General features: G+C 41.5%; 22 protein-coding genes and 5 long non-coding RNA genes across 74 annotated transcripts; 10 read left to right on the top strand and 17 right to left on the bottom strand.

Moving 5' to 3' along the window:
* Positions 1 to 11772: 11772 nt before the first annotated feature.
* LOC108902638 (transmembrane protein 235) lies at positions 11773 to 19057 on the bottom strand. Its single transcript, XM_018704576.2, has 4 exons — positions 18563 to 19057; positions 17194 to 17271; positions 16671 to 16808; positions 11773 to 13452 (listed from the first exon to the last, which is right to left on the bottom strand). The coding sequence occupies exons 1-4, from the start codon at positions 18732 to 18734 to the stop codon at positions 13208 to 13210; spliced, it is 633 nt and encodes a 210-aa protein (XP_018560092.1). The 5' UTR covers positions 18735 to 19057; the 3' UTR covers positions 11773 to 13207.
* A 9970-nt stretch (positions 19058 to 29027) lies between these two features.
* fscn2a (fascin actin-bundling protein 2a, retinal) lies at positions 29028 to 34193 on the bottom strand. The gene is made up of 5 exons (XM_018704653.2): positions 33093 to 34193; positions 30179 to 30335; positions 29957 to 30078; positions 29669 to 29836; positions 29028 to 29563 (listed from the first exon to the last, which is right to left on the bottom strand). The coding sequence occupies exons 1-5, from the start codon at positions 33913 to 33915 to the stop codon at positions 29358 to 29360; spliced, it is 1476 nt and encodes a 491-aa protein (XP_018560169.1). The 5' UTR covers positions 33916 to 34193; the 3' UTR covers positions 29028 to 29357.
* Positions 34194 to 50535: 16342 nt separating this feature from the next.
* Positions 50536 to 113989, bottom strand: LOC108902693 (BAH and coiled-coil domain-containing protein 1). The gene is given in 32 exon segments (XM_018704652.2): positions 50536 to 52769; positions 52875 to 53111; positions 53292 to 54541; positions 55167 to 55328; positions 55433 to 55549; positions 55670 to 55778; positions 58056 to 58131; positions 58760 to 58794; positions 58796 to 58875; positions 58973 to 59102; positions 59569 to 59649; positions 60287 to 60570; positions 60705 to 60878; positions 61847 to 62038; positions 62180 to 62414; positions 62725 to 62839; positions 65644 to 65757; positions 65977 to 66113; positions 66236 to 66405; positions 67755 to 68693; positions 69616 to 69707; positions 69709 to 69962; positions 70255 to 70538; positions 72045 to 72203; positions 72362 to 72561; positions 72668 to 72782; positions 73242 to 73800; positions 73802 to 75579; positions 75794 to 75919; positions 82959 to 83141; positions 110355 to 110678; positions 113740 to 113989. Coding segments are annotated over 31 exon segments (8775 nt in total). The 5' UTR covers positions 110527 to 110678; positions 113740 to 113989; the 3' UTR covers positions 50536 to 52553.
* Positions 113990 to 140558: 26569 nt separating this feature from the next.
* LOC108902722 (uncharacterized) lies at positions 140559 to 144776 on the bottom strand. Its single transcript, XM_018704700.2, has 3 exons — positions 144204 to 144776; positions 143559 to 143676; positions 140559 to 142763 (listed from the first exon to the last, which is right to left on the bottom strand). Exons 1-3 carry the CDS (start codon positions 144218 to 144220, stop codon positions 142542 to 142544), a joined length of 357 nt encoding a protein of 118 aa, XP_018560216.1. The 5' UTR covers positions 144221 to 144776; the 3' UTR covers positions 140559 to 142541.
* Positions 144777 to 145553: 777 nt separating this feature from the next.
* Positions 145554 to 153593, top strand: hid1a (HID1 domain containing a). The gene is made up of 19 exons (XM_018704699.2): positions 145554 to 145727; positions 146411 to 146560; positions 147615 to 147785; positions 148247 to 148363; positions 149097 to 149203; positions 149341 to 149457; positions 149998 to 150205; positions 150300 to 150356; positions 150447 to 150587; positions 150688 to 150778; positions 150872 to 151023; positions 151126 to 151204; positions 151369 to 151533; positions 151632 to 151859; positions 152006 to 152157; positions 152242 to 152328; positions 152431 to 152522; positions 152655 to 152813; positions 152898 to 153593. Exons 1-19 carry the CDS (start codon positions 145662 to 145664, stop codon positions 152959 to 152961), a joined length of 2403 nt encoding a protein of 800 aa, XP_018560215.1. The 5' UTR covers positions 145554 to 145661; the 3' UTR covers positions 152962 to 153593.
* A 699-nt stretch (positions 153594 to 154292) lies between these two features.
* Positions 154293 to 157252, bottom strand: LOC108902719 (proton channel OTOP2). Of its 2 annotated transcripts, XM_018704697.2 has the most exons (8): positions 156997 to 157252; positions 156808 to 156924; positions 156113 to 156513; positions 155895 to 156031; positions 155729 to 155787; positions 155526 to 155650; positions 154637 to 155442; positions 154293 to 154546 (listed from the first exon to the last, which is right to left on the bottom strand). In XM_018704697.2, the coding sequence occupies exons 2-8, from the start codon at positions 156858 to 156860 to the stop codon at positions 154376 to 154378; spliced, it is 1752 nt and encodes a 583-aa protein (XP_018560213.1). In that variant the 5' UTR covers positions 156861 to 156924; positions 156997 to 157252; the 3' UTR covers positions 154293 to 154375. The 2 variants fall into 2 exon arrangements, with proteins under 2 accessions (XP_018560213.1, XP_018560212.1); XM_018704696.2 differs by having other exon boundaries at positions 156808 to 157252.
* A 227-nt stretch (positions 157253 to 157479) lies between these two features.
* amn (amnion associated transmembrane protein) lies at positions 157480 to 159572 on the top strand. Its single transcript, XM_018704743.2, is given in 2 exon segments — positions 157480 to 159200; positions 159202 to 159572. Coding segments are annotated over 2 exon segments (1446 nt in total). The 5' UTR covers positions 157480 to 158124; the 3' UTR covers position 159572.
* Positions 159573 to 159716: 144 nt separating this feature from the next.
* On the bottom strand, positions 159717 to 162994 carry LOC108902750 (E3 ubiquitin-protein ligase TRIM16-like). The gene is given in 7 exon segments (XM_018704742.2): positions 159717 to 160614; positions 160703 to 160774; positions 161223 to 161394; positions 161679 to 161822; positions 161824 to 161913; positions 162031 to 162126; positions 162399 to 162994. Coding segments are annotated over 7 exon segments (1524 nt in total). The 5' UTR covers positions 162813 to 162994; the 3' UTR covers positions 159717 to 160078.
* Positions 162995 to 165647: 2653 nt separating this feature from the next.
* Positions 165648 to 171645, bottom strand: ush1ga (Usher syndrome 1Ga (autosomal recessive)). Its single transcript, XM_018704659.2, is given in 4 exon segments — positions 165648 to 166325; positions 166327 to 166443; positions 167016 to 167469; positions 170975 to 171645. Coding segments are annotated over 4 exon segments (1413 nt in total). The 5' UTR covers positions 171139 to 171645.
* Positions 171646 to 172808: 1163 nt separating this feature from the next.
* On the top strand, positions 172809 to 176508 carry LOC108902695 (proton channel OTOP2). Of its 4 annotated transcripts, none has more exons than XM_018704657.2 (7): positions 172809 to 172873; positions 173425 to 173795; positions 173905 to 174041; positions 174139 to 174197; positions 174839 to 174984; positions 175077 to 175924; positions 176010 to 176508. In XM_018704657.2, exons 2-7 carry the CDS (start codon positions 173426 to 173428, stop codon positions 176178 to 176180), a joined length of 1731 nt encoding a protein of 576 aa, XP_018560173.1. In that variant the 5' UTR covers positions 172809 to 172873; position 173425; the 3' UTR covers positions 176181 to 176508. The 4 variants fall into 4 exon arrangements, with proteins under 4 accessions (XP_018560173.1, XP_018560174.1, XP_018560170.1 ...); XM_018704658.2 differs by having other exon boundaries at positions 172820 to 172861; XM_018704654.2 differs by having other exon boundaries at positions 172850 to 172861; positions 173342 to 173795.
* Positions 176509 to 177117: 609 nt separating this feature from the next.
* Positions 177118 to 179460, top strand: zgc:112148 (uncharacterized protein LOC550424 homolog). The gene is made up of 7 exons (XM_018704664.2): positions 177118 to 177200; positions 177399 to 177466; positions 177565 to 177709; positions 178146 to 178235; positions 178752 to 178877; positions 178983 to 179111; positions 179211 to 179460. Exons 1-7 carry the CDS (start codon positions 177189 to 177191, stop codon positions 179235 to 179237), a joined length of 597 nt encoding a protein of 198 aa, XP_018560180.1. The 5' UTR covers positions 177118 to 177188; the 3' UTR covers positions 179238 to 179460.
* A 908-nt stretch (positions 179461 to 180368) lies between these two features.
* LOC127143031 (5-hydroxytryptamine receptor 3A) lies at positions 180369 to 183523 on the bottom strand. Its single transcript, XM_051074093.1, has 9 exons — positions 183384 to 183523; positions 183150 to 183295; positions 182851 to 182895; positions 182661 to 182767; positions 182399 to 182568; positions 181933 to 182048; positions 181610 to 181820; positions 181359 to 181514; positions 180369 to 181258 (listed from the first exon to the last, which is right to left on the bottom strand). The coding sequence occupies exons 1-9, from the start codon at positions 183457 to 183459 to the stop codon at positions 181002 to 181004; spliced, it is 1284 nt and encodes a 427-aa protein (XP_050930050.1). The 5' UTR covers positions 183460 to 183523; the 3' UTR covers positions 180369 to 181001.
* Positions 183524 to 185439: 1916 nt separating this feature from the next.
* LOC108902698 (inward rectifier potassium channel 16) lies at positions 185440 to 190692 on the top strand. The gene is made up of 2 exons (XM_018704661.2): positions 185440 to 185571; positions 189322 to 190692. The coding sequence occupies exon 2, from the start codon at positions 189348 to 189350 to the stop codon at positions 190500 to 190502; it is 1155 nt and encodes a 384-aa protein (XP_018560177.1). The 5' UTR covers positions 185440 to 185571; positions 189322 to 189347; the 3' UTR covers positions 190503 to 190692.
* An 87-nt stretch (positions 190693 to 190779) lies between these two features.
* On the top strand, positions 190780 to 197334 carry LOC108902697 (inward rectifier potassium channel 2). Its single transcript, XM_018704660.2, has 2 exons — positions 190780 to 191387; positions 193808 to 197334. The coding sequence occupies exon 2, from the start codon at positions 194062 to 194064 to the stop codon at positions 195376 to 195378; it is 1317 nt and encodes a 438-aa protein (XP_018560176.1). The 5' UTR covers positions 190780 to 191387; positions 193808 to 194061; the 3' UTR covers positions 195379 to 197334.
* A 2087-nt stretch (positions 197335 to 199421) lies between these two features.
* On the bottom strand, positions 199422 to 211966 carry LOC127143032 (uncharacterized). The gene is made up of 4 exons (XR_007814193.1): positions 210632 to 211966; positions 202893 to 203057; positions 201395 to 201522; positions 199422 to 200534 (listed from the first exon to the last, which is right to left on the bottom strand). It is a non-coding gene; the product is annotated as an uncharacterized LOC127143032 (long non-coding RNA).
* LOC108902701 (uncharacterized) lies at positions 206879 to 211247 on the top strand. Its single transcript, XR_001964130.2, has 3 exons — positions 206879 to 207126; positions 208602 to 208738; positions 210217 to 211247. It is a non-coding gene; the product is annotated as an uncharacterized LOC108902701 (long non-coding RNA).
* Positions 211967 to 213747: 1781 nt separating the features above from the next.
* LOC108902699 (dual specificity mitogen-activated protein kinase kinase 6) lies at positions 213748 to 224521 on the bottom strand. The gene is made up of 12 exons (XM_018704662.2): positions 224180 to 224521; positions 220412 to 220481; positions 219921 to 219969; positions 219686 to 219799; positions 219306 to 219425; positions 219089 to 219205; positions 218375 to 218426; positions 218137 to 218264; positions 217447 to 217524; positions 216440 to 216579; positions 216122 to 216167; positions 213748 to 215853 (listed from the first exon to the last, which is right to left on the bottom strand). Exons 1-12 carry the CDS (start codon positions 224196 to 224198, stop codon positions 215776 to 215778), a joined length of 1011 nt encoding a protein of 336 aa, XP_018560178.1. The 5' UTR covers positions 224199 to 224521; the 3' UTR covers positions 213748 to 215775.
* A 172-nt stretch (positions 224522 to 224693) lies between these two features.
* btbd17b (BTB (POZ) domain containing 17b) lies at positions 224694 to 228912 on the bottom strand. The gene is made up of 3 exons (XM_018704736.1): positions 228651 to 228912; positions 226920 to 227205; positions 224694 to 226528 (listed from the first exon to the last, which is right to left on the bottom strand). Exons 1-3 carry the CDS (start codon positions 228742 to 228744, stop codon positions 225454 to 225456), a joined length of 1455 nt encoding a protein of 484 aa, XP_018560252.1. The 5' UTR covers positions 228745 to 228912; the 3' UTR covers positions 224694 to 225453.
* Positions 228913 to 231726: 2814 nt separating this feature from the next.
* Positions 231727 to 237744, top strand: LOC108902745 (G-protein coupled receptor family C group 5 member C). Of its 2 annotated transcripts, XM_018704737.2 has the most exons (4): positions 231727 to 232483; positions 233435 to 234438; positions 236609 to 236712; positions 236797 to 237744. In XM_018704737.2, the coding sequence occupies exons 2-4, from the start codon at positions 233460 to 233462 to the stop codon at positions 236893 to 236895; spliced, it is 1182 nt and encodes a 393-aa protein (XP_018560253.1). In that variant the 5' UTR covers positions 231727 to 232483; positions 233435 to 233459; the 3' UTR covers positions 236896 to 237744. The 2 variants fall into 2 exon arrangements, with proteins under 2 accessions (XP_018560253.1, XP_050930052.1); XM_051074095.1 differs by lacking the exon at positions 231727 to 232483 and having other exon boundaries at positions 232876 to 234438.
* On the bottom strand, positions 234467 to 236593 carry LOC108902746 (uncharacterized). Its single transcript, XR_001964134.2, has 2 exons — positions 235439 to 236593; positions 234467 to 235321 (listed from the first exon to the last, which is right to left on the bottom strand). It is a non-coding gene; the product is annotated as an uncharacterized LOC108902746 (long non-coding RNA).
* A 1821-nt stretch (positions 237745 to 239565) lies between the features above and the next one.
* ccdc137 (coiled-coil domain containing 137) lies at positions 239566 to 243137 on the bottom strand. The gene is made up of 6 exons (XM_018704555.2): positions 242976 to 243137; positions 242607 to 242752; positions 242308 to 242533; positions 241540 to 241622; positions 241111 to 241190; positions 239566 to 241016 (listed from the first exon to the last, which is right to left on the bottom strand). The coding sequence occupies exons 1-6, from the start codon at positions 243044 to 243046 to the stop codon at positions 240816 to 240818; spliced, it is 807 nt and encodes a 268-aa protein (XP_018560071.1). The 5' UTR covers positions 243047 to 243137; the 3' UTR covers positions 239566 to 240815.
* Positions 243138 to 244862: 1725 nt separating this feature from the next.
* On the top strand, positions 244863 to 246545 carry pde6ga (phosphodiesterase 6G, cGMP-specific, rod, gamma, paralog a). Its single transcript, XM_018704562.2, has 3 exons — positions 244863 to 245806; positions 245921 to 245961; positions 246065 to 246545. Exons 1-3 carry the CDS (start codon positions 245652 to 245654, stop codon positions 246139 to 246141), a joined length of 273 nt encoding a protein of 90 aa, XP_018560078.1. The 5' UTR covers positions 244863 to 245651; the 3' UTR covers positions 246142 to 246545.
* Positions 246546 to 246630: 85 nt separating this feature from the next.
* Positions 246631 to 248572, bottom strand: LOC108902621 (tetraspanin-10). The gene is made up of 3 exons (XM_018704560.2): positions 248448 to 248572; positions 247739 to 248334; positions 246631 to 247599 (listed from the first exon to the last, which is right to left on the bottom strand). Exons 1-3 carry the CDS (start codon positions 248535 to 248537, stop codon positions 247293 to 247295), a joined length of 993 nt encoding a protein of 330 aa, XP_018560076.1. The 5' UTR covers positions 248538 to 248572; the 3' UTR covers positions 246631 to 247292.
* A 7709-nt stretch (positions 248573 to 256281) lies between these two features.
* LOC108902743 (uncharacterized) lies at positions 256282 to 261393 on the bottom strand. Of its 2 annotated transcripts, XR_007814144.1 has the most exons (4): positions 260857 to 261393; positions 259683 to 259780; positions 257165 to 257262; positions 256282 to 256713 (listed from the first exon to the last, which is right to left on the bottom strand). It is a non-coding gene; the product is annotated as an uncharacterized LOC108902743 (long non-coding RNA). The 2 variants fall into 2 exon arrangements; XR_001964133.2 differs by lacking the exon at positions 257165 to 257262.
* LOC108902742 (immunoglobulin lambda-1 light chain) lies at positions 257012 to 264629 on the top strand. 9 transcript variants are annotated; one of them, XM_051073960.1, is made up of 4 exons: positions 257012 to 257134; positions 257227 to 257556; positions 263280 to 263309; positions 264125 to 264629. In XM_051073960.1, exons 1-4 carry the CDS (start codon positions 257095 to 257097, stop codon positions 264448 to 264450), a joined length of 726 nt encoding a protein of 241 aa, XP_050929917.1. In that variant the 5' UTR covers positions 257012 to 257094; the 3' UTR covers positions 264451 to 264629. The 9 variants fall into 9 exon arrangements, with proteins under 9 accessions (XP_050929917.1, XP_050929922.1, XP_050929919.1 ...); XM_051073965.1 differs by lacking the exon at positions 257227 to 257556 and adding an exon at positions 259745 to 260074 and having other exon boundaries at positions 257036 to 257134; XM_051073962.1 differs by lacking the exon at positions 257227 to 257556 and adding an exon at positions 262455 to 262784 and having other exon boundaries at positions 257065 to 257134; positions 264125 to 264628.
* Positions 264630 to 265251: 622 nt separating this feature from the next.
* On the bottom strand, positions 265252 to 283034 carry LOC108902673 (immunoglobulin lambda-1 light chain). Of its 34 annotated transcripts, none has more exons than XM_051074111.1 (4): positions 282896 to 283029; positions 272975 to 273300; positions 266595 to 266628; positions 265252 to 265782 (listed from the first exon to the last, which is right to left on the bottom strand). In XM_051074111.1, exons 1-4 carry the CDS (start codon positions 282933 to 282935, stop codon positions 265457 to 265459), a joined length of 726 nt encoding a protein of 241 aa, XP_050930068.1. In that variant the 5' UTR covers positions 282936 to 283029; the 3' UTR covers positions 265252 to 265456. The 34 variants fall into 34 exon arrangements, 33 of the variants coding, with proteins under 33 accessions (XP_050930068.1, XP_050930088.1, XP_050930081.1 ...); XM_051074131.1 differs by lacking the exon at positions 272975 to 273300 and adding an exon at positions 270604 to 270929 and having other exon boundaries at positions 282896 to 283023; XM_051074124.1 differs by lacking the exon at positions 272975 to 273300 and adding an exon at positions 268890 to 269215 and having other exon boundaries at positions 282896 to 283023.
* Positions 281401 to 282423, bottom strand: LOC127143033 (uncharacterized). Its single transcript, XR_007814196.1, has 3 exons — positions 282408 to 282423; positions 281670 to 281743; positions 281401 to 281445 (listed from the first exon to the last, which is right to left on the bottom strand). It is a non-coding gene; the product is annotated as an uncharacterized LOC127143033 (long non-coding RNA).
* Positions 283035 to 283868: the final 834 nt, after the last annotated feature.

Here is a 283868-nt window from a genome sequence, read left to right as displayed (position 1 = left end):
GGGTCCAGCGGTCAGGCAGCCTGACAGGGCATGGAGACCACAGTCGCCTGACCCTGACCAGAGCAGATCGACAGTGACGCCAGCCAAAGCCCTGCGTCCGCCCAGCTGCCTCGATTGAGTCATCCAAATGTTCCCAGTCAAATAAGCACAGATACAATCATGCACATGCAAGTCCATACAGATAAACAGACAGATGCAAAGAAACGCACAGACAGACACACAATTGGCAAGAAGGGGAAGAAATTTGGCACAGCATAGCAAAAACCTCCAGCTCGAATAAGTCAACCTCACTGCTCTTTTTCAATAAGATGGAGAACTTGCTGCCATAGCTCGCCTGCAGAAATAAACCATGAAGTCAGACTTGTGGGTCAGCAGACACTAAATCAATTGTCCAATTATCAAATCATTCAGGTTTCATTTTCTGGGCTTAAATGTGCAACATCAGAAAAAGGTTCTGCTAGAGCTGTGCAAATTGATTTTACTTCTTTTACTTTTATTTGCCAATTTCCAAAGTGTACCACATTTATTTTTCTTCAGAACAGTATGAAAATAAACTTGCAGAGACTTTCTTGCACTCACGATCTTTTGCAGTGAATGTTCAGCTGGTTCTAGTTGGGTTTTGCGTTATTTATTGTCTGTGTTCAAACCACACGGAATTGACTCTTGACTATTTATATTTATTTTTCTCTAACATTTTTTTCTTACAGTCATTTCTGTTCACTTCAGCGTGGTATAAAACCCATAACCCAATCCCTCACACTAACCATAACCCAAAACCCTATGGTATAGCATTCATTCATTATCAGTTTGTGGTAAGAAAAATATGATACCAAACTCTAAAGTTTTGGATGTCCCATTTACCCTCCCACACCTGAACTCTAACCTGAACACTAACTCTTTCAAATAAATAAGTATTTTCAATCCAACAATACTATGAAAATCATTATAGTTACTGTCAGTATGACTATCAGCAAATTGATTTTCAGAATGTGCATAAATACATGTAAAGAAAAATCAGATGCAGTTCAAATAACTAGCAATTTCAGTGCATTTGGGAGACTGTTTTTTTTTTTCTTTTCTTGTTTTCCAATAACAAAGAAAGAGCAATGCTGTATTCTTTGGAGTGAGCTTAAATGACTGTTATGATGGATATTCTTCGAGCACGTTTTTGAATTATTATCTGGGGATGCTGTAGATGGCGGAGAAAGAGCTGCTGCTGCACAGTGAATGGGCCAGACTCCATTTGTCCAGCCAGAGAATGAGAAACCCAAGCTCCTCCGGTCTTAGGTAATGCCATAGTGTGTTGCAGACGGCTGCACGAGTGGATCAGATGACAGCAGAGAGACCAGGGAGAGACACTTCCATTTTTAATCAACTCACTGACACACACACACACACACACACACACACACACACACATCCTTTCTCCCTCTCTCTCTCTTTGTCTTTCTCTCTCTTTCATGTTGACACACTGTTTTCTTTTACTCTCCTTGAGCTGAAAATAGCAATAAGGTCCCATCAAACAATGTCCCGGGCCTGTAGATCGCACTACTTTATTTTGTCAAGGTGGCAGCTCAGCCTTGAAAAATTGTGTCTAAAAAAAATTGTTTCACTTTTGTCATCTATCAGAAGTTTCAAGCTGAATTTTTTGCTGCAGCACAGAGTAGTGTACTGAACTAATGGAGAAGTGCCATGCGGAATAGATGGATGGGTCAACAGTGACCTCCACAGAGATAGACTTCTTCCGCAAGTGTGGATGTGTAGTAGCGTGAGGTTTATGAATAATTAGCAGATAAAAGATACACTGATATTAGCTTATTTCTTACATTTCTGTTAGTTGTAATACTTAATGTACTGTATAGATACATAAAGGCAATACATATTAGTAAAGGTGAGGCCTCTTTACACTCCATACTTACTGAGCGCAAAAAAATAATTGAACTGAAACTAGTGCCGAAAGTAGTAACAAATTTACATTCAGGAGTTCTACTGCACATTCTTTTAGCTATTAGGTAACCAGCTATGCAAAACCCCCTCAGGGCTGCAGACAGAGTCAGTTGTTAACTTCAGAAAATGGGTGGTGGGATTCTTTTAGCACACACTCACCTGAGTATGAATACTGTCGATGAAATACTGTAAGGGCGCAGTACAGTACAGTACTCAAAGTCTGACGGCATCACTTTAAATGGAGATCAAAGGGCAACATTTTCCACATTATGTGGGAGGAAAGTAAAAGGGAAATTGTGTGTGTGTGTGTGAGTATGTGTGTGTGTGTGTGTGTGCGTGCGTGTGCATGCGTGCCTGTGTGTGTGTGTGGATAGGTCATATCTAAATTTGTGACAAATTATTTTTGGCATTCCATGATAAGGATGTACTTTTAGGGTTAGGGGGAACATCGTTAGAATTTTTTTGTGGTCCATTTCCATCTTTGTAGGTCCAATTACACAAGTTGTCGAGTTGTCATATGAGATTGTGCATGAGCAGTTTCACATGGATCATATGATGGGGGTTGTGTATTTAGAGCAGTGTTGGTATTTTGATCATTTATTATGTTATCATTAACGGGAACATAATTATCATTAATTATAATTATCATTAATTATGTTCCAGTGGAAGGGTGGTGTCCCTCTCACTGAATGAGGCTTGCTCACGCACTGATTGGTCTATCTTGCAGGCAATCAACAGTGTGATAAGTCCCCTGGTCCTCATAAGCAAAATTAGCCATCATATTTGCTTTTAACCCCTCTTTATGTCTTATTATGGCAATCTAATCTAGAAAATCTAAAATATTATATTACCTACTGGTCCAGTAACATAAGTATTTTAATGTTGTGGCTGGTCAGACCAGGGTGATGCAAATTTTCTACTTTATACTTTACTTATACTTTATTTTCTACAGTATACTTCATATACTGCTGATCAAATATTTTTTGCATATAATCTAGTGTAGTTAAATAGTGGAGTGGAACATTGGCTTATTATGCGCTAGTCTAACAGAAATACACTATCACCTTTATCTAAAAACTTCCTCAGAAAAAGTCCTTTATTGTGGAATTGACCTTAAAGGGACATTTCGTCAATCACCTTTCTGTTTAATTTCACTTATAGCTACAGTTTACAAAACTTTTATAACTTTGAATTTCATGTGAATTAGGGCCATCTGCCTTATAAGGAAATGTAACATGGAATTTTGTTAGTGACACAATATAAATGATTAGTTAAACTGTTTCCTCTTTCCCAGTAACCAGACAAGAACAACAGGTCTGATGTTGTCATCCGCTGATACCTGCAGTATCAGCGGATGACAAGTTCTCACCCTATCAAGATGAATTTAACAGAAAGTCAGACGGTTAATCATTAACTTCTAGAATAAAACGGGATCTGTTAGAGCATAAACTTGTAAATGAGCTGGTAGTTAAATGTGCATAGCCTGAGGTAACCTTTACTTTGAAAGCTTTGGCATTGACAACAACTGTCTCAATTCTTGTGTCTTTGTTGTGACCCCCATCTCACTGTTGTAATATTTCAGCAGTATGGAGTATTGCTCCATAAACAAATACAATTGTAAAATTCAGGTCAGGCTCTCTGTTTCTTAGAAAAGGGAGGGAAAAGGGATGAGGGAAGAGAAATGAGAGCAGAGAGAGAAGTTGGACAGATGTGTGGAAACAGGCTCTGAAAAAAACTTTAAATGTTTTGGCAGTCATCTTTCTTTACTCTAACACCTGGCTGCAACATGGAGTGCGTTTTGAATCAGGCCTGCGACCACCTCATCTAAGCCAAATCTAAGCTCCTGTCTATTTTCATTGGAAGATAGTGGAGACAGAGGGAGGGAAATGGTAAGGGTGCATAGAGGTTGGGTATGTGTGGAGGGCAGGAGGGTTGGCAGGAGCACCAGCAATGAGCTCATGTTAGACCTTCCCATCTTGGCTCGACTTCTGCTTCATCCCCCCACGGGCACGGTGAGCTTTACGGTGAGGTGTTTAAGGCCCCTTTGTCGAATCGCGGTGGGAGGGGACCTCATCCTCCTAGTGGAGGGCGCGGGCTGGGTGGATTAAGATGGAAAAGGGCACATAGTGACCATGCCACAGCGCTGTTTGTTTTGGCAGCAGAGCCATGTCTACGGGAATGAACACACACGTCTGAGCGAAGCCAAAGTGATGGCGCTAGATCCAGAATAGGGACTCTGCAGACATAGCAGTCAGCAGATGTTAGCTGTGTAAATGGAAACTGGTTCTATCCTTGGAAACACTGCATGATTGTTTGTTTGTTTACCATGTCAGTATATGACTCAGAGCAGCTTTGAGAGGGAGATGTTGTTCACCCACGCACACAAAGCAAAAAGACCATAGAGTGGGTCTTTGTTCTGCCTCCACATGAAGAGATCAAAAATGGGTCAAAAAGGCATTCCAAACACTGAACAAAGGAATTTTCCTCCTACGAGACATGGGCGTTGACATTGTCCACATGAAAGCCCCCAGTCAACTTTTTGCCAAAGGCCCTCTGTAGAAAGAGATTTGGACTTGAACCCATAAGACAAATGACTCCTGTTCATGGTTATTGTCAAAAAAAGCAGGGTGAGAAAATGCCTACGGGGTCATTTGAGTGTATGCCAATAAACACTTGAAAATACAAAAATTTGTGGAAGTTTGCAAAATGCACAGAGAGCATTCAGATCAGATGGCAGACGACTCAAAGGTTTCTGCATTCATTAGGCTTGTTAGCTGCAGTGACTTTCTTCTGAATGCATATGCAAACCTTAAGGAATTATTACATGCAAACCTTAAGGAATTATTACAGCAAAGAATTGTTATTCAAAAGATAAGAAATACCTACATAGACTTTAACTGGGGCAAACTCTCCACAAAATAGAGCCACCAGAAAGCAGGGCATAGGTCCTTACTGTAATACAATAGAATAGGAGGAAACACTGCCAACACCCAGCTGAGCATTACTGGAAGCACGGTGCACTTTGGATTTCCTTACATGACACATGTGTGTCACCTCATGCCAGCAAGGAGTAATTTAGTGACTGGCACGCAGACAAGAACAGATTTAGCTTGTAATAGATGCCTTAACAATACTGTACACAGTGTACTTGCACAACAAAGGCGTCACAGACATTTTTCTGGGAAAATTCATTGTAGTTCCATCATGGATACTTAATAACATAGTCACCACTATAAATTTACATTTTTTGGTACAAGTGAAAATAAGGTTGGAAAAACTTGAGGCCTAAAATCCATGTGTACAACTTAATGTAAGTACAATTTACTATAATTCCACTGTTGTTGAACACTGCCAAAGTAGTAAGCACTATAATTGAAATAAAGCCAAAAGTCACAATGCTGCACCCCCAGTGTATGACAGCATAATGAAGGTGTGCATTTGGGTGAACAAAGACATCATTTTGTGGCCAGAGACAAACTATGTATGAGTATCTGTGTGCAGGGTGACAAGCATAGAGAATGGTAGAATGCTGACACCTGGTGGATGATGGGATATCCCCCCACAGCAGTGAGTCCAGAGGAGGGTTGTATCAGTGTGACAGTTGCATACATTGTGTGTCCATCTGGATGATTAATTACTCGCCTACAGGCTCGCTGCATGCATAATGAGTTTGTGATAAAGCTTGGGAGAGCTCCTGTTTATCACAAAGAAACCATTAGGACACATTTACCACTGTGTTAATTGTTAATGGGTTTGTTTATGGGCGATTTCAAGATTTCAGACATTTTATTACTACACATATTATGGTTATATTTATTCATTCTATACAAAGGTTGATCCTCCATTTCCCTTTTAAGCCACAATAGAAGCTTGGCTAAGGCAATGTTGCTCTGTTGTCCACCAGTTTGGTCTAGAGTGAAATATATCACTAACTACTGAATGGAGGTCAAACTGAAAGATTACAGAATGAGTTTCACTTATTTACAATGATTTGTTCATTTTAAAGGTGCTACATTTAAGTTTTTGTTATGGTTACACAGACAGGGTGATGCTGTGCTATGTGGTGATAGCAGATACTTATAGCACCTTTAAAGCTAGTTTAATCAAAATTCTATATAAACATTTTATATGAACAAGTTCATATGATTAAAAGTGTTACTACAGACTGTTTTAGCATCTTTCAGCATATTGTTTTGGTCTTGCTTTTTTGATTCAGTCTCACTGCTCTCATCAGTGTTATTTTGAGACACAACAGGCAGCTGCATTCTCTGAAAAAGTTCTGTATCCTTTCTGGCCACCATCAGACATCAGGCAAAGTCAGTGAAAGCTTTGGTGAATATAAATTGGGGGACTTAGCCGCTCAAAAGTCTTTTATTTCCCTCAGGAGTTGGTGTAGAGAAAAAAACAGAGAAAGACAGTGAGTCCTGGACATTGTATTGACATGACACCAAATGAATGTTAATGTTGCTCCTAGGAGGAATAGCTTGGGACTTATTAAGGTTATGCCGTAACTTTATAACGTAGTTACATGTCATTGCTCTGCCTAAGTGGCCAAAATATAGGTAAATATTGATTAATGCAGGTTTAAATTATTTTTCTCTGCTCCAGGTTTTTTACATGGATTCAAGCTTGACACTTAACAAAAGAACATTTTGTCATTTAATCAATAATGCTATAGGATTTCTATTTTTGCCAAAAAATCTGTACAGCTGGGCAGTCTAGACAAAATCTTCGTAAGATTTCACAGCATCCCTTGCAGCACATTGATTTGTAATCACAGCATCGACTGCAGGTATTGCTGCTTGTTTTCGAGAGCTTTCAAGAATTTTTCCTTATGGACCAAGATAAGCTTTTGGCACTGTAGATTAAAAAAATACAATAATTTTGGCTTTGTAGGTTTTTATAAGCTTAGTCAGAAACTATCATAAGAAATCAGGTGGTGACTTCAATCAAATTAGAGGCCATGTGTGTCATGGTTTATTGGGTTACCATGTCTCTGGAAGGCATGTTGTCATTACAGCTGCTGCAGCCCCCTCCTGCATGATGTTTCCAGGCAGCAGGCGACATGAAGCCTGTTTCTCACTGACAATTTACTTCATGCCCTCTTTGCATTATTCGTTGGCTTCATTTAACCTTATTAGCATTGCGCGGACGGTGGATGCTGGCAATTTGGTAGCACTATGAAGGAAGCTGCACTGTGGAGATAAGAACACATTTGGCTCTGGCAGGACCAATTTATCTTTGTCCTCTGAAATAAACCCAGTAAGACAGAGAAAGTGGAGGAGAGAGGATGACAAAGGTGGAGGAAAAATACAGCCATTTGTGCAGTGCTAACCCTGCCCTCCTCCTGCCATTCCCCTCTCCTGGGTTGTGGACGACAGCACTGTGCAGCTTTCAGCATCAACAGGAAGTGGGACTATGCTATTCAGAGAGAGGAGTACGTGACCCATCTGTTTTGATGTGCCTCTGAAATTGTGCTTGTTCAATATTTTTTTTCACGTTCTTTATGTAGACACATTATTCTATTTCTCTTTACAAACTACTAAACCACAAAGAAGGCTTCCTAGTTCTCTTCTATCCGAGCTGAAAAGACTAATATACTTCCAAAAAGTTTTTTTTTTCTAAATAATAAAAAAAAAAATCATCAAAAAAACACGAATGCTTAGCTTTCACTGGTTATGGATACTTAAACAGTGACTACAGGCACAAGGCCAGGCACAATATTATAGTTAAATGTTCAGTGTGACATCTGCCTGGTCTATGATCAGTTGTCTCAGATAAGTGGAAGTGAACAGAAATGGATAAAACACAATTTCTGTTTCGTTTTTGTTAAAATATATGGTTGGAGAAGCATCAATAATATTTCACCATAATTTAAGATACACCAATCACAGCAATCCAATAGTTGGTAATAACAGTACTCAAAGCTTGGTAAATGCAAAGGGTTTAATATATATTAAGCTCTTCATTTTTTTCCATTGAGTGATTTTAATTCAGCTGCTGAGTTACAGACCCAATATTGAAAAATGGAATCTCTATGGCACGACTACATATATAAGGCCAGCCTGACATTATGACATTTTTACTGGGGAAAACAGATCGATTCTTTTCTTTAAAGTCACAAGTCCTCGTATCTGTGACTTGCGTCAAGCTGAGAATGAAGTGTTAGGTCTTAAGTCTTGTCAGTCCACTCCACTCAGCATGTATTTGTGCATCTGTGTGTCCCACGATATATGCATTTATACTCACGTGAACCATTCTTTCCGTTTCATCACTTATCTGAATAGCCTATATTTTCATCGGAGGAAACAAATGAAAATGAGATCCATGGCATCTTCAATTTCCCCGATGACCCCATTACCATTGGTGCTCACCGAGCAAGGGACAGGTCTAATTAACTTTTCAAGTGGTCTGCAGGTAAGAGAAAACACATCTTATTCACGTTCCTCTAGGGATTGAGTCCCTCCTCGGTTTATGAGACCACTCAATCCTGAGGCATCAGCTCCACACACCCTTCAACTACAGCTCTAGAATGAAGCAATGTGATGTGGTGAAGTGCCCAAAAAGGTTAAAAATTTAAGCAGCTACCACAACAGAGAAGAAAGATGGTTTGAATCAGGATGCAGAGATGAAAGTGTTGGAGAATTAATCACTGGTACCTTGAAACCCCGCTGCCCTGGAAGGTGAGGATGTGAAAATATGAGAAAATCAGAAGAATCAACCACATGACTCACTCTATCATCATTTCTAAATATATATAACATACATTCGAACCATATACTGTATGCTGAAATGGTTGTGCAGTAGCTCTCCTATGGTTTCCTCTTCAGGGGTCAGTTAGTTTTCAATCATTTCCACTAAAGCATAGTCCACAGTATGCTGCATCTGCTGAGAGCCTTTCATGTAAGAATTGCAGGCTATAGGTCACTGGTTCAGGAATACAAAGCAAATACAGAACATACAGAACAAGCTCTAAACATCATTAACTGTAGAGCAGTATCAATGGTAACATTTTATGTAAAATTAAAAAAAAGGCATAGCAGAATAATGAGCTCCCAGCTCCAATAGCATTTCTTAATAATGTGTAATCTCAGATGTGATCTGCTCTATTCAAAATGTTGACAGAATATTTTAATGTGACTTCAAAAAATCAAAACAAAAAAAAGTCAAATTTGATGAAAATCACGCAGAGTCCAAACTTGAGCATGTCATAGAAATGGCCCAGTTCATTTCCTTTCCTAAGTGATTCATTGTGCTCTTCTTGAATGTGCTGTCATTTAAGGACACTTCATTTATACTGCAGCATGTTTCAGATTGTTGCCCTTGAGCCAGTGATATATTCACATTGTAACATTTGAGTGAGTAGCTTATTCATTACGATGACAAACCTACTGAAAGAAAGCCACGACCTGATGGCAGTGAGGCACAACACATGTTTCATACAGTAAATCAATAGGTGTAGCTGTTTAGTTTACACTCAATGGCTTACACTTGCATTTTCACCATTGAGAAAATTGTTTTAGAAAATAACATGGTTTCTAACCTTTGCCTAAGGAAATGATTTTCTTTTGATTATATGTTGTATAATATGAATGTTGTATGGCCAAATATGGACATTAAGGTCCAGATAAATCCACGCTGAGAGTAAGGATGTGTAATATATTACATTAACCCCCTTGATGGCAACAAATGTCTGATGGAGAAATGGTTACAGTATATTGCAGTATATTGTTGAGCTGAGTACAAGTAACACTTAGAACTGAATCAAATTGAGTCTGAGAAATCACACAAAGGAGATGAACACCTAATTAAGCTAATAGCTCCTTATCATGGGTTGTGCAAAAGTCCAGGAACTGATGACAAAGACAAATTTCACAATGCGTCTCCAGCAACAAGAGGATTGATTTATAAATGCACTGATTGATTGATTGCATGTTTGGGAGTTTTAAAAACAGCTGCCCAAGGAAAAAATTTGAGTGAGGAAAGCAGCTCTGATAAAAATAGGTTGTGTCTCTTCAATAAATTCTTAAAAGTGAGAGCCTAGAGGTTGTCCAAGTCAAAAATTACTGCACTCTGTCAAGGACGAGGCCGCAAACTAAAGAGTAATGGCTTAGCACCAACTTTGGTGTTCCTCTGCCAGAGCGGATTGAATTATTATGTTCCATAAAAGTTTAATGGGATTTCAGCAGGACTAATATATAAAAGGGGGGCTGCAAGACTGAGCCACTGTGCTTTGGTCCTTCCTTTATAGCTCTCCGCTCTCTGTACCATCTGAGGGAGGATTACCGGGCAGGGAGCAGCCAAACAAACAGCTGAGTGGACACAATGTTTCATGGTTTGGATTTTGATTCACTGGCAGAGGCACATTAAATCATGTTGCAAATCACATTTAGGCAAACATAAGCACACCTTTCAACGCTATAGCATCTATCTCGCTCTTAGCAAAGACTGAGCAGTGCAATTAAGAGGTGTGTTTAGTGCAGCCTCATATCTTGGGGTCAGAAATTCCACTTACAACACTTTCAACATCAGTTGAAAGTGCAGTTCACATTTTGGCCTGCAACAAAGCCATTCCATGTATCTGGTGGTGTCATGCCCCCCCGAGCTTCTGTCAGATTACAAAATAATTAATGTAGTCTGGTGTTTTTTTTTGAGCCTCTCTTCCTCATATATCACATTCCCCAACAGAATTTTGATAATACAAAAGCATGAGCTGAATTGAGATTTCTTACACTGCCGTATATACAGTCATTACTCGTGAGTCACAAAGCAAGACATTTGAATAAACGTAGCAGTTTCTTGGTGGTTAACAGTTCCAGTACAATTGCCAGGAACACTCATGTCAAATACTGCATATCATTCACCTATAACAAAGTTGTCAGTGAACACACAAAAAGGAGGCAGGCCGATCACTGCAAGTGCCTTCTTCACTCAGGATCAACAATGCTCAGTAGATTACCAAATCCTTATTACATCTGTGTGCAGTATACTCTGCTTCTAACACTCAACCCTCAACCCTGCGTTGCTGTTCACAGCTACATTCAAACTTGTATTTTGAGCAAAAATAATTTTGTTAAAATCAATCATAAGAAAAACACATAGGGTGGCTAAAAACTAATTAATTCTTACTAATCACTTTATCTCACTTATTTACCTAGAGTGTTTACACTTGCACAAATATGATCTGGGTGCAAGTCATTTTAAAAACCAGTCAGTGATGTTTGTGGATACCAAAGGCCACTAATACTGGAGGACAAGTAACATTTAATGAGTACCCTGTGGAGTTTTAGTAGCAACAACTCTTCTTTTTGCATAGTCCGTGTTTCTCACTAATTTAAAAGCATTTCACCCTTAAATACACTTGCAAAGCTTTTCTTTGATGCTTTGGAACCTGTATTGTTTACACCGCCTCACTATCTCACCTTTTTTATTGGCACATTTCCACCATTGACTGCACATCAAAAGACAAAGGTAGCAATGCACTGAATATTATGAGCCCACCTTTGTGTTCGCTGTTGTCAAAACATCTCTAATGGCTTTAATGCGCAAATAAATTTTCAAATTAATGTTAAGTTTTATAGACAACAGTGTTGCAACATATTGGCCAGGCACTTCTGAATTCTTCTGAGGCTGTCTGTGGCTATTCGTTACACAATTGCTTTTCTGTCTGGTCTGACTCTTGGTGTGCTTCATTTACATTCAGAGACTAGCAGTCGCAATTTAACTTGCGGCACGGTGGCTAGGTGTTCTAGTAAACTGCAAGACTTGTTGTCTTAGAACTGTACTATAAATAAAAATACACAGTGCATGAGGAGAACATCTCTGTGATTTTTAAGATTATCTTATTGTTTCACAACACAGAAATCTTCAGGACAATGGTGAAATATGATTACAGAGTTAGAGCATGTCAATGACATTTGGGAGCATTTGATCAGTGCTCCTTTTCTGTTTCCTACTCACAGTATGCACTTATGCCACAACCAGATTGATGTTTCATTGCTTTTCTGTCACAACAATAAAAAGCTGCTCAGTTATGAAGGCATGAGCAAGGTTTGTGACGATTGTGAAGAAAGAAAAACAAGGCAATACATTTTAAAGCATAGCAAAGTGCTAAATGTTGTATTTTCACAGTGCTCTTTTTACGTCATTTATGCAGAAAGGAGAAGTCTCATTTTGGACAGCACGGAGAGAATATTACGATATCTAGCTGTTAAGTACAGCAAAGCAGGCAGTGACACATGCACGTAGTCCATATGGCTGAAAACAACTTGCAGGATCCCCAAGAGTGCCCTTATCTTCAGCCCTGTTCCCATGACTAATGCATTCACTAACAGGATGGGTACAGCGGGTTGTAAGCAGGTGGCACAAACTTACATTTTAGATGTTCCTCTAAAAGTCACAATACTCAACACTGTCTTAACTTCTGAATCAATCAAATGCTACTACTGCTTTTCAAAAGCTGTGCAATGCAAATGACTCAAAAACATGGAGCAAATGTGCCGCAGCTTTTCTATTTTGAAATACTAGAAACTAGACTATAGGTGGCTCAGCTGCCCTGATGGTTTTCTCCTGCAGAATCAGCAGTGTTTTCACTTGAATGAATCTGTTTAAATGCAGTATTACATATGGGTGTAGCAGAAGCACAGACGTCCTCAAGTCTAAAAGCCTTATGTAGCACACATCAAAGGGAAATGACCCCATACAAGTTAACAGCTCCCTTTGCCTGCGTTCATATTACAAGGCAGTGAATTTGCATTTGGGTTGCAGATGAAGCTAAATTAAAAACATATTTCAAGACACATCTCACAGATAACATATTACTTAATAAAATGTGAGCCACAAACTGTGACAGAATTGCATACGCAATGCGATGGTTATTAGCTATATGTATAAATGTGCTGGAAAATGGCAACACAAGGCTGAAATACATAAGAAAATACTGTTAATCTCTGCAGTAATTACTGTGTGAATGGTTAGCCTCTTTTTTCATCATTGTGGACTAGGACAATGGACAAAAAATGATACTGAAAGGATGAAAGGTAGCAGGGGTAACATCAAGCCAGCAACAACAATGAAGAAACAGCGTCACTTGTTCAGCACCTATGTGTCTATAGTTGCAGTTACATAACGACAACATGCATCTACTTTTTGTTGTCTTGGCTCTTGACCTACAATACACTTCTGAGCTGTTTTTTTTCCACTACCAAAAACAAATAAATAACAACAGCTACCTGTGAGCTTTTAGCTTCACTTGCTCAGTCTATAACATAGCGATGGCTACGCCGGAGTCATAACGTCCTTTCATTCGACTTATCCCGGCAGCTAGCATGAGCAGCAAGCCCGTGGCCACCTCCAAGCTGTAGGAGAGCCAGGCTGTGGCTAAGGACCAGCCAAAGGAGACGTGCACGTAGGTAAGGTCCTCCAGGGACACCGCCTGCTGGAACTCTTCCATGGCCTTGTTCGAGTACTTGATGTAGATGCTGACCCCGGACAGGGTGAAAAGACCTGTTGGTGACACAGATACAGACACAAAAACTTCCAGATCGCAACACATCCATATACATATAACATGTTAATGGTTCCATCTTGAGGAGTTGGAATGAATTCTGTGAACATAAGGCTCTTGAGCTGCCTTATCACATACCATAATGGCCATGACATATTACAGAGGTCGTTAAGGTAATAATGCATTAATTAGAAAATAATCTTTCTCCAACCTAATTCTCGTCACATAACCCACTGGATGGTATTAGATAATTTAGACTTGAACCTCTTAGCCCTTAAATGAGAAACAATTAGTATAATCTTAAAGTATTAAAGATTTAAAACAGTTTTAAAAAGAAAAAAAAAATCAAATTCATATGCAAATTATTCCAACAAGATGCTTCTAAATTTAATCAGATCCTTTACTCTACAGGGGGAACCTGTCGTGTAAGTATGAAGCATCTACTGACTATTGGTTTTGATTGTGCTCCAAACCAGACAGATGAACTGTCTTGCATAACAATTATCACAGAAGTGAGTCGACAACAATACTGAATGTCAGTCCCAAAATGCCTTAAATACAAAGCGGTCACACTACATTTACAATTCAGACTGACCTTTAGTGTGGGTACGCAGGAAGGCAGAACCACCACACACTGCACAGTCCCCCTCAGCAATTAGCACTAATTACTGATCATTTAAAATTATAACTGCGTGCTTGTCACCCAGTGTCGATCAAGTGCTGTAGTGAGCTTATTTTTGCACTCTTGAGTAGAAAGAAAAGAAAGAAAAAAAGACCGAAAGAAAAAAGGAAAGAAAGAAAGAAAATAAATGGCACAAGTGGGTTCAAAGGCCTCCAATTCATGGAGTGCAGGCAAATCATGTTCATGTCTAGACTTAAACGTGTTAAATTACAGTGATAATTGTAGCCCGCTGGAGAAAAAATGAAGAAAATACCTATAAATGATTTGTGCAAGTACCCATGAACACAGCCTGTCTTACTTTCAGTTGTCCATTGCAGATGATTAGATTTCACCTTTAGTTCTAGTCGACATCCATTTTGTGTGTACAGTCTCCTGAGAACTCAATAATTTGTATATTCCATTGTACTTTATATGAGGTCTGAGCTATTATTACACCAATACCATGGCACAATTATTGTGAAAAGAAATACCAAAAGTAACATTTCAGTAGGTTGAAGACAGTGTTTTAAAACAACCTTCAGTTTCTGAGTCGAAGTTGTGGAAGTAATAAATACTGTATTTTTCAAGATGGAAACGTCAGTTTTTCCAGATCTCACATTCACAGAGGCCTGTCCAGACTCCACAGAGACAGATTCATCAGTACTGCAGTACGTGATGTGAGTGTTCAGAATGGAACCCATCGATAACATAGGTCATACAGATGTAGAATCTCTCATGCTAAAATTTCAAACTCAGAAATAGGTTGCTAATGCAATAAATAAGAAGAAATAAAAGCAAAACAAAAACACCGAAATCCATTATCCCTTTTTTGTTTACCTAGTATCAAAGGTGGTTTTTAAAGTGCAAGGAGCTTAGTACTCGCAGGTCTTTTGATGTAGAGATGTGGACACAGGACATTCGGTGCAGAGCATGAAATTAGCTGTCTCTGCTGTCTGACAGGGGAGGCTGGGCCTGTCAGCGGAGATGGCGTATATAATGAGACCTTCAACTTCTGTGACAGATGCATTCATTTACTCTCAATCTTACCCAAACTGAGACTCAAACTCAGACCCAATCTAATGCATTATTTGATGGATATTGCAACTGCCCAGCAGCTGAACCCTTCCAAGTGGAGGGGGGGAGCAATGTTTCTGTTACTGTATTGCTGATGAAAATGTGTTCTTATTGAACTAGCTGATCAGGTCTCTTTACTGTATAGATCAAACCTTGGACATGTCTACTCAAAAAGGACAATCCAGCATGAGTTATATATTTGAACTCCCCTTCTGCTGGAAATCCAATTTATGTTTCTCTCTTGTATGGACAGATACAAAAGTATGCAAAGGTATAAAGTATTTCAAAGGCATCATTAAGAGGCTTTGTTTATGATGTGACTGTCCAAGAGACTATTCTGTGTAATCTAATATTTGCTCACACTCAATTGCTACAAAAAGAAAGCTGATATTTTGTAATGACAGAGAGTAAAGGACCCATTGATGCTTCCAAGGGGAAGTCTGACTGAAATGTTCAATCAAGGACAAGCTCCTCTGCAATTTTGTGCCACTTCACTTGATCAGCAATCACTCCACGTGCTGCGATCAGTAACCCACTGTTAATTATGTCCATACCCATACTGAGAATATTTGGTGGTCTGGTGTCTAAAATAATATCCAAGGTCATCAGAAACCAGCTTATAATTATGATATATTTTATGCAAATCTGACATCTGGCATGTGCTGAGAAAAAAAAAATAGACCTCTTTTTGTGAATCATTACAAGAAATTATTTTTACTCTCATCATTCCACAGCGTGGTAGCGTTTGATAAAACAAGATGTCAAAACTGTGATTTAGGATGTGGGAGTTCCTGCCAGAGCCGCATGATCATCAGTATGACTATAATTGCATCTGCATATCTGGAGTCAATCATGCAGTGTCTATTCACAATTTTTGACAAACAGATGGAATAAAGAGACAGAAGTGTTGCACAGTACTGTCAGACCTGTATAAAAGCGCTCTGCAACTTACTTCCTTATTTTCACCATAAAATCCCCATCTACACTCACTCTAACAGTGAGAGCAAAAAGATCATTACCTAACTCTACTCAATTACGTCAAATGGGGCTTTTAATGTCCAAACAGAGATATTTAATATGTAGTTGCAGATTCAGCCTGTAACAGTATTTTTCAAGTACACTGAAAGATATAATGTTTACACAACAAGTATCGCTGTTCAAAATACCGATAATGTCTAGAGAGGCTGAAATAAGGTTCTAGCAGTTGCCTTTAGTCAGAAGTGAATCATGGGGAATAAGAGCAGCTGAAACTGAATTTTCAAGGTTCCCTGGACGTAGTTAGCACACATGCACAAATACACCTGCATGTGTATGATGTGCCACCCACACACTTTTTCTTGTGCTGTAGCCTACATCTTCCACAGCAAGTGACACTCAAGTAGAGAACACGCAGAGCACATACAATTGCTAAAGGCTCAGGGAGAGAGCGAGAGAGAGGAAGAGATGGGGGGAAAAAACAATTACAATTCTGTGTGGACTTACTGCAGAAGAGAAAGTATGTTGCTGATCCAGCTAGCAAGTTGGGGCTGCAGGCCAATGAACTGACAAGTCCAAAGATCCAACCAAACACCAGCAGGACCAGGCTGAGGGGTAGTAGGATGACCACCACCTTGTGCAAGCCTGAATACACACATGTGGACATACAGTCACACAATGGTTACTGTGCTTAAAGAAAAGAAGGACAGGGCCATGTTGAGATTTTCAGATTGATTTATACCATGCAGGGAGCCATTGGATTTCATTTACATTGTCAGTGGGGTTTGGAAATTAACTTGTAGAACATTGAGACATTTTTGAAATAGCTTTTGCCACAGTGGCCATTGCAAATAGATTCTGTTTTTTTTTTTTCAAACTCTAAGGACATGCTGACATCTAAGACTTAAAAAAGCATGTTTTTATCAACAAGACATATCATTTACCACTCCCAGAAAGCCCTTTCTATGTAGACTTCTGAATCCATTTAGCCATCAACTGATATGTCAGCCAAGAAAACAAACCCACTCACCAAGAAGGTGTCTTTCTGCCTCTGACAGGCTGGACATATTTGCTGTGAAAGAAGGGATGACTGAAATCCTGTTTGCTCCTGAAAATGTCAAGGGAAAAGGTTACACATGGCAGGACGTGAAGACAGAGCTGCAGGGCTCAAAATTGCTCCTGGACACCAAGCAATGAGAATATTTGTCTTAGAGTATTTCAAGCAATTACCAGTAGATCCAGAAATATGACACATCGCATGATTACATTAATGAAACCTGTTAAAACGTGTGACACATTTTATCTCACCCCTGCGTGTGTTGACACTATTGCACCCAGAATCTGTGTCAGTGTGGGCTCCACTTCTACCAATATGTCACAGGTGAGCACTGCTTGGAGAGCGCCGTCAAATATGTTGTATCGTTGCCTTGGCATTTACTGTGAGAACTACGGTGCGCCACTAGCAACAAATTGGACTCCTCCGGGACCTCAAGCTGTTCATCTAACAAGCAGATAATATTGCAGCTGTGTCGAAAAATATCCTTTCTATCTGCAGCCTTATGTGTGTTAGTCTGTAGCTGGCTGCAGGGGCCATAGAGATGTGAGGGGTTAAATATGCTACAGTTATTACTCAGGAGAGAAAAGAGCGGATATTGTGCATATATTATTGCACATTTACGCATCCTTTGTGGTCTATTACACTCATTGAACCAGAGATAAGGATCTTATTAAGAAGTTAATAATTCAGCATATGATCGTCAGTGTCATTTACTTTATGCAGAAAGCACTGGGTGTCACCTCCTCTGTGCATCAATTTCGCAAAACTAAGACTCACTGCACGCAGTTTTTGCGCCGGAGTTCTCCGCAGCCCTGACAGTGGGGTGGTGATGATGAGGAGAAAAACAAGGCACATTTAGGTTTTGCTGTGGACTGTTGCCGACAATAACCGCGGTAACCCAGCCGCATCAAAGACTCATGATCAATTAACACTGCACTGTATGGACACGCTCAGTAGCATCATATGTAACCCAGGATGTTTTTTTCCCCCCTCTTTTCTTGTCACCATCGTAACGATCAGTACAGGTATGGAGTGACTAGTACAAGTCAAAACACGCCTGATTACACATCACTAAATTATTATTATCATTCAATTATCATTAAAAATAATAAACCTTATGGATCCTCGGTGGGCTTTACGCACAACAGTGTTGATGCCACATTATAAAGGCTTCTCAGAATTACCCTGGCGAAGCAGCGCAAAAGTTATTTTGGAAATATGAGGGCTGCGTCCAATTTTATTACAGCACGCATCATGCTTGAGTAGACCAATAATGATTTATACCCCCTGAATAAAAGCTCGTACAAACAGAAAACCATGCGCTTAAGTTGGTATGACATACCTTCGTTAATTCTCCACAGTCCAGAACGTGAACTCAGGTCGTCTGAACCTGTGTAGTTGGGTTTATTCACATCGATGATGTACCAGTAATCAGTCCCAATTGCCACAGCGAGGAGACTAAAACTGAGCAAACCTGTAAACCCAGCAGTCAGAACCACCAGCCCGTAAGTCATTATACACGGTCCACACGCAGAGCGCAATAACTAATAATATTCTGTGGAGCGTTTGTATCTTTCTACACTGTGATCGCCATCGACGCTCCAAGATGAGCGATGCGTAAAAGCTGTCCAGCTGGATCCTTCCCTGTGAAGTGCAGGTTCCCCATGACTAAAATATAGTTTCGGGTTGAAATAGGGGGAAAAGACCACGTTCCATAAATAGTTTCCAGTTTATTTTAAAAGAAAAAAAAAGAAAGAAAAAGAAGAGAGGAGAGATGCGCATTTCTCTGCACGTTTACAAGGTAATTCTGGCTGAAGGCAGATGTAGCGCTCCTGGATCGATCCATAGTGTCAAGTTGCTGGATTTAAACATCACATTTCCGGTGCTTTGTATCAAAATAAACCTCTGCAAGGGGAACATTTGTTGTTAGGCTGTTTGAATTTTAGTGTTTGAATGCAAAATAGCTCATATCCGGCCAGAGTTTAGCAATTTGAAGCTGACTTGACGATTTAACTGCGACTCAGTTGGCGATTTTCAACAGCAACAGTGGCTGTTACAGTTACCAGATAACTGACCCCACCCTTGCTTTTGTCAGTATACCCATATAGCATTTGTATAGTAAATGAAAATGCAGCTTACGATGAGATCAAACCAGACTTAATAAATAAAAATCAACTTTTAAGCTTCATGTGCCTACACCTCAGAACAAAAACATAAAAGTCCCCTGCAGCTTAACAGATGCTTAAATTTAAGAAGTTCGGCTGTCATGACACTTAGGTCACATAAAATTATTTAAAAAATACCTAAACCTGTCTTTTATGACCAGGCACCTTGGTCACCTGTCTAACCTGTGGGGTCCTGTGGGTGGGGCTGCGTAGACAAATGACGTTACTCTAATTAGATAAAACGAGACTAGCATACTGTTTTGTTGGGAGTCACATGCATCGTGAACGTTTAAAAGATTTGCCTCGAACAGTTTAAATTATATCAAGAGCAATAGCGTAAAACTGTCGAAAGACGCCGTGATTGGCACCTGAACTAACTTGTTAACTTAAGCACAACGACTCTAAGGTAGGTGTTAATACATCTGATCCTTCGTCGATGTGATGAAGCCTTTTTGCCACTGTCTCAAAGAAAAGGAGTCTTAATATCAAAATGCATACAAACACATACACAATGAGGTAAAAGCGCATCTATAAAACCTAAATGCATTAACATACAACAAGTATTCGCCCCTTTCAAGTTGGTCAATAGGATTTTTAGAGGCACCGCTGGCAACAATTAACGTTACAGCCTGGAGTCTGTGTGAGGGTCTATGAGTCTTGCCCCCCCCCCCACCACCACCACCAAAAACCAAAGGCAAAAAACCTGCCCAATCTCTCTTAAGTTGCACTGGGACCATGAGTGAAAAGCAATTTTCTAGTCTTGCAACAAATTCTCAATTGGACTATGGTTTGGACTCCTACTTTGTCACTACTCCTGCAGCTATGTTGGGTGTTGATGTTTTACTGGAAAATACATCTTATACCAGGTTCTGTTGGAGATTGAATCAGGTTTTCTGTTACAAAATCTCCCATACCATCCCAGGATCCTCTCAATGCAAGGGTAAAACATTAAGGCCTGTACCGTTTCTCTGCGTTACACATGTACTCGCCCACTTCTTGAGGATATGGTGAAAGATCTGATCTCTCTGACTCATCGGAGTTATCGCTGTTTTCCACATCTCTGTGGACCAGTGTCTGTGGTTTTTGCACCACTGAACTCTCAAATGTGCATTCATTTTGGTAATGAGCGGTTTATGCACTGCACACCTACTACAATATCCCTCTCTTTGTAATTGTTGACAGGCTGTTCTTGCTGATACAGTCTGATCACGTCCTGCACTGACATTCTCAGTCATCTGAGGAAGAGTTTCTCTTCTGTTTTTTTTCCCTAAATTTCCCCCTAATGCATGAGCATCGTGGTCATCAGATGTGCGCTGTTGACCACAATTCCTGATAGAGCTAAATACAGATGTCACTTTATAGTCACTGTTCCTATTGAAACGCTAAGTCTTTGTGAATGAAGCTCTTATAATTTATGTCCCGAACAATGAACCCTCTCTCAAAGTCACTTAGAACTTTTCCTTAACATTTTATACATGCCACAGAGCCTGATTGGATGTTATTTGCTCAAATGTACCATGTGGAAACATCTGCATTCATTATGTTTCTCACTCGTTTATTCAGGTTTTTCCTTTGATTTGTCACCCGTCTGTAGCTGTGTTTTCAAGGTTTCACTGTGCAGATTTATATCTATTGACATAAGAACTGTGTGAAAGAATGAAAAAATCAACAACAAAACAAGATTTCAGCATCTAACTTTTATGCGATTTTAAACAAGGTCAGTGTAATTCCACACGTGGGTGTAATAGTTTTTCATGTTGAATAAGATTGAAGCAAACAGCCTGTTTTAAAATTTCACATCCCTCAAGGTACTACACATAGAAAGTAAAATAAGATAATAGATAAGATTCCATTTACAAAACAGAGAAAAACTGAAAATATTAATATTTGAGAGGCTGAAAACAGCAGCACTTTTGCTTGAAAAAGTATCAATGGTTGATCAAAATAGTTGCTGATTGTGTTTCTGATGGTCAATGAATCAACTAATTGTTGCAGCTCTAAATTACATTAGTCAAACTGTCTGTTTGTTTTGGCACTAGTTATAAGTTATCCCTGCACAATGTTACAATTTAACTTGGCTGTATATACTGCCATAGATACACCATGCTACAACTAATGCAGTCTAATACAAAAGCCATGTAATAAATCCGACCTCCATGAAGGCTCTAATGTTCAGATTTTGTTAAAACTGTTTCAGGGAGGAGCTGATTGAGTTGTATGATCATTTTTCTCGATGTAGTTTGTGGTGCTGGTTAACTGTATTGCAGTACACTGACAGGTGGTGTGTTTATATCAGCAAGAGTAAGTAACAGAAACACCTCTACCTTCATGATGGTAGGTTATATTATAGGACTGTTGCATTAGACTACATTCATTTTAGTCAGGTGTACCTAATAAACTGACACCTGAGTTTAGAATTGCCCCTGATAGATGTGTCAGTTACCTCACATTCAGTACTTGATATGTTTTAGTAGTACTGTGATAAAGTGGGGAGATGATGCACTCACAGTCTCATTAAAATCTACAAACAATTTAAAGCCGCATGATCATTGTTGCCAAGAGGTGCATCCACACAATTAGCTGATGTAATGTCCCACACAGTCCTCTGCGTCATTAATAAAATATGATTTTCCACTGTCTTTTCCCTACAGATCGCTCACAAATAAGAGCACAGTATGAGTTACAGGATTGACAGGCATCCCACAAGTTTCCAGTCGATAGAGAGTAGGACATAACCAAGCTCTTTTCCATAAAGGTAGCTATTGTTAGTCAGAAATTGCTAGGCGAGGGTAGAATTACCTCTAGCGTGGCTCTCTCTGTCGCCAATTTTGGCCATTTTCATAAATAGCCTCATTCTATACATTTATATGTACATACATTTTTATACAGATTTTATACAATCTGTAGTTGAATTGCCTTTCAGCTGTGTCTCTAAAAAATACATCCACTGTGACATGTAGGGAAATCCGATGGGTATATTGCAATAAATAAACCATGCCTTGAAGTAGACTTAATTTTATTTCTGTGTTTTGTTTCTGAATCCCTATGTGAGAGACAACCAGTGTCAACCACTTATGTCTTCATGAAGACTAATATATCAATCATCTGAGGCAGGTGACCTCTCTGTGACACACACAGTCTGTCCTTTGGTTCATCCATCATGATTATTGTGACTTTTATCAGAGTAGTGTCAGTGCCGTTATAGGATGGAGTTTCTGGAACAATGAGATGATGTATCTAAAACAAAGGTGAAATATGAACAACAGATTTAAAGTAAAACCACTATATATTCAATAATGCTGTGTGTATTTGAGTTAAACATAATTCCAGCTTCTGATTATCAAGATTATGTCAAATGTAGACAATGATGATTTTAGATTACGCTCTATTAATTTTGTTGCAAAAAAGAGAGACTGCACACAACGTGTTTTATTGACAATTCTAATTTAAAACAACAGTGTTCATTATCAGCCAATCTGTTCAACAGATCTGAGAGGCGAAGAGTTGGCTTTGATTGTAGCCTGGTTAAACTGCAGAAGTAATTAACGATCAGACAGATGATGTCTGATCCTCAGCATCTGTTAAAAACATCAAATCCAGGCATACAGTATTTCATGTCTTGTATTTATGTCTTGTATTGAAGACAGAATGAAAAGCAATACTTTATTTCCAGACAAGTAACAAGATTTAAAAAACAGGCTTGTATCTTCTCTGCCCCCCCAAACCTGCGTGCATTTGCAAATTCGTGCATTAAAATTACTCAAATGCCATCTTAGCTGGAAAGCAGCCATGAAATGCCATGATATGTCAGGGGTGTTGAGGATCAGGTAATTATGTAATCTTTTAGAGTGCTCTTGAGCATTTTCACCAAGAATATGAGGTAATGCAAACACACGCTGGTTTGCATCTTTGTCTGCATTTTGTAGACTAAATTGCTTAAAACCTCTGCGACACTTATATTAACAAATTTTAATTTTAAAATATTAGCTTTGCCTGGCTTTACATGAAAACCCATTTTAGAACAGAATATTGTAGATAAAATGTACCATGGTTGGTTTAAGCACCACAGTACTGCTGCTGCCTCATGTTTACTGTTAGCAAATAAACAAGAATTGACATGGCTTGACGTGGTTTTTTAAAAAATTTTTTGAAGCACAAAAATTTTCTCAAAATCTTTGTGGGGGGATTATTTCATTGGCTTGCTGGCTTAGTGTAAAGTAACATTCAGGCCTGTCAATGACTCACCTTTGCTCTGTCCTGTCAGCCAATTTGAACTTCCTGTTTTGTTTTTTTTTAATTTTCACACTGTATTTCTACAATCCATGTCATCCATCAGCACATAGGTGTCATCACAAATGCACATAGTGCAGTGTAAATAGTGGACATGTTGTCTGAGGTTTGTTGACACGATACAATAAATATAATAGAATACATCTATTCTGTTTTTGCAGACTCGTGTTAAGAATGCAGGTGAACTGGACTAAGCCACACTATATCCAAACTGTTGAGGACAGCAGGAAGACGAGAGAGCAGCGTGATGCACCAACAGTGCCAGAAGGTAAGAATAGGATGTGACAGAAATGAACTGATCCTTGTTTCTGATAAGGGAATCAGCTCTTTCTCCTGTCCAGTTTCCTCCGTTGACACAGAAAACCAATGTGTCACTCTGAGTCTGTCTGTATCATTAGTTGTTATCAGAACTCACTCTGGGGTTGTCTGTGTGAACCAGCCTCAACGGTCAGGTTGTGGTCGCTTCATGTCTCGCTCAGTTTCTGGTCGTTCATAGCTCCCAGATAATCTGTTTCGTCTGTTCATTGCTAAATAACGTTGATTATTATTTCTTTGTTTTGGGCAATAATTTGGTCGGTTCAGAATGTGTGAGCTCTGCATTGAGTCCATTCACTGCTTGATGAGCTGAGCCTTATGAGTCTTACGGCTGAGAGGACTTCTCTACATCTTTCCCTCTTTGTAGCTTTTTAATGGGCAGAGGTGAGCTCTCTGGCTTTAAGGTGTTTACAGAATTTTATGGCTCTTGTTTGGATTCTAATTAAAAGTGGAAATTGGTCTATTTCAGCACAGCACTGATTGTGTGTTGAGGCTCATTCTAATTTCAGTGTGCAGGGTTTCAGTTGGGTGTTTATCCTGTTTCCAATTGTCTTGTTTTCTACATCGTGCTGCATTGTGCTGAATTTTTGCCTTTTTTTGTTTTATCTTAGAGTATCATGCCTGCTAGCTTTCCTAGCCTTAGAGCATGAATTTTGGCTAATATTCTTTGACTCTTTCCCTCCCCCCGTCAGACTTTGTCTAACTCATACATAAAAAGCACCAGACTGACAAGTTCAACAGTGCAGCCACACTGATGCCTGTATACACTCAGCTCCCGTGTGTCATGAATGTATTTGTTTGTTGTGTTTCACTTGAGTTGTGTGGCTGATCCAATGAGTCGGCTGAACTTCCTTTAAATTCAATTTGCATAAAAGCTTAGTGCGTCTTGGCCATCTGTTTAAAGCAAGCACTTGCTTTCAATCCACATGAAATCAGCACTGGATTTCTCTCTAATTTTTGTATTTTTGAGATAACCTCCTTGGTGGATCTAATGAAAAAAAATCTAAGATGTGTGTCTGACAGCCCAGCACAAATAATCCTGTTTTAACACATTATTTGTCCAGAACAACACTGGCTGTAAACAGATCTAGCCAGTGTTGCAGTACAGCACAGGGTGGGAAAAACTGTGCTAATTCATATTGACTTCCAGCCATCCATTCTCCTCAGAGCTCTACAGTTTTCCAGTTCACATTTGCACAGACAGAAGGGGGATCTTGGGTGAGAGAAGTTGGTCACTTGAGATAAATACACCTGAACACCTTTTAGAGTTCTTTTAGACTTTGTTGTACTGCAATCTTCGGTGCTCTTGTTTTCTTTGACAGACATTGCAAGATTAAAATTCTTGACCAAAAACAGAGTCCATGTCACGTTCAAGGAAAGTTAATCTGTTCAAACATCTCCAGTTCAGTGAGTAGTGCGTGATGATCAGGGCTAGCGAGCGAGACATTTATGGGCTGTGATTCTCAAAGAAAACTTTTGCCAATGTAATTATAGAATTAAACAAGAGGAGGCACAGTGTCAATTTAAAACGTGCTGGGCTTGAGAATTTAGAGTTTAGAGAGGGACAGAGAGAGAGAGAGAGAGAATGAATGTGTGTGTGTGTGTGTGTGTGTATACTATAAATTCTTAGGAAAAAAATACAATGCTGTGTTGTGGATAAATAGTTAGAAACACCATGGAAATGTTGAAGAAGGTATTGATGAGAAATCTGGAAGACTTCCTATACATACTGTAAAGACATGCCAATTTTTTCTGTTTTTTTTAAGGGTATTATATTGTGACTACATTTGAGCTGTTGAAACTGTTAACAGATGTCAGGGGGTTGGTTGCAGTGTGGTGGATTGCAGGTTTGTGCTTGTCGTGATTGCAGTAGGGTATGATATTTTCATAGCACTTGTCACAGACTATTACTGTACTGTACTGTAGTATGAACTAAGACAGGTACACACTGCCACCCAGTGTAGTGAATGGGAAAATTCTCACACTGAAGAAAAACACTGATCACCCCTCTGCCTTTTATTTATAGATGAAAGCTGACAAGGTTAGACTGTCCTGAAAATTCACCAGTTAAATAATTGCCATGGATATATTTTGGCATTTTGCTTACAATTGTTGCCAGTGTTTTTGGATTCTTGTCTCGATGAAGTGTAGGTCATATGTTTTTATATGTAAATAGTTATTGCGCTCATCAGCCCCGTATGACTTTTCATAGAAGAAGCACAAGTTTAACTAATAACATTTGTGATCCCTCATTGCATTTTTACATCTCTTGGTAAGCCAGCATGTACTATTTCAGAACCCCAGTGCTAGCACACTTAGTTTGAATATAGTCATCATTTAGTCAAAGTACAGCACAGGAAAAGGCTTACATTTTGAATTGACGTTTACTGTCATCTTACTTAGCCTTACCTTAAATAGGCATTTTTCACACACAGTAGGAAAAGCACAGCTGTAAATAATAAAATGACTGATGGGTTATTTAGCTGCTTTATTTTTAAGGTCCTGGTATTGTGAATGCTGGCACACTGTCACACTGTCATCAGTCAGGTTTCCATCCAAGTGCATCCCAAAGTGCATCCCAAAGTTTTACCAAATGTTTTACCAAATTTCCAAAAAAAAAAAAAAAAAAAAAAAAAAGTAAATTAATATGTGTTTCTATTGGCTACCAATATGTGAATATTAGGATTGTGCATAAAGTTAAACCGTGAGGGCACACGAGATGATGCAGTCTACTAGTCAGTCTAAGACTACCAGTCACACCATGGTGGAAAAATAGGCAGAAAATATTATGTAAATGTGGCATTCATATTTGATTTATGTATTAATGTGAGGAACGTTACAACCTCCTCATCGGTCCACATCAACTTTTCCACCTCAGCCAAGTGTCAGATGGTTTTTGCAATATTTTGACTTTCATTTTCACATTTCTGGTGTTTTTTAATGTGGAAATTGAACACGCTCCATACTTCTACTCCATGTCTGTCCTGAAAATATTATTGCTAGAAAATGATACATCAAATTAATTATACTTTTAATTCTTAGTTGCAGTCATCAGATTTTTGTGAGATAATTCTGACCTCTGCAATATTATATCACAATGATTTGGCAAGTATTTTTTCAGTTCTTTGCTACACAGGAGCATTTTGGGGTTTGGTGTCTTGCTCAAGGACACACTGACATGTGGACAGGAGCCATAGTTCTAATCACCAGTCCTGCAATTAATGGCCAACCCCCCCTCTGCCATCTGAACTACTGAATTAGAAATACACTTCTAGTCCAAAGGTCAACAAAGTTGTTGTCAAGTTTTTATTGTTACCAACATTTTCAAAAATCGTATCAGCAAACAAAGAGAATGAAACAACAAACATCTAAGTATATTTAAATACATTCTAAAATGTGGCCAGAGGCTCTCTACAGAGCTGATGCATAGGTGACCAAGACTTTTTAGACCTTGCTTCCTAACATGTTTCTCTATTAATTGGAAATTGCACACATCACATAACCATTGGTTTAGACATCACACTTGAACTATTGCAGATTGTATCTCTTCCTGGGAAATAAGAAAATCTACAGTGTAAATACAGGTTCAGGTTGTCCTCTGTACTGCACACCAACATCTGTTTCAAAAGATTCTGGGCAGCTTACACCCTTAGTGATGGGCGTAATCTGTTCGGTGAGTAATGTGAGCGATTGAGTCAAAATATTTTTAAAAAATCCCCTTTGAAAGGGCTGCACTAGCTTTAGGGTCAACTACGAGCTACTGATCCCATTTTACAAAAGCAGTATTATTTAGAGGAACACTCCAGCATTTTGTGAATTTTTGCATTTTTGCTGTCTTATCCAGAGTAAGATGAGAAGATCAGTTTCAGAGGGACTTTCTTGGCCTAGCTGTGTGCAAAGACTGGAAGCAGAAGGTATAAGCAGATAGCCCAGCTTTGTTGAAAGTGAAACATGTTGTCCAACAACTCCAAAGCTGTCTGAGGGAGCTCACACATTAGAGATGGGCGAAGTGCGAGCACATAGCGTTCATTTCACAAATGAAATTCATTGATCTTCATCTTGAGTGTGGGTAAACAGACAGAAAAGCATTATTTTAGGATTTGTTTTCAAACACATTTGCATTATGCACTATCTGCATTATGTTTTATAAGATTTCACTGTTGTAATGATCTAATGAGTTGTCTCTTTCTGCACACAAGTATTCCAGTAAGTAATCTTACTTAATCAAAAATATTTGTCATCAAACTCCATTTATATTTTCTAATCTTACCACCAACTCTGAACATTAGAACAGGGTATAAAGGGAAATAGAGTGCAGCATGGTTTAAGGCCCCTAGGCAGAACACCAGCCCTTTCTGAGTTCACACCTGGTACACTAAAAATGATGTATAGTCTATCAGATGCTTAAAATGTGCTCCCGCTTTAGTTTCTTGCTTGTACCTGACATGGATATATGACATTTCTACTAATATTTGTTCCTGCACATGTCTGATCTCTGCATCTCTATATGCATTATTAACAAATATATTTCTGTGTTTGCAGTGATGCTTGCTTAAGCCCTCTACATTGCTCAGCATTGCAGAGGTGCCTGATACAGTACAGTCTATGTATTTGCTCCTGTCCACTTTTATATTGTGCTTTTATGGTAGCTGTAAATGTTCCATTAAGATAAATGAAAACACCACTGGCACTAGCTATTTGCTGTCTTTGATGACAGTGATGCATTACCTTTGCATAGTGTGTGACAGCCAATGACCACACTGTTCTCATAGAACATGTCAAAGTGTTGAAATCATTTAAAAGCTGAAAGCAAACATGGTGGGGTCGTTCACTGAGGTTATAGAAGTAACATCAGATAATCATAGACAACAATGAGAAGTTGCTGAACAAATGACGTTAACTCTGTGTCCATAAATGACTATCCTGGTTTCTGAACTAAATGATACGTGCTGACTTGTCAGTGACAGATTTTCAGTTCAGTTCAGTTCAGTGTGTAAGCGTTGTTCAGTATGACCAGTGTGGTACCACAGATATGTTGTCACTGCTCCTATATTGAACAGAATGTTTCTTATTCCATATTTGAGAAATTACACATTTTCACGCAGTATGTGTTGCTTGATGTTGGCATTGTCATTTGAAAGACAAAACATTTACAAGAAATACCATACATATCTTCCTATAGCGTTCACTTTTTCCCAATTAAAAAAAAAAACAAAAACAAAAAACAAACCATGGGATTGGGCACCTGGCAGCTAGTATAAAAACAGGCGGGAAAATGTTACCCGGTCAGTCTGCTTCATATAAGTCGATAGAAGCAGGTCCTGCACCTGCATCTTGTGTCATTTTTGAGAACCCTTATTGAGGTGATCAGTACTCCCAGAGAGAAGATGCATCAACAGATGTACCGTCACCCATGAGTGTGCCTCCCTGGTCTCCGCGAAGGTACTTGCCATTGGAGCTCTTGATGGCGACGCGTCCGTGTTCCAGGAACTCAAGGAAAAAGTCCTCTGCCTTTTCTCCATCTGAGCACACCAGGCCACTGCTAGCGACATACCAGAACTTTCCATTCACACCTGCAGAAGGACAATGGATTATATTTTAGCCATGTGTTTAAATGAACAACCATTATTCTAGTAGGTGCTAAATCTCTATCAAAATGGATACAAACATGCACTGACTTTTTACATTGTAGGCGCCATCATTGAAGATCAGTGAGAAAATGTCGTAGACAGATCGATTTGCGTCTAGAGAGTTGGAGTTCTTGTGATGACATACAAAGCCATTCTCCCCACGAAGGATCAGCATAGGACGGTTGATGAGTTTCATCAGGAATAATTCATCATCCCCTGCAATGAAGGATGAATACTGTTCATTTGTTGTACATAGATCAACAAAGCTGCACCTGTGGCGGCAATTTCAAATAAGTACAGCAATGAATCTCAAGTGGCTTGCTTCAAAGCTCTTACCCACTGTATCGCTGACTGCTGAGAGCTGCCCATTCTTCTTTGTGCACACATACTTTCCATTACTTGCTTTGAGTGCCACCCTCTGTCCTCGCCACTCAATGTCAAACATTGTGTTGACCTCTCTGGGGGAAAAATAACATGCATGGGCAAATGGAGAGGTTCATGTAGGTATGTGAAATCATACATGGAAGCTCTTCTTTTAAAGCTACAAGAGTTTCTTACACTTCTGTGGCAGTGGACTGGATCTCTCCATGAGTCACTAGAGTCCAGTAGGATCCCCCATTGGTCCTGAACATTGACTTTTTGCTCTCTTTATCAATCTCCATCTGGAAGGTCTCCATATCTGTCTCCACATCCTGATTGGCTGAAATACTCACTCCTGATAATAAAGGAAAAGACAGTTGCACCGTTGTTCAATACAAATGATGGATTACAATGTTGCATCCTCTTGAATGCCATTTGCCTCCTCCCGAATGTCATTTGTTCTCTCAGGCATAACTAAAGAGACTTACGTGCATAATAGTAATCCAACATTTAATTACATTCATGCCTCAGTTGTTGTTGCTCCACATAATACAGTGTGCTGGCTACCTACAATGACTCATTCCAGGCTTTTGTCTCCTTATATAGGCAGCAGGTGTTGTTAGGTCAAACAGCATTTTATTTGACAGGTGAATAAAATGTCTCTGCCATGAATTTCATGCATCTTGAGAAAAACACATTACATTAATTTATTCAGCAGTGTTCCCTGAATAATTTTGGTCGGTTGATTTTGTGCAATACCAGTTGTGGGTTTTCGCTAAATAAATGTTAAAATTGTCACCCACTCTGATGGATAATACCACCTGAAGGTGTACCACACACAAATGTAAAGTGATTTGGCATCTATGTTCTTCTCTGATAATGCAAGGACATGAGCGAGCACAATAGCAAAAGATGCTAACATGTCATTATTTGAATTTATTTCAGCTTTCAGGTTAGTTTATAGTTTATAGGGTTTGAGTGACTCTCATTTGTAGCTATCTGCCAGCCGTGGATGTTCTCATACTAAACCCAATACAGAAAAACATCCACAACTTGCTTCAAATTGTGCCCATCTTTCCAGTTAGCCAGTTAGTGTTGTGTTGTCTAAACCAGAGTGCCTCACTTGTAGCCAATCTAGTGTTATATACTTAATCCACATGTATTAACTCTGTCTGGTGGGGTGTGTCAGGTGGTGGAGAATACACAGACACACAAAACTAAACAGTGTCTGCTGTAGTTCAAATTAGATGCCACTGAAATATCCTTCAACCTTTCTCTTAAGCCTGTTACAACCCTAATCCCCCACAGTCACCCCTCCACCCTCCCTGTTCATTCGCTTGCTGTAATTCCCTGAGTGGTGAAATGCAAATCTGCACCGCAGGGCCCACTAAGCAGCTTTCAGTGCCTTGTTCCTTAAAAATGTGAAACTGCCACAAGGCCAAACACTACAGTTAAAAATGTAATTCTTTGCCCTGTGTTACGAAGATGGAGGGCTGCGTTGTTGAAACATTGCCGTGATAGTGACCTTTCTTTCAGCAGTTTTATCCATGCATATGCATAATGATGACAGCAGTCTAGTTTCAGAACCTCATTCCTTAGATATACTATTGTATTGCATGTCCATTGTAGCTAGTTTACAACTACAACAGTAAAGATGTCCTATAGTAAGGCCTGCAAGAACCTAACTGAGTTTTAAGGCTTTAAAAAGCTGTGACGGAACATAGTTTGCTTCCCTGGTCTCACACGTTGTTTGCTTGGATAATTACAGGACAGGACAGAGTAGATCACATCACGTAGGCTGTAAAGAGAGCTTATGACTGATCTGTCTGGCACAGCATGGCTGTAGCTCTTTTTTGCTGCCACCTCATTGCCACACTGACCGACAATAGATCGTCATAATTTGGAGAACTTTACTCCAAGGATGACAGTTAAGCGCGAGTGGCTGTGAGGCTTAAAGTCCATTGATGGTAATTGACACCCATGGGGCACAGATCTGCCCTGGAGTCATTTGCACACTGCTTAATCTTCAATGGACACACAGTGGAAATGACAAAGCCCATTACCACACTTACCTCCACAGTATAGCTGTCAACCATTCTGGATCCAGCATGTAGTGGTGGTGTAGTGCTTTCTCTCAGTAGCTGGTAAATGTTACTGATTTGCTTTTTCAATTTCAGTAATGTTACCATTTGAATTAAATAAATCCAGGCCCTCTGAAGTTAATTTGAATCCCTCATTACTTTACACTGTGTGATATTTGAATTTACTTTACACCCAACAGTGAAACTGCTCCACTTAGAGATGTACTGTATTCTTATTTTGTCAAATGACACACCATAAACCCTAGTGTGTGTTGTTGTTTAGCTGTTTTACATAGGGTTAGGATAGACTCCTGGCTAACCTCCTGTCTAGGTTCAGTTTTATAATCGCTTAGCAAAACACGTGGAAATTAGACATGCAAGGAACAGAGAGGAGAAAGACCACTGATCTGAAATCATAATTATCCAAAAGATGACTATTGTATTCAATTTAACCACAGACTGTGAAAATAAATTGTAACAAGAGTACTGTGGAAAAATGTCATTTTAAAATCTAATGCACTGCTGCTTTGCCTCTCCGAAGGATCTGAAAATGGTCTTGTGCCAGTCTCACGTGCTAACAGTATGGTCAAGTGTGCAAGGACTTACAGCAGCTGCACAGTGACTGCAAAATCATAGTAGAAGAAATTGCTGTGTCTGATTTTGCCAAAAGAGATGCATTAACTATGATGTTACATTCATAATTTCTTCTTTTCCTTAAGAACTAACTAAGAACTTGGCATGGAGTCTCTATGAGTAGTTGTGGCATGTAGACATCTTTATGTTGCCTTATTTTTAATACATTCAAGTTTCACTGGAATGTATTTGCAAACAAACACATCTTGTTCTTTAAACTCTGTGTCTGTCAACAGTAAAAATCATTTTCACTTTAACACTCCTCTGTGCTTTTACTACTGGATTGAGATATCATTCTTCATATCAAGTGCTTTTGTTATCACTATATAATAAAGAGATGTGATCTACCAAAATACATAGATATGCTTTCTTTCAAGACTACATCTTAAGCTGATTACCTTGCTTGACCGATACAAATCTTTTATTGGCGGCTTGAAAAACTACTTGTGGATGACTCTCCTCAAGATCAAACAGCTCATCTTTTCCAGGCTTGGAGCATCGGCCAGAACGCAGCGTTCCTGTGGGACCCACCGGGGTCAGATATTTCCCATCACAGTCCTTAAAGGCCAGCTTGCCAGATTTCAGCTCAAGAGTGAAGCTAGTAGTGTTGGTGTTCTCCTTCACCAGTTTGCCATCATTGCTGAGGAAACGGCTATCACAGGTCTTCAGGCTGTACTTTCCGTCCAGGTAAACCAAGGTGACCAGGGAGTCCACTCCCCAGGGAATGTTGCTGTCCACAGAGATCTCTCCGTCTGAAGCAGACAGATGGGCATAACGCTTACGTGCTACACTGAGCAGGCTAGCCTGTGGGTGTAAAGCCAAGTGGACAGCCCACAGCTCTTGTTCCCCAATAACTTGGGCAAAGCAGGACAGGTAGTCAGCTGAGCCTCCAAAGTAACGCAGGTAAGGCTCTGATTGCAGTGCCCAGCGACCATCGGATTGGGGCACAATAAGGAAACGACAGTCAGGGTCAGGCTTCTCTGCCCCACCTGTGATCTTTCCATCTTTGTCAGAGGCAAGGTAGCGTCCCAGGTGGCTGCGGAGGAACACTACTTGACCGTCTTGCTCGTCCTGCTCTAAGGTCCAGATCTGTTTCTTCTTCATGCTGGTGCCTGAGGCATTCACCTTGAAGCCAAAGGCCTCGGCCGTCAGGTAGCGGCTCTCATAGTTGATGAGGCCAAACTGCAGCTTCAGGGCCCTGTTAATTCCGTTTGTGGGCATGCTTGAACAGGCCACACGTTAAGATTGCAAGTGAAGAGATTTAGGAGAAACAAGGGAAAGGGTAATGAGGGAAAGCAGGCATGAGACTGAAAAGCAAAAATAAAATGCTTGATTTCTCCCCTCTTCCGTCTCTCAAGCCGTAAATTAGCTCCACTTATCTCTCTTGATGGATTGTGTAGTGTTCCTTCCTTCCCTTGTCACTTTCTCTCTCCCCAGAGGGCTTGCACAGGCACTTGCTCTCTGTTCCTTAATGAGTTAGGATTAAAATCAGCAGGACACAGCACCTCAATCCAACAAGCCGCTGACGTCACATACCAGAGCACCAACCACAAGCTTCCCCTCCTCCCACTCCTTCTCCGGTACACACAGTGCAGCTTCATTCTCTATCTCTTCCATATCTTCCCCTTATACTCATCGCTTTCTTTCCTCCTCCACCCTTGTCTTCCTTCCCTGTAACTCACAGTGACACACTCATTTGTCAGTTTGACTCCCCATTGGTTCCCACTCTCATATTTAGGTTCATGTACTAATAGCCACGCTATCCAGTCCCAGGATTATCCTAGCTTTGATCTGCTGGCGAGCCATAGCCTAATTGGAAAATGTCCAGAGAGTAAAGGTGCTTTTGTTTGTGCTCCTTCCTCTGTTTTGAATTTCCCTTCAAAACAGTTTTTCATAGGCTAGTTTGTGTAAACATCAGCATATTATGAATAACATTACCCATCCATGAATAAGCATTCTGCTTGTTAAAATCTTGATATGAAGATTAAAACTCAATTCACAAAGAGCCTCTTTCAGATTTCATTTGACCATAGGTAATGCACATGGCTGACTGATTTAGAAGCATAGTCTTAACCACCAAACAGTACAAAGGTTTCTTTATGAAAGTTATTACCCCAGTTTTCCACATTCAGGTCCAGAGTAGCTATACAGCAACATTATGTTTGGTTCAAGTCTTCAGAGATATTTAAATTTGTGAAGTCTGTGAGCTTCACTCAGAAGAATTTGAATAGCTCTCATTTGAATGTTCTAGCATGGCCCATTTGCCTTCCATCCACCTTGGTTGATTCTCAGCCTTATTCTTTCTAATCCTCCTGTTATTCTGTCAGTCAATTGATAATAGGGGACACGATTCCATGACCCTTGTCATAGTGCACGCCAAGATCAACCTTTGTAAGAGCATTACCACCCTATTTCACTAAAGTTCCTGGGGGATGTTGAGGGTAATGCCAAGGAGAAGTGTATATTGTAAATACCAAAAACACAAAATTGTGTGATTCAAACTGTAGGACGAAAGGAAACTTTATAGGGTGTCATTCCTACTTCATAATATTTAATGACAAGGTCTCTCATCCATTATCCTTGATAGTTAAGAGTGATTAGCACAGTGATCCCAGGCCACCATAGGAGGTTAACGCTCTAATGTTAATCTTTGGACAAAGGTTAGTAATAACCCAAATTTAAATGGAAATATGTGTAACGTTGATGTGTGTGTATAGTAGGACAAAATCCCTTTTAGTACTAGATTCTCAAAGTTTCTATCATACAGGGCGAGGAGCTTGGGGTCTGACCATTTCTGTAACTTTTTGAAACCGATGATTCAACATTCGTACCTTCTTCACCCCATGACTGGCTAGCTGTGTAGAGGTGAGACAGGAGCCATGGTTTTAACTTCTCTCTCGAAGAGGCTTTCATCCTGTGCAAAATGACTCCATAGATCATTTGTGCATCAGGTTATTACGACTCACAGTTATGTTTTATTGTTAAGCAATACCTTGTGGTCGTGTGAGACAGTGTCAGCGTTTTCAGCAAATGCCCCAAAACAACACGTAACAAAGACCCCTAGTGGCTGTAATAATTATGGCAGGAGAAAAGGTGGATGTCAAGTGAATGTTGTTAGAGAGCAACAAAGGATGTCGGGTTGGATGGATTGGTCAACATTACATTGGACTTTAAAACCAAATGGTTAGTTAACATTCCTATGGATTGTTTCAGGGGATAGGGACAAACAACCTTTATAGTTTTTTAGGTTAGAGGACGCTGTGAATGCCTTCCAGGAGACACAGTATTGTTTTTTTCGTTCTCTATCCTGGTTAGCCTTTCACTCTGCCTTTGAGTGTGGCTATTTGGAACTACCATAAACAAATTTGATTTCTGACAAAGGTCGGATAATAAATAACTCATTCTTTTTGAGCGAAAATTGATTCTCAGCCTCTCAGACTCCTCCCTGTGGAGGCTAACTGTCGGACCCAGAGCTCATTTGAAAGGTTTGTATTGACGTGTCGTCTGACCAGGTCTGAAGGCAAAAATGTTTTTAGCCCTTCAGAAAGAACACAATCAAAGGTAGGGCACATAGCGAGATGTGATAATTTTTCAAATTTGGGGATAATAACATACTTTTGGCCAATCTTTCCTCATTCACAGTGGTGCACACTACATATGAAAGTGACAGAAGTAATTGCGTGAAGACTGAAAGAGAGCTTCAGAGAGAAGTTCCTATTCTGCGTTCTTACAACCATTTCTATAACTTCCTCAAACCAATCTGATATTCATGCCCACTGCACGCTGTGTGGATGGGAAACACAGTGCTGGGTTTGAACTCAACTCTAATGCGACACTATGAATGTCTGATTGATTGAAAATGTGAGCCATTATCCCCCTATTTAAACAATATCTACCCCCTTCTCTGTGATGGCAGGCTTTTCACTTCACCTTCTAGTATTTCACTGTCTGACATAGGTCTCATTCAGCTCTTTATGTACTGTCATTCTTTGAGGTCATCAGAAAAGTCTTATCTTCTGTAAACAGTATCTCATTCTTCAACCTTGACAAAACATTGGTTGGTCTGCTCTTCTTTCCCTTGATATGTGTCATTAAAAAGTGAAACAAAAAAAAATCACATTAACCCTCACATTAATCCCAACCCATCATCGATAAATACAGCACCATACAACTGTAAATTATTTTTCATGCATTTTCACCTTGTGCTCATTAGGTGGCAGCATTGTCTTGTATCAGTATAGTTGTTTACTATTACAGGTAGATGAAGTGTTGTCATTAATAGATGAATTAGATTATACAGTGTCATCTGATGGTGTTTATGTGTATTGCAGTTTCAGAAATAAATCCTAAATCCATTAGTTTATTCATCTATCTACACATGCAACTTTGTTCACTCTAACAGTGGGATAGTCAGCATTGGTAATCATGTCAATTAGTATGGTGTAACTTTGAAACATATGTTATGGCAGTCCGTGCTTATTGAATTGTTTACACAATCTGTGAAAACAGTTGTATGCTGTGGCTCTGCAGGGAGCTTTGTCAAGCCTTGGAAAAACACTCCAGTCACGTCACTTGAGTAATCTTGGTTTGGGCTCAGGAGACTACAAATTGTTTTAGCAGAAATTACTTGGAATTTGAAAGATATGACTGCTTGCCAGATAGGACGAGTTTAACCAAAGACATCATTGAGTTGCATAATGGAAATTTAGGATGCTGTGTTTGTGAAGCTTAACCCATACTAGGAAATAAAAGTCAGGGTATTTCTCAGCATTTACTGCATTGATTTTTGCCAAATTAAAAATAAAAATCTGTCTCTCCTGAGTCCCCTACCTTTGTGGGTGTGCCATACTTATTTGATTGAACACTACTTTATTTGCTAATCATGTGACATAAATGCCATCACTAGCTAAGGAAGGTTAAGAGGTTTTGTGTTATTGCAATACCATAGGAGACTTGAAAAATAGTTAGTGAGATGACAATCAATACTGTAATGAATATACATCCCTGTATAAGTATTATTATATGTTAACAACACCTAGTTACTTATTTTGGGACACGACCCAGCTTCCAGTTGACTTTGCCACATTAATTTGATTTGTTTTGTAAAACTGTGAACCAAAGCATGTTTGATCTGCATGCATGTTCACAGCAGCATCTTTATAGTAGGTGTAATTGTTTGTTCCCCAGTAGATGGCAGTGTTGACTACAAATTGTAACTAGTTTGTTTTCTCTCACAAATTTGGATTTCTATGTTCACTAGGTTATTCTGTGACATGAGAAATATTTCATGAGAAGAATGTACCTCATTTCCTCAAGCTAATAGAACAGGGTTGCTTTGGTTGCTTGAGCACAAAGCAAAAACGGAATGATTTAATTTCTGAGAATCTCCTCGCTTCTCCCTTCTCAGTCTCAGCCAACCAATCCATGTGTCAGTTTTGATAGTTTATTGGCAACTGATGGACTATGACAACAGGTGTAAATAAATAATTGATAATATAGCAATTACAACAAAATCTTGTAGAATGTCTTTTATATTTGTGATTTTGTGTGTTAGATTGCAGCAAAAAAATATGGGAAAAAATGGGAAAATAGGAAAGATGACCAGGCAACAATTAGTTTGTATGTTCTGTTAACTGTCTGGATCCCTAATAGAATGATGGAAAAGTGCAATGTGAATTGTCCAAAAAATACATAAGAATTTAGGTGTTGCAGGCATTACAAATACAAAACTGTTGTATTGTCACAGACATGCCATGAGTCTCTGATGGTCTAAATATTATTTAACAAATGGGAACAATCTTTCCTCTGTCCTTCAGATGCCCCTACTCCCTTGCAGGTGTGGGTTGCCTGACGCTCCAGGAATCTTATGAGCAATAACTGCAGGACATTTAAACTGTGGTGGTCCAGTGGCCAAGCCAAATTACATTTTGTGACTTAAGTGTCTTTAATTTCTCTCCCTCTTTGTCTTCCTTGGTTATCCTCCTGTTAATACTATTTTTGTGCTCCTCCCTCTCTTTCCCTGTGCCATATTCCCAGCTGTAGTGCCTGGTTAAAAGCAAGTCAGAAAGAATAATAAAACCTTTACTGTTGGCTCTAAAAGAAAATGATTGAGGGAGGGGGGGGGGGAGAAAAAAAATGAGTGAAAGGGGTTGGTTACTTGCAAACACACATAGACATGCAGACACATACTGTATACATGCACTCACACACAGATCAAATGGTGAGCTGAGGTCTCCCCCTAGGGCATGAACATGGATTAATGTGCCCAGTGCGATTATTTCATTTATAACTGTCCTGGACCTTTTCAGATAAGACCATTTTTCAGGTTGCCATCCATTAGCACCTTTAGACTGCATCTATTAGCCTGCCAAGCACTCAGAGCTCCATTTAAAGGGCCAGCACCCTCCCTGTTAAGCTTGCATTGTAAAGCACTTTCAGAGAGGAGTCAAGGTTGTTGAGTGGCAAATTGAGCCCAACTAACTCCCAAAGGACTAAGGTGCAAATGTCTTAAATAATCTGACAAATAAAATGACACTTTGGTTACCCAGAAAAATCCCACCATGGAAATGTTGACAGGCAGACTTTTCACAACGAAATATCATCAGAAAGAACAGCCAACTTATTCAGGTGAGCTCAGTTTCTGACAAATTCATTGCTCTTACATTTTCTTTAACAATTTTCAAAAATTTTTGTACATCAGCATAAACCCGATGCAGTTTCTCCTATGGGGTTGTGTCCTTGAAGTGGCAGAGGGTTTATAAAATCATAACTGAATAACTAGCACCCTCACTGCTCATGTCCTATATTCAGCACACAGGTCCAAAAATGTCCTTTCTCTGCTCTCCCATGGCCCTGTGGGACCCTCCTGCTGCCCCCCTCTAAAACCAGCAGAGGAAAACAGTCCATGAGACACGCAGTAAAAGTAAAATGTAAAATGGCTGCCTTGGCTAGGATTCTCCTTCCTCAGCAGCTCGGTGTTCACTGACCCCATTAATCCAGGTGTTCATTCATCTACAGGACGATCCTCCCACAGGCCGTTAACGGCTCACCCCACTGTGTTTGCCCAGCCCCAACCCAGCCCAGCCCCGGCCTCCTCACTCCTGCTCTACCCAGTGTAATGGGTGCTGCCAATGAGCTAAGTATGGGTAGCCATATAAATGAGCCTTGGTAAATGTCAAGCCTTTTAATACTCAGTTGTAATGCCACATTTGTTTTGTAGGCTGTCATTTGTTTTTAGAGTGAGCCAAACTTGTTAAACCACTCTACCCCCCACCCCATCCCACCCCCTCATTCTCTAAGGAGTGAAGACAGAGGACTGCTCATGCAGAGAGAGAAGGTGGAATAACTTAATTGGAGGTTACATCGCTGTCAGTGTAATACATTATTGACAAAGATACCACAGTTCTCAGGGAAAGAAGCTTGTAAATACGTATGGAATAAAAGCTGCTCTTCATCGATTAAACTGCAGACTGGTGGTCACTGTGTTTGGCCGTGTGCAGACTGGGCTCTTGTTTTCAATGCAGACAGGGTGAGCTTTAAGGGACAGGAGCGCTCATGTTAATGTCATCCTTTCCTCACTGACTGTGACAGCAGGGCTAATATGAGGCCTGAGCTTTCTGCCACTCTGACAATCCCCTGTCTCTTTCATATGAAGAGAATGATCATGTGAATTACAATGACAGGTATTTGTGTCTGTGTGTGAAAACGTGCCAGTTTGTGTGTGTGTGTGCGAGCTAATGTCTCTTGCATATGTGGCTAATACTCACCATGCTTGTGTGTGGGTTTTTTTTTGTTTTGTGCCTGTGCATGCATGTGCATGCATACATGGTAATTTATGCGCAAACACATGTGTTTCAGTGTCTCCACATGTTGGTCTGTTCAGTCAAAGGTTCACATTTGAGCTCTGTCATTCTGCAAGGGCCAGACATACGTTGCAGCGCATTTCTCTTCTCTCATTTTTTACTGCATTCCCACACGCAGAGACTGTGAAAGGGGAGTGATTTACACAAAAAGTGAATAAATAGTTTGGGCTGGTGATACAGTCTATGCACAACGCTGCTCCCATGCTGATTCAAAAGCCTTCAGTTAGTCGCAGGTTTCTTTAAGAGGGTCAGTGAGCATGTTTGTTTAGCATCCCAGCAAAATCTAGTAGCCAGGGGAAAGTATCCAAAACACTGCAAACCTTTGGGATTATCACTGGTTTGTGAGCCAGAACAAAATTTTCACCTGTTTGTCTCCACAGAAAATTACAAATGGAGATCAAAGTCCGTGCTATGATAGCTACTCATGGTGACATGTGAGATCAATATTGCCGCTGATAGCTGCTAAAACTGGCTGGAAGACAGCAGTTTAGGCCAGCAGTTGGAATAGAGGGGACGATGTGTGGGAGGAGAGACAGTGATAAAGAAAGGAGAGGGAGCCCTTATTATGTAGTGTGAACTCAGCCAAGCTGTATATCCAACGTCTGTCTCCATAAGCCCTGAGCACTTGGTTTGTGTTCATCTACAGAGAGAGATGCCATTTGTCCTAGCACACACACACACACACATTCCCCTCAAACAGACTACCGTATCTTGTCTGACAAATTGAGCACATTTGTTCACTGGAGAAATTTTCATTGAGCAACTGGGTCTTCTCTCCGTCTCCTGTTGTTTCTCATTCAGAGGTTTCCTCCCCTCGTTTTTTTTTTTTTTTCCGTCTGTGGGTAGATTGTTTACAGCAGGAAGTGCCTGGCATCCTCTCACTTGGCATTGGGAGACAGTGACTTGGCTGGTGCTGGTAGCCCAACATCATTCACACAGTCCCAGTGCCTGCTTCAATGCAATTCATGTGCTTTTGGGAGACATCCTTACCGGAATAGAGAGCATTTTTGTTGATTATTCCGTCTGTTTTTGATTACATCCTGGCTGGCCTCGGAAAGCTAGCGGACAATTTAGCTATCATTCCTAGATGGGTTAATGGGGCCCGGGCTGGAGGTTTATGTTGGGGTTCAAAACAGTAGGTTGGCTGAGATTTTCAGTTGTTACAGCAATGATTACTGTTTAGAAATGTGTGTGTGGTATTTCTCTTCCATGTATGTATGTGGATACACAAGTTTGTGTTTTGTTTTAGTTTGTTTTTGACAAAGCTATAACTCATTCAATGTTTAATCCATCTCATGACTGTTTGGCCAGGCCACTTCCTGTTATTTGCCCAGCTTTGATGTTTACATACTGTAAAAGAGAGGATATTGGTGTCTTCAAGGTGCAAACAGAATTTGCGACCCTTGACCCTTGAGATGGATATGGCATGGTCTGAATAGTGCTAGCTTCTGCATAAGTACTCCAATTGCTCTCTGCTGAAGTGCTAAGCCTACTGGGGCTGTTTGTGCAGGGTAAGCTTGTATTTCCTTGAGCATGCACCACCTGTCAGCAAACACACACAAACACAACTGTGCATGGATGTGTGTTTGTGTGTGTCTTTATATGTTCATGCATGGACCTTACAAGCATGTCACAAGCCATGACTAGTGGCACAAGTCAAACCCATATGTTGTTTTAAGTCAACTGTATAGCAGTAAGGAGGTTGGCACTCTGTTATTGAGGAGCTTTTAGACTGTGTAATTGTATTTCAAGAGTGTTTGTGCTAGTGTATGCTTATGTTAGTGCATGAGTGTACATGCAACTTTCCCAGGGGGCTACCTGATCCTATTACATTATCCAGCGCACATCAAAGGGTTAAGAGCTGTCTGCCTCTGTAGTCATTAAGCCCTCTCTTAGCCACAGTAAATCAACGCTGTGCTGGCAACAGCTGCTCTGATCACCTATTAAAACTTCCATAATGTGCCGTGTGTACAGAGTGGGGGCTGTAAGCTGACACTGGCCAATAGAGCCCAGATAAAGGCCATCTTGAGCCTCTGATCTGGTTCCTATGGTCAGGATAGTAAGGGAAGTGGAGCTGAGTGGGGAGAGATGACAGAAAAGCTTTGTCATTAAGGACAACTGCTTCAGGGCTTGAAACCACGCAGATTACAGAACGGATACGCGTACTGTAGATGTATTTATATCTCAAGGCACCAGACTATAAGATGTTATCAAGGCCTTAGTCCAGTTGGTTCGAAGTCTTTAAACGTTAATATATTCAAAGCTGGAGATTTCCCAAGCAAATGCTTGGTAGCAGCTGAGAAATCACTTTATCTGATGCTATGCATTAGAAGTCAGTACAGGAATGAAATGTCTCTTAAAATACTCACTGGATGTCAATCAGCACCTTGAAAACATGCAAAGAAATGAATCTAAACACGGACAAAAATACACAGCAGTTTTCTGCAGTCATCCACACTGGCTCAGTTTGCAGCAGAGGACTAGACCACAGGCTAGCTTTTCCACTGATCTGGTCAGGGAAATTGTGTGTAAATCAATAGCAGGATAGCTAGCTGGACTACTGTCAGTCTGTGCAGAAGTGCACACTCAGGAGGCCTGTCTCCATGGAGACACAAACAGGGCATGAGACTGCCTCAGGTGAATTCTCTGTGTGGCTCCGCCAGCTGAATTGGTCCATTTAGGTTTCATTTTCTTTCTTGTCTACATCTTTCTCTTTCTCTTTTTCTTTCACTTTCTCCCCTACTGTTCAGCAGCAGGCCCTGAGCCTGACTTTTCTATCTCTTTCTTTCATTCACTCACTTTCTGTTTCTCTCCCACTGACAGGTAGCAGGGCTAAAATTCAAGAGTAGATATAAGGTGAAATTGGGTCTCTATACATAACAACTGTCACAGGCCGTTCAGGGGATGGAAGCTGATTTGCCTCTGCCGAGGTTGCAGAGATGTTTGTCAGTTGATCTCATAGTGCGGCCCATGCATGCTGTGCTCTTCCCTCTCCTCTCTCTGACAGAATTTCTTTTCACCTTTTTTTTTTGTCCTCACCCCTCTCTTTGACATTTTTTCTTCTTCCTCTCCCTCACTCACGCATGCAGATTGTCTTTCACCATCTCACCTCTTTATTAAGCAGACTGTATATGGCTGTGCCTCTTGTTTCCTTCATCACAAGGTACATTTAGTGCTTTGAGTTTGTTTCGAATTTAGCACACCAACCCCAATGGATTTGTTTGAAGAAAATGAGAGATGTCTCCAAAATGTCTGATCAAAGCTTGGCTTAGTTGCCCAGGGGCTTCAACTCATGTTGATAAGATGTCCAAGTGCCAGTCATGGAGCTTATGACTGCCTAGTATCTAAGCAGATTGTATATTTTTAAAGTGCTAGATATAAACGAGGAGGAGAGGAGAGGAGAGCAGAGCCATCCAGTGAAGGACATGGATGTGTTTAAGGGCTCTGGCAACCGGGGCTGGGGGCCTGGCAGCTGGGCAGAATTCTTTTATATCCTGCTATGACTGGCACTTTTATACACACATATAGGCATGCATGCATGAGTTCCTGCTCTCTCTCTTTCACTCTCTTTCTCTCCTTACGTCTCTCTCTTTAATACGCTCACTCACCACTTGTGCCATTATACACGCTGATATCCCCTTTTCATCGTGGGTGAGGCTACTACAGAGCTACACTGGATAGGAGGAGGTTATCTCTCCCTCCCTCTCTCTCTCTCCCAGTGTTAGAGTGTGTGTGTGGCAGCTTAAACTGCTGCACACACACACACACACACGCACACAACTGCTGTGTCTTCATTACCCTTAGAGGTCTGGGGTGAATGCGCAACAGTGTATCAGTTGTTTCAACCACCTGCATCCAGGATAAGGGAGAATTTCTTCTGGCTGTTTTTTATCCCCTAATTTCTCCTCTTATACAAAAGATCACCTGTTTATCAAAAATATCAGTAGCTGATTTTTCTATCTGGTGTCCAAAAACCAGTCTTTATTTTCTGCACAAATCTGGGTTCACAGTAGTATGAACTCAAACTTGTTGTTTGTTTCACCACATAATTAAACCAGGGAAAAGGGGGAAAACAGATGCAGTGAAGTGGGAGGTTGTTGAGTTGGTTTTAGCAATATATTAACCACAACCTCTGATCAAAAAACATGCAAATTAAACCAAAAAAGGTCCACAGAGTGAGAGGGAGTCAGATCTGTTGCCCTTTGATGAGTGGTCTACTGGCCTGTATGAAACATGGATGATGTTTGTGGATTTGGTGCCGTATACGGTTACCATAGCAGCATGAAGTGGATATTTTGGCATTTGGGTCAGAATTATTGTGCATTTAAACAGTGAGATTGGCTTCTACCAGTTCTTTAAATGTATAACTTTGTGTATTGCTGTTAACTAATCATTTGCTATTGGAGCAGCACCCTGTGTCAGGCTGTATGAGACACCTGTAATCATGCATACATAAACACAGTCTGAAAGGAAGCGACGACACACATACATGCGCTGGTGCCATTTCATATATTTGCACTTGTATACATCAAGGAACATATAGACTCAGACAGGCCCATATTCCACTGGCCCTAGGCAGTAGCTATTGTATTGTGATAAATGGAGTGTCTCCTGTCCCTGCAGCCACAGGGCCCTGCAGTGGTCCGTTGGGAGCCTGGGGATGCATGGTGGCCTTTCTCCCAGTTTTCCTGTCTCCTGACTCAGCACCAGCTGTGCACACCAGCAGGAAAAAGAACACGCGAAGGGTAAAAATAATTCACTGGAGATTCATGGTATAGTATGACCCTAAGGCAGTCAGTTAGAGAATTGTCTTCCTTTTGCCTGACAGCAAGCCAGGCAAAGCATTTCGGAGGAAAGCTCATCACGTCCTGTGAGATAATGGCCCCTATGGATGATGTCATGAAGGAGCAGGATATATAGGGTACTTACGGAAAATGTGCCAAAATGATGAAAATGCAGTACGTTTTGTAATGACATACTATAAAAGCCCTATTTCATTGTAAAGATGTTTGTGCCAGTTTAGTCTAGATCATCTGGATATGATTGCTGCTTGTTTAAATCACCACAGAACTCCATCCCATACAGAGACACTTAATCAAAAGCTGAACTTGGCAAATTTGTCTTGCGGTTTGAAGACAATCTCTGACAGTTGCCCTAGCTGACTCCGTGCCCAGAAGCCACTCTGGCATTTAAGGAGACTGAGCTTTATGGCAACAATGGCAGGCGTGCCAGCGGAGCCAGGCAGTCATGATTGTACCGACCATGGTGGGCTGTCACAGAGAGCTGTGTGGCAGCGTTGTGTGGTTGAGGCGCCTGCTCTCTCCATAATGGAACAGCTGTTTGGAGCACGGTGCGCCAGGGTGCTGGGGCACAGAGTAAATAGAGGAGAAGAGCAATGTAAACAGAGATGGGATGGCGGGAGCTGCTTCCCTGCTACCGTGAGAGGGGGTAAACACCCTGGAGAACTAGACGGAGGGGTTGTCGACACAGGAATGCACAAACACCACTACACAGGAAGGTGTGGAGAGAGAGGGTTTTTTTTGTGAAAGAACAAAACAGTAATGCTCTACTACAGCCTCAGTTCCCAATACCTGACCTGTATATTTTTATTTTGAAGGGACGGATAATTAGGAGAGACTAGACTCAAATCTGCTTCTTTGTTTCCCAGTGTCTCACATTTGAAAATGTAGCTCTGGTTTGTGGGTTAATTATCAACCACATGCCTTAATTTGATTTGATTTTGGGTGGAATTAATTAATTGAGTTCACAGTTGATCTCCCTTCTAAAAGGGCCAAAGGCCTTTCTTTATTTTTTGTGAGATATGAGTGTTTCCAGCTGTCCAGCACTCACAAATGGAATAGTACGAGAAGGCGCCTGACCCCTTTTATTATAGGCTGTAACTTTTCCAGCTATTGTTGGGTCAGTAGAGTGCTGCAGACAGTGAGAGAACAACTGCTGCTGTTGGCACAGTATCGTTTTCTTAACACCACAAAAGGGACACACAAGAAGACATCCATACATGTTAGATCAAACCCAGATTCATGTAAGTGTTGAGGTCAGTTTAGGACCCACAAATGACAACCAGTGTTTCCTTTCTTTTTTTTTTCACTGCAAGGTCATGTGCACAGAATTTAGGCTGAGAGGGACTTGATCTTTTGGACTCAGAAACCCATTTACTATCTGCATCCATCCCCCGATTATGCAGCATTCTGTGATTGCTGCCAAGCTGGATAAATTCGCTAAGAGTGAGCAGGCAGATACATATCTGAGATAGTTTAAGACCATGTGACTGTTAAATCTCCTTTTTCTCTAAACCAAAACTCTCATGGGAAAATTACCCGAGTGTACCATCCTCCCTAAACTGTTGACTCATGAGAATGTGACGATTTCTCCTTTTTGGACCTCTCGCCTCTTCATTTTTCTTGTCCGTTCATTCATAGACACACTGCTACTGTGCCAGACAACAGAAGGAAAGATGTAGAAAAGTGTCAGAGGATAAAAGAGAATGTGACACTATCTAACCTATAAACAAAAAGAAGAGAAACCAGAATAATGAGTTGTGTATTTGTCATTTTGTCATTGCCATGTAAACAGGGTGGCAATATTACATCAGAGTTTGTGAGCAACATATGTAGTGAGGAGCAACAGTAATCCCATGTAATACTGTGAAAAGCTCTTTTAGCATAGCTGATACAGAATCTTTACAAGCCACTAATAATGAGCAACAGAGAAATGGATTAGGGGTGGCATGGCTGGATCTGGGCCACAATAAGCAACACACAGCGCAGTTAGTGAGTTGACTGTGGGTTGGCATATGTGTCTGTGCAACACAGGAGCATGCATTAGTCCAGGATATCCTTATGAGGAAGTGTAGGTATTTGAAAACAGCAGGTTGTTCAGCATTCAGTGCACCTCTGAAAGCCCTCCATTATGCATGCTGTAAATGTGGACACACTTTTCAGCTTTTGGAGGTTTCAAGCACTTAAAGTCCAGAATCGGTCTCTAAACAAAACCATGGGGTCTTGTTTACCACTGAAATACTTTCAAACTTACCTGCAATTTTCCCCTTTTGCATCTACACATTTTTTTTAATGTATCTGAGAGTCTCACTCTTCAATATTTGTATAAATCCAAAATGTAGACATCAAAGATGTTCTATGTTTTGCACACTGATGCTGCACTTTTTCTTCACTCCATAGAGAAATTGCTTGAAAGCTTCTGTGTTGCTACAGCATTCAGTATGGATGAGGTTATTTTACAGCGTCTGGAACTCCTTCATAATTGATAGGCTCAAAAACGAGTGATCGGAGCTTTAGCGTTCTTTAAGAAGAAGCAGTCAGCGTCTGAGTGATCTGTTTGTCCTATTCTCTTCTCCCAGCACCTTGTTAAGACCCAAGACCTCACCTCAGCCCTGCTGCACACACACACACACACAGACCCAAACACACACCAGGCTTTCTGTCCCCTGTTCAACCCCCTCACAGTCAGAGGCCAGACAGGGTCAAGCAGAGGGCGAGACATTTATGAGGTGTAGATATTTGTGCAGGAAAGCATTCCTCCTGTTGACACTGAGCAACACAGTCTGGATGCTGAGCGAGCTGAACCAGGCAGGCACTGAAAAGTAAGGCAGACAGACTGGCCTGTCGAATGAGAGGTAGCAGAATCCAGGTTATAGCCTTTAAAATGTGGTCTAAATGAGGAAAGAAATTGACAATTCTGGTGCATTGACTTGTTTTAGTGACCTTATCTTTCCCACAGATGCAGCTAGTTTGGTTGGCTGTGTATAATTTGTCAAAAAATATCTTAAGCGCAACCTAAATTGTCCTTATTAGATCCCTTATGATTCTTATCTTGGCTGTGTATCTCTAACCACAGAGGGGCAATGACGCAAAACCGTCTCAAAACATAATAATCTAAATACCCCCACACGCTCACTCTTGACCTCGTCCCTGGCTCCAGTGGCGAGGAGAGTCCCTCCTGCCCCTATGCCGCTGACACAGGAAGGGCCCCGGCTTGGACACGGGGCAGTGGCCATAGTCAACACAAAAGGTTGTGGTGGTAAACAGCACTGTTTGTGTTCACTGGGCCTGCTGTTGGAGATGACTGATGTGCCCATTAGCCCTTGTCTGGGCATTACGGGGGAGGGGGTGGCAACCGCTTGGGCTCCATGCAGGAAAAAAAGACCCCTGGGCCTGCAGAGAAAGGTCACTGACCCATATTGTGTCTCCTTCAGGCTTAGCCAGTGGTTATGTCACTGATTCAGGTTACAGAGATCGGCTTTGTCCAAGCTGATGAGCATGTATACAAATGGACAGATGCTGTAGGTTATGGATGGTTTGGTGGGGATAGAAGAATGTACCTGCTACCCCAGGCGTTGAATGGAGAAGGGCACATATTAATGCTGCCATTTTGTGCACTACTAAAAATTGATGATACTACACCGCGTCTTTGAGTCAAAATTTGAAAAAAAGATGTTTCACTCTCTGCAAGCTTATTGTGTATGATGTAGCATGCTTTATGTTCCACTAGAGAGCGCCCTCCTTTGCATCTATCCTTTATTCAAGAGATGTGAAAAAATATGTATCTATAAATCCCTTTATTATGATGAGAAACAAACATTTAATTTGAATAAAATGTTACATTTTTTGATCTGATATTTATTCATCATATGCTCTATAAAAAAGTTTTTATCCTAAGTCACAGATTTTTGTGTAAAAATTGCAGCACAAGTACAGAAATTACACTTTAAAACATTATCACACTGAATGCTGACAGACTTGTCCAAGGGCTTGGGACAAAATTGTAGTTTTAGTTAGCTTTCGGGCCCACCTCATGGTTTTCTATCACCCCACAGATACAACAGCAAAGAACCAATTCATTTTAAAAGGAAATAGGCAAATGTACTTTATCATGAATCATGAAAATTCACATCTCTCTCTGAATCAGTCAACATCATATTTACAGAGCTTGGCAGTTAAAGCCAGCAGGCTTTATTTGATGCTGTGACAGATCTGTCTCTATTTACTAAAGAACTCGAAGCTCACATAAACTTAGTTCAGCCAGAGACACTTACATCAAAGGATTTATCGCAACAAATAAAAGAATTTGGCAGAAAAAGGGTTTTGTGGTTGATGGTGCTTTACAAATAAATCCAAGTAGCCTCGAAATTCTAAGGGGAGCATGTTAAAACTCTCCAAGGGGTATAAATAACGGAGCCCAGCACACACATATAAATGAGATATGTGATATACATAATGCCCAGCAAGGCAAGAGCTGCTATCACCATGTCTAGTAATGAGCAACTAGAACAGGTGGAGGCTGGGGGATGGTTAGGGGAGAAAGAGTGTGAGCTTGTCATGTAGACTTCTCATTGACTTGTTGACTCTACTGCTGGTGATTGTTATAGTCGTACTGATCAGCTGATGACATGCTATATGGTAGTCTCTCCATTTATGTTCATGGAGTAACTTCCTGTTTTTGTTTTCTTCTTCCTACCTTAGGCATGTATGGGAGAAAAAAGTACAGATGCAGTTGGTCTATTTTTAAAACATTGTCTCTTTGGTATCAGTTTTATGTCTGTTTGTTCCATTTGGATGACAAAGTTCAATTTATTCTGACTTTCAAAGGCAATATTCTAGTCACATTACATAACTCTACTGAATCTGTCTATTCCGTACTCTAAGGGTTGTTTCTGTCACTTAAGGAGTGGCTTTCTAATGTTAACTCTATCACACTCAGAGCACACACTATGTGAATTGGTGAATGTGGTAATATTTTCACTGCTTTAAAGATCTTGTTATGTCTGTGTTTAAAGCAGAGCAAAAATAATTTCTTTTTCAATCTGATGAAATTAGGTTTTGGAAAATAGGTGGAGTAGGTGTAGAAATGCTTGGTTTAACATAAATGTGTTGCTGGCAGATGGCAGATGCAGTGAGATGAAGGGGACAGAGCCAAAATAAATAGAATTAATTCACAGAGGTTTGTGGATGAGAAGAATCCAGTGTTGCTTTATTTCTTTTCACTAGATGGCCTCTACAAGGCCAGTTTTATTTAAGAAATGCAAATGCGACATCACACCAAGAAAAACAAAAAACAAAAAAACAATGTCACATTCTCATAAAGCGCTCTTGGCATGAACAAACAGCAACATTGACAATAAATAAAATGTTGGCGAACAAAATAAAACTTTGTGAACAAAGAATACTCAGGATTGCATAAACAAAACAAAAATAGACAAAATGTACTTGGCACAAATTAAATAAACTTAAGTAATTTTCAGATTGAGTGAACCTACTCTATGTCCATTGCTTTGTGAATCTGATTGTCCTTCACAGTTAGCATTGAGTATGTGCGTGTACTGTACAAAATAGACACAGATGGCTGATGAAACTAAAATAGGCTAATTCCAACAAATTGTCAGTACTCAACATCTTACTTTGTCAGTACCTTGACCTTCATAGTCATACTCCCAGGTGGCCTTTTGCTGCATATTTTTAACAAAACTGCAGGTACATGTGCAAGAAACCATTGTCACAATGCAAAGCCAATATATATGCAAGTATATGCAAGGACAAGTATTCTATAAGTTGCCAGTGATTTCTGATTTGAGTTCAGTACAGGTGCTTGACATATGTTAAATTTAAATAAAGGAAATAAAGGTATTAAAGACACTTTGGTATTTTGTAAGTAATAATGTGCTAAACTATGCATTCATGAGTGCAATGCACATTTAACACATTTTCATTAAAAGACCCAGTCTTGTTCTAAATTGATTTGTGTGGACATGATTATAGTGATGCCAGGACACTCATCACACACAAATATTGTGTCATAACGGTATACTCATATCATTACTCTTAAATCATTTGTGACCCGTGATTGCAGTCCAGTGGGATCTGCCTTGTGATGATGACCAACTGAGAGGTACATAAATAAAAATGTTTTTTGTCTGTTTTTCTTTTAAATAGGATAACAAAAATGCAAAGAAACAGAACATTTATACCAAAAGCCACTTGACCTATTTTTTTTTTTAACAGGATGACCCCTCTCTTTCAGAAAGTGAGTCTTTTCCTGTTGTAGACTAAATCCTTCTGTCTTTGTCTGTGCTCTGTCTGTCTGTCTCTGTCTGTCTCAGCAGGGCATATGCAGTGCAACACTAACATCTCCAATCTTGACTTCCCAAAGCAAAGGAAAAACAAGGTAATGTATTCTACACCCATATAAAAATAAATCAATCGCAAACATGGAAAGATACATCTCATATATATACAATAAACTCCTATATAAAATAGCTTTTATGTACATATAGACAACAGACAACAATACAATAATTGAACTGTACAATGTACACCTGAACAGTTAAGACAGGTGAGAGGTACTGAAGTGTATGGCTTGATTGGGAAAATTTCAAAATATTTACAGACATCAACTTTACATCCTTTACATGTTTTCAACTTCCCTGGAATGAAGAGGTCTAGGAGCGCCCCATGCCTCACTTTCGTTTCCATTCCCTCAGGTAAGGCTACCTTTAAAGAATTGGTCCACTGAGAGTATTTAGTCTCATGTTAGTTTGCACAGTCCAATGCAATCTCAGCTCTCCTTTGGTGACATATGATAGGAGCTGGAAGCATGAGTCCTAAAACCAGTTATGAAGCTGTCAATCACATGGGATCTATTAAAAAGAGATTAGTTAGACGATTGAAACGCCACTTATTTAATTTTGTGATGCTCCGGAAGAACCCAGACTTTCTACTATTCTTCTTGAAAGGATCAACCAGTTATGGACATCCCCCTCACTTCTAACAAGGTTAGACTCCAATCGACTCCAGTGTGTAACCTCAGACAGCCCCTGCTTTGGCACTGACATTTAGTCCATGGGTCCTTGAGGCATACCCAAGGAACACTTCTTGTCTCCCAAGGCTGGACTGTCTTGTAGGTAAAGTCATGGACTTTTATTCTTTCTCCCAAGGAGTCCTTCAGTAGTGTCCTCATGGAGGCTCAGCACAGGATGGAAACCCCTTCAGCAGTGACCAGTTGACCAGTGGTGGGATCATACGTCCCAGCCAGGTAGTAGAGGTCTGAGGAGGTACTGGTGCTGTTTGGCTTCTGAATGCGAGTCAGACACTCATACTCCTCCCTGCTCACCACCTGGCACTTGTGAGAGATTGTCTGGACATCATTCTCATCCTCATGACATGACTGGTACAGGGCATGCTGGATAGGGAAAAAAAACAGGGTTAGTTGTATCATTATAACCAACATATGCTACAGATACCAACTAACAATCTCCATAAAAGTGTAACCTCCATCACGACTTGCCTTGCCATCTCGATGCCTCTTGCCTAGCTTGGTCTCTTCAGGGTGGTAGAACCACTTGACTTTGACCACCATGCTGGAGGTCCAGGATTCCCAGAAGTTCTCAATTCTGCCAATGTATGGGAGGTTAGGGCGTCCAGCTGAGAGGAACACAGCACAATCGCCCACTCTAACTGTGTCTCTGCCTCGTACGATGGCTTTATAGAAGAGCTTCCTGGCCTTACCCTTCAGACCTCGCCTCTGTGGAAAACCGGACACTTTAACCAATCTTCTTTGATAAGGATGATGATGATTATTAATGATCTTTCTTGACCTGTAGTGACGTAGTATTCTATTGAACTGATATTTTTTTAAGAAAAGATGGACAAATCTTTGCTACATTGATGGTATGCAGTCAAAACATGGATAGACTATTCTTACCTGTGTAGGGTTTCCTGACCACCTCCACATTTGTCGTCCTGCAAGGAATGCAGACATCTTGGGTCTTGGAATAAATGAGGTGTCATCTGGAAGCATCCTAGCTTTTTTCATGAATTCCTTAGGTTTAGAGGTGGAGTTGGTGCATTCTTTCCTCTTCAAAGACCTGCTGTTGGAGATCTGGTCAGTGGGGCCTCCTTTGGCATTGGAAACAGCCACAGCTTTGGCCACAAAGGAGTGCTGATGAGGCCTTGAAGAAGTGGAGGGTTCAGATGGTTGCAGGAGCCCCCGGTGGGAAGACAGACAACTCTGAAGCATTAGTGTAGAACTGTCCTCGTCCTCTGAGCTGTAGGAGGAATCATTGTCAGAGGAACACAGACTGGAACTGGAGAGAGAGCCTGAAGAGGAGGAGCTGGAAGAACCAGAAGAGGAGGACGAGACAGAGAGACGAGAGAGGAAACGGCCAGCCGTTCTTAGTCCTCCTGAGGCTGCAGCCAGTGCAGCCCTCCTCCTCTCTTCTTCTTCTTCTTCTTCTTCGTCATCCAGATCAGAGTAGGAGCTGTGACACTCTCGGTGGGAGCTGAAGCCCAAGTCACCATATTCCCCCAGACGCAGGGAAGGGGAGGGTTTCCTTTGGGGTGTTGATCCTTTCAGGAGAAGTTCGACTCTGGAGGCACCACCCTTTTTGTTGTCTTTAACCAGCAGGACTGGGTGGGAGTATACCTCTGTCCTTGGCATGCCACTCACACTGGAAGATCCGCTACGCAACAGCAGAGCCTTGCTGTTCTTTGTCTTAGGGGAGGTCACTCCTTCATGATCTAACTTGACGAGGAACTCTTGACCAGACTTCCTGCCCCTTGGCATAACCAGTTCATCTTGTCTGCGCTTCTGGCCATACAGCCCACCTCTGGGACCCAGAGATAAACCTGGGCCTGGTCCTGCAGACTGAGTACAGAAGGAGGAGTAGCCATTTGCAATGCTGCTGAAGGAGTCCACCTCAAAGGAGCTGCTGCTGAAAAGGCCTTTGGCTGGGATGGAGGCCAGTGGCTGGGTTTGAGGCAAGGGGAACAGGTCACCCTCCTTCCCTCTCAAGACCTTCCTGGGTGCACCATTGAGCTGAAACAGATTGTCAGACGTCCTCTTCCTGGTGTTTGTCAGTGAGGGCCAACCAAGGAATGGTGAAGGATTTTTATTGGCACTCTCAGCCTGCTGCTGCTGTTGCTTTTGTTTTTTCCCAGAGCCCTTTGGTCTCCCTAGAATGAGGAAAACATATGTAGTATGTTTTGGCAATGGATCACATGACTGTGTAATTTGTACTTACTCTACAGTGACTAGTTAAATCGGTACACCTATTTGGGCCAACAGCCCCACCCCCAAATTTTTTATGCATGATGTAGACACAAAATTAGAAATACCACTCAATATGATGAAAAAATAACAAAGTACAGCCACAAAAATCACCAGAGTTGAAATTAACACCTCTCTGACAGACTGTGAACAAAAACTAACAATTATAAGCTTCCCAAAAATAGTATCTTTTGCAAGGCTATTGTGTTGAAATGCATATCTGAGCAGTATACAAGCACACAGAAATTTATTTTGGATTCTAGTCAAGAACCCGTGGTTTTCAAAGATAGCTAAAATGTCAGATTGAACGTTGAGAAATTCTAAATGAAATGACATGTTTGGAATTTTTCCATATGCTGTGATATATAAAGCTATAAAAACATGGCATTCATGTATAAATGTTTCACTTAATGTAAGCATTATACACTGTAGCTTACATGGTTTGTTGGAACATTTATTTTTAATACATTTTTAAATAACTTTACAGCTTTTAGGTAATTTAAGGTGAAAATAAGAGGCGCTCACTCTTACCTGGTCTTCTTTTGTGAACAGTTAGAGTTTGACTGTTGGTTCCAGTATTGAGAGCGTTGAGTCTGTCAGAGGGTCTGTCACTGATGGGGGCTTGCTCCAGACTGCAGCTTCTCTTGGCTGTTGTCCCGCTGGGTACCAGCAGGGCAGGAGATGGCTCCCCACCTAAAGGAAAAAGGGTATAAGATGATTAACATTTATTTACAGGTGGACAATACACTGTAACATGAAAGGGAGATTCCCAGTGACAAAGACAGGAAAATACGCACAGTGAATCTGGTATCCTGGAGGCAGGAGGCGGATGTTTGGCAGAGAAATCTTCCCTCTGTCTCCATCATCAAACTCTACCATCACTCCTCCTTGTTTCCCCTCATCAGATGAACCACCTGCAAGGGACAAAAATGTGCTTCTTTGAGGTTTATTAAGAACTGATTGTATGCGCATACAATTAAGTATAAGGTTGAAGATACACAGGAAAACAAAGATGGAAAAATCTGATGCCTCACCTCTGCGCACATAGCCTGGATATAAGCAGCGTGAGCGTTCACTCCAGTAAGCACACACCCTGGTTCCTTCACTGAGCATAGCCTCTGACTCTGGACGTATATCCAGGACCTGAAAGCCAGACCAAAACATAAGTAAGATTCATTACAGGCTGCACACAACCACACGCAGACAGACGTGCATACACACACACACACATACAAACAGTGAGAGAGCAACGGAGCATTGTGCATGGGCAGCCACTGTGCCACGTTTCCAAGCGGCACTTATCTCATGCCAATGTGCCAGTCAGGGTTGAAAAGAACGGAAGCCATGATGCAGTAAATCCTGACTTGCTGAGTAATACTAAAGAGGGCCTGAATAGAGGGCTTGTGATTGCAGGTTGCCAGATCTTCCCTCCAACAATGCAGGCAGCCCCAGCATCCGCCACTCAGTGGGGGCTCTTTCAGGTTGCTTTCATTTACTGTTGCCATGGCGAGGGACCCTTTGACTGATGAGGTGTGGATGTGGGGGAGTGTGTGTGAGTGACTGTGTGTGTGTGTGCGTGTGTGCGTGCATAGGGTAAGGAGACGGAGCTCAGTGAAAAAGATCAGGGTATTGGTGTCAGAGTCAAATAAATGGCTTTTGAACTAATTTAAAGACAAGTAAAGTGGAAGTATGGCATAATTAGAACCAGCTGCTGTCTGATGAGTGTTTAGATAAGACTAAAGTTGCCAGAAGTGCTTGGTGTAGAACTTCCAGGAGAGAAAGCAAGAGAGAAAACAACACTGTGAGAAGGCTTTGTGGGGAAACTAACATTGATCAGATGAGCAAGTTTATACAGATGAGAAAAGAGAGATGAATGATCAGATAATAAAAGGCCTTGTACAGTACATGTGAGGGGAAGAATCTTCTATTGCAGAACAACAGGAACCTGATAAATACTGATCTTAGTGACAGTTGAATACCATGAGTCTTAGCCAACAGGGGGGTATAGACAATAATAAGGTGGAATTTCTTTTATGAGTGTTCTTGGATTTATACCTAAACAAACAAGATGTAATAGGAAGTCAGATAGATTAATCTCCATTAACATTGAACACAGGTTTCCTGTGAGGTGGAAAAACACTGGGTTTCAGATTTTCTCACAAAATATTATGGGAATAGCTTTTAATTGCTCACAACTTTGAGTGAAAATGTATGCTAGTTATAACCATTCTTAAAGAAGCATAGTAGCTCACTTCAGTACATACAGGGAGTTCACCTATGTCTAGTCTAAAAATTCTTAAGAATTGTAATAATTACTATTTTATCAGTCATAGCTTTAGACTAAATATGCTCAGAAGACCATGTTAGATAAGGTCCTCGCACAGTTATCTTGCCCTATTGTTTGTGACTACTCCGAGGTACAATCATGCCAGTTAAACTCTGCTCTACACTCACAGGGTGTCTTTGGACACTCCTGTGTCCTGTGCCCTGTTTGGCAGTCGTGAAGGCTTATTTCCACAGTTGGAAAAGATGTGGGTAATGGTGGCTTTGCGTTAGGTGACCCAGTTGTTATTGCATAGAGATCAGTACTTTCTCTGTAAAAAAAAGTGGGACATAGGTCACCTGCTGCTGCAGTAAACACTAATGCTCCATTCTGGATGCAAAGCACACCAGGAAGCGCAGGATACCTCAATGCAAATGAATACCAGCCAAGAATGTGCTGTGGTTTCTACAATGTATAATTATGTCTCATTACACAGATGACTTAGGTAAACTGTAATTGTATGTTAACATGAAACTGAGTGAGAAATACAAATCTAAATGATTTTGTGGTCTAGGTAAAAAAAAACTGTACTGTACAAAAGAACAAACTAGGGGGTGAACAATGTTATTGTGGAAACAGATATGTATCTTATGATAGTTTGATAGCCCTACACTTTTGCATCACCCCAGGTCGTCATTAGCTAGATTCTCTTCATATGCTGTCTGTTACTGAGCCTTTAAACAACTTTGTTATATCGGGCAGCAAGGATGTAAAGTTCATGCCATCTCCCATTTAAACTCCAAAACATGAATGGATCCAGGTGTTAGCGGGATTATCCCACCCACATACAGAGCTGGGTTTAACAAACATTCACCAACACTCACACATAAACCTATAGATCCTGCCTGCCATCTGTTCATATTCACTTAAAAGGTTTAGATGGCCTCAGTGACCCTAAGAGACAGTCAAAGGAGGTTGAAAGAGAGAAAGCAAAGGTATTATTGGCAGAGCCAAAGAAAGGCTGGAAGGCAGTGGAGAAAAGCAAAGGGGGTAAGAGGGATGTTCAAGAGAAACAGAAGAGTTGAGCGACCCAGAAGACCAAAACAAACAATGGCTTTTCTTGTAAGAAAGATTTTAGTGTAGTGGGGTGAACTTACAGCTTCCTGTAGCAGTTGCTCCAGTGAATAGATTCTTGGGCGGTTTCCTCTTTCACCATCAATAACAATGCTGAAGCTGGAGAAAAAGCACAGAGGACACAGAAAAAGATGAGGCTATTTTAAGATGCTCATATTATACTTTCCTGGATCCCATGTCATATGTTACTCCCACTCTGCTCCTACGGCTCCTCTGCTGCTTGAGCCAGAGGAGCCGTATTGACACTCAGAGCTAGATATGGGACGGTGTAGGGTTTGTTATGTAAGAAAGGAAGATATGAAGAGAGATAAAAAGAGGCAACAATTTGGATACTGGTGATAGTTCCTAGTTCTCTCATGCTGAATTACAAATTTTCTTGATTGTAAAGTCCCCAGTAAACCTAGTTTGCATGATTTCTTTGTTGATTGTGGTTGGTTGATGTTAGCCTCTAGGATAGTTCATGCCAGTTCCAGCCATACTTCTACATGCCAGGCTGCTATATTCTCTTTACTTCATTTTAGCACATGTGCACAATGAACACTGAGAAAGGTGCACACGTTTCACTGTAATTTGAAAGACTGAGATAATCCAAGTGATATTGGTAAATACAGGTGTTACCATGACATTTGAAAATTTGAAAATGAAGCATCTACCTTATCTACTTGTGTATTAAAAAAAACAAACAAAAAAAAAACACATCACTTTTAATCACTGCACATGTGCTTACATGTCTGGGAGCTCCAGAGTGTGGACCCTGGCTGCAGTAGAGAAGCTCATCCTCCTTGGAGATCAGCACCTTCAGTCCATCAGTTAAGAGTTCTTTGGTCAGGACACAGTTGGGCACTGCATAAGGAAAAAGCAAAAATCACAATATTTCAACATCACTGAAGGTATCCTCTGCTTGAAACACTGCTGCAAGATATCCAGCGTTAACTCTTACTTTCAGGGCTTTTGTTGTTGTATGAACAGCTGCTGTCCTCCTCTTCTTCTGAGAAGCTGCTGCCATCCATCTGAAAGCCCTCATCAGCTGCAAAGCTCTCCAGCAGCCGGCTCACGGCTCTTCCCTTTGGCTGTAGAATGCAACAGAAGGGACGGACAGAAGAATAAATGGTTGCAGGGATGGATAAAAAAAATAAATGTGGAGATAGAAGGTGTGATAGAAGAAAGAAGAAATTGTTTAGCATGCTACTCAAAGTAAGCAGTTAACCACAGGGGACTTCACAGTGCCTGTGCCGTGTCCTATCAGTAGCCGTTTTACTCTAACATTTTTTCACTCTGTCACAGCAGAAGGTGTGAGCCACCACCCTCCCCCCTTTCCCACAGCTCCTCTTCCATCCTCTCCTCCCCTAAGATTACTCAGCAGGAGGTTGGGCTATGTGCAATGTGCTAAGTACTTTTAATAGTTCTACAGTAACGGTCCTCAGGGTGAGAATTCTAGGACAGTATAACGGCATTGTTAATAGAACGTATGAAGGGTGGATTCTCTTTGGTGGCTTGCACGTGTATGAGCGGGAACGGAGTGTGTCTTGAATTCACCTGTTGGTCCCTGCTCCTTCGGCCCCTGCTTCCCTCCTCACTCTGCAAAAGTGGGGCCCCGACCGACCAGCAACTTCTCCTCTGCAAAAGTTGACGAGATGAGCGGTGAGCGTGTGACATATCTCGGCAAGCACACTGATTACAGTTCCAGGGAGAGGGCGGGGGGAAGCAGGAATGGGTGCAAAGTTTGTGCACACAAATGGCAAAACCATAATAATTTATGTGCAAAATGGTGTGCACAGATGAATTAGTAATTCCAGGGGACATATTTCTAATTTGAGAGCGCTATTAAATCAAGTTTTTAATTCACATTCACTAATTAAACTGTGGGTATAATTTAATATTTGTGTGCGCAAATTATCAAATAGTTTTTTCCCTGATACTGCCAGGCTCTGCTAGAACTACAGAGAATTTTCCATCACCCATCTTTTTACTAGCATGTGCATTTCTGTGATGACAACATGATGAGCTCACTCTAACCATTTAGTAGTAAGTTACATGCAGAGTGCCTATTACGAGTTAAGAATTCAGCTGACATTTCATGGAGGCTTTAATGTCTCAAAACCAGTTTTGAAATGTGGGCATATCATAAGAAGACTATACCATTTATTTTGATACTTTTGTTCATCACTATTTGTTGTATAATTTCCATATCCCAGAAAGCAACATTAGTCTATCTCAGGATATCAAAATGTTGATAAAACTAGTTTCTGCAAACCTTATTGATTGCTCCTCTCAGCATGGTGCTCTTGCGGGTCGCCCTCTTCAGCCTCTCACTGGTTGTCGGGAAGGTAGCCAGTCCCATGCTCCTCCGGTAGCGGTTGCCTCTAGTTCCGAGGCCACCCCACCGAGGCTCCTTTGGCCTGGGCCCACACGACCTTCTAACCCCTTCGGGTCGGTGATCCTCACGGTGGGTTTTGACTGCAGTGGCCAAGCCCATCCTACAGGGGGGTTTCTTCCTTACTTTGACCTCCCCCTCTGCTCCAGAAAGACTCTGGGAGCCTGTGCAGTTCAATTAGAGAAACAGACTTAGACGGAGCTAACAAGCCAGGAGGAGAAACACAAAACAGATGCTTCTCATGAAGATGTGGGCCAGCTTTGTTGACTTATAAATCAGTTTCAAAGGACAGTCTTACCATAAAGCTCCTGTCTTTGTTTTTTGTTCCTGGCTTTCTGATTGGCCTCCAGTTTTACAACAGACGAAGGACTTGGACCTGTCACGGAGGAGCTAGAAGTGACGTCTCTGGGGGGTTGGGCTCTGTAGTCGTGACCTTCATCTGTATCATAACTGCCTTCCTCCTCTTCATCTTCTAATGGAGATAGCAAACAATACAGAACAGAGATGCTACTATTAGGCAGGTTTTATGAACTCAGTTGGCTTATCAGACCCATCTCTTTAAGTAATTACCAACCAGTGAAGTTCTTTAACTTCCTCTCCATCATTTCACAGGCACTTCATTAGCATTTAAGTAAATAGTTTAACTGTTCATAGAAATGATGTATGACGTGCTTTGCCTCAGTGGTATTTCCTGGTATGAACCCACATGCTACAGAGCTAGTGTGCTAGGGGGTGTAGGGGTGAGTTTGTGTGTGCATTTGTCACTGCACTTTCTCAAGCAGCTCTTTGGCCCAGTCAGCTAGTCTCCAGGGCTGTCAAAGCCTCTCACAGGCAAGTGTCCACAGCTGTGGCTGCACATCTAGCCCAGATCAGCCAACAAGGCCGATCGCTAAGGTGTCGAATGTCCTCGCAGACCCCTGTCTGGTTTCATCGACACCTTTTCACTCCCCTCTGATTGCTTTTAAAGTGATTTACAAATTAACAAAAAGCATGCTGGACTTAAAATGGCATTCCATATCCAAAGAGGACACCTGATTCAACGTGTTAGTGATCCTCTGGTCAGACATAATTATGTCAGGGGTTGTTTCTTTATTTTTAATTTGATATGTGTTAAATGTGCTTTAAGCACTGTGCTCATTTTGTATTTCTGCGTAGGGTTAATGTTTATAGTCTTGACAGCCACCCAGAACACCCTTACAAGTGGCTGTTGTATCATTCAGATAAAATTTTATCCAGTTCACCTTATTTATCTGTCTCTGTGGGAATAAAGGAGAAAAGCCAAAAGTTAACAGCATCAACACAGGAAAACATGGAGACTTCATACAGGTCAAGGCCAGGTCTTTCTTGTTGTGAGAAGACAGTGAGCCATGTGTTGATGCAGGCCAATTTCATGACCTATCACTGTACATGTCTCAACACAAACTCTCTGTATTCACTCACCTTGGTCAGAGGAGTCGCTCTCTGCAGGGGAGCTCTCCTCCTCTGCCATTGCCTCCTGCCTCTGACCACGGAGAACCTTCGGCCTGGCCTGACTCAGAAGGGAGCCCTGTGTCAGGGTGGTGGATCCCTTTTTACGTCCACGTCGCACCAGTCCAGTCCAGCTCTCCTGGGGTCCACTGTCCACGCTGGCTGCTGAGAAAGTTTGCGAAACCAATCACAGTTCAAATCTAAGTTAAGAAGTTGTTGGTGGAACTTCAGGAATTCAACAGTGTGACCGAGTGAATGAACAAAGCAGCGTGAGGCACAGTCAATATTGTGATTGCCAGTATCTACCCGTGTCACTTTGTCCCCCAGACTCTCGCCGGGATTCGACTTTGCTCGTGCCCTGGCTTCTGTGTCCATGCTTGGGGTTGGAGTTGCAGGGCGAAACCTCCTTGTCCCTGGAGCCAGTCCCTGAGAGATTCTTTTTACCCTGCGCTTTCTGTTTGAGCTGAGCCACATCACTGGCCAGCTTGGAGCTGAGCACGCTGTGAAGACTGCTTTTTCTGCAGCTCTGTGCTTTTATCTGCTGCAACAGAGAGAGATGAGAGAGCCAGAGAGAGGCGGTTACAGTCCCGGTCACAGCAGCCGCAAAAGCATCAGAATGTCAGAGGAAGAGGACTCTCATTTGCTCACACACAGAGAAGAAAAAGGGCTAGTAGAAGCCCCAATGAAAAAGATATTAATATGGAGAGCAGAGGATTTGACTCCTGAGGGTAGCACCTAATTAGAAATAGTGTGCAACAAAAGAATATATCAAACGCAAAGAAACAAAGAGAGTCCTCTTTCATTTCTAGTTGCATAGAGGACAAAAGGGAGGAGGACAAGGGGACCCTGACCTGTGTGCTGCTAAGTCGCTCAAAGCCTCGACTGGACAGCCTCTTCTTCCTTCTCTGGCTGTCTCCGCCCCCTCCTAGGTCCTCAGGCAACATGGCAAGCCCCGCCCCCATCGACCTGCCAGTCAAAACAAGGGAGAGGCATTCATTAGAGAAGAATGGCGGTGGTTTGAAAGGAAAAGAGGGGGTAGAACATCACAGGGGAAAACAGAGTTGAGTCACCTCTCTGTGGGATCTAATAACTCCTTTCTCTGTCTGATGAACAGAATTGCAAAAAAGGACAAGGAGAGCCCAGTGTCTGAACCACACACTTGAAAAATTGGGATCTAACAAGGAACCTGGGATTGTTTGAGGGCAGTGTGGCATAAGAAGCCTTAACGCTATATCTAGGGAGTGTCCTTGCAGCGCGCAAAGCACTGCATAGCTTTGAAAGATACAGTGAATGGTTGGAAGGCATTGCATTTGTATGCAGCTCCATTGTTCTCAGCGAATATCATAGCTCTCCAGTTGCATTTTCATATCACTGTGGCACACACTCTTTCCCCTACGCTGAGCAGCATCACAGGCCAACCACTCCAAATGCCCTTGAATTTCCCTCTGGAAGCCTGCCCATAGACCACACCTGACGTGAGCCAGGTCATGCTCAAACAAAAGATTAACTTCCCCTCTCCTAGTGTGCGCACAGCCTAGGAAATTTACAGAGTAAGCAGTGTTTAAATGTGACAAAAGATAATTCAAAATATTCAAAATTCCGTGTTTGTTCTTTGTTTGCATATTGTACCACTGTGCGATTTTGTAACCACACATTGTTTGGGATTGAAATGTGTGTGTTTATGTGTATTCAGCACATGAACACGTTGGCCTTGATTATGTGTAAATCAGAGTGTGTCGGTGCACTTCCGTAACAGAACACGAAGAGAATGAAGGTGATTGTTGGGGAGTTGGACTGTCTGCCCACTGACTGACAGGCGAATGACAGAGGTGGCAGTGAAGTGTGAGTTGTCCCTGTGAGGCAGATCCCGCCACGGCTTGCCTTTCCGCTGCTGACAAACACAATGTGACAGAGTCCCTCCCCTCTGTGGGGGGTTGGTGGGCCTGAGCGTACAGTGACTAATTAAACAGAATTGATTAGCAGGGTTTGCTGGCGAGCAGTAGTTCTCTCCAGCTTCCATCACCCCCCCCCCGCAATCAAAGCAGCGCCACAAAGGACCCCAGTGCCTCTACCCACAGGAATAGCAGAGGCAGGCGCAAAAACAAACAATGCCTGCCTAAATGCTCATAAGCTCACAGCTGCATCCATATCTAATTGCGCAGATGCATAGGAATGCACAGGCAGGGGAGGCTTGAATGCATCGCTCACTCCAACGCTGCCACACATGCGCCCTGTGGTTAACAGGCAAAATAAGGTAAGGATGGAGATACTGAAAGGCTGGGCTGTTACCCACTGACCCACTGCCCTCCATCATAGTACCCAAGCGTCAGCGTCTTGTAGTGGCATGACTGGCAGGTGCAGTACATGTTTTTACATAACCCTGCCATGTAACGCAACATGGGGCTAATCAGTCCCCAGTCTGCTTGCCTGTTCCCTGTTCAGAAGTGTCATGTCATTCTCTGGTGCATTGTACACACACATCCGCAGACACAAAAGGGAGTACACCCTGGCTGCCTTGAAAAGTACAAGTAAAAGCTCAAAATGTAACACAATAGAGAGACAGGCTGCGGTTTACTGTACTGTGGCCTGTACAACACCCCACAACCCTCCCCTCCACTGCACTTTGCTGCAGGGCCCTGGCCCGTTACCCTTTCATTTGGGTGTCATTGTCACCCAGCATCAGCGTCCCCACTCTGATCAGCGCTGGCCTGGCGAGGGGGCAGGGGTACATGGGTGGAAGGAGAGTGGAGGTGACATTGCAGAGGGGGCAGCTGGGAACACTGTGGACCATTGCCCAGAAACCACAGCGAAAAAAGAAGAGAGAGGAGAAGATGGAGGGAGAGAGAACGCTGCGAGGTGACATTTAGTGCTCTAAGCCTTTCCAAACCCTGATGACAAGGCTAATTGAAGCCTGACAGCAAACCTTTATCCCCCTGGACCCTTTTGGTTTATCAGTTCCCCCCACCACCTGACAGCAACGATACCCCTGTTTTTGACTAAAGCTGAGGCTTGCACTTTTTAAAATGTCATCGACACATTTTGAAATCAAGTAGGGTTCTTGTTTCGTGAGTATCCCTCAATCTTTTCATACCTGCCCCCCCCCCCACCCCCTTTTTATTTTTATTCTGCTCTGCTGTTCTTCCAAATGTATTGCACTAATTGTTTTCTTTTTTTCTCTCAGACACACACTAGTTGTATGAAAGCTCTAAATGTCAGCTTATCTCTGAGTGCCTGGACTGTCTGATCGCCACGTTATCCTTTGGACCCCTGGTGACCCCGTGGGGCTGTAATGGCAGTGGTGTGTCACATTCCTGCTGCTGGGACAGATTACAGGAGAATTCACAGTACTCTAATTACATCCTCTGCCTGTCATCTCCCTCCAGCCAGTGGCACCCCCCCACCAAACCCTGCCCAGCTAAGCTCTACACACACTACAGTAATGCCACTGTGGTTTACAATTTGCTGGGTTGAAACCTAATGAGAGCTATGTGCGGTTTTGTCGGTATGTACAGTCTATATATGAAGCGTGCAGAAAAATATTCTGTACTAGTGTACATACGCACAACTGACACCAGTTATGCACCAATTAACACTAGTGTTGATTAGATTAGAAAGGGTTCAAGTGGACTTCCTTGAATGGTTCAGCTGTATTTTCCCATTTCCTGTTTATGCCAATGAGAGGCAGTCCCTGTGTGCCAGTGATACAGAGGGGCTTATCAGGCAAGACTGGACTATGTCCAGGCAGCGGAGATGGGCTGACTGATACTCACTTGACTTTTCTTTGGCCCTCAGACGAGGACACTGGACCTGTGGTGAGGGTGGGTTTCCGCTTCCTTGGCCGCCCCGGTCCTCGTCGCGCTGGGCTGCGAGGTGTTTCCTCCTTCCTGCTTGCACGCGCAGATGTAAACACACAGCCAGACAGAGAGGAACTCTTGAGACACTACACATATCTGAACTCCAAGAGTTGGCACAGTAAACAATACAGAAAGGAGAATGCTCTCTGAAACAAGCAAACATGTCTTAAGTTTTTATTACTTTTGAAATCTGTCAATGTGAAGGGTGTAAGATAAATTTGAGGCAAATGAGGATATGGTGATACTCACTGATGATCGTGTTTCCTCTGAAGTTTGGCCAGCTCCTTTTGCTTCTCCTTGTAGCGACGCTGTAGCTCAGCCAACTTCACACGCATTGCAAGCTCAGGACCGTCCATTGTTTCCATGCTACCTTTGGCCGGGCACACCTGAAGTACACACCGTTAGTGGTTATTTTTAACATCAAAAACAACTTTGAAATTTTCAAGTAAAACACATTCTTCTTTAGGATCTTTATATTAACAACAGTGCACTGTAGTTGCAGACTTACTGGCTCATTGCGAGGCGTCCAGCTACATTTCCTACGTAAATTGAGGATCTTGCGGGCTGGGAAGTGTCGCTCCGAACCCGCACTGCTGCCTTCCTGGGAGTCCATCTCCAGTGCACGGGCTGTGGCCAGGGTAGCGAGGCTCTGGAGGTCAAACATCAACAACTCCTCTTCTGTTAGGGAACAAAAGGACACGCATGCATGCTTGATTTAGAGACACTGCAGCTCTTAAATTTGTCAAAAGAAGCTCATGTTAAAGTGAGCAAGAAACAGAGTGGGACTTCTGCATGTTAGCGCTACGTGTGCACATCCAACTTTCAAAACTTGCACATGTGGCTCATTATTTCAGCAGTAACCATGTGACATGGTGAATAAATGGTGAGGAAGAAAGACATTGAAAGAAATTGGGCATATCAAGCCAACAGCAGTTGCAGCCTAGTCATGGAGGTGGAGAAACACAACATTTTGTTCACAACTTGACACTGTCTTATGTCTTTACATGAATAAATAAAAAAAAATACTGATTCTCTTCACTTGTTTCAGTGCTTGTTTTGGTAAAGACTATTGTTGCGACATGTGCCACTTCCCTGAGCTGTCAACAGTATCGCATCACAGAGACAACATCACTGACTCTGGAATCAGTTGATGATACCCTTTTTATAGAAGCCTCTTTTGGGAGTAGTTAAATGCATTAGGATGCTGTGGTAAACACAAAACATCCTTTTGCATGAATAAAAAAAAAAAAAAAAAAACACATGGCGCTTTGAAAAACAAGGAAGCTTTTAAAGGCACTTTAAAACAATGGGGTCTAATTAGCCAGGCAATGCTCCAGGGTGCTGAAAACATCGACTGCTTTTGTGATTACACTCTAACTTTCAGTAACATGTTGTGTTTAGGAGAAAGGAATGCCAATTGGTGCATCTCTTTCTTTTCTTTTTGTTGAAGTGTGTGTATTTGCAGTTGTATGTGTGTGTGTGTGGTGTTTTATATGTGTTTGGGTTTGTGTGTGTGTGTGTGCATTTGTGCACATGTGTGGATCAAACAGCTGGCAGGATGGAGAGACAGAGAGACAGCTCCCTAAGGAAAGCTGGAAGGGGGAGAGTGAGTGAGAGAGGGATTGAGGAAGGGAGGTGTACACCCCTCACTAGTAGTTTAGCCCTGTCCTCCTGCTTCTTCTCCCTCTCCTGAGGCCTCTGCATCGTTAGAACAGCCTTTTAGGAAATAAAAGTGCCTTTAACACACCAAAGAAGAGGAACGGCAAGCAGGCATGCAGACAGCTTCTCTGGGGACGTGTTAGAATCCACCAGAGGCTCTCGAGACCAGCAGGAAGAGAGGAGTATCTGGGAGGGAACAGAGAGCGACCGAGGCTAGGCCTGAGGGGGGAGTGGGACTTCGTCTCAGGTGGACGCAGAGGGAAAAGACTGTAAACTACGAGAGAGAGAGAATTGCATTCTGCTGATATGAGTGTGTTTCTGTGTGCATGTTAATGTGTGTGAGTAATGGAAGATCCACTGTCCCTCACCCTGGCTTTTCCCACAGGTGCGCTTTCGCTGTTGCAGCTCCAGATCTGCCAGCTCACTCAGAAGCTCCATACCCTGGTGGGGGTTGGGCTGCGATGGAGCAACTGATGGGGTGCTAAAAGGAAACAGGGGAAATGGAGGAACGTCTGTGCAGAACGCAGCAGCGATCAGCAGCTCCAGACTCCAGTAGCAGGGCACAAGAGGTTTGTGGGGCACAGCAACAGTTGCCTGGCTTGGGCTAGGGGAAGAAGCCGAGGTGGGGGAGAGACACACAAAATCCAACAAGGCGTCATCAGCGGGCATCTGGTTCTTGCGCTGCTGCTCGCTGTCCTTTGCTCCTTCAGGGGCCGGGGACTGTGGCTCGGGGGCTGCAGGGGAAGCTGGGTCAAGCTCGATGATGGTGGGCAGCTCTGGCTCCTGCTCTCCAGGCACGTTGACCTTTTGAGCAAGCTCCACCTGGCTCCCCTCACCCATCGCCTCATCATCCTCTTCCTCATCCAAGGTGATGACAGCCTCTGGCCTTTCAGGCTCCACTGTTGAAAGGGGGACTGGACAGGAAGCAGCCTCGCACACCGGGCTCTCGGCAGGGGGGCAAACCAGCACCTCTTCCTCAGCGGGCCCCTGCTCCTCTGCCGCCTCCTCCCCAGGCACGTAGTTGGCCGCTACCTCCACCTCCTCCCTCTGTTCCAGAACTCTGTCAACCACTCTTTCCTCCTGTTCCTGCTCCACTTCCTCAGGTGGGAGTGGCTCAGGGAGGGGCCTGACCACCGCTTGGCATTCTAGCTCCTCCCCCAGGCTGGACAGAGACTGGGGAGCATGCTCAGCAGGCTCCACTTGGACTGCTTCCAGGTCGGCTGGCTCAGCCAGTCGAACATCCTGAGGGGAGGGCCCACTCCTGTAGCCCATGGCAATAGCAGGGTAGGTGTATCCAGGAGGCAAGTCTATAGAAAGAAAGAAATACAGTAGAATCATCAACTGCCAATACTGGCTAAACAATAATGATAAACAAAAATATCTAATATTGCAGTTATTCTGTATGATATTTTATGTGGTCGACAACAGAAAGCATGATTTTTCTTTAAGAGAGTGTTACTTGCAGAGGTGTTATGCAAATCTAAAATCCTTACACATCAGGCCCACTCTGAACTGAAGTCCCTTGCTACCTTTGAGGTCACGAGGGGTAAAAAAAACAGGAAAAGGAAATGAAGTGGCCCTCTGCCTTGATCTCCCACCAGTGGGGAGGATAGAAGACCACATGTAACCTTGTGTGAGTGTGTTATTTGAAGTGGGCCAGGCCTTTGGTTTATCAGAGCGCCTGACACAATTCCTCTGGCGTGCGGCGGCCGTTAGCTAGACATTAATGATGATGAAGAGAGTGCGATGCCTGTGGGGGTGGAGGAGAGGCGAGGGCTGCTATTGAGGTGTTTCTCAGTCATTACTGAGGTAAGGGAACTGGAAAGCCCCAGCTCAGCCGGCAGCCATTTTCTGTAGCTTTGAGCTGTTCAGTCAATCAAGGGCTTGCAAACAGAACCACCCACACGTATTACGACTACACCGGCAGGAAAAACTGATTATTAGCAACAGTGGCTATTCCAATTACCACTGGGTATCATTTTAAAGGTGCCGTCATATCCTAGAATTTGCTGTCATTTTCTCTTGCTGTGTCAGACTTATTCGATTTAACATCTGTAACTAGTGGCATCTCAAACTGACTACAAACAGCATGTTCTTTGACAGGCTTTCATCTGATGTTATCATTGTTGCTCACACTTAAGCCAAGCAGTGCAAAAGCAGCTGGAAAATGTTGAGACACACATATTTGTATGCTTTTGTATGCATATAGATGCTTTTGCTTATGCTTACCAGGCTCCAGAGACTCCGGGTAATCCTGCGGGGGCTGCCCCTCCACTCTCTTGTCCTGGGATTCAGCCCCCTTAGGCATCTGTGGCGGGGCAGGGGCTGATGGCAGGTGAGTGAGGGGCTGCCGCAGCAGGGCTCGGGGCGGGGCAGGGTGTCGAGGGAGTGCTTTTGGGATGCGGTCGCAGTGATGGGGACTGGCAACAAGGGGACAGGTGAGCAGCACAGGCCCCGGGGGGAGAGGTGTTCCTCTGAGGAGGGTTGTAAGAGTAGGGCTTGGCAGGTTTGGACGTTCGGGGTTCTGAAATGAGCTCCTCGAGCTCAACTGACGGCTCATTTGGCCTCTTCTGCATCTATGGCAATAAAAATAAAATTCCAATTTCTATATTTGCTCAGGCAATTGATTTTGCATAATAGCAATGTAATAACCAATTCCTAGCAATCTAGACATTGACACAAAAAGCTACTTGCTCTGCAGCCTATATTCATCCCTGTGAGAAAATCAGCATATCCCAGAAAAATATTAGGGGAGTTAAAAATAGACTTAACAGTCATGTGAGAATTTAGGCTGATTCATGGCTCATTTACTCTGCTTGAGACTTGTTCTATTTTGTAAATGAAGATAGACTTTGACTCTATAATCACCTGTGCATTATGAGTGGCTTGATGTTGCATGTCCATGCCATGTGTAGCCCTGTGCTGCTGCTGCTGCTGCTGCTGAGGTTGAGACTGTGGTTGCGGCTGCTGTGACTGGTGGCTCTGGTGCTGATGTTGATGCTGATGTTGGAGCTGTTGATGCTGCTGGAGAGCATACAGCTCCTGTTGCCGTAGAAACTGGGATCTGGAGTACACAGCAGGATGTTGCATGTGGGAGGGTGGGCCCCGGGCGCCATACACAGGGGGCCACAGCCCTGGCTGCTCCATCACATCTAATGAGAAAAAGGAGGAGGAATGTGACAGAGGGGGCTACCTTAGAACAAAAGGACATGCACACACACACTTTTCATTTGGATTCATACACATCAACACTGGGCTCAACATGCAAGAATACAACATTGTTATATCCATATCTCTCATTATCTACCTCCCACACAACCATTTCAAAACAGTGAAACCATTATGGATCATTTAATAACCACTGTATTCACATTTTATAGCAACGACACAGACAAATCTTTAAAAAAAAAAGACAGAAAGATTTTTGACTTCACAGAACAACATCTCTCCAGACAACAGTAATCCCACACTCTCCCCCGCTCTGAACAGAAAGCTGCGCCTTAAGAACTGCCTAGAGAATTTGCTGGAATGCTGTGAAAAAGTCATGACAATGATGAAATGTGAACAGATGACGGTTATAGGCTGATTAGAGGTCAAAATACTGGGCTGGAAATGTGTGTTTGTCTCGCTGGAGCATTCAGTGCAGCCTTTTCGACGGAAAAGTCCCACCTGCCCGGCCAAACCACAGGAGGGGGTCTGCGAAACAGCCCAGCAGGAAGCTTAGTTCCCATGTCCATCGCTGGACATTTCTCATTATGTGACTTTTAAGGACTAGTACAGCTTGATGTGGCTGATGTGCTTTGACAGAGGTCCCGCTTGGGCAGTAGTGGGCTCACACTGTAAGAATCACAAAACTGGCATTTTTCTATTCTCTGTATTTAATACACTTTCTTTGTCATTAACAGTTATGTCCAAATTGACTTGTTCTTCTACACCCTTTTGCCTAGACACAGCAAAAATCCTTGTTCAGTGACATAAACTTGGATACGCAAATGCTTCCTGTGGGAAAGCTTTTGTGGATGCACTTCCTTTCTCAGCTGAAACTCCTGTGGAGTGCAGAAGGAAACGTACCATTGAAAATTGTGAGGTAATTAAATTCTGCAGCCTATTTACTGAATACGTGTCTGCACTGACTTACGAGAAGTGTTCTTTCCCGTACTCTCGCTCTTGCTCTTCCTCTTCCTCTGGTTTTTTGCTCAGGTTATATGTGTGTGTGTGTTTGTGTGCGTTTGTGTGTGTAGTGGGTTCACCCTGACCCGTTGAGAGCACTATTCCCGCCAGGCCAGCCAGGTGGTGTGCAGGAAATGTTTAAATTGTATTGTGTGTCTGTGCGTGTGTGTGTGTGTGGTTGATGAATAAGCCCATCATTCACAGACACTTCCCTGTGGAAGTTCCATCAGCAGTCTTCACAGGATCGCTATGAAATAACAGTGTTTTAATGACTAGTCAGTGGGAGGCGATGCTATGGAATGTAAGCAAAATTGAATGAATTTCTAATTTATGGAGATCTACATTTGTGTGGCAGATTATGAGGGCAATTACCTAATGTGTATGGTGTGAGGCTATACATGCATATTTTGTGTTTACTTGGAAGACTCATTAAAGTGAGTTACAAATACATCTAACTTTACAAAGGAGGAAGAAAGGTTATGGCATACCCAGGTGATGGGTCGCAGGATGGGCAGGAGGTTCAGTGGGCAGGACCACCAGCTGCGCTGAGGGGTCCTGAGGCAGAGGCAGGACTGGCTGCAGAGGGCCTGGCATGGCTGCAGAGAAACCTGGGGGCAGATTCTGGTGCAGGGCTGTATGACCTATACCTGCTTTATGGAGAGGATGTCAGTTTAGATTATCTTCCAATCATGTTACAGCTACACAGCTGTGCTGCTACAAATATACTACTACTGAACCTAGTGAAAGGTGCTAAAGTTGAAATGATTGGAAAAACAACAAACAAAACATATTAATATTTTCTTACCATAAGAATGCCCTGTCATCCAGAGAGATGGGCTTCCAGTTCTTGGCATCCAATGATGGTGAGCAGAATGTGCAGCAGGATCTCCTAATTGGCCAGACTGGAGGGAAGTCCCGCCAGGGACCATGAGATGAGAGGTGAGGTCACTGTGACAGCTGTTGGAGGGGTGGATCCTCGCAAACTCCACCCTTTCCTTATTATCCCTGACATCAGGATGACACAAAGATGAGGAAATACAAATGAAAACCAGTGCACTGGAGGTTTCCAACAAACAGATCTGAATAGGACAGTGGGTTGACAGTTGCATACCTGATGTATGTATCTCTTTCTCTGTCCAAGCAAGTCAGACCTATCTGTTCCCCACTCATCCTCTTCCTCTCCTCCTCTGTGGTTGGATCTGAAGGATACATGGGGCGGGGCGGTCCTGTGAGACAAACATTAACTTAACCATTAACTTTCACCGTAGTGTCTCTCGGTGAAGACATATTCCCAAGTCTCCCACAATTTTTCAAAACACTATCACAACCCCCAAGAGACTTGGAATGAATGTGCTTGTAAGTTTGTCCCATCGCACACTCATATTTCCATGCTTTTATTATGTAGAGCTCATGTAATATTGCATGTTTTGGGAGTACTGTGGAGCAAATTCTATTCAAACCTATGATATGTAAAGCATAGCATACAATCCGCCAAGAGTAATGCTTTGTCTCTCTGTAAAAGGATGCTCCACAAAACCAGTATTTTTCAAGCTTTTTCAGTTTTACATTTAGTTTTTTGTAATTTTTTATTTCCCCAGCTAGGTCTTTAACAGGTCACAGACAAGAAAAAAAACAGTCTCTGTCCCCTGTATTTCATCCTTGACGCAGCGACCTAGACTGCTTACCTTTCACAGAGGGATGTACCCTGCCCTGCCGGCTATTGGGATGACTGTCTGCTGAGCGACAAGGTGGCTCCCTTTGTCTGGCCACCGCCACTGCAATTCCTACTGGCGGCTGCCGCACCTCACTTTCCCCATGACCTGTATCCCCCATATCCCGGCTACGCCCACTGTAATCAGGGCGCTCGTTGTCATTGGAGGGGCCCTTCCTGGAAGGTAGAGTCTGTTTATTGCCCTGCAGGGCACAGCTCCCACCAGCAGGACCTGATTTGAGGCTTCCCAGCCCCCCAAAGGGGCTTTTCTGGGAGAGGAGCAGTGGCTGCTGCTGGTTGCTGTACTTTAGTAAGCTTTTCATGGCACTGCTCTCTCCCTGGGTTGGACCCTGGGGCTCAGGTTGCTGCTGTGGCTGCTGCTGTTGCTGATTGAGGGGAGGTGCAGGGGGGGGAGGCTGGGGAGGAGGCAGGCTTATTCCTGGCTGCTGCTGCTGTTGCTGCTGCTGAGAGTGTTGCCCACCAGTGCTCCCTAACTCCATGTAGGACTTCCTCTGCTCTTCCTCCTGGTTGCGACATGTGGTGGGGAGGCCTCATGGCCCAGGGTGGCACCGGGGGCTGCTGGTGGTGGTGCTGCTGCCCACTGCTGTTGCTGTAACCATAAGGAGACATGTCCATCTTTCTTTTCAGCTCCTGATTTGTCCCCTGGTTCAACTCAGCAGGAGAAGGGGCGTCTGGGCCAGGTCGGCCATGTTGCTGGTGGCGTATCCTGGCTACCTTTTGGCCATCTCTCTGTAAGGAGCAGCTACCTCCTGGACCAGGGCCATGGGCTGCTCCAGCCCCACTATGTTGACCCATGCTTTTACTTCCAAGTGGGGAGGAATTAGGAGGGGGTCCTGAATGGGAACAGTCTCTGTAAGGAGAAGTGTTTACAGAATGAGGGACAGAGTGTCCAGCCTTGGGCCCCTGGGGCAGCGAGGGTCTGAACACATCCATGTCCACACCACTGTTAATACACTCAGCACTGCGTGATCGTACAACCTGGTGCTGCTGTTGTGGATGTGGAGGTTGTTGTTGTTGAGGAGGTGGAGGAAGCTGTGAGGGTTGAAGGTGTTGATGGTGGGACTGCATCCAGTCTGGAGCCTTCTCTGTCTTTCTGTATGGGTGCTGCTGCTGCTGCTGCTGCTGTTGTTGTTGTTGCTGCTGCTGCTGTTGCTGTTTTCTGTGCCAACTACTATGATGCCCACCGCCTCCATTCTTTTCTATTACCTTGTCCTTGGCATTGCTGCCTCCCCCTCCACCGCCCACACCCTGGCAGTCAGGGTTACCAAGCTGGAATGGCCCACTAGTTTTGTCCCCAAGGTCTGCCACAGATGGCACAAACGTAGGTCCTGTGACTTTAGGTTCTCGCCCCACATTGGCTGGCCCCCTCTCATGTGAGGCAGGGTTGGCTAGAGGAGCAGAAGGGGGTGGGCAGAAGAAGTCCGGATGGTGGTGTGTATGGTGGGAATGATGTGGGTGGTGTGGATGGCTGGGGTGGAGCTGAAGGCAGTGGAAGCCCCCTGGGTGAGGATGTGTATGTGGGTGAGGATGAGGATGTGGATGGGGGTGTGTCCCCCCAGCAGCGGAACCCATGTGTAAGGGTGGTGGTACAGAGTAGGACAGAGAGTGGTGGAGTGGTGCCTGCCCCCTTTCAAGACAGTCTGAAGGTTGTTCACTGATCCGCATCTCCCCACTTACCCCCTCTTTGGTGCAGCGACTACTGCCGCTGGACCCCATATGTCTGCCCTGGCTGCTCCCCCCACCCCCAATACCCCCAAGGGCTGTGCCCTCCCCCCCACAGCTGGACATGGAAGCCTTAGCCCCCGCTCCAGTTCCTGCATCTCCATTTTGCATCTTGCCATTGTGCAGGCAGGCACTGAGGGGCTTGCCCATACTGGGGTGTTCCTTGCTGTACTCCATCGCGAGCGATGCCTTGTGCCTCTCCAGGGCCCGACTGTTGACCTCCTCCAGGGGCAGTGAGTGCTGTGGATAGTGTGGGTGCTGCTGATGGGAGTGGGAATGGTGGTGGTGTGTGGGCTGGGGTGGCTGGTGGCTGTGGTGCTGTTGCTGCTGCTGTCTCTCTTTCGCCTCCTGTTTGCTACTGGACCTCTCCTTGTCCTTGACAGGTACCACTCCTCTCTCGACAGACCCCTCTTTAAGACCCTTATGTAGACCTGTCCCTACCCCAGCATCTCTCTCTCTACTGCAGGACCCCTGAGAGTGGCCTGAACCTGCCCTGGACATCGGTGGCAGACTGTGATTGGCTGAGATGAGAGGAGGCTGGGACGGGAGACCTCGAAGGTAGAAGTTCTCTAAGAGAGGAAGGAAGGCAGGCCAGGAAAGACAAATGCATTAGTCAAGAAAGGAAAAGGCAATGACAGAATTAGATTATTAAGCTTTCATGATAGTGTCCCCAGGCATCCTTATATCAGTATCCCACATCAAATTACACCATGCCATGTTGTATAAATTGGATTTAAATGTCTTATTTCTGTCTGATTGAATTTTAATCATCTCGTGCCTCACCTTTTTGGGTGTCATAGAAACGGTGCTGCCCATAGAGAACTCCACTGTTGGCATGGTGATCCAGGTGGCTCATGGGAAGGAAAGTGTGGGCCAGACTCCCTGAGAATCGAGGATACCCTGGAGCTGCTGAGATGGATAGCAGAGAGAGGGAAGGAGAGAATTGATAAGACAGGACAATAACCACCAAGATGCAGTTATCCAGACTAACCCCATATAATCCTTCAGGTCCAATGCAGCTGGTGGTGTTCATACGCAAATAAGTACTGGCTGTGCCTGTCATGTTTGCCTTTCGTGGCTGAGTTTAGAATGTAAACAATACTAGACAAGCTTGGGGATTGCTGTGTTGTTTGAAATTTGTCTTTGAAACATATGGCTCTTTCTTTATCTCCCTCTCAGAACTGGCAGTGGTACCTCCATCCATCTGAATGGAGTGATAAGGACGGATTTGAGGCTTGTGTTTACAATGAAGTGAGAGCTGGGGGACTGACCTTTACTGACCTACATCGGGGGTAAAAGGTCATTTGGGTGTTGGGCCCGTAAGCCAGTACACCTGGGCTTATTACATCGAGCCCATCTGGAGGACATTTACACCACAACCAAACACAAACCTCATTTCGCAAAGGGACATTCAAAAACACAAAGGACTTGTTGAGGAGAGATGGAGGAGAAAGAAAACATGGACGGAGATGAAAGCCCATCACAATATTAGGATAAAGAAACCGCGTCACTATGACAACGCATTTCCACTGCAATTGGGTAACTAAAAAAATCAATGTGAATTGAATTAGCCAATCTCTACCACTGTATGGTTATTATTTCACACAATTCAAAAAAGAGATTTAATAGTAATATCAAAGTACGGTAAATTATAAATAGGGGAATATGGGCGCACAGTGAAATTCTTTAATAACAGCAGGTATATGACTACAGTGACTACTCTACTGAGCATGTTATATAATGTGGTACAGCCATGATTAAACCCCATCTACACCATGCCACACAAAAATTTGAAAATGAAAACCAACCTATATGCACTATCACTACTAAGTCAACCAGCTCCAGAGAAGGAGGAAATGTAGCGTTATCTTGAGATTGTGCTTCTTTTCTACTCTCGTATGACTGTGATCGGGACAGAGAAGGGCGTCTACTCTCCACCAGCACCACATCTAAGCATCTCGGTGACCTCCAAGTCATCCACAGAAGTCCAGGTGCTTCACGTCTCTTTTTCCTCTGCTTTCGCACCTGTCTCACCCTCCAGCCTCACTTTCAAACACAACTCACAGATGGAGTGAAGGAAAGAGGAGGAGGGGGTTGGGGGGGGGTGCGAGAGGAAAACATGGCTCTATGAGCTAAATGAAAGACAGACGTATTTGTGTTGGCAAGCGCGTGACCTGATCCCGGAAAGCGCAGATGCAGTTCATTTGGCCTTGGCGTGTGTGTGTGTGCGCAGCGCCGTGGTTTTTACAGCAGCTCTGAATGTTGAATGTCTCACTTTCTGCCGGTGGAACAATGGGGCCGATGCTGTGAGCCGGCTCTGGGGAGGGAGGAGTGTTGTGGTGGGCTTAATGACCTCGTCTCCGAGCGGCCTCCGCATCCTCCCATCTTAATTAATGAAATGCACAGAGAGGGCAAACAGCCCTGCAATAACACAGGAGGTGCTGCTTTCTGAGGAGGGCAATAGGGCGATAATTACATACCCTCACTTTTTCCTCTCTTTTTCTTTCTTTCACCTATTTTCCTATCTTTCTTCCCTCTCTCCCCTTTTGTCTCTGTTTCTTTCTCTGCTGTCATGATTAATAAGCACACACATTTATGCCAATTCATCTACAGATGGAGGAGGGGGGATCCTTTGTTTAAGCAAGACGTTTTTCTCTGATTTTGGGAGGGAGAAAAGCAGAGAGCTGTTTGGCAGTCTTTATCCAAGCTAGGAGAGGAGCTTTTTTTTTTTTTCTGCGGCAGCATGTTGTTTGTGAGCGTGACGATTGACGGCGTAATCCCTTTTCACAGCGTGGTCTGGCTGTGCCCGATAATGCCAGCCCGCTCAGTTTCAGCATGCCCTCCATTGGGGCGGCAAGAGGGGGACTGCTGGGCACGGCAGAGCCCATTCAGCCATTAATCTGGCCAGGACAAGGGAAGCTGCTGCTTCTGCTGCTGCTGCTGCTGCTGCAGGCGACGTGAGCAGGGTCTTAGTGCAGTCTGCTGACTGCACAGCAGCCTCGCTCTCTTTCGCTCCCTCCACACATTCACACGCGCACATAAACAAGTCAGCATTGGCAAGTGAATGACAGAGGGGAGTTCGCGGCGCATGCCCTCCCCTTTTCCACGGGCGGAGCAGGGGCGAGAGGCAGAACAAACAGAGCCGCATCCCAGGGAGGGATTTCCAGAAGTTCTGAAGGTATTTCTCACAGCATAGTGGGATGAGAGAAGCAGGCCAACAGGGAGGACAAAGAAGGGGGCTGGATATAGAACAGCACCTGGAGGCAGTGGAGAATTAAGCCCGCTGAATTAGAGGCAGACGACAGAGTATTTCGTTACCATCCTCTCTCTCCGCTCCTTACACCTGCTCTGAAGACACCAGCCCAAGCAATTACTGATGAGGGTTTCTCCACTTTTGCTAAAAGGCAAAATACATAAAGGCTGAATCATATATTGTCCCTGGGGGGTGGGTGGGGTGGGGTGGGGTGGCTGTAACATTTCAGAGATGGAGATATAGAGGGACAGGGATAGAGCATGGCAGAGGAAGACCAAGAGGAGAGGAGCGGGCTGAGCTGCCTGTCAAGTCCGCTAATTGAGAAAAAGTGACAGAACCATCAAGACACAGAAAGGGAGGAGAAGAGGAAAGGAGAGGAGACGAGAGATGTTTGGTGGAGGAGGGGCAGTACTGTGGTGGATCTCTTCAGGTTTGACTAATTGAAAGGAAGGGATGCAGGCTGGCATGAGAGAGAGAGAGAGAGAATGAAAGAGGCAGGAGTATGTAAGAGAGGAGAGGTGGGGGGTGCAGCTTAAATCCCACAAAAGGAAAAGCTAGCAACTGCTCACAGAAGGAAAGATGGACAACTGAAGATAGGCTTGGAAAGGCGTATCAAACAGAAGTGGATTAGACAGGTGTGTGCAGGCAATTGTGTGCGTGCACGCATGTGTGTCTATTTGTGTGGTATGTGTGGACAGAGATATGAGACTGCGATTGTTTTTGGCAAAGCGTAAGAAGTCATTTGGACCGCAGCCAGCTGGCCTCAGGCCTGTGAGGAGCCTGCAGGTTTGTTTTTTTTTCTTTTTTGTCCATTTTTCTTTCTTTTTAATTTTCGCACTCAGTTGATTCAGTGGGGTTTATTCAAACGGCTCCAAACATGAAAATCAATCTTTCAAAAGCTCAGTGGGCCTAATCCATTTTGCCAGGTGTTATGAAAAATATTTTACATTACATTTATTAAAACGGTCACTACACTGCATCTGTCCCTGTTTTCCCCCTTTTCTTTTTCCTTTTTTGGTTTGTTTGTTTTGTATCCCTGTCTGTCTTGCAGCCACAATCATGCTGCCATTCCTCTCTCTATCTCTGTGACAGCGTGTCCACATCTCCCTTCAGCAGATGAACAACAGACAATCCCATGTGTGGTACACACAATGGCTGTTACTGTATTTGGCAATCAATCTGAAGAGAGAATCTGAAACAAAAAACCTCTTTTAATCCCGGCTACCCTCTGACATCATGAAAGCCACTAATGGTTTAGTCCTTGGCACTGTCACCTTACACAAATATCCCAGCATTTGTAAGGCAGTGTACTGTACACTTTCCTTTCCCCAACACAATAAAACTTTAAGCAAAAGTAAACTCCAAGACGTCTTTTTTTTGTACCACATTCAATGCCTCTCTCTGCCAAAGTTATCTCGATCCAAAGGACCATACCACCTCTGTTATGTGGTGATGTTATTTATAGGTGTGCTTAATGTGTCACTCAGCTAATGGTTTGTCACTAATGTTCCCAATAGCAGTGTGGTCAGTATGCATGACTTAACTGGCCCTCTCCATATATGTACTCACACCATGTCCACGTTAATGCAGATTAAGATAAAAACACATATCTTTCTCTCTGATTTGGACTTTCAACACCAGAAACGTAGCTTTGAAAGCTTTTTCCTAATAAACACATTGAGAAATGATGGTTTTATTGTAATGTGGACTTGCATGTATGATTGACAGCTTGTTTTTCAAAGACATGGTCAAAGTATTTCTGCTTAGCAAACTGTCTATCATGTCAAATTCTGCAATGACTCGTTATTTCGTGTTACATATATATTTTTTAGGTTCTGTTGAAAAGCAACCGCATGAGCATAAAATAATAATTTGCATCTCTGTGTGGCCACCCAGTAATTGCAGTTAGGTAGGTTGTGACATTGTCAATCAAGTCACAGTTGTAGGATGTAATGGTCAAACAATGGAAGCAAAACAAGCCGAGCAGAGTGGCCATGTTTGTTCATTGTCACTCTTCTTACCAGATGTTGGCTGTTATGCTTTATCTCATTGTTTGCCTAAGTTTTTTGTTTTTTTTCCCATTATTATTGCTATCTCCACCGAGGAGATTTTGTTTTCAGGGCTGTTTGTTTTTCTGTTAGTTAGTCCAATATCACAAAAAAATAATTAATTTAATTTAGTGGAAAGCTGGGGCAAAGGACTTTGTGATTAGGTTTTGGTGCAAATCCAGACTCAATTTCATTTCCAGAAAAAGCAAAAAAAAAAAAAAAAAACACATTTCTTTGCTATTTTCTCACGCACATCTGCACTCGCCGGAATAACAAAAATATATCTGCCACATGCACAGGATCCTTTGATGTCTATCACAATGTGTTTGTACATGTGGATCTAAATGAAGATTAAATATTGCTTAACCTTTTCTATTATTAAAATAAAACATTCAGAGAGGATTGTGCAGACTTGGAGAATTCGCTTCCAAAGTGCTTTCTATTTATTCTTATATCTTGTTTGGCTTCACCTTATCTCCACTGTAATTCCATTTCAAAAGCATATGATGATTAACGTATAGAAAAGCAGAATTTGTTCTTAATTGACTTTCCTAGTAAAAAATAATTAAATGTGTTAATTTAGCCAGCTCCATACACTCACAGTCCACTACAAAAGCGTTTATCCACGCTAACTGACTGGTTAGCAAGTGACTAATGAGATCATTGTTATTGATTGCTTGATACATGGTACATTTCCGCTCTTTAATCTATGGAAAATGTGTCAGAATAATAGCACAGACAAAGACATTCTGCACCACGACAGGTATATGCCAGAGACACCAAGATCATACAATAATCTTTGAATACAAATTCGAGGCTGCTATGCTTGGATTTGCATGCAAGCAGCCACTTTAAAAACACACTTGAAAAAAAAAAAAAATCCAGAGAATATTTTTAAGGTTACAAGTGACACACTAATGCACCAACACACACAGCAGAGCAGGCACAAGTCAGTGCCTGCTCTGCTGCTGGTGGGGTTCTGCTGACACCCGGAGAGAGGAGGCGAGAGTCTGGGTAATTGTGCCGCTCATTTTGATGACTTGCTTTTTATGCAAAACAGGAAAAAGACAATATGCAATTATCTTGAGGAGGGAACAGCTGAATGTGGTTGATGAACAGTCTGGATTCAATCATGCTCTTAGTGCGTTATATGCAATTAAACTGCAATAGAGATAATGGCCTCCATTGCCAACTGAGTAATAATCCCAGTCATAATCACCTCCATTACTTTTATTAGGCTTGGCATTATCATCATCACTCTTATTAATATTATTCTACTTTTCCACAAGAAGAAAGTCTTTGACAATGAAACCCCCCGAAACTATAAGGTAAAAGAAACACCGACGCTTACGAGATGAGTTTTGGAGGGAAAATGCTTCTGACCGAGCCAATGCTAGAGCTGATAGCTTATTCAAATCTATTCTTCCTGTCTACATGTTTATTTGAAGAGGAGTAAGGGTTCACCTTCTCTCACTGCTGTAGCAGCAAGTCCACTGACTCAACCCCTGGTGGCCAGGACATGAGAGCAAGGTGGAGGGGGAGGCCGGAGGAAGTGGCTGGGAGGCACCCACTAGCTTAACACACACTCCAGAAACAGACAGCATCACAGCTGCAATGCACCCAATCAGCCCCAGCAACACATCACGCAACTGGGGCGCCGCTGATCAGTGACCACAAATAAATGCTCCCCACTGGCGCAGCAGCAGCCCCCCCTCCCCCCAGTGGGCTAGCAGCTGGGCTATTCTTAGAAAATAAATAAATAAATAAATACAAGAGGGCTGAAATAACAAGAGCATGTCAACTTCAAAGACCGTGGTTCGCTACATGGCTTTGGGTGGCCATCACATTGCGTAATTAGCAAAAGATTACCAACAGGTAAAGCTAAAAGCGACAGAAGCCAAGTCAAGGGAGACCAGACCTTGCACTAATATATCAGTGGGTGGCACTGGATAGGTCTTACATTTATCTGTCATCCTTAGCATTTGAATTCCCGAAATACCCAAGTAGATTAATCTCTCTGCTTTATCCCTGTCTGACTTCCTGGCTGTATCTAAGCAGAAATGTGAGGTGCCGTATTTGTGTGTGTGTGTGTGTGTGTGTGTGTTTACATCTGCCTGACAGTGCATGTCTGTGTGTGTGTGTGTGTGTGTGTGTGGCCAGGGTTTTCTAATGCTGAGCGCTGGGTGGGAACCACCCTATTAAGCTGTGATGGAGACACCAGCTGAAAGCTCTGCAATCACTGCAACTTTTTACTGGCCTGCATTCGCGCACGCTGCCTCAGAGAGCCTTGAGTGACATTCCTGCTGATGTGAATCGAATACCGCAAGATTCCTTGGCTGAACTTTTGACCCTGTGTCCCCATCCAGAAACCATGGCATGGTGCTCCATCCCAAACATGTTGGGCCCAGGCCTATTTTGGTTCACAAATAAAAGGGTGGGAGCCTGGCTCTTGCTAGACGATTACAAGCCATGCTTTGGTGGAAACCTAACACGGCCCAAAAATACACAATATCAGAGTAACAATACACCCTCAAAAGCTCTGTCCCAATACTGCCAAGACATGAATATCGCCTCGTCCAGACGATGCGGTCAGACAAGGGGCGAGGACTGCGGACGTGTGTTTGTGTAGATGTGTGATTTGAGATACCTTCATGCGAATGGGGAAACCAGATTTGCGAGGCGCTGGAGTGGGGTCCGCCCCGGAAGGAAGGTGAGGAGGGCGAGGAGGGCGGCCGGGAGGGGTGAGACGGGTGGGAAGGGGGGGAACCCAGACTACTGGCCAGAAAGGTCCCCATGAAGGAGGCGGAGGAATTGCCCATCAATCCACTGCCTGCATTCCCACAGGGACAAAGGTAGGGAGAGAAAACATGGTTAGAATTAGAGGAGTGCATGTTACACCGTAACCATGAGTGTGACCAAAAAATAAATAAAATAAGAAGAAAGAAAGCAACTGGATCAGATCTAGATGTAGATGTAAAAGGATGGAGCCCACTGGCCCTCTAGGTGGAATCATTAAACCAGGCAGATTTGATCACTGCTCCGGGGAGAGGGTGAATGAGTGAGATTGTGTGTGCGAGAAAGACAGAGAAATTGTGTGAGACTCTCCTCCCCCTCACTGACAGCAGAGTCCTCTCCCCTCGTCTTCTCTCCCCTCATACCACCTCTCCCCATGGGCAGACAGAGGTCTCATCTCACAGCTGAGTACACACTTTCTCAGGCTCTCTCCCTCTCGCTCTCACACACTTTTGCTCCCGCTCCCCAGTGTCCCTTTCTCAATTTCTCTCCCTCCCTCCATTATCTTATGCTCTCCATCTCTCACTTTCATGCCCTCAATCTCTCTTATTGCTCTGCTCCATTTCACCTCCTCTCCGTCTCTCTTTCTTTCATTCTTGCTTTCTCTCCACATGACTCTGACAATCCTGTACTTTTCTTTCTTCTTTGGTTCCATTTTGGTGTTTTACTCCTTTTTTCCTTCCTGCCCCTGCTTGGTCAAAGCGGCCCTTTCTTCTCCTCTCTTTCCCTCCTCTGTCACATCTCGACGAGCCTCTTCCCAGCCCTCGTCATCTCCTCTTTCCCTCCCTCTGTCCCCCTTTCTTTTTGACACATAGCATTGCTTTGCTTTGTTCTTTACCATAATGATGGCACCAACAGAGCAATCTGTCCCTGGCTGGCTGAACTATGTGTTTAACAAGACTATGATGAGTAATTGACCATTCGTAGCAACGCCCATGTGACTGGGGGCTGATTGTCTATTATGCATTGCTGGGCAAGCTGGAGAAAACACACTGATTAACCACTGCTTAAATTGCATTCCCATTACGCGCCCGCCAGTGCACTTGAGCGAGGGGCCCGGGTGCCCAGCTCTTTGCACATTCATTTCCCCCAAGTCACACTACCGTGAAGTCTCATGCATATGTATGGAGATTCCTGGATGAGAGCGCACACGCGCGCAAACACACAGAACTGCATCAATTGTGCATCATACGTCGGCGTGCGCGGAGCTAGCTGTGAAAACGTAGAGGGAGAGCGACATGGTAAAAATTCATTATCAGCCCCTCATGACGAGCTGATCTAACAAGGAACACTGCGTGATTTGATTTTCTTTAAGCATGAATCAGTCCAAACATGAATCGATGCTTTTTTCTGGGAGTGTGAGAACAATTGCATGGAAGTCTTAATCAGCCAGGCAGTGAGTGAGCACATCCTCTGGGCAGACAGCAGGGATAAACCCATCAGTCTGCCACTTGCTCCTGCACCGAATAGGCTATGGCTCATGGGCCAGAGCACACACACACACACACACACACACTTCACACATAGAAATAGGTATGGATACGCTTTCTTGCACACACACTTTGCACCACAGGCCCAGACAGGTGGAAATCCCCCACAATCCCCAACCATAGAGCCCTACCTCGAAAACTACCTGAAAAGTAGCCCAGAGTGTGTGTCTGTGTGTGTGTATGCGTGTATGTTCACACATCAGTCTATCACATAGAAAAACAATAAGTCACCTTAGTGTTTAACTAGCAGTTCTACAGTTAACCTACAGTGCAAAATAGCCACTGAAATTTGACCACAGGAGAAAATATAACAAGAACAATGTGTTGTGTTTCTTGTTAAGTATTTTGCTGTAGCCTATGCGAGTGGCCTTACACCATTTTGCGCATTTATACCAATGCAATTACACCACCAAAATGCTGGCAGGAGTTGGGGTTTCTATGTCACTGTGTTGAGTTTCTTCATGTGCATGTTGGAGTGGAGCTAATTAATGTTGAGCAACAGTTACTTTCACTGGAATTACTGCGAAAAAAGAGAAGACATTGGAAGTGTGTGTGTCTGACCATTGAACTGATTGAGGCAAACGGAACAGCGAGGTTTCTGTGCTCGTTTGGCCACTGAGAGACATGTATGAGCTGACCAAGTGGACCAATCGTTGTTGTTGGGGTCTGTGTTCCCGTGACAAATAGTTGCATTTCTAGGGAGGTACACATTAGGCTATGCCATTGCTACAGCATTGATTCAATGCAGAAGTATAAACTGGCCTTTAGCCTGATGAGATACTATAGTGTTCACGCCTTTCTCCTTTTCAGCTTCCTTTCGTCTCTTTCCTTCTCCGCTGCCACCTCCTATCACCCCCATCCCCGCGGAGCGCTCCTGGCACAGCTCTGCAGAGTGCAGGGTGGGGGTCAGGAGGGGGGGGGTGGCAGTAGGGGGTGGATTAGGGCCAGCGTGCTCGCCAGGCACATATCCAGCTCCCATCATCATCCAGACACCCAAGGCTCCTGTATGGCACCGCCCTCCACACTGCACACTCGTCGCCTACCCATCCTCCTCCCTCTCTTTCTGTCGTGTCGCCCCCAGGAACCCCAGCTTTCCTCAGCGCCTCCGGCTCACATAAATCAGCTAATCCTCCTGCATTATTAACAACCTCACCCCAGAGAGAGAGAGAGAGAAAGGGGTGAGAGAGACGTAGAGAGTGACAGAGAGAGGCCGGTGAAGCCCTCTCTTCACACACACACAGGAGATAGAGCCTCTGCCAGAAAGACAAGGAGAGGAGAGGGACAATACATAAAAAAGGGAATGTCTAGATGTCAGGCAAGGGGGTCTTTGAAATTTAAGCTGATGTTAGGGGAGAAGGGAATTGAAGGAAAACCTTAGGAAGGTCTTGGATCAACTTGCACATGAAGCCCTTCCAACAACACGACCAGATCAAGCCTCTCTGTGATCCAGTTTGGCCTGGGAAGGGAGAGGGGCTGACCACTGGTTCCAATCTGAGCTGTTGTAGGTACAGAATAACAAAGTAGTGGCCTTCACCTCTGTCACACTGGCTGTTTGCTGACTCCACAACCTGTCACTCGCACTAAATGACCTTTCCTCATGTGTCTACCTTTCACCTCTTGCTGAGACATATACTGCATGATGCTGCACAGTGTAGCGTAGCGCCATGCGAATGCTTGAGCAAACCGCAAGAGAAAGACACTGTGTTAATGATGCCCTCCCTGAACCCATGGACAGCCTAATGAAGAGGTGTTGGTAAGAAAGCACACAGGTTATAAAAGTGGGACTGGTCCCTTAGTGTTGGGGCAGTTTCAGTTTGAGCGCCAACCAAAGCAGTGCAGAACAAGTAGAGCGAAGGTCCGAGGCATGACAGCGCCAATGCTGGACTCACCATAACTGTTTATTTAGCAGCTTATTAAATGGTGACATGGATCCAAGGAGCCTGCCACCACTATGCCAGCTCCTTGTAAACTGTGTGTTTTCTTGGCCTGGATTTTTTTTTTTTTTTTTTTTTTTTTTTTTTTGAAAACCCTGTTTATTTATTTCTCCAGTTCTTAAGTGGTGCCAGCAGTGCACTTGTATGGGCTCTTAAGAAAATCGGGTCACGTGCATCCTAATCGGCGCCGATCCCTGACAGCGATGAAGATTAATCCTATTAGAGAATTAAAGGAGAGGGGGGAGCACTGGGATGAGGGAACCCCACCTCCCTCCCTGACATCTAAACATCCCACCCTGACACGCTCACCCACAAAAGTTGCGTTCGAATGTGTTCAAATGCGCAAATGCCGAAACAAACACACGAATATTGCAGAACCTCCGGAGGTGGAGGTGTCAGCTGGTGCTACTGTTTCGATCCAGCGTAGCCGTGTAGGGCGAAGGAGTCCAGTTTGTGCACAATAAGAACAACAATGACAACAACAACAACAACACAAATGCAGTGTAGGCCCAAGCAGAGGCCCCTGGATGGCATGGAGCGAGCAGCAGGCGGAGAGGCGGAGCAGGGAGAAGAAGGCCCAGTTGTCATGGGAACCAAAGAGAAACAGCGCTCGAGGCAAGGAGGCTGAACGCTAGCCATTACAACAGCAGTGGGCAGATGCAGTTGGTCAGTGTGCTGCTCAGCAACAACAGCCCTCCCAACCTACCTTGAAACCCCACCCAAGCCACTGCTCGACTTATAAACAAACACACACACACACACACCTTTCTCCAGAATGAATCTGGTTCCAATTGTTAGGCTGCTGCGAGGGAGGTGTCATAATCTTTACCCCATTTGGGTCACTAATCAGCTCCAATGAGTGCTCCCTACCCATTTATGTAACTTGAGGATGAGTGGTTGTTCGGCATCTTAACAAGGAATTATACAATAATGGGATGTAAAGGGATTCATGTAAGTGTGGGCCAAGTAGTGATGGGAAAAAAAAAGCTGAGAAGACGACAAGTTCCCACCCACAGCACGTTGTTCTTTTGAATGCTGGGAATCAGATCAAAATTTCCTCCCGGAGAAATGCACACCCATTCACATGCACTTGTGTGCTTGGGCATGGCAGTGCACACTCACACACACACACACACGCACATATCTACCACTATGGCTATTGTCTAAGAGAAGATAAAGTACAATTATTTCACCGTGCATCATATTTCCCTGTCTGCTCTTGAAAAACGAGCCAAGGAAGTCTGCGGCTCTCCGTCTTATCTGCAGACGGCAGCCTGAAGGGACGGATGGACGTGTCGTCTAGACAAGGACACCAGACACACAACGAGAGATGAGAGTGATGGTGACAAGGGAAGAAGAGAGACAGAGAGAAAATTGCAGGTGTGACTGCATCAACCTGTTCTCCACAGCTCAATGATCAGCAAGTGCCACAGAGAGAGAGGGAAGAGGGAGGGAGAGAGGGAAGGATAGAAGAAAGAGAGAAATGCCAGGAAATAGAAAGACACATGCATACACACACTGCTAGTTTATAAGACCTCCTGTCACAGAAGGAGTCGGCGAGCGCAAGGCAGTTGAGGCTGCACAGTCAGCGGTCAGTGCCATGTGGCAGCCAGGCTCTGCTGTAGCTCCTCACAACGCAACCCTGAATGATTATAGCTCACGTCCCCGTGGAAAAACACACACTCCCTTCCCTTCTTGTCGCAAATAAATTAAATCAGTATCACCATGAGTTACACGATCAAAGAGAAAACAAGAAACTTTAAGCTATTTCCAAGGGCTGCTCAGAATCCAGCGGCTAGTTGCGGCAGCTGTTGCTGGCACTGCTTTCACTCTCTGACACAGTGAGACAAGACACCAGAACATGTTTTGGTAACATATAAGACTGGGATTACTGATTTCAAACAAGTTTTCTTATTTAAGTCATTAAGAATATCTGTGTTTGTGTGCCCTTAGATGTGAATCTTAAAAGTTTGGCTCTTTAACACTTGACTAATATAAGGAAGGCGGCTGAAAGCAGGGAGTAGAGGCAGAAATGATGAAGAAATAGACATCTGAATGTTTACTTACCAAGTAAAAACATATTGAGCAGGATGTCTGTTGGTAAGTGAGTTTCACTCCCACTTCAGTGTCTTTCTCATCAGACTTTCCTACCGATGCAGTCCCATGTTCTGCCCAGGAATTCAGACGCCCAAGAAGAAGCCAGCCAGACTTTCCGCACACATATTCACTCATAAACACACAACTAAGTTTTCAGACCCTTTCCAGTAACATAAGTGGGGAAACTGGATTGGATTGGGCAACTGCACACACCAGTGGCCCCAGACAGACTGCGCACACTACCCTGAAGGGCCGCTGACTAACCCAGTGCCTACTTCCTCACAATAAAACAGAGAAGGAATTTCAAATGGCTACTAAAGTGGGGGGATTTCCTTCAAACAGTCAAAGTCATCTTGAAAACATTAGCGCAACTGGTAGCCAAATTCCTCCTCACTTCGGAAACAACTGTAGCAAGAGGGGTTTTTTTGTTTGTTTGTTTTGTTTTGGTTGCTTCCCCACACACACACACACACACACACACTTTAGAAAGTCCGTCCCCTGACTTCATCATTTTGGGTTGGTGGGTGGTTGGATGGTGGGACCGAAGGAACGAGCCCCCGCTACAACTCAGATGATCAGAGGCATACTGAAGCGAGAGAGAAAGAGAAAGAGAGAGAGAGAGAGAGAGCAGGCGGTCCAGTCCTGGAGCTGGGCCCAGTGCAGGGGTGGGGGAAAGTGCCAGCAGCGCACGCCTCCGACACTCTCCACACTGCGTGCCTGTGGAGTGAGTTTAGTGGATGTGGTCAGTGCGGGGGTGGGAGAAGTGGAAAGGGAGCAGGAGAAGCAGTTGGAAGAATGGACGGAGGAAGAGATTGAGTGAGAGAGATTGCCTGTACTACAAGGCAACATCCAGAGGAGGGGTAAGGGGCGAGAGTTTAGACTACAAGTGTAGATAAGGGTGTGAGGAACTGTGAGAAACTTTGAGAGTGAAAAACAGCAGAGTGTGTGGGAGTGGGAGTGTGTGTGTGTGTGTGTGTGCGAGCTGCCGAGCATATGTGAGCCTCTCCCTCTCCCTCTCTCTCTCTCCCTCTCCCTCTCCCTCTTTCTGTGTGATTGTGTGTGTGTGCATATGGTGGTCGTCTCGCAGAAGTTGACAGCCTGTGTTTGCAGAGTGGCTTCGTGGTCAGCCACTCGCTCGCGATTGAAGCAATGGCAAGGGTAAAAGGGATTCTGGGAATTTTTCCGCAGAAGTGCTATGCAAATAAAATTGGCTCGGGGAGGTCAGCTGAAGCACACCGCCCACTTCAACCAGCTGTTTATACAATATACAAGTTGACATGATAGGGATAAGAGATTCTAATCCTAAACAAATTAGCCCAACTGGCTTGTCCCGGCTTGGCAGGGAGCCTGAAAACAACAATGGATCCACACAGGCCGTGATGCTACAGAGAAAACAGATAGGAGAAAATGTCTCTGAGGGATATTTTGTTCTAGTCAGGGTGGAGCGATGTCAGAGGACATACACACATCCCACCAATATATGTTTCTCACTGTCTATTCTCTTTCGCACCCTCTTTCATTACTTCACAGGAGTCTGCAAAAACACCTCTCAAGGCAAAGCAGGTATAACATGCGTGCCACTACCTGGCCAGCCTCCTTAAGGGGCATTCCACCTCAATTCCATCGCAATTAATCATTCATGAAGCCCCCTATTTTCATCATCAAAAAGGGGCTCCGCCTCTGATCCCATCACTCCTGTGCCAACGGTGGTGCGGGGTGGGTGGAGGGAGGGCGAGGTTAGTGGGGTAGCAGACGGGAAGAGATAGCAATGTCTGGAAGAGTTCCTGCTGAAGAGGCGTTTTATGGGCACAGTAAATAAAGAGCTGGACACACAAGCACCGGTGCAGCTATTTGTTGAGGAGGCCAGGCCAGGAAGTGTGTCGTTTAAGAGACAATAAGACCTCTAACTGTCAAAGTAAGAGCTGGCTAAAGGGGTGAGCAGTGTGGGTGAGGGCAAAGAGGAAGAAGAAGGAGCAGGGGGTGAGGGGTAAAACACAGGACAGGGTTTGTGGCTCAAGTTTAATGTTGCTGATAGACTAGAAAGTAAACTGGACATAAAGTCACTCAGGACGTTAATGGTTAGACAAATGGCTAAAAGGGAAAGGTCCGAACTCGGACTCGGACCCTTGTGTTTAAGCGTCCTCGCCATGATCCGTGTGAAAGTGCAGCAGTGTGCTGAGTCACCAGCTTCATCTGAGGACAATAAGCAGGCATTCCAGGCCCGGGACGCAGGAGGTGGGAGGACAGGATTCTTAACAGCAGCCAGGACCAGGCCAGGACAAATGAGCTCAAGGCCCATTACCCTCTCTTTTACACCCACCCACACATGCACGCTCACATTCCCTACACCCACAACACAGATTTAATAGCACACACGCAAGAAAAGCAGTGTCACAACACAAAAAATTACTAAACTGCTTTCAGTTTCTGTCATTCAGTCTTCTTTCTGAGAACTTAAATGTTGATGATGTAACAGGAAGTGCATATTACTCCAAACCACTGCAGTTTTGCTTGGACCGGGCCCTCATTATGGAGTGTTTTCTCTCCAAGCACCACCTTGTTATTTCCATCAGCATTTTAGTTTATTAAATCCCCCCCCCCATGCTGCCCGCTATAGCAGTCGCTTTTTTGTCTCCTGGTTCGGATAAAATGCAAGCATTTCTTATGGAATGGCCAATAAAGGCTTGACATTTTGCTGAGAGCTCGCAGGGCCAAGAGCACTTTGTTCTTTGTATACGGCGAAGCTACACACTCCTCAAGGAGAACCATTTGTTATCTGTCCAAACTTTGGTGAGTGCGCTTGTTAACTGACCCATTGTTACATGAGAGCATTTCAGGGCCGTTTGTTGCGTCATGGCTCTTTATTCCTGAGGCATGAAATTGTGATTACCATAGTGGGGCTCATCCATCTCATTCTCTCATCCACATGCACGCTAAACATTCGCATTTTTATTTTTGCTTTCTCTCTTTCGCCTTCCCCTTAATAGTTGTCTCTATCTCATGATGTACACACACACGAACACACATGCAGCAACACACCCAAACACACAAAGAGCCGCCCACAGCTGCGTCAGGCCATCTCTCTAACAATCCAATCTGTTTTCTTTCCCATGATGTTTCCCATTGGCACAGAGAGGAGAAAATCAGATTTACTCCCCCACAGGGCCCATGCAGTTGCACTGATATGGAAAATGATTTCAGTGCTGCTTGAGCCCATAAACATTATTTTGGTCTCCCCTGTTAATGACACATTTCTTCCCAGCATTGTGAATCTCACAGAGGAAGAGATGAGTGTAAGAGGGGGAGGAGGGGGTGGAAGAGAGGAAGGGGGGAGGAATCCTCCAGGGCCTTGCATACAACAGGGGAGTCCTTCACCCCTCAAACTGCATCCTGACATCCAAGACTTTTCTCACCCTCTTCCTCTTTTACACACACACACACACACACACACACACACACACTAATCAACCATGCAGGAACTTAAATTGTCACAGCCTTCAAATAAAGCCCTAAAAAAAAAAAAAAATCAGAGCACAAAGATATCCCCGCTGGAGAACGAGCAGAGTCAAAAAGGGATTTCTCACCTCTCTCTTTTTCTATCTAGCTGTCAGCCTGATTCCAAACACACTGCATTTGGCTCCGGGGCTCAAAGCAGCCCCACTACAATTGTGTCATACAGCCCACATATCTTTTATTGGTGGTAGCAGACAATATAGCACCCCCCCCCCCCCCCCCCCCCTTGAATACAGGGATAAAATTTGTACTTTTAGTGGTAAGTTACAAACGCTTTCTGCCCGTGGCATACTGTCAACAAGAGGAGCACGCCATAGCCTCGAGTCCTAAACACAAGTCATTTAATATGATGGTGTTAAAAAGAGACTCCAACAGGCCAATAGCGAGGCACTAAACCTCCCATTTGGCATCCATTAAAACCCATCTGTGGGACCGAATATGAGGGGGCGAACAGGAAATAGCCACGTTAGATATGACTAAAAACTGTCCTCCACTTCTGAACATTCTCTCACAGGTCTCTCAATCTCCAGATCCAAAAATGGGATTTTCATGGTTCTCCTGTTCCACTGGAAACATCACATGGAATGCTCTGGATCTGGTTTGCTTTACAGCTGATGACTGATCTGTCTAAACCCATTGGTTTTATGTTCTGGCTATGGGGATGGATGGGTGACTAACGGCGGCTTGCGTGCCATGTTTTCAGCCGACGCAGCCAAAGCTCAGCCAGCCAGGTCACGGACACAGACATGCCTGGTAGTGGGAAAAAGGCAGATTAAAACAAGTGCTCAGCATTATTCTCTCTAATTAGTCCCCTGTTAACTTTTGAACTTAATTGGTTAATTGAGATGTGGTTAGACTGGGCAGGTTTCCCCTCCCTCAGGGTGACCATACGGCTCCAGTATTTCAGCCTGGCACTGCCTGGCACAGGAGGTGGCTGCCTCTCTTCTCACTCTATCGCTCTCTCTCCTTTTTTTTTTTTTTTTTTTTTTTTTGAGCATCCCACCGCTCCAGTGACGAGGAGTAATGATGCCGCACAGGAGGCAGTAAAACTGTGTTTTGTGAGTGTGTTTTAGCAGAGATTGTACCCATGCACTGCACATATGCCTGTGCCACATCAAAGCAGCTCTTTGACTACCCAGTCCTGGGTGGTCTAAACCTCTCTTCTCTCAACCAGCGGTGCTAGATAGATAGGCTTTGGAAAAGTGGAGTGTGGATGTGGGTGGATGTTACCTCACCACAGGCGAGTGTGTTCTGTTGAACTCAGAAGTCAGTTTGCTTTGGAGGAAACATGAACAGTGTGAGAAGGGAGAATAAAAGTGCGGCGCAATACATACACAGATAAACACACACACAACCCCAAAGGCGTCACATTGCTCGAGTCTCCCCATCTCCTCTGGATGTATAATGATACCCACAACACCACATAAATCTGCAAGCAGCTCGATTCATTGGGGCAGATTTTGCCTGCTGTCTTCCCTTTTTCACTTTCATCCCCTCTTCTCCCTTTGCTCCTTCGAGTCCCATCACTCATTCCCCTTCTCAGTTTTCCCTTTCCGTCCTCACACCCTCTCCATCATGCCTCCATCACTCTCTCTCCTTCCCCCTGCTGCTCAGCTCCATATTTCTGTCCTCCCTCATCACCTCGCTCTCTTCCCCGCCAGTTGCCGTCACCCGCATGCTTCAAAATGGAAACACTTTCTCTTCATTTTTTGGGTTTTTAAAAACCGCGCTCCCTCCCACTCCTTCGTCCCGTTTTGCGCTCTGTTTCTCTGTTCTCATTTGTCCATCAGTTTTCCTGAGGCCTAGGAGGGTAATGAACATCTTGTTTTATGGGGAGTCACAGGTTCACCCCTCCCTATGTCAGAACCGCCAGTAAATCAGCATCCCGGCATTGAACTGGCAACCGGGGCTTGTCGGAATGTCCTGTTCTCTCTTGTCCTCCCATCCTCTCTCCCTCCCATCCTCCATCTGTGGCCCGGCGCCTCCTTTAGGTCACGGAGAGCAGTGCCGGGGCTTGACTTGAAGTGACTGCTTTGCTGCTGTCCTTTGAGTTCTCTTGGATTGGCCTGTAATATGATAAAGTCCTGGAGTGATGTGTGTGAGAGAAACAGAAGGCAGCTCCCTGCTCTGGCTTCTTTCTGTCTGATGTATCCTGTCAGAGGCACAGAGACGGAACAGTGCAGATAACGGAGCCGAGAGCCGCCGTGCCAGCCAGCCAGCCAGCCCAAGGTCTCTCTGCAGCCCTGAATATAATTTGCCTTTGGTTCACAAGGGGAACAAAGGAGAAATGTTTAATTCTTGCAGCACTGGCCAAGACAAATGCAAGCGTTTTTGCTCTGATAACCTACAGACATGGGGAGGGACGGCACCTAAGTAGCCAAGGCCAAATGATATACAGTATTACCTTGTAAAGAACACGCTGTGCGTCTCCTTGACTTCTATTGTTGCAAACCTTCTGAGCCATAAGGACAATTCTCCAGTCAGCCCATGCAGATAACCACCGTTTTTCCCACTGTAGCAGACTACACTTTCAAGTACGTACAAGGTCAGCCAAATCACACAGTAAATTCTTTTATGAAATGCATCTGACAAACTGGGCTTTAAAGTTGAGTTATGTCTCCTGACCGCTGACACTGGTCATCCATGGAATGCCGCTGCCGGGGCCTGCTCAACATCTGCAGCAACACACTTGAGCAGAGATGAGTAAAATTAGGAGCATTTCCTGCAATCTGTACCGGAGGAGAGAAGGTCATCTTCACCCGAACACGAACAGATGAAGTGTAACATAGAACAGGGCAGCCATAAAAAGCCTCTCCTCTCCTCCAGCTGAGTAGAAAAGGCACAATCCAAGGTCAAACCGGGGAGACGGAAAGGGGGGTTGGGAGGTGGGAGAATGGGTGGGGGCCGTATCATCTTGATCAACTGCTCATGGCCTGTCTGTCTGGTTGGTTGGCTATCATTGCAGTCGTCTATCTCCTTCGCAGCAATCACATCTAGTCAGCTGGACAGGTGGGCGGGCTGGATGGTCACGTGTGTGCCCCCCCCCTTCTCCCTCACTCTGTATTTGTCTGCAGGTCATATTCAGAAATGGCGGGGAGGAGGAGGAGGAGGAGGAGGGAGGCCTAGCGGGGTTACAAGAGGCTTGCAGCATCTGATCGAAGTTAACAGATGTGTTGCAGCTGCTCGTTTTGTTTGCCATAGCACATCCTCAAACTCGCACACACACGCACAGATGCACATTCGCTGAAAAGACACACAAAAATACCACTAGTTTATATATACATGTTAGCAGGACGAAAATTAAACTCATATATTTTCCGACCGGCCATGCTCAACAGCACTACTGGCAGTGTTTTGGGTCTCAAATAAAAACCCTACATCCCAGAGTAACCATTAAACCGACTTTGAACAGTGTGCCTATGAGTGCACATGTTGGCTTTTCTTATTTTTCTTTAATATACGCTTAGCTCTGCTGGCCATAAAACATGTCAACGCCTACCCGTTGGGCCAGAAAGCCACAAGCTACGCGACGGGCCTGACCAGCAAATATGATTTGGGGGAATCCGCGGGAAGGGAAGACAAGCGAGTCAAAGTCACGGAGTTAAAAGAGAGGAAGCACGGGGGGAGAGGTAGCACGGAGAAACCTCAGCTGGGTGTCCTCCTATCCGCGGGAGAGCAACAGCTTTCAGCAGGTTATCACAGCGCCAGTGCAAGCCAAGCTCAGTCTAGATCTGGCAGGGGCCATAATGGAGTGAAAGGCGGGGGAGGGGGGGGGACGGCAGGCAGAGGGGGCCGGGGAGAGACAGGGAAGGAAAATAAAGAAGAGTTATTAGGGTGATGTGAGGCAATGAGGGGAAGAAGGCCTAGTGAAATGTTTTGACACAGAAAAATAGCAAATGTGACTCAGGTACTTAAACAAAGGTTTGAAGAGCAAACCACGGCCATCTTTCTCTCTGTGCCCTCTCTCCTTTGTTATCTTTCTTTCTCTCTGCTCAGTTTGACACACACACACGCATACACACACACACACACATGCGAGTGATAGTTGCAGCTGCAACTCCCACAAACTGCTCATTCACTTAAGCCTGATGGCAGAGCTCGTCTCATGACTGTCAGACCGACCTTCATTGCCTGCCAGGTTGAGCAGCACGTTGAGCTGAGTCCAGGTCCTTTACCCAGATTACTGCGATCCTTAACACCCCATTATTTTCATGAGCTCACATGAACACTAGGTAGTCTGGTAGCATGATTAGCCTGTGCTGGGGCCACAACTTGATTATACTACAGCTGTGTAGTCCTCTGTTATCAGTTATGCATTGTTTTGTGCGATATAGACACCGGTATCGGCAGCTACAGCTCTGACTCGTAGCGCCAAGTGACACATTCCCTCACAGCCAGTATGTGTGTGTGTGTGTGCGTGCGTGCATGTATGGATTTGTGTGTCAGAGAGTGTGGTTTCTATCTCCTTACTGTATTTGTTCTGGCACAGTGTTCTATTGTGGGGCTGGGCTTTGCACTCCTCAGATAAGAGAGCAGTTATGTCAACAGTGGGTGCTGTGAAGGAGCCGCCTGGTCGTGTTGACATTCTACAACACTGCTTATTTACTCTGACCACAGAGTTCTAGCCCATCATCTAGCCCTCTAATGCACTAATGACCAGAGGCCTCCTGGGGTGGAGCCCCCTCCTGGTTCAGCCCGGTACTGGCTCTCTGCTGGTAAGGTGAGAAGTGAGATGAGGGGGGTTGGGTGAACTAATGGCTTTGAAAAACCCTGAGTTTAAAGGAGACTGCCAGCAGATTCTCCAAAAAAAAAAAAAAGGTTGACAAATGCTTCTAACAACACACACACAACCCCTTGTAGACTCAGGCAGCATGAGTCTGCATATTGAGCCGAGCTGAGCAGCCCTATCAGTAAAGAGCCAGTGGAGCAATCCATGCATAATTAGGGAAGGGGGGGGTGGGGGGGGGGGGGGTGGTTAATTGACTTCTTTGAGAAAGATCCTGATTTCTATCAGCCAGTCCCATAATCATGTGAGCCAGGGCTCTCATTAAGCCCCCTCCCTCATTTATCTCTCTTCCCCTCTAACCCTTTACTCCCCCCCCCACTTCGAAAGAGGGTGAAGCCCCCCAGCCATTCCCGCTGTGTCCTCAGCGGGCCAGGAAAGGGTGAGGCAGATTTATAGCTAGCACCTGAGTGAGTGAGGTGCACGCCGGCACCTAAACACACAACGAGCGCACATTCACACACATACACACACAGGCGTGGACACGCGCGCGCACACAGACACAGTAAAGCTCCAGACTGCAGTTGACCTGACTGTGACCTTAGTGCGGTAATGTACTGGCTAGCAGGTATTAACGGCAAACCTGTGTGTATATGTCCCTGTGTGTGATCTCCACACACAGGCACTGTGTTCCACCAAGACCCAATGTTTTTCTTTTCTATTTCCAACAATAATGCTCAAAACACTGTACAGCAGGAACAGCACCGTAACAAGTGCTTTGAATTATTTACAGGCAGAAAGTATACGCTACCTAATGACACGCATTCTTACCACAAACAAAATACATTACGCTAGCATGTCAACACCTATGAATATTTACTAAAACATATCCACTAAGACAAGCCTTTTGTGCAGAATGGTTTTAACCAGATACGGAAAGAAACCAGCTCCCTTCCTGGCTGCTCTCCTTCTCTCTTCTCTTCCTCACTTATTCTCTCTTCCTCTCCATTCTTTGGAAGCAGTGGAAGATTTGGGGGGAAAGCTGAATTCCAGTAAGAGAGAGAGAGAGAGAGAGAGGGAGAGAGAGAGAGAGAGAGAGAGAGAGAGAGAGAGAGAGAGAAAAAAGGATGACGTGGAGAAAAGAGATGAAAAGTGACAAATGAGAGATTTCCTTCACAAGCCCATAAATCAGTAGACGCGGGCAGGGGCAGTATGAGGCCTCCCTCAAAAAGCCAAACTTTTTTTCTTCTCCTTTTCACAGCCAGGGCTAACCGCCCCTTCTCCCTTTACATGCACGCAAACGCACACCTACACAAATATATGTGCGTGCTCACATAGACAAGAATGCGCACTTTCTCCCTTCTTCTCTTTTTTTGTGCACTCTCCCAGATGGTGTTGTAGCTGGAATGGTGCACCCCCTCCCCAATTCCTCTCCACCCAATCTGGTTGTGGCGCAGCGGCCTGGCTGACTGGCACAGAAGCACGTCTCGTAAAATCACTTACAGTTAAGAGTGGCGCGGCTTCAAAGCGGAGCGCCTTCAAACCAGCCCCGTTAAAGGGTCCAAGCACGCGTGCTGAAATAAATCCTGCTCATTCTGTCACATAAAACACACAGGACGTAGGGCTGGGGGGTTGGGGGAGGAGGACGGCTGGGTGGTACAGCTACTGCCGCAGGTAAGCGGGACAGACAGGCGAGGGGAAGACGTGGGAAATGAGCTCTTCAGACCATTTGCCGTGTGCGCACGGCGGGATGCTGCACCCTGGGCAAGGATGTGGGAGAGCAGAGACACCCTGCAGGGTTTGGTGGTATCTGCTGAGCTGGTACAGATGAAAAGGAGCAAGCAGTAGGAACAACTGTCAGCGGCCATTTTTCAGCCCCAATGTGTTTGTGCGAGTGAATGTGGACCGTTGTTGGATGTGAGATTAAACAGCACTGGTAGACTGGATGTGGGGGAAGGCAGTGACTACGGCCTCGTTGGAGAGCTGGGGAGGCTCAGTCACTGCTGAGAAACTTGAGCCCCGTGCAGGACGGGTCCCAGAGACTGGTGGATTGATGGAGATCCAAAAGGACTTAGGATCTGCTTTCATTCTGAATGTTCGCCATCTGCTTGGCTGGAAAGAGAACCTACGAAGCTGGAGAAAACTCTGTCAACTGACAGATGAGACAGTAAGCGTAAAAGTGTGTGTATGTGTATTGTGTGTGTGTATGTGTGTGTACTTGTGCAGACAGTGTGTCAGTATTGATCCTCAAAGCAGCTTCACTTTCTGAAAGAAGATCTGTCAAATGGGGATACACACATTTACCCACACGCACACAAAAATCAAAAAAATAAAAAAGTGCCAAAAAGCACAGAAAAAAAATGGCATTACTACATTGTGGACCTCATAGCTAACAGACATCTTCAGCACCATCATATGTTCCAGTATGCCCAACCATCCTCTCCCTCCCACACAGCTGCATAGTTTACCATCATACCAGAGGTATTGATCCATCCAGTTTCCATGTGTGCAGACGGCTCTGGTCTGGTAAAGCCCCGTTACCGCGGATGACCACTTCTCTCCTCATACTTTAAGGCTCTGTCACACATTAGCCAGGAAAGTACAGACCTTCCACATCACCAAAATAAACCCAACACGTGTCGTGTTTTGTTTCCTAACAACCGCACACAAACCCACGTGTGTACAATCAGGTCCATTTAGGATCCTTGAGCCTGCCACGGTCCACTGCTGACCTCCAAAAGCCCTCCAGAATGAAAACTCATCCTCTTGACTAGTCCTTGAAACACTTGAGTCTGTCTATGACCCTCGACTAACCCAGGATGTTTTCAACTGAGATTCACACAACAAAACCCTGTTACTGTTTTCAAAGTTCTCTCTGACCTCCTGACCTGTCCCGACAGATGCCACAATGATGTCTGCATCCCCTCTGTCTAGAGAGATAACAGGGGCCTAATGGCCTGATGAAGAAGCAGCACACACACACTCCCGTAACTGTCATCCCATATGCTGGGAATGTGACGTGATTTACGGCTCTTGCCAATAAAACAGTAAACCACAGCTTCTCGCGAACGGGGGCGTCGGCACACCTGAGAACAAGCTGTTCCACAAGCAAAGGAAAAAAAAAAGAGTAATTAAAATTATGGGGTGAAAAATGAACACAGCTTCTTAAATCTCTTACCTGCTTATTTATGCAACAGACTTACAGTATAATGCTGAATAAATCCATCGTTGTGTGTTATTATTCTGATTGCTGTCACAGATATATCGGCTAATCAGCGTTATAATTGAAGCAGGTGGATTTACTACATCCCCCAACAGCCTCATGCAGAAGTAGAGAGGAGAGAAATGGATGGAATATAAAACGCCCAGGGCTGAGGTAGAATTAGGCACCTGCATCAGCCCCCCGTCCACCCCCACATGCTGCCCTCTCAGCTGCCTGCCACTCTTGTTTCCTCTCTCACTCCTTTTATACAATCTCTCCACCACACAGCTCCTTTGATTGCTCTTTCCCGTGGGCATACACACACTCACGAATACAACACGCGCACACACACAAAAAAACTCAAACCCACAAAAACACACTCCTTCCACACTGTTCAGAGACAGTTGCGCCAGCTGAGTTTTGATTTGGAAAGAAAAGTTGCCTCCTCTACAAATAATGACAGGCACTCAAGAAACAAGCAGAACACAGTTATCACACGGAAAACACACACACAAACACACATACAAGCCCACGTGCGTATGCCAGCAAAATGCATAACTCACAAAAACATGCAAAAAGCACAGAAAGCCAGTCTTACAAGCAAGTTTAATCACAGATACACACACAGGCAGACACCCACACATAGCACACACACATATACACACGTGTGTCCGCACACCCTCCCATTATGCTGTATAACCAAAAGGCATTCAGCCATTTCAGCAGCATTCTGAGAGCCAGCCAAGTGAGAGGTCTGTCAGTGCATTAGCCAGCATGTAATCATAGCCCAACCTCACTGCAATTAGAAGTGGTTCTAATTCTTCACTGGAAACACTGCCTTCTCCCACCGCTAATAGTTTACTTTACTCCAACAGCTGACAGACCCAACCCTGCCTCCCTGCCTCGACTTCCTAAACACACACACACACACACACACACATACACACACATACACACACACACACACACACACACACACAGACACACCCACAGCTGTAGCCTGTCTGTCAGTGTGGGAGATCAAAATGGATCCTGGGAATAGTCCCCAGCCATGTCCCACTTGTGCCACATCAATCCCATGAGTCTTTAGGCTGTGCCACAGTTCACCTGCGCAGCGGAGCTATGTGAGCAAAGGCCTCCTCTCCTACCCTCTCTGCCATCCCTCTCCGCTGCCTTCAAGAGGAAAAAAATCTCCTATTTTACCAAACATGACAGAGAGAAATGACAGCGAAATCATGAAACAATTGCAAAAATAAAAACCCCGAGAGCTCCTAAAGGCTCTCTGTAGATGAGGCGGGCGTGTGAGGGGAGGGTGGCGAGATAGCACTGGGGAAACATTAGCTAATGAAGACTGAGGAAGAGGGAGCGACTCCCTATACTGATGGTATTGCTATTAGCCCGTGAGCCGGTGCACTTGGGTGTCACTTCAAAGCATTCTCCACTATTAATCAGAGGCTATCCAGCCCTCCAGCAAGGGCCCTGCTGGCTGTGCCGCTAACTACCCCCCTCAACATCAACACAATGGAGCCATCATTACGGCCGTTACGCTACGCCTCGGCCAGACAGCGCACCTTTATCTCGGTATATACATTACATACTCACGGCCAATTAATTTACCTGCCATGTCTCCGAATAAAGGGGGGTGGGTGTGGATGGAGGCGGTGGGGTGTATGCAAGCACACGCTGCCATTATGTAGCAGTTTATGTATTTTGGGTGGGGGATGAGGAGCACCTGGCTCAGGTTGCACACCTCCAGTGGGCTGTGCATTGCTATTGCTGCCTGGGGGGGGTTCCTTTATGAAAGCACCTGCAAGAGGCCCAGACCCACATGCCTCACCTGGCATCACAGGCAGCCCCAGCATTGCCTCCCTGACAGATTTCCCCACTCTGAGCACACACCCCCCCCCCCGGCTAACAACAGCCACTCAGCTGGATATCAGCCACCAAGCTTGAGGATTAACTACCGCACTGGCCCTGTCTCTTTAATGCAAGATACATTTTATACAACCCTAATCCCCAACATCAGCTCTTTCTTCCTTTTGTTTTGACTGTCGTGATGGACAACGCTTTCCGCCGGGTCGAAGTGAGAGCCCCGTGGGGCAGGGGTGAGGAAATTACTCTCTTTTTATTGGGTTGATTGTCAACTGAACGTATCAGTGAGACTAATGGGGGGGGGGGCTACATCGCCTTGTTTGCCGTTGCTCGCTTCTCATAAATTTGCACATTCATGTTACACAAGGATGAGAGAGCTTACAATACAAGACACTTTCCCCCTCCCCCTCTGTCTCCTGTTGTACTGTACTGAGAGCCTGCAGACTGTAGCAGCGCTGAGGGGATGAGATAACCGTTCACCATTGTGAGAAAAGGCTGTCAAAGCTTTGTTTTTTTTTTCCCCTCCGCTCTCACTTCTCTCTCTCTCTCTCCCTCTCTCTCTTGTAAGAATATAAAAAAGATGGAGCAGTGGTTGCAGAAATAGTCCTGTTTCTATAATTAGATGTAAACAGACGAACCAGACTCTCAAGCTTGCTCTGTCCCACTGGCCCCCACAGCCTCCTGGGAAGCAAGATGTGTGAGTGTGTATGACGTGTGTGTGTGTGCACGCGCCTTTGTATGCGTCTGCTTGCAATGCACCAGCAAGTGTATGACAGCATGTGACAGTGTGCATCTAGTCTCGCTGTTGTTCTCCTCTCTCTTCTTCCTTTCTCTCTGTCTGTCTGTCTGTCTCTCTTTTCTCCTGCAAACACACAAACTCACACTCAGTCCCCTCCTCCCCCACAACGCTCACCAGAGGGTAGGTCAGTGGCCGTGCATGGCGAGCTGGGAGAAAGCTAATGCGTGCGGCACCGGCAGACAAGCACACATCTGTTGCTGAGGAGCCAGTCGTTTGCCCCAGATCCTCAGGACACGTACTGTATCAGAGAGAGGAGGCAGTGTAGCCTAGTGGTCACACCTAGGCAGAGGGGACCACAAAAAAAGAGGCAAGAACGAGGTTGTGGGGCAGAGAGGAACCCAGTCTGACAAACATGGAGGACAATAAATGTAAAAGAGAAGAGGGGGAGGTGGGAGGTAGGAGGTTGGAGGTTGGGCAGGGGGTGGGGGGGACAGGGTGCAGACATGGATCATCAAAGAGAGAACATGTAGACATGAAAGAACTTGTGGCATAAAACAAGTGATTTGACAAAAAATAAAGCAGAATGGGAGGGAGAGAGCAGGATTTTTTTTGTTCTAATCAGTGTCAGAAGGAGCACAAGAAATCCATGCAAGAGAGAGAGGAAGAAAAATAAGAAAGAGAGGGAGAGAGAGAGAGCAACAAGTCCCCTTTGGATTGAGGACTAGGCAGCTGGTTGGATGGTCCCAAGAGACTTATTAAAATGGAATTCCTGATGCTAATCTTTGTTTTCTCACAAAAGGGCTGACACATCCTTGAGATGCATGCTGCATGTATATTTAATGGCAAATCTCTGCATATATTTAGCAGCACACCTCATTGTTTGGTACTGTGTGTCACCGCCGCCCGCTGCTCCACTGACAGTCACCGAATCGTGGCCCATTATTTGAGTTTATCTGCTCTCAGCTCCTGGACTCTCCACCACATAGCATCTACATTATATGGATCATAGTCAGCCGATTTGAAAATAGGGAAGCTCAGAATACAGAAAGGTATGCAGTCGAAATAAACAAACAGGAGTGGGAAAGGAAGTGCAGCACAGGAACAACTGCTGAGTTGTATAATTGTTTCCCTCCCAACATGCTACAGCAGAAACTTCAACCTGTTTATTGTAGACCCTGTGCACCAAACTGTTGTCTGACAGATGAAAAATTGCGACTGTTCAAAACTCCTCTTACGCGCAGAGAGCTTTAGCGCAGCACCCGAGTGGAACTGCCACACAAGCTGCATCATGGCCATGAAATCTTGCGAAGGAGCACTGGCGGACGGATCCAGCAGAGACAAACTCAGACGTTAGAGGGTTAACAATGCACCTGTCTAGGCCTCACAGCCAACCACAGGGTGCCTCGGCTGTAGTGGGAGGGGGGTTGTCTGGAGAACACAGCCCAGGACTCACACACATGCATGCATAAAAAAAAGAAAAACCCACCCACCCAAACATAACCACACACACGCTCATACACTCATGTGCATACAGTATTGTCGCTGACCACAAATCTGCTGACAACAATGGGGCAACGGCCCTTTTTTGTTCTTTTCACTGAACGATTACAATAATAACATTGAAATTAAAAAACAAGTAATCTGGATTTTCTGCTTGAGCCGTTAATAATGTCTAACAGCTGTCACATGCAATACGGCCATGCGCTGAGGTGGGCCTGGGGCTGCCTGATGAGAAGCAGCCTGATACTAGGAGAGGGAGGGAGGATGGGGGGGCAGAAAGAGAGAAAGAAAAAAAAGGAGCAAACCAGGGGGAGAGATCTAAATCACAAACAAAACAGCAGTGGTTGACTTTGGGCAAGTGTATCTGTCTATTCAATCTCACAACAATATATTTTCAGTCCAGCTATTTATTTATTTATTTATTTTTTCTTCTTTTTTTTAAGTTTTGGTGTGCGTGCGTATGCGTTCGTCATGGGAAGTGAACAAAAGACTTCCATAGCCTTGTTGGATTCTTAATGCAGTTTCTCACTTCCTCATGTTGAGTGTAAAAATAGATGGGAAGGTTTTGAAATCCAATGCCCCGAAATCCGATACAGGAAGGTATTACCCTGCCCGTCGCTCTCACCCGTGGGTCTCCTTTGTGTTTGTCCTGTGTACACGCCCCGTGCTCGAGGCGAGGGCTCTGTGGCACCATGCCACACGGTGTAGTGTGGGTGGCGGTCTGTTTGAAGAGCCCGTCTCTGAGGCAGCATGGTCACTCGCTAGCCAAAATCCTCTTGCAAAGTCAGACCCCCCCTTTTTTTTTCTTTTTTTTTTTCAGCCCAAGGCCTTCACTTTCTGAGGACAGTTTTGCTGATGAGCAGAGAAATGTGAAGTAAAAGAACTGATTAAACCTTTTATCTGACATCAAATCTGTCACTTTAGTAACCCGAGAGTAATGAATTCCAGATGCTATTATTTTTTTGTGGCCTGGTTGTTGGACACCTGGTATCATGATCCAGTAGTGACAATAAATATTAAGGGAAAGTCTGGGGCTTGCCAGAATTTGAATGATACGGATGCCTGAATTCACTGGAAACACAGTAGGCACATGTAAGCCTTGTAACCAGACGTATTTGCAAATATGAAAGGGACTTACCCTTTTCCAAGACAGTTGACTGCCCTTGCAAGTCGTATGGGTTTCCAGTGGGAGTGTCAGGGGAAGGTGACAGATGGCGGCAGCACCGGGGCAAGGTGCTATTTCAGCCAGGTGTAGGATGCCAAGCAACACCTCCACTATTCAGGGGGACTCCTGTGACATCGCGTCTGAACCGTGTCATCTCACAACAGTCCACAAACGAGCCCGACAACAGGCCAAGGTTCTTGCTCTGTTTTGCAGAGCCAGATAGCAAAAAAAAAAAAAAAAAAAAGAAAAAGAAAAAGAGAGGGAGGGAAGCTCACACACACAAGGCCGGAGCCAAATGGAACTTGGCCTGAGACCCACGTTCTGTCACTGTACTTCCACCACAGCAGCTCCCGGATACAAGAAGCCCTTTAATGTAATATTTAAGATGGGTTATTCAAGATGTCAGTTTGCTTTTCACTCAGGTAAGTCTCACTGCTTGAATTTCTCTCGCCGAATCCCTCCCCACCCTCCACCCCCCCAAAAATTGTTAGATTTAGAGAGAAAGGACTGGTGCAGGCTTTCAGCGGGGCTGGGTGCTGTGCAGCTGAATAATTACGCTGAGCACGCAACACACTCTAGTCGCCGCTCTTGTCTGGGGGTCAACAAGGATGGGGGAGTGGTGGTGGTGTTGGTGGGTAAAAGCAAAGTTGAGCGGGGTGCGAACTGTGAGTGCTCACAACACAAGAGCTACAAGGCCAAGAAGAAGAAGGAGAAGCCTCGCTTCCCACAAACAACCCTCACCCACTCACTGAGGTTTATTCTTTTAAAGACCCCGGTTGTAACCAGCTCTTTGCTAACTCCACCAAACACCTGTGTTTGTCTTTGAAGCGTCTTCCCAACAACCACAGACCCATGGGATATTCAAGCAATGACACGTTCAATAAAAGTCTCGGTTAAGTTATTTATTCCCCTTTGGAAAAAAAAATGGGAGAAGGCAGACAGCACAGCTAACCTTTGAAGGGGGAAGCTGCTCGGATATCCAGCTAGGACATAAAAACCAAGGGAATGCCAGGGACATCCTACCAGAAAACAATAAAGGGGGTGGAAGGGACTGTTTTTTATCTTTAACAGCAGCCGTAAAACACACACAAAGCTGGGGTCTGCAACAATGGCCCGGGGCAGGGGAGGGTGGCTAAAACAGAAGTGGCAGGAAGACCACCGCTTCCCAGACACAAGGGTCTTCCTGCTGGAAAGAAAGGAGATGGAGAAATGGAGGGGAGGAGAGATAGGGCAGCTTATGGTAAGGGAGATGGAGGACATGTAAAAGGGGGGTGGGGGAGGGGGGTTGCAGTGAGTGAGATGACACAAATATGACCTTTGATTACATGGGGTGTTTAGAGCAGAGCTCAGCCATGGACAGCCTCTGAACCCCCTGATGCTTTCACACAGCCACACCTCAGCCGGAGCGAGCTGATCAGAACAATATGGCTGAAAGATGAGCCCCCAGCCATAAATGCCAGCAGTAAAGACAGCTCCACTGTGTCTCCTGCTCTGACACTATCCAACATCTGAATCCACGGCCTCACAGCCAAGTGAAGACCGTCTCCAACCAGCGCGCCAGAGCCAGCAGAAGATAAAATTACTATTTCCAAGTCCTTGTAAATGAACTGGCTGAATTAAACCGCATTAGATGAGTTAACAGGTCTGCGTCTCAGTGTTTCAGTAAGCAGCAAAAGAGAGAGAGAGAGAGAGAGAGAGAGAGAGTTGCTCCAATGTCACATTCCCAGAACACAGTGCAAGTGCAAACTATAAATCGACCACCTGACATGCATTACAAATGACTGGCTTGTAGTAGGTGAAGATGGACAGAGGCAAATGCACACTGACAGAATCTCTACCGGTGCTGAGTAACATGGTTCAGCGGACAAGAAGGTGGGAGTGTGCATTTGCGTCTGTTGTTTGTTCGATCGTAACCAAACTCACCAGTCTGCGATAAAGAGAGAAAAAGGAAAATTTCCTCCCCAAAAAATATGTTGAAATTCTGTAACCCAGCAAGAAGCAACGCCAAGGGAGGGTGTTGCAACCAGCCATCACTCTTTTCAGCAGTGAGGGCGAAGGGAACGCTTGCAATAAATACCTCTGCAAAGTCAGAGGAGCCCCCTTTCAAGGAGCCACATCAGAAACCTGCCTCTGAATGCATTTTTACATCAACCCTGAAATATTCATGCTCTTTGTAAAGTATTCATGTGAACCAGTGTGCAAGTTAGTCCCCAGGGGGAAAGTGCAGAGAAACTGAAGGGATCCAATACACTCGGCAAACAACATGCTCAGTTGTGCTAATGTTGCTAGCGTACAAGGGAGGGGGACAGTTGAAGGGACGCTAATGACCTGCCCTGTCAAGATGAACAACAGGCTGGGGCCAGTTTGGTCAGACAACCTATGAGCATTTGACTGTTCTTACATAGTATGACTGGCCTGTTAAAAAAAAAGAAGAAGAAGAAAAAGAAGAAGAAGAAAAAAAAACCATGAACGGTAGAAAGTAAAGACATCCCAAAAGCATACTTAGTTTTTTGCTTATATTAAATTTGGACCTAATGTCAAAAATGGCTTTAAAAAGGGTAAAAAACAAACCAAAAAAAGTTTGTTTTTTGTGTCACATTATAAATGTGTGCTGTTTTGATGAATTAGCATCTTACAAATATATGGCATGAAATGCGAATTACGCCTCATGTCTCATCCACCTATTTGCATGATGACATGTTTGACATTTTCAAATATTATTAAAATAATAAATCAAAGTTTGTACATCAGCAGAGGGCAATAACAAAATGATTCTTTCAGAGCCCAGGAGAGGGTTTGGAAATTATGTGAACTTATGTCAAATTATTCTCCACGTTAATTCAATCAAACACCTGAAATGTAAAGATTGGACTCATTTTCCAAATCTTGAGGATATTAGATAGACTCCTCTCCAGTCACACCCATGTGTAACCGACGAGACTGGGGAGAACAATAAACCACCTGTGCTGCTCATTGAACAGTGATGACATTCGGAGGGTAGGTCAGCATGTTGGTTGCAGCACAATACTACAAAAGAAAACACCAAATCTGGTTGGGTAAGCACCTGTACCCTGTAGCCAGCATTAGCCTTCATGCTCTTAACAAAACATCTATAAGAGAAAAAGGGGGGAAAAAAAAAACATACGGACACAGGCAGTGTGTGTGTGTGTGTGTGTGTGTGTGTGTGTGTGTGTAAGTGTGTGCAAGCACTGCCAAAAGCAAACATGAATGGTGAGAGATGAATGGTGAACAGTGCCCATGAATTCTCCTGAATGAGTAATTATTCCTCATGTTTAGCACAATTTTGCAAATGAATTCAGAATCTGTAGAAACACAATGAATTTGAAAATATCTTTTGATTACCCTGCCACAATACTGCCTACAGCAGATCAGTTTAATAAGATATTAAAAAATGGAAATAAACAAACACACGCGCAAATAAATAAATAAAATGCAATGCAGAAAACAAAACAAAAAATAAAACACTGATACTGTATTTACCCACCTACAACAACCACCTACACGTAGCCCACAGAATTCAGTTATAAATTCAGCTGATATACGTTACATAAAATAACTTCAAAGAGCTAAATTTTCTTTGCTTTCCAGTGACCCCAGATTCCTCAGCTGCCACATCATAAACATGTGTTTTTAGATGCAACATTAGCATATTTTCAAAGGAAATGGTTTCCAGAGGTGTAAGTGTTTGATGCAATCAATATGCCACTGGTGTCATTCATCTTATTCAAAAAAACCCTCTTTTGTTTTACATAGGTGGGCAAAATAAAAGCAATAACAGTATATTGTGACCCAGTCCATCATAACATCTGTGTGTTTTTTTTATAATTATATCCAATACAGCATCTACACAGAGTCACCCATATGGTCTCAGAAATTATCATAAATAAAGAAAAGCTGAATATTACAGCATCACCAGAGTTTTTTTGTTTAACATGTTATTTTAGAGGATTATTTTTTATCAGACTGCACTGGACTGTACAGGTGTTTCTTTCATTCATCAGCTGCTATGGATGATTCTGTTCAGCAGCCTTTATGATGAGTTTTACATTTGGACTGTGCTGTGTGGACACAAATGTGTGCACTAGGTGTTTGTAAACGTTCACATTTGGGTACACAAGATACCCAAGTCACTTGTTAAACCTGATGCATGCACTGTGAACACATTTGCACCCCGACACTTTCGAAGCCCAACATAGGAGGGAGGATTTTCCAGCACTATTGTTTCTTCTTTCGCACACAACCTCTATACACTGCACAACCCCATGCATGCAGACCTGTTCCACCAGCTTCTTTCTCTTTCTCTGGCTGCTTAAAGCTCTGGGTATGGGCACGGGGGTGGGGTGAGGGGTGGTTTTAAGTGATGGCATCGGTGTGACACTTATCAATGTAACGTGAAATGACAAAAAAAAAAAATCTCATTTTAGATTCAGCTCCAGAGCCAGTGGGGGAGACCAGAGCCAGTGAGCTCTGTCCAACTCCCCTACGTGCAAACTAAAACAGACCCTAAATGCCATTTTTAAATATCATGGCATTTACCTAACTTATCAAATGGCTATTTGTTTAACTAAAATGCCTTTATTACCGTTGAGATATTTGCTGTAAATGTTGGTTCAGCTTAATCAAAATTCCTGATCATAGGCCTAGTGTAAATCAAATTCAAATTCACCTGATTTATTAGCTGATATTTGAATAGAGAAACTCTGTCAACAACCACACCTGGGCAACCTTTTATTTAAGACAGAGCCCCGTCTATTCATCTCTTTTGTCTAAGAAAAAAAAACATAATAATCTGCTTTGTTCTACACCACACATGCAGGCCACACGCTGATAAATGCGCATGGCTTTCTAGCGCAACATAAAGAGAAGAGCATTTGAAACAACAGCCAGCGTTGAGATAGATAAGTGTTGCCTCTATTGGAATTAAAAGGAAAAGAAAACATTTCAGAAGCTGCATTCTTCTGTGACAAAAAGAAACACGCAGATGTTTGACTAACCTGAGTGAGGAGCCATTGGTATGTGCGAGGGATAGTATTTCCCCGGCGGGAAGTGACCGGCGTGCTGTACAGAGCTGTGGCCCGAGGGAGCGATCCGAGAGGCGGCTCGGTGCACCAGGGCGCCCCGCTCTGATAGGAGGTGCGCCGGAGCAGCGAAATCCCGTCCTTCCATTCCGAAGAATGTCGAGTAATCCGAAATCCGGATAGGGCAGGTCAGGAAAATCAAATGCAACCCATATAATAATCCTTTCCTTTAGATCTATGTGTTGCATTCAGTCGATTGCAGGCTTCTCCAGCCAAAAACGTAGCCCCCGATCATCTTTTCTGTCAAAACGAGAAATCAAAGCAATTTTCATAATCAAGAAAAAAAAGATGAGAGCACAGTTAAGAATTACACGGTGCAAAATACTGACATTGCATTATATTCCTTTAAAAATGTCAGAGAAAACAAATCATTAGTGCTGCTCCATTGCATTTTGTTGTAACAGGCTACCTTTCTCTCATGTCAAGGTTTCTTTTGCATGCAGCTAAAATCACCCCTTTCTCGACCTAAAAGTGATGGTGCAAAAATAAGTCACCACCGCGGATACAAACGACCAGCGAGGCGTCCTCGAGCCCACTGAGCCGGGCTCAGCCTCAGCTCTATTGATCAGCCTGGGATATAGGCCTGATATGCATCATATGGAGAAGAGCACCTCATATTCCACACAGACACAGGCACGACGAGCAGACTGACACATTTCAGGTTCCCATGTAGAAACATAACACATTCTATGTAATAGTGTTCATCTTATATATTTTATCCAAACAATTAATTCAGCTACCACGTCAGCAGTTGCCAGCTGTCACTCTCTCCCAAAAGCATGGTGAGCATATTAACATGCAGTACATTTTTTTTTATGAAATCGTGATTGCTGCAACAATCTATAAAAGCTCAGTAGTTGTGTTAGAGGAAGGAACGTGTTGCCCTGTATGGGTGGGATAAAATGATGGAAGCCTACTCAGCCTACATCTCAAGGTGAACAACGCTGCCTGCGTTCTCCTGCTCGTCCTATTGTTTCGGATTGACACAGGCGTTTTTCTCCCTATCACACCTCAGACTATTTTCACATTTTTACACCACACTGATCTTGTATAGAAAATGACATAAATGACAAATACGTTTTTTTTGTTGTTGTTTTTTGTGCACCATATGCAAACTACAAAACAACCCAGTTTATAATAAAACTGGCAATTGATAAAATGCACAAATGCATCGACCAATTTGCGGAAGCTGCGCTGTCAGTTCACAAAGTTTCCAAACAAATCATAAAGTAAATGGTTTGATATTTAAAGAATAAGAATATAATTAAAATACCGCTCTATAACAGAGATGCATCAGTTCCTGCAGACATGGACTCTCTCTCTCTCTCTCCCTGGTGTGTGTGTGTGTGTGTGTGTGCCTGCGAGTGTGCGCGTGCCCGTGAGTGAGCGAGCGTGTGTATGTGTGTGCATGTGAATAACTGCACTCTCACTGTCTTCATCTGCCTTGACCTATTTCAGGTCAGGTAATCAAATGGAGTAGTAAATACATTATGGGCTACATCCTTTGCCATGCCACAAAAATGGCATTATTTAGGTGAGATGTGGAAAGGGGGGGAAAAAAATCCCCATTCGTATGAATTAAAATAAAATGTAATTTCACTGTGAAAATGTCTGTTTTTGTCTTTACAACAATCACCTAAACATGACAGTCTGTCTCTTGTTCCTCAGTGATGGCTGCGAGTGATTAAAAAATAAAGCAGGCTATAGCAGAGGGCAGCTTAATTTCACTGTTCAAATAAATAAATAAATCCTACATGGCAGAATTTTCTTTACACAGTAGGGTATGTGTGTGGTTTTATCTTATAAATTCTCAGTTGGGGGTCCCTATAGAGAATTGCAGAGAGCCCCCAGCAGGATAAAAGCACAATTTTGCCATAAATTAAATTACTAAATAAATACCTAAATTCTGTAATGTATAAGAACGAGCAGGCCTATTCTAATCATATAGGCTGTTTCACACTCAGTACTATTATCTCCCCATGTAGCCAGTTACAGCCTAGCCTACAACTCAGTGCTACACCAACAACAATAAAATCCCTCCATACGGAGATCCTTGGGACAAAATCTTTCCAAGTGAGGCTTCGTGGGCTTAATGTATGTGCATGCATGTGGGTCCTCAACGTGAAAACGTTAAAGAAGCCCCGTTCTAGCATACGTGATAGCTGAGCCTTCAGTAAGTGAACTGTGGAGAGATCCAAGGTGAATGGCCGCCCGTCAGGAGGACTGCCTTTGTCTCCATACTGAGAAAGTGCTTTGCAGTCGGCCATTACCTTCCCTTCGCCATGCTGTTGCATTCAGCCCACTCCTATGTCTCCACTAACAACCTTGGAATAAAATTATTTACTATTTCTCAGATTGGCACGAGCCTGCTGCTTTGTGAGTGTTCGAAATGTACATTCACGTGAATTTAGTTGCAGTAGCGTAGATAACCGTGGCCGTTTTCTTTCATTTTACCCTTAAATATGCGAATTCCCTCATAAAAATATACGCTCTAAAAATTTTTTTAAACCTTCAAATGATCGACGCCCCTAATTCAATTCATTAAGGAGCTGTCAATTTCATTTACAGAATCCAACCGAAGGCAGGAACGCACACGATAAATCAAATAAGGCTGTATAGGTCGGATCGTGCTGCGAGGAGAGGCGGCCCTCCGTGACTGGGCAAGCCGGCAGGGAGTGCATCTCGGTCGGGTCGTGTGGAAACATGCCTTCCGCTCGATCCATGCAAATCCTCCGCTTGGAGTTTGAGATAAATTTCACAGCCGGACTAAAACCACAGTTTACACCCTACCGACAAGCTAACATAATATATATTTGAACAATTTATCAAAGGTTCTTAAATCTCGACCAACAGCACTAAAAAAATAAGATAAGATAAATAAGATACAAAAAATAAAAATGATAGAGAGTGGCACGTTCCTAAAAATGTAGGATAATTAAAAACAAAGCATCAGCAAATAAGTCGTCGATTAGAAATTAATTATTTTATATATTTACAGAAATGTTACAACTATTATCTAATAATAATGATAATAATAATAATAGTAATAATAATAATAATTTAAGGGCACTATATTTTGTCGGATCGTTGGATTAAATCATCACTTTATTCCACATAGGATACACCTAACAGACATCCTGTTTTGTTATTATAGCAGTGCACTGTGTATAATGGACAGTATCTCACATACAGCAGCATTTTGGACTAAATAACCTACAGTCATTTTACAACGAGGAAACAGGCCTTAAAATATTTTATTCAATAAAAAAAAAACTATAAAGTATATAAAATTACTACTTACTGGTATGTTAAATCCTTGCATAACAATAAATTATAAAATCACAAAACACAGAGAGGGAAGGTGCAAGGCCAGGTGCGACGCCCATTTAAAATCAAAATCTGAAATAAACCATGTGGCTAGAGTGAAATCCTACAGTATTTCCATCTGAGGCTGTGCAGTAGCCTGCTGGTTCAGTCTATGGAAGCAGTGGGACTGGGGCTTCCGGCCTGGCTGGATCGCGGCTCGGATCTCCGAGCAGCGCTTTCTCTCCCGGTGCAACTGCGTACCTCGCGTCTCGGGGCAGGGTAAACACGCCCTCCCATTGGTCGGATACCTGCATGTTAATGAGCTCGTGCCGCCCGCCCGCAGATACGGGGGGCTCCGATTGGCCGCTAGCGCAGGCCAATGGTGTGGTGACTGGCAACACTAAACAGAGCGAAAAGCGCCAGATTTAAAGTACGGGATGGTCTAAATCACTTATAATAGAGCTCAGTGCAGCCTCAGCTCAGCCTAAGAATGCATGGTAGATTAAAAAGACATTTGCAGGCAGTGCTCATAACAATGTGAATAATGTAAAAACAAAAATTAAATGGTCAGAATCACAGCTCAATTTATGCAGAACCCGAAGTGAACTTACATTTCTTGTAATAATACTCTAAGTACATTTGAATCAAAAATATGTACACCACATATAACATTCATCAAGAGCTTTAAACCTGAACACAGCTCAAAAATAGTAAAAGATAAAAAGGGAGAGTTTATTACATCTCATCTGATCCTAACAAATGTAAATGATGTGAAACCAAACAAAAATAAAACATTTTTTCAGAGATGCAGCTGAACTGAAATTTATCTGACATTATAGTTTGATATTTAAATAAAAATTACTGATAACTGCCTAAAAATGGCCAAACAATGTAGCCTACATATGCTGTGCTTAGAGAACATTTACCTAGGGATTTAAACATGTCATCAATAGTTAAATATAAAAAGAGCTAAAAAAAAAAAAAAAAAAAAAGATACAAGAGAAAAATATAATTGTTTATGTAGTACTGTTGAAAAACTTTTTCCAAACATAAATATAGCTGAATAAATTAAGGTAGCCTGTCTCTGTTACAGATTGATAGCTCTATGTATATTCAGTTTTTCGCTAACAATTAAGGACATTTATACACGTCAAGTAGTCACTATTCCTGTGTCTATATTTTTTCCTTCTTCAGGGCCAATAGAGGCTTTTTGACAAATGGTTTCAAAACCAATTTCTTGAAACTCTGCACTGAATCATGCAGACAAGACAGTTATTCCAATATTCCCCCCCTTGTTATTACTATGGACTTTGGTTATTACATTATGCTAAATGTTTACAAATGAATCCCCCCCTTGTATGCGCGCTTCTGATTGGTTGGCGCGGTGCCAGAGCATTGTCAGTCACAGAGTGTAAACAAGACTCTGATTGGCTGTTGGCCAGTCCGCATTGGGCTGTCTGAAAAAAAAGGCAATAACTGGCCCTGCGGTTTCAAGGCGTCCCGGGTTAGATGATGAAAGGGGATAAGAAGAGACGGTTTCAAGGCGCCCCAAAGGCGGACCCCTATTGGCCCTGAAGCCATATGAGTCAAGCGTGAATCAAAGGGAATACTGCAGAGAGGGGGGGGAAATTATATGTTGGATATTTAAAACAATCGAGGTTAGTTTTTCGGATTAATGCGGACCGGCGATGCCTAATCTTAATGAAAAGTTATGAAAACAAGTGAAACGAGCCTCGAAACAGTCCAGGTTAGTATAGGCTGCACGTGAGGGCGAACGGGAGAGAAAACAGGCTCCGGTTTGTGGATCGCCCCTGCCGAAGTCCGCTTTTCTTTTTTTTTTTAATGGAGAAAACCTGCACGGAGTCTTTCACCATTCTAAACTGTGTCTGCATGAGGTTTGTCGTTGTGGGGTTAGTGCGGTATAAATAAAAAACAGTGTAATTTGCTTGAAGTTAAGGGGGAAAAAAAGACTTCGAGTTAATCGTGTAGCGACGCATGCTGTTTGTAGACTAATAGTTGTGGTCTGGCTTTAGTCGGTGAATTCAGATTGGGGTGTAAAAAGCTTGCATGGAGCCAGGCGAGATAACCGATGGATGTACTGAGACACCGTAGAGACCATCATGAATGTGGTCTCTGCAGCCAAAATATCTGACTTTTTTTCCCCCTCCCATGTAGCCTATTCATCACAGCCATTTAACAACAATTTATCCATCCAAGGTTTTCCAAGGTTTTCCTGTAAATACTTTTACCCCCCCCCCCCCTCCCCCCTCCCGGATTGTAACTTATTATATGGGCGAACAAATAGCTGCCACTCTCTGATACACAAAACATTTTTAATATTATGTCTACTTCGACAGAATAATAAAGAAGAGAAATGTCTTCATTTCCTTTCTATTTGGTTATTTATCTACACCACTGTGCATTAAGCGGATTGAATTTTTTTCTTTGCAAAGCATTCTTGGATAAATGTCTTATTTAAATGCCAGATCACATGAAAATAAAATATACATATAGGCTATTAATATTTATGACCATTTTTATGCTAAATGATTTCTACTTTTTCGTGTGTGTAAATGACCCCTGACCCACATGAGATTTTTTTAAAGCACTTTATAGATGACCTGGCAAAAATACAAAAATATCCTTAATTTCTTCATTTTTATTTATTTATTTTTTGGAGCAGATGAAACCTCAAACTGGCTTGGTGCCGTCCAAAGGCCAGTCTACTCTCATAATTTAGGCTTCTATCAAGGAAATAAAATAGAGAATGTTTCTGAAAATGTCTTTACTTGCACAGATTAAAGCTGGAGTTAATGGACGTTTTGGGTTTTTTTTTTTTTTTAGCGTTCGCTCTTTGTGGCCATAATGTCATTTACTACACAGGGGACACTATTTTCACTGTGCATTGTCCCGTGTGAGATTTTTTTTTCCTTTTTTAAAAAAAAAAAAAACATACAAAGGCTCGGGCAGCTTAGCTTGAATACTAACTTGTATTTTAGCAGAAGGTGTTGGAATTTCATCTCATCGTGGGCTCTACTCGAGCGAGTGCATGCAATGTGAAATAGTCAAAAGTGGTTCGCTGCGCGCGCTCACACGCACACACACACACACACACACACACACACGGTCACTCACACACACGCTCACACATACACGTACACAACAGGCATAGTGATAATTAATGCGGAGTGAGTGATTTCTTAAGAAAAAGGACCGGTTTTACGACGAGGATTGTCCTTGATCAATGAAGCGTCGATGATTGACAGTCTGCGCCTCCCACCCACATTTACAGTCGAAGAAAGGGCCCTTGGATATTAAAGATAGACAAACTCATTGTCTATATGCTTTTATTTCCACACATAAAATACCCGAGAGCACTATATGCATGGCCAATCATGTGGAACATCTGACAATGATACATGATTTCATGTTCTGGAAATATCTGCCATCGTTTTATAAGCGCAAGTTTGAAACAAAAACGCTTTATATTACCACGAGATAAAAGTTGTACGAGCAGTTTAAAATAGATATTCTTCATAATATAGCTGAAAAATACAGAAAAAACTTTTTAAACAGACCAAGTGGAAAATATTAATATTTAATATTTCCTCAAAAAAATGAAAATGAGTGAACATGTGACTAAGGTTTGGTTTTGTGCGTTTAGTTTAGTCAAGTGAAGTCTTTAAACAACAGTATGGAGATTGTTGACAACGGATAGCCTTTGACCTGTGTGTGTGTGTGTGTGTGTGTGTGTGAGAAAGAGAGCGAGTAAGCCAGTAGTGGTGCGTGCAGGCATGACCTGATTGAAAATCAGTCGATATTAATTAAGATGTTATGAATCACATAGACAGGATTACCTTTACGCATAAATTACACATACAACATTGATGCAAATTCAACAGCTCGCAGTTTGTGTTTAATAACATTTTTTTATTTAGTAATGTATTTTTTTATGTTTATCATGGATGGATTGGCACAATCAAGGTGTGTGTGTGTGTGTGTGTGTGTGGTGGGGGTGCTACGTAAGCTTGAATTGTAGTGGCATATGGCATAACCAGAAGCCTACTGAACACTGGCACTGTATTTAAAACTGCACCCTACATGGATCTGTCTTCACTTCAAGCAAAGAACCCTGATCTTACCACACTAATAAAACTGTTCATTTTATTTTTAGACCAATTTCTTTTCTCTTGCTTAGATGCACTTCTAGCTAAAGGGTAGCTCAAACAAATTTCAATTTTAGCAACAGGCCAAAGATAGATCTGCTTTTAAAACCAGGTCTCATTGATTCGCATCATACTTCCTCTGACTGAAAACAAAAGATCATTGGAAGCATGAGTGCCTGCAGAAGGCAGTGGAAACAGACAATGCACAGAACTACCAGATACATCATGGCTCATAGTATAATGGAGCATATATATACACACATACACACATACACACACACACACACACACACACAACATTATCCAGTATAGGCCAAACATCTCATTTTGATGAATGACTAAATATTGATCACCTGAGAATTAATAAAAAATTAATCTCAATCACAATATTATCTTATTTAAAGTCAGTGCTTTCACAGATCCCCCCCCCCCCCGCAAGTGCAGCTTGCCAGGCATTTGTATTGTCTCTATAAATGGGGGATATAATCATTACAAGCCGACAAATTCTGTGACACCCTCTGGCACGTTTGCCCTTCTTTACCTTTAAGTTCACCGACCCAGGCAGCCTGACGTCACATTTTAACCCCCTCATTACCTCACTGTTTCCCCTGCAGCCCTGTAGGGCCAAAATGGAAATGACAACATTTGCGAAGTTCATCAGCAGTTGGAGGCTGCTAGTACAATTCCACGCTTTTAACAGCAGAGTTTTAAAAAAGTTTTCAAAAGTAAACTGTGTGTGTTTATGCTCATGTATGTGCCACAAAACCTATATTACAACCAATGATTTTAACGGATTCACTAAGGATCTGATCATAGTGTCAATTTAACCCATTTGGACCATTGTATACATCAGCATTTATCTAATGTAGTTTGCAAATAAGTATAACAGTAAGTCAATAAACAGTTTTAGATGACATTCTATTAAAGTAGCTCAACTGCTCATTAGCTCAGAACGTATCACACATTAGGTCATTGTGTTTTTTAATCAGGTCTTGTGATCATGGATGTCTAGCACAGCTATTAAGGGCTTAACAACACAAGAAAAACATTGTGCTTCCACCATTAAACTCATCAGCCATGTTGTTACCCAACATCTGCAGCGAGGGGTGCTGGGGGAACATTTTGGGGGGGGTTGCATGATGCTCCCATGGTCATATGACCAACATGGCTGTTGTCACTAAAAAGCTCTTGTTTGAGAGAAGAAAAGGAGGTTTGTGGTGTGATTGATTTCAACCCCAGCTGCAGGTTGGAGGAGCATTGCATAAGCATCACATGGCTGGACTGGGCAGCGATCATGTAGATCAGTTCAGGGTCCCAGACCCAGGTCTATCCACAGCTCACTCAGTTCAGCCCTTTGGGCTTCCTCTTTTCATTCACAGAGCCCCTGCATTCATTTCACACAACTCGTGCTTTATCCTCCTCCTCTCACGACACCCTGAGTGCTTGTTAGGGCTGATTTATCAGGATATTTGGATTTCTCTTGCCAGTTTGATAGAGAAATAACACCACAGGATTTCAGCTGGCAGTGAAATGATGCAAATGACGATTATGTATTTGTCTTACTTATACTGTAATATAAGAGACTGTGATATACAGTGAAGCCTGTTTCACATTGACTGGTAACAGACTGAATCCTCCGCATGCAAATGAGTTCTGAAATGACGAAGACCAGATTATCCTGAAATTTCACAATGAGGGCGTATGGAAAGTGAGTCAGAGGCCACTTCTCTTAACTGTAAACCAGAACATTATGCAAAGTCAAATGTTGATCATGAGATCATGGCAATAGATAATTATTATTATTATTGTTAAAAAAAAAACATTAAATGTCCATACAGCTTTCAGGATGAAAAATGCGGTTTACAAACAATCAATATACAAAATCAATCAATACTTGAAACTTGATTTTACACTTGACTAAAAAAGTTTTGCCATCATAGGTTTGTATTCAGACCACCCCGACAACCTGAACAGTCACTAATGCCTTGACAGTCAAACATATGTGAGGCCTGAAAATGAAACCACAGTATAACAAAGGCAGCACCCTCCGATCATCCACCTATCTGTAAACTTGCTGAATCAAGAGGGTGCTGAGATCGTGCCAACAGTTCCTGGTGAATGATCAATAGAGATTCAGTGATTCAGGCCTTGCAGCACAGCGGGCTGCAGCCCTAAGGGAGAATGCCTTATATGTCGATGTGTATCTATAATAACAACATACACAATAACAAGCAAGCTCTGAAGTCAGAGCATGTTAAAATGTCATGTCTTCTGAAACAAGCAAGTTTTGAACAATTAAAGTAAAACAAAGCATTTTTTTCAGTTATCTGATGCCATGCGATCCACTGATTGTAAAGTAACCTCTGAAGTGTTCCAGTATCCACCTCCATGCAGTGCTTTTCTTCTAAGTGTCTTTCTGTCCCTATGTCTCTTTGCTTGCTGCCATAAATTCAGCCCAGCCATCATACCAACGAATCAGTTTATATGACATGTATATGCTTTTCGCATGAAGCGTCCAATTAAAAATGTCCTCTGCAAAGCCTAAATCAGTTTTCCTGGTCGCCATTGTGCCCCCTTATAGCAGATGGCTCCTCTGTCATATTAATTTCACATCCCAATGGCCGATTGTGGTTCCGACATAAAAGTGATGAGCCGTATTTCAGTGTCCTGGCTGATAGGACTCCCAAAGATATGGGGGCCGTTTTATGGATCATCCAAATATGCAGTTATTGCTCTCGCTGCCCACCTGACAAGCCCGCAACGTCTGCCAAAGATAAAAGTTTAACAATGCCAGATCACTGCAACAATGCTGAAGTGGAAAAGAGAAGAAACAGCAGCGGACACAGTCAGCTCAATGAGCAACATGTGCTCTAAAATCCACTGAGCAGCCATTACTGCACAAATGCTTTTTCAGATTTTTTAAAATAGTTTATATGTTGATTTCTGATCTGGTGAATAAATATATCCACACAAAGAAACAGAGACAAAGTGGGGAAAAACACACACACACACACACACACACACACACACAACGATCCATCTTTTTTCACCACAGACTCCTCTCAAATTCAGCAGGTCAGCCATAGCAGTAGGTTGTCACATTTGATTAAACCACTAGATATGCATTGAGAATTGTTTGTACAGAACATAGGCCTGACTTTAAATTTAGTCCTACATGCAGTAAAGTGCTGTCTGATTATCAATCTGTGCCCCCGGTGCATGTAAATATCTAACTCTATGTTCTATCTTTTTCATTAGGATTTTTTTTTTCAGAAATGTAATATCTTTCTAGTCATTCAAAATGAAGGTAAGCTCCATGCGTGTTTGTGCATATGTATGTCTATGCACACCACTTGCCCCTCTCACAAAGATATTGCAAAAGATATAAGTTAATATTATCGTTTGACCAGGGAACCATGTTCTCTGTCCTCAGGAGGACATGACACATGGCCTGGTCCAGAGGACAGAATAATGTGTGGCAGAGTGAATGGCTGCACATGCTCATTAGTATCATTAATCACCGGGGACAGAGATGCCTAATGATAGAGGGACTAGGGACAGAGGGAGGAGGGAGGAAGGATGTGACAGAGATGAAGGATTTCTCAAGAATATTAACATTTGGAAAATATAAGTTGCTTTCAGATTCATTTAAATGTATCTGCCTTGGGTGATCGTGGCTCTGGCAACATTGCAGTGATTGCTCAAAACAAAAGGAACAATGTAATTAATACCAGGCTTAATTGTCACTCTAAATTGTCATATAATTCTAATTTAATGTGATGTCCTCACTCAGAGTGTGAGGGAAAATTGAGCTGAGACAGTTCCCTTGTGGAAACAAAGGATCTCTGTTGGGATCAAATAGGTGTGTGACATTTTCTCACAGATGTTTGATTGTGAGCTGAAAGAGACTCCTCTTATGGGGCTTCTGCTTGTTGCCTGGACGGCCGTTGCCCACCATAGTATGCAGCTAATGGGAGTAGGTGAGTCTTGCACCGGATCTTGGGGGTGGAGCGCGTCGGGTGTAGCTCACGCCAGCTCCTCCGCAGCATGTTCGGTGGGAGCAAGAGGCCCTGAGCTTGGCCGTCCCTCTGCAGCAGCGGAGGCTCCGGGGATAGTTGTGCATGGTGAGGGCAGGCCGTTTGATCAGCACATATTTTTAATTGGCTCCAGGCACCCTGGAGTGTCAGCATTGCCACAGAGTAGACTCCTACTGCACCTTTCCTAATTAAAATCATTACAAATTCAAGGCGCATCATAAAGGATTAAATGAGACTTGTGCGTGTGCCTATGTGAGTGTGTGTGTGTCTTATCTATTAGTGTGCCTGTGCATGGGTGCACTGTCTCCTTGATAGCTAACATGTACAGCTTAATTGTTTTTTTTTCTCAATAATAGTAAATATGTGTGGGTTGGCTGCAATTCTGGTCTACTAATCATGAAAGAGAATCTCTCATCAGAGAAACAAGTTTCTATATGTCTCTATGAGTACCAAAAACTTATACTTTGGGGGTGTTGAACCTGCAGTTTTATGTCTTTTATTGAATATTCACATCTGTCCTGCTGTGTACAGCTGGATTAAGGAGAGCAGTTTGTCTTATTCGAAATAATTGATGTCAGACAAACTGTGCAATTCCACTGAGAATTATTTTGAAAGGCCTGGAAAACAAATCGTCTTGAGAAAACTTGTATTTAACATCAGTGGATGTTTTATTCATCACTTCTTTGATGGAAACAAAACTCTTTCATTGTCTTAAATTAGGTGTATAGATGATGAAAATATTGCATCAAACCACAGTAATTTTGCTCCTATACTGTGCTGTAGGGGACTGGAGAAGGAGTGGTTTCAATCCCCTAAACAAAGGAGGCTTAAATCTCTTAAATATCTACCAGTGCCACTTTGCCCTGAGGGAGCAAAGAAACAAGGCAGTGTTTCTTTGGTCTGATATTGGAAGCTAGAGTTCATGAGGGCAAAATGCAAGCGATGACTATGGAGGGATTTTAAGAGCTGGCTCTGTTCAAAAACATGCCCTTAAAGCCTCAACACACACCCTGACACAAACATTAAAATCATATGACATATGACAGAGAAAATTACTACAATTTATAAAGGTAATAACCATGCCTGACCAAAGTTTGAGATGAATATTGCAGTCATGAGCCATTATAAGAACCTCTACAGCATTCAGGGACAATATATAAGTGTTGGACAGAAGCCTCCAAGCGCAAGCCACTAGTTATGGCGATCGAGACTGATAATGTCTCCTGTGGAACACAGTGGGACTTCTATTCACATCAACATTCAATAAAACTACAGCGACTCATAGTAGTTAATGGACAGTATTGTCCAGCAGTGAATGGACATGCTATGGGTAGGCAGACAACACAACAACGGATGATATAGAGATGCCACAAGGTTTACTGTAATTCTTGTGGTTGGAGACGTGAGGAATAAACTAGTCCCAGATCGAAATACGTAAACAGAGAGAGAACTACAATGTTTTCAATTGTTAAAACTGGAAAAATAGGACACAGATGGATGAAATTATATTATTTGTTCCCTTTATCAGGTCAGAGTTTTCAAAAAAAAAAAAAAAAGAAATTGAATTTTGGAGTTTCTTCAGTTCCTCAGAATTGCTCACAGCCAACACAACAAGACTGACCATAGAAAAGGTTGGTCATTCAAAGCCATTGTGGAGACTCAACTTTCTCTAGAATTTTTTTAAAAAAGAAAACCACATATTTTTGAAAGCTACATTTGTGGAATGTGATCACTCCATTCCTACTGACTCATGGAGGATGGACAACAGAGAGACATGGGAGGAAAGAAAGTGAAAAATGGATCGGAGAGATGAGTGAGGGTGGGGTGTCTCTTCAACCATCGCCGCTTCCTGTTCGGAAAAGTCCATTCATCATTTTCACGTCTTCGTGTCATGGCTTACTTTGGCAATAGCCAGAAGTGTGGCAATGATGACACAGAGGATTGATGAGGTGCAGGCGGGGGTGGCTAGCAGGGGTTTGGGGTGGAGATGGTCAAACCAGATGTGGCGTGAGGTGGGGCTGGGATGGACCACGAGGGGGACTTGATGAAGGTCATGATGTTACCTACTGCCCCCATTAACCATTTGCAGACACACATGAATGTAGGCCACGTACAGAGACTGGACTATATATTCTGATGTGTAGTCACAACAGCTTTCCACATGGCACTATCTACCAGCACACAGAGACACTTGTTATATGGACACCAGACCTTCCAGAATTCATGACAATGCTATCACAAAGATAACATACTGTATTAAAATAATGTAAAAATTTAAAGAAATCTTGTAAATCATACTCATTAATTTTCTTGCCAGACTCTGGTGAGAAGATTGATGCCTTACTCATGGCTGTACAATAAATATGAAGCTACTACCGGCAGCTGCTTAGCTGAGCTTAACACAGAGAATAGAAATGAGAGGAAATAGCTAGTAAGGCTCTGTCCAAAGGTTAAAAAAAAAAAATTAAAAAAAAATCCACCACTAGCACCTTTAAAGCGCATACTTAACACATTATACCTCATTTGTTTAATCCATACAAAAACTAATATGTAAAAATGAAGATTTGTGATTTTATGATGTCAAGTCATTGTACTAATAAGCTAGCCAACCATTTGCTGGCATTAGCTTGATATTTAACAGGCTGATATGATGGTCTAACTTTGGGCAAAAAGTGCAGGTAAGTACATGTCTCACAGTATTAAACTATTCTATAAATGAAAATGAAAAAATACTTTAATTTTCAAGTAACAATGTAAACATTTAAAACATTGCTGCTGAATATTAGTTAGCATGCTAATTGGCTAATTACATGAGGGTCTTTTATTGGTGCTTAGTTCCAACTTGAGTGTACAGCTCCTCTTTGTTGATTCAGTTTTAAGTGCAATCATTTTGTTATTCAAAAAATTAGCTTTTTTCATAAAAAAGTCTCTTTCAAGCTCTGTTAATCGTCAGTTCCCTCTCGTTGCTTTGAAAACTCAAAAGTGTTGCTTGTTAAAATTTAGTCACTGACAAACACTTCTAATTAGCCTTCAAACTAATATTCCACACCTTTGTAGGGAGCATGTGAACTGTTAATTAAGGGATTAATTCATTTTAGTTTTTTTTTTTTTTTTTTGTTCTTCTGTAGTATTTAGTCTACCTCCTCTGAATTTTTTAGCGTGACTCACATGTGGTAGCAAAAATGGGTTTTTTTTATGCAACATAAATCTTGGAAAGCTCTGGCCTAATGTCAGGCTTTACCTGATGCATATTAAATCTACATTTTAAAGCTTAATTCATCTCATCTCTGCTGTAGATAAATGCTTGCAGGTCCACATCAGCAGACATAGTGATACATGAGTGGGTATTGGTGGACTCCCCCTTGTGGCAAAATATCACACAACTGTAAAAGTCTGCCAGACAAGGAATACACCAAAATGTGAAGGGGTAAGTGAACTCAGACTGACTTAAATTAGTGCCAAGAGTAATATCAAAAGGTGTTCACTCTTCCTTCCCTCCCTCCCTCACTTTTCACTCCTCTGTGTAGTGTATCCCCTGCTGGCACTGGGCGTACTCCGAAGAGTGTGGCTCTCCCAACTCAGTAGCTGATCAGAACCAGGTGGGTAGGCCTCCATGTGCTTTCCATTTGTGCAGGATGTAAATGGATTCAATTAGATCCAAATGCACAACCTGTCAGCCAGGGGGAAGTGGCAGACTTTCAAAGGCCATTAGATTATGGACAGGATTTGGAATAAAAACTTCACTGGCCGGGATTGTGCCATTAAATTGGTTGATGTGAAACTATTGAAGTGATTTGAGCTTGCATGCTGACTGTGCGCTATTCATGTGGGTGCAGAATCTGTCACACACACCCACTCCCAAATTATCATTAGCAGCCCCCTCCCCTTCTTTCTTTTTCCATCTCTCTCTCTCTCTCTCTCTCTCTCTTACACATACACACACAAATGCAAACATTCAAATGGTATACACAAAACTGTAGTATATCCTCAGACATATTACCCCTGGCCTCACAAACTTGCCTGCATTACAAACAGGAGCTCTTACAGCTTTAGAGTCAAATGGCTCCATCAGTCATGGCTGTTAAGAAGCCCAGTCATAAAAATTAAAGACTTCCAGCTAACTGACCAACTGTAACACGTCTCCTTTGTTTTGATTGGCTGGAATAATATGATGTCTACAGTTAACAGTCAGCTTCACTCACTGGTCTCTGTAAACATGTAAAATCTAGTAAACTGTAAGTCAAGTTAGTTTTATTTATATAGCACCAAATTGTAACAGAGGTTATCTCAGGCCACTTTTCATATAGAGATGGTCTAGATCGTACTTTTTAGAATATTATTTACAGAGACCCAAACTCCAAGCCTCCATGAGCAAGTGCTTGGTGACAGTGGCGAGGAAAAACTCCCTTTTAATGGGACGAGACCTTGAGCAGAACCGTTCCCTGAGTTGGCGGCTGTCCGCCCCACCCGGGTGGGTTGAGAGAGAAAGAGAGAAAGGAGGAAAGGAGAGAGAGAGAAAGAGAACAGGAAGAAAGAGAACATTAGCACAATGCAAGTTCCACATAAAGGCGCATAGTTATAATAACAACAAGAGAGAAAAGATGCCAAGTTAGTAACATGCATCAATGGGATATGAGTGCATACAGATAGAGAGGAAGTCCCCCGACAATCTAGCCCTACAGCAGCATAACTAGAGGATGGTTCAAGGCAAGCCTAACACGATCATAACTATAAGCTTCAATAAAAAATGGACAGGTTTAAGCCTACTCTTAAATGTGGAGAGGGTGTCTACCGCCCAGACCCAAACTGGAAGTAACAAATGCATGGACTCGTTTTTCTGCATCTTTTAGAGACAGGAGCTTCTCAGCATCTTTTTGCTTTTTACAGTGTTATCGAGGTGAAAGAAAGCAGTCCTTGAAGTATGTTTTATGCATGAGTTAAAGGACATATCCTGATCAAAGATGACATGGAGATTCATTCATGCTTGAAGTTTGGCTAACTGATTGGTTTCATCTAGCTTCATAGATAAATAAAATTAGGTATTATGAGCCTGTTGAGGTAAAAAGCACGGCAGAGGAGTCAATGATAAATCCTCCATCAAGCGGCAATGCATTCTCACTCATTTTTGCTTTACACAGATGTACAATACTGGCCAAGCAGATGTGTTAACTACAAGCCAGTTTCACTCATCATGACTCGGAGCGGGGGAGGGGCAGTTGTGTTGAAAACAAAGGACTTGCCACACAGATATAGGAGATGGATAGAAGAGAGGGTTCAGTTGACCTCCTATGATTTTAATGTAGAGAGCCTTTACTTTACAGGCCTGATATAGAAGTGAATCAATGGGACATTTCTAAGCCATTATTATCAATCACCATTGCTTAAGACACCCTAATGAGCTCATTAGATAAGATGAACAGCAGATTGATTACAAAATGGGGCAAGTAAAAAGTAAGATGTAGAGAAGTAGAAGGTGATGGAGGAGAAAGGAAATAGGTCTCATGGATCTCCAGAAAGAAGAATGGGAGAGTGAAATTAAATGAGTAAGAGACAGGCCATGTGTCTTGGGCTGCATTTGTATTATTTCAAAGTTTTCAAACTGAAATTCTTTGCATCTTTCCAGCTTGTTTTGCCACCTGCGCAGCCCACACTAAGATCACATAGAGATGTGCCTGCTATATGGATATATCATCAGTTGACAAAATGACCATATATCCTTGCAGCCATAGAAATTTTGACTTGGCGTTTGTCTCCCCCACATACATGATCTACTGATCTTAGCTATCTGTGGCCCACAGAAGAAAGCGCTTCAAGGCACCATGAGAAGGAGGAAAAAAAGCCAGACAGAAAAGAAGAAGTAAAACAACAGAGGAAGGGAGCCAAAGAAAGTCTGGGAAATCGTAGAAGCAAGAACACAAAGAAGGAGGGGAAACGATGTGTATGAGAGTGTAAACGATGTGATTTGGGCAGACATTTGTTCCCCTCGGGCGAGCATGATAGACCATTCTGTCAGATTCTGAATCGGGGGAAATGTAGGAGAATCCTGCTGGTGTTGGATTTTGGCTGCTGTGGCACTACAGTGGATCGAAAACTGAAAATATGTAAGAGAGGGTCAGTATTAAAGCAGCAGCAACCCTCTCTGTTTCCTACCCAGGACAGAACAGATGTGCTCACGACTCCAGCTGTTGCCAGATGTGGATATAGGACCATCTGCATGAGCTGTTACTGCGTGTGTATGTGTGAGAGTGTGAGTGTGAGTGTGTGTGTGTGTGTGTGTGTGTGTGTGTTTCTTAACAGAAAGCAGGCACAGAAAGCTGCAGCTTACATGAGTCAAACTGAATAACGTCACTATTTTCGATGATTTGAGTCTCTCCAATTACTCCCTGTCAGGATCTATTGTAGCTCCTGATAGCCTCAAGGTGCAAGCTGGCTGTTTTTCACAAGGAAAAACAGCTAAGTGTTTAATTACTGGAACATACTTTGGAGTGTGTGCATGGACTTTCAGCATTTTGTCACATTTCTGCATTAAAAAACAGATCATAAAATGTTGCTGCACAAACACACTTTGATCTCATGTGTGGTCAATTACATCCTGATGACTGCCTCTATTCATCAGTAGACCCACACTGACACACAGTATTCATATAAGGTGAATTTAGATGGCTCACAATATACCTTTCTTTTTTAATGCAGTCACAGTGGTATGTTCAGTGTCTTTCATTATTAAAGCTCATTTCTTCATTAATTTGGCTGAAAATATCTAAAAAAAAAAATAAAAAAAAAAAAACTATGATGGTGAGTGCAAGATTGAAGGAATAAAAAGAGGCAAATCATTTTTTGTGTGATCCTAGAATATAAAACCTAATGAGACATATGAGTGTTATGAGACCCCAGGAGATGGCAGATTAAAATGTGCAAGGGCGATTTCCACCAATAAAGGTGGAGACAGCGGCTGCTCCACCGCTGTGCTCTGCTCCACCAGGCAAAGAGAATGGTCTGAATAGATTTCAGCAACCTTCATAAAGCCAGGACTAAAGCCACTTCACAAAGGGGAATAGAAACCAAGCCAATCAATTAATGCCCCCCAACAATAAGGAGCACAGACAGAGAGAAATGCTTTCAGACCTGGTGTACGTCTCAAACTTGCTGGGTTCCAACGTCCTGTGGCATTGAACGGGAGAGTCAGGGTCTACTCTCTGCATGTTCACGGCTGCTTTCTTTGTGTGTGTGCATGCGTGCGTGTTCTAATGTATTTGTGTGTGTATGTGTGTGTTTAAAAGCTCACTATTGAATGACTACATTCAACAGAGCACCGTGCTCTTTAAATGCCAATGAAAATAAAGAGAGGGAAATTGTAGGCACTCTGAAGCAACAGGGAAAAAACCAACAGAGCGAGACAGAGAAAGCAAAACCTTACAGCACCAACAGAGACTTCATAAGGTTTAGCAGCCCTCCACTCAAATATATGGCAGCCATAAATCCTCCACTTAATGTCCTTTGGGCTCTACTCTTTATGGGTACTGACAATGACAGTGAGTGATTTAAAAAAAAAAAAATGTTAATCAACAGCAAATTTCAACAAGGCTGCCTGGACAAAATCCAAGGTTTACTCTTTCAAAAACTCCCATTCCAGTAATGAAAGTCGACATAACGCTTTGCTGCTCTACACAAGATGTTCTACGGGATGTAAAATATTATGTTTCCACTGAAGTTTGGAAGGAGTAAATCATTAAATAGAATGCAGACATTCCCAATACATGATACTTGAGTGTTGCAAGGGCCTCACTTGATGAAACAAATTTGTATTAGGTTTCTTTTTTTGGAACTCTGTCCAGACTACGGTAGCCCTTAAAGTTAAAAACAACATATTTTCACAAAATACAATGACATTTCAAAAAACAACATATCAGAAAACACCTTTATATACAGAGTCACTAGATATCTCTGAGGGGTCGTGAGTTGGTTAATGGGAGCGTAAATCCCAAATTCAGATTTACAAATCTGCTTCCAGCTTTTGGACTTTGGACTCTGATATTTTAATTTTTTAGCAGCACAGCTTTGCGCTTTTGTCCTCCTGTGCCGATTTTGAACTGGCTAAATGAACTGTCCTTCATCCAGTTTAACTGATTAGAGCTAGCTATTTTTTTCCACACTGGAAACTCTGCAGTACCTTTGACTGAATTTAGCCTCTCGGTTATATATACACTGCATGGTATTGTTACAATGCCTTTATTCTTATTACATTACTATGATGACGTGACTTATGAGCCATGAAAAAAGATGGGGGACAAACTAAGACATGTACAAGACCCAATGTAAACTGTCAAAATGCTCAAAGAAAGTGATAAAACCCATCTGACTGATTAGCTCCAGCTGATAGGCATTTGCTTCATACTCTGAAGACCGTGAGTTTGATTCTTACCTGAAGCAGTGCATTTTGAAATCCAACACCCAAAGTTAAGGTTGAAAAGCACTCTATGAAATGTTAAGGAGAGCGGTGGTGTGGCGGTAAGACACCCTCCAGCACAGTCTCAGGGGCCAAATCCAGCACAGTACCAGGGTGTCAACTGAATCAGGAACTAAGGGTTTACACATAAAGAAACAAGAAAAAGCAAAAAGCTTTTTTAAAAAAATAAAAGTTGGAAGAATAAAACTACATCACTAAATTACTTAAATATATTAGTCTCCATAATTACTTTACTATTAATTACTAAATTACTCCACTTTTAACTTCTTAATTACTTTACTATTAATTACTTAATGACTAATGTACTTAACTACTGCATTACTTAATTGTTATTACTATTAATATAGTGTGCTAATATAGTAGCTAGTAACTACAGTTAAATGGCACACTGACTAAAAATGCTAATGCTTCTTTGTACTTCTCTAAAGACTTTAAAACCTTGAAATGTACAGTAGAGGAATACAGGAGTGCTTAACAATTTGTGCACATCTACTGCTCTCTATCAGCCAAAACAGTCACAACTAAGAAAACTGCTTACTGTCTTAATATGATACATTTGGGTTATTACAGTATTTTTCACAAGTTGTCTATACCATTACACTTAAAAAAGACTCAAATATTAGTTTCCTAAAAGTGGACATCTCAGATGGATGAAGTTTCCCTGGACACAGTATATTCATATAAACAGATATGCAGATATTGACACTAAAATTGACAGTGAAAAGAACATGTAAACAACAATCTGAAGAGGATAATTTTGTCTGACTTTTTATTTAAGTCACTATTCTTGATATGAAATGAGTGTTTTCTACCTGACTTGTTTCAGCTGCCAAGCCTGCAGCCTTCATCAGAGGTGTTGCTGAAGCCACCTGTCAGCTGATTTATGTGGACTTAGTCGCCCTACCTGTTAACACATAAATCAGCTGACAGGAAGCTTCAGCAACATTTCTGATGAAGACTGCAGGCTTGGCAGTTATAATATCAGTTTAAAAAAACCCTACTGAAGAAATCAACTAACCACATAAACAAATATCCATGCCAATATCCACAGTTTAAAAGCTTTCTGTCTTTACATTATAGTGAAATTATGAATTTGTGTGTCAAACATCTTTTTCAGCATGTTTATAATGACGTGAAATATACCTTTATCTCACAAATCACTGTTCCATGGCAGTCACAAGTGACAGTCCCATGTATGGCTACAGCTCCCATGTATGGCTACTTGGGATGCAGCCAGAGTCCACTTTCTTTACAGGAGAAGCTCCAAACTCATCAGCTTGTTGTACTCACTTCTGGTGTGTGCCTCATGTTTGCATCCATATCTGTAAACAGTACATAGAAACAATAAGCAAAAAATGAAATGGTAATTTAAGATTTAGCACCGAATTATGAACTATGGAGAGAGTTAGCATTGTAGACAATATTACTACGGTTCAGTGGTTTATATATTGACCATATCCACCCTATGCGTAACCTAACAGATAGTCTTATACTTGTTTGTTGACCTTTGTGCTTATCTCTCCCATCTTGTCCTGTATTTATGTTACTGTGTGACTTAAGTAGTGGAAGAAGTATCCAGATCCTTTACAGAAGTAAAATTACCACACAACAACACAAATAAAATAGCATCTTGCTTGATATTCCAGCAACTGTGTTCTGCTCAGTAAAATTACTGTTTTTGCCAATGGAGTCTGGGAGCAGTACATAGCAGTGTTTCTGGGTAGACAAAAAGGATCTTACTCTTTAACAAATAGGTCTGTCTCTGTAGTAGTCCAATCCATATGTTGTCAGACATTTATTATAACAATTTGAGTATTTGAGTCTTTTAGTGGCAAAAACAAGCACTTCAGTGGACTTATTTTAACTGATTAAATTGCAGCAGCTGTTTGCAGCTGCATCGATTCCAAAGATTTTTGTTATGAGTTATCCTTCTTAAATGTAAACTAGTATTATGCAAACGTTTGGATTTGTCTCTGCTGTTTCAGCAACGAGAGATTCCTTAAGTGTTTGGTCATTCAACTAGGCTTGATTCCACATATTCAAGAATCAAGAATCAAGAATTCTTTATTGTCAATATGCACTACATAACGAAATTTTGTTTGGTAGCTTTCGGCATAAAAAAAGACAAACAAAGACACCATACTTTAAAATATACAGACAGAAAAAAACAGCTATAGACACACTATACATTAATGTACATTAAAATAAAAACAAAGTAAGATTAGAATAGAATAAAATAAAATAGAATTTATTAGCATTTAGCAGGACCCCAATATGTCCTCAGGTCCTCAAGGAGTTCAGTTGCGCTGACTACTTTTGATAAAACACATTTGTTGAATGATAATGTTTGTGTTTTAAATAAAATTATTATTATTTTTTTTTAATTTAAAAAAAGGTTTATCTTAAAATCTGGCATATTGCTGTAATCAGGATTTATTGATGATGGTTAGTTAGAATTTATTTAAGCTTAGAGCAGCGTCCAGTTCTTTGTTGATACAAATCTTTGATGCACCTGCTTCAAGTTGCTTCTCTTCAGCCTTGACTGAGAGGAGGTTAGCTCTCCTAGCTGAAATACTGGCATAGCTTTCCAAACTCTTTGAGGAGGGTAGCCTACTTTTTTTCTTACACAAAATAAGCGTATAAATACAACACAAGTCTTAAGATTTCGCAAGTATTTTCCATCCTATTTTGGCTTCTGACATCTTACAAAAAGCAGTCTGTTGTCTGTAGTCTGAGAGATCATAAGGGTGAACAGTATGTTGAAAACATAACTAAAAACCAAAAATATGCATCTAAAACTGTAAAATAAAAATATGACCTTTACACAACTGCCTGTCTCCTGACCTGCTTATGGGCCAAATATAAAAACTGAAACAAAAAACCCAGCAGGTCCGACTGGATCAAACGAAAAACGTAAGAACAATTATTATAACAAACAAAATTTTAACGGTAGCTTTAATGCCCTGACAGTGGGTTTAAGTGTCTCAAATATACTTTTTTTTACCAGGTGTCCCAACTCGGTAACCTTCACTGGCGCTTGTGGACTATGGGGTACAAGATGATCAGAATCCCCCGGGATTTCAGGTGGAGGTACTGCAGGTCTCCCTACAACGCCGCGACCAGCTGCACACCCGTCATCTTTCCCACGTCGTTAAAGTAGCAACAGTCCGGAGGCAAACAGTTACTGGGGAAGTTATGAAAAAACGATTTCTGCAACCGTAAACGATGTAAGCCGTGAGTATTTTGACAGCCTGTGATAGCACTTCTCATCCTTGCAGGCCTCTACAGTCTGTGGTTCCCATTTGAAAGATCTTCTTCTTGAGTTTCCGGTGGGTCGAGATGCCTCACGGCACGTTGCTGCCTCTCACAGGTTGAATCACTTTCTGTCACCGAGCGGCATTTCGCTGACGTCATACGCAATACGCAACAGTTGATTGATTGATTTTTATGTCGTTATGTTCAATGAAATATTATTGTGGGTTTTTTTTTCGTGTTAGACTCAATGTCATTTATTGTGACCGGTTCAGGAATAACACAACAAGAGAATTAGTAGTTAAGTATGCTTGACATACATCAGGCATCAAAAGTAACAGTGCTCTTTTTAAAGAATGATCTCTTTCAGAATGGTAAATTATTAATGCAGAAAGCTGTAGGGAGTATTTTAATATAGTTTGTCAAACTACCTCATGCTGTCTTGGACAGTCTCAATTCGAACAATGCATACCATTAATATATCACATAATATATTTTCAAGCAAAGTAACAATGTAGTTGTCTGTTAAGAGTGGTTCACTGAAATCAAAAGTTTGACATTTTGGGAAATATGCTTCACTTTTAGGCTGAAAGTTAGGTGATAAGATTGATGCAATTCTCACATCTGTCTGTTGAATCTGGATTTTGGACAAAGCCATAGTCTGGCACATAACATTACATAAAATGGCAAATTGTCACTCTACACTCTAGTTTTTGTACAGTTTAAATAAACAAGATTTATCATGTTAATTCTGAGCCTTACAGAGGTTGTAGGAGGATTTTGTTACTGTGACAGAACCAGGCTGCTTCCGCATTACCAGTCTTGGTGCCAAGCTAAGCTAACCAGCTGCAAGGTGTAACCTTACATTTAGCAGAGTGATATCCATCTTTTCATCTACCTTTCCACCAGAAAGCCTCTATATTTCTCAAAACTAATTACTTTATTTGCTATTCCAGCAATTTAGTATTGCACCTTCATAAAGTTAGGGGATTCAGCAGAGACAGACTTGGAAAAGAATGGTCAAAATTGAAGTAGCATAGGTCAAGATGTTCAGACTGCTAGTGCCAAGTGTGGACTGAACTCCAAAATCTACAATGTCCATAGTACAACTTAATACTGTCTATCATTAGTGTATTCCATTTTATCAATGAAGTAAGAATTTCCTCAAAATCCAAGATGGATGCTCCATGCATCAGCAGTTGTGAAAGCTATAGCAATTGCCTAATTTCACGCAGCTGAAAGGTGGGAGTCAACACAAGTGGGAACCTGGAAATAGACCACCCCTTCTGCCTCCTAAATGCACCTCTTTTAATTTTCTCATCTTCCTATAATGCAAGCTACTGCTTGGTACTGCTATAAATTTGAAGTCTCAAGCACGAGTTGAGATGACCGTAATCACATCATCAGCGCTATTTATTCATGCTTTGAAAAGATCCCTCCAGAGCCACAGAAGACATTAGACAGTGTAGTACTCAGTCAACTGACAACTGACCAGCACGTGCCCCATCAAAAGTGCAGTATTTCCTTTTGAAAGTGGAAGTGGAATAAATTCTCACAATCTGGAAATATTCCATAACAGTACTGGTAAAACGCAAGCTCTATGTCCACCGAGCACTTACAAATCCAACTTAATATTAGCCTTTTTGTGTAATTTACTGTGCTTTTAGCAGCTTGTGTAATACAACAACTGACAGTATTTAAAAGAGATAAAAATCAGTCTTAAATTTTGTTAAAATATTTTTCTCCTTTTTTGTTTGCAGTGTTAAAGCACAACCATCAAGGCTTTGTGGATGAAAAGGCTCGTCTTTGTGTATATTGTTCATGGGAACTCGCTTCTCTTCTGGTTTGATGATTTCTCATGTTTTTACACCCCCCGCTTTGTAACTGGTCCAGCATAGACAAGTATGCTCCATCATTCACTGTGGCATCGAGGTGTTTCAGCAATCATGTGCATGCCCAAACAATACTCTGTCCAAGGATTACTCACTGTTTTCTTTGGAGAGTCAGTTTGTTTTTCTATTTTGTCCATATATCCATGACTCCATATACCCAAGCCCTGTGATGTCAGCCTTTTCCCTCCATGTTTCTGGTTGTTCACAGTTGGTCTTGATGGCTCATCAAGTTGTCATGGCCTTCCAGCTTTTACAGCATTCCTTTCTTTATGTCCTGAGAGGCGTTTTTTCCCCCCTTTTTCATCAGTGCGCACTGACTGAGCTTTAAAATAAGTCCATGAATAGACCAAAAGCTTTGAGGTGCACTCAAGGCCAGGTACGTTGTGTTGATATTGGAGGAGTCCTGCCTTCCCTCAGAGGGTGATGCCACTTTGGGCTTGGCCTTGCTTTTGGAGTAACAGTAGGAGGTCACAGTCTTTGAAAGTCTGCCATGGTTTTTCTATGTGTGAAAACAAAGGGACTTCTGCTCCATGAGAGATTGCAGTTTGGGAGAGAAAAAGAGAAGGAGAGAGGAGAAGAAAGTTTGGTCACCACGGCCTTGGTTTCATGTTCAACAGAGGAGTGATCATCAATGGTGAGAGGAGGAGGAGGAGGAGGAGGAGGGGACAGTGACTGAGTGACTGCTAGACCAACAGACATGATAGATGTCTTTAATAACCTCGGGCTGCTTTTTCAGTGTCCTCCAGGATTTGTTGTTATTAAGATCTAGGTCTTATTATGATGACCACCTCTTTCATCGTCTCCCACATCACACTGGGCGTCAGTCCAGACAGTCAAAATAAACACAAAGACAAAAGCCCCCCCTGTACTTGTGCTGATGTGGCACTTGTTAATGGTGCCAGCATGTCTCAGTCCTGACCAAGGAAAACATGGCTTCACAATAGTCAGCAGTGAGTAGAAAAAACAAAACAAACCTGCGTGGTGATCACCTGTTGGATTGGTTGGAATCTGCACCTCAAGGCCCTGTAGCCACTGCTCTACCATCACCACACTGCAAAAGCATGGTTGGGTAAATGGTGGATGATGGCTTTAATAAGCATTTCCATTATGAAAAGGAAGGAGGAAGGAGAAAGAGGAGCTCATTGGGAATACATGTAGGATCGTGGGAGCCATAAGAACTCACGCTCATCACTGCTGAAAGACAAAATGAGAACATTTTTATTGTGCTTCCATTTCTTTTGCAAATAACAATCACAAACACTCTCCTTTAGTGTGTCTAAGTAGCTTCAAGCTCTATCACAAGCATAGATTTGGTGAGGGCCCATGTTTTATTAATTTGCAGATGAGCTCAGCTATTGATGGCGTTGGCCGCCCATGGGTTCAATTAGGATAATACAGGGAGAGGGGCAGATTATGGGCGGCTATTTAAGTGAGAGTATATCTCTTCCTGACAGTTATAGTCCAAATGCAACAAATTGCGCCTTGGTGGCTGTGAGCGGCGCCATATCAGTCCTCTGGTGATGAAACATGCCAGCGTGGCAGGTCAGCCGTGTGGAGACGACACCAGGCTGTGTGAGCCATGTAGCCTGTCCTCTCTGAACTAACAACACAGGCCCGAGTGCAGCCTGTTCCCATTCAGTTAATAGGGGCCATTTAGAAAACGGCGGTCTATACGGCGGTGCGCTGAGTGCATGCTCTACCCAGCCAACCCTAAACAGTCCCACTTAGCACGACTCTCTCTTAACTATTGCACTTCTGCTCCCCGGCACTCTCCGGGTTGAAAGCCTGAGAGTGTTGACAGATGAACGGGGCAAAACTGAACCATGTAAACATCGCATTTTACAAATACAAGGCGGGGTATGGGAATATTCTCACAAGCAGCCATAAAAGGAGGAACAGTTGTGGCCTGCATGTGTGACAAGAAACTGCTCACAGCCTTTCTCTCTGTCTTCTGGGGTGAACATTTATTATGATTGATCGGGGCCTTGACTGTAACTTCGCTGTGCAATGAAAACAGTCTACTGTACATTGTCTCTGGAGCACATTGTGTGAAATTGAATAGGGAGGCCATAAAGTGGAACCGGAGACACTGACCCAAGCACGCCGAGCCTGACGGTTATCTTGCTTTTCTGCCCAGTCCGGTTCAAAGCATTAAAACTGCAGGACAGCTCTATAGAGAGAGTGGCTGAAACTGTTTGCTTTCCTTCGTTGAGGGAAGTGACGACTGTTTCTCAGCTGCATTGGGGCAGCATGTTTAGGCTACGGTCAGTGAGATAACCCAGTCCTCCACTCCACACCCTGACAGCAACACTTGTGCTAACAGGAGCAGTGTCGGCTGGCCCAGAGAGGATAAGGAAGATCTTCAGTTTTTCTTTTTACTCGTTTCTGTCTGAGTGCTGTGCCTTAATAGCCATACATTTTGTATTTTAACAACCTCTCTCCTCAACTTGAGTCACTTGGCTTCCTCTACCACCTGGTGAATTGTCAAATCCAACATTTCTGATGATAATTCTGCATGAAATCCAGTTTGGTCTGTCAGCATGGTCTGTTAAATTAATGATAAAGGCCTGCTGTAGAATTAAAAAGGACTTGCATAAGTGCAGTAAACACCCCAATATCACCTGAATATCTATCCATCTTAATTCCTGACCTGTGAAGTACTTCATCATCCTGACCCACTAACCCTTCCCTCTCCTTGCTCGCCTGCCACGGCTTTCACCATTCCCTGCTCAAGCCAGGCCGGGGCAATAGGGCACCGTTAATGTGCTCAGTGGGTCATTAATTTTTCGGATGGCCACGGGGGCAGCGGAGCGGGGCGTGCTTTGTTGTTTGATATCGGGGCGAAATGGTGGTGGGGAGGCAAAGCAGATGTTTGTGTTGGCTGGTGAGGGAAAGCAGCGTACTTGATGCCAACCCAATCACCATCTCATGCCAGGCAACAGCTGCCCAAACACAACTCAGCCAAAGTCTGGCAAAGAGAGGCAAGGGTGACCAGATCAGCTTTAACTCACTTTTGCTTTCTTTTCTCATATTCCTTTAGCATTGCGATTATTATTATTATTTTTTTGAGTATTCCAAAGCCGGTCACTTGAAGGACTGTCCCATGATCTTTTTTGTTTTTGTTTTCCAAATAATCTTGAGTGTGAGATCATCCAAGGAGATTTTGTTTTAAATTTGCAAGTTTGAAGCTGAAGGTGAACTGGACACTGATAAATATAAAACATACGGTAGTTTGTCTGCTTGTCTGTAGCTGTTGTGTGTTGCTGATGATGTTCACTGTGCTTTTTGCCTTTGAGGAGAGATGAGAATCTTAGCAGAGAGGACACAAAGAAAAGGAACCATAGACTAACCCAGATTTTTTTTGCTGGCCACGGTAAAAATATAACAATATATGCGCATACATAGACCCCAGAACAAGGACAGTTCATTTAACTCTCTCCTGCCTCTCCACTCAACTGATATGAGCCATTCATCACCGCCCACCTTCATATCTGTACGCTGCAAGGAAAGGACAATGTGTGTATGCTTGTGTGTGTGTGTGTGTATGTATGAGTGCGGGAGAACAGATTAAAGATTAATATCTTCAATGTATCCAACACGTTTTAATCCTGTTTGTAGAATTCCCCAACATTAAGGGATTCAGACTGTGAGGAAAACAGTTTGTGTACAGCTAACACTCAGAGTGTGCTGCCCTCTACTGCTCCTTTCATGAACATCTGGGCTCAGAACATCTGCTGCGAACAAAACACACTGAGCAGGATGTATGCTCAGCAATACTGGGCTTGTATCAGTGATAAGTCAGCGCAGGAGCAGCCATCAGGGTTTTCTGTTTTGGATGTTTTGCACCTCCTGAGTGACATTTACTGTTCCTATTTAAATGGTGTCACTCCACTTATACCTAAAAAAAAAAAGACATTTATTTTAAAGAACATCTGCAGGATATTTTAAATGTTTTGAAGCCACATGTTTACACTTAGTCCAAATGTCAATTGTATTTACTTAGCTACTGTATGTCTTATCCAATATGTTCTTTGTTGACACTGCCTTGTGTATACATTACCAGAAGATTATCATTTAACATCAGCGTTTTGAAAAAAATAAACTTAATATGAAACCACGGAGGCTTCCTTGGATTTGGATTTTCAGGTTTAATGATTTCTTTAACATGCAATAATGTTTTCTCAAACAGAAATTTGGATTATCACGGGGGAAATATTTATCCATGCTGCTGCTAATTGCGTCCTCACCACCTTAATTACATGGCACTTGCCTGGCTCTAATGTGAAGTTTGCTTCTAGATACAAAAGCCTCTTAAAAAGAGGCATACCTCAGATGATGCTGAGATGACATGTTTGCTTACCACTCACTAATTGTGCCTCTATATGTTGCTGTGTTGTGTGCTTGGTAGCTGTCTTTCAAGATAATTAGAAAGCATGCACCTGAGGAAACAAAGAGCTATGTTGTCACGATGCAGAAGGATTGCTAATCCTAAATTATCATTGGCTCATTCGTCATCTCTAATTTAGTAGAGGCAGAGCTGGCAAAATCAAAGGAGGGAAGTAATGAGGGCCCACAGCAGCCGGCAAGGTAACCGTGGTTACGCGTGGTGCATTAATGTATGTAATCTGTTACTGTGTCTGTGACAAGACAAGGACATGTAGTGTGCTAATTAAAGAAACCTTTCACTGCTCCTCCCTTAGACACAGGTCATATCTCATTAATGATGGTCTCAATGCATGGGGAGTCATTCATTACTGGTCATTTGGAGGAAAAAAGGAGGATAGAGGGAATTCCTGTATGCACATAGAGTACATAGCACGCAAACCTAACAAGTATTTCCTCAGTGAGGCACAGTGCGAATAGACCCACACCATCCCAGCATCGCTGTGTTTGAGATTTATTACACAATTTTAGGAAATGCCAAGTGCTGCCTCGACATTTCACCCTGCTATGACTCATTATGCATATGAAAAAAAAAAAAAAACTAAAGAATGCCTTAATTCAAAAACATTAACTTTTATTTTTGAAATGAAGGGATATTTACAAGAAGAAAAAAAAAACAATGGCAGGTTAATGTCATGTACATTACTAAATACAAAAAATATATCATTAAAAAAAATAAACCACATCTTCAAAATGCTTTCATTTCTGACACACCAGTCTGAAAACAAGAAATAGAAATTAAAAAAATAAACAGCTGAGCTTACTCCTGGGATAAAAGTTTCAGTGACAAAACCAATCCCGCTTTGAGAAAAGGAGAGACGCACAGCCTTGCGGTCAGTGCTTGTACCTGGATGTTCAGTGCACGTGGACATTCATACAGCAACCATTGAATGGTAGTGCACAAGCAAAGAGGCTTGCCTGCAATTGAAACAGCATTTTAGTAGCTTCAGTAATATTGCAGACAAAGCCAGGGGAATGTCTTTTTGTTCCCAAAGGCTGTACTGTAACACCCCCTCTGGACTCAAAAGAACTACATTTCCCTACACGCTCGAATGATCGTTGTCATACAGCCCCCAATTTGGAAAAAAAGAAAAAAGATTGCGAAAGCCTACAAAGTTTGGAAGGTTGTAGAGTTCATGGGTGTTACTATTGTTTTCTCTGTATCATAATAATCTAATTATTCTAAATTATTCTCTCATGATCTCAGCAGTAAGCTTTGTTATCTTGGGATCCATTTCGACATAAATCAATCTGTATTCTCACAATTATTAGAAAAGATGCACAAGATCGAGTATTTATCCATCTATTCATAATCCACAAACTATATGCAATCTCGACCTGATATTGCTTTGTGTCCAAGGTCATTACATTGGTAACCATTTCCTAGCTAGCACAGGTGCACCATTGCTCCCTATAAGAGAGTACTATAGTGACATTACATGGGCTCTTCATTTGCTTATAGTTGCATCAGTTTATAATAACGGTATTAAATTCTCATAGATGAGTGCCGACATTTGGCGGCACTGCTGATTATAGAGGATTATTCCAATATCACAATCTGTAGCGTGATCATGAGAAGACCAGAAGGGTAACGTCAAGATCATAAAATGTTGCGCTCACAAGAGTTCATGAAATGTATCTATTACATGATGTGGAGAAAATAAAACATAGAAATCATAATCAAATCATAATTTGAATCTGCACATGGAACTGGATCTGCATCTCAATACACATTAGCACTAATAGTTAAATATGGGATGAATGTGCCAGATCTTTTAACCTCAGGTGAGTGCATTATCTGGTGGGAAATTGCTAAATACGTGCTAAAACCAAATCATGTATTCCATGGCCTGACTCTCCACTACATTTAGCTGAAATCTAATAACAAGATTTTTAAATAATCTATTAACTAACAAAAACAGGACAGAAAACAACTTCCTTGGCCAAGTTAACACCCATGGCTTCTACAGCCCCCTGTAAAGGGGTCCCTGTCTGAATATGAAAACAAATGAGCAGTCCAAGACAAGTGCAAATCCTCCCTGAGACTGGTCCGTGTACTCACACAGACATCAGATTCGGCATAAAACAACCAAGTACCCTACTAGGAGACTAAACAGGTCACACGCTGACCGGCCTAAAATTGTGTTTGGTGCCATTTGTGCAGCTCCAGTAGCACTGCTTTCATACAACATTTAAGACAAAACACAGGGATACATCATCATCAATCAGTCACTATAAAGGCTCGTAGAGCAGCATGTAAACCAGACTGGTCAGAAATTAAGTGGATCACAAAAAAATGTTGAAGTGGATCACACAGTTATTATTGCTAAAATGATTATCACTTTGATTTATTTGAATGATGAACACCCTCCAGATACCTGACCAGGAGCTGGTCTCCATCCACAGATATGTAGAGCTGTGAGATATCACAGTAACTGGAGATGGGTGGGGAAGAGCTGAGTGAAGTGATTCAGCATGTGGTGCTCCGACATGCTTCAGGGACTCGGTCCTCTGATGGCTGGCAGAGGGACATCAAGTCATCATGTGTCTCTGAGCTGGCCTCTGCTCTGCAGGCTCTGGAAGTGGGCTTCTTTCAGGATGCGGTTGATCTGCAGGTAGGACACCAGGTTTGTAGGGCCAGCCAGTTCTGAGGGGTCACCAGAGCTGAGGGGACTGCAAGGGCCGACAACACACTGACTACTACAGCTCCCAGCTGCATGTTCTGGACTGCTGATGCTGCTGCTGCTCTCACTGTTGGATGACTGAAATGCAGATGTCAACATTAGCAGTATGCTGGGAAACCTCTTCCATTGTTTATGACCAGAGATATGAATTTGTCAACAGCCAGAGGTTCTGCAATCACACTGAACCGGCTCCGGATACAAGGAAGAAAATGGATGGATGGATGGATGGATGGATGGAAGGATTTCATTTTGGTGTCTGAGACACCCCATAACACCCTGACAAAAAACACACAACATGCAATTCTGGCATGAATGCAAAAACAAAACTGTTGATCATAGGTTACTATAATCAACATTTTTGAGCAATGATTGCGAGAATTTTTTCCCATGATCTCCTGTTGATCAGTGAAAGTGAAAAGGAGTTGTGAGAAATTAAGTAATATTGTGGTACAAGATGCTCTTTTTTTATCCTGTTTGTCACTATCAGTGACATCTAAAATCCAGTTACAGTCTTGACTAATAATGTCCATAACTACCTATTTATTTATGCTCACTGTTACCACCAGGAAAAATAAACAAACACATAAAGCAGAGTAAAGTACTGCATGACTTGTCTTCAGTTGTTGTCACCAAATTTGATTTCCACTCATGAGTACATGCAGCATAGATAACACAGGATGACAGTCTTTAAAGCTGTCAGTGCATACACCACTTGGTAATAAATCTGTGTGAACAGAAAACAGACAACTAAAAAGGCATCAATGTATCTTGTTTTTTCTTTTTTGGTTCTAAGCAGTGAACCGACTGCTTGCCCAGCTTCTGTCTCAGATTGCTTAGTGTTAATATTTTATGTCCACTGACACTTGTTTGTACCTCAGAGTCCCAGGCATCCCGGCCTGGCTCAGGAGAGAGAGGATGAGCTCCAGTCTGCCTTTTGGCTTGGGGCACCAGGTGGCCACTCTCCTCATCACCACCACTGCGCTGCCGTTTCCTGTTTGGGCACAAACAGATAGACGTTTTAAAACACACAGACGCATGTATATATGCTACTGGTCACATATGAATGAATAGTCTCACTAATCTGTTAGAAATCTGGAGGCATCATTTGAGATCAGAGTACCCCTAAGGAAGGCTGGTAGATTTGAGAGCGAGCATTATCTATCCACTCTAATCTGATTCTGCCACAGTGTATACATAATGCTATACTGCCATATCATTAAACGTTAAAGCCACTACATAATGCTGTTCACTGCACTGCAAGCTGTCGTTACTGTACCCAACACAAGCTAGCAATGTTACCACCGGTAAAACAACGAGAACGGGGAAAGTCTATTATAGTTATCTTGTTGGTGTAACAAATGCACCACCAACTGCTGATCGCGTGCGTAAGTCCAAATCATGTTAGCATAATGAACATTGTTTTAAATGACTGCTGAGAGCGGCTAATAAGGGCCACAGATAACGATACTTCACTATTTGTTTCAAAAACACTTGACAGTAACTATATGTCTTACTCACCTGTTTTCAGTCAACATATGATGACAGTGAAATGAATCACGACGACTTTCCTTTTTTGTATATGTTCTGATCAGACTCGACGACAACGGCTGGTTGATGTTATCAACTTGTTAATGTAGCTTGTTTCCGGTCAGTCGATGGCCTATCACCTGAGTTAACTACACTAGCTAATTACACTGAGTAATGACGTGGTGATATCAGTCATTATGGCAACACCTGGCAAAATTATCAGCTACAGCGAATAACTAGACATGTACTGTTAAACTGCAAAAGGGTCGGCCGCTAACGGGCCAGCTAGTTAACAAGCCAGCCTCGAACGCTTTATCATTGGTTACAAGCTAACGCTAACGTCACCGCTTGCTAACCTTCTTAGCTGTTCTTAATTAGCTAGCTGACTACAGCACATACTGCAGAAATCGCGTAGTTTCATTCATGCACGGCTAACAATATTCGTACCGCAGAAAAAAGTAAAACTACAGTTCTTTTAGCTCAATTTAGCTAGCGATATTAGCCTGACTTCGACCTCAGCCAACCGCGGCAGTTGTGTTTACATGGCACTGCGGCTGCGCAGGGACCGGTGATGCTGCTTTTAGGGACTGTCGGACACATTATATGTTTGTTATGCTAGTTGGCGATTTACAGTATAGTATCCCATGGCTCCGGTGATGTCAAGTGTAGTCAGCACAATACTTACAAAAATAATTATGGTAACCAAAGTGGTGGATCCTGTTACTTTTCTGTAGGTTACACGTATGTTACAAAGGTACACTAATTTCGGAAAGAAAATAGGAGCTTACGAGTAGCACATGAAGGCAGCATTAAAAAAAACACTGGCGCAGTTTTTAGTGCAATAGTCTACAAGAAAGCCGACCACTAATTCAATATTTTACTGAACTTTGCTGAACGGCATGAGTTTATTAATTTGTGTCCTGCTATTAAAATGTGATTACTCTTAATCAGACGCCCCAGTCGACAAATATTGGCCTATGGCCTGATTTAGTATGAATTTTCCCAAAAGATGTCGCTGTTTACCACAGAACGGTTTAATTCGAGATATTGGCGTTGGATGTAATAATTGCTTTAAGGGTTCATAATACCTAACTGTGTGCAATTTAAGAAAAAGATAAATAATGTAACAGTCAGTGCGCGATCATCTCCCGATAAAACCTTTACTGCTATTTTATAAGTATGGAATTATTTCCAGCTTAATGATATCAGAAAAATATATTGTTTTGTTTATAGCAGTTAGAATGCTCCAAACAAATACATCCAACTGAACTAAGTGGTTGACATCTTCCCAACCCGGAAGTTACACCCTGTGGTGCAGCCCGTCCAGCCAACCAATAGTGTAAAAAAAAAAAAAACGCCTCCGCCAATGACTCAAGCGAAGGACGGAGGTGAGATTATCAGGGATCCTCAGTAGCAGCGGTCCTGTTAGTATAAAGGGAAATAATCGCAATGGGCAGCACTGACTCAAAACTGAACTTCAGGAAGGCGGTAATTCAGCTGACAACCAAAACACAGGTAAATGCGCTTCTATTCACTTGGATAAAATGATTACATAGAGAGACAGAGCGAATGAGCGCACTGGAGAGCATCACCGAGATGAGATAATGCTTTTCATGTGGCAGCAAAAAACAAACAACCTCAAATTGTCTCATGTTGCATACAGCGTTTTTAATCATGGTTGAATTATCTTTACGTGATTTAAATGTTTATAAGGTCGATGTAAAAGACCGCATGAACCGAACTCCAAACAGATCGCAATTGTCATAAACTGTTGGATTAAATGACGGTCGATTTTACGATGCAGATTACCGTAAACCTTCATTCAGCCTGTACATGTTTAGTTTTGACGATAGAATAAACGATGGCGTAGCTGAATCTAAGCTGGTGACGTAGGTCTCGAAATGACCACGTTTGCAGATGCGGCAGGTGGACTGTGCTTAGATCACTGTGCCAGATAACGCTTCCTCGCTGTTGCTAGAACAGAGGTTGTGTTTACATTGCCATTAGGCAGGCATTGGGGGAGCTGTGTTGTACAAGACTTAACAACCATGTATGCATTATGATGAAAAGCGCCTATTGGTATTATAATGCACTGCACTGCAATGCAAATATCTATTGTATTTGAAATCTCACTGACATGAAATGCTCCCTTTGGCTCAGTTATAAGGGAACTGAAATGCAAACATTCTTTTCTATAGCCAGTGGAAGCCACAGACGATGCCTTCTGGGACCAGTTCTGGGCAGACACCACCACCACGGTCCAGGATGTTTTTGCACTGGTGCCAGCTGCAGAGATAAGAGCTGTTCGAGAGGAGTCCCCATCAAATTTAGCAACCCTCTGCTACAAGGTAGAAGTCACGGAAAACGCCACTGACATCTGTGCAGCATGATGTTTTTGTGATGTGGGAGATTAAATTGCACGGGGACATGTTTACATTAAAGCTACCTCATGGAATAATAATATTTTAAAACAATGCACCCGACACTTGTGTCCGTCAGCAAGGCCTCATGCTCTTAAATGTGGGAATGAGTGAGTCAACTCCCCTTCCTTTCCCCTTGCTTCCTGTCTCTTGCTCCCAGCTTCCATTTGAAGCTGCCTATCAGAAACAAAACAGACATACTGGGTACATGCAGCCTAATTAAATAAAGAGGACGAGAAGAGAGCCCTTGAAGCTGAGCTGATTCAAAGGGGTTTGTTAACTATTTTGGACACCGGCTGCAGCGTGCTGTTGATTAAATGTAGATAATGAATAATTTTCAACAGTAAATGGATGTTACAGGCCCAAAACAACAGCACACGTCCCAGTTGTTTTGGGGCAAACAAAGTGTAGATATGCAGTGTACTTTCCAGTGTAAATGACAGGAAGAACATACAGTCTTTAATGACCAATTACGAACTGCTGTTGATCCAACTGCAGCTACTGCAGCCACTGCGTCATGTTTACTGACCCAAACAAAATCAAGACACTTAAGCATTGTTGACAGTTGCCTTTGCTCGATGTTGCATCTTTGTGCTCCAAGAACAAAGGCATAGCAAATGAGAAATATTATAAGAATTTGTTCACTGTAGAGGTTTTTCTTCTCTGCTCATATGATCAGACTCATTGGGATGTTTAAAAAATAGTATTACCATAATTTCTAATGGAAAAACATGCCTGAAACTAACATGTGTGTTGTCATACTATGCATGTTGACTGGGTAATGCCTCATTAACCAGATGAGAACTAGCACTAGTGTTGCTGAAGCAAATTGGATCACTGAAATTGACTTAAAAACACAATACCAAGCTTTATCTGTGTGACATAAAACAATCTTAACAGTGTGCCTGGCTGAGAAGAGGTCTCCATGCCATACATACTCACTCTCACGTTCCTCCTGTGGTCATGTTTCCTGACTTCTCAGGCTGTGGAGAAGCTGGTGCAGGGTGCAGAGTCTGGCTGCCCCACAGAGAGGGAGAAGCAGGTGATCCTGAACTGCACCCGCATCCTGACCCGCATCCTTCCCTACATCTTTGAGGACCAGGACTGGAGAGGATTCTTCTGGTCAACGGTGCCCGGTGCTGGACGGGCTGGGGTGAGTGGGCGCAGAAAAGAAAGGAGCTTATTTTAACACAAAACAGGCTTTTTAATCACTCTCATCAGACAGTGACGTAAGATGCTTTTGTCTGTTACTAAAAATATAGTAGCTCAGTTACAAAAATACAGTGTTCTCATCAGGCTTCTCAGATGCTTACTCACTTCAGTAATAGAATATAATGAGTGCATCAAGTCTATCCTTTTCATGACTATATATCTTTCACTCAGCAGATCATTTAAATTGGTTTCCTCATTCAAGTTGTAAGGAGGTATATTATCCTTTTTTCCTGTAGAGCAGGAAATATAATGCTGGAAGTTAATGTAAGCTGCACTGAGTCATTTCCTCCAAGCCATGAACACTTTTAAATTTGACCATTTATGCCACTTTACTCAATGAATGGTAGAGAATGATGTTCAACATTCTAAATCTAGGCTCATAAATATGTCCTTCCTTTCCAGACAGATGAGCTGGATGATGACGATGGGGCTCGACCACTGGCCGAGTCCCTGCTTTTGGCTATCGCTGACCTGCTCTTCTGCCCTGACTTCACTGTGCACAGCCACAAGAGAGGCCCAGTGAGTAGTCAGTGTCAAAAACACTATGCACACACTATGACAATAGTGGAACATGGGTATGCAAACATCTTGCATTTTTCCCTTGTCATATTTTTGGAGCGCTGCTTCCTTCTTCCTGGTCTAAAGTTGCTCAACTAACCTGTCACCCAAGATTCTCTGAGGAGAAGAGATCATTGTCACCAGGAAGAACTCCTTGTCCTTCATGAGTAATGACTTGCCTGTTAGACTACAACTTGAGTGCTCTTTAGGGGTTAAAACCTGTCTGGTAAATTGCAGTATATTATGCTCATTGTTTCCCCATCACTTTACTATTTCTGCCCTAAACAGGCATCATGGAAAATGGACTCAAATAGCCTCCAGGGAACTTGAGAGAAAGTTACTGTGACAGAATGGGTTGTTTGTTCTTTAAAACAAACTTATGTTTTCTGATAGTGCTAAAGCACAAACAAGTGTAAGTGTAAGGAAGTGGAAAATTAAGGCTGCTTGGGCTGCGGTGGTGGACAAAGCTTGACTTTGGAGACAGGTGTGCACATCCCATTTCTTACCAACAGTCTCTGTTTAACAGTTAAAGTAATGTTTTTGTTGCCCAACCTTCACCATACATTACGACCATGGTGTTTTCTGATTCCTCTCTTGCAGCATTAAACAACCTAATATGTCCTTTAGGTTTAAGGAGTTCTGAAAAATGCTAATTGATACATTGAATAAAATAATTTGTTGTTGCCCTGTCTAGGACTCGGTAGAGAACATGCAGTCCATAGACAGCTGTGAATACATCTGGGAGGCAGGGGTGGGCTTTGCACAGTCCCCACCTCTCAACTACATCCATGATCTGAATAGGTGAGTCAGCTGGCCGTGTCCAGCTGTGCTTGGCAGCATATGTGTCACAAACAGTCTTTACTTTGTCATCTACATGTTGGATTGACAGACCTTTTGCTTTTGTCCATCTTTATGTCTTTGTCTCTGACTCTCTTTAGGACCGAGTTGCTAAGATTGTTACTAACCTGCTTCTCTGAGGCCATGTACCTGCCTCCCTCATCCGACAACAGTGTGCTCAACCCTTGGGTGACTTTCTTCTGCTCTACAGAAAATAGGTGATGTACAAAACTACATATGTGATGATGTGCACCCATTAAACTGTCAATGTGATTTTTTTAAAAAATTAGAGTTAAAATGGCATATGAAGTAAAACCTTGATTATATGAGTTGACAATAATGTGAATGGACAGAAGCAGAATACGAAGAGGTTTACTTACAAGGTTTTCTAAGAGCTTTCAACCACATCTCATGATCTTTATCAAAAGTTGAGTTAGCTCAGTTACCATGGAGATGGTTTGGCTCAGTTGTCAGTGAGATGTGGATGAAATTTCAGAAATAAAAGCTTGTAAGATGACCTTAACTTTTTTTTATCCTTTTCTTGCCAACTACTATTTCCAAAGTCAAGAAATGACTGCTCACGTGTCCCTGTACTGCCACATTATTTTATATTTATGTAGATGTTTCTGTGGTGACTAGAATAGGACATTTCATTATAAATGACATATTAAAATTGTCAACTCTTTTCATGTAATACCAGCTAGAGACTCACAGATGCAAATGATTTGCTGACATGGTCTCTGTGTTTTTGTCTCCAGACATGCTCTGCCTCTGTTCACCTCTCTGCTGAACGTGGTGTGTGCTTATGATCCAGTGGGCTACGGCATCCCGTACAACCACTTGCTCTTCTCTGACTACCGGGAGCAGCTGGTGGAGCAAGCTGTGCAGGTCCTTATTGTGACACTGGAGCACGACGGAGGGGTTCCTCACCGCCCTGCCTCCCCATCCAGCATGGAGGAACAAGAAGTATGACACTAAGAACAGAGGGAGAAAAAAAAGTCAGATGACTATGTAGCATGTGTTTAATGTCATTTAAATAAATCTCTGTATCTTTGTGCAGTCTACAGGCCCCGAAAACCTGTTTGTGAATTATTTGTCAAGGATTCACAGAGAGGAGGTACTCATATCATTATTGTTGTAAAAAATGCAGAGATTTTCCCCGTAAAGGTCACGTGTCCAAAGTTTCTTGTGTTCTCCCATTTGGCAGGACTTTGACTTTGTATTGAAGGGCCTAGCTCGTCTGCTGACCAACCCTTTGACTCAGACTTACCTGCCCAACTCCACAAAGAAAATCCAATTCCACCAAGAGCTGTTGGTTCTCTTCTGGAAGCTGTGTGACTTCAATAAGGTTGGCAAGGAGTATAATAGGGAGTCTCCTCAGCCAGATGAGGCATTAAAAGTCTGTGCTGTCTTTATTCATCACTGTCCCCTTTGTGTTTCCATGGTAGAAGTTCCTGTTTTTTGTCCTGAAGAGCAGCGATGTGCTGGATATTCTGGTTCCGATACTCTACTACCTGAATGATGCCAGGGCTGACCAGTGTAAGCCTCATCCCAATGTTACCATTCTCCTTGCAGCTAACAAGCCTCTGCCTCTCCTGTGCATTAATTCTGATGTGTTCTCCTCCGGTGCAGCCCGTGTCGGACTCATGCACATTGGCGTGTTCATTCTGCTGCTGTTGAGCGGGGAGAGAAACTTTGGCGTGCGCTTGAACAAGCCCTACTCCATCCATGTGCCTATGGACATCCCGGTGTTCACAGGGACTCATGCCGACCTGCTTATAGTGGTGAGACTCAGCTACATTACATCACCTGAAATAGCAGTGCTCTTTATTGCTGGCTAATTAAAAAACAGTCCATGCTCACAGCTGTCACTGTTTGTTTTATAGGTGTTTCACAAGATTATCACCACAGGCCACCAGCGTCTCCAACCGCTGTTTGACTGCCTGCTCACCATTGTTGTAAACGGTGAATTGCTTTGGTGCCATCTGCTGGACAATGCACAGATTTGATTTGCAACCAGCTACTATAAAGTTTTGATATCATAAAAATAGAGTTGTCACTTTTTATATTTTCATTAGAATTAAAAATGACATGTCAATTATATTATATTTTTTCTGCTTGTTCTGCAGTGTCTCCCTACTTGAAGAGCCTGTCAATGGTGGCAGCCAACAAACTGCTCCACCTGCTGGAGGCCTTCTCCACCAGCTGGTTCCTGTTCTCAGCAGCCCAGAACCATCACCTTGTATTCTTCCTTCTTGAGGCTTTTAACAATATTATCCAGTACCAATTTGATGGTGAGAGAAAGCTTGACAGAGTCGGAGTATCAGAAAGGGTTTTGCAGCTTTCATGTACACACATCTTGTTATAAATCTGTCCACTCATTCGCCTGCAGGAAACTGCAACCTGGTGTACGCCATCATCCGCAAACGTAACGTGTTCCACCAGCTGGCCAACCTGCCCTCCGATCCTGCTTCCATTCAGAAGGCTTTGCAGAGGAAGAGGAAGTCGCCAGATGTCATTTCGCGCACAAGCTCCCAGGAGACTGTATCCATGGAAGGCTCTCACCCTGCTGTGCCAGCGGAGCCTGGTACACTGAAGGCCAGTCTGGTTGCCATGCCAGGTACTGACTCTGTATGCTGTGTGGATGTTATTCTTAAAGTGTTAAACTGGGTTATCGGTCAACTTACTGACTGCGGGGGTAGGTATCTGTCGTGTACACAAGCAAATTTTTTTGCATGGTTTTCTGTGATTTATGGTTTCCTGCAGGCATTGACAAGCTCACAGAGAAGTCGCAGGTGTCAGAGGACGGCACCATGGTGTCTGTCCCAAAGACAGATTCCCCACACACTGTCTCCCCAGACCAAAGTGTAGCCGCCGGGACCAGTGATACAGAGTCAAACTCAGGCAGAGATAATGAGGTAAGTGTGTGTGCGCATTTGTGTGCATATGTTTGTTTAAAAGCATATGTCATGTTGGTTAAATCTATTTCTTCATGTTATCAGGATGTTTTCTACACTGAAGCAGAAATGGAGAGAAGACGTTTGTCAAGCGCATCCTCAACATCGTTTTGGGCTCCCACACCAGAATGGGTCTGTTGCATCTTTTCCTCTCATCCATCCCCTTATTTTTTGAAATATGTTGGACATTTGGCAGAATGAGTGACTGATCCAGATTTACCTCTTCTGCCCTAGGTGCTTTCCTGGAAGTGTAAGCTACCCCTGCAGACAATCATGCGTCTTCTGCAAGTGTTAGTTCCCCAGGTGGAGAAGATCTGCATCGACAAGTATGTAAACACTTCTATTCCTTTTACAGTTTGAATGTAAAAGCCATATATTGGCTGACATTCTTCTGAAATATTACCAGAATGTGTGCGTGTGTGTGTTTTTTTTTCAAGTGTGCTCATGTTTCTCTGCAGGGGTTTGACAGATGAATCAGAGATCTTGAAGTTTCTCCAGCACGGCACATTAGTGGGCCTGCTGCCAGTCCCTCACCCCATCCTCATCAGAAAGTATCAGGCCAACGCAGGCACTGCCATGTGGTTTCGCACCTACATGTGGGGTGTCGTCTATTTGCGGTGAGTCAGACATAAGAGCTGAGCAGTATGCAAATAGTCGTCTTTCTGTGCTGACTAAATCTTATATCTTTTTTTTTTAAACAGCAATGTGGACCCTCCTATCTGGTATGACACTGATGTCCGCCTCTTTGAGATTCAGAGAATGTAGACAGAAGGCTTTTTGACTGAGAAAAAAACATGGGACTGTTCACCGCCAGGATTCCTCTTCCCTTCAGTATCTGCTGGTAAACCTCACTGTGTTTAACTTGCCACCGTAATCATCGTCTTCATAATGCTTGCCCCCTCTAACACCACTGACTTGGGTAGGGAGACTCATTCAGATGATAACGCTGAGATTAAGAGGACAGATGATCAAGTTTTCCCATATACAACTGTGTTTGTACATTTCTTCAGACCTCAAGACCACAGAATGTCTGTCGAAGCACTGAGATGAAGCTGAGGCTCTTGTCTTGACAGCATAGATGTGAAAGAGGAAATATTAACTTTTCAGTCAGATTTGTTATAGAAGAGATGGTGCTTTCCAACAGAAGCTTGTAACATATCTTGGATAGGACAATATTGGTGTTTCATGTTGTTGTACTTGCCATGCTTTAAAGTGAACTTGCACTTTTTTTTGAGTTGTCTGTTATTATGGTTGTAGTTTGTGATAATGTCACTTTTGGAGACAATGATACAGATTGTATGTTTTTATGTATATGATGGCTGGCTATGCTTATAATGCTTGATGGTGAAAATTGTATTTTCCTTAAATTTTCCTTAAAATATATATTGATAACCATCTCTGAAGTCTACATTAGTCACATTATTGAACAGTGTGTTGAAGCAATATAAATGATTCAGTCAACAGTTACTCTTTGGTGTATACTCAAAGCACACCATCAATATTAACAGCACAACTATTGTATATTCTTACTTTATCCACCTTCTTTATGTAGCTTAGCCACACCATGCTTTGTTAAATAAAAGCTGGACTTTTACACCTTGACCACTAGGTGGCAGCCACACATCTCCCTCCACAGCATCAATCAGCTATGGTTTGACTTTTAAAGGGCACATTTATACTGACACCTTTTCCCAGAAATCTCTCTGCAGCAACATATAGCTTACATATCAGGTGCTATATATAAATACTGCTATGGATTTTTTCAGTATCAGATTTCAGCTTGGGTCATGTCTTTTTTTGGTGTTTGCTAGACCAGTGCCTGCCAACCTGGAGGAAATCAGGAGATTTTAGAGATGTGAGATGATTATCAGTTGCAGATACCTTTGAAAGAAATCTGTTCTGCAAGACAAAATTGTAATACTGGATACTTATACACCACAGTGTCTCTAAATATCGCATGCAAACTACAAAATGTGTAGTGCTGCTGCAGCACATCATGAGCACATGACCTTATATAAATATAAATTAATTTGGGAATTTAAATGTTTTGGAAGCCAGTTGACAGCTAATGACAACTAATACACAACAACTTTTTTTGTAAGTTAAAATTTATTAATACAACAACTTAAACATCTAATATATAAAATAGGCTATCATAAAATTACTCAAATGGGTTCAGCTAAGAGATTAGGTACACCTCAAACAGACTGGCGACTGAGTGCATGCGGTAGAAGATTCCAAAAGGAAGTCCAATATTCACAATAGCAGCCCACATTGTGAAGTTGTAGAATTTTATCTCGGTGGGATGATCAAACTGGGGGCGAGCACCAAATGCAGGCATGATCCACAGCTGTTAATACATAATACAGTGAATAAGCAGGAAACACAAAACTGGGTCTGTTGTAGTTAATGTAAGAAAATAAGCATAAATATAACTTACAATGATGTTAGCAAGCAGCAGAAAAGCACAGACTTCCTTCAGAGCTCTTCTCTTCCAATTTGGCTTATCAGTTGCTGAAGTCAGGAAGTAGCTGGATTTATTGCTCTCCATTACAATGCTCATCTCCATATGTTCCTGGAGGGCGTGAGCGTTTGTGTGCAGAGCTGCTTCCTGCATCACGTGGAAGGGCTCTCGATGCAGGCCTTCAATGATGAAGTAGTTCTGGAGGCCGAGCTGGAGCACCATCAGCACAGCCCAGGCCAGGTTGAGGGCATTCAGGTAGCCCCTGGCTCCTGTCGCCACCAGAGCCACAATGGTGAAATAGCTGATGATGAACTGTCCCATCGAGGCTCCCACCAGCAGTCCCATGTCCAGGCTTCGAGTGGGGTTTTTCTCCGATACATGCTCCCTGCGGTCCAGCCTGTAGACAATGCAGCCAGTTGCAGCAGAGATGGACATCAGGCTCACTATCAGTATGTTCATGATAAAATGAATCAGCAAGGCCTTGTTTCTCCTTTTCTTGTCTTCTTCTAGTATGTCCAACTCATACACTATAAACGTTACAAGTCCTGCCACCACCAGAAGTATTCCCGTTAAGGGTCCCAAACACACATCCTTTGGACGGAACTTCACATTGTGGTGGTTGTGATCCTCTGCTAGTCGACCCACGTTCTTCCACATGACGTAGGCCATGGCAGAAGCAAAGAGGCTGTACTCTATGTTGAAGGGGTACAGGTAGTAGAAGGCCTCTTTGAAGGTGTCGCACGCAGAGTGACTGCATTTACACTTCTTATCACTATAGCTGGCTGTAATTGGGAAGAACAGTTGAGTATTTTTTTCTTTAACAGCAACCATGAATGACCTGATTAGAAGTGATAAACACAGATACCTCTGTACATCTTATGTGTGACACTGAAATTAAAATCAGGAATCTCAGTTTGATGAATAGATTCCTCAGTCACTGCTGCCATCCACACCACCAGGTTAGTTGAAAGTGTAAGAGTAAGCCCACACCTGAAAGAGTGAGACAATGAGCACATCCTGCAAGATTTAAAAGTATTGCATTGACTGCGATGAATAAAGATCATTTACCGTGTAAAATTTGTGTGTATTTGCACGCAGTCCTTCACATGAACCCACAGGAAGTATGTCTAAAACAAAACAGGTTCTGTTGAGTTTTTCTCCATTTCATCCGAAGTACAAATATGGCTGCATGATGTTGGAATACATAAGCAAAATGTTCTTAAAATGCAACAACCTGGACAAACAAAAATACAGCTTGCACCACAGGGAAGGCAACTTTAACAGCTGAGTCGCAGTGAAGGTAGCCCACATAGTTGGCAATCTTGAATACGTCCATGAGTAGACTGAGCAGGCCGAACAGCACAAGTCCAACTGTGATATAAAACATAATCAGAGGGATTAAGCTTTGAAACAATATTCATCTAAAAAACAGAGACCAAAGAGAGTTCTCACCTTTGAGCCACACGGACCCCGCATGGCTGTCCTTGAATGAGACCGCATGATCCTTCCGAGAGGTGAAGGCTATGTAAAAGACCATCCACAACATGGTGAGGAGGAGGAGAATGATGAGGAAGATTTGCCGGTGCACAGCAGTGATGGCCACACTGCTGAAGGCGCTACCGCTGACCAGAGCGCAGCCCAGGATCAGGATGTTGATGCAGATGATGCCAGACAGGAGCCATCCGCCACCGTGGTGTGCCCTCTCCATCACCACCTCCACATGGTGGACGCCCTCTCTCATGGCCTCCGCACTGGGAGGACAGGAAGGACTGGGTAGATGTTGGATGTTTTCCAGTTGCGCTGCTGTTTCTATGTTGGATGGATGGGCCTCCACAACATCATTTGGTGTTTTTCTACAAAGTACACGTGTTATTCAGGTGATTTGCTTGCAATAAAAGGGCAATAGAGGACTGGGTTACCATCTGAGAAATACAACATACTTTTATAATGCCACTAAGGATTATCATAGGCCAAGATAAGCACTGTAAAAACAAAGCGTACCATAGTAAAACTGCAAGATTCTTGTTTATGACTGAACTTGTCCTTTCCTTCTAAATAAGAGGCTTTGTGGGTATACATAGTTAAGAGTATATATTAGCTTTACACTGTTGACTTCGACAAACTTAAATGCATCGTCGCAAATTTACCTAGAGAAAAGTTTGTTGCAGGTCCGGAACATCTGCTGAGCTACAGTTTTCATGATGTCCTTTCGACCAAATGGGAGATTGCGGGCCACGATACCGTCAGAGGCAGGTCTTAGGACACTACAGACACGTTAAAATTAATGTAAGGACATTAAAGGAGATAAACCGAGAGTTGGAGAATAGAAAGATCACCTAGCATTCCTCTTTCTGCAGATCAGATTGCACAGAAAGCATGGCGCACCGGACAAGGTGCAGTAAATGAGGAAAAACAGGTGTAGTTAGTTTCAGCTAATCAGTCGTTCTCGTTTCTCACCCCGCACCCACGGCGCTCCTCTGACTTCTAGGAGCGAGGGGGTGGGGGGTTCAGTTCCCATGACCACCTCCTGTGTTTCCGACTTTCCGATTCTCCTTTGGCCACTTTGTATTGTTTTTCCACGTAAACAACATCTCTAATAGCCTGCAACTGTGACCCAGGTTAGACACCGCCTCAGGGGAAATAATTCAAGTTATTTATTTATCTTTTTTTTTTTTTAATTGCATAATCCTGGCAGCCGGTACAAGAAGCAGACTCTATTGGGATTATTGAGTTGCTTGAACATCTTTGCTGAGTGAAAACCTGACTGGAGACATTTGAAAATACAACGATGAATTTACAAATGCTTCTCAAATAAATAACTGTTTCATAAGAAATTCATTTTTAAATTTCTTATTTAGGATAAGAACATCAATCTATAAGTTATGATTTTGACTGAGTGCTTTGAGATTGAATAGATACTTAGATTGAGTTTCCTGATTCCTGATTCATTAAACAGTTAATGGTGGAAATAACAAAGACCAGATGAAGCATGCATAAGTAGTAGAGTTGCTCAGGAATTGAAGAACTTGGAAGACCAGAAGTTGCCCTTTAAGAAGACTTTGTCCCTGCTCATTTTCAGTGCATGTCTTAACATTTACTTGGAATTTAATTTGAAATGTTTTCAGTACCCCTGCAGTCATAGTATTTGGACTGAGTAATCTGAAAAGATAGGAAAAGACAGGAGAATAGGAGAGAAGCCTCATCAGCATAACCACTGAACTCTAAAATTTTGTCAAGGATATTCAGATAGCATTTAAAAAACATAAAAAAGATAAAATCATCTTGTCTTAGAGCAGGTTTGCTATTGCAGAAATGTAAATCTTTTACAGGTCACCTGCTTGATCAGGTTGATGCAGTTCAGAGCTCATCAACTTTACTGTGGAGCTGTGTGCACTCATGTGTTAGTCACAAGGTTAGAAACAAAGGTCACCTAATGTTCTCTGAGTCTGTCACAAATATTCAGAATGCTGAAGACACCAGACGTGCTCCTTCTCCTTTGTCTTGTCGGGGCAGCGAATGCCCTGTACAAACAATGGATTCCTGACACCAACTATGAGAATAAGACTAACTGGGACAAAGGAGCTGTTCCGTGTGGCAATGACATAGTTCAGTTTTCAGCCCAAAGAAAAGTGTCTGTGTTTGTGGAGACCACACATGCTGTGCAGGAGATGAAATTTCCAGTTGATGGAGAGTTCATCCTGAACTCAGGAGCTGGATTTTATGTTGTGGCAGGACAAGATCCAAGCTGTGGGCAAGGTGTTGTTACCCAGTTCAAAGATTCAGACTCTCTGCAGTGGTTCAATCCAGCACTGTGGCAGGCGGCAGCGACTCTGGATGACCTGCAGCGGGGAAACTTCTTGTTCTCAGTCCATGAGGAGAGCGTCCCTTGCCAGTATGATGATGTGGTTTTTAAAGCCCTCTCATCCTTCAGTGTGGACACCAGCTCCAGTCAGTCGAGCATCCCTGTAAAATCAGTGTCTGTGCAAGGGAAGGTGTTTGATAGCAGATCTGAGTTTTCACAGTATCTCAGTTCACGCTCAGGTCAGCTACAGTTTCACGGATCCTCTGCTGTCACTGTTGGGAACCCAGGCTGCGGGGATCCTACTGGCTGTGATTGCGGGAACTCTGTAAACCATCAACGAATCTGTAGCAGCGTAAAATGCGCCTCCTTGAACTGTAAGAAGCCTCTCCTCCCTGTAGGACACTGCTGTGAGGTGTGTGGTGCCATCGTCACCATCCAGTATGCTGCTGGTTTCAACCTGCAAACTTACAGGCAACGGATCTATCAACTTTTTCTCGCCCTGCCAAAATACAAATCCATCCAGCTGGGCATGTCTAAAGTCTTCAAGTCACAACGTTTGATGGGAATCATCCCTTTTGGTACCTCACCTGAGATCCAGGTGGCTATTGTGGATGGAGAGAAGGGAACACTTTCAGAGAACCTGGCCCGGGACATAGTGAATGATGTTGATTCTCATGGGTCCAACTTTGGAATAACTGGGGCTGGATTTCAAGCCTCATCTGGCAGCAGCAGTGAGTCCTGGAGGTGGTGCAGGGTTGGTGGTTGGAGTTGTGTTTGGCGTTTTAATTATGATCACACTCATTATCATCGTGGTTGTCCTGATTCGTAAGGGCATTGTTCAAATGCCATCAGTGCCATCACTGCCATCACTGCCATCAATGCCATCAATGCCTTCGATGCCGTCTCTGAGCAGCTTGAAGAGAAACACTGACATTGGAGAACTTGGTGGGCCTCTTGACCACGGATTTGAAAACCCCATGTTTGACAAGCCTGAAATGCTGCCTGATATTCTTGAGGCTAAAGCTATTAATTCAATTTCCATGACTCAGACAGGTGTGTACTATATAAATCCAGTATATGATGAAAATGAAACTGATTTTAATGCCTGAGGTTGACTGAGATCAACTATGTAGGTATGTTAATTATTTCAAAATTCTTTTGTATTAATGTGATGATTTTACACACCCTCCATATACAATAAATCCTCTTACAGCTTTGTAATAATTCAACAATCTAAATAATCAATTATACAAATTCTGACAGACACCGAAGCTTTTAATAACCAAATGAACTTATAAGACAATAAAAGAACTGTTGGCAGGCAATTGTGTACTTCTTTTCCTCATTCATATCACATTCATGAGCATTTAAGTTGCAATAAAGCTGCAGTAAATTCCTAACACACCCATTGCTACACAGGTTTTTTATTTTAATGCTGCAGAGTTACCACTATATGGTGGTAAAACCATCAATGACACTTATGAGAAAAACCCTACATACTGTATGTACCAACTTTGTTATGTAACCTCAATAAACATTTATAGAGCGCTGTTTCTCCTTCATAAGCTAATAGTGATGACAGCTGGTAATTTGTCAGTATGACATGGGAGGAGGCATCATTTTGCACCAACCAGAGAAACTACATTGTCTTTCTTTGACAGCCAGACAGTAACATATAAGGGTTCTATGAAATCAGCTTTGTACTTGTGGAGCAGCCTCATAGGACCAGTAACATCATAAAAAGACACAGAACCTTGGTGAAAATCAACATATAAGCCGATCCTTTTTATATCAGTAACTTCCAAGGATGTCTCCAGACCAGCATGCCAGGCAAAGAAACCTCGGCTGTTCCTTCCCATGCACCATGAGAAGTCATTTCCAGTGATGCAACAGGTGTTTTGTTCTCCCTTACGATCGATGCTCTTGTACGTGAAGCCCACGTGAGCTCCTTCCCCGCTCATCTCTGCTTCAATGTAGTGCCTCCCTAAGTAAATACTCTGTGAAGTCATTGCCTGCCGCCAATACTCAAAGCGATCAGGGTGGTCTGGGTAGCTGTGCTGCCAGGGGCTGGTGTTGGTCAGCTTTCTGTTGTCCTCTGTTACACGCAAGAAATGGTGGGTGGTGTCTGGGTCAAAGGTCAAACTTCTTGTATCTACAATACAGGGGAAATGTAAGTTGTAAATAATTGATAAGCCTAGTGAACAGGTTCATTTCCACACCATATATTATGGGGTATTTACATTTCAAAAAGTCCTCTCGGGTCTCAGGATCTGGCACGGATGAAAGAGATTCCGGCATCTGGGATTTAGCACCTAGTTTATCATTTTGAAGAGTGGTTATTTTCAAAGATCTCTGCAATGTACTGCGTATTTCATGACTAGAAAATTCATAAATGCATTAAAAACTGAGCATAACTGAAAAGCAAAACATGAAACATGAACATCATAATGACACTAGAGGAAATGTCTAGTGTCATTATGAGTGGGTCACTAAAGTAAATAGGATTCATCATCTGAGGACAATAAATGTCTGTACAAAGTTTCATGGAAATCCATTAAGTACTTGTTAAGATATTCAGATATTCAGTCTGGACCAAAGCCATGGTCCGAACTGACAGGTAGATATGATTAGGTATGATATGGTTTTGTAGCCACACTGCTAACATGGCTACAAAAGAGCACACAGAAATACTGAAGTGAACACGTCTGAGGCAGTTTTCCACAAGGAGCCAGTAAAGTACACAGAATAATATACACTCACCACCTTTACAAAACATGCTCAGTTTGTCCTTGTAGGAGGAGAGAATCAGATCACACAGCTCCTGTGTAGCATCAGTCACTACTTGGACATAAGAGGTTAGATGGTCCATGCGGTTGATGTACACATTGGGCAAACATGCATCTGCTACTCCTTTTTTCCACTCTGAGTACTCCTAGAACAAGAGAAAGAAAAGATGTATCAGGTATCGGAATGAAGCATGAAACTCATTTTCTCTGATCCAGAGCTCTTTTCTGTGAAATAACTGAACTGATGAAATGCCTGCTTTGTTTACACTGTAAATACAGTGGCATCCAAAATAAACTCTTAGTCTCTGAGAACACCCTGTGCTAATCCCATATCATATGATGCATTTGACCAAAATGTGTTCACACCTGGTAGGTCTTGCATTTTCTTTACATATATATTATTATGTCAAATATTTCACATATTTTGTACCTGCAGGAAGTCAACATCAGACATGATCTTGGACATTTTGTTCATTTGAGCCAATGTTTTCATCAGCTTTGTTCTCCTCTGCTCCAGATGTGCCTGGATTCCATCGGCCTGTCTGAGGGCTTGTCTCTGCTCTCTCTCCAGCATCTCCATCGCCCCTTTTCTCGGCCTCCTCCACAGTTGTCTGCATTCTGGAGAACTGCTGTTCAACAAGAACACAGATCTCCTGCACTGAAGACTAAAGAGGGAAAACAACTGTCAACAATTATAATGAAACAAATTTGAGCCAGGCCATTATTTATTAAAAAAATCTACAGAAAATAGGTTATGGTGAAATATTTGATATGTATCATACCATAATTAAGTCATTGTTGCTCTGCAGCTTTTTAATTGCTTTCTCAGCTGCTGAGGTACTCTGACTGATCTCTTCTTGTTTCTTCCGCATCTCAGTCTACAAACAATCATCACAAACAAGACTGCAACATGTACTACATCAGGTTTTCAAATAATACTATATGTTAGGAATCAATCCAAGAGCATATTCTAGATGAATATTTTACACTTTCATGATGATAAATGAAGAAACTGTTTATTTAGCTTTAATTGTAATTAATTTTTTAATTAAGCCAATTTAAAAGGCATATAGTGAAAATATTAATTCCACAATATCAAGTGCTCTGTGCTGAATAAATTACAGCGTATGCATGTGTGTGTTTTTGAGACCTCAATCTGTATGCGTGCCTCCCGTACAGATGCAATCGTGTGTCCTTTGTGCTCCTGGCTCTCGCAGTCCAGACACACACAGCAGCCGTCCATCAGACAGAAGCGGTCGAGAGGAAGTCGATGAACCTCACAAGTCCGACAGTCGATGTCGTGGAGGGGGTCCACCAGGCGGTGGTTTTGAAATTTGGTGTTCTCCAGATGGGGTCTGAGATGGGCCTCACAGTAAGAAACCAGACAGGTCAGGCAGGATTTCAGGGCCTTGCTGGGGCTGTCCATGCACGAGTCACACAGCACATCATGTGGAACCAGAGTGCCAGATGTCTGAGTGGTAGGTTCCTCCGGTTCCTCCCTCACGCTGGCACCGTGTTGAACCTCCTTCAAATTCTCCTCACTGTTATTGCGGAGAGTTGCCATATTTCAAAGTGTCTGGTCACTTTAAACTTAAATTTGGCTGACCTTTAGGCAGTCGCAAGACCTGCTCTGCACTTATTGCTGCCTTTTTTGCTGTGTAAGGAAAGAACTGAAACCACGCCTAAGATATTTTGCACTCAGGCAGCATTTTCACCCCTCCCCAGTTTTACTGTTCTTTCCCTGTATTCAACTTCTCCAAGCTTAAGACACATACCAGATCCAAGAGATATGGGAAGGATATGACGGGGCACTATGCAGTTGAGGGGAGGGGAATGAACAACATATTTGTTCTAAGCTAATGACTTGACCTGTTTACTGATACTATGTTGTCTGGTAAAGTTGGGTTTTGATGTTTATTTAAAAAAATAAAAGTATGCATGCATCTGGTTTCTGTTTCCAACAAGGCTATTGAATAAGATATCTGTGTTATTTATGGATATGCTCTAGCTGACATTGACTCAAATTAGTTTTTCACTGGGACATTAAGTGCGGCTGAGTCTAAGTGTTTCCTTTTGATAACAATGTTTTGTTAAAGTCATGGAGCCTCCAGACAACGCCACTTATCTCCAATAGAACTTCCTGACTTCATGCCATTCAGAAATGATACTTGTCTTTTGTGCATGTGAGGATTATCGCTGTGACTGTAGATACCAAAACAAGTATTTTCCACTCCTCGTTCCTCGTGTCTGTCTTACTCACACAGACACACACATACACACATGTACACCAAAGTCTTGGCAGAAGCGTAGGATTATATCCTTGTAAACTAGAGACAGGATGTTCCTTGACCTGTAAAAACTGTAATAATAAGACATGACTACATACTGACAGTGCCTATTAGTTAAACTATGCATTAGTAGGATCTTAATGAATTTACAAGTTTGGTACACTGATGAGTGAGCATTAATTTTCTTTACACTAAAGGCCAGTTTTTCCCAGCAGAATCCTACCCATCTAAAATGTTTAACTACCTCCCAACCAAACTCTTGCATGTTTAATTGTAGTAATAGTAGTAAAGAGCAATAGTAAGTAAAGAGCAGTAAGAAGAGAAAGGGATATGGATTCATCAGTTAAGTAATTAACAGCATTAAAAACATTTGTATTTTTAATATCATACATTAATATTTCATAAATATTTACATTAATATTAAATCCACATAAAATTGAGATATTATCTCATTAAAAGTTGAGATAATTAACATCAACTTATGCTCATGTGCAGATGTACAGTATATTATTAAAAAAAGATAGTGTTTGAAGACTGTGAGTGATATACAAAGGTTTATAATTATAATTATCCTAGTGTGGACTGAACATGTAAAAAAAAACACAAGATATCCTGTTTTTACAATGTTTATAATTCTACAGTAAATCAGAGCTGTAATCTCAATGAACCGTTGGCCTGCATTGCCAGTGAGCCATACTAGGACTGACATGGCTTGCTCTATGTAAACCAGTAAGGGCACAGCTAGGTCTGGAGGAGTGTTCAAAACGCTGTTATTGCAACAGTTAATGATAAAGTTACAATGAAGTTAATGTCAGTCACAATGAAGTTAATGTAAGTTAAGGTTTTTATGACAAAAAAGACACTTTTAAGCAAATGCACAGGCACAAGCAATGCAGGCACATGAGGTGGTAGGATTTACCCCACAGGGGCAAACACATTCAGGGGACACAGGCCCCACAATCAACTCCTTGTTAACTATGCCACATGGCATACAACAGCACTGCATAGCACTACACTCTGATGAATGCCTTTCAGTTTGTTAAACCATGCAGTGCAGAGGACTCCAACCAACCAACATACAGAGACATTATAAGTGATCCTCCCGAAGGTAAAAAGACACTGTAAAAGAATCCTTATTTTACATTTGTCTCTTCTTACTTGACATATCCATCTTGACTGTATCCTTTCTGCTTTGTTACCACCGAGTTACCAGGAGAGGTAAATCATTAAGTTCTCCCTGTCCATATGTGACATTCACTCCACAATGCTCCACTGACCTTTAGGGCTGGATGAGCACACACAGCAGGAGGACTGTCAACAGCAACTTTTATTACCTGCAAGACAGAATGAAGACAAGAGAAGAATCCATGTTTGTAACTAAGGAGGATTTCTTTTCCCAACACATTTTCTCTGTAGCTAGATCTCAACAGCAAGAGGCAACATGTGCAGTGTAGTCCATAAATATTTGGACAGTTACATATTTCTTTTTTAAAATTTCTTGACTCAACTCAAACATTGGATTTAAAATGAATCACTGTGTGATAATGCTGACATTTTAGCATAGAAGAGTGTTGTTTTTCACATCTATACTAACTGTGAACAGTTTATACAGACTAGGCAAGCATTTCTTGGCTGAATGTGTCTTGACAATGTCAGCCTTCTGACCTCAATCCAAACAAAGCATGTGTTTCACTGATAAAGACCAGACTGAAGGCAAAAGCCCTCAAAATAAGCAAGAAGTCAAGATGGCTGTAGTATAGACCTGCAGGGCATCAAATATTATAGGTACCCTTTGGAGTTTTAGATCAATAATAGTGCTATGGAGAAATGTTTTTATGAGAGGGTCCACATTTTGTTTGTTGTTGTGCACATTTGCAACACACAGGTAATGTGTCAAGAAGTGCAGCAATGCACCAAGGAAAAACACTATTTACAAGTAAACTGCTTGCGTCTAAACAATGCAAGTTCTTCTTACATATGCTGATGTGGACAAACTCAGCGTTTCGTATCATATCCAAAGTGCTGGAGTAGATATAAGAGGCAACATAACAAACAATATGTAATTGCTCAAATACTTCCTTTCTACACTGTATAACTGAAAATCTCAACACTCACAGTTCTGTGTCCTCGATGCAGTCTGGATCCTCTACGGTTTCCAGTCGTCTTTTACAGGCATCTAAGATCTTTTTCCTCGGTCCTAAGGGGATGTGGATGCTCTTTAGGTCATGGTCAGAGCACAGCAGCAGTGCTTCAAGGTCAATCTTCTCCCTCTTGAAGATGGCGAAAAACTCGCTCATGCTTTGTGTGGCTAGGAAGACTTCCAGGGGGCTTGTTTCAGGCTCATCATCATCGTCCAGCCCTAATTCGATTTCTTCCCAAGGCAGGTCCTCTACGTTCCTCTCCTGCAGGCTGCGCGCACTTCCGATGCTGTCTTCATCTACACTTGGGTAATGCTGCAGCCGACTCCGTAAGCGCACATTATTGCTTGACCGGTCCACCTCATCCCGACCACCAAGGTCAAACAGCCCTCCACTCACATAGTTCCTCCTAAAGACCATGGTGCCCAAACCGGGTCGGTTGAACAGGGAATCATGTCCCGAGTCAGTGCTGATCTCAGAATAGTCCACATCGGGCCCGTGGAGATCCGGCTCACTCATGGCACGTGAAATGGCATCGTCGTTGTCTCTGGGGAACATGTCACGAATGTTGCGCCGGCCACGGTCCTTTGGGTTCACATATGTCCCCTGTTTGACAAACATGACATCGTTGCCCAGCTGAAGTCCAGAGAGGAGAGCGTACACTCTTCCTTCCATCCTCATAGATTTTGAAGGTCCCATCTCCTTGTTTCCTCCTCTCCAACTTCTTCTGGATCTTTGTCTTCCCTCGGTTTGTGGCATGGAGAGTAGCCTAACAGGATGGGAATAAAAGGTATATATTTTTAATTCAAAAAAATATTTCTTACATTATCACAGACCAATTTTAAAAGGCTTTGAGATTGACCTGTACATTTTTGATTTATGAAATTCTTAGCCAATGTAGATGCATGGTGTTAAGGATGGCAGTGGTCTGTTGGTCAGTCGGTTAGCTGACCACTTTGGACATTTCCCAGATTGGAATATCTTGGATTATTGGATGGATTGCCATGGAATTTAGTAAAGACATGCATGGTTGCCAGATGATGAACTGTGGTAATCCCTTCACTTATCCTCTAACACCATCATCAGACCAAAATTTCTGTCTGTGGAATACTTTGGTTTATGGCTAAAAACATTATAACATTCCTTTCATACTCAGGTAGAATTTGTGTTTAAAGCTAAATAGCTACATTGAACTAAGATGGTGAACATAATAACATTTAGCAGTCTTGTTAAACTTTGCAATTAAGAGTAGAGAATTTTTTTCTAGTTGACAAACTGAACTACCAATCTACAATCTATGCAAAACAAATAAAGTGGAACAGACTAATAAAATCTCCTGACCTGTGAATATGGCACACTGACGGTTGCTGCATTGAAGTTGCGAAGCTTGTGGCTAAGAGAGCTGCTGGTGTAACTGGAAAAACTCATGACGTCAGATGCAGAGGCCTCTGAAGCCTCTTTGTGAAACTTCCGCTCCATGCGTTTGTGGTGTTTCTTCTGCATCTTCACACACTCTTTGATCCGTCGCTCGGCTTCTCGAAAGGCCCGGTCCTTCAACTTGCCAACCAGCTTGGGGTTGAGGCCTGTCTGCTTGGCTGCGATGGAATCCAGGTAGCGGACACAATCCATGTGATTCTTTGTGGCAGCCATGTCCAAAGGTGTGTGGTAGTCGTTGTCCAGGCACCATATGTTGGCACCAAAAGACACCAGGAAGAAAAGGCAGTTGAGGTGACCATTGGCAGCTGCCAGGTGGAGCGGTGTGTTCCCCCATATGTCACACTTGTCAGGGTTTCCTCTGTGGGCCATGAAAAACATATAGATACAACCTTTAGATTCTGACAACTTGTCTCAGAGGTATTAGATAAATATTTTCATCCCTGTTCAGACTGTGAGAAGGATTATGGACAGGAAAGTTGCCTTCTTGGTCTGCTGTTTAGATGACTCACTCATGAGTAAGCATGTGATTTTTTTATTATGTTTTCAGCATTGACCTGCCATCCGTGTGTTATTAACAGGGCCCTATTTAATAATTCATAGTCTAAACACCATGCTGCCTTTTCAGAAACCAACCATGGATCATTTATTGACACCCACCTTTTTTCTAAATGCTGTCACCAACTGGCAAACAGGATGGTTTTATTAAAAGGATCCTACACAAGGAATTTACTCTTATGCAGGGCCATAACTACAAATATAAGCAATATTTACCCTTGGCTAACAGTCCACGACCTTAGGGTTACCTCTACATGTGCTGCACTGTCGCTGTTGGCCTGTAATATGACCACAGCCTTGCCAGCACCACTGCTACACTACCTGTATCCGGTTTCAGGGGAGTCCGAATAGGTTGCTCCTGACTCAAAAAGCACAAGTGTGCATGGCTGGTGATGTCACGCTGAATTCCTAAATTCAAAACATAAAGTGTTACAGCTGGTTGGATGATATGAAGAACATATGTGCATGGTGCTGTCTTACTCTTCTTTTCTATCATAAGCCTGAATTCCAAAATTTCTATGAAAGGTAATTTGTTTGCTCATTGTCAGAATTTTGTTCAAACTAATATTCCTTTAAGCTTACTGATAATCAGGTAATGTTCAAAGGTGAACAGGATTTATTCATAATTTACAGCTTGTTTGTGGCCACTGCAACTAAGTATTGTTAATAAGATTTTATCTTATGATGTATAAATTCATTTTTTCAGTTTAGAGACCTCTGGTTGGCGTCACATCTTCTGAATTTACATATTTCCTGAACTGTCTTGTGTCTTGTCTCCATCCTCCGATGTTGCCACGTACAGACTGCTAAATATTTGATGCCATCGACGTGAAGCTACTGTTGAAGTGCAGATTTATTATTGATGGATTGCGTTGTAAGGTTTTCACAGGGAATGTGTGTCAGATCTGCCGGACCAACCCAACCTGGGCAGCGATTAGCGAAGTCCCACTCTGATTTCAGCCTCCTGTTCTTCTTTTGTCGGGACAGGGTTCAAACAATTAGAGAGAAAAAATGGAGCTCTAGGATCACTGGTTGCATGAGCACAGAGGAGTGGTTGTCATCACTGTGCATGATGGACTGTATGTGGCAAACAGCCAAGAAAGTGACAATAAAACAGTGATCAAACAAAGGAATTACACTGTTAACCCTGTGCTTAAAACGGATGAAGGAACATCAAATAATGCTGTAACATGTTATAAATTGATGTGAAGAGATAAACAGCAATTAGCTATGTTCCATTTTTATGTTGAGATGAAACATTTATCACCCTCTGAACTCAGATTATACAATATGCTTGTCATCGGTTGGGACCATCGAACATGATAGGTTTATGTGTCATAATTTATGTATGTCCTAGTAAAATGCTGACCGCAGCTGTGATAGGTCTGCTTACTTATCCTTGCCCTGTTTTTTTTTTTATTTTTTTTTTTATCACATTATGGGCTGTTTGCGTCTTCACCACCTCTGACAGCTTGATGTTACTGCAGGTCGCCCAGTGCAATATATTTGCCAAATATAGCGCAGTGTGGCATCTTTCCCATGAAATTATCAGGCAGCATTACACTTCCCTTCATTATTTCCCTGCATTTCACGAGTCTGGTGCCTCCATAAAAAAATGACAGCGGCTGTAAATGTTTAATTCTAGTACCTCATGTCAATCAGGTGTTCGTGTTTTCTATTATCTGTAATGGAATACCATGTCCTTAGCAGCTGAATGCCTCCACAGCCTTGTTTACACCTATCCATGGGAAATTGCGAATTTAGCACGGGGAAGCCCTGCTTTGCTGCTGGTGTACTTTTTGATTCTTTCTTCACTTCTGATATCTTGCATTCAGTGAGCTATACTGACAAGCAATGTTGTCTCACTTTTACAGTATGTCTCTCACACTTTACTGAATTAGGCAGAGGCATAATGAGCCTATTTTTCTGGCCAGCAAGCAAACCAGGTCAGCCAGAAAATTTGAGGATTGGGCTGTTGTGTGCTTCCTCATCCAAACTGTCCAAGAATACAAATCACAGTTGCACATTTTGCTGAAGAAAGGCTGGTGTGTCTTCATGCAGTAGCTGATTAAATCTCCCCTTCAAACAGCATGTACCCATTGTCAATATGTTAAATAAATAAATAAATGATGAAACATAATCATCAAATACCAGCATATCATTTGTGCCATGATGTACCTTATTGAAATAATGGTGTGTGTACTGTGGTAATTTTTTTTTCTTCTTTGAAATTATGTTGTGAAATTGGTGCCTCTCTATAATAAACTATCAGACCAAGCTGCTGAAACATTCTATTTAACACAACAGTTCATGATTTAGATATGAGCTATATCTCATGTATAGTATATCTTTAAAGTCTATTTTATAGGCTAAAATAGATGTTCGTGCTTTTATAAATACTGACTGCAGAGCATAAGCTGTACTGATCAGCTGACCTTGAACAGTGTCATCTTTGTTAAATGGTAAGTAGGCGTTCACTATTTACAAAATCAATAATCCCACATAGCTTTGAAAATGACAAACTATCTTTTATTGTGATGTACTGGCAATATCCAAAGTATATATGACCTCCAGAAGGGGTTCATCAGGGTTATGGAGCCATCACTATATTGGAAATGCTCAGTTGCATGTTATAAAAGCACTAACCGTGTGTGAAAGCTTTAACTATAAATTTAACACAAAAACGTGGTGTCATTCTAAGATTTAGAACATATTATGATTTTAAGGAAATAAAACTCTAAAAGGGTTGATATAAGCCTCCTGCTACTGCATGTTCAAATAAAGTGTCCAGCCCAACATGGGAATTTTTCAGACCTGGCCAAATAGTTTTACCAAATTTCTTGAAATGTGCTATTTTTTTGTTTTTGCCAGGAGCAAAGTCTGGGCTTAATGTGTATGCGTTTGTCTGGGCCTGTTCTCTTCCTTGAGCACAAGTATGTAATACTCAAGGAAGTTATACTCGAATAACTGATGCACAGTGTAAGAGATAACCTGCAGTGTTGAATTGTTGCATTGTTGTATATCCTTGTTGGAGGATATTTTATAGCTAAACCGTTTAAAAAATGCCTTTACGTGGTTTGAGTATTGAAATATTATTTATTTTAAGTAAGGTAATTGAAATTTTGCATCATTTGAGACTTAAACTCTTAAAGAATAATAAGGGAAAGTGGTCAGATTGTTCAATTTTGCTATAGAGATGTTTTCCAACCCCAAACTAATGACTGAAGATGGACCTGCTCGAGAGAGGTTTGTGTCAATCCATGAAGTTTTGCGCACAGGTTCTCACAAGTCATAAACTTTCTACCCACCCCCTCGCCACGATGAGCCGCAGAGCCTCCAGGTTGCCGTGATAAGCCGCCCATAACGTCGGTGTCATGCCATCCTCATCCGGCGCGTTGAGATCCTTCCGAGTTGCCTCCTTCAGCAGGTCCAGGTAACCGTCCCGGGCCGCCTTGTGGTACCTGTCATTCATGGTGCAGAGTTAGTCCGCCCTGCTCGACTCCATTCCGCTTAATCAACGCCACCACCATCGTCGTCGCAGTCGTCGTCATGCGGGCATATGGTGGGAGCAGACAGGCTGAAGTGCCCGTTTGTCCCAACGTTATCCCCCACCACCAAAGAGTCTCCTGATCGGTGATCGGAGCGACAGGCAGAGCGCGTCGCCGGTAACCAGGGACGCCACGATGCGCACAGCGTGGGTAACAGTGCTCCCGGTGGCCGAGGTGCTCCAAAACAGACTGGAGAGCCTTCCCTGGTCTCTAAACACCAAACTCCACAAAACAGACACATTATAAGTCACTTGAAGGAAAGGGATGTTGTTAATACTTGTTGTTAGAACTTTACTGAATGTTGCCATCAAATCAGTTTCATTTAATGATGTCTCTATTCCTATAACGTTTCTATTGGGATTTTAGGGGCGCGTGAATTTGACCTTACTATCTGTTTAGACCTTATATGTGACTGAAAGTCTCAGTAATGACTTTAAAAATATATTATTCTATGTTTTAGTGATACACCTTATATCTATGGATCAAACTATATTTAGGATGTTCAATAGATACATTAAATGTTATTACATCTGAACAGATATACACAACCTTCCTTTATTCTTTCAGACTCATTCACAGGAATGAATCTTAAAACAAAACCAAAGGCTGTGTAAGCTTGCTCTGGAAACGATGAGCCCTGATAGCTGAGAACATGCAAGCATTACTGGAGATGTCCCCTTGTGAATGACACATGGGAAAGAAACAGAAGAACTCTTGTGACATTTTGTTTTTTCCGTGTTCTTCTCAATAAACCATTGTCCTCACGTTCAATTTAGATTTACTAGGAAATATGCGTGCAGACAAAGATGGATTTCATGATGGAGTGTTGCAATAAAAAAGTACCTCTGCCGTCAGCCCCACCCTGGTGAAAAGGATATACATTTAGCAGTGCTCTAAAATAAGCATAGTTGAACCAGTGGCTCAGAGAATGGAGTTCTCAGACATACTACACAATTGAAACTTCCATGACAATAGGCACAGATAGTGGCCTGGCTTTTAAGTACTACACCTCAGGCATTTTAACCCATCTCTTTACTAACCAATGAATAGCATTAAAGAGCTGAAAGTATTCCCTTCAAGCACTGAGTCAAAAAGATAGGCGAATAACGCGTGCTACGCCTACTTAGAGAATTTAGATCACATTTAGAATGTAAGGCGTGTGGTCAGCTGCTAAAAAATGGGATTAAGCTGAATAAAACAATGATAACAGAACCCATAAAACCTTTGCATTTGCAGATACCTAAGTATCTGCAAATGAAAAAGACAATGAAAAAAAAAAGATTGCTGCTGATTAATGTCACAAAGTTTTGTTTAGCATATAGCAACTTAAGCACTTATTGTGTACGAACTTTTATAACAAGTGACTGGCCTTAAAAATGTATGTATAAAATCAAAAAACTGCTGTGTATTTGAAAAGGAACCGGTTTTTATGTATTTTGGAATTTGTGAGAATGGGTTTTTCCTAGAAACATCTTTTGAACTTTACATGAATATTTTGTGCAAAACACACTGTGTTTGGTAATAATATGGTATTGTTCATAACAGATTTATTGACATTTATGACTCTGTACAGTAAACCACTGTGTTTTTGGAGGCATATAAAAGCCACAACAGATTAGACTGTGCCTCAGGATCACACTACATCAGGTAGGCTTACAGGTATCCTGAAACCTTCTCTGTATTTCTAGAAGGTCACTGCTTTGTTGAACTTTTGGGGAGCTCAATTTTGGTGAATAATAAGAGCTATTTTTACATTATTACACAGATATTTCAATTGTTCTGGTGTTATTCTTGATTTTTATCAGAGATGGAGAGAGATATTATGGATGACTTTTCCAAGAAAATGTCACAGCTGCTCCACATAAACATGATTGTGGATTCTTATTCACCACAGCCTTGTTAACATACATTGCTTGCCAAAATAACAGAAAAGGAAATGAAATCCCATTTGTTGATTTGAAACTGCTCTTTTGTGTAGCACCAACAGGGTGACAATTATGCTGATGGAAAAGTTTCACTTGGGCGGGATCTGCCTTTAAAGGGAGCCAGTGAGTGGGTGTAGCTGTTAAACCTGTAATGTCTCAAATGCAGCCAGATGCAAACAACAAACAACTCATTTGTGAATAGATCTTAGGGAGAAGAGTCATGTGTTTGAACACTGGCCACCCCTGCAAGTGTTTGACCGATGGCAATCCCTGTGAACCATGCAGGATGACGGCCAAAGACAGGGAAACAGAGGAGGTCCACCTGTCCAACAATGTCAACGCGGGGAGTCAAGTGGGGAGCACACGTGGACCCGACCTGAACATCTCTTCTTATGGAGCTGCGAGGGAGAGGGGCCGAAACTGGGGGTGGATGCTGTCTGGGATCATCTGTGTGAACGTTTTGATACTGGGCTGCGCCTTGGCCACTGGCAGCGCTCGTGACGACGTCAACATCAAAAACACTGACCTGCAGATTTATCTCATTATCCTCCTCCTCCTCACTTCTATCTGGATGATTTACTATGTGATCTACACAGCCACAACAGAAACTGCTATTGTTTACCAGGATGCCCATGCTGGACCAATATGGCTCAGGGGTAAGTACAGTAAATGTTCCATTTGCTTTATGATCAAGTGTTTTATTTACAGGCAATTCTGAATGTTCTTCCTTTAAATTCCCCTGTTCTACATGTTTTTTTCCTTCAGGAGGACTTGTGCTGTTTGGACTGCTCAGTATTATCATGGACATTTTCAAGATAGCCAGCTATGTAGGCTACCTCCACTGTGATTCTGGTGTTAAGGTTGCATTCCCTGTGGTGCAATTTGTATTCATTCTTGTGCAGGTAAACTGGCAAAAAAATCCCAGCATGCCAGACAGATTACACTGCAGTCTCTAGAGTCTTTATGGTTAATTGAGATAATTGTGAAATCAATTTGCAGACATACTTCTTGTGGGTCCATGCCAAGGATTGTGTGCAGCTACAAAGGAACTTTACACGGTAGGTGATTAATGGATTTCCTTTCTCTTTTTTTCCCATCACTCACTGTCTTTGTAAACATGTTATCCCCAAGGGTACAAAAATGAATTCTTCCCCTTTAATAATTGCTGTCAAAGAAACTGAGAGTGGCCTGAGCAATTGAAAGTATTTACACTCAAGTTTCAACTACTGGACTGGTGTTGTTTCATTACCAAAAACAGATATTTCTCTTCATTTCTAGATTTTGAAAAGGTATAATTACTATTCTATGTTTATTACTGTAAGCTGTAAAAGGGCTGCAACCAGTGATTATTTCATTATCAATGAATCTGGGGATTATTTTTTCTACATCAATTAATTGTTATAGTAAAATAGTGAAAATGATTGCCCCAATTTCTCAGAGTTCTAGCTTAAATCAGTTGTTTTATCTAATGAACATTCAAAAACTCAAAGGTATTCAGTTTACTATTATAGAGAATTGAGAGTACCAGAAAATGTTCACATCTGCTGAAGCTGAGACCAGTAACTTTTTGGCATTTTGCTTAAAACCATGACTTAAATGATTAATTATGGGACATTGCCTGTTAAAGCAGATAATGTTTTCTGCTGCTGTTACAGTCTCTGATCATTATTTCCTCTTGTTTCACTGATTTTTCACTTAGCTGTGGGCTCATGCTCACCCTCTCCACAAATCTGGTCGTGTGGATGACAGCGGTCATGGAGGAGTCCCTTCACCAAACAACAGTTCCTGAGGATCCCAGCTACAACACCACCAAACTCCATGGACGAAGCTTGTATATCAATAGAGGTAAATAAAGCATGTTAAGCAATAGAGTAGATTCAATAAAACGATAACAATATCACAACATAATGCTTCTCTCTTCCTGTCACGTCTTGCAGCAGGTTATGGCGACAGTAAGTGCAAGTGCAGCCACAGCTCATGCAGCATCTTCAAGGAGGCCTACTACTACTTGTACCCCTTCAATATAGAGTACAGTCTCTTTGCTTCTGCCATGGCCTACGTCATGTGGAAAAATGTGAGCCGAGTAGCAGATGAACATGGCCACCACAACATCAAATTCCGCCTGCAGGATATATTTCTTGCTCCTGTAACGGGAATTCTCTTAGTGGTGGCAGGTCTGGCAACCTTCATCTCATACGAGATGGAAATTAAAAAGGACGATAATAATGATTACAAGAGAGACAAAGCTCTCATGATGCACTTTGTCATGAATATAGTCATAGTGACCACAATGTCCGTTTCCTCTGTGATTGGTTGCGCGATCTACAAGGTGGACCACAGGGAGCACGTGTCCGAGAAAAACCCCACGCGCAGCCTGGATGTGGGGCTGCTGGTGGGAGCCTCACTGGGACAATTCATCATCAGCTATTTCACCATTATAGCCATGATTGGAACCGGAGTCAAAGGCTACCTAAATAGTCTCAACCTGGCCTGGGCTATCTTGATGGTGATCCAGATGGGTCTGCAGAACTTTTTCATAATCGAAGGTCTGCATCGGGAGCCCTTCCATGAGGTGCACCCGGTCACTGTGGTTGCAAATCCGTACGTGCTGCAGCCAAGCAAAGAGCTGAGCAACCTTGAAGCACCAGACATGGACACAAAGCCCAGCCCAGCACCCACAGAGCACAGCTTACATGCCCACACACCTGAGCATAGACCCAAACTGTCATGGAAGAGGCGGGTGTTGAAGGAGGTCTGTGCGTTTCTGCTGATGGGCAACATCATAGTGAGTACCATTCTCCCTCAATGCCCCAAATTTACTGAAAATTCATCAAATACTCAACCTGCTTTCTTGTTTCTTTCTTTGACAGCTGTGGATCATGCCGGCATTTGGTGCTCGTCCCCAGTTTGATCTTGACACTGAGAGTAAATTCTACAACTTCAACATGTGGGCTGCTATTGTCAATGTTGGACTTCCTTTTGGCATCTTTTACCGCATGCATTCAGTTGCCAGTCTGTTTGAGGTTTTTCTGACCTCATAAGGCTGCAGGAAGAGAAAAGGCATCAAGCCAACTGTTTTGACATTATAAAACTGTTTGTATAAATTGTTCTCTGTTTTGACGATGCTTCTCTATAACAAAGTTGTTATTACTTTTTGTTTATAAGGTAGATAATGACTGACATCGCATTATATCGCTCGTTACGTAATAACCTGTACATTTGACAATGTAAATGTATTCACAATGTTATTTTCAAAAGGTAAAAAAAAAAAAAAAATCACTGTGAAGCTGAATCTTGCACAAATGCTTTTGACTAGGTATGCACATTTAATAGGGGTATAAAATAAGCAATAAAATAAGCTGAATGAAAGGGAATGATTTATTGTGCTACCTCTTCTTCTAATTATTAGCATTGTTACTATTATTACAGACCCAAGGCAACATAATAATGTATTCTGAAAGACCCAGCTAGTCTGCTACATCTAGTTGGCAACTACATTAAAAACAGATTTTAATTTGAACGGAACAATAAGTTGATTGATTGGTAAATAGAGAATTAATTTGCAACAATAGGGTACTGATAAACAATTAATTGTTTAAATCTTTATTCAAGTAAATATACCAAACATTACCTAGTTCCAGCCTATATGTTTTGATATTCTTCTTGTGTTACATTATAATACACTAAATGCCTTTGGCTTTTGGACATTTTGAACATTACTTAGGAGAATAAAACGTACAAATTACACGGTTTTCTGATCGTATATTCCCAATAATTGTTGGATATATCAAGAAAACAACCAGCAGATTGACAATTGTTAGAAGTAGCCCTAATAAACGACAAAATATATGCAAATAGTCAATTAACCAAACGTAGTAAAGAAAGTACGTATTTACATTACATCAATTACAAGTGACATTTATTTTAGCAGGACAAGCTTACCTTTAAGTCAGGCAAATTTAATGCCATACCCGGCTGGGGTCCTTAGCACACGGTTTTGTTTACACCCACGTCACCAGGAAATACATGCCTAAAGTGTCAAAATCAGAATGCTGAGACAGGTAATCGTACTAAAATAGATTGTATGAGAATTTAGAGAAAAATATTTGTTTGTATGTGATGCACTACGTCCTAACCTATATTTTAGATCTAAATATTCATGACTTTAAGATGTAAATTTAGAACTACGACGGTGAAACAGGTAGTTTCCAGGTGTGTGCAGCTTTAGCGTTAACCTGCTAATGTTTGCATGTTGTCAGGAATCTCAGGACGCTCCTCTTTTTGGTGAAGATGACGATCACACCAAGCTAAAAAAATCTAAAATTAGGTGAGATGTGCTACTTTTGTGGTTATAGTCACCTGTCCTGTATTCTGACCTAACGTTTTACTTTAACTACAAAGATTAAAATGACATTTTTGTTTCAGGCATCCTATGGCTTCATTCTTCCACCTCTTCTTCCGAACAAGTGCCATCTTGGTCTACTTACTGTGCGACATCTTTAGCAGTCGTTTCATCGTCTGTATGGTCACAATCATCCTCCTGTTGTCTTGTGACTTCTGGACTGTCAAGGTGAGCAACTATGGAAATAAATTATATTAACTCTTACTAATTTGCCCTGTATCAGTCCCCTGTGCTTGTGTAACATGCTCCACTTGAATGACCGACAGTCTCAACCCCAGTACAAGTCAGAAGCATCAAATCCTCAAAATAAAGAAACTATTATTTGGTATTTTTGCTGGAAATTACTGAATTACTGAAAAGATTGGTTCTCCAGTTAATTTTATGCCCGATTAAAAATATATAGTAGACTAATCAATTAATCACATTTTATTTTATATGTTTTATCTTTGCAGGTTCATGTCCCATGTTGGATGTAGTTTTTGTTTTCTTACTTTTTCTTTTTTGAGAATTTGGAGAAGTGCATGATGTACATGTTGTTTATGGGAGAACAAATAAAATCAAAGCACCAGGTTTTCATTTACAGATGGATTCCTTTTTTGTTAAGAACGTCTCTGGCAGGTTGTTGGTGGGCCTTCGGTGGTGGAATAAAGTGGATGAAGATGGAAAGAGCCACTGGGTGTTTGAGTCAAGAAAGGTAAGCAGAAGCTTGGTATTGCCTTGTTGGTATTTGCTCAGGGCTCTTTTCAGCTCGAGAATATAAGGTTTCTCACGTGGAAGATGTACAGTTGGATAGTTAAACAGCCATATTATATTTCTTTTTTACAATTAAATGTGACCATGGCAGCAAATGACCCCAGCTTTTTGTAAAGTAATAGCCAGTTCAGTAAATAGAGGGGTAATACAAAGGCAACTGCATTCCTGTTTGCAGTTTTTGTAATATATTGTGCATGCATCTATTATTTTACACACTAACTGCACTTTGCAGCACTGTAAGTGCCAATGTAAGATTTATTTAGCATTTTTACCATGTAATGTAGCTGGATGACCCTGTTAGACAATGGAACATAGTGTAACATAAAACAACTGCATTGTCTTCCTCTAGAAATATCATGTGGCACAATGGGGACATTGGACATGCATTTCCAAAGAATGTTCTGTTTTTTTTTTTCAAAAAGAATGAAACAAAACCTTGTTTACCTTTTGTTAACAGACACACAGTCTGAATATGACATCCAGTGCTGAGTCACGGATCTTCTGGCTTGGACTTATCGTGTGCCCCATCTTCTGGATCATCTTTGTGTTCAGCTCCATCCTCTCCTTCAAGATAAAATGGCTGGTCAGTTCAGTTTCTGTGTGGGGATGTCAGTATAACTTCTATTGGCCTAAATAGCTGCTAATTGTCGTTTTATGTCTCAGTCCTGTTTGTGATTTTGCCCCACAGGCTGTTGTGATAATGGGCTTGGTTTTACAATGGGCCAACTTGTATGGTTATGTCAGATGCAAGGTGGGTGGAAAGTCCAACCTGAGTAGCATTGCAAAGAACTACCTTGGTGTCCAGATTTTTAAACAGGTATTTGAATTCTAATCCTAATCCCCTTCTTTCCTTTTTTTTTTTTTTTTTTTTGTCTCACAAGTTGTTGCATTAATATTGATTTTTTTTTCACCAAAGGCAATGAAGAAAACAGAGGGACCTTAAAGGTGAAGAGGACAAGTGACAACCATCTGCAGTGTGATGGAGAACAACATTGGATGAACACGTTGTATTTACTTGATTGCTGTTGAAAAGGTGGCTGGTCTTTTCTGAGGGTGTATGGGTTTTGTATGTGTTGTTTCCTCTGAATTCATTGAGTTATGAATTCAAGAACTGCCAAAGATTTCTATACATTCAAATAAAATACAATATAGTTTTTGAGATTAAATTTTGTACCTTTATTTCAGTATATATATATGTAATATAGTACATCACTGCAAAGTCCAGGGAGTATTTATATTGATGTGAAGTTGTTGTTTTATCTTGATAAACATACAGACCCTTACTTGTAAGCTGCATTTACCACAAGCAAGACTGTCACAGCCCAGTTAATGAAACTTTATTTATTCAGGAAGTCTCAAGGGAGATCACAAGAAGACATTCCATTCACTCAAAACAACCATCACACACAGACTACCACAAGTAGTAATAAAGTACTGGAAACAATGACATTAAAAAGGTGATGTTAAAATGTGTGATTCCTGGAGGGATTTTTAAACCAAGATAGTGTCCTAAATTCATTTGTTATAAAAATTAAAGCATTAAACATGTCAACGCGTAGGATGAACTATTCTGTTGGCTTGAGGTTTTGTCAGTTTCTGACAGTTCAGACCCTCAGGTAGCATCTATGAATGTGAAAATGACATTTTGGGAAAATACAGAGAAGTTGTTACCTTATTGAGGCTGCTAATCAAATTTAGGTTGTGGACATTAGACAACTGCTTTATGGCTTTCTTTGTGTTAATGTTTTTAAATCAAACTTTATTTTGTATAAATAAATAAAAAAATGTTATTATTGATTATAATTGATATTTGTTTATTAACTGTTATAATTGTTGTTTATAATTGATATAACAAAGGTTATAGTAGTTGAGTTTAAAATTGGGTCAGAGTTTACACAGAAACTGGTCATTTACGCAGGACTTTTCTGGGGAAATTGTTAGGTTTCACAAAAAGGACAATAAAGTTTTACCATAATTTTTGAATTATTAATCTATTAATGGCTCATTGAATGATAGATTGTGTACATTGAGCAGCTTTAAATAAAAACAGTATAATAACAAGGAAATGGTCTGGTGGTTTCAAATGATAGAGTGTTCTAATTCAACTATAACTCTCCTGCTATTAGTTTACGAATAATAGCTTATATTTATTTTCAATTGTGTTATTGTGATTAGCTGCAGTAGTTTTGTTTTTGAGGTGGGCATAAATAGAGTTGTGAAATATTAAACTCAAGCTGAAGTCCTGCTAGTTAAAATTTCATCAGCTATCTGTGTGGGAACTGATCAGGTGAAGGCAAAAAGAGTGCAGTAGGGCACCAGGCTGACTGCAATGAATGATTCAACCACTAGGTGGAGACAAAGGAACATGAGTGTCACACTTGGCTCCATTTGTCTTTTCCTGCATTTAATATATTTACTGAAGGAACAGTTTTGCTGTGCGTGCAAATGTCCCACTTTTATATAATACTTTCATGTGCTGTATAAATCATGTGATTCATATAAAAATGTACAAATTGTTATCAAAATATTTGACAAACTGAATGTGAGGTTAAATACACTATAATAGAGTAAATGTGCACTGAATCTATGCATTTGCCTGTTGATTATTGAATTTATGAGACCTGCATAGGTATGTTAAAGTTGTCTTTTTGTGCAGCTTAGTTTAGCTGTATGTTGTTTTTTTGACACATGACAACAAACAGTTATCTTAGTACCAGAAATCAAAATGGTTGACTGAACAAGTACGCCTTACCATCACATAAATCATGGCACAAAAGTACAGTGTCGCAGAAATGAAATATATCCAGAAGAAGATCTTGTCCATTGTGTCGGCAAGTTTCTGATTTTTATCACTTTCTTGTTCCTTGGTGTCAAAAGCTTCCAGGAACTTTACCACTTTTCTGAGCATTTGTCTGTCCTCCTCTGGACCATTCAGCTGAACGACACTGATATCAGGTTTGGCTTCTGTAGGGATTGAAGCAGCAATCAAGAACTCTGCTCTGTATCTACAAGTATTGGAGTACAAACTCAACACATAACTGTTTAACAATCAAGTCTTCCTCACCTTCATCCTCTTTGTCTTCCTTGTTTCCTGCCTTTTTCGGGGAGGGCATTTTGGAGCAGCAGCAGAAATTGAGGCCATCTTTGGCCACCCGTGTCAGCACCAGAGAGACCAGCATGCTCAACACCAAGAGCACCAGACAAATGCAGAAGTGGATTCCTGCAGCACAGACAGATTGCTAGTGACTCAGACTGAAAACTGTGATGCTGTTCACATATTTTATTGAGAACTATTAAGTGCGTGAGCCAACTGACGGATGATGGGGCTGCACTGGCTGTCCCCGGGGAGCTGGTCATTGAGGATGATGAGGAACATGGTGAAACTGAGCACCAGAGTGACCTTGAAAGAGTTGCGCTCACCACCTCCCAGCGGCAGGGAGAAGCTGACCGCGTCAGCCAAGATGATCAGAATACTGGGCAGCATTAATGTAATGAAGGGGTTGGTAAATTTGATGCTCAGCCCCACCTGAGGAGTGCGGAGAACAGCATTTCATAGTTATTTAAAGTTAATACCACTATTTAAGTTATTTGGTGACTCATTACCTATAAATGACTTTTCCTAATGTTTATGAACTTACCATGATGTAATTGCGGTCATCTCTCTTTTTCTGGAGAGCCACGCTGTCAGTTTGCCAATCTCCGTGGGTACCATCAACCATCTTCAATTCACCAAATTCCAACTCTGTACCACATCCTGAATAAATGAAATCTTTTTTTTAAACATTGTTTGCTTTGCATGATATTTGCACAGGTAGTCATTTGACATTTTTGCCTCCTCAAAAATAATGCATCTATGCTCTTTTCACAATAAAAGTCACATAATTATCATCATGCTAAAATAATCAAAAGAGCATCAAAAAGATTAAGTAGATTTTTAAAGCTTAAGAGTCAAAACTGCACGAAAAACTTATTATGACAAAGGACAATTACTCAAAATGTGAGAAGAATCTTAAGACACAAAATGAGCAAATGATAACTTACCACCCAGTTTGTCTTTAGCAGAATATTGTATTAATATTTGTATAAGTTATGTGCTGAGCTTACCATCATGCGTCCAAGTTTGGATTGCGACAGGACATTCATCAGCAGCGAAGGGATAGTTGAACAGATTGACTTCACAGTTCACCTCAGCATTTATGATCACAGAGTGCATCACGGTGCCATTGCTGGTCACCAGCAGATCACGGGAACCATGCTTCATCGTCGTCATTATTCTACGGACATAAGAGAAAATGCATTTCAGAGGAACTTGTCGGTGAACTGAATTTGAGATAATAGTCAGAAGCTCTTATGCTGTGGAACGGACCCATTTGTGACATGTATCTCTGGGGTCCAGACTTTATCCACTGGCAGGACCACTTCATTGTACTCGTAAATGGATGTGTTCCATCCCAACTCAGGATCTCTCCACACCTGTGGTTTAAAATTGTTTGAGTGAATTAAATAATTGAAACAAGCGCTGTGTTTTCTCCACTTGAAAGTATCTTGCAGCTTACTATCATTGCTTGAAGACGACTAATTAGCCGGAGATTCTTTGTGTCCTGTTAAAAAAGATAATAAATAAAGTTAGGCAAAAAATATCAACACTTATGGATTGCTGTTGGGAATATTACAACAGACTTCTTATATACATTTTTACCTTTTAAAAATACATTTTCGACATGTTCAACACAAACACAATTAATTTTAATAATTAAAATGATCATGTTCTTGTCACCTTATGAGAGATGTAAAAAGAGAAACAAGAGGAAATTCTCAGTTAGATCCAGTATGAAATGAACAATGGAACACTTACGACAGCCAGAGTTTGGTACTCAATGAAAGGCACCTTTATCATTTGGGTGCAGTTTTCATACTGTGGTTGAGATTGATATTCTTTCTTTATTAACATTTCAGCCAGACATCTGCGACTTGTGCAGGTGGTTGCAACATATCCACATCCTAAAATTGGAGACAAATGTGAACCAAAGTTTTGAATACTTTCAGAAATATTTCTCACTTTGTTTTGCAAAATATAAGTTATACTTACCAACTGTTAGTAAATCCAGTAAGAGAACAGCCTTCACCAGGCTGTGGGTAAGAAATCTTAATGTTCCTGAAAGCATCACTGCAGGATTGACTATTAGATCTCGCGTATGACTGATAAGTGAGGACTGACTGACAGCTGTGTGTCAGTTTGTCATCATCCCTATCTCCTCTTTCTTTAGATTTCAGCCCGACATGACACTTAAATAGGCTCGTCAGTGACGATTAACAGCATATTCACTCATTCGCCCACGCAGCCACACTACATGTGAATGACCTTTTTTTGTGTGAATGACCCACAATAGTGTGTAATGACCCACAATAGTGTGTAAGAAAACCTTTGCATGATCCATTTTATCACGCATTTAGCATGTCCCTCTGTGATCTTATGTAAACAGTCAGAACAAAAAGTCTATTTACCTGACAGCACACACAAGTAGCCCCAGCTGCTATTTGTCATTATAGCTTGCTGTGCTTCTGTGCATCACAATGGAATTGTGGCTATCGTGCGGGAGAGTAAGCTGAAGCAGCCGCTAATGAAGACATGAGCTGAAAGAGGCGGGACTCCCGGTCCTGGGTGCAGGACAAAGACCTGGGATGAGACATGGTTTCAGTGTGGTCGAAGGAAAGCATGCCTTGTCACAGAATGGCCATTAAATACACTTTGTTTTGACAGCTGGATGATGGATTCAGGTTTTGTCATTTACACAAACAATTTCACAAGCTCATTATGTTATATAATGCTAGAATCTCCCCATAACCCTAGTTGCCATGCCACTATATGTATTCCATATCTATTAAGATTCAGTCATTCAGGTCATGCTTATCAAAGATGTATTGCATTCCATATATTTAATTAAAAATGCATGGGTGTTAGTAAAGATGTAGGGTTGTAATATTGCTCTAAAACAGAAAAAAATAACAAGGAGAAGTCATATACTGAAACCAGGTGTGTCGCCAGTGAAGTAAAGTGCTTAATGAACAAAAAGGGACAATTCTGAGCTTCATCCACCACCTTTTGGGTGGCTTGTCAATGGATCATTAAGAAACAGGTTCTTTTTCTTGAATATCTGGCCTTGTTTCACATCTTGACTAACCTGATCGCTATCAGTCACAGCTGAGGGTATCACCCTCTGGTCTCCACTTTGACAGGAAAATCCCTTACTATTTTCTAATGCCTGCTGAAAACGGTCTCTCCTGAACCTCAGCCCGATCACCTGTGTGACCCTTTAATGCTGCCAGGCTTGTACTGTATACTTCATAACCCTTAACCAATGTTGCATTTCCTTGTTGTCTAATGTCATTAACACCCAAATCTATCAACTTTCACAGTTAGGTATTATTATGTACTCTAGCAAAGAAAGTGATACTATTTCCTGTAAGTCTATTTTCACTTATTCATTACATGATGGCTGCCTGTAAATGACAGACTGGTGAACTGTTCTTCCCAGGTTATCTCTCAGAGGAATGTGTCTTATCTGTGTCTTCACAAAAAACATTACATGTTGAGTCATGCAGGTTTTGAAGGAAGGGATGTGTCATGTCCTATTTTTAAACACAACAAGGTTGTTTTGGTGTTGTCGACCTCTTTGTAACAGCTTTGGATGCTCTTATGGCTGCAATAAATGTGGTTCAAAAGTTAGCATGTCCTGGTGGTGATCTCTCTTGTCTTATCAGAACCAAATTGAGGACAATTGAGACAAAGAAAATCCTTGTGCCAATAACATTGTCTTCACCTGGGGAGCAAAGGTTAACTTTCTGTCTAATGAATCATGGAAATCCACGGGGGAAATTACTCAAATATACATATCTGCAAAATAACCAGCTCAATCAATCAATGAAAATTTCTTTGCCGTTATCATCCTGTGAAAGTATGCTTGAATTACACAATCTATATTTCATCACCTGAAAGAAACAGTCAGAGGACATTTTGTATTTTTGTCCAGAGGAAGCTCTAAAATATTCCATAGGTCATAAATTCTTCGGATTGTCCAATAGGGTTTCAGAGGGAAGTGATTCCTGCGATATCAGAACAAAATGAGACTTTGCCTCAGGACCAGGCCGGCCCCCAACACTCTGCAACCAAGTAAACTCAGAACTACTTACTTCGACTGTGTCAACACATCAGCTAATGCCTGGCAGAACCGATGGGCTTATGTGACACCCGATATCCTCTCCTATCTACACTGCGAGTAAGTTGAACACTGAAATATCTTTTTGTTAGATCTGCAGGGTTATCAAATGGCTTTGTAAAGTGATAAACAAGAATACTGACAGCAATGCAATTTTCAATTTCTATGATGAAGAGAAATAAAAGAATTTTCTTTAAATTTCTACAAAAAAATGCAGAGAGATACATTTTAACACTGTATTTTACCTCAGGTCTAGCTAATAAATGATAGAATAGTAGGTCAGAGACTTCTTTTAACACGTAGTCTCTGACCTACTATTACCAAACTTACAAATGTGCTGAATAATAACAAATTCTACAGAAAAATAGCCAACCAGAAATAAATCCTAAATTAATTTTTATGATTTATGATTTTTTATTATTTTATACTAATTTTTATGCCATGAGTTCAAATGAAAATTTCCTTCTGCTTTTTTAGGAAATTCATGATTTAAAAAAATGGAGAAAAAAAAAATGTTTCAGAAGTGTACTAACTGGAGGGAAAAAAATAAATAAAGCATGGTTAGGACATGTAGCACACAAACCCACAATTAGGTAAAAAAAATAAAATAAAATCTTGGCCCTTAAAGATCATAGAAGAAATGCATAAGCTAATATAAGGGAATTCTCTGGGAGTCATGTCATCTACTTTAGTACTGAGACTCAAGTTCATGAGTCCACTGTGCTTTCACATAGCACAGACTGCAGTGTTAGTAGCTCTTAATGTACTCACTTGCAGTGCTTCACAGACAGTTTCAAAAAAGAAAGAACATAGAAAGGTAAATACATAGAAAACAATAAGGATGAAGGTATAAATACAAGTAAATGCTAAAAAATCTAAAATAGGCATTTGGATACAGATAAAGAGACAAACACAATATATATAATCAAACAAACACATAATATAAAATTGATATAAATACAAAACAAGGCCAGACCTTTACAACTAAGCCCAGTGTCTGTAATTTTCCCTGTTTATTTTGTCACACTGTGCCATACAACTGTTGGTGGGTGGGAAGGACCCAGTGACCTTTTTCTTAGACCTGACTGTCCTTTAACCTGTTATTGTCCTTGTCCATGGACTCCATGGACAGTCTCAAACCTGTGACACTGCAGCTTTGGAGTCAAGTATTCACATTCTTATAAATGCATGTCAAATGGGTAACCTGCTATTTTTCCATGCACTTTCCTCTACTTATTTACCACATGTCGTCAATACTTGCCACTACTACACTTGAGATTGTATGTTTGAACATGGCTTGCTTTCTGCTGTCTCATCTCATAATTTGTCTTATGAATCTTTTGAACCTTTAATAAAATGCATTTTTAAAAAATGGTCAACGTTTTGGAGCAGTTTTCCTCCTAAAGGTGTCATGCGTGACAGTGCATATTTTTGTTTATTTATGTCTCCAGTTACTGTTTACCCACTGACAGATCTCATTTGGATTTATCTAACAGGGACAAGAGTGCACTTGGCATTTTTGCACAAACACTATGACCAAGACAATTCGCAGTTCCCCACTATTAAACCACAGGAGGTGTAAAATTAGAGCTCTCGAGAGGCCATTTGTCATAAACCGAGATAAACATCAACTACGTGTTCTCGGGCCACTCAATTAAGCAATAAAAACTTGAGATAAAAGTCTGACAGACTTCTGGCAAGGAAGGAAATGACTAGAAAAAACATATTGATCACATTTACCCAGCATTCTGCGCTGAAACATAAACGCGATAGCGAGCCTTTCATCAGTGAAAACACAAGTAGGCGTACAGTGTAAGAAAGTGATAAAAATATCCTGACTGGTGTACTCTATGTGTCACTGAAAAAAAGGTGGAGTGGTTAAAGTTTGACATTTGCAGTGACATTTGGAGGTGAAAGCTGTTAGAGGTGGTTGTAGGATAATAATTTACCCTCATGAGGACAGAAATACATTAATAATTGCTCCAAGCTGAGGTTGAGGTTTTGCTTAATTAACCGAAACATACTCTCTTAGGACTTACTTACTCTTAAGACATTGATTATATGAACACTTTCATGGTAACCACTCTTGTAATTTCTTCCTTATATAAATTTTCAGTCTTACAGCTGCTTGGGGTGAAAACATGACACAAGTCATTTTAGGACTGTTGTCAAAAGGCTCCTGTCTCCTCCCTGGTTCCCTGCTATTATTTTGGGTCACATCTGGAAGGCAACAGACTTTGCCAAAACTCAAAACCAAAGAGATAAGCCAAACTGATTAAAAAGAGGTTCTTCCCCCACAGATGATAGATTCCCCTGACCCAAAGCTTAATCTTTGGGTCAGGGGAATGGTGTGGCTAAATCTGCATATATCATCACGGGCTCAGATCAATACCTGAACAAGGTTGAGCTTTAAGGACCTTCCTCTTGGGACACTCACTGTAAGAGAGACAGAAATATAACAATTATGAGAAAAACGTATTCAACAACATTATAAAGTTACAAAAACAGCTGTGGATGTAGCATTCTGGAAGCTGGGGACAATTTTGGGCAAAAGCTCACTAAAGTTCAGTGCAGCATCATGTGACATACACACAAACTAAAAGCCCAGGAAACCCAGTTTAGTTAAAAATCCAAGCAAAAGAGCAGGTGCTGCTGAAAGTAAGCGTTACTACAGTACATGTTCAGTATGTTAAAACTGTAAGATGCATCAGTTTCCACCCATTGTCCTTCAAAAGGCAACAAAGATCACAATGCTTTTAGCTGGCAGGTGGTCAAGGCAAGGACAGCAATTTGGGGGACAGTGGAAAAACTGAAGCACAATTGTACATTGCACAATTCCACATGCTTAGAAAAACTGCCTAATTTGCTTGAATAGTCACAGAGAGACAAAATTAGGAGAAAAATTGCAAAGGGAAAATACAATAACAAACAAGCTAAATCATTATTTCTCTCAAAACGTAACCAGGGTTAGCTTCCAAATGAGTATATCAAGCTTATACAGATCTGAATCAGTCACCTAAAACAAGCAAGACTGCAACTGTTTATATGAATAAACATGGTTTTGATACTGTGCTGCTTCTAAAACCCTCTATACCGTCCATTATTACTTAATCTACCAGTGCAAATAATTAGCAACCTAATCTGTTGAATGTTATACAGACATAGCATGTTCCAATGATCATTTTACAGTGTGTTGAATTATGGAACTGATTTCAATTTGTTTTTATAGTTTCCTTAATTGCGTTCATGATTCTTAGAAGGAGTGATCCCAACTGTGATTTAAACATAAGCTTGAACACTTCCACCACACTGAATGTCAAACTGTTTAATAGTTCTTATTCAGTGTTGAAGAATTTTTATTGTAACAAGCAGAATGGAAAAAAGAATCCTCTGCACGATCACATTTGGCTATAATGTGGACGTTAAAATGCTTATGGAGAGCTTTTATCACAACTGATTTGGACAGTGTCCAGACTGTAATGGAGCTCCTGGTAAATAATCAACCAGTAAAGAAACTCGTGCTCCTGGAGTACATTTTTCACACCCAGAGCTGGGCACTGCTTGAGTCATACACCACTGATAGCCTGGGGCACAGACTGACCTAGGCTGCTTGCTCAAACATGAAGGGTTCAGTTTAACAAACAAGTCTGAGGGCCTTTTACATTATAGTCACATGTAATGAGTAAAATCCCTCCTACCTTTGAGTACACTGTCATGTTTTTCTACTTGATCTATCATCACTGTCGTGTTTTTCTACTTGATCTATAATTCCTAATCTGCATTTTCCATCTCATCCCTGTTTGTCTACAGAAGACTGAAGTTTAACCCTGGTTAACATGAGCACAGAAAGTGGCGAACAGGTTGTCATTGACACCTACCAAACCACAGTCCACACACTGGGTAGGCAGAATGGGAAGAAGGGCAGGCGGCTCCGCTACATGCAGAAAGATGGCAGGTTTCCTGTGGTCTTCCAGAAGGCCCCTGGAGAGTGGAGCCCATACCTGATGGACATCTTCACCACTCTTGTAGAAATCCGCTGGAGGGTGATGCTCCTTGTGTTTTCCCTCTCTTACATTCTCTCTTGGCTCTTTTTTGGTCTCTGTTATTGGCTCATTGCATATGTGCATGGAGACATTGGCGATGTAGATATCAACCCATGTGTGGACAATGTGAGAGGCTTTACTGGAGCTTTCCTGTTTTCAATGGAGACCCAAGCAACTATTGGCTACGGCTTCAGGGGGATGACTGAGAACTGTATGGTGGCCATTATTGTAGTGACAATTCAAGATGTGTTTAGCTGCCTCCTTGACACCATAGTCATTGGTATTGTTGTTGCTAAAATGGCATCTGCTCGTAAGAGAGCTCAGACGGTGGGTTTTAGCAGCTGTGCAGTGGTCAACTTGCGAGATGGAGTCCTGTGTCTGTCATGGCGCCTTGGGGACTTCAGAGGTAATCACATCCTGGAGGGGGTCGCCGGGGCCAAGATAGTCCGCCATGTAAAACGGCCACTTGGGTTTATTGTGATGTCCTATCAGGACTTGGAAATCCAGAACCGGGACATCGTCCTCGCCACGCCGGCCACTATCATTCACAAGCTGGAGCCGGGAAGCCCCCTCTACGGCCTAGGCCCCGACGACCTGCTGGGGGAGGAATTTGAACTGGTGGTGTCCTTCACCTACACCGGAGACTCCACAGGTATGCTCCACCAGACCCGGACCTCATACATGCCGGCGGACATCCGCTGGGGTCAGCGCTTCCGGGACATGATGAAGGTGGGCAAGAAGCACTACAAGGTGGACTACGCTCTGTTCAACGAGACCACATGGGTGCCGGTGCCTACGCTCAGTGCGGAGGAGTACGACAGGGGGAGACGTCCTGTAGAGGGCAGTGACTCCCGCAGTCCACTCACATCTTCAGTCAAGAGGAACGGATACACCTGCCGACTGAACAGTGACGTCACTGAAGAGGTGCTGCACCAAACCTGTTTGTAGCTTAAGCAACCAAAGAAATACATCGCCGTGCATGGTGGACTGTTCCCATAAGTGTGATAAGTTGTGCTCTTGTAAATATATTTATATGTGACCTTAGAGTGTTCAAAACCTGATATGTTTTTTATATGAATATAATCAACAGCCACAGATGTAATAAATCAAATAAAATTCTATTTGTCCTTTAAAAAAATCTGTTTTCTTGTCACATGAATTATAGTAACACTGTCAATCACATTATGCGACGGCAGTACTTGTGTGTTTATCCTTTTTGTAGCTCTATACCGCCACCTCGTGTTCACTGAGTGCACTCAATATCACCTCAGCAGACGGTCCACAGAGTATGCCTGCTCCACAGGACCCAGTGTATCTGCTTGATTCTGGCAGAAATAGACAAACATTTAGTCTCGTGGCAAATAAATTACAATTATAGTTAATCAGGTTCAGAATTATGACTAATTTCATAAATCACAAGCAGTTTTGTATTGATTCTGAGGGTTTCGACTAGTTCAACCAGTTTAAACGTCAGTTTTTGCTGCTTCCCATTAAGAAAACGGGGGTTTGATTTACTTTTATTCCCAACAGATAATACAAAACCTCCATGTGGGCTCAGAGCCTCAAACAGGCGCTGCAGCTTCCCATTGGCCACTGCGCGCGACAGGGGGCGGGGAGAGGCGCACGTGTTTTTAAAGTCTGTCTTTGCAACGACAAATATCTTCTTCAGTGTTGCTGAAGAGGCTTATGGCAGAATTTACGGCGCCAGACGGGAAACTAAGAGAACGTAATAAAAAGAGCAGTGAGGATAAAAGAGAGGAGGTGTGCGTATCTGGCACATATGGGACTTATTACAACAAGAAAACGGCAGATTTGCGCTGCGAGGACCAACAGGTAGGTGCAATAAGCGGGGAATATTTATTTCTATTTATGGGAGTGATATGGCGTGGGAAATAGAGCCACGGTCTGCAATAACTGATGATTACTCAATGGAAAACGGAAAAAAACGAAAAACAAAAAACTGCATGATCTCTTGCCCTGTAATACAAACTTAAATTCAACTATGAAACCAGCGGTTTCCCGTTTCATAGTGTTTCTTTGCTCAACATATTTTTCTTATTAATTTCTTTATTATTATCATTATTATTATTATTATTATTATTTGGGGACAATGGAGACTGCAGAATGTAGGCAGGATGATCTGCACTGCCCTTGTCCTTGATTTGAACTAACTTTGTAACTCGTCATATCTGTGCACAAGCTGCATTTTGTAAGAGCCTAGCAGTGTAAAAATTCAAAATACAAAACAATGAAATGTATACCAATTGTGTTAAACTGCACAAAAATGTCAAAACTAATATAAAACAACAAATGTTGTGAAAGCTCAGAACAGAAAGACACCATCTGCTGAATGATTGGCCATAGTTATTGATTTGTGTAATAAAAAATAGAGCAGCTTTATGTAACCAGTTTCCATCTGCCTCAGCTGTTGGCACTAATTGAGAACACATGCAAAACAAACAATCACAGGTTGTGCAGCCTCTGGAAGCCTTGGTCTGTCACCATGTACCGACCTGCTGTAATAGGTGATGTGACATAGTGAGGAGATAAAAGCTTGGTGGGAAAGAACCCAATAAAGTGTGACAGAGTGGAGGAGAGAGGGCCAGCACCACAAAAGTTTTGATATGCATCAGAGGTCAGGTTTGAACTGTTGAGTGATCACTGCTTTGGATAAAAGTGTCTAAGTATTACAGAAATGCCCTCTCAACTGTCTTTTTGTTGGACATACAGTTGTCCTCTTGAGCTTTACTTCTTTTCAGTCATGTAGTGTGGACTTTATTCTTGCTGCTTGTTTCAGCCAAATACTCTGTTGAAGAAAAAGGTGATGAAAAGGTTCTAGAATGGCCCGAGGTAAATTGGATATCGTAATTGTAATAAGGAAGTTGAAACAGTTTATGTTTCCTCTGGCAAGTCTTTCTCACTAAGAATATGTTAATAATTTGTGAATGTTGCAGTTAAATAGTAATAAATGTAGTACTTAAGAGATAAATACAGCATTTTCAATATCATATAAAATCTTTGCCATCCATTAAACTAAATCCTTTGGCATGCTTTGAGCTGTGAATGAATGAAGGCCCCATATTCCCAATAGTGTGCGTGACAGGTTGCTATTTGTAGTTGACCCAGCAGTGACATCATCGGTTGTGAAAAGCAAAGATGATGCGGGGGGATTTAGGACCATGTCCTGCACATCTCATCCCACATGACTTTTGATCACTTGCAGAACAGACACAAAAATTAGGCGGTGGAATAAAATGACCCATGTTAACAAAACAAAAAACAAACAAACAAACAAAAAAAAAAAACTTTTCCTTTTCGGACACTAAATTAAAAAAACATGAGCTGTTAAGTTCATTCAGACTGCTGGACTTTATTTTACTTATTTATCCTTTTGTGTATTTTATTTCTCAGGCCTTCACACTTTGACAAAATAGTGGCAGTCAGATGGATATGGGGAGTTATTTTGGCACTAGCAGAGCATGTCTGAATGGCCATGGCCTGTTGTAGCCTGTGGTGTTGCATTTTAATGGACTTTTCTGGCCACACACATCAAGTCAATATGCTTTTCTAATTTAGCTGTCCTCTGTTACATATGATGCAAGGTTACTGTTCCTTTCTGAGAATGTCGCCAGTCCTCTCCAAAAAGCTGCAAGGTTAGTTTAATCTTTTTACATGGTGTAGTGGTGTTTACTGTAGTTGTGAATAAGTTTTCGCCACTCATATGCACATATTACTGTAACCGTGCACCTACATAGCATGAAATGTAACAATTGATAAGGCTGTAAATGCAACATGCCCTCACTTTATTTTATTCTATTCTCACTTATGTATAGAGCTTAGAGACGCATCGGCACAGAGCTGATACTTGTACTGTATCTTTGTTCCAGTGGCTCATAGCATTAAGCTGAACTTGATCTGTAATTTGACTCAGCTCCCCATGGACTGACCTGCCTAATTAATACTTACATTAAGCAGGGTAAACATCCTTTCCTACTTTGTCAGCTATTTGAGTGCTTGAATAATATGTTTTATCTATGACTGATAATGCACAAACAATGGATTCCCTGTGCTTTCTGACTACACCGCATACACTGTACATATTGTCTGTGTATGCAAGAATAGCGCTGTTAACTTTGAGTGTACAATCCATTATTTAGACAGCAGGTAACCACACACCCACATGTACTGATCTTTGCTCTGGTTCCTACCAATTACTTTAAAACTGTTTTTCTCTCTGTCTGTAATTTCCACAGCCCACTTCACTGATGAGGTCCAAACCAGCCGTCAGAGAGGAGTGACCCGCCCTCGCCAAAAGGTGCACACAGCACGGCTGCAGAAGCACAGGCCCAGCCTCCCCTGTTCCCCCCTGCAGGATCTACTCCTGTTGTTCACATTTTCTGCTTGAGTTTGTCCCTGGGATCATTCAAAACTGTTTCTCCAACGGTTCTACCAAAAACTTAAACTGTTTTCCAAAGCAGAATCGGCCCAGCCCTCCCAGGCGGAAGCGATGGGGAGTGTGCGAAGCCATCGCTACAGCATTGTGTCCTCTGAGGAAGATGGCATGAAGCTGGCCACCATTGCTGTCCCGAATGGCTATGGAAATGGCAATGTCAACAAGGTGCACACAGAGCACCAACATCAGAGCCGCTTTGTCAGGAAGGATGGTCACTGCAATGTGCAGTTTATCAATATGAGCGAGAAAGGCCAGCGGTACCTGGCAGATATCTTCACCACCTGTGTGGACATTCGCTGGCGCTGGATGCTGCTCATATTCTGCCTTTCTTTCCTGCTGTCGTGGCTGTTTTTCGGCTTTGTCTTCTGGGTAGTGGCCCTCTCTTATGGGGACTTAGAGAATGAGACTCAGATATGCGTTTCCAATGTGGACAGCTTCACTGCTGCTTTCTTGTTCTCAGTGGAGACCCAAACCACAATTGGCTATGGTTATCGCTATGTGACAGAGGAGTGCCCCATTGCTGTCTTCATGGTCGTCTTTCAGAGTATTTTGGGCTGCATCATAGATGCTTTCATCATTGGTGCTGTGATGGCAAAGATGGCCAAGCCCAAAAAGAGGAATGAAACCTTGGTGTTCAGCCACTATGCCACAGTGGCCATGAGGGACGGCAAACTGTGCCTGATGTGGCGCGTGGGGAACCTGAGGAAGAGTCACCTGGTGGAGGCCCACGTCAGAGCCCAGCTCCTTAAGTCACGCACCACCTCAGAGGGAGAGTTCATCCCTCTGGATCAGGTAGACATTGACGTAGGCTTTGATAGTGGCATCGACAGAATCTTCCTGGTGTCCCCGATTACCATCGTGCATGAGATTGATGAGGACAGTCCATTCTATGAGATGAGTAAACAGGAGCTGGAGACGTCAGAGTTCGAGATTGTAGTGATCCTGGAGGGCATGGTCGAGGCCACAGCCATGACCACTCAGTGTCGGAGCTCATACGTGGCCAGCGAAATCCTGTGGGGCCACCGCTTTGAGCCGGTGCTCTTCGAAGAAAAGAACTACTACAAAGTGGACTATTCTCGCTTTGACAACACCTACGAGGTGCCCAGCACGCCCCACTGTAGTGCAAGGGAACTAGCTGAGAAGAAGTCCAACGCCTCCAGCTTGAGGAACTCCTTTTGTTATGAGAACGAGGTGGCTCTGGAAAAAGTAGAGATGGAGGAGGAGTTTGTGGAGGACGACAACAGGCAGATGTGCGGCATTGAGGTTGGTGCACTTGAAGATGCGAACACAGATTTGGTGTCAGACTCTGAATGCAATCTGGACTCTCTGCCTTTGGAATCAACACCTTTGACAGCAGAATCAGAAATATGACTGCAGGGATAAAGAAGGATTAAACAGTACCACAGGGTATGATCAAGTTTGCTTGAACTTTGGTCCCAATTGCTGTTGTCGATAATGCATGACAGTTTGTGAAAGACTGTGATTTGAGTATGAAATTCTCTATACAGAAGCTCACACACAAGACACAGAGGAACTACAAACATGTTCTGTTGTTTTTGGTAAAAGTGGTGGTAACTTAACAGGTTGCATGAAGCTAAAATGGGTTAGATGCCTTCACTTATACATCGTGCAGTCTGTTTCTGTGTGTACTGTCCTTATTAAGCTAAACATTTTAGTAGAATAGCCAATTGGGTTGATTACATTTGTTAATTTATTCAAGTGCACATTTTGAATTGAACATCCTGCGTGTAATAGGTCTTCCTAAACTTCACATGAGGTTTTGACTGGCTAAAATAATTTAATATATTTAATTTCAATTGAAAACATTTGATCAAACCAGAAGTTTTTAGACTTGATTTTAAATGCCAACCTAAATGTATGCATTTTTAAATCATTTTAAGTTCAACAATCTTGTTTTAAAGGCTACCAACATTGTTTTGACAAGTTAAACCACCTGCTTAAAAAGGTCATGGTTTGTTAATGAGCTGGTCTCTTAGCAAAGTGTATGTCCAGTCTTCTTCAGTGTGGTGGTCTTGGTGTGTTCTCATGGTGTAAGGCAAGGGAAGAGATATTTTGCACAGATTACGAGCACAAGTACACTATGCTCCTCAACCTATCATCTTGTCTAAGTGTAGCATCTTTTGCAACGTGTGCCTTAAACAAAAAGTCTCAGTCCCGGCGGAGGCACTCAGGAGGTTTGGCTTCGACTGAGCACACACTGCATTAGATGTCACAGGCAGAAGCATTCAAGAGGCGATTCACTGTGCAGTTTACTGCCACTTCTAACAGGTCTTTCATGTCCTAATGTGCAATACAGTTCAGTGGTAGAATGCGACAGGAAGCTCAAGCCTGAGCCGAGGTTATGAATGTTGACGATAAGTGCTGCTAAGTTACATATTGTATGTTTAGAGAGAAATCTAGGAGCCAAAATGTATTATTTGTCTTTAAAGTATCCATTTTTGAAGATTGCAGATGCAGCCTATAATGTTATTTTTAGATGTAGACGAGCATGATTCTGTCAGTGTGTTTTCCAAAGCTTTAGTGCAATTTTCTCCCTCAACCAGACCCCCCCCCCCACCCTCCACACACACACACACCACCCCCCACCCCCTCCCAGTAACAACAGAAACTGTTCTATTACACAAAGCCAAATGTGTACATATATATATAAGAGACAACCGACAACCGACAACCTGATTTGAAACATGAACTTTTCCTCATCTAACAGTGACAGGCTGTTGAAACAACGATTTGTTTGAGTGGAATTTTGACGTAGTCTCTTCTTTATATTAACATCAGTGTTCTTGGCATCGTGCAGAATTTGGACACATCTTAGTTTAACCCTCTCACTTCACCATTGCGGGTCTTGTGAAGTTATATTGTCATTTCTGAGTGGACCCTTGCTTTGTCTTATTGAAGATCAGGTCAGCTGGTTTATATTTCAGTTACAATCACAAATCCTGAATGGAGGTAGCACACTTGACTTCAGTCTTACACAAGATTGAGCTTTGATGTTTATTTTTTTAAACTATTACTCTAGGTGTTATTGTGACACATTCATGCTTGGATAATGCCAGTGGAAGCCAGCGTACAGTACTGCTTCTCTGGTAAGGAAATCTATTAAAACACTTTATCTGTTCTCACATTGACACTTCTCCTGTCTTAGGTCTTTATTTTTCTACCAGGGTCATCCCACCTTCCTGCACAAACTAGAGACTGTACAGATTTTTTATCTTTTGTAAATTATCATGCAAGTACTGTATATTGATATTGCAGTTGTTGAAAACTGTTTATGTTCTTTTTTCAATAAAAACTTGAACAAAATCATTATCAAGTCAATGCATTGATTGTAAGTAACAAATGTGATTCAACAGATGATGCTGTGCCATGTGTGACTTTTGAACTGATTAACAATTAGCACCCATCATTCTGTGTTTATGTGAGCCAAGTGATGCATCTGTGGTCTACGGAGGTAGAATTTTCCAAGGATTTGCATTTTGACCCAAAATGTGTGACATCTGGAGCTGGTGAGCAGAGGCCCGCTCGACTGTTTTAGCTGCGGACACACATGCTGCTCCTCTAATTTGGAGCTGTGGCCCAAATTCCAGGCTGCTAGCTGTCAGAGCTCGCACCATCATTTACTTTAATTCACCAAACTGACTCACTCCAGTTCTGTGAAAGTCCTCAGAGACCCCATGCTATATCAGTCGGCTCCGCTGGAAGTCATTTTCAATGACAGCAATGGAAAGAACGCCTCATTCTATTTTCCCAATCTCTTTCGGTAAACTGTGGAAAATAAGTGTATTCTGCACCATGGAGTGTCTTGATGAACTGGTGTAAATGTGTAGAATTAGCTGGAATATAACACTGTAGCCTTATATCTCTTAAAGCCACAAAGTTTGAATGAACACAAGTAAAACATCAATAAGAATACCTCTCAATTCTCCTCTAATCATCTGTTTTATCCAAATTTCCTCACTTCTTTCAGAGATTTCCAATAGGAGTGATATGTTTGTTGATGGTGATCTGTCTACAAAAGCACATGGACGCACAGATTACATAACAAACCAATATGAGAGAGAATGCAGCCAGCATTGTGCGATCACCCACCCGGTGCCTCTAATCCAGCATAAATATGCATAAAACTCTATTAAGCAATATGTGTGATCAATATGGTTGTATCACATATGAGCCTGTGTTTGCAGTATGACACATCTGTCAGCAAATTTTGTTAGTTTCCATCCACAGCTGCATTCTGCCAGCATGAGACGTAGTTGGGGGGGGGGGTATATTGATCAGACACGTCCGCAGGGAGGCAGTGAGCCGATTTGATTTGGTTCTACATAGGAAGTGGGTGCTGCTTCAGGGCTTTTTCCACATTTGCCAATGAAACCGCCACAAAGCACTGGATTGGGGTGAAAATAGGGTCTATGTCTTTTCCATTTATAAAAGAAATTTAAATTAATTCTCACTATGGTTGTCTCTCACCGTGTTAATTTCAAAAAGCTGATTAATTTAGTTTTTGTTTTGAGACAGCTTCTGCATCTACAAGCATTTGGATAATTTAGTTATAGTTCATTTAGTTTAGTGTAATTAAATCCTCTTGATTCCAGCAGTATCACACCAAAAGTCCTGCAACCTCTGTGATGACATTTAACCAAGAGGGATGGTGGCTGTTCTGTCTGTATGCTGGATGCACTGTTTGAAAGAAATTGACAGCCAGCGTTGGCCAGGGAGCTCTTGTCAATGTTGATGATGTCGTCTCTCTGGCAAATTCCCCTCAACTGGCTTATCAACAAGCCTGACCTTCAGATGGGTGAATTCAGATCACATGGGTGAATATAAACATAAACAGTTCACTGGCACAAAATGACACATAGTAGCTGATTTATCTGTTAAATGTTAAATAAGGTAACAGTTTTCAGACATGTATACACATATAGGCGATCGGACATATTCCATGCTCCAGACCTTAACATGAACTGATAAAAAGTCTAAGGGTAGCAGAACATTTGTCCTTCCTCTTACCCCTTGTAAAAGCTCAGAAACAGCCCTGGTTTATCTCAGAGACTGAAAGTTTAAACACATAATTTTAGACAGTGTTAAAATTGCAGGGATATTTATCACTTGGGAGGAAGTGTGTGCAGTCTCTCCTGAACATATTTAGAAAGGGTATTATATCAGAAAAATGATCAGACTCTGGTCTTATATGGGGCACATCCACAACCTCTCACTTTATAAATAGCTGTAACTGTATGTGTTCGGCCTAAATTCATGTCTTGCATGTGCTGCTGAGGTCATTAGGCGTCACTGTAAATCTGTTTTTATGAAGAAAGTTTACACAAGCATGAGTGATGACATGACTCCCTATCTCATTTCACTGAGATGGCCTGTTGCAACACATGAGTTCGTCGCAGGCAAGTCTGCACCAACTGTTACTCACTCATTTAAATCTCCTCTCCTGCAGGTGCATGTTTGGCATGCATGTGCCTACTGCAACAGATCAGAAGATCCATGCGGTCAGAAAACAACATGTGTCAGGGAGCAATTCTCAGGCATTTAGGTCATAGGATATCAAGTAGAAGTAAGTCAAAGGCAGCTGGGATTGTTATGCAGTCTTGAATACGTAATACGTGTGATTTGTCCTCTGCAGATTTTGGGAAAACATCAGGAAATTGTTAAGTGGTTACAATGCTCTATCTGCAGTGCCAAACATAAAAAGAGGTTAGCAAACCTCAGCGCACCACTGAACTGAGGCACACGCAGGTTTCACACAGCCATCTGACAGATGTGACGTCTGTGTTACGATCAGCTACTCCATTCCTCTGCTACTTCCGAGAAAGCAGAGCAATAATCTTGACAGTAAAATAAAGCTGCAGTAGCAGTGACGTTCACGAATTGTGACCCCTCAGTCAGAATGACTTATTGCCTCGACACTTCTGGAAGTGGGACAGAACCTGCAGACAGCAGACTTTTCTCTGAGGAATGAAAGCCAATACGAGACGGATGTGCTCGGTGGTGGCTTTGACCTTGCCTCTGACAAGCAAATAAGTCACACAACATGTTCTTCTCGTAGCGAGGTCATAATTAACAGCCTGCTGAAGCCTGGGATCTAATACAGTAAGGTCACTCTGGCTGGGAATGCCGCAGTATTTTAGGAATCAGAATATTACTATTAATTTCCGCATTGTCATCTGCAGCCTGATTTAAAGCCTTGCACCACAACTGACATAGAATTTAAAAAAATAAAAAATCAAAAATCACCACAGCACATCTTCCTAGAATGCAGTGGGATTAAATTAGGTAATTATATAATTCTGATGACAATTGCATAAGGACTTCAGCAGGTTTGGCAGTGCAGCAGAGACCTGCTGTCTCATGCAGCCAGCCAGTCAATGATGGGCAGCCAGGCTGACTGATGACGACTCGTGACACAGGGGTAATAAACATACTGATGCTCACCTGTCTTCTTCAAACTGCAGCTTAAAGGGTGATCATGTTGCCATCCATCTTGCGTGACACCGCTGCTGCAGAAATGCAGAAACTCAATTAGCAAAGAAATGCAACCTGAAGACATCAATTTTGTGCCAACATGCTTCAAAAAGTGATAGTGGATGCGAGCACACACAGGTGAAGTAAAGAGTAGTTCAGGTGCTCATAATATATCCCATACACAGTTCTGAAGTTTTTGTGAATAAAAAGGGTAGGTGTTAAATGTAAAAGTCATTAAAAGAAGCTTGGAAAATATCCAACTACTTTTCCATTGTAATCCTACAATCAATATATTCAGCACATGTAAATTAGCCAATGCAGCCTGATTTGAGTGACTGAGATGTTAGAATACACTCAAGGTTGTAATGCAGGACACACAGTTTTGCTGGACCCATAAGGGTTTACAGTTAACATTAAACAGCACTGCAGTGCCAGATCACAGATAAATGTCTTTCATCAAACAGCCAACAGCTGACACACTTGCCAGAACCTTCTGCTGCTGTGTGTGTGTGTGTGTGTGTGTGTGTGTGTGTGTGTGTGTGTGAAGGGGATTCCTGGCTAGTGACAGTGAAACCCCTGTAGAAATTAGTCTCCTCTCACTGTAAGGCGATCTTCCAGTTCTTTTTAGAATCATCGAAGGTTTATGGATTTTAATTCTTAATTCTTCAGTCTTTAATAATTTTATTAGTTATTGTTAAATACTTTCATATTTCTAACACAATAACATCTACAAGTAACATCAATATTTTATCCCATAACTGACTGACTGCAGTTTTAGCCTCTTTATAAACTCTGTTATCTCTCTCTTGTCCCATTTTGCTCTGCTTGCATCTTCACATTTTTGAACTATGTTACCCTTACACATGCGCACAAACACACTCACGCACTGACACACCTGCTGACACCCATTTTGGCTCCATCTTTGACAGCTGAGTGTCCCATGACACTCAGGGGAGGAACAGGAGAATCCAGCAGGTACAATATGTTGGACGAGATTCAGCCTTTTTCCATTCCCCGAGCCTGCTGAAAGATAATATGTATATTTATTCCACGGTGGGTGTGTCCGGTCACACAAGCAACAGTGAAAAGGCATTTGGCACCCTGCAGCTTACACGCAAATGTGTTTTTGTCCATCAGTGCGCTCTAAGTTTATTGCTTGCTTTTACTGTTCTTCTTTTGCTTTTCCTTCTCATGCAAATATATCTACATTTGTGTTATTGTCTAAGATGCATATTGGCACTGGGGCAAAATACATGCACGTCTTGCCATCACGTTGCTGCATCTCTGTCAATAAGTGGTTGTGTATTCATACTGCTGACCTTTATCTCTCTGGCTTGCGATCCTCTAACCTTGACAAACACATCCAGAGCCAGGAAACAAAAGCGATACCTACTTCATGCTCATTGTTGGCTCTTGACCAGTAGCACCTCGTACTGAGAGGATTTGGCTCTGCGTGGTGTTACACTTTGTTGCCTATAATGGAGGTGCATCAAGCGGGTGAGCCACAACACTGAACACAAAGCCTCCCTGACCTCCATTTATGATGCCAGGCTTCATCATAACAAGCCCCTGCTGGCAATGTGGACTTACCTGCAAAAAACAGTCAAAACTCATTACTCTTGCTGAGCTGAAAGGAACGTATCACATCAGCAACACACTACGACTATGGAGGACCTCTGTCTGACTCTCTCTTCCTAAACTTCTCTGAGATTTCTTGTTTCATGCTTGTTCTGTCTGTGATTATCCTGCAGCGGCCTTTGCCAAGCCTCCCCTCAAAATAACAAACTCTTAAACTCAGTGAAGCTTGGAAGTAACAATGAAATAAAATAAGAATATAAAAAAGTCTTTGGGTGATTTCAAGGATGGAGAATTTAAAGGACAGGGGATACTTGAGAGGGGCTTGTTTATGAGGACAGCTGAGGAGAGATAGATACCTCTGAACTGTGTCCAGCCCTTCAGTGATAAAGGTTACCACCAAAGTGGTCTTGCCAGCCAGCCACTATGTTCATACACTGAATACCAGTGACTGCTGGCTGCCACAGACAGTGTATTGCTTATCTACATGTCAGCCAAACAGTGCTGGCTGTAACATAATGTAATATGTTCACATTTTCCACAAAGATTTCTACTTTTAAAAGTTTATATATTCACATGAAGACTTAAGTATGCATACTCTTTTCTAGGAACACTGTGCTCCACATTCATATACATGGGGGTTTAGACACTGTAGTGATCATTATCATGTGAGAGGAGATATACTCATTCACTTTCTCCTACCCACATATTCCAAGCCCTCCGTGGGGATTCACTTTGACCACGCGCCTGTTTCCGTACCCTGCTCTACGGCTGGCTCTGAGCTCAGAGAGCCAAACTTCTCACTCGATGTTGTAAACCTGTTTTTGTGAATGGAGCTGACATCTTTCCATTGAACGCGTCGTACATCGGCCCCCTCAGGACGAGACAGCTTCCACACACAGAAGAGCCAAGAAAGGCCTACAGCCAGGGTTACTATAACGACATCTGGGCAACCAGCAACGTCAGCTCCAGTATGGATCCCTCTGGAGGACAGACAGAAACAGAGAGACAGAGAAAAAGAAACTTGGAATCAAACTCTTGTTGTTAATTCAGGGTCTAAAGATAGATGAGGATGATGACAGTATGACATGTTTGATTATTTTTGGGGTTCATATTGACAAGCATTTGGGAAATGCATAGCCTTCATGACAAAATCTTTGCTCCTTGATGTATCTCTGTCACTCTTTTTAACTGCAATTGGGCTAACTTATTTTCATCTGCAGGATCAAAGTTAAATTAAGGGTTACCTCAGCTTTGTTTCTAAGAGAAAGCCAAAAAGCCTGTGTTAGAAATTCGAGGCTCTAAGTTTGTACATTTGGACATTTAGCAGGGAGGAGCATCTAACAAAAAACACCACTGAATTCAATTTTGAGAAGCGTAGGATCAAGTGTTTGGAACTTAACCTATACTGGGGACTATGAATCTGTATATCTGATATCTCTAGCTACTTCCATTTTGACCTTTCAATTTTTGACCATTCTACTGGTGAGGCCATGCTTTGGTTAAGACAAATATCTCACACATTCATGATCCCCAGAGGATGATGACTTTTCTTCTAGTGCCACCATGAGGTTGGCATTTTGGGGTTTTAATTGAACAACGTTGGCAACTGTTGGATGTATTGCCATATTTTCTTCATGGTCTCAAATGGATGAGTTGTTATAGCTTATCTTCTGACATTTCATCTAGCACCATCATTTTTTCAAAATTTATTTTTTCCAACACTTCAACTGGTCAACCAAATATCTGCAAAATGTGGCGTTCCTATCAGCCTCAGCTGTTCTTTGTTTTTTTGTGCTAATTAGCAAATATTAGTATGCTCACACTCACAACTAAGATGGCCTACATGTACATTTGACAATTTTTGTTTTTGTTAAACATATGTGTTACTGGTAGACAGTAAAACTGACATCACAATTCATTCCTTACTAGATCTTCATCAGAGGTCTTTTTAGTCAGGTTTGTGAATGTGCTTGCTTTACACATATACCCATTCCTCATTATCAAATGCTTGTTACTAATTTATCAACATGTTTCCCCATAGGGATCAATGTGTATTGTTACCACAGAGAAAATGTCACCCTGAGCACCTGGTTTGTGTGGTTGGATGCATCTGGGAAGTTGCATTTGCAATTTAGATTGACCCAGACGTCTGTTGAAATCAGGTAGGAATGGTGTCAGAGATATAGATCCCTGTCCAGGGCCAGGATAGCCATCTCATACTGTACCTGTTAATCATGGGAGAGAGAGAGCAGGAGTTGCAGCAACACACACTCTCAAAAAATCAGGGCACAAGGCAAAGTGAATGTGATCATCCTCCTCCCCACTTTAGATTTAATTCACACAGAACAAGATTAGAGGATCCAATCAGTGGTGACATTGAGCCTGGCACCCAGCGGAATGGGACACCAGGGAAGCCTAATCATCCCCACTGCTCTGCTCTGCTGCAGCAAGCCAATCAAATCCCCTCCAGATGAAGCAGATGGTCGATATCATCTTCTCCCTTTTCTAGGTGAGATTATCTCCTTGGCTTCAGACGCCACGGGTGGATGTTTACTGCGACAGTGGCCTTTCTGACATCCGGTTGTGGGGAAGCTGAATTTTGCATGGTGTCAAGCTACCTGAGACCCAAATTTACACACAAGGGACAGGGTCCAAGATTTCAAAACCACATAAATGGGAGGCGGACAAAGCTGGAGAATTTTCATTTTAAAATGAAACATCATGAATTGAAAAAGTGCAACTTTTCCTTATGTTGAGAAAGCACCTTTTTTCCTATCACTATCAAATGCCATTTTTTACTGTTAATAAGCAAACAGCTACTCCATTCTAAAAATAACAAGTGATTTCTTCATTCTGCTCAGAATGCAATTTCTCCTAACAAGAAGATTATTCCTTGCGTCACAACACAATTTTCTCCCCTGTCCTGAGATTACAGAGGTGGCTTATGCTTGGTTTAAGCAGGTCTGCCATAAGGAAAACAATGCAGCAGAAGCTCTGCAGGAGATGACATGTGACTCCTGATTAGTAACTCCTTAGGGGGAGGAGAGGGAGAGAGAGAGAGAGAGAGAGAGAGAGAGAGAGAGAGAAAGGAAGACCTGGCCAAAGTTGACGTGATGGGCAATTTTCTAGTGATTAAAATCAAACACAGAGGTTTATGTCACACATTATTATTATCAGCCTTATCAGCTTAAAGGTAATCAGATTTCTGCAATACACAACTAAAGTACTGCCTTAAAATACCAGCTATTGTAAAACAAGTGCAATATACAACACCAACACATGTTTGTGCACTTCTGGAACAATAAACACAGCACAAACACAATATCTCTCCTGGCATGATGCCAAAGACAGAACCGTGTCTCCACTGTGGTCTAATTAATCTGATGTACAAGAACCACAAGTGTAATGGAAGCCATTGCTACTCTAGGAGAGCGCTGAAAACAGGGCAAGTTTTCCATGTCCACTGAGATGAACAGGTAACAGGAGAAGAGTGGCGCGCCACTTAAGAACGTCGCCATACCAGAGAGAGGGCTCAGCGTTACACCTGAGGGCTCAGGTAATCAATGATGTGTTCTGATCTTTTGACTTTCCTCATCACTTACAACACCGGATGAAGAGCACGAGGACCTGCCGATTAAAAGTCAATTGCTGCTGGTATCAAGGCAGGAAGAATTACACAAGTGACAGTGAAATAAAGGAATTCTAGCCAGAGTGTTTTTTTTTGTTTGTTTTTTGTTTTTTGTTAAAACCATGCTTTTGCCATGCTGTGGCTTGTGCATGTGCATGTGATGCCATGCACTGTTTTGCCAACTTGAAAGATTACTTTGAAAATGAGGCACTGCACATACGACATCACCCATTTCCCAGAAGCCAGGATTATTTGTGTCATTTAAATATTGGCAGACATGGAAATAATCTGGACAAAAGTCAAACGCCTTGCCAAGTCTATTTCAGGAACAATACATCATCCCATTCATGTGGGACGATTACTTTCCATCGCTAATTAAAAAAAAGAAGAAGAAGTGAATGGGGCAAGTTGGTGGATATGGACACTAATCATTCTTTAGTGGATCTTGTAAGGCCTCGGGAGCAGGACTGGCTGGCTGGCTCTGTTCCTGCAAGTGAATCATATGATTGGAAAGAAAGACCTTCCACTTTTCCAGCGTGGAACTTAATCCTCAATGCACTGTAACACCTGCATCCATCACTGTGACACTCAATAGTCTGCCTCAGACACACTTACACATACTTTTTTTGTCTCTACTGTTGATGTCTGTATTTCACTTAAAAGGTGTAAACCAGAAACTTTCTTCCATCTACACATCTTGTCATTGAATAAAAGAAGCTGATCATCTGAGCTGACTGATGCTTCTTCAGCATCTCTTGCTACAGTATGATGCAAAGGTATGGCAACAGTGGCTGTATAATAATATCTTGAGAGGAACAGAGTGATATAGTTTCATGATCAGATCAGGCTTCATCACTCAGAACACTCAGAAGAGGTTTATATATAAAAGTAAGTCTCAGTGGTCTGGTTCTTTTTTAGTCCTGGTTGTTTTGCATTTACAGGCACAGACTTGCAGCGAGGCAGCCTTGATGAGAAGCATCTCTCTACACTCACTGTCACTGGGGACGAGGATGTTTCCATTAGACCAGCTGGGCTCTAAACGCATCGGCTCTCCTTCATGAAAACAGCCCTGAGTTGAAGGGTGGGTTCACTGCTCTTTTACTCCTCCTCTCCTCTGCTGCCAGCTTCACTCCCCACCATGAGAAACCAGGGGCCATGTGATGGCAACAAAGAAAACACTCTTTGCTGACCTCACTCCAGTGTCAACAGTAACAGGTGCACAGAGGCTGGAGAAATACTCTTTAGACTTAATGTAATCTATCCTGAGAAAGGATCATTTAATTTGAATATGAAATTTGCCAATTGCGGGAAATGACAGCAGGACCCATTACAGTATTCTGTGGCTGAAATTTTAGCACCTGGCCTCAGAGAGAGATTTGACTTGTTGTTTAGTTCAGGTCAAAGGTCTTCAGTCACTGCTGGTGAGTTGAGTTCGTTTCTTTCTTTAGCTAGCTGTCGCATCATTGCTCAAAGGCACTTGGTTAAGTGAAAGCATCACCAACTCTATTCAGTGCTGATTTACAGTCTTCAGTTGAGTTCAGTCTGTTGCTAATCCATGCTGTTACAGTAAAGTGTACAAAAACTAGCCTATTCTATCAGTGCACTCACAGCATTATCGATTATAATTGTTTCTGTGGCTTTCACATTTTTTTATTATAAGGTTTTAATAAGGACATAATGTAGTGTTTCATGGCTGAGATGTAAAGTGGTCAAGGTCGAGTCAATGTCAAGCTGGTTTCACTAACTAACTAAGTGGAGCCCCACTGCTGATTTGTTAAGTGATAATGATGATTCAGTATACTCTGTTCACTTTGAAGATTTTTTTCCTGTATACACTGAACAACTACAGTCACATTCACTGGCACAACTGGAACCTCTGGGTCTTTTCTAGACAGAAAGCCACATTCAAAATCCCACTGACATTCGTAACTGAGCTAATAACTAGCCTTTTCTCAACAGCTCCAGCGTAAGTGGTGTGCAGTGTCTCTGCTCATTTGCCTCGGCTGTCTACCACAACATAACTGGTAGATCGATAGATGCTTGTCAGTAATGCTGGAGGTCATCAGTGACAACACGGAAACACATTTATGTAATCAGGCAAATGGGAGACGTCAGGTCAAAAAAAAAAAAAAAAAAAAAAAAAATCCCTCTTTCCTTCTTTAGGTCTGAAAACGAAACTGTGGGTTTAAAATAGGTGTGAGTCAAATACAAGCATGCATACAATTTTTTTTTAACTTGACTTGAGTAAAATTTCATCATAATTTCATTTGACTAGATTTGGAAAGATCTGCCTTCAACTGTGGTTTTACAGGAGAGGGTGCCTTGCCTTGCTGCAGCTGTTCTACCCGTTGACATCGGCCCACAGCACTTATTCTCCAGCAGTGAATGCAGAGATATTACATTTCACCTTCTTTGGCTGTCCTGGGTTTTAAAATAGTCCAAATGTTCCGAATCATGCAGTAAACAACACACGCCCTCCTTGTTTAGCCTGCAGCATCTTGTGAATGCTGAAACTATAATTATTCCTAGAAGCAATCCTACTGGCTATTACCGACAATTATGATCTCTATTAATGTTTCATACTGTATATGGTGGCTATTTTCCCAATGAGGAGTGAGCACATGATCACTTGACTAAATATAAGGTAAACTGGGTTTTAAATGCAAAATGCCTCACTCACCTATTTTGGCAGTGCATTCATTTTTGCTGAAGTTGTAAACTGTTACAATTATACCAGACATAGCTGAAATATGACCCTGTCCACTGCAGGAGCTGCATCTGTGTCAAGACAGAGTAACAGGAATGTCTCTAGCCTTTGCCAGTTTGATTAAATATGCTGTCAATTGTGTTTTATGAGGAGTACTAATCACAAATATTTGCTTTAATATCGTGACAGATTATGCTGTGGGGAAGACAGATCTCTTCTCAGGCTTCTCTTTGGCATTGTGATCTATGATGGATGCTTGCCATTGCTGCTCCAGGATTTTATTGCGACATGCTTTAATCCAGGGCTCAACTATCAAATCTGTCCAGGTATCACCTTCAATGCAAGAGGAATGAACTTCTACAAAGGGATTGTTTCAGCACAGAGTTAAGCTGCTGTATTGGATTGTAAGAGTGTAATACTAGGGAGCTGCATTTCCAGTGAGCTCAGAATACTTTGAACTCTGTTCACAACGGACAGAGTTGTCTTCTCATACGGCCAAGGTAAAGAAATCTCTCTTAAGCAGGTGCCAGTCATGATCCAGGGTGCCCTTTCATAAGTCTCTATTCAATGCTTAATCCAGCTTTGGCCTTACACTTGAGATCCAGCCCTGTAAACTTGTATCTGATGCCTTGGAAGAGCTGTATCATATCTGTAATCCTCATTGCCAACTGGGTTAAGAAGTCTGAGACGCTGAAATAAAATACAGCAGCAGACATTCCCAAGCCACTGGTCCTTTCTATTCCCAAAGATCTCACCAAAATATAATTATGTAATTGCCTCACCCTGTATGAGTCCCTCTGAGACATTTTCTTTTCTGCAGATTTATTCACGGACTAGCATCTGCTTTGTCACTCCAGTCTTTGAATCCACAGAGCACAGAACTCCCCTCAAGGCTTTTGATAGAAGGGAGGAAGTTTACATCTGACATTGCAGAAATACACTTCAGGTTACACAAGCATTAATACTATAGCACTAGCATTACATTAAAACTGGAGTGCGGAACTTTTACATATAAATGAACGTGAACATTCAAGCCCTTGCTAACGGAGTTTGTACATCAAGCCTATCAGTGCCAGGTAAATCTCTCTGTATTTTGCAGCATAGCAGAGCTTTAAATATGGCCAGTGGTCACATGGTCTTTTTTGCTTAGGAAGGTTAAGAGAGAGACATTATTTTTGTCTAGATCCCCCTCCCCAAAATAAATAAATAAATAAATAAATAAATAAATAAATAAATAAATAAATAAATAAATAAAATAAAATAAAATAAAAAAACTTTTGCCAGTTGCATGGTAATGAAATGTGAAGCACACTGAATTTTACTCATAATCAGTACTTTTAGTGGTAACTGTTGAGCAACTAAAGCTAAAGGCAAACAAATTTTAGGGTGTATTTGACAAAGTAAGCTAAAGTTTATGGCAAAGTGCATTAAATATTAAATCCTTTTCTCATTTGCAGAAATTAGAGGATGGCTGCTAAATGACAGTGTGCTCTGAGCAGGGTGCTGACATAACATTTTCTCTTGTGTTGGTTATACAATATGCTCAGTACATGTTTCCGTGTATGTGTAGAGATCAGATACCCTCTTAACTTTGACTAAGGCCACTCAACCAATCTTGTCTGTCAGAGTCCATGTCAACACTCCCTGTCCCTCCCTTCCAACCCTCTAAGTCTTGGACTCACTGTGCAATAGGAGCCCATCTTCAGTATAACATGTTGCATAAGGTTGTGCAGCGTCAGCCCACACCCTAGGAAGATCTGGTTCCATAAAGACTATTTTACCCCATTCTAACTTTCCATTACAGGTCACCCCGTGTCATGCCTGCAGAAGACAAACTTATACAACGTCATCTGCTGCTTGTACATCTGCCATCTAAGGGCACGTAACGGCCACGTTTTCCTTGGAAAGGCATCAAGACACAGAAGGGGCAGGGGGATACAGATTTACGCAGGGCTGATGAGGGATGATGTCCGGAGTTCACCCACCATTCCCAGTTGTCCATTTAAAAATCACAATGCATAATTATTATAATTGGCACAACACAGCCATCAGCAGGATGATTGTATGGAACATTGTGTGTGTGGTGCTCTAATGAGTTGGTGGTGGTGTACTAAACACTGCCACTGGATTTCCATCTCCAGGACGTAGGCAGGTCAGGGGATCGTGGGATCTGGCATAAGATTAAGGAAATAATTCTAAAATGGAGTGCACATACTTACCATGTCTTCTCTGGCACTCCTCTGTCCATCTGCAGAGTCCCTTGGGGCAACAGCAGAGTTCCCAAAACTTTACTTCACTGGGCAAAAATAGGCACGAATTTAATCACTATTACTAGTTTGTTGGACGAGACCTGTCAGACAAAAAAAAAGAAACAAAAAACAGTAAAGGCTGAACAGACCGGAAGAAACAGCACAGATCCAAGAATCTGCTTGACTAGCTACTTGGTGATTAATAAATCATGAAAGCTGCGGAAATAGATATCATCTCTCCGTCTCTTATGCAGCTGTTTAAGGCTGGAAAAAGGCTGGAAACAGCTGACCTGCTGGTATTGGGACAAATGACTTTTCAATCAATATTCACACCCCCTACACTGAATTTGAACATAAATACAATGTCCTGAGATTAAGTGGAGAGATCCTCCATGGTAATGAAAGCCATCAGTAATGATTCTTAACTAACAGCAAATAATCTTTAGAAGGAAAATAGCATGCACAATGCATACAGACATTTCTTTTCTATGCTATGGACTAAATATATCTAATAATGATATAATCTAATTGTTAGCAAAAATGTCTGTAATGTATGAAAATTAAAAGTCCTTATAATGCAGAAAAATGGCCTCCTTGAGTCGTGTACTCGGTTTTATGATTGGATTATGATTACTGATGCATTAATATGTAAATGAGTAGCTAAATCTGTAATGGTACATCATATTTTGCAAGCTTATCTTTTGCTTTGTATGTGAAATCTATAATGCAAAGTAACTAAACTTAAATAATTGTGGTGGAGTTAAAAAAAAAAAAAACACATTTCCTGTTGAAATGCAGTAGAGTGGAGAAAGCATCAAACAGAAATAATCAAGTATCAGTGTGTCAGGACTGTGCCTGAATAAATGAACTTGCTTACATTTCCACCACTTTTCTTAAGTGTTGTCCAACATTCATGGCATTCATTCTATACACAACAAGCAGGATTGTGTGACCATTCACTTCCACTGCCACCCCACTGAGTTCCTCAAATGCCCATTTACAGTTCGGAGAGGCAGTGATTCACTTCTGCATCACAGTCCACATTGAACTGAGCTGGGACAGTAATTCAACTGGATGCTGGCTATTTTCTCCTCACACGACCATCTTTTGAGCTCCATTATGTAAGTTCTCATCAAAGGCCTTCTTTCCTAAAAAGAGTGTTTTTAGTTTGGCTCGCGAATCACTCTTCCTGCACAGCACTGGATCACTGCCTGCAGTCTACTGGCATTGAGTTTTCTCATCCCGGCATGAAGTCATCGGTCTTTGATGGACACACTCAGAGTGGAGTAGCAGTCTGCTCAAAGTGAGCTTTTGTTAACCTCTGTTGTTAATGTTCACAGCAAAAAAAGCACTCACAAAGAGGCATCAAAATGAGATTCTTCTCTCTATTCATCACACAACCAGAACCATCACGACTTGCCAAGAGGTGTGCATTCACTTCTGTGTACTTACATAAGAGTATTTACACAAATAAAAACTGTAATATTTCTAGACAACAACCATACTGCACGCATTAATTGTAATAATTAGATCTGAAAATAACCTGCGCTGGAAACTGTGAGGCCTTTACCCCTGTGGCTCCTAATATGCAGAAATTGGTGGGATTACTTGAAATCTAACTGCAGAAGCTGCAGCAAGGGAGCTACCTTTGCAGCAAGGGTTAAATTACCATATAACCCTGCGTGCATGCGCTTAGGCCAGGTGTACCATTTCCATCTCTTGCTTCAATCACTCATTTCATTACACTATACTGTCTTTACAGTATCACATGTGAGAGGATGGAAAACATGGTTTTACTGACAGGTGTGCGATCAGAAAGGAGAGAGAGCTGGAGACTGCTGCGGGTAGAAACCAAAAGACATTTTATCAGCTGGATCAGTCACTTCCAGTATCTCTCATCTTGATAAGAGTGTTTGGTTGCAGGAATAAGAGTCTTAAGTGGGACTGTTAGTGACATGGAAGTAGGAATTAAGTGGGTTGAGGAGCGGACTGCAATTTGACCAGATACGACAAAATACATTTGGAAAGAGACCAAGGTTAGCATTAATCTGTATTTTTCTCATCATCAACAAATGCCAAAAGTAAAAGCAACAAGGCATTAGACACATTCGTCAACATATTCTGACTTACTACCTTCCCTTACCCACCTTTCACTAGTTTCTACTGAAGCCCAAGTCTATAAAAATAATCACAAATGTAGTTTAGGATAATTTCATTAAAAGCTGGGTGCTATAGGTTTCAGAAAAACCTACTCAAACAGGAGTGAATGGTGCATTTGCTGGGGCCTACTTTCAGCTGTGGATTAAGCAGGTCTTTGTGCCAAAACCAGCCGTGTTAAACTCGTGCAAAGAGCTTCACTGGTTGCGGTGTGTAGCTTTGGGTACCAGTGACCTGATACAATCCAAGCCCTGTTTAAGAAGCTTCATGAGAGCTTCATGACAGCTTATCAGACACCAAAACAGGATTTTCATAGGATTTTACAACCCTAGAAGGTTATCCTGTTGGCAACTATTTTATCTTTGCTTAAAAAGATGTTCAGGTAAACTCTAGAAATACCATGTTTTCATTGCAAGAATGTATGCTTGCACAGATTTGATCAGCCAGTACAGCAACTTACTAGATGGCAAATGTTTTTTTTTTTTTTCCTGGGCTACCCTGTGTTGGGACATCCATTGCACTGCTAGACTGAAATCATTGAAATGAATGAAGGGGGCTGTGTTTTCTCAAGGAGGGTTAAAGTCACACTGAACACAGCTTTATATCAGTTTTGCTACTCTAAAAAGTATTTACAACAGCTGGACTCAACATGTGAAACAAGCCGGTGCAATAATGTGGCTCGTTAATGTGTTTGTAACAGTTTGGACAACACTGGAGGACCACTGTAAAGAGGAAATAACTATATTAAGCTTTAACTATACACACAATACTAGAGGAATCAATTCATCCTTGGTTTTGGTCTTTTCATAGGATTTGACAAGGAGAAAAATTCATTGCTATACTGCACTGAACATCTTCTGTGCATTACCCACACAGACTGCTTATTGCTAAACCTGCAGCGATCACGACATGAAGACTATAAACAGACGTAATGAACAATAAAGCCTTTATTTTTTTGTCTTTCCATAGTTCAAGTTTGTCAGTCCCACCCAATGAAAAGGTGGCAAATAGAGTGAAGGAGTAAGAGGTAGAGCAAGTGTTCCATTCTCATTGTGATCAGCGTAAAAACTCACTTTTACACACCAAGGGAATGGCCATCCAAAGAAGGCCAACTAAAGAAGGAAAAAAATTAAAACAAAACAAAAAATAACAGCAGCTTCTTTGTGGTGTTGCTAGCTTTCCCTTATAATTCACAATCATAAATACTCCTAACTCACTGACTTTTGATAAAGGTCGCACTACAGTGTAAACCAGAGAGGCAATGAGTGCTAGCCATGAACAGAGGGCACGGCAGTTATCATCACTATCGTCACCACCACCATCATCATCATCATCACAGTCTCTGAACACTTTGGAGTGGGGAAACTGCCACATGGCCAGGGCCTCTTGTTATGAGTCCAAGGAGCTCTGCATAGTATGGTCTGACAGAAGAGATAATGGCTGCCCACCATGGACTGAAGAGAGGCTCTCGGTCCAGCACTCAAGAAGAGCACGACCTGGGGGAGGGGGAAAAAAAAAAAAAAAGGAGGCCGTCTCCTCATGAAGGAGAGCACCGAAACCTGAGCAGTGGCGCCTGACAGCACATCAGTCCAAAATAGGTGTACGACAGTCAGCTGGCCTTGTGAGTACAAGTGTTTGTGTACGCGTGTCACACTGCATTAAAACTAACTAATACCAACCACTCTACCATTCATCTACACTGCCAAGTTGGGACAGTGCCGTATTACATTAAAAAAGGAGATAGTATTTACATCTTTAACACATAAATTATTTCCCTACCATACTGTCGGTGTAAGGCATAATAAGGTCTCTGGAAAAAAAAAAAGAAAAAAAGAAAACATAAGTGCCTCATATGAAAAGACTATGCTGACTCCAGAATTGAGAAAGGTAGGCAAAGGGAAGAATAAATTTAAATGCTGCCGAAATAAAATCAAAATGCAGGCCTGAACAAGTCCAAAAAAGAGAAAAAGACAATTAATGCAGTAATTCATGAGAACGATTTGCAAAATGGCACACAGAAAAAAGATAAAGCTGTGAGCTTGATTAGGCAACCCCTGAATACTTCCAGGTAGTAACAATGGCAGCACTGGAACCCGCTCTTTAATACCCAAGAAAGAAGAGGAGTACGGAGGGGTTACGCCTCAGATCACTGATGATATGGGACGCCTTACATTCCTGCCTCGCGCCACAGAGCGATCTAGGAATGACTTGCAACTTCTCTCACCCAGAATGTGACCTTTGACACGTCTTACATGTTCTGTCGCAGCCCTGGAACCTCCCACGGCCCAGCCCGCGACAACTGCAGCCCTCCCCTCTGCCCCTGCACTGACCAGTCGCCTCCGGGCGGCACCAGGTCAGACTGTTCACCTGATGCCATCTGACAAATAAGGCCCTAGTCCGGTAAAATTCACACTTGTCAACAATATACAGTATCAAAACTCTGTATAATGAGAGAACATACAAACGCATATGCAAATATAGCTTTCAATATGCAACAACATACACATTAACTGTTGGTTTTTGCAGATGAAATTCAAATTATTAATACAATATGTGTCACGAAAAAATAATGGCTGGCTCTGTCCATTCTGAAAAGAGATAGGGGAGGGGGGGGACTAGGAGAACAAGACAAAAAAAACATCAGGTTCAGTTCATATTCATCGTGATGGATAACTGCGCACACAGGAAGCTTGGAGTGAATTAAACCTCTCCAGTTGACTGTACGAGTTCATATTACCACCATTCTCCCACTCCAGTGCTGCTGGGCTGCTGTCAGTCTTTGGGTCACCCCCCCACCCCCCTCCCCGCCCTGTTGTGTGTGGGTGCATGAGAGTCTGTCATTCCAGTGAGTTAAAAAAAAAAAAAAAACAAAACAAAAAAAAGAAAAAGGTAGGCCATTGGTTCGTTTGCTGAGAGGTCCCGCCTACCCTGATGGGGTGGAGCCCGGAGGGAGCCCATCAGTCATCCAGGATGACCTTGACAAAACTGGCCACGTCTGTCTCTTTGGAGTCATGCAGGGTGAAAAATGGATGTTTCTGCATTAAAAGAAGGCAAACACATAGTTATTAATATGCAGATGAACAATATAAAATTAGCTGAATGATGCCTATGTTATCTACTTGTGAAAAACACACACCATCTTCTTGGTGGGTTAATTGGGTAAGCCTGGCCTCTTGTGGTCAAAAGCAAGAACCAGAGCATAATAAACATTACAGTTGGGATGTTGACGGTGACAAAGTAGCACAGCACATAATGACACTAGTTTGTCTTTTGGGCTAAGAGAAATAAAAAGTAACTACTAACCATTAATTCTGTATAAGCTGGTCTCTCATTTGGCCTCTTTCTTAAGCTGAAAAACAAGAAATAAATTCAAACGTGAGAGAGGAAAAAGGCAAATATAACAGTATAACTTAACATGAAACCATATCTAAAAATAGTCAAATATATAAGCATCATCTAAAGACAAGTTGGAGCTCCACAGATACTGTTCATATGGCACCTCCTTTGGTAAACACAGAGCAAACACTGACCCCTGCTGGGCTTCATTGCTGCCTTTTTTTTTTTTTTTTGACAACAAGGTGAATTGAGGAACGTAACGTTGTCGCAGAGCATGAGGCTTACCACTGGGAGATGAAATCTACAAAGTCTGGAGAGAAGCAGTCGGCGGGCAACTGTGGAGATGGCTCGTCCACCACCTGTTTGAGCTGCTGGAACGGGGTGCCCCATGAGTCGTAGGGGAATTTCAAAATGGCCAGCTCAATCTAGGAGACAGAGGAAGGCCAATTTAAATACGATCATACATGTTAGAGCAACAATTTCATGACTACCTGTTAGGATTTTGGTTATTATTCTGTGCAATATTTGCAAATGCTGGGTGAGTAATAATGACTCTCAACTGCAATTCTAAACTGTTTTAGACATTTCCAATATGTTTTGATTTTGTACTATGAAACATTTTAATGTTTCTTTTATGTAGCACATATAATTAAATGCAACAGTGTTTGGACTATTCAGAGAAGGTAATGTGAGTTTTAACATATGCATTTTTAAGAAAAAAACAGACCAGTCTAATTTATTTCTAAAACTACAAAAGCATTAAATTCAATACATGAGACATAAGAGAAACTCCTTTATGTATTCAAAGTAAAAATAAAAAAAAAAAGAAAATCTGTAAGCCATGTTATATGTTAAACGAGGACAGCATGAACTACTAATGGTGTGGCAACAATATGATAGGTATCAAAGGTGTGAAAGGCCACCATGACTCAGCATTAGTGCTGGGCTGTGTTTAGAAAGCTGAGATGCCTGCAGTGGGATCTCTTTTGACATTGTTTGGCAAATATGGAGAGTAACCATCTGATGAGATATAGTTTTATAGAGAGGGCAGACTGACATGGAGTAAGCTTTTAATGTTTTACCTAAATTAAGTTTTAATGTTTTATTCCTTGTTATCATTATATTGATTACGGAGAAAAAGTGATTGCATAAGACTAAGCCAATATTTACATTTCAGTATTTGCCACTAGTGTTATATATGAAATAAGCTGATGGTAGCAACGCACATCAAAGCACTTACTATCTCACAGAACAACACGTAACAACAGTTACAGTCACGAGGAACAACTCACCATCGTGATACCAAGACTCCATATGTCTGATTTGACACTGTAGCCTTTCTGGTTGAGGTCAGGGTTGATCCGCTCAGGCTGAAATGGAAATTACAGGCAACATGGGATAAATATCAACACTATCAAAAAATAACTTGATCAATAATTATAAAACATGATTATACTGTAATTTTTACAGTACCAAGGTTCTTTACAGTTTTTAAAATGCATTCTTTTAAACATAAAAAGACAGAAAAAAATAAGTATAATAATACATATGAAGTGATAAAAGCAATTTCAGATTTGAATTTAACTTGAGAGAAAGAATCAAAAAGTCATGTAAAGATGAGTGTGTAATTGGGCTACGAACAAATCTGGCAGCTACAATATATTTTTCACAGAGGATTTACTTACAATGCACCGGTTTTGTGAGCCTACATTCCAGGCAAGAGGTTTGAGAGTTTACGGGTTTTGGACAGTAGAGGCCTGATCACCATCAGTTCCAAATTTCAAAACGGTTAAAGTAGCTCCTGGTCTGTGGATTTCTGGCTTTACGCCAGTTGATGAGTGTTTCAAAGACCTCAGACATTGACATTGGCCAGGCCTCTGAGCATTACAATCCCTCAGTAAATTTCTAGACAATCCTTTCCTAAATCTCAGCTCGCCCTCTACCAGGAATCTCTTCCATGATCTTCCCCAGTCCTCACTTACCGCCATGTAGGGCTTGCAGCCTGCATCCATTGTTTTGGCCACGGAGTCCACCAGGTGGCCACTGATGCCAAAGTCGCACATTTTCACTTGGCCCTGAGTGTTGATCAGAACATTGGAGGGCTTCACATCTGGAGAGAGACATTGTTGGGAGGATGATGAGAGAAGAGAGGAAACCAACAATCAGAAACAACAGCAGGAAAACTGAAAACTACACACACTGACGATTTCATCCGCTTACCTCTGTGTATCACTGACAGGTTACTGTGCAGATGCTCTAATGCCTTGACAATCTGTGGAGTAAAAAGAGAAAATTGAAAGACTGACTTCTGTGAGTGTCTTACAAGCATATCAAGAAAACAATATTAACAAAATTCATATTTTGTTTTATAGTGTGTCTATTGTTGGTTGGGTTTAGTGATGTAGTTTCACTGGAATCACATTCTTTTCAATGAAGCAACAAACATACAACGTGCAAAGATGCAGTGAACACAGCTTCATACTGTTTGTATATTTCCGAAATATACATAAAATACAAAAGAAAAATGGGTGACTGATTTTTTAGGGCATATATTTACCATTCTAAAGAAATATTTTGACATTTTAGGAAATAACCTAATTTGTTTCTTTCTGAGAATGGGATGAGAAAATCTATACTTCTTTCATTGTTTAATCTATATATGAACAAAAACATAAAAATGACACTTATAGTTTATCCACCTGCCCAGGACTTCATCCAGAGTGTCTACAGCTATATTGCTGGTTGCCTGGCAACCTCACTGTGATAACAAGAGTCCAGAAAGTCACCACGCCTGACTATTGAAACAGCTACAGCATATTAACTCCCATAAAACTCATAAAAATTATTCTCATCTTGTACAAACATATTTTTCCAAAATGTTGAACTATTCCTTTAATATGACACTTATGGAGTAAAATATGGGACAGGACATACTGCTACTGTGATCTTCCCCAGGATGTCCTCAGGGATGGTTTTGCCTTTCTCAATAACCTTCTTATAGAACTTATCCAGGGAAGTGTCCATCAGCTCCATACAGATCCAAACATCCCCCTGACAAAACAGATGTCCCAAAAGGAAGAAACAAGATGATGACAGGTGGTGACAGCAGTCACACATGATTCATGATTTAAGATGTGAACACTGGCCTCACCTCTCTGAAGAGTGCGCCGTAGAAGGTGACAGTGTAGAAGCAGTCCACTGTCCTCATAGAAATGTCCAGGTCCATCAGAAGCCTCTTCTGCTCCAGAGTGTTGACTGTGGCACGAATCCTCTGGAAACACAAACATCACAGGTGGGTTGTCAGTTTCATCACAGGGTGGATATAGCTTAAATCAAATGATGTCCAGTGTCCTATAACATCCCCTCTTCCTCAATATAACATGTCACAGACCTGACAGGTTTGACCCGAATGTTTACAAGTTGAGCTCATATGTTGAATGTATCTATGAGTCACGGCTTCTATTTTAAAAGCATGGCGCATTCACACAGATGCCAAATCAGGTAACCTGAGCAGCAGCCTCCCCAGCCTACCTTGACAGCCATGATAACACCACTGGGCACATGTCTCATCTTGTCCACAACCCCGTACGCTCCCCTCCCCAGCTCGGCAATCTGCTCCAAGTCATCTGCCTTCACCACAAAGTTCTGGACAGAGGAAGACAGGCGTTACATTAATGCATGTATTCAGCTCAGCAGAACAAAAAAAACAAAACAAAACAAAAAAAATAGAACAGTGTGTCTCAGTGGAATACAGAGCCAACTTTACCTGATCTCCAATTGTGACACAAGCTTTAGAGTCAAGATCTCTGGGGGGCCTGCAGGGAGAGAGCAACAAATGTGTTACAATAGCAACAGTGTGTGGTCAGTTTTGATGTCACAATACTCAGTAATGGTATATTCATAGGCTAAGAGAAATTGTGCATATTTATTAGAACAATTTATAGCATTAAGTTGAAGCAATTTATGATTTAAGTCAATGACAAGTATCGTGGGAAAATATGGGAATTTTGAGTCTGACACAAATATGCAAAGCTTAGAAAAATATGATAGGATGGTTGATAATTAAGTTCCCTTTACTCCACTTTAGTATCCTTTTTACTGGCCGGCATATACACCAATGCTGGTGTACACACTCTGTGATAAGCTAATAAAGGCTTATATATTGACCCAGCCAATTTATCAGTCGGGCTCTAATTTTGCAGCTTTCTTGGGACAGCATGGGTGTCATCACTGCTGAATTGTAAAAAGGAGTCTTACGCTGCTGCTGCTGGTTGGGGCTGTGCAAACACTTCTTTGGCCAGCTTCAGCCCAGGGTTCTTCTTCTTCCCTTAGAGAAAAGAATTTAGAAAACCATTACCACCTTCTCAGCACAATGATTGATCTACAGTGATCAATAAAGCTATATTTAGAAGCAACCACAAGCTAGTATAGTTTGCAGTGTTTTGCAGAGGGACTAAGGTAAATGGACTTCACAGCTACAGACTCCTGTGTGCCCATTTGCACATTACTCTGAGTTTAAAACCGAGGCTGGCCACAACGGAGATCCCAAGTTCTGATTCAGACCACGTAGTGTTGGCTAAAGGGTATTTGCTTGTTTTCATAAATCCACATTTGGCCTATTGATAGATTTTATTCTATTCTGGTAGTAAGGTGTGTTTTCAAGGTTACAATCGATTTGCAGTCACCTCTGACAGAAACCACAGCAAATTATCTGTTATCTAACTGGAGATTAGGTGTACTCAAAGCTGAGGCCCTGCAACAGAAAGAAGGTGGACTCAATGACTAATCGTCATTGGTATGATGACTCAAATGCAGGGAGTGGGGGGCAAGGGAATCAGGCCTTCCTTCCTGTCATGATTTTTTTTCCCCCTCCCTGTTACAATCACTGCTAACAAATCATCCATCAATATATTTTTCTGTTTTATCTCAGTTTAGGCTCTGTTACATTTTTTGAATAATTGGAGTACAGTGCTGTAAACTGTGCAGCTCTAGGACCTTTCTGTGTTAAATCAGTGACAGCGGTCCATTCATAAACACAGTTTACCAGCAGCGTTTGGGACTTCCCACAAGGGGCTGTGAGCCTCTGCCAGAATGACACAGCTACCGGGCTTACAAGGAACAACACAGGAAAAACAGCTCAACGCTTCTTGACACGGACACTTGTGTTGAGCATGTTTGCTCTTCTTGCAAGGTCAAAAGGAAAAACAGAACACTTTTCTTGACCTTTTATCTACTTGGCCAGATTTTTTTCACCCACTGGGATATGATGAGAAACAGTTTAGACCTGGCTACTTATTTCCTGTTCTTGCTGCATACGGGGTCAGACCAGGCAGTGTAATGATACCACCCCAGTTCTGAGAAACTGGTTTAATGCACAAGCGGGGCACCCTCTCTTTGGAACAAACGCAACAGCTCTTTATAAAAAGCAGCAAAAGTTAGCAACAGTGGGTATGATTTTTAACTGTCACTATTTCTGCGGGGTTGTATTTACCAATGAGTGAGTCACAACGCTCCAGTCTGGAGGAAGTATGATTGGGCAAACCCCTGCTTTGCTAGATCAAGCTGGAAAGGGAAGTGAAGTTTTGCTTCAAGATTTTAGATTCTATGGCCCTATCACTGAGACGTCAGACAGGTCCATTTTGTGCTGCAGCCCTAAAATAGGCCTACTGTGTCTGGACAGACTGCGATAGTTTCACGTGGTAGGGAGAGATTGAAGTGTGATTTACTCACACACGCCGAGTCAAAAATAGATTCTGCATTTCCTCTGCGTAGGATAAATTATGAGCACTCAAAGCCTTCCAATGACCTGACAAATAAGACAGCATTTTGTTCATGCAACCAAACCTAGAGTAGGACACAAACACTGTGGTGCAGGAGAAAAGCATCTGACAGGCCAAACATGTTTTATTCAAGCTGTTACACATATTTAACAATCCTTTTCTGCTACAGGATAATTGACTGCATGTTATGTTTAAGAGTGAGTTACCACTAGAGGTGTTTGCTGTGAAGTATTAATGGATTTGAAATACTATAATACCCCTCTCAGGAAGCAGTCCTGTTTGGGGAGCCAGTGTGCGGTGTGTGCAGTGACCCTGTGGCCAGGGCTGTTGGGTGGGATATGACTCATGGCCAGTCAGACTGGACACATCCGCTGAAAACACAACAACTGTCAGGGACCCTTTGGGAAATATGATGTCACTTCGCTTGGCCTGCTCACCGTCCCCATTCGGGCCAACTGAGGCCAGCTTCACTGCAGCTTTCTGCTGCAAGGACCTGCCTGGTCCTCAGACTAAGCCTAATAGCACACAATAGTGCCATGACATCAGACACAGCTGCAAGTATATCGAGGCAGCACAGGAAAAATACATGTACACAGATACCATTTTCTCAGAAATGATCTGAGTCCTTAATCCAATATGGCACAAGTTGCATTCTGCAATTTTATGACAAATCTTCACCCTGCAGACATTTTTCCTCACATGGGAAGAGGTTAATTAACTTAAGCACTTTTTCATTTTAAGCACTGATCATGGTATCTTAATCAGATCAGTGTTTATGCTGATGCTGTGTGAGCAGTGTGTTGGTTAACTTTTCCAGGAAATGCAGCAGTTCTTAGAAAACCGACGATGTTCAGTGGAAAATATCCACAGTGCAGCAATACATACGTCATGTGAAGAAGAATTTCTGGATTGTACATGGGATCAAAGTGTCAATAGCTGTGTGGCAAGTCACCATCAGAAAGCTCCAGGCCTCAGAGTGCGCCCATATACAGACAATGATGACTCATGCACAGATAATCTTCCACACCACCCTATCAGTGCTGTTAGGGAGAATCCAACCTCCAAACATGCCTCAGCAATACCAGAGAAGGCACAACTCCTCGTAGTGTGCAGAAAGGAAGAAGAAAAAAAAGGCACATTCACAGAGACACCTTGGGCCTGCTTTAGTGCACACAATAATAATAACTGCACAGAACCTGTGTAGCAGCTATGGAGTGCCTGCTTGCAACCAGTGAACTGTCAACAAAGAGAGGCTGCGCTAGGTATTGGTGCTGCAAGTCAAAACATGCCATGGTAGGCCAAAGGCTGTGATTGCCTGAGCAGCACCCAGCCAATCTGCACAGCCCTCTCAAAACGGTGTGTACTCCCGACCATGGTAACGCTAGTATGATTGTGTAACAGCACAAGCGGTGAACTTGAAATGTAAATTGACATCATCATCGCCGTGTTGTGTGTGTGTGTGTGTGACGCAGAGGAAGGACAATGATTTTTCCAAGGTGTGTGTTTTATTCAGCAGAGTACAGTAATTACACAGCATATTCTCACCTCACTGACTGACTGACAGGCGGAAGCCAAGTGTGTGATAGCGCCCTGGTTCATTGGCATCACTGCCTGTTATTAATTTTTATTTTTTTAATGAAGGAATTTCCACCCGGGGGAGAAGGAAAAAAAATGCATTTTCATGGACGCGGCGCTAAAAATATTTTTTGCGCTAACACACTGGCCAAACCAAAAAGGACCCAAACGCAATCGATGAGTCATGAGGCCGAAAACTACAAACACCTGTGGTCCCAGTGTGCTTTACTTTACCGAAAGGGAGAAACTAATCTCAGTGCGGTAAATTCCAGCTTTAGGGGGCAAGTTGGTTGATAATTACAGCTTGGCAAAAGTCCTTTATTGTCGTGAAAAGTGTGTTAGCTAACCACCGCACGGGAACTTAAAACGAAGGAACGCGAGTGTAACCGTTTAGCTAAAATGTTAACAATAAAAAACACACTACCAGTAGGTCTGTGATGAATACCTTCAGACACCAGGATGTCTACAGACTTCGCATAATGATAAAAAGCAGAAAAGACATGCTGGCTAGCTTATTTTTCCTCCTCTTATACATGCAAGTCTTCCACCTGGCAAGGTTACATTTTTCAAACATAGCTAGCTAAACTACTTCCACGCAAACTGCACCTCGGTAACTGAAATGTATGCATGGCGGTTTTGGAAAAACAGAGTGGAAAAAAACACCACTTACCTCCTTTAGACAGAGACATTTCCCCTTTGCTTTGATGAGGGGGAAGGGAAGCACAAAGACTTTTGCCTTTTTTTACTCCCTCCCTCCCTGCATCTACCCTTACACCCGCTCAGGATCGCTGGCTTGTCGTGCAAATACTAGCAGCGATTAAAACAAGATGGTTCGTCTTCGTGCAATCTTGTTGCTTCGATCACCAGCTCGCGCGTTCAAAGATTAGTTGGCAATTGAATGCACAACTTTAAATAAACTCGGCGCTGGTTGAACAGTTCGAGTTAGTTTGCTAACAAAACCTGTACTTTTAGGGTGGCCAAAGTCTGACAGCTGAAGGTTCCAAAGACGTGATGACGTATTTCCTGCCTCTATTTCGCTAAGCATCATGGGATATGCAGTTTGCACTCTGTGATTTAATTTTTCTGAGAGCAAAATTATTCTCAACAGTTACTGTAACTAATCCGAAATATCACACCCCATTAATTTTACATCAATTGAAATTAGAGGCCACAACAGACATGTATATATATCTATATTTTATCATATTGTCTTTTATTAACATTTTTGTTTCAGGAAAATGCATACTGGTGTAGTTGCTTTAAAAGCTAGACAAAATACCTGTTTAACAGTAAAGAAGAGAAAAAAAAAAACAAAAAACAAACAAAAAAAAAACAAACAATACCAATGGGCTCCATCGTCTTGCAAGTCAACTAGAGTATATAAAGAAACACTAATAATGGGATTGCACTATAATTTACACATTTTGGTATGTAAACAGCTAACATGTATATACGTATATGTCACAGGATATAAGAGTCATGAACTAGAAATCTAAATTTGACTGCTGAAATGTTAAATGCATGAAATTAATAGTAATAACAATTTATTTTAAAGCAAAACTTCTATAGTACCTAGGCAAACAACATTAACCATTACATAGTTTTAATAAATTCAAGGAACAAACAGTCAAACCATAAAATACTTGAACAAATACAGTACAGTGAAGTGTTTTTTTTTTTTTAGTATGTATGAAATACAACCTACCATCACTGATGTTATAATTACTGCTGAGCCGTTAAATTGTAAGTCCATTATTGTACCAGACACCTCCTTGCTAAATAGTTGGAAGACAATAAAATGCACAAACTATTCAACAATGGAGATGTTACAGACCTGACACATAAACATGTTTTTGTGATATGAGTGTACTTTGAAATATGTGAGTGTGATTGTGTGGGTGGAGGGTGAATAATCGATGATGAGGCCACACCAAATTCCTGCCTTTATTTCCTAGCGACAAGAAGGGTATGGTAGAGAGGTTTTATTACAATGTGCAGATAGAGGGAGCTGTCAATTAGGTATTCTGATGCACGGCGCTGCAGGTCAGCATCCACCAGGAAATCCCCGGCCTCCTCTGTGCTTTGATGGAAGTTGTAGACGTGGCGGACCACCACTTTTCCTTGCTGTTTTGCCATTACAATCACTGTCTTCTGGAAACTCACACCGGCAAAGTCTGGACTAGAAGTGGCCGGCGTTACAATGATGCGAGGTCGACCTCCATCTGTGCGGGTTGGCTGCATAGCACCGAGCTCTGTGTAGGTTGACCTGGCACTGAGTGGGAGCCAGCGGGGGGAGAAGAGGGCGTTCCATGTCACTCTCTTACTGGAGTCATGGCCGCTGGGCCCCAGCTGGGTCTGGAAGCTGAAACTGCGGTCATCACGGGTGGGGTTATTGATGACCCAAGGGGAACCCCAGGAGGAGGAAAGGTAGTTACGGGGAGTGAAAATACTGCAGTTGACATCAAAGTACTTGGCCAGCTGGATAGGTGAGGCAGAGTGGAACTGGAATGCTAGATAGAGGAGATCACGGATCGACTCGTAATACTTCACCATGAGGGCGGACTGCTTCTGAAGACGGAATAGGTGCTGAGGGGGGATCATGCCGTATCTAACAGCCCTCAGGGCACTCTCTACTGTCATACTGACAGGCTGGTTCTGGCTAATCCAGGCCTCCAGGGCCTCGTAGAGCTCCAGCTCGCTCTGCAGAATGAGGTCAGAGCGCTGGAGCAAGGAAAGGAGCAGGTCTTCGCTGATGGAGCCCCATTCTCCGCTCTGCAGCACAGAAGACAGGTTCCAGGACAGGTACTGCAGGCAGCTGTCCCGCAGGGCCATGTCCCCAATTTGTAGTGCATAGTTGTACCAACCAACCACATGGCCTGTGGGGGAATCACTAGACAGATGCTGGGTCATATATTGGGTCAGACCCTGCTGCAAGCCCCACACATGGTACTTGCTGGCCAGCTTATGGAGAGAAATGGCCTGATCTAGCCGCACTGAGACATCACCACAATACAGATACCTGAAAGAGAAAAAAAAATCTGTAGCAGTCATCTAAAAAAAAAAAAATCAACACTGGTAAACACTGATATAAGAAAAGAATCTTTTTCTGAGGCATACTGTATTTTGAAGCTGTGTTCTCTCCTCATATCTGAGTCACTGAAAAACCCACACTGTCCGATATTTGACTGTGAGCCTCAAACAGCAGGCGTAATTTTAGAATATTTCACAAGATGGAGGATCTCACTTCTCCAAATAGAAAGGAGAGAGGCAAAATGGTGAATAAGGCCTATAACTTTATACCTGTGGAAAACACAAAGGCAGCTGCAAAAGCAACTCTGCGATTTCTTGAATGTTTTTGTTTAATTAAACCTGATGAACTCTAAAATGCTTACATCTTGAGTCACCCTCACCTGACAAACTTGTCAAAGACAGCTGCACAGTCGGGCGTCTCCCTCAAAACCACAGCGCTGCTGTTGCGGCTGAGCAGCATTTCCTCAAACACGTCACTCTGCAAAGTGAGAACCAGGCTGTGGGCCTGGATCACCTTCACTTCATCCGTGTTGATGGTCTGCACGCGGAGAGTGACATCACTGCCGTTCCCCATGGCCAGCAGGGTCTCCATGCGCTGCACCAAACTCATGGAGTGATTCAGCACCGTGGCCCCATTGTCCAGTGCCACCTCCTGCTTCAGGGCAGCTGCAGAAAGAGAAAGTGGAGAATAGCAACACCTGACAGCAACATAGTCATCACACTTTCTCAATTTCCTCTGCTTACATGCAGAGGATATTTCTCAACTGCAGCTATCTATGCGGTATTAGCTTTTCAGACATTTTAAGAATATTTTCATTCACCTCTATTCACATAGTACCTCACAATCTTTCTTAGTTTCTATTTTCAGCACTATAATTTGCACCAACCTGACTCTGCTCTCTAAGATTTCAGATTTGACACCGCAAGAACTGGAAAAGCGCTCCCTAACCCTTCGACTGAACCACAACTGATAATATGTGTCATGGAAATAGCAGACTTGCACATCCTTCTATCCTCCTGGTTTCAATTAATAGAGAAAGCGAGCAACCAGCCAGGTGGCTGACTCAGAAAACCTCCGACACCAGGTGCTCAGAAAAAGAATCCTGAGCTTGCAGTGCCATTGCAGATGGCTGCTTCTATGGGCCCTCTTGAGCGTAAGCACAAGTGGCACTTTACTGGAGAATCACACATGAAAGACTCAGCATGACAAGCTGCTGTTTCCATTCTGCACTGCCACAGCCATCAGCAGCTTTGTTGGCCTGTTACTGGGGGCTTAATGAGACACAGGAGGGGGAGCGCACTTGGCTCCCTGGGATGCCTCACAGTCTTCATTTCTCCACCACAATCAAGTGCACCCACTTCAAAGTAACCTTTTTCCAATTAGCCAGCCAGCACCCTGTGCCAGCTGAGCATGGTGATGTGTGTAGAGGTGTGTACCGACAAATGATTCTGGCACAGTACAGCCGAATTGAAAAATCACCAAATTCATGTGTAGGATTTATTTTTCTCTGATTCTGTAAGAAAAAAAACATCTGACAGATTCAATTTAAATTACACACAAAAAAGTAATGAATAAAGAATGATTCAGTGTCTCTTCCACTCAAGCTGAGAAGAGCTGAAAACATTAAATAAAACATTTTATCCCCCCAAATATCTAGGATTAGATGAGTCTGTGCTCACGAGGAATTTCAAATGAAATCTAATCTGACAGCAAAGGAATGTGGCCTTCAATAGCTTTGGTCAAAATCAGTCAAACTCAGATCTTCTTTAAGGAGTAGAGAAAAGCTCCCCTCTCCTAGTGCTTGTATTATTGAGCCGGCACAAAGCCAGGCAGCAAATGCACTTGTCTGTCTTTCCCTGCACCCAGCAGACAGATAGATGAGGACAGGATGAGTAGAATAGATAAATACCCATCCCCTGCCCTGAGGCTGGGCGCGAGCCACACATTCATGCTGTGCCCTACTACCCACTGACAGTATGGGGGAAGCTGGACTGAAATAGAACAATACAGCTTCCACTTACAATGTAGGCTATTAACAAAAAAGATTCAAAAGTGAGATGACTCTCTAAAAGCTAACAATCCAAACTAGTGATGCCATTTGTTATCTTACCTCCTCTAACTGTGGCAGAGTGGAAGTGGATGAAGAGGAGCAGGGTGCCCACATAGACCCAGGCAGGGATCCCTTGTTCAAGTGAGCGTACCATGTCTTCTCAGCTATTCCCTGCCTCTCTTCCTTTTCTCTGTGCCACTCTTTCTCCTGACCCTTCTTCTTGCCGCTGTGCCTTTTTGTCGTGTGCTCGCAGAAAGGTGTGTTGCCCTGTGTGTGCCGCCCGGCTCCCTGTCCCGCACTCTTTATGTAGGACGCTGGCCTTTCCCTGGCGCATCTCGCAACCCCACGGACTCCATTGATTGGTGGAATCTGGCAGGGGCGTTGCTATAGCGACAGCTTTGATTTTGAATTTCTCCCTTTTGGATGGCATTACATGGCATTGATCAGCAGCACCAGGGCCAGCCAAGGACTCAGCTTAATGTTGTTTTTTTTTTTCTTTTTTTGTTTAAAAGTCAAGGGGGTCAGGCACTATCAACAATCAATAATAACACAGTTTCATGTTTAAATGGCATTTAGAATGCAACAGATCTCTGGACTACAAAATTTTGCTTATGATATCTACATTAAGCCCAATCAATGGTATTTAATTAGTCAATTAATCAGAGTAGGTTGCCACTGAGACTATCTGCCAAAAGCAATTGAGGTTCTAATATGTATGACCAACTGCAGTCAATCAAATTTTATGATCCATTTATAGAGCAGTTTTTCATCTGACAGCAATTATTTCTCTGATGGGATGTTAATCAAAGTAATGGGACTAATAATTTCATTGGTGCTGGGTCTGCTCATCAATTTACAACAAGCACTATTTATCAAACTCAACTGCCAATCAGGATTTTGTATGGCCATGTAGAGTTTGCTGAGATGGAAATACATGCATTTTTAGTTCTAGGTGTTTTAAAAAAAAATGTAAAAAGTAAAAATTTAGTGCATCATTAAGCGCATGTGATACAGATACATTCCATATAGATATGGAGTTAATGAATGCCGCTGTCAGTGGCAGGGAACACACAGTACTAACTGCAGAGCTATGATAATCAATATGAAATGGTATAATGACATAAGTGAGCCACATGACATGAGTAAATCATGCATCCTAGAATAACTCCCACTAACTAGCATACAACAGGAGTGAAATGGCCGCTGTGACAGTGGTCCACAGTGCCTCTGGTCAAGACCTGAGGCCTTAAAGAGGTGTTTACAGTTCCACTTAATTGAGCCTTTATTTACCACTCAGCTATTGATCTGCCAGCCAGAGATGGGTCAGTCAATACTGAGATCTCTGTTAAAATCTTCTTAAAAGTAACGCAAAAATATGGATCTGATATTTAAAAAAAAAAAAAAAAAAAAAAAAAAAAATCAAAAAAGAAAAAATCAATATTTCAGACCAGGCCATTAGTCTAGCTGCAATAGTTATACTAACATGCTGCAATGTGGTAAATGTGTTTAAAATAGCTCCAGCTCCACCATGCTCACTGTGAGACAGACAAGAAGAGACATCAATTTCAGAGGGAATTGGGTTGCGGTGAAGCCCCGAGGGCTGCCAGGCTGAAGTAAAAACGCAGGAGAAAAGACTTTATGAGAGACCCCAACCTGAGCCATTGCTATGAATAACCTGACAGGTTCTCAGAGGAGAGCGGTGCTGAGGTGCCCTAATGAAGCAGGCTATAACAAACTGGACTAGACAACATGGACAAGGCACTGTGGATCATATATGGTGGCATCTGCTATCTGTTTTACTTTCAGAGAATGAAAACAGATTCACAGTAAGATGCATCAGCTTTCTATGAATGCAATTCATTTGTATTAAGGCAAATAAGGAGTCTTGTATTCTCTATATATAAGGCAGTTGATTTAGCAGGTCAAGGTGTAGCAGTATATACTAAAACATGATTCAGGCAACTGTTGTGTGGCTATAAAATTAGAATAAACCCAGAGCCCTTTCATGTGTGGATCTGAAAAGGGCATGTCCTTCATTAAGGTCACATTGCTTTCTCCTTTGAGATCAGCTCCTATTAAGAATCCGCTAACAGGACTGCGATGCAAAGGGGTGGATTGACAAGCTGCTGGGTTTGTGAGAGCACCCCTCGGGACAGGATCCATTGAGGGATCGATGCCACCACAGGGGGCTCCATCACACAGTATAAACAGTACGTTAAGTACAGGCTGCATGCCAGAATTAGCTTCAGCAAGGCGTCCTGGATGACCTTACTCTTGTGCTGAACCTGGAGGGAATGCGCTAGATAACCAGGTCTCCAGAACAATGCTTGGATGAATGCAAATGAGTAAAAATAACCAGAAAAATGTATAGAACACCTATAGAATAGAGATGTTGCATTCTGCTATAATGTCTCACGTTATTTCTAAGCATCTAAAATTGCATCAGTCTTTTTTTTTTTTCTAATTACAAACTACATATTTTACAACTATGGGAAATAAGAGAGAGTAAGTTTTGTGACTGACAAAACAATCGAAATATTCTGGTTTGTTTTTAAAGACAAAAACTAATCTGACTGCAAACATATTCATTGTAATTTTTCACATCTACAACCAGCAAATAGGGCAAACACACACCAAAAAAAAAAAAAAAAAAAAAAATACTGCATTTAAAAGAGCTGCCTTTAACTTTCAACTTTCAACATTTTAGTATATTTACCCCAGTATTTCAGCAAATTTCAGATGTTGATCTGATAATCTGTAGGGGGGCATAACTTTCTTCTAAAAGCTTAAAATCAATAGCATCAGTCAATGGTCTTATTTATCAAATGGCTGTTAAGTGGCACGGCCTACAACAGGTCGATAACAAGATCTATTTTGTTGTGTAATCTGGTTTGATTGTGTTTCACTGAAAAACATAGTCGTTGGCCTCGCCTTTAACTACATTTTCCACCAGGTGGCTCTGCAAACTGGATACACAGTCTCTCCTCTGATGATGGCTTGACAGGAGTACTTATGCTTTACAGGGGAGAGAAATTATGAATTGAGCCCTCAGACCTGTTGTGCATGAAATCATTTTATTCTTTTTTATTCTTTTATTTTACACTTTCTGGCAAACACTGGAGTTGAATTATTCTTAAATTGAACAACTGCATCCAGGTCATTTCCCTTAATAAATCAAAAGTAGGCCATCTCCTATAAGTAAGCTGCTGTATATGCAGCAGCTGATCATTTCATATGAAATCACCCTTAAAGTCTTAAACACAAAACTGATCTAATCACTAAACCCGTGAAAGCCATTAATCATCCATCATCAGTGCGTTAGAAATCAAAGTCACTGAATGTCAGGTCACAGCTCAGACAATGTTGCGTAGTCTGCATACGAGTGGAAATGTCACTTGAGAGGTGAGTGGCCTCTTTGTTTGCGCATAAGCCTCCTGAAACAAATAAGGTAAGTAGACTGGGTACTAATCTCACCGAATATGCAAAGCTGCAAACACCCGAGGGGCTGGATTAAAAGGCAGAGTGGTCCGAGCTGAGTCATTACAGGAAAGCATTACATCTGTATAAAACTAATAATTATAACAACAATAAGTGTAACTACACAATGAAACTACTTTGACGTGACCGCCGGCGACTCGATTATAATATGATTCAGTGACAAACGAGAAAGAGAGGGCGGATGGAGGACTATCCATGACTGAGCGCGGAAACAAACCGTGGATTTACTTAGTGAATATTTGAACGCACGGAAATTGGTCGATTAATTAATTAGGAGCTTGAAAATCACCAAAGGAAATTCTACATCAATATAATTCGGACCAGGAAAGTTTCATTTCACTCTTCACTGGAGTTCATCTACCTGACACACCTGTTGGAGCTGCTCATCGGTCCAGGTAAGAAGTCCCCGGACGGAAAATTGCAACAGACTTATTCTATTACTGTAATACTCCTGTTACCACATTCACAGTGTTTGCCTTTGTCACGTTTGCTCGATGGTGTGCTAACGTAAAACTTATGACGATTTTAGCCTGAGACCTCTTACTGTGCCATTCTGAAATTATTATAAGATTATTACTCGCTGTCCTGTGAAAACCGTTTATCTCCAAAATGTTTAGTTTTGTCATAGGTAATGATTTGTGTTTGTAAATGGTTTTCTTACACAATAACTTATTTCAGTTCACAGCAACACTTCAAAATCACCAAATCTGAGATACGTGGTTTTCATCAGACAGTGATGAAATCTTTTGATCACCTAAGGCTGCATGTTAACTGTGGAGTTTTTTTTTAATGTTGAAAAAGAAAATATTATTAAACGGACAATGGGAAATTATTGGAATTAAAATCGAATACAAAACAACTTGAGTTTTAAATTAAATTGTACTGACCAGTGAATGACACCAGTAGGACAGCATCTACCGGAGTAGGGAACATGAAGCAGGGATGCTGAGTGGGGAATATTCATGGCAAAATATTAAATTAAATTGTGTAGTTGTGTCTGATCTGTGATTAAAATCCACTACAGAATGATAATTAAAGGCAGGGGAGGCAGCGTATTGTCATTCTTGGATTCTTCAGTAACTTTAATCTAATTAAATGGCTACAATTTGCACTGCAAGACATTAGACATCTGGGATCAGTTTTTATAAAACTAAAGTTCACCGGGTCCAGTGCATGGGATGATACTGTTTGTTTACTATGGTGCATCACAGTAATAACCTGCACAAGCATATTTTGCTTACAGGTGCATGCAAAGCCTGAACATCACCTGAGCTCACCTGTTTCAGTAATCAGGGATGCAAATAAACACACAGGCAATTCCAGTTAATCAATGTGTTTTGTGGCAGAAAAAGGAAAATCAACCTTGACGCAATGGACCCTACCAGTGCTCCAAAAGGATGTGGGTCCAGCATCAGCTCCATATATTATAATCTGTGTGACCTGACTACAGTGTGGGGGGTCGTGGTGGAAGCTGTTGCTGCTGCTGGTGTGGTGACTTCCTTCATCCTGTTCGTCATCCTCATGGCCAGCTTACCGTTTGTGACGGACAAGAAGAGAAAGGGTATGGTGGCCCTGCAGGCAGGCATTCTGGTCTGCACTCTGGGACTCTTTGGACTCAGCTTTGCCTTCATTGTGGGCCAGTACTCCACCAGCTGTGCTGCGCGCAGGTTTCTGTTTGGAGTACTGTTCTCAGGGTGTCTAGCCTGCCTGGCGATGCATGGGCTGTGGCTTGCTCTGCTGGAGCGGAGAGGCCGGGGGCTCAGGAGTTGGATGCTATGCTTGGGAGCCCTGGGTCTGTGGCTGGTTGAGGTGATCATCAACACTGAGTGGCTTATCATCACCGTGGTCAGGAGCCCACTCGGCGGTGTCGTTGACCCTGAACTGTCCTGCAGCATTGACAAAATGGACTTTGTGATGTCACTTATCTATGTAATGGTTCTGCTGGTGGCTGTGGTGCTGATGGCTGTGCCCTCACTGACCCACAAGCACAAGCAATGGCGCAGAGATGGGGCTTTCATTCTGGTCACGGGACTCTGCACCGTGGTTATCTGGGTAACTTGGATTGTCATGTACATCCATGGGAATAGAGTGGCTGGTAATCCCAGTTGGGACGAGCCTACTCTGGCTGTAGCCGTGGTGTCGAATGCCTGGGTGTTCCTCTTCCTCTACACCATCCCAGAAATCTGCCTACTGACCCAGGAGGACCCAGACAAGGAGCAGCCCCCTGATGGAGAACACGTCTATCCTGCCAGGAGCCTGGTTTATGACAACATCCTTAAGGAGTCAGAGCCACCTAAACAAAATGTGTACATAGAAAATAAAGCTTTTGCTATGGACGAGCCTCCAACAGGTACAGCATAACACATTATGATCTATGATTAATATGACAGTAATAATTTATTATTGTACTCAGCCTCTGTATATACAGCATAAAACAAAACTGAGTGCACCCTAGTGCAATATCATTAAAACAGAAACAAATTTAAATACACCGGTAGTTTCTAATTAAGGATAAATGCATGAATAAGGTTATAAAATAACCCATGAACGCCACAGCTTTCTCGGTTTTGACCTGGCAAGGAATTTCCCAAACAAGTCAGAGGCCAGATTGCGAGACTTCAGAGAGGTGGAGAAGGGTACAAGAGCATGAGTATGTTACTGAATAAACTGAAGCAGTGGTTGTCCTTGTAAAATGCCATGCAGAATTTGCTATTTATGCGAAAGTGCATTAAAAATGTCTGGATTAGTGCCTCTGAAATTGGTGTTTCAGTGACAGACAGTGTCAAGGACATTGCATGAAGTCAACCTAAACAGATTTGCATTCAAGAAGAAACCCATTGCTCATTGCTTTTCTTTCACATTTACATTAAGTCATTTAGCCAATGCTTTTATCCAAAGCAACTTACAAATGAATGACAACACTAAAGCTCCAGGACTTAAATACTGTATCTATTAAATAAGGCAAAGTGCTAAATCAAAGAAGGTGATTGTGTGCGCATAGTAAGTGCTTTTACAGCATGTGAGATTGTTATGTTATAAGATAGCGATGGACGCGCCTGCTCTGATAGCATTTGGTAGCTTGTTCCACCATTGGGGAACCACAAATGAGAACAGTCTGGACTGCGAATGCCTTGTCTGCAGGGATGGCAATGCCAGACAATGATCCTTGGAGGCCACAGGTTTCTTGCGACCTTGGTTCAGATGATGAAGAGTTCAGTCTTAGAGAAGTTTAGCTGAAGGGCACACAACAATAAGATTAAACTTTAGAACATGAATTAAAACAAATAAAACTGTATAGAAGATACACAAGATTTGTGATTACTTAACGTTAACATTTTAGTGATACTTACCGGTGGTGTACTTCGTTGTGTACCATGTAGATAGGTGCTGAAACCTCAGAACCAAAAATAAACCAGCAGGACAAGAAAGCACTTCAGTCTGGCAAGAGTGTTTCAACCAATATGACATAACAAAGTGGAACAATGTTGCTAATGGGAGGTACTGCCTCTTGCGCCAAAGGACAAGATTGTGAAATAATTGGCAGATTGCTGCTTCTATTTTTGACAAAGCAGAAACAGTTTTGCTGCTATTTTCCATTTGTCAGTCTATTCAAAACCAGATCTTGTCAACAAGAATAACAATGAAATACATGTGAATAATAACTTGCGGGCAGGCCAAAATGTTCAGTCATCATTGTTTATATCCCCTCACACACATTAACAGCTCCCGGCTGTTGACAATAACACACCGTGATTGCAGTTTTTTTTTTTTTTTTTTTTTTTAAAACCCAAATTGGTTATTTTGAATTCTGCCTTTTAGTCCATGTTCATCTCTTTAGCTCTAAGTGTGATTCTTTGAGGTGCTCCGATGTTTCTTGGCTGAAATCATGTCAGCCAAGTGACACTTGTCAGGAGAAAGACAAACAAAAAAAGAAGAAAACTTCTTTTCGTCAACATCAATCCAAGAACACAAATAAGTACAGACTAGGTTTGAATCAGCCTGGACTTGCAGTGTCCTTTCTGTTCCATTTATGCACCATGCTCCTTTTTAGAAAAATAGTATGATCTACTTTCTGAAGGTTGTGTCCTTGGCCAATATTACGAAGCCACATCATCATTCACTTGGAAACAGAAGTCATATTATCACAGTTACAGTGTCTTTACATAATGTACTTTATTTACTTGTAAACAGCATTTGCTTGGAAGTTTCAGGTTGTTAAACTATCTGTACTGTTATTGATATTTTCAACTCAACGGAAAATTTAGTGTCTGAGTATGACACAATCACATATTTAAAAAAGGTTGGGTAGGATAGGATGTGGATGGTGGTCTTTGCATATGCACTTAAGTGGTCAATACTGGGTAACTGTCTGCTCCATTGCCACAGAGGCTGTTGTTCAAGTGCCTTCTTTAAACACATGTCTTAAAAGTGTACCATTTCTATCTCTATACCCTTTTTTGATGTAGAACTAAAAATATGTTCACAATTTTGTCAATCTTCTTCCACCTTTTCTTTATCAGTTCCCTCAAAGCCAGTGTCTCCATATGGGGCTTACAATGGCCAGTTACGAAGTTGTGTGTACCAGCCCACTGAAATAGCCCTAGTCACCAAGGGTCTAACAAAGGTGAGTGCTTTACAATACTCTACACTACAAGACATCTCTTTGTAGTCACGCATGAAATAATCACTGCTCTGTGTGTTTCTACAGATGGATCAAGATGCAATGCTCTCTCGTCCCACAGCCCCCTCTTTCAATCAAGGAAGCAGCAGCTCCCTGCCTCGTTCAGATGACTCCTTAACATCCTAAGAACTGTCACATGCAGGCAGACTGTCAAGAGCACATTGCACACTGAGTTGTTATAGCTATGTAATAACTCTATGCCAGGGGTTTATTTTAGCATCAGAGTTAGTAGCAAATGTAACTCCCCTTTCTCTTCCTTAGGAAGATGCCTTTATATATAATAAAAACTGTGAATCTGGTGAAATATGACGTAGCTCCTCTCACAGACATCCTAATTTTTCCTTCTGTTTTATTTTCTCTGTTTATACACTACTTGGCTGTCCTGTATGTACAATGGCTATCTGCCAATAATAACAGACCATAATGACTGGAGATGGGTGGCTTGTAGAGGCTAGTGTATTCATAGCCGATATGAAGATTTCCATATGGAAAGGTTTTGCTTCAGCTCCTCTATTTCATTTCCATTCTCACTAAATTGGTTAATAGTGTTTTATGCCTTCTGCTATAAAAAAAAAACCTGTTCTCTCTACTTTTTCAAAATGTAAATGGCAAATTGACCTACTGTAGGTATGTGGTGGAGCAATAGTGGGCAAGGATCAGGAACAGGGAGTTAAAAGAAAAGTGGTTTAACAGACTAGCCTTAGTTGTGTGCAGTGTAAAGTAAATGTCTATCATTGACTTTAAGTTTTGATTACATTATAACCAATATGATTTTTTTCAGTTTTGTCAGAAATCTGCTGCCTGTAATTTGTTAATCTGTTGGTTAGTGCATAACACATTTTGTTCATTTGTGAAAGGACGTTGTGATTCAGACTTCCTCTGAAAGCCATACAATTTTGTAGTGTTTTGGATTTATAAAAATGTAATTTTAAGTAAATTTATTAAACTTATTAAAGCTTTTAAAGGGTTACTTAAATCCTGTAAGGCTGTTTATTAGATTGTAACAGGTAACAACTCAAGATGAAGCAGCTGTCGGATACTGAAAGAGGAAGTATCACGTGAATTACTGGCTACACTGCCTAGTGCAGTCATTTACATATTTTGGCTGATAAGCTTTAACAACAGTAGCAATTTGCTCTCATTTTATGGAATATGGGTTTATACTGCTGAGTAAGGCAGAAAACTATTTTAGGTGGCAATGAGAGTGATAATATTGTTTACTAGTTTGAATTTAGAGCTGCAACAGTCTCAACCAAGTGGATGTGCTTGTATTTTGAGTTTGGAGTATTACAATGACATTTGTTGGTATATGTGATAGAAACTGCATTGTCTGACAGAAGCAGCAGTAAAAGTCTGCCAAGAGCCTTCACAGCATGCATGTTTGTTACATAACAATCCAAGTGGACAGAAATAATCACACTATGAGCACAATCATCCATTAACTGACTGAATGTGGTTTAACCACTGAAACCATAAAATGCTACCAGGTGTATGTAAGTAAGAGACAAATTAGTTTTAGACAAATTAGCAGGAACAACTACTTGACGAGCACTTCCCTGAGTTCCACACACAGAGGGACAGTTATTCACATATAATTTAACACACACACACACACACACACACACACTTTTAAGCGCTTCAGAGTGAGCTGTGGCTGCCTAGCAGCACGCTGAGTAGGCTCACTCCCAATTACTCCCACCATCTTGTACTGTCAGCAGCTATGGACACTTGCTGAAAGAGGAAATTGCTCACAAACTGGATCAGAAATGTACAACAGCACACATGTGCAAATGTTGAGATGTTAATCTGTAATGTCTTGTGCCTGCACCCTTTGGAGCCCAGTGTGCACAGCTGTTTGCATCAGTTTTTATATCCGGTGCAAAGAGCTGCAAAATAACATGCAGATAGGCAGCACGGCTTGTCAACAGGAAAAATGTATCCAAATGAAAACAAAACAGAGCATTCAAGCATTTGATATAATGTTTTCTTAGCATTTCTAGCAACCTAAACCATGTCCCTTAGTAGTTACTGTCTAACAGCACTTCCTCAATTGGCAACACTGTAGGCTGTCCTAGTGGAGCCTTGGAAGGGTGTTATCTATACATATCATAAAGGGTCAACTGGTAAGGTTTCACTATGCAGAAAAGGGTTACCACAATTACATTCATTTCTGATCGGTAACCTGAGCTGAAATCATAAACAGCATTTTTCTGTGACAGGCGGCAACTGTAAATCCCCTGATATTATGAAGAGCTGTCTTGTGCACATGGACACAGGCGGTTTCATGACCAGTGGTGTTTGGGCTCAGCTCAAGGGAGTCAGCACTACCAATCACAAGCAGCTGTCCCCACTTACTGCATTTCCTTGTCACTGTGACAACCCTCAGAGGACAAACACAGATGAAAAAAAGAAAAAGGCAGAGGGTTTTTACTGGTCAAGCTGAACAAATACAGAAATGACTGTGAACCTACAGACCAGACAACAGGTAGTAGTATTACAAGGTAATACCATCTGGTGACATTATTCAGTAGATCACTGTTGCAAAAAATATTAACATTGTATTGTTTGCTTTTTTGATCTAGTATGCTTTGAAACAAAATCATTTGCACAGTTTGTCCTAGAGGCCAATACAAAACAAAGGCCTTGTTCATGAGGGTAAACCTTTTAAGGATTACAAATGTAAATAGCCGTGCCAGGCTCTATTAAGTATTCTACATTTAAAAAGGCTGATGTGATTTATTTGTCTCAAGATTTAGGCTCAAAGAAAAGTACAAAAGGAAACAAAACTATGACCAGTTTTTGCATTTTGTCTCCCAAAAAGTTTTTTTTATTTCTTCTCATTTTTAAGGTTCAGTTAATTCTTCAGCTTGGAAACAGCAGGCAAGAAATGACATGGCAAATGTATTTGTAAATGTGGTGGTGGAGAGCGCTGTAAATTAAAAACAACATATGTAAATAGACAAAACACAAGCAAATTAGGACAGAGGTGTTTCCAGGGGAAACAAAAAGTGAAAAACCTCACTGGGTTTAAAGCCTTTGTCTGCAATGATATTGGAATCATGCAATCAAAATTTTAAAATAAACAAAAACACACACACAAAAAAAATTATATTTTAGATCATTTTTTAACACCATGATGAGTAGCTGACTTTGTTGCATTTGTGTTCGCAACATGTTTTGTCACTCAGAAAAAAAGGGAATTTGATTTTATTTTGATTGTATCTGCTGAGGTCACTTAAAAAAAAAAAAAAAAAAAAAAAAAAAAAAATATATATATATATATATATATATATATATATATATATATATATATATATATGTATATAAATTGTGCTCAATTCCATTTATTGAATAAAGATGTTAAAAGACTACATAAATTAGCCATAAACCAGCATACATAATATGGCACACTGTGCCACCAAAAATGTATTTTTAAGTAAGAAAAAGTCCAAAGTAATTTGTTTTCTCAGCCCCCATACAAACATGAGGAAACAATCTACAGGAGGACTGCCATCTAGTGGAACTAAAGGAAATAAAGCGGTTTATATTTGCCTTGAGATAACCTCAATGATTTTCCTGTCTATCATAAATGATGTCATTGTGGTTATTTGCAGATGGAAATATGGAAACGGTGTAAAAAAACAAACTCATTGTAAACATCCAACACTGTTATAAGGGAAAGAAATCTACAAAAGCCCCATTTGTAAGAATTTCCTGGTAGTTGGGGGTGTTCAGTTACACTTTTACAATGTCCTATTCTCTTTTAACCTTAATATGTGACAATAATAGTGGCAGTTGACTGTAGTTAAACTTACCTCATACTGTGGGCTGTGGATGCAGATGTTTGCATCTTTCCCTGACAGTAAGCTACACTGTGGTCAGCTCCCCCACTGGCATATCGGACCCAGAGTTAGGGAACATACACACAGTCTGCTGATGGCTGTCTTATGATCTGTCTCAGCTTCTGAACATCAGTCTTCACTGCAGTCGTCCACACTGACTGTAGTTGAGGAATTATAATTCCTTGAGTTGAGTAACATGAGACATCACTGAAGGTTCTTGAGTTTTTCCAGACTGGCAGTCCTGGCCTCGTGCTGCTGCTGTTTCTGTTTCTTCAGGTGACGGTAGGCCTCCACAGCTCGCTCCCTCTCCTCCTCCATGATTCTCTGTCTGGCCATGGAGGGCTTGGTTGTGGAGCCCACTGTGTGGCCTAGGAGGGAGTTGAGAAGCAGCTCCTTTGAAGCCTTCTGGATGGTGGAAGCAGAGGAGAAAAACACAATTACCCACTTAATCAAGCATCAAGACTACTGAGATAACATGATAAATCCACAGAGTTGTTACCTGAGATTTCACCTGAGCTTTCTTGGGTTTAGCACTCAGAGAAGGTGGAGCCATTGAAACTTCCCCAAAGGGAACATGATCTACAAAACAAAAACTATCAATTACTTATATAAAAAGAAACAACATATTCATCTGTGGCAACTTTTTTAGCCACTTTGTGGCTATGCAACCAGTTAGAAACATAACACTGTATATTTTTATGATAATCTTGAAATAATCCAGTAGGTCCCTTAGATTGTTGGGAAACAGTCAGCTTGTGGTGCCATACACAATTAAAGTGCAGAGATGGAACCTACCTGCTGGTGATCTAAAAACATGTCTAAACTATAGTCAGTCAATATACACTCTTGTAGTAAATCATAGAAGATAGAAGCACTCCCTCACATTCTTTGTTGTGGTAACTGTTCTTAAAAAAGATGCATTCATTACCTACAAACATCTCTTTTTCCATCATGGCCTCCTGCCTGTTCAGTTTTTTCTGCTGTAGCCTCTGTAATCTGACTTTATCATACCTGTAACAAGACAGCAAGGAATAAATAAATTAGACGATCATCATTCAGGAATGTAACACAATTCTATGTTATTTACTGTTACCAGTGACATTTAAATACATGTTGTGTTTTACCATTGCATGTGATAAGTAAAGCAGAGCTGACTGATTAATCAGAAATTACCTTGATAAACAATTGATTATTTGGGTCATTTTTCAAGCAATAGTGACAAACATTTGCCTGTTGCAGCTATGAGGACTGTAAATAAAATATCTTAACTTTTCTGACTGTTAGTTGAGACAATACAAAACATTATAGGACTTTGACTTGTGCTCTGGAAAACTGTGATGGATATTTTATAGATACAACAACCAACTGATTAACAGGGAAAGATTAATTGATAATGAAAATAATCATTAGTTGCAGCTCTGATATAAAGCACATTAGTATTGAGCTAATTTACAAGATACATAGTGTAACTTTTTGTTGTATTTAAGCTTAAACTGTTGCCAGAGATGACAAATTGTTAGAGCACATAAAACCAGAAAAGATTGCATTGTTATCTCTTCATTGTCAGTGAGGGGCAGTTTTGCTGTGCTTGTGTCAGGCATATGAAACATTAGCCATTTGGTTGGTACTCTAAGCAGGAGGATGCAGTTTAAGAGCCTCAGTGCCCTTCACACGACATCATGATCAGTGTACTCACTCTTTCTTTTTCTCTGACTTGCCCCTGTCTGCGGGCCTCTCCTGTTTATCTGCATCCAGTTCAGGTTTTCTGTCCAATTGGTTCTTGGTGAGGAAGAGAACATGTTTAGTCGCATTCTCCATGCGCTGCAGATAAGCTCTCTCACTCTCGCCCTTTCCCCTCTTGAAATGTGGCACAGGTATGTCTCCATCCTGGGAATCCTCTGGCTTACCTTTAGGGGAGATGGCTGAGAGACAGAAAACAAATTCCTTACTACCTGCAAAACAAATTCATGACTTAAAAGTATAAACAGTACTCACCCTCTTTTAGCTTTTTGGCCCCCAGTGAACCCTTTTTCATTCTCTCCTTGCTCTTCATTATCTCTCGGAGCCTGAAGGGGATGTGTTTGAGGTGGTCCTCTTGTTTGGCTTTCTTGGGTTTACCATCTCGTTTGAGCTTCTTATCACTGAAATGTACACACATAACAGTCCGGATAACGTGTAGAGAAAAAAGGGAAATAAATGTTAGCTTTTGAAGGTAGTATATGCAGGCACGTGTCCTCTCTTACATACAAAAAAGAGTTTAACAAGTTGACTCTAGCTCACAACTAACCTAAGAAAGCTAGTAACAGCTAGCTGCTGTAGCTAGCTAGCGGTTCTCCCCTTTAGACATTAGCTTCTTTAAGTTACCTTGCTTGTTGTCCGGTCTTATCCGCTTGTTTTCCTGACTCGTTAGTTTTGTTCTTCTTATTCTTCCCCATGTTACCGCACTTTAATTAAACGTGACAAAACAACAACACATGTAGAGCAGCGTGTATGCCCTATAACCTACGACCCTACAGCGTAAGCGTGAGTGATAGAGAAATTAAAGAGCTCTCACTCTGTGAGAGCTTTTTTCGTGCACCGAAGGCGTTTCCAGCCTGTAAGGGGGAGACTTAAACGTTGGTGGTGGCCTAATGTTGAGCCTCTTGCGCCTTGTTCCTCTCCTATGCCGGTTTAGCTGTAGTTTCATGTACCCTACGTGTAATTGATTTGGATAAATAAAGTATATGATGGATATAGAAATCACGCCTGGTTACTGGTTTATTCCAGAGTGAAAGACATAGAGATAATAGACGATCTTTTCGACAAATGGACATCCTGATTGGCTAAAGTAACTACTGTTACTCCTATCTGCCACCACTAGATGACAGTGTAGTTCATTTGACCATTGAGACATCTCACACACCGAGGCGTCTTAAAACCATATAAGATCAATACAGCCTGCAAAATATTTACAGTCCTATTTGTATTTGGAGAATTGTATTTGGAAACAATAATAAATAATAAATAATAAATGACGTAAATAATGACGTTAAAACACTATGCCAAGTTGAATCTGACTCAGGAAAAGGTTGATTGACAGAACAATAATTTGCAACAGTTTTGATATCTTGATTAATTGTTTAGCTGTTTAAACAGACAAATATGTTAAATATTTGCGAAGTCCAATTTATCAAAATGGATGATTAGTTGTAAATAATTGTATTATTGTACTTTATTATTAAAAATGAAAAAAAAGTGGTGGGTTAGGTACTATTTTACAATGGTAGATGAATGAGTTGAGCTAATTACTTAATATACTGTTGGGGAGTGTTATTCTATAGGTATATCATATGTTTATATGTAAAAATTGCAAAGTAACTGGTAACTATTGCTAACTATTGATATCAAATGTATGTATGTAATCACAGGTTTTTGTGATTATGTAAAGAATACTTGCTGAGTCTGTTTGTCTTTGAGAGAGGACAGCGAGAGTAAATGAACCACAGGAAGTGTGTGTCCGTACACGTGTCCCACGTGCATGTGTATGAATGGTAGAATAGAGAGCTGTAGTAAACCATCAGATGAATGAACGAGGTGTGTGTTTATGTGTGTGGAAAGTCGGGGGGGGATTACCAGTGAGACGCAACTCAATCTGAGAGACTGCTGATGAAAGGAGAACTGCTTCATGTTCTTGCTCGTATGTTCTCGGCTATAGATGTTGCATAATATTGCAGGTGGTGGGGAGATACTGAGGATCATGGGACAGTAAAATCCCACAGCTCTGTCCCTGTACTGCACGTCTCTGGAAAGTTGTGGAAATATGCAAATGAGATCCTGTTGGACACCCCTGCACACATTCTCATTGTTATTCTAAAAACATCTGTACTTGTCTCTGCTGTCATGTCATTCAGTCTCAGCAGCAGTGAAATCATATCCCCTCGACTTCCTGTCAGCCAGTCCCTAATGAATGTGCTATAACATATATAATGTGTGCACAGTTGATGAGGGCCCTGCAGTGTATCGGCTGATAGCGTCATAATCTTCTCAGAGTCTGAGGGGTATAAGAAGGCTTCAGTAGACACATCTCATCATGTAACAGCAGCTCGGACTTCTGCAACACTACCAGCTGACATATACAGCGACACAGGTGGTGAGTATTTGCAGCAAGTAAGATACTATTTTTGAGCAGGAAATGGATTTCTGGACATATGTGCTTTTTGGATACATTGGATACAAAATTATATTATATATTATATGTCATATATAACAGTTTATGTCACACTGTATTTTGACTTCAGTTGTGATTTTAATATCAGTAAAATTATGAGAAAAGTGCATGCTTTTGAAACCTATTGGTAGTAGTAGTAGTGTGTCCAAGAAAAATCCAGCCATTAATTCTGCTTTTATGATGCCAGCAATAAACATTCAATTGAATTTATGCATTTGTCAACAAAAACTGAGCAATATAAATTTTGTATGGCAAAGCTGTTGTCCTGCGTCGCATTAGATTGTACAGGTGTACCAAATAAAATGGTTGCTTAGTGTGTTTTTTGTAACAGTGAGTGTTCTTAACAATATTTAGAATATTACACAAAACAGTTTACAGCTGTAGTTCAATTGTTTGCACAAAAAATGGAAAATCTTTTTTTGAATTTCTTTGTAATTTAATCACAAGTTATTCATTTAAGTTGTAAAGTTTCTTTCCAATACTCCTTTCACTTGCAGACAATTAGATTGTGTACTTTATGAGCTTATTGTCAGGTTAGGACCACAAGCAGATTCAGCATGTCCTCACAGTAATCTGATTATGAAGGCACTGTGAAGCTTAGAGGCATTGTGGAGGGTTAATCAATGATGTGAGCATGAGATTACAGGAGTGTTGTTTGAAGCTGTGTATTTCAGATATTAAGTTATTTAGAATTGTTTGTAATCACATAATGATAATACATTTTGTTAAGCGAAATATCAAAATAAAAGGTTACGGAAATTGATTATTATTCTTGAAGGTAGTATTGTTAAATTTGGCCACCACTGTCCCATTATAGCTCAAACAACAGAAACATGGATTTGGATGTGCCCAAACCTGAGGGGAAGACTGGCAGCAAAGCCCCCCTCAGAGCCACCGCTCCTGGATCCCCACGCAAGGGCCCACCTAAGTTCAAACAGAGGAACACCCGCCAGTTCAAGAGCAAGCCTCCCAAGAGGGGCGTCATTGGGTAGGCCTTACTTACTTACATTTTTGCATCATTTAGAGATTTTGTCTACAAAACACATTTAAACTAAACCACAATTTCCCTTTAATAAAGTCTGTGAATTTCTTTCTTTCTCAGCTTTGGAGAGGAGATCCCAGGGATGGAGGGTCTTGGCACCGGTAAGGAGAATGAACATAGTTATTGCATAATAACACTAAAACCGATACACAAACTACACAACTTTTCCTTTTTGTTACTCATTATTTCTTCTTTCTTTTTTAGACATCACTGTAATCTGCCCATGGGAAGCTTACAGCCACCTGGAGCTACATGAACTGGCTCAGTATGGTATCATCTGAGTCTCTTCACTGTGAAATTATTTTTATATTCACCAAAGGGAACGGATGTAGAAAGTTTAGCAAATAGATTTCATCCCCCCCAACAATCTGGATCATCAGTACTGGCTTTGTTTGAATGGTAACCACACACTAAAGATGTAGTATGTAAAATATATGTCTGCACATTGTGGATTCTGTTCATTGCCTAATTTATTTTTATACTTTAAATTTATTTTCATAAGACTCTCAAGCTGCCATTTTAATACCCATAATCCACTGATGCTGATCAAAGTTGCAGTGGGAGCTGTAACTGGATCCTTGCTTGCTGGCTTTAAATACAGGGTTTCTGCACAGCTGTCAGCATCATATTTATTATGTTTAATCAAACCCAGAATAAAGCTTGGAATTTTTTTAAACAATTTCAACCATTTTCCTGTTCTTCTTTCTTTTCTTTTTTTGCCAAACTGAATAGTGCTATATTAAACCATGCTACTGTGTTTGAAACATTACGAAATTTCCATTATATAGCTTTATTTGTCCCTTTTTAAAAGAAAAGTGAACCACAAAATAACGAGAACAGTGCATAAGTAATTCAGGGTCAATTAAATCACCACCTGTTCCCACTAAGTTAGAATGGGTTTCTTGTTTTGCATTTTGCAAGTTCTTAAAAGAATAGTTTGGAGAATTGTGCTTACAAAGAGTTACAAAGTTATAACACTAATTCTGCGCACATGTCTGTAGAATAAATATAAAGCTACAACCAGCAGCTGGTTAGTTTAGCTTAGCATTAAGACGGGAAACAAGGGGAAACAGCTAGCCTGGCTCCTCATCTGATGGCCTTTTGCCAGGGTATGAAGATATACAAGATGTTTCCAGGAGAAGTGAAGGTTTTTACAGTGCAACAAAGGTATAAAACACATTCTGTAGATTTAGAGTCAGGAAAGGCCTTGCCTAAATTTGATTCTTTTGATGGAATTTCTTTCTGAACCAGGACAGGGATTTTTGCCTGCAGAATAACGCACTTTGGTCAGCCAACTCGACATTTTAAAATGATTAGTTATTTTTCTTTTCCTTTGGCAAAACAGACACAGTAATCTGAGTGTTTGCAATCAAGTTGAACAAGGCCAGAATCCAAAAGCAGTCAGCAGTCATTAGATATACAGTTGTATTCGTCACATATAAACTTTATGCCACTGGATGCTTTCCAGCAGTCTTGTAGTGATAAACAGAATCACAATCTGGACCCCCAGTACGACAATGCTAACCGTTCCTATCAGGCCTTCGTGCTGTTCGATCCAGCGCGAGATCCCCCCAAGACAGCCACCCAGGAAGATCACACTCTGAGCAGTAAACTCATCAAGCTGCTGGGCTCCAACGCCACACTGGGAGTTCCACACTGTGCCGTTTTCTAGAGGGTCAACGCAGCACGTCGCAGGGACACCACAGGCCAGCACTCCTGGAGCTGAGCAGTTGTAATATCTGAGGAAAGGAGAGAAAAATATCTGTGAGGAGCACATTTACTTCTCAATGCATTCCTACATCATGACTGGTCTTTTTTTTTTTTTTTTTTTTTTTTTAAATAAACACAGTGTGTCCAAGTCAGTCACACTCTACTCACATGTTGACCTCCCAGTCACGGTAGTTATCTGCCCCACAGCACTGCAGATTTGACTGAATCTCATCCGTGATGAACCTCAGATCCAGATCATCCTGGTAGCGTGCCATGGCAGCTAACATCCCAGACCGCAGGTAGCCCCCAATCTGATCTTGCAGACTGTAGGCCAAGATGGCAGCCAGCACCTGGGCTGTGATGAGCACCAGCACCGCGGCAGAGAACAGCTTTAGTAAGCAGCAGTTCTCTCTCAAGGCGCCCACGCAGCCCGACAGGCAGAGAATGGTCAGCACGAAGCCCAGAGTCACAAGTATCAGCATCGGGTCGGTGCCGATGCTGCCGATCTTCTCCTGAGCAAACGATTCTTTGCTGATGAGGCCCCACATACCCAGGCCGAGAACCACAAGGCCCAGGACTGTGAACACCAGATTGCACAGGAACAGGAAATATTTAAGGAAGTAGTCCATCAAAGAATAACTGTAGTTGGGTTGGATCCTTGTGAATACAGGGCTGTCATGGTCCTGTTCATTGTTTGTCCCTGCTTGGTGAAATTCACTGGTGACATGGCCAAGCTCTGCAGCATCCTCTTTTGCAGAGCCTGCCTTTGGATATTCAAGAATTTACGTAAATACCAAAGTTTTGAGAACTTTGAGGTACACAATATTAAGAAAGGAACTTCATGTAAGAAAATAGAAATTCTAAAGCGACCCCTTACCTTTGGTATGAGTGGACTGGTCTCATTCTGCGTGTTGTCCCTCCTCCACCACGGCAAAGGAATCTTTTTTATCATCAAATATCTCCTCATGTTGTCAAAAACTGGGAGACAACCCTCCCTGTGCCTTTATCTGGTCAGAATGACAGAAACTTAAGTGAAGCATGGGAGGGAGGGGGAAGCATTTGCTACAGTGCAAGCATAGGGTCATGTGAGCTGAGGTGGAGTAACCATGCAATGTCTGGGCCCCGGGCTGCTGCTGTGAGACGTGGGATTTCTTCATCATGTGAGAGTCACAGTGAGGGGATTAGACGGTTATCACAGCATGTACGAGAGACTCACACACACACACACACACACACACACACACACACACACACACACACACACGAGTGGGACTCAAAAAAACCAGAACAAGAGACTTTTGATGGTGAAGTTTAGTTACATAAACGTGTCAAGGTTTTCAGCTGTTGTGTATTCATTCAATTGGACATGGAAAAGAAAAAGTGGATAGCTAAAGGAAAACTGGTAGGTGCTTCATGGAGTTCAAAAAACTACATTTTGTAACACAAAGTCATTTAATTCTCACAGCACCTGATAGACAATATACACCATACAAAAACTGTTTTAATGGAGCTGATGATTGAGTTCCTCGTCAGCTACAAACTTTATCTCATGTGTTTGGACCGTCAGTTTCCTGACATTTGTTTTGGATGGTTCCCAAACTGGCAGTTGAGGCACTCACGCAAATGGCATGCAAATGACTTATTTTTATTATTTAATATTTTTTCATGCAAATTAGCGGATAATTTTACCTCCTCAGGGCCCAGTATAACCTCACGCACACACACTGGCCTTACAAGTCTAAAAGGTTGGGCACTATAGGGTCCAATTTACACTTGTCACAATAAGTGCTTTGTATTTAACGCATGCAATTTAACGTCATTTTGTTTACACTTAGCTACATATATTCATTTTCATTGGCACAGACCTAACTGCAGTCTACCTTGGCTTTCCCAGGCTGCATGCAAATCAGGGTCCATATAACAAGGACTATTTTTCCTAATCGTTTCAAGGGTTTCTGGGAATGACCTTGATGTTTATCACTGTAGCACTAACAGACACTGCATTACTGTGTTTAAAAGGTCAAAGGTCGTCAATACACATAAGATCTGATTATCATGTGAGCTATTTATTGTCAGTTTTTCCTCTCAGTTTTGTTGCTCTTAAAGTTAAAAGCTGTTTGGCTAAGAAAAACAGACTGGTCAGGTGGCCCTGTTATGATGGGATGGAATTTATTTTGCCAGTTGGAATAGAAAAGATCAATCAAAGTGTAAAATTTCCACTAACCATCTCAACAGAGTTAAGATAGTCCAGGCTGCTCTGGTGTACGTCCAGAGGAAATAATCCCAGAGAGAGAGCAAAAAAGCTTTGTGTGCATGAAATATTACGTCTTTGCTTGAATTCAAGTGCATTATAATGCACTTAAATATGAATATGCTATAATGACTGAAGTGTATGTACAAGAACCTGGAGTTTTAATCTGGAGGAACCTGAGGTGATTTAACACTGCTGAGCACAGTGAGCAAATCTGCTTGTTCCTTCCACCTCATGTCTGCAGCCTTGATCATAAACAGCAGCTTTCTTTTATGAGAGTGAGAAAAGGTGATCCAGGCTTGTTAATGATGTTTTTTACAGACCTCTGCTTGGCTATCACTGTGTTTTAGCAGAAACACAAATCACCATGCAACGCTCTCCCACGTAGTGTTGTTATTTTCCTACTGTTCTGTGTTTTCCTACTTGACTATTTATGCCACGTGGAGCCACAACAACTGAAAAAAAAAAAAAAAAACGATTCCATGATCATTTCTGATAGCTTATTTCTGATTTCATGTCTTTTCGTTTTATTTTGTAAGTATTCAGTACTGATATTACAGTTATCAGTTGTAATAACCACACTAATAATGTTTTGTATGGTAAATATTGATGCAAAACTTATCCTGGTTTACGCTTGGATGGCAACAAATTTAGTGAGTGTTGCAGTATTACACTGTGACCACTGGAGGGCATTGAACACTCACTATAAACCTAAATACACTCAGGTCAGCTGTGAACTCCACTAGAATCAAGACAGACATATATGAAAAAATCTACTGTATAAAATCTTTTCAAATAAGAGAATGAGAATCAACAGTGTTTCTAATTTTGTCAATAATCAATTTTGTAATTAGAGATGGAACAAAAATTCCTAAAGGTACTTTTTGTTAAAGGGTTGGTTACTGTACTGCAGGTGTTCATATACAAAACTGTATATCATTAATACAGACATATTAGAATTAGTACTGACAAAACTATGAATAACCTTATTGATACCTCTAAGTGATACAAATAAGTGTATGTCTAAATATCATAATTATTCCCTCTGAATAATATATGCTACCCATAAATAAGAGTAAATGTGATTAATTCATGAACATTTTTTATTACTTTTGTAAGAGCAGTTACTCCAGGTCATATTTAAAATTGCTTGGCTCAAACAATGGCAGAGGAAACTTCAACAGCTTTGAAGAAAAAACACAATCCGACAGCTCCAAAATGGTCTGTATGTGTTGCATTTTGTAAACTAGTGTCAGTACATTCAAGAAATATGTTAGTTTTGCTGATATAAACTTCACTATCAAGACAGATGGTAGCACCCACAATCTTTTAGAGTATCAAACTGACTCTAAATGATTACTTCCCACCTGCCAGGCTTCTCAGAGTTAACACTTTAAAGTGGAATGAGGTATGACAACAAGTGACTAACCACATCATGCTCCTAGTCATCTGTCATCTACTATACACATCAACAGTCATATGACTGAGTAGGAAACATGAGAATCCTCAAGGTGCACCTTCTGTTTGGCAACAGTGAGAGCTGATATGTTCCATTTTAACCATCCTCTTAATACTGCTCTGATAAAGTAATTATGAAGAGATGTGCCGCTGTGAGTCAATAACAAGCAGCATGTGATGTGAGAGAGCAGATGTGACAGTGAGTTAAAAAACAGAGAGGCAGAGGCCTGGTTATCTCACGCTCTGGCTCTGCAGGTCCACTGCTGTCATTCTTTCCTCTGGCTGTGCTGGACTGAGCTGCACAGAGCTGGAAGGAAGTCAGTCTATTACTGATGCAGACGGAGCTGGAGACTGACTGGTGCTGGACTCCAGATAAAGCTTTTATGGCTCGGCATTAGTCCTGCCGTGAATCTCTTTCCATATTAATGAGTATTAAGAGAAAAACAAATTATAATTTGTCACACCCATCACTGACCGTGGATCATCAGTTTTAACAGCGGCAATGAACGTATGTGGTGTTCCTGTAGATATACAGTTGCATGCGCTGCACTACAACAACACACACAGTAACCAGTAATGGAAGGCAACAAAATACAAAATTGACTTGAGGTACTTGCACTTTAATAGAGTATTTCCATTTTATACTGCATCACACTACTACTACTGTTGCACTACATATTACACACAAATCATACGTCAGCTTGTGAAATATGATGCATTGCTATAGGTTAAACAACACCACTACATTATATTCAGACTTTTAATATATCAGAAGATAGCATTTTAGCTTTAATTCCACCAGCTTCAACATAAAATCCTGCATACACAGTGATGCATTAGAAAAAAAATAATCTAGCAGTATAGTACAACACTTAAAGGAGTGATTCTGCTGCAATATGAGTAGCCTTCTTTTGTACTTTGTATTTTTAAAGTTTATTTTCCCACTGCCCATAAAACACAAACCTTCTGTCAGTGCCACGTTTCCACTGATGTAGTGGAAAATACTATACTGTGCAAACAATGCACTCCAGTCTACTTGGCTCAAAAGACAAACAACCACCACCAAAATATATATATATATATTTTTTCTCAAATGTCAATTGTTACCTAATAAATCATTTGTTCAAATAGAATTTGTAGTTAACAGCTAAATTAGATTATACCAGATTTACTGTGACTACTTGCTGACAGAATCAGGAGTTGGATGTCAGATAGATTTTCTTTTACAAATCTCACTGTTTCCTTGTTTCTAAATCTCTTGGGAGGGTGGGCTTCAAAGAGCATCTAGTTTCCACAGCAGAATCCAACATATTGTGTAGTGTTGTCAGCACAGGAGATGTATGGAGGAGATGGCCCGATGTTCATCCTACTTGCAGCATGCAGTACACTGTGCTCTCTCTGTGGGTTTAAAGTTGGTGCAGATGGCAGGGACCGTTGCCCAGCACAGATTCCCTTTCAGCAGTGATGGGCTGGCCTCAAATCATACATCAGTACAAATATCTGCACACATCAGCACAGGATGCAGCACGGTCTTTCAAATGGAATTAGGAGCTCTGATCTGGAGTAGATCAGAGCTGGAACTTCTTGATACAAAGGGTATTTCATTTCCGAGATGACAAGGAAAAGCACTCTTTTTGCCCGGTATTTGAAAATGAAGGAAAATGTGCCTCAGTGATATATATTTTTCTACCTCTCTTGGATCCAGCTGCCCTAAAACTGTCCAGATTATAAATTGAAGAAATCTTTCTTAGCAATGGAAGCAATGAGGAAAATGTGCTGCTTCACCCTCCATCAGCAGTGAGATTACCTCTACATAAATTATCTAGATTTGTCAAAAGTAAATTAATGTCAATCAGAGTAAAATCATTGTGGGAATTAGACAGCAATCTATTTGATTTAGGGCTGTGGGGAGTTTAGGGAGAGGAAATCCTTTGGGGGCTGTATATTTTTCTCTTTACAATGTGATGGCTGTTTAAAAGATGACTAGAAACTCTTACAAGTCAACTTTCTAGCTTAATACTTTTAAATAGTCTCTAAAATATATACTATTGAAATGATTAACACCAAACAATGTGATTTTCTTATTTTTTGCTTCATTAAGTGTGGCTCCTCAGGATTTGATCTGCCCTGACAGTTGAGGAGACCAGTGCTGGATGGGTTTATCGTAGCCCAGATGCCGAGCAGATTGTATTACAGTAGGCAGTAAGAATGCTATGCTGGAGCCACACTGCTACATCAAACACCTCCTCTGGATTAGACCCATAGTGCAGTCGCCTTACACCACTCACAGCAGCTAAAAAGACATGTGGAGGATAGATGGAGCATAGATAGGGGATTATCAGGACCTCCCATCCAGGCTCTGTGGGTTTTTATTTTATCACTGTAGCAGACGTGGAGGCTGCAAGATACATTTGAGAGAAGAGTGAAGTGGAAAGCATGTGTGTGTATGTGTGTGTGTGTTTGGGGACATTTGCCTTCAGTGCCATGTTATTTGTTTGTCCATGCAGCACTGTGCTCACATGCTAAAAGAACAAAGTGTGTCGCAGCCCTGCATCACTGAAGTGGGTGGGAGCAGGTGGGGGGAATGGCTCCGTGAGTTTAGGGAGGCAGTTATAAGAGAGTGCTGCCCAGGTCATGGTTTGTCAGTGTGTCGCTGTCGAGGGATCGTACTGCAGAGTGTGTTTTGCTGCTCTGGCCTGGAAAGACTCCTGACACGTACTTCACAGAAAGGTATTGTAAAATGATTAATGTTGATTAGATTCTTTGCACTGTGTTTCACCTCCAGTACGGTAAATCTGATTAAACACAGAACCAAACAGAATGCATTCCATTACAATACAATCAGTCTTAGCTCAGAAAATGATCATTTACATGCTAACATCTGAGGGATAAATCAATGTTTACTTATTATCTTACTTTATCTAACTTTGACTGCAAGTTTTCCTTGCATCACTTACCTGTGCACTTGTTTCCCAGCAGCACACGTCTTGTATTTCTGTTTTTGTTTGGTGAGGAAGATTGAGGATGAAGGGGGCTCTGGTCCTTCTCTGCATGATCTCAACATGTGGAGCTCAAAAATGGAAACAGGAAACCCCACAATGGGACCCTAAAGGTCAGGGACAATGCGTCATCATCATCACAATCTGCAATCTGTAAATGATTATCAATAATGTTATATTTCAAAAGCACTTAAATCAAGATTGTGTTTTTAGTATTTATGGTGACTATTAGCCCACACGGTCCTGAGTATAAGTTTCTGTCTTCAGCAGAACACACCAACGGCAAGACTTGTTCCAACCTCACTCAGGTGCTGGACAACTGGAAATTTGCGATTCTAACCCAAGTGAAAGACCTGCTAATTAATGACCATGCCTCTGTCCTTCCTGAATACAACAGGTGGGTTACAGTGGACTGACTGGACTAACTGTATACTGCAGTGATAATACACAAACAAGCTAGAGGAAGAAAAAGAAAGTCTAAATGTTGAGTAAGAAAGAGTTGAAACATGCAAGAATAACAAACACAGGGTGATGTCAGCAAACTTTTTCTTGTTACTCACATTCGTACAAAATTAGGAATTATGTAACTTGCTGTGTATGACACAGAGCCAGTAATGTGATCCATGATTGCAGTGGCCCACGCAAGGCCAGCTCTTCTCTGTAAATGACCTCACCATGGAGACTGCGCCAAAAGAAAACGGGAAATGTTTCAGCCTCATGTTCTGATGAACAGAGTGTTTCTGGCAGCCATTATGTGAAGTCATTGACCCTTTCCTGTTGAAATTAGACCCTGGAGCGTGATATCAACAGCTAGGAGCATGTTTAATGTGAACATTCATCAATTCAGGTGGACTGCAGGCACAGTGTCCTGTGTTCAAGTCAACTATTTTTATACTTCAGTATTTTTGTTGAGGAACGTCCGTTCTTCATGTCTGTTATCCTCATGTTTCCTGCAAATGATGTAGCTGTTTCTGCTCAACAGATATGTCGTGACTTTCATGTTCATGTTGCCAATTTGACTTGGCTCCCCTCTCACTTATGTTTTGCCAACAAACACCGTTCCTGTTTCATATGAGGTTATTGCACACTGCAGTGCCAAAATTCTTTGACTGGTCATTCGAATACTGAAACCATTTATTCATTTGTACTTTCCCCCAAATATCTCTTTATTTGTTCAGGATCCAATCTCTGTCAGATGCTCTGGGAGACCTCTACAGGCAGTTTAACTCTCTAAAAGACGAGCTGGGGAGGCTCACCACAAAGTTTGACAGAGTGGAGGCTTTTGTGGACGAGCTTAAGGACGGCAGTTATGCTCTGCCTCAGCAACCTGTACGGAGGATTCCCCCTGGTGTTGGTCTGAGGTCTCCACTGCGAGCACAGATGAGGAGTCCTAACAGAGGCATTATCATAGGGCCACCACCGATCAGAGTGAGAAGGAGAAGGACACAGAGACCTTAAATCTGTTGCTGGTTTTGTCTGTTATAAATGCTAATGTGTTGAACAAGAGTTGATATGTTTATATATTTTTCAGGAGAAGATGATCAGTTTATATTATTTTATTGATGAGTGTGAGAAAAAATCACATAGATAAGACTGACATAGTGATGCATGGTGTAAAAATCGCCTAAAAATGTACTTATCTTTCTGTACAAAGTCACTTTCAACCACAAGGTGGCAGCATTTATCAAATTATCTCGACAGTCATCCTGCTGCTCTATGTGTAATAATTGGGCATAAAGTAACATAGTGGATGAAAATGTAGTTCAGAATTGTGAAATTATACAATATATAGACACTTTTTTCACATTTGTTAACACTGCATGATGTTTTTGAATTTGATTTGTTTATTAAAGAGATTATTGCACTTACAGTATATTAATCAACATTTGGTATATTTGCTGCATCAATCAAGCAATCTGGTTTAGAGAAGTACAGCTGTATGCAAATTCTGCATGTCACAAACCCCCCCCCCTCCACGTCCAGGAAAATATCGACATGTTCAAAGTTTGATTTTGGACATCTGTAAGGCTAACTCAGTACAATGAATGCTAAAATGGAGTCAGTAAGATAAAACTGAATTTTGAGAATAAAGTTACAAAGTTACAAATGCATGGCAATAAACTTAATGGTGAGACATTTCTCTGTCCACAGAGCATAATAGACCAACAAAGGTCAAACAGTTTTGAATGGGAACACAAAAGTTAGTAACATGAAACGCACATAATCCAAGGGTTATATTTGAGTCATTTGCAATAATCAGGATGTTAAAATAATCAGACAGATGAGTAATAAATGACAATGAGTTTTCACTCTGAGTCAGTGAAGCGACACCTCCCCCTCTTCTCCTGCCTCTTTCCTCTGCCCCGGATGCACCTGCATGCCTCCAATCTTCATTTATAGCTCCATGCAAATGAAGTGGTCAGTGTGTCAGCTCTCTGTAATACAAGAAGAAACTGTCCCTGACTGGAAAAACACTAATGTTTTTTTTGATATTCATAGGGTCAATCATAGGTAATTTACCTGTATTATGTGTAACTTGTATACATATGCAGAGAGAGAGAGAGCCAAAGCATATATCCAGCAATTAAATGTCTCTTGATGACTTGTGAAAAACTAAAAGTTCCCGTGACACAAGATAAGAAACCGACAAATGTTGTTTGAACCAAAGCTCCTCCTCCTGTCAGTCACTCTCAGTTTCAGTGTTGTATTAAACTGCTCCTCCAGCTCCTCCTCTCCTCATCCTCCAAACCCTCTAATCTGTCAGCAGTAAGCTCACTTTCCAAGTTCCAAGGCCAATCTCAGAACACACTGACAACATGCTGGGGACCCTCTGCACTCTCATCACTGCTCTAACATGTAAGGAGGCTGATTTACTGCAGCTCTCACCTCATGTTGGATTCATCAGTCTGTGTGTTTCTCTTGACTCCATGTCATCTTGTTGTTTCCAGGTGTGAGTGGTGTGACGGTGGTGACACAGAAGCCTCCTATCGTGACAGTGAGGAAAGGAGAGACAGTCACCATGGACTGTAACCTGGGAACTGGTACTAATGATGCTGCTCGCTGGTATAAACAGATTCCAGGAGGAGTTACTCAGTATGTACTGATGTTTCAGCATGGCTGGAGCTCTGTTAAATATGGCTCTGGTTTCACCTCTCCCAAGTTCACATCTAATCATCAGTCAAAGTCAGATTATCGTTTGATCATCAACACTGTGGAGGAGAGAGACTCAGCAGTCTATTACTGTAAAACATGGGACAGCTCTGTTAGTGAGTACGTATCACAGTGATTTACACTGTGACAAAAACCTCCTCACTTAATACTTCCTCGTTTTGATTTGCTGATACATTTTGACTGAGAATGAAGCCATCAGCCTATGGTCTCTTTCATGTGTAAACATACTGTAAATCCTCACCACTATCCTAAAATCAGAGGATTTGATAAATCTTTCTTGGTCAAAATCTTTTGGTGCACATGTAGTGATAATTGTCACACACTCATTAAATGACAATCCAGCTGCACTTTCCTCCCTTTTTAACACATTCCAACATCATCTATTACGTTTCCAGCTGCAGTCAAAGTGAGATATACCTGAAGGTTGACTGATATACAGCTGCTCAAGCAGTATGTTAATGTGTAGCTAAAACGTGAGTAAATGAAAACACAACATTAACCCGATGACAGGTCATCTGGGAACCAAGATTCATCGTTAGTTTCTTTTATGAGTTAGAATGTAAAGCAAACATGCTTTCTATTTTAGAAAAATAACACTGATTGTGAATAATACAGAAAGATAAACAGACACCAAATCTGATATCACTATTGTCAGATATGATAGCAAGAAACATTTTTTGTAAGTTTGTCAGAACATGTTAGATGTATGTTGTTGATCAGTTGGTGTTAAATCTATTGAACTTGTCAGTGCTGAAACTCCTCCTCCTCCACTTCTCCTCTCCTCAGTGTCTTTATAAGCTTCAGTCTCTCTTCTCCTCACACTCCAACCCTGCTCACCTCTCAGCTGGACAGTAAGAGACGTTTACACCACACACTGACAACATGCTGGGGACCCTCTGCACTCTCATCACTGCTCTAACATGTAAGATATTCTTCTCATTCCTTTGACAAACCAGATTATCAGACATGAACCTTTCACTCATGTATTTCTCTGTGTGTTGACAGATGTTGATGCAGCAAAAGTGCTGACCCAGACGCCTGCTGTCCACACAGTTTCTACAGGACAAGAGGTTGTTCTCAACTGTAACATTCAGAGAGATGATGGATATAATGTCTATTGGTATAAACAGGTTCCTGGTAAAACTCCTCAGTATGTTCTGAGATTTTACCATTCTCACAGTTCACCCAGCTTTGGAACAGGATTCTCCTCAGACAGATTCAACTCTAAATCCTCATCAAACATAGATTACCAGTTCATCATTAAGCGTGCAGAGGCAGGAGACTCTGCTGTCTATTACTGTCAAACATGGGATGACTCTGCTAAGGAAAACGTATCACAGTGATTCACACTGTGACAAAAACCTCCTCACTAAACACTTCCTCTTTTAGAATCTCTGAGACATGGTGACATGAAGTGCATCCATCAATAAATGCTCTATAACAACACCACATGTGACCAAAAACCAGTTTCCTCAGTCCATTCTTAGTTCACTGGAAATCCATCACAATTGAAATGATCAGTATTCATTTTTGTCACATTTCTAAACCTTCTCAGTGGATTCTCACATCATTTCATGCTCTTGGTGGGAATTGATGGATCTCTCTTTGAAAATATAATAATAAATGGTGTACAGTGTAGACCTACTCTACATCTTGTGATTCAGCACTATATAAATAAAACTGACTTGACTTAACATTACATTCGGCTATAGTATTTATGCATGCTGTTACACTGACAAAGGATAAACTACACTAAATGCGAATCACTAAAACAGAGAGCTGTGATACATCTGAAATCTGTCTGTATACTAATGTCTAATTTAATTTGATCTACAAATTCTAATTCCAAAGCAACACCTGCATTGAGTAAAGCTGCAGGGTATCTTTTTCACATTGTCAAAGTTTGTGAAAAATACATTTTGTTTAATGTAGATAACGGATACAGATTAGATGTTCATTTCCGCAGACAAATAAGAGACCAACAAATGTTACAAATCATGTAGATTTAGGCAAAGCTCCTCCTCCTGTCAGTCACTCTCAGTTTCAGTGTTGTGTTAAATTGCTCCTCCAGCTCCTCCTCTCCTCATCCTCCAAACCCTCTAATCTGTCAGCAGTAAGCTCACTTTCCAAGTTCCAAGGCCATTCTCAGCACACACTGACAACATGCTGGGGACCCTCTGCACTCTCATCACTGCTCTAACATGTAAGGAGGCTGAATTACTGCAGCTCTCACCTCATGTTGGATTCATCAGTCTGTGTGTTTCTCTTGACTCCATGTCATCTTGTTGTTTCCAGGTGTGAGTGGTGTGACGGTGGTGACACAGAAGCCTCCTGTTGTGACGGTGACAAAAGGAGAGACAGTCACCATGGACTGTAACCTGGGGACTGTTACTAATAGTGCTGCTCGCTGGTATAAACAGATTCCAGGAGGAGTTCCTCAGTATGTACTGAGGTGGTATCATAGCTGGAGCTCTGTATATTATGGCTCTGGTTTCTCCTCTCCAAAATTCACATCTAATCATCAGTCAAAGTCAGATTATCGTTTGATCATCAACACTGTGGAGGAGGGAGACTCAGCAGTCTATTACTGTCAAACATGGGACAGCTCTGTTGATGAGGTCGCATCACAGTGATTTACACTGTGACAAAAACCTCCTCACTTAATACTTCTGCTTTGTGAGTCTCTGACACATATGAACAGATAACTGAGCCATCAAATAACACTCTGTGTAAAACACCACCATATACAAGTTTTTGTAGTGCTCCCCTCAGTAATCATGTCTATAAGGGCAGGGCTTTTGGGTTCTTTTAATGTACTTATACAATGTATTTTAACCCTGATTAACTCAGTTTTAACTATTATCTTGGATCTCTTTTTACAGTGTACACAGGCAGTTTCGTTAAACCTACCTATTGTGAACTTACCTTTTACTTTACAATTTTAATAAAGATTTTAGTCAAATGTGTATGTATGTCTCTTTCAGGATTAAATTATTCCCTCTTTGAATAATAAAGTCACAGTCATCAATTATTTACTTAATGAAAGAATGAGTTTTGATTTGAAGGGAAAACAATAAAATAACAATATGAATAATCTTCAAAACCTCAAAATTAAATTTCCCTCTCTTCAGGAAACACACTATTAAAACACTGTAAGTGCATAAGCAAAACACACACTTATTATATTCAATTGGAAACTTAAATCAACGAACGTCAAGGTCATTTAAACTCAACAAATACAAATAGTGGGCCCACAAACACCTGACACACCTGTCCTCTAAAGCCCGCAAAACTAAAACAGTTTAAAACAAAATATAAAGTTGCAGGCCTGGTGCGGTGCTTGTGTTCGTTGTGGCTCAAACTTAATGGCCCTTTCGCTCCTCGGTGAGCAAAATAAAAGTTAGTACCTGGTTTAACGTTCTTGGCCTATCTGCTGTCCGCAGTCACAGGTGCAGATTCAGCATCACGTTAGCATCTCATCACGATCTCCGTCGGTTGTCTTTTCTCTTCCCGCGTCTCCAGAAGAATGCAGAGTAAAGCACTGGTTTCTCACTGGTTACTTCAGCTCTGTCTGAGTCTTTGCTTACTTCAGGTCGAAGCAGCAGCTCCTTCAACACGTTCAACTGAATAAATTAAACTTCAACTATCCCACATCTGCTCATGTGTAATGAACTGACACGAGGCTATACCATGGATGTATTACGAGTAGCTTAGCTTTAGCCTTAGCGCCAAATATAAACAGTCTCATAACTTCGCGTTGAAATTCCTCCTGTTTCCACTGTATGCAGCTTGTCCTCTTAACTGACTGTTGTGCCAACAATCTTGTGCTATAAGTTACACACTGGTTTCTGCGCTCTACACTTATAACTTACAATACAGAAGTTCCCTGTATCGCGTTCACATTAGCTTTATTTCCCTGTTTTCCCCATTGCTGTCCGTTCCCCTCTCTCTCCCGGGCTGAAACACCTGAGACACCTGACGCCCCTGCTACATATTCACCCTATAAATGCTGGTTCAGATCATTTCCAGGAAAACATTGCATCTTTTTTTAACAAACCATAACACATCACATATTCAAAATGATTTAAAACTTTTTTTTTTTTAAACTAAACCATATTTGAATCATCTTAATGCTATTTATTCTATAGCATAATCAACCTTTATAAGCACATTTTTACCTGGGTTACATTTTGTTGTTGTTTTTCGTCAAATCTAAATGTATTGGATTCTTGTTATTTAACACCATTATGTGTGTTTTGCATAATACTAAAATTATGGGAAAAGGACCAGTAAATGCTCACTACCTCCATGCATAACTTCTGAAATGATCAAATAATACAGACTTTTTATAACTTCTTAAGTCATAAAAAGTTTACAGGAGCTGTTCTGAAAACACAAAAACTGAGAATTTTTTCTTAAGAGAAATCCTCTGGTTCACAGGTTGTTACACTTCCAGCTGCAGTCAAAGTGAGACATACCTGAAGGTCAACTGATACACAGCTGCTTAAATAGTTTGTCAATGTACAACTAAAACACAAGACTAATTAGTGTAGAAAATGAGTGAGATGAGAATTGAACTTTTTTCAGGGTAACTGCCAATGATGCAGTTTACCTCATTTGATTTGCACTTTTGCAAGAACTTCAAAACATAAACATAAAAACCAATGACAATATATTCATTCCATGATCTCTATGACTATTTCAAAAATAATATACAAAGAAAAATAGAATGAAATCTGTATTGAGTGTTGAAACTCCTCCTCCTCCACTTCTCCTCTCCTCAGTGTCTTTATAAGCTTCAGTCTCTCTTCTCCTCACACTCCAACCCTGCTCATCTCTCAGCTGGACAGTAAGAGACGTTTACACCACACACTGACAACATGCTGGGGACCCTCTGCACTCTCATCACTGCTCTAACATGTAAGATATTCTTCTCATTCCTTTGACAAACCAGATTATCAGACATGAACCTTTCACTCAAGTATTTCTCTGTGTGTGTTGACAGATGTTGATGCAGCAAAAGTGCTGACCCAGACGCCTGCTGTCCACACAGTTTCTACAGGACAAGAGGTTGTTCTCAACTGTAACATTCAGAGATATGATGGAAATTATGTCAGATGGTACAAACAGGTTCCTGGTGGGGCTCCTCAGTATGTTCTGAGCTTTTACCATGGGGACAGTTCACTCAGCTTTGGAACAGGATTCTCCTCAGACAGATTCAACTCTAAATCCTCATCAAACATAGATTACCAGTTCATCATTAAGCGTGCAGAGGCAGGAGACTCTGCTGTCTATTACTGTCAAACATGGGATGACTCTGCTTCTGCAGCTGTATCACAATGATTCACACTGTGACAAAAACCTCAGTGAAAGAGTCATTGCAGATTTGAATGAATCCTGACCAAAATCAATGAATTCAATTCACTAAACCTGTAGTAAAAGAAGAAATGTTTCAAAACAAACTCCTCTAGATACTAAAAATGGATTAATGGAACATGGATTACTTTGAAAAACAAAATAACATTTGAACAAACCTTGCTGGACTGACTGAATGATGTTTTAGTAAGACAACAATTGAACATCATCACTCTGAATTCAGAGAAGATATTTAGACTCAACATGTCCATCATGAAAATAAAAGGATGCAGCAGAAAATTCAGAATAAAATCCACAAGTGCATCAGTGTGGTGGAATATAAACAGACTGATGAAGGGAATGAGATGTTGACAGTGAAAGTTGGTCTCAACAGGATGTTTCACTTCCACTCCCCTCATTAGTGAGTCAGGAGGTTTTTGTACAGCCATGTGTACAAACTGAATCACTGTGGTATTCGGACAAGGCACCAAGCTGATTGTGACAGGTAAGTACTTTTTAACTGATCATTAAACAAGTCTGATTTTCTATTTCTGGCTCAAATTGATAGAAAATTATAGATTTATATGTTACTTCTTGTTTAAACATTTAACATGTTGTTCAGTGAATAATAGATGATGTTTGAAATCAGCTTTGATACCAGACTGTGTCTTTGAAGGCAAGAGAAAGATCTGCAAATGATCACAATATTTGAAATATTTTTCTACAAATGCTTCACAGTTTGATGGTGGTTCAGCACGTTTTAATGGATGAAAAACATTTACAACATTGGGCTCAATTATTTTCACAATTTCTGACAAGATTTAACATTTCCTTATGTTAAATGAACTGTCAAGAGTATTTCACACTGTAATATCAATATGGAATTACTGTGTTTGCAATGTTTATTTTTACAGAGTTAAGGCATAATTCAAAATCTGCTTGATTTTCATTTTGGCTTTTTAAAATTAATTATTTTTGATCTTAAATTGTTTGATTGACACTGAAAAAGAAATGTTCCTGGTGTACATTAATTTGTCACAGTAACTGAAATTATTTTAGCAGAATTTTGAAAGACACAGAACTTTTAAAAATTTGTTTCCATCATAAAAATTATGCTAAATTACTGAAAATATTTCTAAGATCATTTTTTTAAATGGAACATAACTAATATTTCAAGTGATGATGATGTTATTTTTTGTTTTGCTTCTTCAGTGTGATATTATCAAATCAGAAATGTAATGATTTAATCTGTTACTGTCATGCTGTGTATTAATAATTTGACACCCAGTCATGTTATTAATGTGGTCCATGTGTTTTCAGGCTCCAGCCTCTCTCCTCCTGTCCTGACAGTCTTCCCTCCACCCAGTGCTGAGCTCCAGTCCAACAAAGCCTCTCTGGTCTGTCTGTCCAGTCAGTCTGTGCCTTTCGCAGATGTGACCTGGTTGGTTGCTGGGAATCCAGTGAGCAGTGGGATCTCTACCAGCACCGCTGTTCAGCAACCAGACCAGACTTTCCAAATCAGCAGCTATCTGGCCATCCAGACCTCAGACTGGAACATGGATAAGCTTTACACATGTAAAGTGTCTTTGGGCTCCCAGACTTCACAGAAAGACATCAACAAGTCAGGCTGTCCCACTGAAGAATAGAAGAGAAGCAGAACCAGTGTTTTAAATCTGCTTCTTTACTGTTTGTGCTGTTTGCTCATTACAAGGTTTACATGTTAGAAGAGATGTGTCTGCATGCTTGTAATAAATGTTGTGACAGTTAGGTGGAGGTGTTGTATCAGCTTTGCATTTTTTTCTGCATTTTTCATCATTCATTCATTGAAATAAAAACTCTGTGATCAGAAAATTATCTGTATTTATTTGTATTCATGGAAACATCACTTACAGCAAAAACAAACAAAAAAAAATTTCAATGGATTCTATTTAGTTGCAGTGTATTTAGGACACACTGATAACACATATACATCTGTTTGTATCTTGAATATGTGCTACTAATTTTGATTACGTGTCAGATTGATTGTTTGAATGACCAGAAAAAAACGTTAGCGGCAACTGAAACTGAGTTTTCATCCTCCATCAGTGAAGCATCACCTCTCTACTCCTCCCTTTTTCATTACCACAATGCACCTGCAGGCCTCCTCTCTTGATTTATAGCTATGTATGTAAATGAGGAGGTCAAGTGTCAGGCCTTAAAAAAAGAGGGAAACTGTCTCTGACTGAAAACCTGTTACTCATTTTATCAGCTCCTCAACTATTGCAAACAACTAAAATAAAAATGATAAAATATTAAATATTGGTCTAACTTGGGTCTATTATGATTTAATGGAAAGATAAGTATCATTATTATTGTTAAGTAATGCATAAATAATGTAACAGTCTGTTTTCTGTGTCTTCTGGATCTGTAACCACTGACATAAAAATCAGAAGAATAAATACGAACAATTTTCTGATCACAGAGTTTTTATTTCAATGAATGAATGATGAAAAATGCAGAAACAAATGCAAAGCTGATACAACACCTCCACCTAACTGTCACAACATTTATTACAAGCATGCAGACACATCTCTTCTAACATGTAAACCTTGTAATGAGCAAACAGCACAAACAGTAAAGAAGCAGATTTAAAACACTGGTTCTGCTTCTCTTCTATTCTTCAGTGGGACAGCCTGACTTGTTGATGTCTTTCTGTGAAGTCTGGGAGCCCAAAGACACTTTACATGTGTAAAGCTTATCCATGTTCCAGTCTGAGGTCTGGATGGCCAGATAGCTGCTGATTTGGAAAGTCTGGTCTGGTTGCTGAACAGCGGTGCTGGTAGAGATCCCACTGCTCACTGGATTCCCAGCAACCAACCAGGTCACATCTGCGAAAGGCACAGATTGACTGGACAGACAGACCAGAGAGGCTTTGTTGGACTGGAGCTCAGCACTGGACGGAGGGAAGACTGTCAGGACAGGAGGAGAGAGGCTGGAGCCTGAAAACACATGGATCACATTAATAACATGACTGGGAATCAAATTATTAATACACAACATGACAGTAACAGATTAAATCATTACATTTCTGATTTGATAATATCACACTGAAGAAGCAAAACATAAATAACATCATCATCACTTGAAATATTAGTTGTGTTCCATTAAAAAAACAATCAGTCTCCAACTTAGAAATATTTTCAGTAATTTAGCATAATTTTTATGATGGAAACAAATTTTAAAAGTTCTGTGTCTTTCAAAATTCTACTAAAATCATTTCAGTTACTGTGACAAATTAAGGTATACCAGGAACATTTCTTTTTCAGTGTCAATCAAAAGATATAAGATCAAAAATAATTAATTTTAAAAAGCCAAAATGAAAATCAAGCAAATTTTGAATTATCCCTTAACTCTGTAAAAATAAACATTGCAAACACAGTAATTCCATATTGATATTACAGTGTGAAATACTCTTGACAGTTCATTTAACATAAGGAAATGTTAAATCTTGTCAGAAATTGTGAAAATAATTGAGCCCAATGTTGTAAATGTTTTTCATCCATTAAAAAGTGCTGAACCACCATCAAACTGTGAAGCATTTGTAGTAAAATGTTACAGATATTGTGATCATTTGCAGATCTTTCCCTTGCCTTCAAAGACACAGTCTGGTATCAAAGCTGATTTCAAACAACATCTATTATTCACTGAACATGTTAAATGGTTTAAACAAGAAGTAACATATAAATCTATAATTATTTAAGCCAGAAATAGAAAATCAGTGTTGTTTAATGATCAGTTAAAAAGTACTTACCTGTCACAATCAGCTTGGTGCCTTGTCCGAATACCACAGTGATTCAGTTTGTACACATGGCTGTACAAAAACCTCCTGACTCTCACTAATGAGGGGAGTGGAAGTGAAACATCCTGTTGAGACCAACTTTCACTGTCAACATCTCATTCCCTTCATCAGTCTGTTTATATTCCACCACACTGATGCACTTGTGGATTTTATTCTGAATTTTCTGCTGCATCCATTTATTTTCATGATGGACATGTTTAGTCTAAATATCTTCTCTGAATTCAGAGTGATGATGTTCAATTGTTGTCTTACTAAAACATCATTCAGTCAGTCCAGCAAGGTTTGTTCAAATGTCATGTATATACACACATTTTTAAACAATTTTAAGTCTAAAGAGGAGTATGTTTAGAATCTTTCCTTCGCTTTCTTCAGGTTTACTGAATTGAATTGATTGATTTTGGTCAGGATTTATTCAAATCTGCAATGAGTCTTTCACTGAGGTTTTTGTCACAGTGTGAATCATTGTGATACAGCTGCAGAAGCAGAGTCATCCCATGTTTGACAGTAATAGACAGCAGAGTCTCCTGCCTCTGCACGCTTAATGATGAACTGGTAATCTATGTTTGATGAGGATTTAGAGTTGAATCTGTCTGAGGAGAATCCTGTTCCAAAGCTGGGTGAACTGCTTCCATGGTAAAAGCTCAGAACATACTGAGGAGCCCCACCAGGAACCTGTTTATACCATCTAACAGAATTACTATCATATCTCTGAATGTTACAGTTGAGAACAACCTCTTGTCCTGTAGAAACTGTGTGGACAGCAGGCGTCTGGGTCAGCACTATCACTGCATCAACATCTGTCAACACACACACAGAGAAATACTTGAGTGAAAGGTTCATGTCTGATAATCTGGTTTGTCAAAGGAATGAGAAGAATATCTTACATGTTAGAGCAGTGATGAGAGTGCAGAGGGTCCCCAGCATGTTGTCAGTGTGTGGTGTAAACGTCTCTTACTGTCCAGCTGAGAGGTGAGCAGGATTGGAGTGTGAGGAGAAGAGAGACTGAAGCTTATAAAGACACTGAGGAGAGGAGAAGTGGAGGAGGAGGAGTTTCAACACTCAACACAGATTTCATTCATGAACAAACTACAACACCTTATTAAATACATATATTTAATATTTTACTTAATATTCTGTTTTCTGTTTTTCTTTTTACATTTTTCTTGAAATAATCACATACACCAGACAGAAAATATATTGTACAAATCTCTGTTTCTATTGAGCTACGAGTTCCTCTCAAAAAGTTAGCTGCAAATTAATAAACTTTTTAAGCAGCTGTGTATCAGTCAACCTTCAGGTATGTCTCAGATGGTAATAAATCAACTTGTTTTCAGAAGAGCTTCTGTAAATTGTTTATAAAATAAGAACTTTGAGTGACACAGTAGAGCAGCATAAAAAGTCTGTTTTATTTGACAATTTAATTTCCAAAGTTATGCATCGAGATAGTGAACATGTACTGGTGTTTTTTTCCCCATTATTTTAGTATTTATGCAAAGCACACATAAATATATGATTGTAGAGAAAATGGTAAGAATCCAAAACATTCAGATGTTTGACAAAAATCATTGTGCGTGGTGATATTGTGAAGAGAGTGTTGTTTGATGGCTCTATTATCACTTGACATGTGTCAGAGACTCAAAAAGCAGAAGTGTTTAGTGAGGAGGTTTTTGTCACAGTGTAAATCACTGTGATACGAACTCATTGACAGAGTTGTCCCATGTTTAACAGTAATAGACTGCTGAGTCTCCCTCCTCCACAGTGTTGATGATCAAACGATAATCTGATGTTGACTGATGATTAGATGTGAATTTGGGAGACGAGAAACCAGAGCCATAATATACAGAGCTGTAGCTATGATACCACCTCAGTACATACTGAGGAACAACTCCTGGAATCTGTTTATACCAGCGAGCAGCATCATTAGTAACAGTCCCCAGGTTACAGTCCATGGTAGCTGTCTCTCCTTTCGTCACTGTCACAACAACATGTTATTAAACTTTCCATGTTTTCAAACATCTCTGTTTTTTCATTATTTTAGTATCTATGCAAAGCACACATAAATATATGATTGTAGAGAAAATAGTGAGAATTTAAAAAAATGATGTTTGAAAATAATCATTGTCCATGGTGATATTTTACACAGTGTGTTGTTTGATGGCTCTATTATTAGTTGACATTTGTCAGAGTCTAAGAAAGCAGAAGTGTTTAGTGAGGAGGTTTTTGTCACAGTGTAAATCACTGTGATACGTGCTCCTTAGCAGAGTCGTCCCATGTGTGACAGAAATAGACTGCTGAGTCTCCCTCCTCCACAGTGTTGATGATCAAACGATAATCTGATGTTGACTGATGATTAGATGTGAACTTTGGAGAGGAGAAACCTGAGCCATAGGTTGGAGAGCTATTTGGATGATAAAAATATAGCACAAACTGAGGAACTCCTCCTGAAATCTGTTTATACCAGCGAGCAGCACTACCAGTAACAGTCCCCAGGTTACAGTCCATGGTGACTGTCTCTCCTTTTGTCACCGTCACAACAGGAGGCTTCTGTGTCACCACCGTCACACCACTCACACCTGGAAACAAGAAGATGACATGGAATCAAAAGAAACACACAGACTGATGAATCCAACATGAGGTGAGAGCTGCAGTAAGTCAGCCTCCTTACATGTTAAAGCAGTGATGAGAGTGCAGAGGGTCCCCAGCATGTTGTCAGCGTGTGCTGAGAATGGCCTTGGAACTTGGAAAGTGAGCTTACTGCTGACAGATTAGAGGGTTTGGAGGATGAGGAGAGGAGGAGCTGGAGGAGCAATTTAATACAACACTGAAACTGAGAGTGACTGACAGGAGGAGGAGCTTTGCCTAAATCTACATGATTTGTCATGTTTGTCTCTTATTTGTCTTTGGAAATGAACATGTCATTTGTATCCATTAGTTTGTCAGTGTATGTAATTTAATTCCCCTAAAATGCAACATTGTCACGATCTGAAAGAACCATGTAAATAAATGCAGTATTTATCGGAGCAGGTTGGAGGCAGCTGCTCGACAGCACAGGGAATAACAGATAAGGCAAAAATAAAAAAAATGAAATACAAAACACTGGTCAGTTATTAGTCGGCCTTAGCGTTTATGACTGACAGATATACAAACAAACTGGGGAGGACTGGAGAGGAGGACCGGGCTTCTACACTGCAGAGAAGGGGGTGGTAATCAGTGAAGATGAGCCACAGGTGAGTAGGTGGTTTGGCGGGAGAGTGGAAGGAGGTGAGCCCCGCCCAGCCAAGGACACACACAAACACACAAGCAGGAGAGGGATACAAACTGGGGACAAATGCTCAACAACATCAAGGGGGAAAACAAGAGAAACAAGGGAAAGACAGACAGGTAATGCTCAAACCCTAACAGTTACATCATTTTTATATTGCACTGGTGTATTCAAATAAAAGGAAAATTGTTGAAAACATTTACTACTACAAATTTTATTTCAGACTAAAATGTTCATCTGATGCTTCCTGATCAAATTGTTTTGATAAATCTTTTGGAAAGAAATCATGAATCTCTGAATTGACTCGACCTGTTATTCAGCTAAATTGAACATTTTTTTCTGGTTGTGTTTCAGCTGCACATTAAGGAGCTGTTTGTTAATGTCATCTTTCTGTTTCAGTTGGTACATCAATACATGTGAACCAGATGAAATGAAAAATGTTATTAAACTTTCCATGTTTTCAAACATCTCTGTTTTTTCATTATTTTAGTATCTATGCAAAGCACACATGAATATATGATTGTAGAGAAAATAGTGAGAATTTTAAAAAATGATGTTTGAAAATAATCATTGTCCATGGTGATATTTTACATAGTGTGTTGTTTGATGGCTCTATTATTAGTTGACATTTGTCAGAGTCCAAGAAAGCAGAAGTGTTTAGTGAGGAGGTTTTTGTCACAGTGTAAATCACTGTGATACGTGCTCCTTAGCAGAGTTGTCCCATGTGTGACAGTAATAGACTGCTGAGTCTCCCTCCTCCACAGTGTTGATGATCAAACAATAATCTGATGTTGACTGATGATTGGATGTGAACTTTGGAGAGGAGAATCCTGAGCCATAATATACAGAGCTGTAGCTATGATAAAACCTCAGTACATACTGAGGAACTCCTCCTGGAATCTGTTTATACCAGCGAGCAGCACTATTAGTAACAGTCCCCAGGTTACAGTCCATGGTGGCTGTTTCTCCTTTTGTCACTGTCACAACAGGAGGCTTCTGTGTCACCACCGTCACACCACTCACACCTGGAAACAAGAAGATGACATGGAGTCAAGAGCATGAAATGATGTGAGAATCCACTGAGAAGGTTTAGAAATGTACATTAAGCAAAATGTATTTTTCACAAACTTTGACAATGTGAAAAAGATACCCTGCAGCTTTACTCAATGCAGGTGTTGCTTTGGAATTAGAATTTGTAGATCAAATTAAATTAGACATTAGTATACAGACAGATTTCAGATGTATCACAGCTCTCTGTTTTAGTGATTTGCATTTAGTGTAGTTTATACTTTGTCAGTGTAACAGCATGCATAAATAGTATAGTTGAATGTAATGTTAAGTCAAGTCAGTTTTATTTATATAGTGCTGAATCACAAGATGTAGAGTAGGTCTAGACTGTACACCATTTATTATTATATTTTCAAAGAAAGATCCAACAATTCCCACCAAGAGCATGAAATGATGTGAGAATCCACTGAGAAGGTTTAAAAATGTGAAAAAATGAATACTGATCATTTCAATTGTGATGGATTTCCAGTGAACTAAGAATGGACTGAGGAAACTGGTTTTTGGTCACATGTGGTGTTGTTATAGAGCATTTATTGATGGATGCACTTCATGTCACCATGTCTCAGAGATTCAAAAAGAGGAAGTGTTTAGTGAGGAGGTTTTTGTCACAGTGTGAATCACTGTGATACGTTTTCCTTAGCAGAGTCATCCCATGTTTGACAGTAATAGACAGCAGAGTCTCCTGCCTCTGCACGCTTAATGATGAACTGGTAATCTATGTTTGATGAGGATTTAGAGTTGAATCTGTCTGAGGAGAATCCTGTTCCAAAACTGGGTGAACTGTGTTCATGGTAAAATCTGAGAATATACTGAGGAGTTTTACCAGGAACCTGTTTATACCAATAGACATAATAGTTTTCAGGTCTCTGAATGTTACAGTTGAGAACAACCTCTTGTCCTGTAGAAACTGTGTGGACAGCAGGCGTCTGGGTCAGCACTTTTGCTGCATCAACATCTGTCAACACACACAGAGAAATACATGAGTGAAAGGTTCATGTCTGATAATCTGGTTTGTCAAAGGAATGAGAAGAATATCTTACATGTTAGAGCAGTGATGAGAGTGCAGAGGGTCCCCAGCATGTTGTCAGTGTGTGGTGTAAACGTCTCTTACTGTCCAGCTGAGAGGTGAGCAGGGTTGGAGTGTGAGGAGAAGAGAGACTGAAGCTTATAAAGACACTGAGGAGAGGAGAAGTGGAGGAGGAGGAGTTTCAACACTCATTAATTACACACAACCAGTTCTTGTTCATGAACCAATGGTTTGGTTTTACATATCTCTTACTATATCTTACTATATCTCTTTACTATATCTTTCATTTTCATTCAATTCCAAAAATTCATGAAACATATTCTCAGATTCCTATTATTTCTAAAGAATTATTAAATTCTTAGGTGGTCAGTTTATCAACATTCTGCATTATATATATTTTTTAAATAATCAAACAGACATGACAACATATTTATATTTAGGCTATTATGTTACTCTGTAATATTATTGTGTTCAGACAGGTTGCACAGTGAAATGATGCGTCACTGAACAGGGAGTTAGTGGTGTTGACTGGAGGCCTAAAGGTTAAAGGTCATAACACATAACTCTAAAAGTGGTCTAGTATTTTCAGTTAGTTGTGTTTCAGCTGTAAATGAATGACTGGCATGTTTTTGAAACCTGAGTGTGGTTGTTGAGCTTTGGGCCTCTCTAATGAAGTAAAATTAATTTAGTTAAACAACTTTCATTTCACTGCAGCAAAAGATTCTATCAATCATCAACCATCTAAATACAAGACCTACATTTTAGTGGCTTAAATGTATTAGTGTTTTTTATTGTTGTTACAGTAATAAATCACAAATAACACCCAACAACAGGCAGTTGTGAGGTTTCATGTAGAAATAGTTTAGAAAGTGTGCACTGTCTCTATATTTGGCTGAAAGCTTCTCTGTGCCAGGGCTCAAAAAGCAGAAGTGTTTAGTGAGGAGGTTTTTGTCACAGTGTAAATCACTGTGATACGTACTCCTTAACAGAGCTGTCCCATGTTTTACAGTAATAGACTGCTGAGTCTCCCTCCTCCACAGTGTTGATGATCAAACGATAATCTGATGTTGACTGATGATTAGATGTGAATTTGGGAGACGAGAAACCAGAGCCATACTCTACAGAGCTCCAGCTATGATGAAACCTCAGTACATACTGAGGAACTCCTCCTGGAATCTGTTTATACCAGCGAGCAGCACTATTAGTAACAGTCCCCAGGTTACAGTCCATGGTGACTGTCTCTCCTTTCGTCACTGTCACAACAGGAGGCTTCTGTGTCACCACCGTCACACCACTCACACCTGGAAACAAGAAGATGACATGAAGTCAAGAGAAACACACAGACTGATGAATCCAACATGAGGTGAGAGCTGCAGTAAGTCAGCCTCCTTACATGTTAGAGCAGTGATGAGAGTGCAGAGGGTCCCCAGCATGTTGTCAGTGTGTGCTGAGAATGGCCTTGGAACTTGGAAAGTGAGTTTACTGCTGACAGATTAGAGGGTTTGGAGGATGAGGAGAGGAGGAGCTGGAGGAGCAATTTAACACAACACTGAAACTGAGAGTGACTGACAGGAGGAGGAGCTTTGGTTTGAACTTCAACATCCAGATGGTGCTTTTATGCAAATATGAATATTCCCTCATAATTCACTGAATTCTGAAATTATGCGACACGTTTTTACACTTTCAGTTTTTTACAATTCAGTTGACATTTTAATGTTAATGTAACTTTCTTGGCACTTAAAACACTAAGTCAAAGTTTAGATAATGTTAAGTTCAAAACTACAGAAATTCAAATTATAAGAACTTTCACATAATAAAGTTTGGGAGCTAATATTACAACCATTGTTTGCATCCTGAGAGATGTAAAGTGTTGGTGTAGAGGGAATGCCTTATCTGTACACATCATTTAAAAAAGTTATCTCCACAAGCATTGCTCAAGTTAACGAGACATCATGTTGAATAAATGATGATGAATCATCTTTAGTGTGTCTCCTTCAGAGGCCTGATACTTGACCTCGTCATTTACATGAAGCTATTAATAATGAGAGGAGGCCTGCAGGTGCATCCTGGAAAGGAAGAGGGGGAGGGGTAGAGAGCTGATGCTTCACTGACTGAAGATGTAAGCTTCATCAAAGTTTGATTTTTACTCATTTTATCCAATTTTTCCAGTTTAAAGATTCCCAGTGACTCAAACTAAATTAAGAAATATTAATAAAGTTTTGATCTCTGATATACCCTTGTACATTTCAGAACACTGCCATTTTCTTAGTTTAGATTTGCATATTTTCTACTATTTTGTAGAGTCAGCAAAATCCATAAATACACATCCACCTAATCTTTTAAACTGTCATTGTCAGCTAGAAACATTACAGTAGACTCTGATGAGGGTAATATATAATTAAATTGTTAATACAAACATTTTACACACACAGCTTTTTTTTTTACGGAACAAGTCATTATGTAACAAATATAGCAAATTCAGAGCTGGTACAACACCTCCACCCAACTGTCAAAATCTTTATTACAAGCAGACACATCTTTGTAATGAGCAAACAGCACAAACAGTAAAAAAGCAGATTTAAAACACTGGTTCTGCTCCTCTACTATTCTTCAATGGGACAGTCTGACTTGTTGATGTTTTTTCTCTGAAGTCTGGGAGCCCAAACAATGTGTAGAGCTTATCCATGTACCAGTCAGTTATTATCATTGTATTTCCAACATAGCTGTCTCACCAAATAAAATCTATTTTCAGAAAGGCTAAATACACACACAAAATTGAAATCATGGGATGAGTTGTAAACATTTTGCAAACAAAATGTCTACTCAAATGTTAATATCATAAATGAGAATAAAGTACAAGTTTTGTCATGATCTGCTCCTTTCTTTCTGTCCCTGCATCTACTGGCCCACCTGTTTTTAATTTGCAATCACCAGAGCAGCCCTGCCCACTGACACACCTGATCCCAGTTCTCTCATCATCCCAGTCACTCTATATACCTGCCTTTGTCTCCAGTTCTGGTTCCATGTTGGATCCAGTCCAAGTGTTAATGAGAGATGCACGTCCTTGGTGCTTAAAGTGGATGAAGTGACTTCATTTGGTTTTCACTTCATCAATCAAACAAATAAAAAGCAATATTTCTCTTTTAAACAAAATGCCTTTATTAAAACAATCCACACAAAATTGAGCAAAGCTAAAACTAAGTGGGTTAACTGTGAGAAATATTCACTGAGACGCGAATGACAACATTTTTAAAAATAAGAATGTTCTAAAACAGCACGAGCAGAAAAGATGCAGATGAATCTAGCCACCTTCTATTTAATATTGCAGTCAGACATTGTTATGTTCTTCTCTGAGCTCTGGGAGCCCAAAGACACTTTACATGTGAAAACTTTGTCCATGAGCCATTGTGAGGATTTAATGGACAAGTAGCTGCTGATTTGGAAAGTGTGGTCTGGTTGCTGAACAGCGGTGCTGGTAGAGATCCCACTGCTCACTGGACACCCGTCACCGTACCAGCTAACTTCTGCAAAAGGCACAGACTGACTGGACAGACAGACCAGAGAGGCTTTGTTGGACTGGAGCTCAGCACTGGACGGAGGGAAGACTGTCAGGACAGGAGGAGAGAGGCTGGAGCCTGAAAACACATGGACCACATTAATAACATGACTGGGAATCAAATTATTAATACACAACATGACAGTAACAGATTCATTTAGTAGTTGATTTGACAATGTAACAATCACAATGAAGAATTAAAACATGTAAGTCACCAAAAACATAAATATTATCACCTAAAATATGAGCGTTCCATTAAAAAATATCTATCAATCACAAACTTAGAAATATTTTGATTAATTTTGTATCATTCTTACAAAGTAAATGTTCATTAAGTCATCCTTTGTGACTTAGAAAAATCTAATAAAATAAATTCAGTCACTGTGAGAAAATTACAGTATATCAGTCACTTCCCTTCTGTCAATCAAACCACTAATAATGAAAAAAATATTCAGATAAATACAAAATTATCCCAAAACTTTGGAAATTTACAAAGTAAACATGTCAAACACAGGGATTTTGTTTTGACGGTTCATTTAAAGCAGGGATTCACAATATTAAAACTTGTTAAAATTGCTAAAATAATTGAACCTAATCTTGTAAATGTTTCCCATCTGTTAAAACATGCTCAACCATTAGAAGACTGCAAAGTATTTGTAGAAAATATTTCAGATATTGTGATCATTTGCAGATCTTTCCCTTGCCTTCAAAGACACAGTCTGGTATCAAGGCTGATTTCAAACAACATCTATTATTCACTGAACATGTTAAATGTTTAAACAAGAAGTAACATATAAATCTATAATTATTTAAGCCAGAAATAGAAAATCAGTCTTGTTTAATGATCAGTTAAAAAGTACTTACCTGTCACAATCAGCTTGGTGCCTTGTCCGAATACCACAGTGATTCAGTTTGTACACATGGCTGTACAAAAACCTCCTGACTCTCACTAATGAGGGGAGTGGAAGTGAAACATCCTGTTGAGACCAACTTTCACTGTCAACATCTCATTCCCTTCATCAGTCTGTTTATATTCCACAACACTGATGCACCTGAGAACTGAAATATTTCATTTAATTATGTTAGAGGTCCAATAACTATAAAACAATGATGGTGAGTCCACTGATACGAAAAACAGCAATGTGAAAACTTAACAGATAGATGATTCTGAATTTATTTGAAGGGGTTTAAAAGCAGAAGTGATTGCACTTAGTGAGGAGGTTTTTGTCACAGTGTAAATCACTGTGATACCCACTGATTAACAGAGCCATCCCATGTGCTACAGTAATAAACTGCCGAGTCTCCCTCCTCCACATTGCTGATGATCATGTGATAACTTGATTCGTCCTTATAATTAGATGTGTGTTTCGAAGAGGAGAAACCAGTGCCATAAGTTACAGACCACCAGCCATGATAGTACACCAGTACAAACTGAGGAACTCCTCCTGGAATCTGTTTATACCAGCGAGCAGCACTGCGAGTAACAGTCCCCAGGTTACAGTCCATGGTGACTGTCTCTCCTTTCCTCACTGTCACAATAGGAGGCTTCTGTGTCACCACCGTCACACCACTCACACCTGGAAACAACAAGATGACATGGAGTCAAGAGAAACACACAGACTGATGAATCCAACATGAGGTGAGAGCTGCAGTAAGTCAGCCTCCTTACATGTTAGAGCAGTGATGAGAGTGCAGAGGGTCCCCAGCATGTTGTCAGTGTGTGCTGAGAATGGCCTTGGAACTTGGAAAGTGAGCTTACTGCTGACAGATTAGAGGGTTTGGAGGATGAGGAGAGGAGGAGCTGGAGGAGCAATTTAACACAACACTGAAACTGAGAGTGACTGACAGGAGGAGGAGCTTTGCTTAAATCTACATGATTTGTGACTCTCGTTTTATTCTGTTGTTTTATAACTTCATTATTTTTATTTAATTTGTATCCATTATTGTCAGCGAATGCAATTTGATTCCCCCAATGTGACAATCTGAAAAAGACAGCCTGTGGTTTCATTTATTTACTTTGGAATTTTAATTTGTTGGTCAATATGTGTGATTCTTGAATTTCTGTATTATTATATATGGGTTTTATACGATTTCAGAAAATTTAAATTATCAATAAAAATCAATGTGCTCATGTTTTATTTGACCATATCAGAAGTTAAGCATGGATGTGGTGAGCTTTTTCTTATTTTGGTGTGTTTGCAAAGCATCCATATGATTTCAGAGAAATTAATAAGACTCCAATATATTTAGATATTTAAAAATCATTGTGCACAGTGGTATTTTATACTGTGTATTGTTTGACGTCTCAATTTCAGCTGACATTTATCAGTCTCAAAAAGCAGAAGTGTTTAGAAAGGAGGTTTTTGTCACAGTGTAAATCACTGTGATACAAACTCATTAACAGTGGTGTCCTTTGTTTTACAGTAATAGACTGCTGAGTCTCCCTCCTCCACAGTGTTGATGATCAAACGATAATCTGACGTTGACTGATGATTAGATGTGAATTTGGGAGAGGAGAAACCTGAGCCATATCTTACAGAGCTCCAGCTATGATGACTCTTCAGTACATACTGAGGAACTCCTCCTAGAATCTGTTTATACCAGACCGCCTCATAATTAGTAACAGTCCCCAGGTTACAGTCCATGGTGACTGTCTCTCCTTTCGTCACTGTCACAACAGGAGGCTTCTGTGTCACCACCGTCACACCACTCACACCTGGAAACAAGAAGATGACATGAAGTCAAGAGAAACACACAGACTGATGAATCCAACATGAGGTGAGAGCTGCAGTAAGTCAGCCTCCTTACATGTTAGAGCAGTGATGAGAGTGCAGAGGGTCCCCAGCATGTTGTCAGTGTGTGCTGAGAATGGCCTTGGAACTTGGAAAGTGAGCTTACTGCTGACAGATTAGAGGGTTTGGAGGATGAGGAGAGGAGGAGCTGGAGGAGCAATTTAACACAACACTGAAACTGAGAGTGACTGACAGGAGGAGGAGCTTTGCTTAAATCTACATGATTTTTTTGTTTGTCTCTCATTTGTCTAAGGAAATGAACATCTACTCTGTATCCGACAGTAAATGTGATTCTTTTCCTTCCAAACTGTAAACCAACTGCATAATTTTTACACATTTTCGATTCACTATCTATGATCAATTTACAGTAATGAAAACATCAGTATTTCCAGTCAGTCCACTTTACTGTCTATCAAAGTTTCAATAGAGTTACTACTCAGCAGCACACCAGTTTTCTTGTTCATGTCTCCTTCCTCCCTGTGACATGTTTCTGACATGTTATTAGATAATTTCATGTGTTCAACAACCAATCAACAGGGAATAAATTTACCCTCCAGTGTTTTCTGATCAAATTGTTTTGATAAATCTTTTGAAAAGAAATCACGAACCTCTGAATTTACCCAACCTGTTTTTCAGGTAAACTGGACATTTATATCTGGTTGTGTTTCAGCTGCACATTGAGGAGCTGTTTGTTATTGTTATCGTCTTGTTTCTGTTGGTTGTGAGAATCTCATGAAACTGGATTCATGTAGTTTTAAAACAACATCACTACATGTGAACCAGATGATTTCTATCAAATGAAAAATGTTACTATACTTTCCATGTCTTGAAACATGTTTTTTCATTATTTTAGTATCTACGCAAAGTACACACAAAAATATAATTTTATAGAAAATAGTGAGAATTCAAAACATTTAGGTGTTTGACAAAATATTGTTCACGGTGATATTTCACAGTGTGTTATCTAGTAGCTTTATTATCAGTTGATATATGTCAGAGACTCAAAAAGCAGAAGTGTTTAGTGAGGAGGTTTTTGTCACAGTGTAAATCACTGTGATACCCACTCATTAACAGAGCTGTCCCATGTTTGACAGTAATAGACTGCTGAGTCTCCCTCCTCCAGTGTTGATGATCAAACGATAATCTGATGTTGACTGATGATTAGATGTGAATTTTGGAGAGGAGAAACCTGAGCCATAGGTTGGAGAGCTGTAGCTATGATGAAAATATAGCACAAACTGAGGAACTCCTCCTGGAATCTGTTTATACCAGCGAGCAGCACTACCAGTAACAGTCCCCAGGTTACAGTCCATGGTGACTGTTTCTCCTTTCGTCACTGTCACAACAGGAGGCTTCTGTGTCACCACCGTCACACCACTCACACCTGGAAACAAGAAGATGACATGAAGTCAAGAGAAACACACAGACTGATGAATCCAACATGAGGTGAGAGCTGCAGTAAGTCAGCCTCCTTACATGTTAGAGCAGTGATGAGAGTGCAGAGGGTCCCCAGCATGTTGTCAGTGTGTGGTGTAAACGTCTCTTACTGTCCAGCTGAGAGGTGAGCAGGGTTGGAGTGTGAGGAGAAGAGAGACTGAAGCTTATAAAGACACTGAGGAGAGGAGAAGTGGAGGAGGAGGAGTTTCAACACTCAACACAGATTTCATTCAGAAATCAGATACATCATGACTTCTGTTGCTCACAAACATTTTCATACTGTTTTACTTCATTTTTTACCTTGAATAGATTCAGTGAAGACAGGGAATGATATGCAGTATATGGCGTGGACCTATTGCTCAAGGTATGGTTGTGTTTTAGCTCCAACATTTTAGTTAACATAATGTTTGGTTGCCAGATGTTATTTGGATCTGTTCAAGAAGTAGGGAAAGTGCAGCTAGATTACAATTTTATAAGTATAAAATAAAGAGTAATAAGTCATAAAAGTGTTTGAGAAATAATCATCACATGTATTTATATTGACATTTGTACATTATTTATAATTCATATCAACCAATGAGAAGCTGATGCAAATTTTCTATAACATGACTCTTTTTGAACACCAAGATACATTAACATTTACTAAATACATTTTTTTTACAATGGTTAAATAGGACATAATTTGTGTTATAGTGGTTTATATTTACTAGTGTTCATATTTTGTGTTTGATGGTTAAAGCATGTACACATAGCATAGTGTGTAGAACTACTGTAACACTAAGAAACATATGAGGACTTGTGTGAGTATCCACCCCAGTTTTATGTATATAAACAGAAGTTACATAAAACACCGCCTGATGGCTTCACTTTGTGTCAGTGGGTCAGAAAAGCGTTTAGTGAGGAGGTTTTTGTCACAGTGTAAGTCACTGTGATACGTACTCCTTAGCGATGTTGTCCCATGCTGTAAAGTAATAGACAGCAGAGTCTCCTGCCTCTGCACGCTTAATGATGAACTGGTAATCTATGTTTGATGAGGCTTTAGAGTTGAATCTGTCTGAGGAGAATCCTGTTCCAAAGTTGTGTGAATTGTCACCATGGAAAAATCTCAACATACTGAGGAGCTGCACCTGGAACCTGTTTATACCAACTGACAGCATCTCTATCATATCTTTGAATATTGCCATTGAGAACAACCTCTTGTCCTGTAGAAACTGTGTGGACAGCAGGCGTCTGGGTCAGCACTATCACTGCATCAACATCTGTCAATAAACACAGAGAAATACATGAGTGAAAGCTTTCTGTCTGAACCAGTGATTAAAGGGATTAGAAGAAATTCTTACATGTTAGAGCAGTGATGAGAGTGCAGAGGGTCCCCAGCATGTTGTCAGTGTGTGCTGAGAATGGCCTTGGAACTTGGAAAGTGAGCTTACTGCTGACAGGTTAGAGGGTTTGGAGGATGAGGAGAGGAGGAGCTGGAGGAGCAATTTAATACAACACTGAAACTGAGAGTGACTGACAGGAGGAGGAGCTTTGTTTATAAAATATTTTCAAACCGTTTGACACTAACTAGGAAAGTTTCACTCATTTTATAACAGACAGTCACTCCTTACTCTTACCATAGTATGGTCTGTGACATTCCTGTCTCATTGGCCTCTTATCTTCTGTCGAGAAAGTTATGGCATCTGATATTTAAACTATGATTTTAAAATTGATGATGTGAGAAAATGTTGTGAGTTTTTTTTTTTTCCCCAATATCCGATAGTTATTGAATGGGGCAATGGGATCCAAGCTGATACTTGCTTTTAAGCAAAATCAGAAAACAAAAAAGACATAACACCACAATAATCTGTTCACCACGTTTCCACATGTGAACAGTATATCTCACCCAGTGATAGATGACACTTGACCTCTTCATTTGCATGTAGCTATAGATAATGAGAGGAGGCCTGCAGGTGCATCCTGGAATGGAAGAGAGGGAGAAGTAGAGAGATGATGCTTCACTAAAAATGCTAAATCATGTGTTAAGCTGTTTTACAATGAAACAAAGGCTTATGTCTTAAAATATGAGTGATAAAAAGGAACCAGAAAAATATCTTACATGTTGGAATCCTTTTACACTTAACACAGTTTTCATTAATAACTGAAAAGTATTGTGTATGTTTTGTGCCATATCCGCAGATCATTTTGCACCAATCATCTCATTTTTCATAACTTCTTTTGTTCATGACCATAAAGTCTTCAGATTATATTTGGATGCCTGCAGATGGAGGAGTGCTATCATCCTTTAACATAACATACAAAAGAAAATGTGGTTTGAATTTTATGCCCAAGATAGTGTACATAATGATCGGTGTCTAATGATGAGCAGGGCACAGTGCATGGTAACCAATTTTCTTTTTTTTGTCAGACATTATTTATTCTTTTTTCATTTAATTATTCTAGTATGGTGAATGCATACCCATATTATGTAAATTTGCTTCTATTAATAACATTCAGATATAAAGTTCTCTTTTTTCCCAAAAACATACCACAGCTGTTGCTGCAACTGAAATTCAAGATCAGTACAGAAATAACATATCACATTTTTGGAGAGTTTGAGCAACAAAATCTGTAACTCCCATACCAGAATGTATCAGAGACTCAAAAAGAGGAAGTATTTAGAGGGGAGGTTTTGGTCACAGTGTAAATCACTGTGATATGTTCTCCTTCACAGAGTCATTCCATGTTTCACAGTAATAGACTGCTGAGTCTCCTTCCTCCACATTGTTGATGATCAAACGATACATTGTCCCAGACAGATGACTGGACGTGAATTTGGGAGAGGAGAAACCAGCACCATATTTTGGAGAGGAATAGCTGTAATGATTCCTCAGCACAAACTGTGGAACTACTCCTGGAATCTGTTTATACCAGCGAGACCCATCATCTGTGAAAACATCACAGTCCATGGTGACTGTCTCTCCTTTTGTCACCGTCACAATAGGAGGCTTCTGTGTCACCACCATCACACCACTCACACCTGGAAACAAGAAGATGACATGGAGTTAAGAGAAACACACAGACTGATGAATCCAACATGAGGTGAGAGCTGCAGTAAGTCAGCCTCCTTACATGTTAGAGCAGTGATGAGAGTGCAGAGGGTCCCCAGCATGTTGTCAGTGTGTGCTGAGAATGGCCTTGGAACTTGGAAAGTGAGCTTACTGCTAACAGATTAGAGGGTTTGGAGGATGAGGAGAGGAGGAGCTGGATGAGCAATTTAATACAACACTGAAACTGAGAGTGACTGACAGGAGGAGGAGCTTTGGTTAATTATAGTTTGTAAATGATTTGTCCAAGTTCTTAATGATTCTTTGTATTTCCCAGTACAAGAGAACTGACACTTAACCTTTTAATTTACATGAGGCTAAATAAGGACAGGAGCCCTGCAGGTGCATCCTGCAGATGAGAGAGGGTTGTTTCTTTGTGTGTGTGTGTGTGTGTGTGTGTCCCGTCCGTCCCATTTCTTAACTGCTTCAATTAGTTTAAGTGCGTTTTGTGCCTTTCCAATAGCAATCCAGTGCTGCTCTCTAGTGTGCATTCAGAATAACAACAGTGTGTATTTTCTTATTCATTGTCATCAGGATGTGCAGATTATACTTCACAAAGTCAAACAAATAAATGTTTAATCTTTTTTTAAATAAACTGGTGAAAAGGACAGATTAAACACTGTTGATGTAATTTGGATAGTTCCTTCAAATCAACATTTAAATGAATTTTAAAAATTCAACAAAATACATTTTAAAAACTTAAAAAGGCACAGTAAAGTAGTGCATTGGACAATGCACTACAAAATATAATATAGAATAAAATAGACATCGAAATGTCTATTTTTAGTTTGATGCTTGAGAGAATGTGATAATCGTTTGCTCTGGTTTCATGCAGTTACTCTGTTTGCTTTACAGCTGACAACCAGCAGAGGGCGAATAGCAACCATCTGTGTGTGTATGTGTGTGTGTGATACTAGAAAGATGGTATAATATGGTAGGAGACAGAGAGACAGACGCGAGGAGGGCAGAATTTTAAGTACAGTAGCAATGCAGCATAA

The sequence above is a fragment of the Lates calcarifer genome, linkage group LG11 (assembly GCF_001640805.2).
Source record: "Lates calcarifer isolate ASB-BC8 linkage group LG11, TLL_Latcal_v3, whole genome shotgun sequence".
In the NCBI taxonomy this organism is placed as follows: domain Eukaryota; kingdom Metazoa; phylum Chordata; class Actinopteri; family Centropomidae; genus Lates; species Lates calcarifer.
Note: the sequence above shows the minus strand (reverse complement) of the source record. Positions and strands in the feature narration are given on the sequence as shown.

Excerpts from the sequence above, each read along its gene's own strand:
- LOC108902638 (XM_018704576.2), bottom strand. The coding sequence starts at position 18,734 with ATGACTTACGGGCTGGTGGTTCTGACTGCTGGGTTTACAGGTTTGCTC. Across the intron at positions 17,272-18,562 it reads ACTGTGGAGAATTAACGAAG|GAGCAAACAGGATTTCAGTC; the intron begins GTATGTCATACC and ends TGACATTTTCAG. Across the intron at positions 16,809-17,193 it reads GGCAGAAAGACACCTTCTTG|GCTTGCACAAGGTGGTGGTC; the intron begins GTGAGTGGGTTT and ends GTGTGTATTCAG.
- fscn2a (XM_018704653.2), bottom strand. The coding sequence starts at position 33,915 with ATGCCCACAAACGGAATTAACAGGGCCCTGAAGCTGCAGTTTGGCCTC. Across the intron at positions 30,336-33,092 it reads ATTTGTATCGGTCAAGCAAG|GAGTGAGTATTTCAGCCAAT; the intron begins GTAATCAGCTTA and ends CTTTATTATCAG. Across the intron at positions 29,837-29,956 it reads AGCAGTCAGCGATACAGTGG|GGGATGATGAATTATTCCTG; the intron begins GTAAGAGCTTTG and ends CCTTCATTGCAG.
- LOC108902722 (XM_018704700.2), bottom strand. Across the intron at positions 142,764-143,558 it reads GGGATGCCTGGGACTCTGAG|TCATCCAACAGTGAGAGCAG; the intron begins GTACAAACAAGT and ends TCTGCATTTCAG.
- hid1a (XM_018704699.2), top strand. The coding sequence starts at position 145,662 with ATGGGCAGCACTGACTCAAAACTGAACTTCAGGAAGGCGGTAATTCAG. Across the intron at positions 149,204-149,340 it reads TACATCCATGATCTGAATAG|GACCGAGTTGCTAAGATTGT; the intron begins GTGAGTCAGCTG and ends GACTCTCTTTAG. Across the intron at positions 151,024-151,125 it reads ATGCCGACCTGCTTATAGTG|GTGTTTCACAAGATTATCAC; the intron begins GTGAGACTCAGC and ends TTTGTTTTATAG.
- LOC108902719 (XM_018704696.2), bottom strand. The coding sequence starts at position 156,860 with ATGAAAACTGTAGCTCAGCAGATGTTCCGGACCTGCAACAAACTTTTC. Across the intron at positions 156,032-156,112 it reads GGGGTCCGTGTGGCTCAAAG|TTGGACTTGTGCTGTTCGGC; the intron begins GTGAGAACTCTC and ends TTTATATCACAG. Across the intron at positions 155,651-155,728 it reads ATACACACAAATTTTACACG|GTGTGGGCTTACTCTTACAC; the intron begins GTAAATGATCTT and ends TCACTCTTTCAG.
- LOC108902695 (XM_018704654.2), top strand. The coding sequence starts at position 173,360 with ATGTGTTTGAACACTGGCCACCCCTGCAAGTGTTTGACCGATGGCAAT. Across the intron at positions 174,042-174,138 it reads TTGTATTCATTCTTGTGCAG|ACATACTTCTTGTGGGTCCA; the intron begins GTAAACTGGCAA and ends ATCAATTTGCAG. Across the intron at positions 174,985-175,076 it reads AAGCTTGTATATCAATAGAG|CAGGTTATGGCGACAGTAAG; the intron begins GTAAATAAAGCA and ends CACGTCTTGCAG.
- zgc:112148 (XM_018704664.2), top strand. Across the intron at positions 177,467-177,564 it reads CTAAAAAAATCTAAAATTAG|GCATCCTATGGCTTCATTCT; the intron begins GTGAGATGTGCT and ends TTTTTGTTTCAG. Across the intron at positions 178,236-178,751 it reads GGGTGTTTGAGTCAAGAAAG|ACACACAGTCTGAATATGAC; the intron begins GTAAGCAGAAGC and ends TTTTGTTAACAG.
- LOC127143031 (XM_051074093.1), bottom strand. The coding sequence starts at position 183,459 with ATGCTTTCAGGAACATTAAGATTTCTTACCCACAGCCTGGTGAAGGCT. Across the intron at positions 182,049-182,398 it reads CCAAACTTGGACGCATGATG|GATGTGGTACAGAGTTGGAA; the intron begins GTAAGCTCAGCA and ends TCATTTATTCAG. Across the intron at positions 181,259-181,358 it reads GGAAGACAAAGAGGATGAAG|AAGCCAAACCTGATATCAGT; the intron begins GTGAGGAAGACT and ends CAATCCCTACAG.
- LOC108902698 (XM_018704661.2), top strand. The coding sequence starts at position 189,348 with ATGAGCACAGAAAGTGGCGAACAGGTTGTCATTGACACCTACCAAACC.
- LOC108902697 (XM_018704660.2), top strand. The coding sequence starts at position 194,062 with ATGGGGAGTGTGCGAAGCCATCGCTACAGCATTGTGTCCTCTGAGGAA.
- LOC108902699 (XM_018704662.2), bottom strand. Across the intron at positions 219,800-219,920 it reads GTGTCACAATTGGAGATCAG|AACTTTGTGGTGAAGGCAGA; the intron begins GTAAAGTTGGCT and ends TCCTCTGTCCAG. Across the intron at positions 217,525-218,136 it reads GCTGCAAGCCCTACATGGCG|CCTGAGCGGATCAACCCTGA; the intron begins GTAAGTGAGGAC and ends TTTCCATTTCAG.
- btbd17b (XM_018704736.1), bottom strand. The coding sequence starts at position 228,744 with ATGGTACGCTCACTTGAACAAGGGATCCCTGCCTGGGTCTATGTGGGC. Across the intron at positions 227,206-228,650 it reads CTCTGCCACAGTTAGAGGAG|CTGCCCTGAAGCAGGAGGTG; the intron begins GTAAGATAACAA and ends CTCTTTCTGCAG. Across the intron at positions 226,529-226,919 it reads GTCTTTGACAAGTTTGTCAG|GTATCTGTATTGTGGTGATG; the intron begins GTGAGGGTGACT and ends TTTCTCTTTCAG.
- LOC108902745 (XM_018704737.2), top strand. The coding sequence starts at position 233,460 with ATGGACCCTACCAGTGCTCCAAAAGGATGTGGGTCCAGCATCAGCTCC. Across the intron at positions 234,439-236,608 it reads TATGGACGAGCCTCCAACAG|TTCCCTCAAAGCCAGTGTCT; the intron begins GTACAGCATAAC and ends TTTCTTTATCAG. Across the intron at positions 236,713-236,796 it reads TCACCAAGGGTCTAACAAAG|ATGGATCAAGATGCAATGCT; the intron begins GTGAGTGCTTTA and ends GTGTTTCTACAG.
- ccdc137 (XM_018704555.2), bottom strand. The coding sequence starts at position 243,046 with ATGGGGAAGAATAAGAAGAACAAAACTAACGAGTCAGGAAAACAAGCG. Across the intron at positions 241,623-242,307 it reads AAGTCAGAGAAAAAGAAAGA|GTATGATAAAGTCAGATTAC; the intron begins GTGAGTACACTG and ends GTCTTGTTACAG. Across the intron at positions 241,191-241,539 it reads GGAAAAAGAGATGTTTGTAG|ATCATGTTCCCTTTGGGGAA; the intron begins GTAATGAATGCA and ends TTTGTTTTGTAG.
- pde6ga (XM_018704562.2), top strand. The coding sequence starts at position 245,652 with ATGGATTTGGATGTGCCCAAACCTGAGGGGAAGACTGGCAGCAAAGCC. Across the intron at positions 245,807-245,920 it reads CCCAAGAGGGGCGTCATTGG|CTTTGGAGAGGAGATCCCAG; the intron begins GTAGGCCTTACT and ends TTTCTTTCTCAG. Across the intron at positions 245,962-246,064 it reads GATGGAGGGTCTTGGCACCG|ACATCACTGTAATCTGCCCA; the intron begins GTAAGGAGAATG and ends TTTCTTTTTTAG.
- LOC108902621 (XM_018704560.2), bottom strand. The coding sequence starts at position 248,537 with ATGAGGAGATATTTGATGATAAAAAAGATTCCTTTGCCGTGGTGGAGG. Across the intron at positions 248,335-248,447 it reads CCAGTCCACTCATACCAAAG|GCAGGCTCTGCAAAAGAGGA; the intron begins GTAAGGGGTCGC and ends GAATATCCAAAG. Across the intron at positions 247,600-247,738 it reads CGTGACTGGGAGGTCAACAT|ATATTACAACTGCTCAGCTC; the intron begins GTGAGTAGAGTG and ends TCCTTTCCTCAG.
- LOC108902742 (XM_051073960.1), top strand. The coding sequence starts at position 257,095 with ATGCTGGGGACCCTCTGCACTCTCATCACTGCTCTAACAT. Across the intron at positions 257,135-257,226 it reads TCTCATCACTGCTCTAACAT|GTGTGAGTGGTGTGACGGTG; the intron begins GTAAGGAGGCTG and ends TGTTGTTTCCAG. Across the intron at positions 257,557-263,279 it reads CTCTGTTAGTGAGTACGTAT|TCGGACAAGGCACCAAGCTG; the intron begins CACAGTGATTTA and ends TCACTGTGGTAT.
- LOC108902673 (XM_051074111.1), bottom strand. The coding sequence starts at position 282,935 with ATGCTGGGGACCCTCTGCACTCTCATCACTGCTCTAACAT. Across the intron at positions 273,301-282,895 it reads TCTCATCACTGCTCTAACAT|GTGTGAGTGGTGTGACGGTG; the intron begins GTAAGGAGGCTG and ends TCTTGTTTCCAG. Across the intron at positions 266,629-272,974 it reads ACAGCTCTGTTAAGGAGTAC|GTATTCGGACAAGGCACCAA; the intron begins GTATCACAGTGA and ends TGAATCACTGTG.